Source organism: Oreochromis niloticus, linkage group LG12, assembly GCF_001858045.2.
Source record: "Oreochromis niloticus isolate F11D_XX linkage group LG12, O_niloticus_UMD_NMBU, whole genome shotgun sequence".
In the NCBI taxonomy this organism is placed as follows: Eukaryota; Metazoa; Chordata; class Actinopteri; order Cichliformes; family Cichlidae; genus Oreochromis; species Oreochromis niloticus.
The window spans coordinates 17,440,314-17,714,257 of NC_031977.2; the positions used below are offsets into that span (position 1 = coordinate 17,440,314).

General features: G+C 41.1%; 20 protein-coding genes across 42 annotated transcripts in view; 13 read left to right on the forward strand and 7 right to left on the reverse strand.

Moving 5' to 3' along the window:
* The first annotated feature begins 48,087 nt into the window (after positions 1–48,087).
* On the forward strand, positions 48,088–53,998 carry riok2 (RIO kinase 2 (yeast)). Of its 2 annotated transcripts, none has more exons than XM_005473258.4 (10): positions 48,088–48,205; positions 49,888–50,026; positions 50,117–50,233; positions 50,368–50,543; positions 50,649–50,737; positions 50,858–51,049; positions 51,142–51,234; positions 51,376–51,816; positions 53,070–53,169; positions 53,482–53,998. In XM_005473258.4, exons 2-10 carry the CDS (start codon positions 49,894–49,896, stop codon positions 53,641–53,643), a joined length of 1,503 nt encoding a protein of 500 aa, XP_005473315.1. In that variant the 5' UTR covers positions 48,088–48,205; positions 49,888–49,893; the 3' UTR covers positions 53,644–53,998. The 2 variants fall into 2 exon arrangements, with proteins under 2 accessions (XP_005473315.1, XP_003451722.1); XM_003451674.5 differs by lacking the exon at positions 48,088–48,205 and adding an exon at positions 48,811–49,009.
* A 794-nt stretch (positions 53,999–54,792) lies between these two features.
* On the forward strand, positions 54,793–59,701 carry LOC100692198 (protein limb expression 1). Its single transcript, XM_003451755.5, has 6 exons — positions 54,793–55,061; positions 55,658–55,854; positions 56,488–56,628; positions 56,708–56,803; positions 57,764–57,841; positions 57,922–59,701. Exons 1-6 carry the CDS (start codon positions 54,986–54,988, stop codon positions 58,375–58,377), a joined length of 1,044 nt encoding a protein of 347 aa, XP_003451803.1. The 5' UTR covers positions 54,793–54,985; the 3' UTR covers positions 58,378–59,701.
* Positions 59,702–61,745: 2,044 nt separating this feature from the next.
* On the forward strand, positions 61,746–85,493 carry epg5 (ectopic P-granules autophagy protein 5 homolog (C. elegans)). 2 transcript variants are annotated; one of them, XM_025897159.1, is made up of 45 exons: positions 61,746–62,422; positions 64,575–65,231; positions 65,330–65,590; positions 65,672–65,870; positions 65,956–66,095; positions 66,196–66,303; positions 66,396–66,469; positions 66,635–66,743; positions 68,327–68,441; positions 68,521–68,671; positions 68,792–68,953; positions 69,049–69,206; positions 69,483–69,634; positions 69,757–69,897; positions 70,018–70,182; positions 70,267–70,389; positions 70,482–70,744; positions 72,598–72,738; positions 72,833–72,977; positions 73,545–73,742; positions 73,913–74,020; positions 74,122–74,244; positions 74,476–74,642; positions 74,736–74,969; positions 75,098–75,221; positions 75,305–75,449; positions 75,836–76,007; positions 76,105–76,267; positions 76,358–76,500; positions 76,633–76,789; positions 77,041–77,235; positions 77,332–77,545; positions 78,227–78,414; positions 78,570–78,777; positions 78,902–78,977; positions 79,462–79,565; positions 79,689–79,864; positions 80,519–80,743; positions 80,842–81,051; positions 82,023–82,167; positions 82,830–83,072; positions 83,237–83,450; positions 83,539–83,757; positions 83,878–83,992; positions 84,080–85,493. In XM_025897159.1, the coding sequence occupies exons 1-45, from the start codon at positions 62,369–62,371 to the stop codon at positions 84,260–84,262; spliced, it is 7,767 nt and encodes a 2,588-aa protein (XP_025752944.1). In that variant the 5' UTR covers positions 61,746–62,368; the 3' UTR covers positions 84,263–85,493. The 2 variants fall into 2 exon arrangements, with proteins under 2 accessions (XP_025752944.1, XP_005473318.1); XM_005473261.4 differs by having other exon boundaries at positions 64,575–65,225.
* A 2,715-nt stretch (positions 85,494–88,208) lies between these two features.
* dnajb5 (DnaJ heat shock protein family (Hsp40) member B5) lies at positions 88,209–98,441 on the forward strand. 2 transcript variants are annotated; one of them, XM_003451673.5, is made up of 4 exons: positions 88,209–88,494; positions 89,700–89,962; positions 90,698–91,359; positions 96,424–98,441. In XM_003451673.5, the coding sequence occupies exons 2-4, from the start codon at positions 89,752–89,754 to the stop codon at positions 96,655–96,657; spliced, it is 1,107 nt and encodes a 368-aa protein (XP_003451721.1). In that variant the 5' UTR covers positions 88,209–88,494; positions 89,700–89,751; the 3' UTR covers positions 96,658–98,441. The 2 variants fall into 2 exon arrangements, with proteins under 2 accessions (XP_003451721.1, XP_005473320.1); XM_005473263.4 differs by lacking the exon at positions 88,209–88,494 and adding an exon at positions 88,814–89,053.
* Positions 98,442–100,130: 1,689 nt separating this feature from the next.
* On the forward strand, positions 100,131–104,756 carry akr1a1a (aldo-keto reductase family 1, member A1a (aldehyde reductase)). 3 transcript variants are annotated; one of them, XM_025897160.1, is made up of 10 exons: positions 100,136–100,229; positions 100,314–100,413; positions 100,815–100,912; positions 101,015–101,134; positions 102,240–102,391; positions 102,501–102,696; positions 102,786–102,835; positions 102,926–103,075; positions 103,158–103,317; positions 103,592–104,756. In XM_025897160.1, exons 2-10 carry the CDS (start codon positions 100,368–100,370, stop codon positions 103,655–103,657), a joined length of 1,038 nt encoding a protein of 345 aa, XP_025752945.1. In that variant the 5' UTR covers positions 100,136–100,229; positions 100,314–100,367; the 3' UTR covers positions 103,658–104,756. The 3 variants fall into 3 exon arrangements, with proteins under 3 accessions (XP_005473324.1, XP_025752945.1, XP_005473325.1); XM_005473268.4 differs by having other exon boundaries at positions 100,175–100,229; positions 100,314–100,593; XM_005473267.4 differs by lacking the exon at positions 100,314–100,413 and having other exon boundaries at positions 100,131–100,229.
* On the reverse strand, positions 104,248–113,337 carry vcp (valosin containing protein). The gene is made up of 17 exons (XM_003451672.5): positions 113,181–113,337; positions 111,243–111,354; positions 110,961–111,133; positions 110,736–110,878; positions 110,493–110,623; positions 110,257–110,388; positions 109,567–109,669; positions 109,226–109,359; positions 108,804–108,939; positions 107,699–107,811; positions 107,123–107,287; positions 106,748–106,870; positions 106,432–106,644; positions 105,973–106,281; positions 105,389–105,544; positions 105,122–105,276; positions 104,248–104,870 (listed from the first exon to the last, which is right to left on the reverse strand). The coding sequence occupies exons 1-17, from the start codon at positions 113,195–113,197 to the stop codon at positions 104,765–104,767; spliced, it is 2,421 nt and encodes an 806-aa protein (XP_003451720.1). The 5' UTR covers positions 113,198–113,337; the 3' UTR covers positions 104,248–104,764.
* A 1,974-nt stretch (positions 113,338–115,311) lies between these two features.
* fancg (FA complementation group G) lies at positions 115,312–123,373 on the reverse strand. Of its 4 annotated transcripts, none has more exons than XM_005473271.4 (14): positions 123,176–123,373; positions 122,541–122,637; positions 121,491–121,616; positions 121,192–121,364; positions 120,603–120,756; positions 120,147–120,277; positions 119,909–120,055; positions 119,551–119,711; positions 119,358–119,430; positions 118,966–119,282; positions 118,842–118,882; positions 118,576–118,749; positions 117,821–117,935; positions 115,312–115,677 (listed from the first exon to the last, which is right to left on the reverse strand). In XM_005473271.4, exons 1-14 carry the CDS (start codon positions 123,242–123,244, stop codon positions 115,584–115,586), a joined length of 1,872 nt encoding a protein of 623 aa, XP_005473328.1. In that variant the 5' UTR covers positions 123,245–123,373; the 3' UTR covers positions 115,312–115,583. The 4 variants fall into 4 exon arrangements, with proteins under 4 accessions (XP_005473328.1, XP_019221756.1, XP_005473326.1 ...); XM_019366211.2 differs by having other exon boundaries at positions 119,364–119,430; positions 122,541–122,640; XM_005473269.4 differs by having other exon boundaries at positions 122,541–122,640.
* A 2,372-nt stretch (positions 123,374–125,745) lies between these two features.
* On the forward strand, positions 125,746–130,391 carry LOC100691123 (neurofilament heavy). The gene is made up of 4 exons (XM_003451752.5): positions 125,746–126,657; positions 127,868–128,067; positions 128,185–128,309; positions 128,405–130,391. The coding sequence occupies exons 1-4, from the start codon at positions 125,907–125,909 to the stop codon at positions 129,726–129,728; spliced, it is 2,400 nt and encodes a 799-aa protein (XP_003451800.3). The 5' UTR covers positions 125,746–125,906; the 3' UTR covers positions 129,729–130,391.
* Positions 130,392–132,362: 1,971 nt separating this feature from the next.
* On the reverse strand, positions 132,363–139,931 carry thoc5 (THO complex 5). Its single transcript, XM_013275401.2, has 20 exons — positions 139,778–139,931; positions 139,470–139,574; positions 137,477–137,620; positions 137,185–137,298; positions 136,756–136,853; positions 136,426–136,572; positions 136,158–136,272; positions 135,882–136,014; positions 135,710–135,787; positions 135,570–135,613; positions 135,013–135,112; positions 134,114–134,222; positions 133,919–134,020; positions 133,744–133,840; positions 133,545–133,656; positions 133,360–133,463; positions 133,171–133,258; positions 132,951–133,066; positions 132,682–132,872; positions 132,363–132,594 (listed from the first exon to the last, which is right to left on the reverse strand). The coding sequence occupies exons 2-20, from the start codon at positions 139,566–139,568 to the stop codon at positions 132,531–132,533; spliced, it is 2,055 nt and encodes a 684-aa protein (XP_013130855.1). The 5' UTR covers positions 139,569–139,574; positions 139,778–139,931; the 3' UTR covers positions 132,363–132,530.
* Positions 139,932–140,551: 620 nt separating this feature from the next.
* Positions 140,552–145,978, reverse strand: tfip11 (tuftelin interacting protein 11). Its single transcript, XM_003451670.5, has 15 exons — positions 145,833–145,978; positions 144,701–144,908; positions 144,449–144,608; positions 144,195–144,351; positions 143,967–144,094; positions 143,688–143,849; positions 143,270–143,461; positions 142,935–143,114; positions 142,565–142,699; positions 142,374–142,477; positions 142,068–142,236; positions 141,664–141,907; positions 141,407–141,549; positions 141,128–141,293; positions 140,552–141,037 (listed from the first exon to the last, which is right to left on the reverse strand). Exons 2-15 carry the CDS (start codon positions 144,904–144,906, stop codon positions 140,691–140,693), a joined length of 2,493 nt encoding a protein of 830 aa, XP_003451718.1. The 5' UTR covers positions 144,907–144,908; positions 145,833–145,978; the 3' UTR covers positions 140,552–140,690.
* A 731-nt stretch (positions 145,979–146,709) lies between these two features.
* Positions 146,710–149,681, forward strand: srrd (SRR1 domain containing). The gene is made up of 6 exons (XM_005473427.4): positions 146,710–146,999; positions 147,091–147,131; positions 147,212–147,405; positions 147,502–147,600; positions 147,835–147,986; positions 148,076–149,681. The coding sequence occupies exons 1-6, from the start codon at positions 146,857–146,859 to the stop codon at positions 148,314–148,316; spliced, it is 870 nt and encodes a 289-aa protein (XP_005473484.1). The 5' UTR covers positions 146,710–146,856; the 3' UTR covers positions 148,317–149,681.
* On the reverse strand, positions 149,543–161,794 carry si:ch211-166a6.5 (clustered mitochondria protein homolog). 2 transcript variants are annotated; one of them, XM_005473428.4, is made up of 28 exons: positions 161,507–161,794; positions 159,347–159,456; positions 158,844–159,015; positions 158,046–158,183; positions 157,800–157,954; positions 157,565–157,719; positions 156,231–156,353; positions 155,890–156,022; positions 155,700–155,792; positions 155,410–155,576; positions 155,045–155,233; positions 154,523–154,960; positions 154,332–154,405; positions 154,126–154,230; positions 153,943–154,043; positions 153,708–153,860; positions 153,562–153,624; positions 153,197–153,426; positions 153,028–153,112; positions 152,715–152,868; positions 152,469–152,608; positions 151,644–151,724; positions 151,434–151,559; positions 151,208–151,317; positions 151,000–151,093; positions 150,782–150,907; positions 150,623–150,696; positions 149,543–150,438 (listed from the first exon to the last, which is right to left on the reverse strand). In XM_005473428.4, the coding sequence occupies exons 1-28, from the start codon at positions 161,553–161,555 to the stop codon at positions 149,913–149,915; spliced, it is 4,164 nt and encodes a 1,387-aa protein (XP_005473485.2). In that variant the 5' UTR covers positions 161,556–161,794; the 3' UTR covers positions 149,543–149,912. The 2 variants fall into 2 exon arrangements, with proteins under 2 accessions (XP_005473485.2, XP_013130794.1); XM_013275340.3 differs by having other exon boundaries at positions 159,347–159,459.
* Positions 161,795–162,908: 1,114 nt separating this feature from the next.
* ddhd2 (DDHD domain containing 2) lies at positions 162,909–175,438 on the forward strand. Of its 4 annotated transcripts, none has more exons than XM_025911879.1 (20): positions 162,909–163,059; positions 163,579–163,770; positions 165,306–165,498; positions 166,634–166,830; positions 166,962–167,051; positions 168,464–168,584; positions 168,686–168,775; positions 168,849–168,990; positions 169,110–169,318; positions 169,416–169,477; positions 169,582–169,698; positions 169,833–169,928; positions 170,151–170,327; positions 170,437–170,463; positions 170,894–171,049; positions 171,353–171,455; positions 171,530–171,691; positions 171,916–172,020; positions 173,302–173,470; positions 173,557–175,438. In XM_025911879.1, exons 2-20 carry the CDS (start codon positions 163,651–163,653, stop codon positions 173,636–173,638), a joined length of 2,418 nt encoding a protein of 805 aa, XP_025767664.1. In that variant the 5' UTR covers positions 162,909–163,059; positions 163,579–163,650; the 3' UTR covers positions 173,639–175,438. The 4 variants fall into 4 exon arrangements, with proteins under 4 accessions (XP_025767664.1, XP_025767666.1, XP_005473332.1 ...); XM_025911880.1 differs by lacking the exon at positions 162,909–163,059 and adding an exon at positions 163,151–163,348; XM_025911881.1 differs by lacking the exon at positions 171,916–172,020.
* Positions 175,439–177,335: 1,897 nt separating this feature from the next.
* On the forward strand, positions 177,336–206,103 carry LOC100690047 (transforming acidic coiled-coil-containing protein 1). Of its 5 annotated transcripts, none has more exons than XM_005473283.2 (13): positions 177,336–177,429; positions 192,441–192,532; positions 196,771–197,203; positions 199,096–199,150; positions 199,256–199,337; positions 199,911–199,963; positions 201,834–201,968; positions 202,106–202,182; positions 202,335–202,378; positions 202,650–202,810; positions 203,191–203,297; positions 203,392–203,512; positions 204,494–206,103. In XM_005473283.2, exons 1-13 carry the CDS (start codon positions 177,425–177,427, stop codon positions 204,560–204,562), a joined length of 1,434 nt encoding a protein of 477 aa, XP_005473340.1. In that variant the 5' UTR covers positions 177,336–177,424; the 3' UTR covers positions 204,563–206,103. The 5 variants fall into 5 exon arrangements, with proteins under 5 accessions (XP_005473340.1, XP_005473339.1, XP_013130795.1 ...); XM_005473282.4 differs by having other exon boundaries at positions 177,410–177,459; XM_013275341.3 differs by lacking the exon at positions 177,336–177,429 and adding an exon at positions 178,508–178,850.
* Positions 206,104–206,406: 303 nt separating this feature from the next.
* On the forward strand, positions 206,407–208,389 carry si:ch211-113d22.2 (uncharacterized). Its single transcript, XM_013275343.3, has 3 exons — positions 206,407–206,580; positions 206,939–207,052; positions 207,592–208,389. The coding sequence occupies exons 1-3, from the start codon at positions 206,532–206,534 to the stop codon at positions 207,807–207,809; spliced, it is 381 nt and encodes a 126-aa protein (XP_013130797.1). The 5' UTR covers positions 206,407–206,531; the 3' UTR covers positions 207,810–208,389.
* Positions 208,390–210,063: 1,674 nt separating this feature from the next.
* On the forward strand, positions 210,064–221,749 carry plekha2 (pleckstrin homology domain containing A2). 2 transcript variants are annotated; one of them, XM_013275342.3, is made up of 12 exons: positions 210,064–210,410; positions 212,887–213,047; positions 213,177–213,233; positions 213,632–213,680; positions 213,811–213,908; positions 215,018–215,149; positions 215,328–215,417; positions 215,505–215,573; positions 215,744–215,814; positions 217,310–217,373; positions 219,095–219,172; positions 219,362–221,749. In XM_013275342.3, exons 2-12 carry the CDS (start codon positions 212,907–212,909, stop codon positions 219,731–219,733), a joined length of 1,221 nt encoding a protein of 406 aa, XP_013130796.1. In that variant the 5' UTR covers positions 210,064–210,410; positions 212,887–212,906; the 3' UTR covers positions 219,734–221,749. The 2 variants fall into 2 exon arrangements, with proteins under 2 accessions (XP_013130796.1, XP_005473342.1); XM_005473285.4 differs by having other exon boundaries at positions 210,065–210,410; positions 219,290–221,749.
* Positions 221,750–227,452: 5,703 nt separating this feature from the next.
* On the forward strand, positions 227,453–239,968 carry LOC100691122 (T-box transcription factor 5). Of its 2 annotated transcripts, none has more exons than XM_005473288.3 (9): positions 227,453–227,836; positions 228,531–228,677; positions 228,970–229,064; positions 229,384–229,503; positions 230,986–231,133; positions 232,514–232,666; positions 234,827–234,918; positions 235,924–236,177; positions 237,667–239,968. In XM_005473288.3, the coding sequence occupies exons 2-9, from the start codon at positions 228,537–228,539 to the stop codon at positions 238,251–238,253; spliced, it is 1,590 nt and encodes a 529-aa protein (XP_005473345.1). In that variant the 5' UTR covers positions 227,453–227,836; positions 228,531–228,536; the 3' UTR covers positions 238,254–239,968. The 2 variants fall into 2 exon arrangements, with proteins under 2 accessions (XP_005473345.1, XP_019221324.1); XM_019365779.1 differs by having other exon boundaries at positions 228,534–228,677.
* Positions 239,969–254,352: 14,384 nt separating this feature from the next.
* On the reverse strand, positions 254,353–259,924 carry drc10 (dynein regulatory complex subunit 10). The gene is made up of 5 exons (XM_005473291.4): positions 259,823–259,924; positions 258,592–259,239; positions 258,260–258,496; positions 258,092–258,163; positions 254,353–257,033 (listed from the first exon to the last, which is right to left on the reverse strand). The coding sequence occupies exons 2-5, from the start codon at positions 259,216–259,218 to the stop codon at positions 256,740–256,742; spliced, it is 1,230 nt and encodes a 409-aa protein (XP_005473348.1). The 5' UTR covers positions 259,219–259,239; positions 259,823–259,924; the 3' UTR covers positions 254,353–256,739.
* A 176-nt stretch (positions 259,925–260,100) lies between these two features.
* On the forward strand, positions 260,101–273,288 carry tpcn1 (two pore segment channel 1). 3 transcript variants are annotated; one of them, XM_025911982.1, is made up of 26 exons: positions 260,101–260,743; positions 263,587–263,720; positions 264,820–264,996; positions 265,727–265,840; positions 266,467–266,597; positions 266,953–267,041; positions 267,174–267,208; positions 267,343–267,401; positions 267,596–267,695; positions 267,813–267,929; positions 268,045–268,169; positions 268,260–268,308; positions 268,406–268,469; positions 268,564–268,608; positions 268,691–268,747; positions 270,154–270,207; positions 270,349–270,421; positions 270,691–270,798; positions 270,896–271,057; positions 271,146–271,261; positions 271,402–271,448; positions 271,544–271,612; positions 271,846–271,942; positions 272,029–272,168; positions 272,252–272,332; positions 272,419–273,288. In XM_025911982.1, the coding sequence occupies exons 1-26, from the start codon at positions 260,653–260,655 to the stop codon at positions 272,560–272,562; spliced, it is 2,478 nt and encodes an 825-aa protein (XP_025767767.1). In that variant the 5' UTR covers positions 260,101–260,652; the 3' UTR covers positions 272,563–273,288. The 3 variants fall into 3 exon arrangements, with proteins under 3 accessions (XP_025767767.1, XP_019221238.1, XP_005473346.1); XM_019365693.2 differs by lacking the exon at positions 260,101–260,743 and adding an exon at positions 263,038–263,508 and having other exon boundaries at positions 270,959–271,057; XM_005473289.4 differs by lacking the exon at positions 260,101–260,743 and adding an exon at positions 263,040–263,508.
* The window catches only part of slc8b1 (solute carrier family 8 member B1), a 9,085-nt gene continuing 8,200 nt past the window's right edge, over positions 273,060–273,944 (reverse strand). For all 3 annotated transcript variants that reach the window (XM_003451745.5, XM_019365696.2, XM_019365698.2), the window contains 3 exons: positions 273,791–273,871; positions 273,635–273,699; positions 273,060–273,533 (listed from right to left, as the gene is read on the reverse strand). In XM_003451745.5, the coding sequence (XP_003451793.2) occupies positions 273,342–273,533; positions 273,635–273,699; positions 273,791–273,871 (338 nt within the window). In that variant the 3' untranslated portion in view covers positions 273,060–273,341. The remainder of the gene's footprint in view (positions 273,534–273,634; positions 273,700–273,790; positions 273,872–273,944) is intronic.

Genomic DNA, 273,944 nt, shown 5'->3' on the forward strand with positions numbered 1-273,944 from the left:
GCATTAACATTAAACCAAAATAAAAAACCTGCCTTCCCTTCTCTCGTTCTCTCTTCGTGCTTTCTCTGTGCTTTCTGTTTGGGGAGAGTTACCCTACCCGCATAAGTATAAGCTTTAAGATACATTTACTTTATTAGTATTTGTTTAAACTTCCTTATTTTGTATATATAAAATATTACACCATTGTGGCATTGATCAATCTATTAAAAATGCTAAGTAAACATAAGATAGCTTATCTTTAAACACCTTCAGCATTGAAATGTGGTTTACTTGTTGAAGCATTTTAGATTTGAAGCATGCCTCACCTCCCCACACCCCCTTTGTTTTGCAACTGTTCATACTCATATTGGAGGTGGTGATGATGGTAGTAATCATGGACATATGATTATTTATCATTTATGATCCCAATTTTGTACGAACAACATGAACAAATGAATCCATTCTGCCTCGTATCGATGGCTTAGACTGCTGGTGGTGGGGTCATTTTCTTGGCACGCTTTGGCCCCCTTACTACAAACCAAGTATTGCTTCAATGCAACAGCCTACCCGAGTATTCTTGCCGACCAAGTTAATCTCTTTATGACCACAGTGTATCAATCTTACGATGGCTGCTTTTAGCAGGAAAACGGGCCATGTCAAAAAGGTCAAATCATTTCAGCACGATTTCTTAAAGTTGACAGTGAGTTCACTGAACTCAAACAGCCTCCACAGTTCCCGGATCTCAATGCAACAGAGCACTTTTTGGATGTGGTGTAATGAGAGATTCATATTACAGATGTGCAGCTGAGAAATCTGCAGCAACTGTGTGACTCTATCATGTCAACATGGACCAAAATCTCTGAGGGATGTTTCCACCACCTTTTTGAATCTTCCATCCCCCTATGGTAACTAATACTGTAACTAATAAAACTACTGGTGGGAATATAATATGTGGAATGAAATAATGTCCTAAAATGGATAAGCACACTAATAGATTAATAGGTTTTCATATTACAAGTCTGTATCTGTGGATGACACTCTTAGATGGCAAAGATATTTTTAGACTGAGTTATAAGTTCTTAGGGATGTAAATATTTCCTCTACCACTGCCGCTGCTTAGTTTGTGTTCATTAAAGCTGAAATCAATATATCAGCGTTTTAGCCCAGACTAATTTTAGATCAAAACAAACACTGGCGTTCGAAATATGGACTTTCTAAACACTCCGGTTATCAAATGTTTTCCAGCTCCGCTGGGACACGAGCCTGTTCTAGTGATTTTTCCTTTTCTTTTTTTTTGCCGCAATTGGAGTAAGAAAGATGTCGTGGATAAACCTCAGATAAACAAACAAGAGAGTTTTGTCAAATTCACACATTCTTTTTTCTGTTTTCTTCATCATTTTCTGTCTTCCTTTCACTCATCTATCATTTCATCCTTTGTGTAAAAACATCTGAAGCCACGCAGCTGCATCAGACGACACGGTGACAATGAAGCCTCTGTTTCTCTGGGCAAAAACACGCACATTTGCACACACAGATCAGTGAAGAGGAAACAGCTGAGGGATGTAATAGGGCAGATGAGGATCATGGGGTTGCAGTTTGGTTTGGGTCAGGGTGAATGTTTGGCAGCTGCGAGACAAAGACGCGCTATTTAAACTGCCTCTCTCTCGCCTCCAGCTCACTCTGCAGTTAAACTTGTTTTGTCAGTCGGTTTGCCAGCTCGCATTGACTTAAAAAAGCAGAAGCCTTGTGATTCTTGAGCAATCATTTCAGGATAAAGAGACACGCTTTTGTGCACAACAGCGCAGCGCTTCCAAAAACTGGGAAATTTTAAAGCCTGTGAATCTGATCATAGTGATAATTGTTCTTCTACTTTGATCCCTTTACACACACATACACACAAGCATATCACTCATCTATCTCCCTGTCTCTCTCACACACACGTATCCAAGTTTCTTTGATGGGTTTCCACACATGAATATAAATGTGTAACACTGAAGCCTCTCAGATATTTTGAGTCTTGTGGTTACAGATGGTCAGCTTACACCTCCTGCTGGGCCGTGCACATCATCGAGTGGTAGACACTAACCTCCATCAACACGCACACGTACAGAGAGAAAAGGCATGGACATCTATAAATCACTCACACACCCGAGCCATATGCTCATACCTGTCTGTAGCCCAAACACAGGTGAGACCCTCACATTCCAGCAGCTCGTAACCTGACGGAGATATAAGAGAGAGGGAGAAAGGGTGGAAAAGCCCGGCCTCTTTCCTCTATCCAGCTGTGAGTGCCTCCCTCTCTTCTCCTCCCATCTCTTCCCCTTGGGATAGAGTGCTCACAAAGTGGCAGATGGGTGGAATGCATAATGCATAGACTATTTGGGGGTTGGAAGGGTTCTGTGTGTGTCTGTGTGTGTTTGTGTCTGCACGAGTAGTCAGTCCATGGGGAGTAGGCTGCGGAGTCATTATAGATCTAATGGTTGTGTTTTAGACGCTGCACCGTGCCAATCTCATTTGAAGTGCAAAAGCCAAATGAGTGTGAAGCGTTTCATTACTCATGCTCTGTGTGCGCTCACTTCCCCTCAGTTTGAGTGAGACAACAGATCAGCAATGCTGTCACAACTTCCTGACTGACATTTTGGAGCAGTCTATATAAATATACACGTGTGCACATTCGTGTGTGTGCTTTGAGGGACATTTAAGGTGGATGTTGGAGCAACTGGATTGGCTTCTTTTGTTCTCCACAGTCGTGGATCTTCTGCCTCCTTGCCCATGTAGACCTCATGTAGACATTATTTCCCTAATTACTGTGATTACCACACGATGAGGCCAATGTATCATAATGCTGTGTAATTATGCAATCAATTGTGAACTAACAAGGCCTCCTCAAGCATAGGTAATGGATTTTAGGCAGACAAGCTGAGCTGAGGCATGACTAATAAACCACTGGTACTTATAATTAAAAGCTTTTCTAGAAGGAGGTTCCCTCTCACAGATAGCAGACGTTTGAATAGCATTCGGCAATGATGAGAGAGAAATTCAGCAATTTGTCACACCCCCATCAACATCAAGGTCTCTCTTGGGCCATTTACTTCTGTGGGAGTCAATGGGGAGAGTATAAGGTGGACACTCAGAAGAGAAGAAGGGAGCTTGTTAGCTGATGGAGGCAAAACCGGCTGCAGCGAGAGAGGCAGCACCAGTTTAAGCAGACAAACAGCAAGAGGAAGGAGGGGTGGGGGGGTGCAAGAAGGTAGAAAACTGAGCGAGAGAACAATGGAGACAAGACAGAACAAGAGAGAGCTAGCAGGTAGTGGGTCTCTGGAGATTCATTAGGCTTGTCAGAAATTCTGGCTGTGAATATGCTTGCACAGCAAGCTCCTCGGTGGGTACACACAAACATACAAAAATACACACACCGGGTGAGTTGCCGGAGGTGTACGAAGCTCTCATCTGCTGACAGTCAGGGATGAAAGCTGGATTGGGATGGTGGGATTTGGATTCACACTGTGAAGACAGCAGGCTGCGTGTCTCCAAATGGCTGCAGCGGGAATTAACATATTCCAACTGGTATTAAGTTTTGTGCTTTGTGGCATCTCAAATGACGAGTGAAATATTTATTTTGTGTAAATGCGACCTGTTATCAGAGGTGTCTTCTTTTTTTTGGGAGGGAGTAATCGTGAACACAACATTAGCTTATGCATCAGCTAAAGTAAATTGTCTGTGTTATTTAGGGAAGCTGTCACACCCTCTCTTTGTGCTTCAGTATCCTCTAATACTGCACGCTTGTTTAAGGACGGTTTGAGTATGACTTGTTAAAATGCTGCTGAGTGAAACAGAAACAAATTGAAACAGCAGGTAACGAAAGCTGCTCGAACAGGAACCAATTTGTACACAAGAGACTGTGTTCCTCACTTTTTCCTTTTTCTGAAATCAACGTGCGTATTACGGTTGTTTGTTTAAGGTGAAAAGCTTAGGTTGAAAAATGACTAACAGATGATGAAATCACCTGAAATGTGTGATGCAAGCTTTGCAAGTTGGAGAGTCCTTTGTGTGAATGTGTGCTTATGATTGCATGCATATGCATGTTCTTCTTGGCACAAGAGTGCTGTGTGTCTGGGCTTTGGGCAGAGTGTAAATCCCAGCATTTACTGTAGGAGGAAGACAGAATCAGCGTCTGAATCCCCAGCTGTTCTCGCAGCCGTTTCTCTGCCTAACCGATCACAAAGAAATATTTACTGTACACACACAAAGGCACTTTTAGACTTTTAGGCGCGAAGACACATGCAGAGCTTGCTGACAATTATTACAATTTCTTCCTCGCTGAGAAATGTCCAGTGCACGAAGTGCCAGCTGCCAGATGCAGCAGAGACAGAGAGGATCCCAGCGAGAGGTTGAGAAAAGCTCCACACCAGCAGCTGGAAACTAGATGACTGTTCCATGTGTTCATGTCTCACTGGAGATCCATAAAGTTTGACCAGTGCAGCCTGGGACCCATCCTGTGTGTTGTGTGCTCTAAATGAGAGAGACTGAAGGGGGAAGAAAGCCAGAGGCAGAGACGCACCTGCATGTATTCATCAGTTTCAGGCAGGTATTGTGTTTCCTCTACATGCGGCTCACGCTATACACCACATAATATTTTATACCATTTTCTGTCGGCCTTACTAACACTGCTGCCAGTGGGCACATATAAATAGTCTTTTAATCTCTGGAAAAGACATTTTTTTCATGTAGGCACACTGACACCATAGTTACACTATTTGTTGTCTTCTCAGTTTCTGTTGAAGTGATGAGACTGCTACAGGGCATCTCTTTCTCTCCCCTCCTCCAGAGGGGACTCAGCTGTGGGCTCGGGATCATGGGACTATGTTTCCGTGACAACGAGACATCATCATTGAATGCTGATGCTAAAATAACAGACTGAATAATTTAGACTGATCCATTTTTAAACAGCATGTCGATTCACATCACTGGCCACAGATACCACTTTTGGCACCCCGCAGACAGGCCCACCCAGGCCGAGCGAAGGGTGGGGAGCCATGTCCGAAACGCATTTAAATGCCCCACTGTCCTTAAAAACAGTCAACAAGGTCAGTGCTGACTGTTGATTTTTTTATGTTTAATTAATATTTGAATAAAAAATGAACATTCTGATACAGTAAAGCCGGGTTTAGACAATACTGAGATTCTGGCTGGATACTTGACTTGCTTTAAGAGCTATGGGGAACGCCTGTCATGAAAACCGAAGCAGAAACGAATGTGTCCTTTCTTCTAGTCGTTAAGATTGTTGTTCTAAAATTCTGTCTGCCCTTGATTATGTTGATATTATCTATATGTATGCTTTCCTATCCACCTTAAAGGTTTTTGATCCCGTGTATCACACTTGTGTTTCATCACAGGTAATGTTTTGCTAATTTATCACTGTGCTGTTGTCACATTTACAGACATTTTAACAGTAGCTGTACCTCCTTAAACAATGAAACTGGAAAAACTGGATTTAACTGCTTTAAATGGAACGAGCTACATAAGACTATAAAGCTAACACCTCCTGTTTCACTGGAACATTTTAAAAGGTTAAATTTGTATCAGCAATCAAATTAACATGTATAATGTGTCTTCCTGTTTACCGCCTTTAAAGTATTTAATAATAATAATAATAATTTTTTATTTTTTTTTAATTAATGGCCTCCATAAACAATGTGGGACTTCCACATCATTAATCTGACTTGAGGTCTCATTTTTCAGTCACAGCACTGAACTTGTTTAGTTGTTTGGTGTTTATGTCAAGACAGATGAAAGCAGGCCAGTTTAATGAAAGGAGCAAATGGCTCCATGATCAAAGCTCAAAAGACGTCATCCATCAGGGATAATTTTCATGTCTGATTTCCTCATTTAAATCCATTTTAAAAAAAGACACATAAATTAGCATTGAGGACTGACCATTTATCAGGATGAAGCATTGGGGCAAAATGATAATAAGCTGGTTTAATTAATTGAGACAGATTTGAAACGCATGTTATATCACAAAGTAAAATCTGGACTAAATGAGAGCTTACTGCCTGGGGGCGGCAGCGGATTTTAAATAAAAGCTGAAGTTTCAGTTCATGTATTTTTATAAAATCATACATCATTTTGAATATTGGCCCACAGTTTCATGTTGCATTTTATTACGTTACTTATTATCACGTATTTGGACAGAAATGACACCAACCACGAGCGCTCAGACTTTTTCTCAAGAAAAAACACATGGTTAGCCTTTCAGTTCATAAATTTCTACAAATATAACTGAAGCCAAAACAAAAACGGACACATGCATGTTCACACGTCACCCACAGCTTTCGCTGATTGCTTATTCAGATGGAACCTCGGCCTGAGACCCAAATATCCGCACACATGATTTATCCTGCTGTCCTCAAGGCCCGAGTGTTGAGAAATATTCAGACACCATTGTGTCTGCACATGGTTGCGAGAGTGTATGTTTTTGTGGAGCTGCAGGATGCGCGGGCATGTGTGTGCGCATGTGTGTTCTCCCGTTATTTTACAAGCTCATTCACAACCACACACACGCCCAGTCACCAGGGGGCTAAACAGAATAATGGAGCAGGGCAGGCAATCGGCCTTGCAGGTGTCTCCCTTCTCTCTGTGTCTTTATGTTTGTGCAGCATCTCATTATCTTCGCTTTTCAGAATCATAAATAAAGTCCACGTCTTGAAAACAATGGAAAAACCCACGACCCTGGGTTTAAGAAGAGTGAAACTGACACAGAAATGACAGTATGAGGAGTCATAGGCAGAAAAATGCGTTTGATGTGCAAAGAAGCTTATGACCATGTGAACTAGAAAAACAAAAACAAAGAAATATACTGATTATATGTTTTTGTTCTCTCCCTGCAATATTCAGTACAGATTATTCTTTCTAGTGATTGAACAAATCTTGGTAAAAGATACTGAAAAAATACTGATCAGTATTTGCATAAAAATGCCCCCAGTCTGCTTTCTCGTTTTTTTATTCTTTCTTTGTTTTCTTTTTCTTCGTTTTTTTTCCTTCTCACTCTGTATTTTGAATTTGACCTCCTTCTTCTGGGGTTTTGGGAAAAAAAATCCCCCTGATGTACCCTGTCATCTTTTCAGACACACTGAGACACACGGATACACAAATTCTCCGCTCACCCCACCAACCTTCAGGCGGTGCACCTGGGTACAGCTCTCACACTCACACATGCAAACACACACCGATGTAACACACATTCACGTTCCCCCACGTACAAATCCATGGTGCACGCAATAAAAAACTAAAAACTGCTTGGGCAGTATGCAGAGCCTAAGCTCTGTTGTCAGGTGGTCTCCCATTAGGTCTATAACAGCTACAACACCATGACCACCTGCAAAATTACACACACAAATACACGCAGCGTGAAAACCACTCAGAGACACACAGCGGGATTGATCTCCTTCGGTGGTATTGATTAGCCTACCCCCAACTCGGGCCAGAAGATACCAGCTGTGTCAAGCCATTTACTTCCTGAAGCGCTCTGTCTCCTGCGTGGAACATGAAAATAATGGTGCTGTGAGTTTCTTCTCTCAGAGAAATTGTGCTGGCTGCAAAGGGCAAGAAGTCCACAGGGAAACAGTTACCTCAGATGAAAGTCGCTTTGAGCCATTTTTAACCCCTGCCCTTGTCCTACTGGATGTCAGTGTGTGCGCACTGATGTGTGCACACATTACACCGTGCACAACTTGAACTGTGGTTGGTATGCAAGTGCATAGTAGAAATTTTATACACTCATGCATGGAGAAACTGGGAGTAGCATGAAGGGAAGTCTATATTTATTTTATAATTTTGCAGTATTTTATTGTGGACTGATGGAAAAGTTATGTTACATTATTGATAAAAACATGAATTTGTCTCTTTTGCAAAGCTACAAGCTGAAGTCTTGGTGTAATATTACCATGCAAGGCTTTTTAATCTTGAATAAGTTGTTTTTTTTCTGTCTGTGTCTGTTTCAGTAACTTATCTTCTGAAATCATTTGTTCTCTCTAAGATCAGATTATGGCACTGCAGCTAAAATCGGGACAATGAAAAAAACGGCAAAAAGATTAAAAACTGGATTGACAAAGGGAAAGATGAAAATTGGATTTAATCAAATTCCAATTCAAAAACAAACAAAAAAGCTCTTTGAAAAGAAAACTTTTAGAAATTGTTTATGCACCTCGGAGAAAATTTGGATGTATGAAGGAAGCCTGCATTATAAAAGCAATGAATCATCTACTGTGTCAGATTTGAAGCTGAGTAATTGTTAGATTTTAAAGTGATGATCCCAATCATATGACTCATATTTCAAAATAGGATATTATTTCCTGTAATTTCAAGCAGTGCAGTGTGCTCTCCTCCGTATCCCTGCAAATAAATTATTCATTTTACTGAACTACTTTAAATAACCATGTGAAAAAAAAGACAAAAAGCCAATACCGAAGTCCACAAAATGCCCAATAGATTTCCTGCTGTGCATAAGGAACTCCACTGGAGCAAATGCTGCGCCGACCCAGCTTCAGTTTGGAAGAAAATGCACATAAATGCATGCATTTCATCCGGGAACATGTACTGTAAATCAAATGAGGTCACCTGTGGCCCTGCAAGAATTTGTGTGTATTAGGGGAGCATTCAGAGCTATCAACAAACCCATTCATCACGCCATGCCTTGAAGCCAGTGCTGTGCATTGAACTCATTCATGTTTTCAGAGAAAGGTTAACTGAACAAACAGAGTCTGAAACAGAAGAATATGACGTGAGTCTTGTTCGCTCAAGCAGCGCTGAATGGGCGCCATGAAGTGTGTGCATTGAATGCAGTGCACTGAAAGCAACATTACAGCTTGTTGGCTTGGCTGTTGCCAGTAGCTGTCCACATCATGCACCCACCAGCAGTGCTGCTGAAGGGAGTCCACATGTACAGTCATGAAAAAGAAAGTTTTTCACAGGACTCTGTGCAGTTCTGTGAAAAACTAAGTACACCTTAACTGCTTCCACAGGAATAAAGATGGTAAGTAGCAGCCAGGCCCCGCTAATCACATGGAGTTGATTTAATGATCATCAGCAAGTGTGACCACCTCAAAAAAGCAGAGGTTTTGGGAAACTGTTGCTCTGGAGCATTCAGGTCTGTGTTAACATAATGTCAGAGGTGAGAAGTAATGAAGTACAAATACTTTGTTTCTGTACTCAAGTAGAATTTTCAGCTATCTATACTTTTTTTTTACTCCCTACATATTCCGGACAAATATCTGTACTTTCTACTCATTACACTTTCAATACAGGCTCATTAGCAGTATCATTTATAGCGTTTATACTCGGGGATCAGAGTGGGCTGGAATGAGTGCAGGTGTCTGTAAGTTGTGGTCTCGATACTTTAGCATTTAGCTAGCCCTGCCCAAGAGGACTGAACATTAAGGAAATACGTTTTTTTCCGATGCAACATTTTTATCAGCTCAACAAACATCAGCAAACACAGAAACTGTTTGTGTGCAGTCTGTTGCACCGTGTTTTGGTAGCTAAAGGGTCAGCTGCGGTATTTAACAGGGAGAGAACAAAGTGCAAGTTAAGTTCACTCAGGAGAAAGATGCAACAAAGACAGGACAAAAGAGGAGGACGCAAGGTTAGGTTTAAAGGTACTTGTAATGTCATCATTTTTAATCACATATTGAATTTGTATATGATGTGTTTTGATAATTATGTATTTTCATATAGTGAAATGTCCTACAACACAAACTAAGCCTGTACACTAAGAAAATCTGCTGGAGCTCACAACAGAAATTATTGTGAATTGTGATTCTTTTCTTGGACTGAGCAGATCTTAGGGTCATCCCACTTGCCAGATCTCACTTTAACCCCTCATTGCACTTATTTTTTTTCCTATGAGTGGAGATCCCAGCATATTTACCCAAAGTCAGAGCACCCAACGCTGAGAGAAGCTCTAAAGAAAAAAAAGACAAGAACTATATCTTTTGTCTTATGGGCAGATGAGACCAAAGCGGAGATAGTTGACCATAACGCACTGCACTATATTTGGCAAAAATCACACACAGCATATCAGCACAAACATCTCATAACAACTGTCAAGCAAGGTGGTGGAGGGGTAATGATTGGGGCTTGCTGTGTTACAACAAGTGTGAAAATGCACAAAACTGGCTAAAGCACCTGAAAATAAGTGACATTTTGAACACAAAAGAAATAACAACACAACATCCACATGAAAGTGTGAAAAATAATCAATATTCTTCAAATAATGTAGATTTGCTTGATGGTTTGTTATCGTGTGATCCTTCAAGCACAATTCAGTTCTTCTTGCTTTGTAAGTGCAGATTGCTGTTCGATCTGCACCTGTATATAAGCATTTTAAACATCTCTCTGATCTGACAGACTGCTGTTTGGTTTGAGACAGAGGTCCAGCTCTTTTCCCTCCAACTCAATATGTTTGTGAGCTGCTCTGCAGTCTCTGCCTTCCTCTCTGCCCTCCCCCCATTTTTTTCCCTCCTCGGCCTCTCAGTATATTTGACAAGCTGGCATACTCAAAGGGCATTGTCAAACCTTACGTTATGAAATATAGATATGGAAAAAGATGTACAGAGACTGAGGAAAAGTGGTAAAGATGATGAATAGGAGGAATGTGAGAGAAGTGTGAAAAAAGAAGGAAGATGGAGTGAGAGAGTGAGAAAAGAGATATGAGCTCTCTGTGGTAAAAGACAATAAAGTGTGAAAGGTTCTCCCTTTGTTGGATGTCCTCCCCTCAGGGGCTCTATGACAGAGAATGCTGCAGAGCTCCAGTTAAAAGAGGAAAAATGACAGGAGCCATTTCTCTCCTTTTCTCTCTATGGTCTGTCATGAAGATTGTCTGTGCGTCTGTATGTGCGAGTGTGTGTCAGAGAGAGAGAAAGAAGAAGAATATTAGACAGACAGAAAGCAAGCAGGAGGAAGCCCTTGGGGTCTAATAAATCAGGCCTGCATTGGACAGAAGAGTCCTGGAGAATCTTGCGTGGGAAGACAGGTGTCCATAGCATTCTGGGGCAAAGGTTAGGATCAGACACATCACTCATTTTATACAACACGCGCACACACACACACACACATACAGACAAGGCTGAAATTACTCATACTCATTTCCTCCTCTTGTACCTCATTACCATGTCAAGGCACTCGCTTCATATTTGGTTCAGTTTAAAATGTGAAATACTCCTGTGATCAAATACCGAGAACAAAAAGCAATGAAAGACACTTTTGCAGTTTAATTGATTATTCCAGCGTTTATTGTCTTTCACAGTGTTCCTCATTCGCTTTGTGAAGAGACAGAGTCTGACACCTCAGCACACAGCTGTGGTGATTTTCCCGACATGAGCATAAAAATAATTCACAGACTGAAGTTATGGAATAAAATAGATATTTTTAAAAATGGTGGTCTTTTATTCTGCAGCAGAATTCCAATAAGTACTCTGCACGCAACAAATATGAATTAAAGTTTTAGCTGGAATTAAAGTATTTGAGTGTCCAAAAGAATTCCACCTTCACAAAGCTGCCTCTGCGCTGTTTGTGTGTGCATGCCATGTGTTTGTGAACACATATTCATTTGTGAGAAATATGTGGGTAAATTGTGCAACCCTGGATCGATATTTTTGTTGCTGTTATATATACAGGAGGTCCTGGCAAAATGGAAGTTCATACTTGCTTCTGGGATAAAGCCAGAGAGGCCATTTCTACGTGCATGCGCGTGTTGCATGAGCACGCCTCGGGGTTACGGATAGGGGAACGTTGCGTGCCTCTCTTCTCTGTCCTCCTTTTCACCCTCACAGATGTGGAGAAATGAAACTGCTACATGCCACAAATACGCACAAACACAAATTGTGCACGCGTGCACACGCACACACAGGCCCAAATACACACATGTGCACACGTGCAGACAGTCAAAGAGTGAAGGGTCCTGCAGAGTTCATGAGCTAGTGAATAATAAAAGCTCCACACTGGCTTGGGCTGTCTGTCTGCTGTAAAAATGGCCTGTCTATGACATGAATATGATTTTTGAGGTGTGTGTGTGCGCATGTGTGTGTGTGCGTGCATATGTGTAACTAGATGAATTATTCACTGTTTACTGAAGAAGAAGCATTTATGTTCCCAAGAGTGGTGTTCAGAGGCAGGCCTCACCTCTCTCATCTGGCCCTCTCCATCCCTATCATTGCCTTCTCTTCCTTCTTTCCTACACAGCCCCGTCACACTTTCATCAACTATTTCCTTTACTCGAGCGGTTGTTTCTGACATGCTGCTTCTGTGGGATAACAGCACTGCTGCAGTTCTTCCTTTAAGTCCTTCTATGCCTTTAGCTCCATATCTATGCCAGTCTGATTCCACTGACCTAGTTGAGAAACAATGTTCTGATAGTGAAATCTCTGAATGAGGAATCCATTTGCATGCATTAAGTAGAGGGAAGGGTTTCATCGCCTCCTCTTTGGGGCTACGTTAGCTGAATTAGCATCACTTCACTGACTAGACTCGGGCGCACAGATTTAGCCTCAAAAGTAAGCACAAATTGCTGAAAGCCAACTTTAATCTCTCTCCTATACACACACACAGAAGAGGTTGCGAGCAAATTCACACACCCACAGCCACATTGGTTAAAACACAGTTAATACACCCACTAATCAAGCTCCCAAATTACCAGGAAGAGGCTTTCACACCTGGGGACCAAACTCCTTGCATCTAATTGGTCCGCTGAGAAAATTGCTAAGCTTTGCACATCTGCAGGGATACATACGCACAAAAATGCACACGCACATACACACATACACATGAATACACACGAATACACACAGAGGCGGTCACTCTGAGCCAATCAGCAAAAAGCTCCTTGGGCAATGTGCACAGTTCCATCCTTTCCTTTATCCATCCTTTATCCCCTGGTTCATCCCTTGCTTTCAGCTCCATCGGTCCCAATTACCACAGTCAGGGACCCCAATCCCTGGAACAGAACCTCAACACACTGAAACACACACAGACACACACACCATCACATGCACACATAAATACAGTGCACTGGCGATAACCCAGATTCCACCATAAGTAACCAGTGGTCCAAACTTTTTTAGCCTATATTCATATCTTTACTATGTGGGTGTAGTGTTCTGCATGGGTGTGTGTGTGTGCATATGTGTGTATCTGTGTGTACGGGAGTAGGTGGTTTCCCATCCGGAGCAGCCGTTGTGCTGCTTATTAAACAAAGCCTGTTTAAAGCTGTCCTAATCCTTTCCCATAGCTATCCCTGACTACACATATAGACACACACAGATTTCTGCACAGATGTTGAAGTCCGGTGCTCAGCAACACATTTTGTCCTCTGCAACCCCAGACGACAGAGAAAGAAAGAGGGAGAGACGGAGAGAAAGAAAGGGTTAGCTGTGCACACAAGCTCATATAAACACACACATATACACACATACACTCCACACTGCTACACCAGTGGGTACCGGAGGGTTATCTTCAGTCCCAGATGGGCGACTAGCCGCCAGACCCTTAAGAAAATATTGTGTGTGTGTGTGTGTGTGTGTGTGTGTGTTGTTAAATATGCTTTAGAAGCCCTTGTACAACCAAAACCGGCACACCCAATGTAACACAACTCCAACAAAAGTCTGCATCATCTTTTAAGTAGTACTTATCAAGATAATTTCATTGCATAATTAATTGTGCACACAGTGAAATTATCATGACAAAAGAAGCATGAGAAATAAAGTATATTGCTTAACAGTAAAGCTAGATTCTAGCCCATTAAGCCAACTTGTTTGGTTTGATTAAACTGTGAAATATATGCCTTGTAACAAGTAGGAAATCCCTGATTCTATTTTTTGGCATTCGAATATTAAACATATTTTAAATTTTTACTTCTGGTAAATTTGCAACATTGCAAAACAACATCTATGGATGCTCCAGTCATTAAAAACATATCACTGCATGGCATTGACCCTAAAATTCTGTGTAATAAGTGCAGTTCTGATTCTGTGATCATAGTCTCCTCCAGTCAAAAGGGGTGATTTCAGTTTGTTACGGTTCTTACTATTTGCTTAGATCATCTTATAAAACTGCCATGGAACCAGTCAAATCTTCCAGTAACAGGTGCTCAAACTGTAAAGCCACCTCCTGCATTTCTCCTGTATTAGATGTGGGTGATAGCAGACTGTGTGTGGCTATGTCATCAACATAAATAAAAAATAAATTATTACAGAGCAATGTTACATGCCATCAATCATAATAAACTTATGTGCTGGTACATTCTAAACTAATAGCTCAATAAACTAGATTATTCAAATTAATATTCAATTACAAATCCTTGCATTTAACAAGCTTTAAATGGTCCTGTGAATTAGCTTGATTTGAGTTTTACAAACTGCTGTTAGGTGATTGCTAGGCAACGTGGTGATATCATAATATAATCACGCATAATGAAGGTTTTGTGGCTACAAATGAGATGTCGCTGTTGGGAAATTAAAATGACACAATGCTTTTCTCAGGTTTCGTAGGTACAAAAACATTACAAAGCAGTCTTGTGAGTAGGTTAGTATGTGGTTGCTAGGCAACATGATAACATCTTAATATCTGATATAAAGAAAAACCTTCATGAACCTAAGATGCACCTGTGAGCTCAGTTTGATTAATTTAATTATATTTTGTTTATTTAGCAGAAATCACAGCAACAGTCACATCAAGGTTGTTTTTATTGTAAGGTAAAGACCCTGCAATACTAAAGCCCAACAATGAGAAAACCTTCTACAACCAAGCACTTGGTGACTCCCTTTTAACAGGAAGAAACCTGGAAAAAAAGTTTATCGATTGACTGACCTGTTTTTGAGTTGGATTGGTTTGTTAGCACTGGGTGAACTGGTGTAAACAGAAGCTATTGGCAAGACATATCGCACAAGCTGCATGAAAGCTGGAGTTTACCACACACAGAAGACAGTAATGGAAGTCAGTGTTTGAATAACAACTAAGGAAGATCTGAAATGACTTTGACTTCCTGATTAAGTTTATGAAACAGGCAAACATTAAAAACCTAATATCTTTCAATTCACCAACATGTTAATGTTTTCCTTACACCATACAGTATACAGTGCAGTGCTTCGCTACAATTACATTGTACATTGTACACAAACAGCTAACAACAATGACCTTGACTTGAGTTTCAGATTGCACCTGGAAGGTCTGCTTGACGCCCAATAAGAAGATCACCTCTTTATATCTACATCTCAGACATAGTTGTTTAGGTGTGTGAGTATGCAAATGCAAATGTGTAATGAGGCTTATGTTTGGAGCTGTTCACTCACTAAATGTGTGAATAAGACTGAAAATGTGTCCACATCTGTTTGTCCACAGCTATTTGCTGAGATATTTCCTGCTGTGGTTTGTGAAAGCCCGGCACACTGTGACATGGGAGATAATTGAAGCACATATGCCGACCCCCACTGAGGCCTTGTGTGTGTGTGTGTGTGTGTGTGTGTGTGTGTGTGTGTGTGTGTGTGTGTGTGTGTGTGTGTGTGTGTGTGTGTGTGCAGGCAACATTGACCAATAGACATAATTACCTCAAAATGTGTCTGCGCTCTTGAGTCATCACTTATGTAGATTACATCCCCGGACATGTTCTGTGCATTAATACACATGCGCACGCGTCTCTTTAACAAGCGCAAACCGAAGCAGAGGTGATTTGAGGAGGTCTGGGGCCTGTTTGAAGAGCTGCTTCAGAAAACATTGCCAATAATTGCAATGCATCTCAATGAAGAGTCCTTAACATGGACACAGCTGTCAAAGACACACACAGACAGACACACACACGCTCACAGTTAGAGCTGTCCTTTCAAAAGTGTGTATTAGTATGTGCGTGACCACGAGGAGCGTGGCCACAAGCTGCTCTTTGTTTCGAGACAAAGAGCGGGTCAAAAACATCATTAGTCTGAGACTACAGGACACCCACACTCACACACGTTGAACACACACTGTTTCCCCAGATGCTAATACTGATGCCAGCAGGGGCTCTGTACCGCAGTGAGACCCAGTCAGGCAATCGCTCAACACGCAGTAGGAAAAGCATCACTTCTCTTTGATGCACATAAACTCACAGAAGCATTTTTAACTCAAAAGAAATTACATATTTTTTATGAAACTGATAAAGACAAATATGAGGCAAGAACAGATCTGTGCTACATCTGTTGTTTCAGCTTTGACAAAGCCACAAAACCGAGTTGTAACAAATTAAAAGCATAAATCACTGTTCATTGTGTTTGTTCACCTTGGTGAGGCGTGAAACAGTGCAGTCAGCACCTATGTGCACATCATACATACATACACACAAACACACACATTCAGCACTATTCCCATCCATTTAGAGGACTTTCCACTCTTTTAGAGGTCCTCACACTATCTCATATTCATCACCTACTGGAAACCATTATTGCTGCTTTCTTAATCAAAACTCTTCATTTGAACCTAATCTTAACCCAACTTTAAACAAGCTTTGAACAAGAATTGAACAGTTCATGCTGAGCTTGCTGTTTGTCCATAAAAGGCTGGCTGTATAAATAGATTATGTCTTCACAATCTGACCTCAAAACTCTAAACTGACATTGGAGTAATGTAAAGCTCTGACATCAGCTTTTAGAGACCTAAATATTTAATACAAAGCTTTTTTTTCTTGTCACAGCTAAACATCTTATGCTACACAGCTGGAATATTTATTGTTTTATCTCAGCTGTTACTGAAGTGAAGCTGAAGTGAATTCATTCATTAGACACCCTTATTTTCATGCTCCTGTTTAACTTTTCCTCTTTCGCTTTTTGTTTATTCTGCCTTCCCTTTCCCCTGCATGACTGCATAATGTAATCCCAATCAGGGCAGAGGAATGCTGTGATGCTGTGAGTCTGTACATACAAAAACACACACACATGCACGCAAAGTACACCTCTGCCACTATAAGCACACCGAGCGGAGCGTCAGGTTCGTGCGGAAAAGAAGGGTGATGACAAAGAGATGTTACACCTCTCTGTCTATCCTCCTCCACCTCCTCCTGCAACTCTCGTCCCTTCCCCCATCCTTTATTTCCAGTCAACAAGGTCGGGCCACGTTACAAATGAAACACTGCTCCACCTTTCTCTTATCCACCCCGCACGCACACACACATAAACACACACGTAGGCTGATAAATGCCTGCTGCTGTAACTCACTCCTAGCTGTGACATCATTAATACGACATACTGGCCACTGTGACATCATTAATAAAAGCCAGGATGCTGACTCTCCCTTAATGGCTCTCTAAATATGACAGGCTTGACATATTGTCCATGTGGTGGTCCTGTGTTTGTGTGTGCATGTGTGAGTATGTGTGTATAACGAGCAGAGAAGCCTGTGCATACACTGTTACCTGATTCACACTGCAGGCAGCTGTTTGCAGGGTGCAAGCAAATGTCAGCCAGAGCAGGCTTCCTGTCTTTTTCAAGCAATTAGGGAAACAGTTTCTGTCCTACCGTGTGACACATTGCCGCGCACACACACACACACACACACACACACACACACACACACACACATATATGCAGACTCTGCTAGTTTGATGGCCTACACTGAGCTGAAGATGGATTTTGAATAATTAGGGAGATAATTGCCCAGGCTGGGGAGCTAGAAAAGATCAATGACTGATCTTTGAGCAAGGTCGTGTGTGTTCCCCTGTAAGTGGGGCAAAGAGCAAATATAACTATATACATGGTTAAAAATCAGTTGGGTTTGGCTGTTGTAAAATGCTGCACATGCTTCCAAAACTTCCGACAGTGTCCTACTTAGGAAATAAAATCAGCATGGACGCAAAACGATGGTAGCATGTATCACAGAAAGTAGGCGGAAAAGTGGGTTTTTGAAGCTGTGTGCACAAAAGGCAGTGCTACTACAAAAGAGTGTTTCATCCTGTGTCTTTGTTCAGCCTGACATCAGGAGAAACTGACTTCCTTGCCTTTGTTTGTCAGGGGGGGGATAGAATAGGAAAACCAGAGTGATGCAGAAGTGGGGAGAGTGCAGCAGGTCAGCCTGCACCTGCTAAGCAACGGATATATTGTCATGGCAAAGCTGCTTCCCTCTTGTTCTGTCTCTGACGCACACAGATAGACACACAAATCTCCGACAAAAAAAGAAAACGCTTGATCAGAGCCTCCTGCTTCCTCTTAAACTTCGTCCAAATCTTCATCTCTCTCACGCTCCCGCTGCTCTCCGTCTGCGCTCCTCCCTCAGACAAAGGTGAGCACATGTCAGACTGACAATCAGACTTGGAGCTCGGAGCGTGCATATAATTAGCACGCGCGCACACAAAGCGCACACTGACATACATGATGAGTCGCAAACCTCCCATGGCAGCCAAACAATGAGCCTTGCTGACATTCATCTCCATCATATTTATCTCCTGGCAGACTGGAAAAACGCAGTCTGCTCTTCTATCTGGGACCTCTTTTCTTCTCATTTTCTCTGTACTGCACATTTACATTTCAGGCCTTTATCGTGCTGCCTTATTCACAGTTGCTGAATTTAGAATCATTAATTTAGTATCTAGGCTACCAACAAAGGCAAACAACTGGGACAGCGTCACTGTCATCACTATTAATAGAGGTTCCTCTGCGCTGCGTGTTGTTATTAATATATATGGAGCAGACACAAAGGAAAACAGCCTAACAGAGGAGGAAGAGAGGAAGACAGAGGGGGCGGCTGTAGGTGTAATGCTGTACCATATATGCAGTGGCAGGTCCAAGCCTGAAGTCGTTAGCTACATCTCCATATGAAAAGGGCCCTTTGCCACTCTAAACACTATGTATGCATTTGTAATGCAGCTCAAACACTGGACTGGGAATTCATCCACTTGTGCATGTGTGTGTGTGGTGTGTGTGTGTGTGTGTGTGTGTGTGTGTGTGTGTGTGTGTGTGTGTGTGTGTGTGTTTAAGCAGGTGCTCAGAGGACAAATAGTAATCAATCTGATTTCAACCAGCCCTATTTCCACCTGGCACACAAAATAGCCATCAAATCAGACATCCCTGAGCCCCATCACTCAAATAACAAAGGACACAGAACTGCGATGAGTAAATATCCCCCTTAACTGATATTAAGCACCAACTTTATGATGTCTACATTACTTTTTCACAACATGATACCTTCCCTGTTTGAATCATACATAGAAAACCTCTGGCAGTGCAGGCCGGTGCGTCTTTGCGCCTCCATGCCTGTCAGCTGATCCATGATCTCAGACTGGAACGGAGCTGCTTTACAGTAAAACTGGCAGCTGACTGACAGCTGAAGTCAAAGAACATGAAATATGTTATGTTTTAGCACCTCCTGACAGTCGCCATGCTGGGGAAGGATAGTTAACCTTAATGGTTTGTTTAGTTTGGAGGTGTGTATGTGTGTGTGTGTTCCTGCATGTGTTTATTTTGAAGCATGAGGGCATTCAAACTGCAGCAGGGCTGTGTGGGCTGATGACTTCACGCACGGTTAATTGGCCAACTTGGTTATTTCCGTGCAACGCTTACTTCCACGGGCAGACCTGGATCTACCACACACACACACACGCACACATACGAGCAACACACACATGCTGAAATCTAAACATAAAGTCTCTTCGAGCCAGATGTTACTTTCTGCTTCCAAACTTTACCACTGGCATATGAGAGCTGTACTGATGTGACACACTGTCACGCAGTCTTGAGATACTCATGTGACACTAATCTCCTCTTTCGAGTGTGGAAAACATGTCTGTCTGCGGAAAACGACGGAAGACTGTTCAGCTACCGCAGCCAAATTGTTCCCGTAGAGATTCAAAAAGTGTTCAATAGATAGAAAAATCTTCCCGGGAGCTTTATTCATTTAGCTCTAAAGGGATGCGGCACATTACTTTTTACATGGCGAAACATTTTCTGCAAAGTGACATTTCTGAGTTTTGAACAGGGCCAGAGGTATTATTGGAAACTCTATCAAACCTGATGGGGAAAATAGCTTTTTCAGCAGAGTAATGTAATGTTCATGGGGAACTGTAAGTACGTACTGCAGCAAAAAAGAAAAAAAATGGTAACCACACACAGTGACAGAAATGAGAAATAACACCATTATGCCTTCTCGGGAAAACACAGAGGGCCGTAATGGAATAATCCACTAAACACATTAACTAAACATTATACTGTCACAAGGTGGTTGATACGCTATTAACATCCACCACTATTACTGAACTGTAGGGGCAGTATGATCATCAGTAGGGGTTCTGTGGCTGCAAAAGTTAAAGTCCTGAAGGATTTATACACCCTCACTCTCTCTCTCTCTCTCTCTCTCTCTCTCTCTCTCTCTCTCTCACACACACACACACACACACACACACACACACGGGTACAGTTTATTAGCTTCTTATGTTTTTGTATTTTTCTGTCCATAAACAGATCTGTCAGAACAACAGAACACAACAGACTGGCAAATCCAGTTATCCTCCATCCACAGAGGAAATGACCTGGACCAGGCCATCTGTGAGTGAAGTGCATGTGTGTGTGCTTTAGCGAGTAAGAAAGAGTAGGACAGGGCGGGGATAAGAGTTTGCCGTTGATTCTCATGTGTTATTCATGAAAGCAGGGAGAATTTGCGAAATAAAAGCTCTTTCAAACATTAAGCAAAAGAGAGGATGGCAATGGAAGGAAGTGTGTGTGTGTGTGTGTGTGTGTGTGTGTGTGTGTGTGTGTGTGTGTGTGTAAGACTTCACTTGGCTTTTTGCTGTTTTATCTCTCTCCCTCCATCTTCTGCTCTGCCTTTTGTTTCCATTCTGAGGCTGTCAGACAGAAGACAGCAATGTAGGGGACTGGAGGAGTCCCAGTCAAGCAGAGGACAGGGAAAGAAAGGGAAGGAGACAAGGGGGAACATTTATGGAAAGGCCAGGCAAAGGAAAGGAAAGGAAAATGGGTGGTGAGAGGCTAAGAAAGAGCTAGTGGGAGGCAGATGGGTTAAACGAGGACAGCAAATTGTGTGACATTTCAGGAAACTGGGGACAAATTGGCTGTCTTGGTCTTTTAGAAAATCTCACAAATTTAAAGCTAACAATTGTCATGCAAATAATAATATAGAAATGCAACTAAAATAAGACAATATCTAATCAGACATGAAAATGATATCGCCACCACCAGCAGCGTGTAGCTGGAAAGTAGTCATCTGTGCAGCAGTTAGAAAGCTTGAGGCTAATATTTTATGGAACATTAAGGTAATGGCGCTGCATTAAAAAAAACAATCGTGCTAATTTTAAGTTTGACATGCCAATTTTTTTGTCCGGCAGTAATTAAAATGTGTAATTAATTAAATTCCAATTAGATTCTAGTAACTAATTTCCCCTCCAATAATAGAATTCTTAATTGCTGTGACTGGGCTCAAGTGACCGCCGCAAGGCACATGTTCATGATGAATGTTCCTATTAAAGTTTTTTCACTTACAAAAAACACTGAAAGAAGTGCAATCAAATGCACAATCACTGTCAAACACTGATAAAACCAAACAATGTCCTAATGCAATTTGTTTTACGGAGGATTTCACTGATTTTACATACTCTGCTTAAAAACCAAACCAAAAAACTGATAAGTTGAAGTTTGAAAATCACTCTACAACCTTGAGGAGAGTACACTAATGTGTTTTTTTCTATACTGTTTGTTATTTCTCTCTTTACATTGTGATATGGCTAACACCCTGAGCCTTGTTCTTTCCTTTTAAAAAGAAGTCTTTTAGCTGCCAAAGGCATGCTCACAAAGGACCATCGTGTAGCAGTCTTAATCACCTTTAAGTCAGATTATGTACATTAGCTCTCTTGCAGTCATTTCACTAGCCTGTTTCCTACAATCTCTTGATAGTATCAACAAGGTTTGGAGAGATTGGGAACAAACACTGCGAAGAACAGCTGTCTAATCTGACCTTTCATGCTTTTTGTGTTCACTGAGGTATTAGATCCAGCAGAAACACAAAGGGACTTAATAATTTGGTGACAGCTTTGCCCTTAACGTCAAACCAAAGCATGCCAATAATGTAAGGTTCGCAATTATAAATCTGTGAGAACAAAGTAAGAGTAACAATGAGGGGAAATGAGGTGAATTGAGTCATTGCTTTGACATATATTGTCTCCACCTCTTTGGCCTCAGTCACACAGTGACCATCTGGCAACCGCTGCGAGTGGTTGCTGGAGGTTTCTGGCTGGCTCTGGGTGAGATCGGTCACACTATTTTATTGCGACTGTGTTTGCAGCCAAGTCGGTGTCACCAGAATGGAGTCTGCCATGTATACAAGTGACTGCAGCAACCTACTAGCAATCAAAATAACTGGAAGGAGGAAGCTTTGTGCACCTCTTTGTAGCTAGTTTCACACTAGTAGGTGTCAGGAACCAGTTGCCAACCGGTCACAAAATCCACATTTTTCTGTAACAACCACTGGCTGTCATATGGTCACTGACCAGTTTATAGGCTTGACTGAATAAGGCTTTATATCAGTCCATTTCACAGTGACTGCCAGCAACCACTTGCAACCAGTTGGGGAAAATACATTTTTCCCTCATGACACAAGTCTTTAGGTTTGTGTTGCTGGGGGCTATGGTTGGTTTTTGCTATCAAAGTTTGGGATAACATGAATCTTGTCTTCTATTTTGCTTCTGATAGTTTGCTTATGTTACAGAAATTAAACTTGTTCTGAATTTAGCTACTAATTATAACAACAAGGTGTTTTTTAGGCCATCATGGAGCTGTTTCTTTCTCCATCTGGGGAGTTTCTATTTTCTGGCTTCCCTAAAATGTCTTACTAGGTCCTGTAGAGGAAAACCTATTTTCATTAAGCTGCTGCTCTGCCTGCATTAAAACTGAGACATAAAGAAGAAAGAAACTAAATTACTGAGAGCAAGATGGCTACAGATGACACTGCACTGTGATTGTTTCATTTTTAATTTTTAAATCTGTATAGAGTAAGAAAAGAAGTCTGAAATTAATAAGGCAATATTTCTGGTTTTCCTGCATTCATTTTGATACTTTTCACTCTGCTATCAATCCCAAAGTTGACAGTATATAAGAACATTGCTCAGTCTGTGCAGTACTCTTAAAATCCCAAACAATACAGCTACACAGTAATCTCAAAAGCACCTCACTGCTTTTTAAATGCCTTAAAACAGAACAATCAGTGTCTGGAACCATGAATGAGTAAACTTATTTGCACAATGATGTCAAATAAAACAAACTGCTCTGCTTCAGGCTGCGCATGCTGTTTTTCCATCTCACTACCACCAACAAACTGAGTGCATTAAACCTGCGTCTGGAGCACAGCGAGTGTGTCTGTGAGGTCAATCCCATAAAAGTGCACCAGCAGGTGCCTGCTACAGTACATCACACAGAATTACACATTCAGTCATACACAAACACGGATGAGTGGATACATCCAGATGTCTGGCTGCAGGGCTCATGGATTGAAAAAGCTACTTGCTCCCTTAAATCATCCTTTAGGGAGAATTGTTATTATTTTTTGCTTCCTTGAGAGTATGATTATTCAGATCAAATAAGGTATAAGGCACAATTTACCAGATATTTAGAAAACCCAGACATATGACAGATGAATCTAATAGCTGCAGCTTCTCTGTTTGATTTAGATGATACACTGTTATGCTGTTTCTGCCAGGGGGAGGTCTGCTGAGGACTTTACTACAAGCTCTGTGACTGGCTGGCCTCTGGGTGACCTGGAGCTGCTGTGAGTCTAGAGATTCTGAGGAGAGCTACACGTGAAATAGCACAATGTTCAATGTTACGGTAACATGTTTGGATTGCTGGGCATTTTTATGCTTAAGGGAGAAAAAAGTGGGGCAAGAGCATGCGCGCCATTGTTGTGGGGAAAGTGTGTCATTGTGAAAATTGGCTGCTTGTGTGACAAATGTGTTCGGAGCTGTTCCACAATGCCACAATGCTTCAAGGTGGAAATCCTCATTTGTACACCTCCTAAAGATCCCTTCGCTGCTTTGAAATTCAGGCGCTCTACTCCTGTTGTTCTCTCCTAAGCCAGCGCTCATAACGTCACCTGTATCTAAAAGATGTAAACACACCCACTGATTGAACCATCAAACATTAAGTTTGATCTGTGACTGTTTTATTCTTCTTCTTTTTTCAAATTCCTAACAATAAACCTTTAAAATTACATAGTTAGATAGATAAATGATAGAGAAGACATATTTAAGCATCATTCCCTCATCCTAAGGTAATAAAACCAATTTTCCTGATGTGAAAAATGCTCATGTTACTCCCATAACTTGCAGAGTGAATTCATTTGTAAATCAGGCCACAGGGAACACGGGAGTAACTGGACTCTTTAGAGATAACAAACTGCGGTCTAAGAATTTTTCTAACAAAGACGGAAATGTTGCAGCAAAGATGTCAATGACACAATTGTTATTCACAGGTTATTGTGATATACGAAGTACAGAAAGAAATGTAGCTATGTTCTTGTCTTTGGTTTGCTGAACTACACAAAACTGATGAGAATTAAAATCCACTGAGAAGTAGAGGAGACTCAAAAACAGCATGTCCAAGACAAACGCACAGTTTGGTTGAAATTACATCAGGTGACTACTGTGTGTTAGTTTCACAAAAATTTGACCAACACTCTCAGACAGGGGTCGACATTAAAATTTCCCACGGGGCTAAACTCAAATTTATTCGATATTAATTGTATTTCTTCATAAATTGCTACTTGTAAGAGTAAATGATACAATTAGGACCTAATTGAGGAAAATGAAATTGCCCACCGCTGGCAGCAGTTCTTATGAGTCGTGGACATATGCTTCGCCATCACAGTGAGTCGAACTGAGCCAAACAGCATCTTGACTTGGCGTTATTTCAAATAACAGGTCATAGACATAAAAGTGACATAACTGGGTGTACACTGGGTGTAGCTGTTTACTGGTGGTAAACCTGTAAATAATTCTAAGTGTGTAAGTGTGATATAGAAAACACATGCAGCTGTCCCTAAAAATTCCAGTTAATATTTCTTTGTTTGCTACTTGTTCTTCAGTGCATTTTATTGTTGCATGCAAAAAAATTTGTTTGTTGGCAGGGTTTTTGAAACAAAGGCACAATGAATGCTCTTGCCAGCAGTGCCATAAAAGGATAAACAAAGAAAATCCCAGATGTAAAGAAACTTACATTTTAGATTTAAAAAAAACATCAGCAACACAGTTGAGAGCACATTTTATTGATCTCCAAGAAGAACACTGCAAAAAACAACTCAGCAAGGATCACTACACAAAACTGACGGCCACTTTCAGGCTCATGTATGCCTTTGATAGCTGTGCTACTGATAGCACTACTACAGAGGACAGTGCTGCTAAGTACTAAAACTCCATGACTGTAAATAACAGTTATTCTGACAGACCTGAAAAATAACTACCAATGAATACTGTTCATCCATGCATACATATGCGTAAACATTCATAGAATCAGTTCATTCATGCAGGCAGTGAAGGCAGTGAGCTGCTCTCCCCTGGGAGAGGCATAGCTGCTTCCTGCAGCCTTCAGTCATATTTTAATGCCAAGCCTGAAATTTGGGCTCCTCTTGTTCCCCCAACACGTAGCGAGAAAGTTTGAAAGCTGTTTGAAATTGAAATAAAACCGTGTAGGATGCAATGATTTGCAATGTATTTTATTTTGCTGTACATTACTGCAGAAAAATTGCACGCACTGCATATCAGCAGCGGTGACCTCACACATATCTCTGCCTCATTTCTAGTCTCCTCATTTCTCTTCTTCCCCATTTCTTTATTCAGAAAAACATGTTTCTTCCACATAAAAGCTCACATCTCGCCTCCTGTAAATACTGGTTATTTTTCCTCTCCGTAGCATCTTTTTTTTGTCTCGGTCTTCCTTTTGTCCCTTATCACTCTGCTCCCCAGCCTGTCGCTTTTTCTTCCTCTTTAATATCACCCCTCTACTCTCCACTCTGCACCCTTTTCCTTCGCCTTCACATATTTTCACATTTTCTCATTTTCACTCAGTAATGTCACGCTGTCCTGTAGCAAATGTCTTTGTGTAAATGTGTGGATGTGTGTGATAGACAGAGAGAGAGGGGAAAAAAGTAAACTGTGATCAGCACAGATGGACGGACACCTGCTCTGTAATGGTGTTTTGCTCCCTCTGTCACTTTCATGCCCCTCGCGCAAGCGCTCAGACACACATACAAATACTTCAGAGAGGCAAAGCCGGGCAGAACATGAAGGGACATCCTCCTCCTCCCATGGTGCAAAGAGGCAGAGTGACTGATGGGAAAGGGAGGAATGGGATTCAGATAAAAGAACAATATGGACCCATGGATGCAGGTCCAAAGGGAGAGGGGGAGAAGAGAGAGATGGACAAACGTGGACAGACAGGGAGTATTCGGCAGATTTGGCAAGTGAAACTAGCCGTGATAAATCCACAAGACTGGGCTTATCTGTGTTCACTTGTGTGTTTCCCTGTGGTGCGTGTTGTCCTGTATGGCTAAGGGAGCAGATCTGTCCAGCTACAGCCCAGACAGTGATATATATCACAGCGCTTATATGTCAGGGCCTGAGACTGGACCTGATTCCTGTGATGCTGTTTTTGCTTTCGAACATTTATTAGTCCAAGATAAGATTGCAAGTGTCAGACATCGAATTAAGCTATGAATGAATACTCAAAGTATCTCATTTTTTAGTAATTCGGGCAGAAAAAAAATCCAATAGACAGAACTTGCAGTCGGACACACAAGTGACTCCCTCTGTTTCACTCAAACACACATCCAAGTTTGATTACCTGTACTGTAGCAATACAGTAGTCTTCAGTCACAGGTTATTTCTTTATATTTTGCTTAGAATTTTTAAAATAGAGAATGGGGTCACAATCTACCGAAATATGGCAAATATGAGCTGATCCCACACTCCTTCAATAATGTCGAGGTCTGGGCTCTCTGGAGGCCAATCCATGATTTACGGTGTTCAGTTGTATCTTTTTCTATGCTTTTATTGCATTTGCATTGTGTTTGTTGAGCTGAACAAAGGAAGCCATTGGCAATCAAATGCTGGGTTGTAAAAAGTTGATTCCTTAGAAAAGTGTAAACAGAAAACACTTATCCAATGAGCTTATGGTCTCCATTACTAAGTCTTCTTCAAACAGCACAATCATTTTATATTATAAATTATGGTCCTATATAATGAACAAATCCATGATAAAGCATGTATGCATTAGGGAATGGTTATCTTTTGATTGACAAATTGCAACCCTACAACAACACATTGTCCTTTGTTTCTCAGTCAGGTCTACCCCTCAAATGTTATTGTTGGTTTTAAAAAAAACAAGACATTGATGATTAGATTTGCTGTATTCAAGGCTTTATAGCAGGAATGATATCACAGTAGCTATCTCCAATTTTCATACTGTGTATTATTCTCATTTAACAAATAAGATATAATGTATTAATTAGTGAGATTTAGGGGTGTTGATAATCGGATTTTATTACTGATGGGTTGAGTCAGACATCCTGTCTTTATGCTAAACTGAGCTAACCATCTGTTAGTTTTAAATATGATAATCCTATAAAACTCTACAAGAAAACTATTATACATGTTTCCCAAAATATTAAACTATTGCTTGAATGCTTTATGAATGACACATACAGTTCATCAAGTGCATCTATTCTGCATGTTAATGCAAATGTCTAATCAGCCAATCACATGGCAGCAGCTCAGCGCATTCCGGCATGTAGACACAATAAAGATGATCTGCTGAAGTTCAAACGAGCATAGGAATAAGGAGGATAGGTGATTTAAACTATTTCTAACGCGGCATGGATGTTAGCTGCTGATCTGCTGGGATCAGCAGCAACACTACAAGAACATAGATACATTTCTTTCTGTACCACACAACCATCTCTAGGGTCTGAAAAGGAGAGAATATCCAATGAGCATCACTTCCCTGATTGAAAACGCCCTAAGGTCAGACGCAAACAGCCAGACTGTTATGAGCCAATAGGAAGGCAACAGTAAGTCAAATAGCCACTTGTTACAATAAAGGTATGCAGAAGAGCATCTCTGAATGCAACACATTCAACACATTGAACCTTGAAGTAGATGGGCTATAGCAGCAGATGACCACACTGACCAAACTGAGGCTACAGTTCATGCGGGCTCACCATATTTAGACAATAGAAGAATGCAAAAACATGACCTTGTCTGAGTCTCAATTTTAGCTGCAAAATTTAGATTGTAGAGTCAGAATTTGTCTTAAACAACATGAAAATATAGATTTTTCCTGTCTTTTATATACAGTTCAGGCTGCTGCTGGTTATCTAATGGTATGGAGAATATTTTCTTGGCACACTTTGGGCCCCTTAGTAATAGTTAAGCATAGTTTAAACACAACAGTGTGAGTATTCTTTCTGACCATGTTTATTCATTTATGACCATGGCAGCTTCCAGAAGGATAACACACCATATCACAAAGCTCAGATCATCTCAAACTGATTTATTAAGCATGACAATGACTTTACTGTTCTCATATGCCTTCCACAGTCACCAGATCTCAGTCCCATAGAGCTCCTTTGGGATTTGGTGGAATAGAAGATTATCATCATGGAAGTGCAGCTGACAAAGCTGCAGCAACTATGTGATGCTATCGTGTCAGCATGGACCAAACTCTATGAGGAACATTTCCAACACGTCACTGAATTAAAGCAGTTCTGAGAGCAAAACTGTGTCCAAGCCAGTACTAGTAAGGTATAGCTAATTATCTGGCCAGTGAATGTATGACAGACTCCATAGACCTCAGCTGCTGCACTGTCAGATCTATAAGCAGTTTTTACATAAACATGTGCACGAAGCTTTGGCATGTGCACATGAAAGTAGATATTTGAAATAAAAAAATAAATAATTACAGTATGCATTTACTTCAAGTGAAGGAAAAAACATGTTTCACTGCACAGTTAAAATTGGATTAGAAGGCGTGGTGAATTTTCAAACAATACTTTAGTTCTCAGTCGTGAGGGGCAGTACAGCCCAGCAGGCAAATACGCAGCAAAGCCCATTACCAGTAGTTCAAATGAGGTCCCTGACACCATGCATGTCAATGAAGAGAGGCAGTGTGTGAAAACACAGACACACACACACTCACTGTACCAGCACACTCAGACAAGGACGCAAACACCCTCACTGAAAAAAATCAGGCAACTCGCAAAAATCCCCACAATTACGCATGCACTTCACTATCTCGTTTTATTCACTTTTGAGCAGATTCACTATAACATAGCCCACAGGTGTCATTAACATTTCAAACGTGAAAAATTATGCAAACACCCTGCCACGCTGTGGGGGCAAGCAGCTCTGCTCATTTAACACACTCCTCCAGCCGCTCAGACGGAACCGTTTTCTCATCTGTCAATGTTCCGCAAAAACAAACATCTTGTCAACATCGTGCACTCTCGCATTTACATTAGCACACCAGCAGACATCAGGGGTGGCAAGACAGACAAAAAAAAGCACAACCACTGCTTCTAGGGAAAGCCAATTTCAGGAAACAACACACACATATCAACATCTCACACATGAAAGATGGTATCAATGAACATTTTCTGCTCCCATCATCTTTTCTGACCCTATTGGATAGACTGTCCAATCTTGTGCCCAGCAAAACCAATCTGCTGTTATTTCATTTCATCCAAATCAATTCTTTTGCTTGGATGAACTGACCGTAGAGTGTGTCTCCATGTGTTTGTGTATGTGTTTATGTGTGTTTTTGTGTGTGTGTCCATCAAACCCAGTGGAGGTCTATGTGCAGGCCTTCAGAATATGAGGTAATCAATCACATCATATGGCCTTAGATTAGAGCCACATCGATCTGGTCTCAGCTCTGACAAACAGCCTGACCTAGAATACCTCCACCTGGACAAGGCACACATACACACACACACACACACACACACACACACACACACACACACACACACATACATGCACTCACAGCGTCTCTATTTTCACAGCATTTCTAGACCTCCACACATCACCTCCTCCCAGGGGTAGAAGGTACCACATGCACACATACCAAGAATATTTAGTGTGAACCGCAGTCTCGCACAGTGCAGTCCCTGTGCAGTAAACATCGAAGGTGGGATGATTTTCCCCGTGGGTGGCTGTTCATTTGTATGCCCCTTTCACTGTCCATCACCTCCACTGCCCCTGTCCAGGAAAGCAAATACTCGCTGTCACATTTTGATGTTCTCATCATAATTTTCAGCAGACCTGGGAATGTCAAACATATTTCTACCTGTGTGACTGTGTCTTCTCTCAGGTAAATGTGCTTTTTTATTTACTAATGCTGTGTATCATCCCAATCAATGCCCAGTGTTTTGATGAAGGTCCTTGCCTGGAGGGATTGACCAACTGGAAAAGGCTTTGAGATGTGCAGCGCTCACAGAATTGTTAAATCTGAGCTCATGTCCGTGTATTTGTGTGTGAGTGCTGTGTGAATGTTGTGCTTAACAAGTAATCATTAGCACTAGATACCCAGTGAAGGTGTGAGAGTGTTATCCAGCTCTAGTGCAGATTCCAGAAAATCAAAGTCCTGAACATCTGAAAGGTGTGTGTGTGTGTGTGTGTGTGTGTGTGTGTGTGTGTGTGTGTGTGTGTGTGTGTGTGTGTGTGATCTTCCAGCATCCCCCTGCAGGGCACAGAGAGAAAAACGGAGCTGAAGGTTGTCCAGCACCTGTTTTACAGTCTAAGGCAGTCGGCAAACAGTACAGTTGATTTTAATATTTGATTCAATCTCTGCATTCTAAGTTAGCAACAAACTGCTTTGCAAAGGTAATAGAGGTTTTCATAATGAGATTTAATACAAATTTGATGCAAGAGCTGTTTTAAAATTACAAATTAGTTGTTTTTCTGTTTGTTTTGGGTTTTAACCACCAATGCATAAAGTAGCTGACTAATATTCGCAGTGAACTTGAAACACCAGCACAGAATGTGAGAAGAGTTCATGAAATCAGCGGTTTCAGCTTATTTTGTTTCTTTCTCCAGGATAGGTGGAAAATAGACAGGGCGAAAAACACTTTAACAGGTTATATCTTATTTGTTCACACAGGCCAAATGTTTGGAGTCCTTTTCATCATCTTGGTAACACCAGTTTAGGTTGTTTTTGCATTTTGGTTTTGTATGGATTAAACAAATAAAACACAGCTGGTTAATTAATCGAATCGTGGCAGTCAAGAGGATCTTCAGCTACTAGACTGACTTTTGAGACATATAATATCACTTCTCAGCCCATTAGGCAATAGATACTATAGTTGTGATCACTTCAATACACAGCTCGAGTTTTGATAAACTGGTACTCTATTCCACTCTGGAATTGCCCTCGGTGAGAGGCAAGGACCAGACATGAGTATATCTGAGTGCACCAGTTTACTGTCTGTATGTTAGCATCTTCCTCAGGTGATGGAAGACTTGTTTCTATTCACTTCTGAATCAGGGAACAAGTCATGACTTTTGTTTCGAATTGCTGAAGATCAGTTGTAGTAATATCAAGTCCCTGGTTTGGGTGCTGGAAGCTGCCCCAGCTGGGGACTCCACTGGAGAAGATGAATTCCATGAGTTCATGCTGCTGGTGGCCTACTGGGAGGAACAGTCTGCACTGAAAAAAAGGGATTGGCCATCTCTTAGATTTATGTAAGCATCTTGCGTGTATTCAACACAATCGCCTCATGCTTTAAAGTTAAGTGTAACTATATAGAGTAGAAACTACATGATATGCAGAGAGGGTATATTAAATTGTTCATATCATGTTCGAGTGATGTAAGTCAATAATATAGCCATGTTAAATCTCGCAACACTGCACATGATTTCATCTCGTGCGCTTTGGATCGTGGTTTGAGGAGGGCATCTATCTCAGTCAAGTCGAGCAGCTGCCTCTACTTTTTTCAGTATACAAAAAAAGGACATTGGGTGGTTGTTACATTTACAAAAGTCTAACTTGTAATTTGTATAAAATAATTTCATGTTTCCATGGTGAACGTAATTAAATCATGTAGGATCTCCATGAAATTCAACAACTTAGTTTGTTCCTGTTGCAATGACATGATACAATCTAGTAAGAGTGGTTAGATTCTGGACTAATGAAATTCACAAGATCACAAGAGATTTAAAACTGCAGGAAAATCACTGGAGTTATAAGAGGCAGACAACTACACACACACCACGTGTATGCTATCGCTATTTATTGTGGTTTAACCTGTCAAGGACAAAAACGTACAGAAATCATAGCTTTCCTACTTTTTTTAACTCTAGCTTGATAGTTCGGTGGCGTGGTGGTTGGTGCTGTTGCCTCACAGCAAGAAGGTCAGGGGTTCAAATCTCCAATCTGGCTAGTTTGCAGTGGGTTCTCTCTGGATATTCTGGTTTCCTTCCACAGTTAGAAGTCATGCAGTTATTAGAGTTAGGTTAATTGGTGATTCTAAAATATCTGAGAATGTGAGTCAAATGGTTGTTTGTCTCTATGTGATAGACTGGTGAGCTGTCCAGAATGTACCCTGCCTCTTATCCTATCATTTTGGGGTTATGGCCCAGCCCCCCTGCGACCTGGATAAAGATAGGAGGTAGTTGTTGAAAATCAATTCAGTTTTTAAGTTAACCAGACTCTAGACTTTGTTGAACATTATGTAATATGAAGACAACATGTAGGATTTAAGTGACCAAGTAGTATTGGGGTTAAACTTAATGAATAGTGTTGGAATAAAATGACAAAATTGTGAAGGACTAAAATGGTCTAAGAGCTCAGCTTACTTCATCTAAACATGTTTCAGTCACCTTCCATCAACACAAAATACACAGGTTTATTGAATATGAATAAGTTGTGTTAATTTAACTAAGTTGTTTAAGTTTCTGCCAAAGCAAAACAATTGTGTGCAACCATTGTCCACTATTGAATTAAGTAAATCCAACATGCTCTTTTTTTCAGTGTGCCCCAAATGAACCTAAGCAGTGCAGTGTTATTGGACTTCTGTGCTAATCAAATTGTCCATAAAGAACACCATGTTTGAGCAAAAGGGTGTTTACTCTAGGTCAAAGGCTGGTAATTGACTTTGTAATCATATAATTAGATTTGCAGGCATATTTTGTGGACAAAGCTGGATCAGGTGCCAGGGGAGGATACACGACAGGCCTGGTGTTTCGAAAAGGATAGCAGGATTTCAAAAAGTCTGTTCTGCACCTGTATTGCTGTGACAGCTGCACAAAGCTATGACTGTAACATTCTTGTAACCTCTAAACCAAATAATGGACACCAGAAATGAAGGGAGGCCATATCGCTGAAGAAGGAGTCCTGTCAAGCTTGGTTAATTGTGCTCAGCTCAGAGGTATTTAAAAAGCAAGTGGCCTTATGTGTTCAGGCTATATGTCAAGCTAATGATCTACTAATTGGCTACACGAAAGGCTGGCATCACACTTAAGCTCACCTCTCTATTAGAAAGTGAATACTAATATTTCTGAAAAAGTTTAATCATTCCTTAACGAGTAATCCAAGTGTTTTTGTTCCCTTGATGCGCCAAGCATTTCTTCTTCACTCACTTATTTTTTGGACACCACTTTACATTCAATCATTAGTTATTATTTATCTCTGGCTCTCTTCTGCGGTGTCTTATGTCCTGTAGATGTCACGCTGCGTGCTGTCCTCCCTGAGCCTGGTTCTGAATGAGGTTTCTTCTTGTTAAAAAGGAGTTTTTCCTTCCCACTGTCACCAAGTGCCTCCTTAAAGGGTGCCCTGTGACTGTCAAAGGTTTTCTCTGTATTATTGTACAGTTTTTAACTTACAGTATAAAATACCTTAAGGGGACTGTCGTTGTAATTAGGCACTATATAAATAAAACTGAATTGGATTGTTTCAATTTACCCAAATTGCTCTTTTCTCACTTTAATTGGCCAGCTCATATGAAGTTATTTCTATTTTTACTTTCACACTGGAGCCTGGAGGCAGTTATATCACTTATACGCCCTGGTGAGCAACAGCTGATACAAGACCTGCAGAGATAAACAAGTGACCAATGCAGTTCTTCTGGAGGCGGAAGGAATGACCAATGAGAGACCAGGACTGATTGGAGTTGATTTACGTTCCTGACATCTTTAACCAAATTACCCAGCATCCCTTGCGCTGTGATTACTGTAATGCAGTCTGTGTGTGTGTGTGTGTGTGTGTGTGTGTGTGTGTGTGTGTGTGTGTGTGTGTGTGTGTGTGTGTGTGTGTGCGCGTGTATTTGTTAATTCACTACTCACAGGGCAGCAGCTCTTGCAGAACAGGGAGATGGATTTGGACAGAACAAGCAACATTTAAGACTAAAATAATAAGTGTTTTGGGGATGAATTTGTCTGATTTCTACTGTCTCTGGCAGTTACTACAGATATCAGACATGCAGAGGAGGCCCAGACAACATGTTTAGGGTTTTATGTGGTAATGTCATTGATTGCATGCCAAGGCTGCGGTTAGGAGTTCCAGCACTTCTTTGAATTCATGAAAATGTAAAAATCTAGTGTTTACACTTCTCAGCAGTGAAAGCTAATTTCACACAAGATGTATTCTCTTTAACAATCTGAACTTGAGTATATATTGATTTATGCTAGAAAAATACAATAAAACTATGCTGGCTCGTGCGTGAAAACTGAAGCCGTGGCCTCACAAATTTGAAATAAACTGGATGAAGTCAGTCAGAGGTACATCCTATGTTGTCCATAATAACGTAACATGCATATGGGTATATTTTTTTCTGGTTCAGTGTGAGATGACTCTCTTCTTCAGTTTCTATTACAGCTAAAAGGTTCATCTCACAGACAGCCTGCATGATCCATCAGTTCAGTTCATCCCTTGCTCTTTGTGGCCCCCTCTTAAAGACAGATAGTGGGAGACCATCTCATTTCACGCTTGAAGGAGTTAATGCTATTAAACTTGACACACAGTTACACTCACATGTGCATACATTCAGAGAGACACATGTGCCTAAGAACACACCAATATGATGCAGCTGCAACCTCAGTTGCAGTTGTTCAGATCCTGATGTTCCCTCAGCATGGCAGCTTTCCTGTTCCAGTCACTCAGAGCCATTTTTAGCCTCTAGATGATATGTCTGTACATATATTTGTGTGTGTGAGCACAAATTTGCACCTGTGCTGTGACTGATGCAGGACCAATCCCTCACTGATCCCATTACAAGACTCTGCCAGGCAAGGGTTGCATGTGTGTGAGTGATGGGGGGAAATCAGAAATGTTGTTAGTTAGCAGCATTCTCGATCACTGTGGCATGTTATTATCTGGCAAAAGCCTATGTGACATCACTCATGCTTACACACAAACACACGTGCGCCTGCACGCACATAAAACATGCACATCTACAGTCAAACAGAAACAGATTTGTCTCGATATTTTTGTATATACTCTCCAGTCACCAAATCCTCTCTTTTCATGTGTTGATAAAACCACCTTTTAGTTTTATGGTCAAGAGTTAGATTAATTGACTGTCACTGCTCAGTTACCTCATATATGAATAGATAGATCTCCAAGTTTTAATATAGCTGTCAATTTTAGAAGCTCTCAGAGGGAGCAAAATGCAAACATAAAACTCTTTTTTTAATAACACAATCTCCATTTTTCAATATCAGGAAGGTTTAGTCTGCTTTAACAGCTAAAACAAAAGAGATGAACGTTTAAAGGAAATTGTGTTTTGCACTGCAAGCATAGCGATAGCTGTAAATGAATGAAACAGAGCATATGGCTACATTTTTGTACACCAGAGGGACAGATAATAAGTTATTATGGACCTTGAATCAAGGAGATATAGCCTCCAACCTGGACATGGGAAAAGAAAGCTGTCACGGCTCTGTCCAAAAGCTCTACTCATTTGTTTAATCAACGTGATCATATGTGTTTATAAAGGAAGTTACAAACTGGGGCCATTTCTTTGCCAGTCCCAGTGGCTCTTTAGCATCTCCACTGCTAGGCTGGCAGTCTTGGCAAAGACATGTGCCAGCATGTAACTCCCAGTAAAACTGACTGAAGCTTACTTGTTGAAACTCTATAATCAGCGAAATAAAATGTAAATCTCCAAAATGGTCATTATCATTTGGGAGGCTGAACATGTGTCACAGAGGCTCAAAAATGATCTCCTAGTTGTTGGTAATGTAAACACAGATTCTTCCAGAACTTAGATTATAGAGACTGATGTAATTAGTCAGCAACCAAATAAGGCATTTGTATAAATTTACACAATTATAACATTTAACAACAATAAAACAGGAGCCTAAATGCTGAGTGCGATTATTCTAAACAACTATATCTAAACTTAAAACTAAAAAACAGAGGGAAAAATCCCGAGTTTTAATAGTTGTTAGTTTGGTCAAAATATATATATATATATATATAATATGTTGCCTGATGAGGTATTGATGGACATGTTTATTGAGACTCTGGATGTCTAGAAGACTGTGAGCCAGCTGTTTTCCTAGTTTTTATTGTAAAACCTGCACTGATTCTCCTAAATGTTACTTCTGACATATGCCCTTCATGCACTAATAATTCAAACTAACACTAAAACTAATAAAACTAAAGACTTAAACGTTTTCAAACAATAAAAACTAAAGTGAAACAAGAAAATCCACACTGGAAACCAAGTAAAGCTACACTGACTTGAAAACAAAAAGTCAAAATGAAACAAAAGTAAAAACCATTGGAAAACTGGAAAATACAGAATTATAGCAACTGGTGTGGCACTGTGTCTGGACTGTATCTCGCAGCTTGTTACTGTGCAAACCTGACCTCCCAGTATCTTGTTTTTCTTGTGCAGATTCAAGAGAGATTGGAGCACTGCTTCACCAGACAACTCCAACTGAGAGACACTTAAATGAGACGTAGAGACATCCACTCACATAAAGTGCAAACACAGTGATAACAATGTAATAATTTTATACATATATTACGCAGGAGCTATCTTTATAGTGGAGAGCTACATATTATGTTTTATGTGCATTTTAACAGCAGAAGAAACACACATGCAGTTTGCACAAAAGAAATCATAAAGTTTCAGATATAAAAGCTGTGAGGTGTGAAATTAACTTATCACTTGTTTGACTGTGTATGAGGGTGATAAAGGCTCCCTGCACGTCTAAATTGTAAAGTGTTTATAGAGCTGATGTGTTAGGAAGACATAAAACATATGGAGGTTTTCTGTCCGCCTTTCATGGGTCTATGTGTCTGTGTGTATCTCCAGACTATATTATGTTTCCCCTCCACATATTTTTCCTCAGGCCCTTCATTTGCTGGATGCTTGTACCAGCACCTGAGAGCAGATTATTGTTTAAGAGACTGGCAGCAAAAAGGCAAAGAAAGTGGATCTGCTCTCCTCTAATCTAATCAAATTTGATGTTTCTAAACACACAGCAGCTGGCTAAAGGCACAGTGATGATAACCCAGGGACAAAGCCCACGCTTGTTGTTGGAGACTTACCTAAGCTTCTCCGATTCCTGCCTCAATTTAGCGTTCCCTCCCTCAAGCTTAGAGCTGGAAAACAATTTATCGGCCTGTGTGTGTGTGTGTGTGTGTGTGTGTGTGCGTGCGTGCATGCATGTATGTGTGTGTGGTGGTGGTGGTGGTGGTGGGGTGGGGTGGGGGGTAGCAGGCATCCTCTGTGGGATGATGGAGATAAGTCTGTCATGATCCCATATTTACTCTGTAGAAACACAACAAGGAAACGTAAACTCCTACAAACACCACAAAGACAACAACCCTTTAAATATATACCACTTTAATAGGAGCACTGGGTTCTTCATTGCATAAATCCAACAGAGTGCTCTAAACAATGTCCAACAATTTTGGTTCATGTTGACACGATATTTTTCTGCATCACACAGTTGCAGCTGATTTTTTGGCTGCACACATGGCGAGATCTGGTGTCATAAAGGGATGAAATGGACAGCAACAAAACTCAAATAGGTTGTGGCATTTAAACAATGTTCAGTTGGTACCAAAAGTCCCAAAGATTGCCAAGAAAATGTCACCTACATCATTACACCATCAGCAGCATGGTGAGTCTTGATACAAGGCAAAATAGATCCATGCTTTGATTTTGTTTAAGAGAAATTCAGACCCTACCATGCAACAATACATCAGAACTTAGGACTCATAGGACCAGGCAACATTTTCATAACTTTTCCATTGTCTGGTTTTGGTGAGCTATGTGAACTATAGGCTCAGTTTCCTGTTCTTAGCTGACAGGAGTGGTACCTGGTGTGGTCTTCTGCTGCTGCAGTCCATCTTATTCAAGGGTTGACATATTGTGGATTAAGAGATGCTCTTCTGCCATCCTCCTCTGACTGCAGGCATCAATAAGACATTTTCTTCCAGAGACTACCACTCCCTAGATATTTTATCTTTTTCAGGTCATTCTCTGTAATCTCTAGAGATGGTCGTGTGGGGAAAAGTTATGTTGTCATTTAGCATTCAAAAGCTAAACAGATGTACCCAAAAGAGTGGCCGGTGGTGCATTTAATTTTGGCCCACGTGGTCAAATATGTACAGAAATGAACTTATAACATTTGCAATAAGGTTTGCAGCTAGTTTAGTTGTCTCTGTAGTCTGTGTTTATCCTTAAATCTATGGTAGATATGCTTTCACTTTTAAGTTCTCATACATTATTAAAACTCCATCAGTAATATCTTTCATTATGTACATGTTGGGGGTGGGGGTTCATAGCTTTGATAGACTACGTGTACTTCATTTCACTTCAGTCAGTACTCCAAAGGTCCTTTCATCATTTTGACCTATCCAACTTTAACTTTCATCTTACGCTAACGAGGGGCTCATTAATTTCATATCAAAGGAAGCTGGTTCACTGCAGATCCACTGACAATAAACCAGCTCTGTATACACAGAAAAAAATATCAGTTGAACACATTTCAAACAATACATTTGAATTCCACTTTGCACAACAAAACAGATTAGCTGGAGGTGATCCAGTGTTTAAAACACTTTAATGTATTAAATTCTATACTCCCAACACTGGAAAGAAGGAGAAAAAAGGAGATGGCCAGGGGGGTGGAATGGGGCTAAAACTGAAAATAGAGCTGCTTTGTGTTGAAACATAGTAAAATGTTCCCTCACCACATCTGGAAAGAAGACACTATCTCACTGTTTCAGCGTGTGTGTGTCCGTGTGTGCTCAGGTGTGCATGCAAGAATGGCTGTTTCACTACGTTCCAGTTAATTCCACATTCAGGCGGGGCCACACTCTCCCTCTGTGCTCCCAGTCTGCATGGACGGACACGCCACTGACCACATTGTCTGGACTGTCAAGTCTGTCTGCCATTGGCTGCTTAACCAGCTCTTTTTTCTTTTTCTTTTTTTTTTACCAAGAACATATGCCACAAGACTTTAGTTCTGCCACAACTGAGAACCAAACAAGCAATCTGTATGTTTTATTAATGATACAACACATTCAGCCTCTCCATCAATCACATTTCTACCTATTGCAGCACCAGAATATGAAGAGAATTCCCTCGAGAAATTGAGTTATGGGATGGTATGATGATCTAATCTAAAACAGGGATGGTCTATGATTATCCAGTGAACTTAGAGCGTTGTCATGTGCTTTAGTTTGAGTCCAGAAAGGAAAAAAGAGAGAGCAACGTATGAAAAGCAGGTAACAAGAATCCAAACACTTTTTGAAAATGTCAGGATTATAAAGGAGCATTCATCATCATTGTTCAAGACAATGAAAGTGATATCAGCATTATCTATGAGCTTAACTAGGAAAATTTCAAGAAATGTCACCAAAATAGCAATATTTAATTACCCGTCGTTTCCCTCGTTAAATGAAAGGTCTGCCTCTTTTTCCAGACACAGTGTATTTATAACTCAAGACAGAGTCGATACACAGACAGCGTTTGAGACAAAGGACAGCAGCTCAGAATCTTCAGAGCTCCCTGTGTCACAGTGCCATCTAGCGGAAACATGAAAAACTGCAATGTATTAATTGATAGCACAGTCTGTTTTTATGCAGTGAGATTTAAATATCATTAAACTGAACTTTTAAAATGGGCTGTTTGTATAAATTATGGAAGATGCTAAAAAAGCAAAATTGTTTGGAATCGTTAAGTCAAAATTTCAGGTTATTCAAAATATCAATTTAACAATTTGAAATCTCATTTTCTTCTCATTGGCCCGCAGTGACAAAATAATAACTTCACTCAAATGCCTTAAGACAAAAGTAACAAGCCCATTTTATGTAAGGAAATGTAAGGAGTAAAAGCGCAAAGTTGTCAGAAAAATGACTACTCAAGTAAAGTACAGCTGCCTGAAAATTCTACTTTAGCACAGTAATGAAGAATTTGTACTTTGTTACTTCCCACCTCTGCCTAGTGGTGACTCAGGTTCGCAGTATCAGTTTCCTAATGGCAAGATCTCCACTCAGATTTTTTTTTAAAAAAACCTCAGCCGGAAATGGCAGTGGCAACCCTGCACACCAAGGATGTTTCTGGCAATTAATTTCTTAGTCGGCTACACAAGGGAGGGAACAAGTAGACTAATCAACTAGTCTAAAACTAAGAAACACACAAAGAAAGAGAGATCCTCCAAGAGAAAGAACAGCAGGACATAGAACTGAGAGACATGCAGTGCAAACTCCAAGGCATGGAGAAAAAATACAGAGTGCTGCATGTAAAGCATAATAAAACACTGCACAAAAATCAACAGCTGCTTCAAGAGAAGAAGCAACTGGACATAAAACAGAAAGAAATGGACTACAAGCTGGAAGACATGGAGGAAAAATGCAGAGTGCTGCAAATAATAATAATAATAATAATCGACAAAACACTGCGCAGAAATAAAGAGTTTCTTCATGAGAAAGAACAGCAGGACATAAAAGAGGAAGAAATGGATTGCAAACTTGAAGACATGAAAAATACAAGAAAAAATACAAAATGCTCCAGATAACTCTTGATGAAATGCTGCACAGAAATCAAGAGTTGCTTCAAGAGAAGGAGCAACAGGAAACACAACAGAAAGAAGAAAAACTTATTCTCCAGAGGAAAAATCGAAAACTCCAAAAATGTTATAATGAAATGAAATACAAAGCAACTGAAGTGGAAGAAGAAAAGAAGAAACTGGAAAAGAATGCCCAGAGATGCAGAGTAGCATCAATGAAATCCTGAGAAAAAACACAGAACTTGAGGAACTTTCTAACAACTTGAAGTACAAATACACTGAAATCCAGGTGCAAAAGCAGCAACAACAGAAAACACATGAAGACCTGCAGTGTACACTTCAAGAAATCCAGAAGAGAAACCTGCAGTTAGAAGACATGCACAGGAAAGTAGAACAAAGAACTACAGACATGCACAAGGCAAAGCTAATAGAGGAGGCAACATCTAAAGAACTGAAAGACAAGCTTGAAGAAAAACAAGCACAATTAGAAGACTTGGAGAAAAGATGCAAGAAACTTGAGGAACAAAACACAAAAACAATCAATGAGTTGAAAACCCTCATCCTTGAGAAAAAAAAGTGCTGGACCAGTTACTAAAAAAGAACAAAAAACGCTTCCACTGGTTCTGGAAGAGGGACACTGCTGCTCCTCACCTGATGTAACCTAGTCTTCCTCCACCTCTGTTCCATCTTAATTTTCACCTCTCCTCTCCCCTCTCTCCCTTTCTCTCCTAACACCTATCCCCCTACCTCTTCATCCTTTTTCTTTTTTCACCCTCACCCCCCGACCAGTCCCGGCAGTTGACTGCCCCTCCTGAGCCTGGTTCTGCCATATATTTCTCCCTTCCATTTAATGGGAGCTTTTCCTATCCACTACCACCTAGTGCTTGCTCAGAGGGGATTGTTGGGGTTTTCTCCCCTCTATCTCTTTCCTTCTTTCTACCCCCTCGGCCAACGCGGATGCAGCCTGTGACTCTCTCCACTCTGTGGTCAGCAGACTGCAAACACAATCTCCGAGAGCCCTTCTCATAATATCAGGGGACTTCAATCATGCCTCACTGGACTCCACACTGCCCACCTTCACCCAGTATGTGACCTGCCCAACCAGAGACAATAAAACACTGGACTTACTGTATGCCAATGCTGAAGAGGCATACAGTTCATCACCTCTCCCTCCCCTGGGCAGATCTGATCATAACCTGGTGCACCTTGTCCCTGTGTATGAGCCCTTAGTGCGCAGGGAGCCACCAGCCACCCGCACAGTGCAGAGATGGTCGGAGGAGAGCGAGGAGGCTCTTAAGGATTGTTTTGAGTCGACTGTGTGGGAGGTGATCTGTGACGACCACGGAGAGGACATCGACAGCCTTACTACATGCATTACTGACTATATTAATTTCTGTGTGGATAACACCGTACCTACCAGGACTGTACGGTGTTTCTCCAACAACAAACCCTGGATTACCCCAGAAATTAAAGCTGTCCTCAAGCAGAAGAGGAGGGCCTTCAAATCCAAAGACAAAGAGGAGTTGAAAAGGGTGCAGAGAGAGCTTAGGGGACTGATAAGGAATGGGAAGGACAGCTACAGGCAAAAGATGGAGAACCAGCTTCAGCAAAATAACGTTGGTGAAGTCTGGAGAGGCCTCAGAACCATCTCAGGCCACAAACATCAGAACTCTCTGCCTGGGAAGGATGTGAGGTGGGCAAATGAACTGAATCATTTCTTCAACAGATTTGATTCAGCCATGAGGCAGTCTCCAACATCGGCTGCAGACTCACCCACCCCCACTGCTGCTGTTCCACCTCTGACACCTCAGACACTTCACACCTCCTCTATTCACCCTGCTCACTCCTCCCCACCCCCAACAACAGCATCCAATACACACTCAACACAAGGCTCCAGCCTGTCTCTCTCAACCACCCAGGTTCGGAGGGAACTGAGGAGGATTAAAGCCAAGAAGGCAGCGGGTCCAGATGGCATCAGCTCGAGGGTCGTCAGGTCCTGCGCGGACCAACTGTGTGGTGTGATGGAGCACCTCTTCAACCTGAGCCTGAGGCTGGGAAGAGTCCCACAGCTCTGGAAAACTTCCTGTGTTGTTCCAGTGCCAAAGACTTCACGCCCCAAGGACCTCAACAGCTACAGGCCGGTGGCTCTGACATCCCACCTGATGAAGACCCTGGAGCGGCTGGTCCTGGCTCAGCTTCGGCGCCTTGTGAGCTCATCACTGGACCCACTTCAGTTTGCCTACCAGCCTGGCATTGGAGCGGATGATGCCATCATTCACCTCCTACATCGTTCCCTCGCTCACCTGGAGACCGCTGGGAGCACTGTGAGAATCATGTTCTTTGATTTCTCCAGTGCCTTCAACACTATTCTTCCCTCGGTTCTGAAGGACAAGCTGGAGAACTCTGGAGTGGACCATCACCTCACTACCTGGATTCTGGACTACCTCACCGACCGACCACAGTATGTGAGGACTCAGGGCTGTGTGTCGGACAGGGTCGTCTGCAGTACGGGGGCCCCACAGGGAACGGTTCTGGCTCCGTTCCTCTTCACCATCTACACTGCAGACTTCTCCCACAACTCCACCCAGTGCTTCCTGCAGAAGTTCTCTGATGACTCTGCAATAGTCGGCCTCATCACTGATGGGGACGACAAGGAGTACAGAGGACTGACTCAGGACTTTGTGGACTGGTGCCAGCTGAACTACCTCCAGATCAACGCCAGTAAAACCAAGGAGCTGGTGGTAGACTTCCGCAGGCACAAACATCCTCCACTGCAACCACTGAACATCCAAGGTATGGACATTGAGGCTGTGGACAGCTACAGGTACCTTGGTGTTCATCTGAACAACAAACTGGACTGGACTCATAACTCAGACGCCCTCTACAGGAAAGGGCAGAGCAGACTGTACCTGCTGCGGAGACTCAGGTCGTTTGGAGTGGAGGGCCCACTCCTGAAGACCTTCTATGACTCTGTGGTGGCCTCAGCCATCTTTTATGGTGTGGTCTGCTGGGGGGGCAGCATCTCTGCTGGGGACAGGAAGAGACTGAACAGGCTGATCCGAAGGGCCAGCTCTGTTCTAGGACGCCCTCTGGACCCAGTGGAGGTGGTGAGTGACAGGAGAATGGTGGCTAAGCTGTCATCCCTGTTGGACAACATCTCCCACCCCATGCATGAGACTGTGACAGCACTGAGCAGCTCCTTCAGTGGGAGACTGCGGCACCCACGGTGTGGGACGGAGAGATTTCGCAGGTCTTTCCTCCCCACTGCTGTCAGACTCCACAACAAAGACTTTTGCAGCTGATCAAACACACAAACCCACACATGTGCAATAAGACTGCTATATGTGCAATTCTTCTTCTGACGAAGTTGTATTTTTGTATTTTCCTACTCAGTTGTATATAGTATTTGTATTTTTATTTTATTCTATTGTATATAGTATTTTATTTTATTTTATTGTATTTTATTGCATTCCAGTGTTTTCTAATTTCTGCTACATAACTTTGCACTTTTGCTGTAACAAAACAAATTTCCCACCTGTGGGACTAATAAAGGCCATCTTATCTTATCTTTTACCTCTTTTCCCCCTTCTACCTTTCCTTTACCCTCTCCTTTTCAACCTCCTCCCCAACTTTTTCCATTTCTTCCATCATCTTCCAACCCTCTGTTCCCTTTTGAGAACACAGGGTTGGGAGATGGGGGGAACAATAAACACAATTGGCCACATTTTACATGTGTCAGATCAGTCTTCATTCAACAATAGCTGCATGTGTGTTTGTGTGTGAGTATAATATACATGCTTAACTCGTTGGATCCAAATCCCAGAAGGAATTCAATAAAACAAAAAGTCAAACAGAAAAACAAAACAAAAATATGTTTCTCTCCCTTCACAGGTGAGGTTTGGTTTTTAAATCCTGATTTGTATCAGCGACCAGTTGACCTATATTAGTTCCTTTCAGATTAATCAGTTTCTTTTAGTTATTGTTCTAACTCTCTGATCAATACCAGTCCACTCAGTTCTATCAATTTAATTTAGCCTGATGCAGTTCACCCAATGCTTTCACTCACTGTAAGAATACCCAATAACACTTCAATGAGTTACCAATATGTCAGTGGCTGTTTCTGTGACCCAGTACGTCGAGTTTATTCTTATATTTCTTTTCTTAGGTATATTGAAGGTATGTTAAGTTCTTGTTGTGGCTGTTATCAGTTTGGATCTGAGTTTCCTTGTATATTGTTATTCATTGTTTAATTGTTTCATTGTGGTTAAGTCCATCTAGTTATAATCTCCTAGGTTGCCTAGTTATAGTCCTTTGTTTATTTAGATTCCTTTGTGTCATCACCTCTGTTAAGTCTCCCTTGTTGGTTAGTGTGTCTAACCTGTCTTGTTTCATGTCTGTATGGTTCATGTTGTCATGTTGTGTTATGGGGCATCACGGTGGCACGGTGGTTAGCACTGTTGCTGCACAGCAAGAAGGTCCTGAGTTCAATTCCACCATCAGGCCGGGGTCTTTCTGTGTGGAGTTTGCATGTTCTCCCCGTGTTTGCGTGGGTTCCCTCCGGGTACTCCGGCTTCCTCCCACCGTCCAAAGACATGCAGTTTGAGGGGATAGGTTAATTGGATAATCCAAATTGTCACTAGGTGTGAATGTGAGCATGAATGGTTGTCTGTCCCTGTGTGTTAGCCCTGCGACAGACTGGCGACCTGTCCAGGGAGTACCCCGCCTCTCGCCCTATGACAGCTGGGATAGGCTCCAGCGCCCCCCGCGACCCTGGAAAGGATAAGCGGAAGCGAATGGATGGATGGATGGATGGATGTTGTGTTATGTCTGTGTCCTGTCATGTTTCCTGTTTACTTTGAAAGTCTTGTTTCCATATTCTGTGTGCTTAGTTTACACTTCCCTGTGGCGTCATTATGTTCATTCTAGTCAGCTGTTGCCTGTGTTTTTACTTCCCTGATCACCTCCTTTAGTCTTTGTGTTTCCTTTCAGTCTTCGTCAGATCATCTGTGTTACCACCCGTCTCGTCAAGGTTTTCTCATGTTTTTTCCCTGTTAACCTGCACCACACTGCAGCACAAAACCCTTGCCCCCTCCACCACCATTATTACCATGACCACCAAAACATAACTGTTTTAGGGCCCCTGCTAATGGGTCAACAAGTGACTTCTTCAATATTATCACTATTTTGCATTACTCCATATTTGTTTGGTAGCTTTTCAACAGTAACACTGATATAGCTTTTAACTTACTGCATTTTCCAACAGAATACAAATGACAAGCAAAGTTCTCTGGATCCAGATAAATTGGAAAATGAGGGGGAAAGAGCAGGGAAAGATTTACCTTTAACTATCAGTAAACCAGAATAGAATAGAATAGAATAGAATAGAATAGAATAGAATAGAATGCCTTTATTGTCACTATACAGTTGTACAATGACATACAGAGCATCTCCTTTGATTCTGAGTTTAGACATATGTGGGCAAACATGGCAGGAAGATCTTTAAAAGGATCCCCACTGTGAAGCACTGTTAATATTTAAGCCAGGGAATAAGGAACAGCCAGCAGCAGAGGAAGGTTTTGGCCAGGCCATTGACATCTGTCCTCAGGTTCTCCATGTCTGGCAAGAGAAATGGCAACCACTGTTTTGAGCGGCTCTCATGAGGACATCAAACTAGTGGTGCAAGCCTCAAAGGATGTCATCCAGTGAAGACAATTTGGAGACAAACTTACCAGCAAGCTGAACTCCAGCATTCTGGTCTTGGTTAATTCAGTGATCATCCAGACCCAGGCTGGGAATAGCATCCATCCATCCATCCATCCATCCATCCATCCATCCATCCATCCATCCATCCATCCATCCATCCATCCATCTTCCACTTAACCAAAGACAAAAACTATTATGAACTAAATAATATTGTTCACAGTTTGTGAACAAACTATCTTTTTGTTTATATAATGATGATGAGTTTCTATAATCTTTGGATTTACAGGAAAGTTTTAGAACAAATGGTCAAAACATGATATAATTGTAAATGCATAGGTGCTTTTATTAAGGAAGCACATTCATGTAAAAACCATTTGCTAAAGTGGTTCTCATATGTGTGTGTTATTACATGTGTTGCCAGAGAAGTTCCTGCACCTTGAAACATCTTTTTCTAGAGCTTTCTGCCAGTCTTACTGTGTAGTTCTATACTCAACTTTCCCAAAGAGGCTCCAGTGTGTGGGAGAGCAGGATGAGTAATGTGTCTGTGTACCTAACCTGCTGTAGGGCATTCAAAAACCTGCCAGTAAATCTCTGTTCAACACTTTCTCCCACACACACACACCTGACCTTCAGATTTCACAGGGATGACACAGTGTTTCCTGCAGTTCAGCTTTTACAGATATTTCTTACTTTTTTTTCAATAAAATGCGCTATGGTTTATTGCTCCTGTGCAAAACTTGTCTCTTATTCACAGCAGTGAGCTATCATGACAGCAGGACTTCATACCACTCTAAAACAGAGTGACAGTATATATTTTCATATATAATGTTAGCAAAATAAATAACAGTATTTATGAAATTCAAACCTACTGCCATATTTTTATTCTATACTCTTTTACAAAACATTTATCAGACCTTTTCATCAGGCAAGAAAAAGGTTCGGGTGATATCGGACCGATCGCTTGATAGAGTGAGTTGTCTACCAATTGGAAGGTCAGTGATTTGAGCCCTGAGTCATCTAGTTGTCTACCAAGGCATCCTCAGATAAAATACTGAATCCTGATTTACCCCTGAAGCATCAATCACAGCATGACTGTGTGTGTGTTAGAATGTGCTTAGGCATAGATAAAAGGGGCATGTGTGTGTGTGTGTGTGTGTGTGTGTGTGTGTGTGTGTGTGTGTGTGTGTGTGTGTGTTTGGGTGAATGTTGAGGAAACCACTTTGCACCCTTAACTGTGTAGAAAGGCTCTATGAAAGTACCAGTCCATTTACCAGAGTTGAATTGCTTATAATAGGGAAAACACAGGTGTTACTAATAACATTATCAGCGACCTTGTTCTGTCTTCCAGTAAGCCACTGTGAAGGTGAATCACACCTCATTTGTATTCCCTGGCTTTTTTTTTTTTTACTTATTATTGATTATTATTGTTGATTTGCATCGATTCACCAAGAAAAAAGGCTGGAGAGGATGGTGAAGTAAAGGGACATCCGTCAGGTGAGTGCCTGGAGGTAGCAGGGGAGCGTTCTGATCAGTGGCAGGTAGAGTTGAGAGTTCTGCCCACCCAGGGTAAGTACTGACGCAACTGACAAATGAGATAAGACTAGTATTTAAAAAAATTAATGACAGCCGATGTTTTTCTTTCTATTAGTAGTTTGGGACTGAAGTACGGGATTGAAGAGGATGTTTGGGGACACTGGCTGTCTTATCTTAAACAGACTTTTAGTGTTTTTAAGGATTTGTGCAGATTCTGTCTACTAGAATTTTATTTTTATAGTTATAATTTAATTTCTGTTGCCCCCTGACTATGGCTGTTTTTATTCCTTGTTTTATTATAAATAAACAACATTGTAATATGGAAAACTAGGGGGGCACTGGGGGGGGGGCAAGAGATTATTTTAGGGTGGCACATGCCATCATATGCCACTACAGTAGATGCAGTAGATGCGCCCTGTGTTGGCTAATGGGAGTTAAAACTGTGTCCCTCCGGCAGATCCAATGTGGCACATTTCCATCTGCCGGAGGGACACAGTGGGCTCTGCTGTGATTGGAGGTCAGGGTACTTGCAGCAGCTTTGATCCAATCCGGCGTCAGTTTTTCTAGAGCCAGAAGTGACGTCTTTTCCGCTCCTAGAACTTCCGCCTTGCACGTGTGTTTACAAGGAATGTGGCACCTTTAGGTTAAGAAAAGCTTATAGAGCTAGTTCAGTGTAACCGTGTGTGTGCCGGCTAAAATATGGGAAAGTTAAATGTTGTGATATTGAGATATTTATCCCGAGATGACTTCCGAGTCCTTACTGCGGTAAGTACAAAGCTAACTGCTAATTCGGTCCCAGTTGGTTAGCCTGTGCTAAGCCAGCGCTTGGTCAGCTGGTTATTGCTCATTAATGAACTTTTACACATGCCACTGTTACAGCAGCCTGCGAGTTGTTAGTGTAGTTGTAATGAAGGCGAGCACACATACACAGGCATTCATAGTTCACGTCAGGTAAACGGAACATCGTTTCAATGTACTCTTGTGGTTTAGTGACTGATGGTGGATTCACAAGACACATATTTAAAACATTTAATTTCAAAATATGAGTGTCAATGGTAGAAATATTCTGAGTTTGGGATCTGTCATTAGTAACAAACAAACCACTGGCGACATTGGTCGCCAAGCATACGTACTTGTCCTGAAGATACTAAGACTGTTGTTGGGAGTGACCTGGAAGGACAAGATTAGAAATAAGTACACCAAAGGGACCGCTCAGGCTGAGCAGTTTGGAGACCAAGGTGGTGAGGCAAACTTGATACATGTGCAGAGGGCTAATAGATATATTGAGCGAAGGTTGTTGAATATGGAGTGGCCAGCCAGGAGGTAAAGAAGATGACCACCGAGTATGGATGTAGTGAAGGAGGACATGCAAACATTGGTGAGTCAGTGGAGGATGCTAGGAATAGGGTGAGATGGAGGCACATGATCTGTTGTGGTGACCCCTGAAGGAAGTAACTGGAAGAAGAATTTAACATGGGAATTTTAAGGATATAGACAGAAGGAATGAGCAAAGGCTGTTTTTCATGGAAGATACATTACAACGCAGATAAGCTTGTAATTTAATCTGTCAGCTCACTGGCAGTTGTAACATTTGTTACAAGCATGTTTTATGTGCTGCTCAATGATGATAATTTTTCACGCAGGTTGAGATGGGGATGAAAAACCATGAGATTGTTCCAGTAAGTCTTCTGTCTTCCATTGCAAGCCTCAAGCACGGTGGCTGCAACAAGATCCTCAGAGAGCTTGTGAAACACAAGCTCGTGGTCTATGAGCGCACCAAGAGTAAGAAAACTTACAAAAACACTAGCTTTGTCTCACAGGTTATGATGTAAGTGATTAGCTTTCTAACATGATGGTGTGTGTTGATCTCAGCTGTCCAGGGTTACAGGTTGAATTATGGAGGATATGACTACTTGGCCTTAAAGACTTTGTGCGCCAGAGAAATAATCATTTCTGTTGGCAACCAAATGGGTGTTGGCAAAGAGTCGGGTAAGTTTTTTTTTTTTTTTTTAATTTATAACCATAATGTGTTTTCTTTCAGGTTTTCAGGCTTTTACTGTCAAATCTTTTATGTGCTCACGTTTATATAAATATTTCTTTCTTTCTGTTCACCTTGCATGTAGATATATATATTGTGGCAAGTCCAAGCGGAGAGCAGTATGCTCTGAAGCTGCACAGGTTGGGGCGTACATCTTTCAGGAATCTGAAGAACAAGAGAGATTACCACAAACATAGGAAGAACATGTCCTGGCTCTATCTCTCCCGCCTCTCTGCCATGAAGGAGTTTGCCTACATGAAGGTAATGAACCAAATGAGTGAGAGTCTGTTCTGGATCACTTACAAGTGTGATAGAAAAAACTGTTTTGTTGGAGGATTTTAATGTCTGTCTCCTCTTTAATCCCAGGCATTGTACGATCAAGGCTTTCCAGTTCCCAAACCTGTGGATTATAACAGACATGCTGTAGTGATGGAGCTCATTAATGGATATCCGCTGTATGTTAACAAGCCATTCATTTTCTTTCTTTTTTTTTGTATATTAAAATAGAAATAAAGCACTGTTCCTACTGGGGGGGTTTTCTTCCATAATTTGTGTGCATTGTCTCACTCTACTAGGTGTCAGGTTCATGAATTACAGGATCCATCAGCCCTGTACAGTGAGTTCATGGACCTCATAGTCAAACTGGCCAATCATGGCCTGATTCACGGAGATTTTAATGAGTTCAACCTCATGTTGGATGACCAGGACCACATAACAATGATTGACTTCCCTCAGATGGTGTCTACATCACACCCCAATGCTGAATGGTGGGTCTATTTGCTCGAGTTTTAAAGTTGGCAGTTAAAAATATCAAAGCATACAACTTATAATTGTCCACTTTTCCGACTCCTTTTTGTAGGTACTTTGACCGAGACGTCAAATGTATCCGCGACTTCTTTGCAAAGCGATTCAATTATGAAAGCGAGCTCTTTCCAACTTTCAAAGACATCAGGTAACTGCTTATACTTTATTTTAGTCAAAACATAACAAACATGTATTGAACATGTATGAATTACATTTTAAATGGTGAATGTGGAGGTCAGACTCTGAAGTGAAAAGCAGTTCTAACATGATCTCCTGTTTCTTTCCAAAGGCGGTCATATTCTCTAGATGTTGAAGTCTCAGCCAGTGGCTTTACGAAAGACATGGAGCGAGATGGTGCATTGCTACACCCAGCTGGACCTGAGGACGACGATGATAATGATGAGGAGGAGGAGGACGACGACGATGACCACGAGGATGCCAAAGAGGCAACAGATGAGGAAAGAGAGGAGGCTGTGGACATGGAGGAATATAAACATGCAATGCTGGAACTGGAAGGATTACGAATCAGCGAAACACCTGCAGAGACACAAGATGAGGACAGTGAAAAGAGTAAGAACAAGGTCGAGGATCAAGTGACTGAGACTGCATCTTCACCTCCAGGTGATGAAGAAACAGAGAAGCAGTTAGATGAAGAGTTGGAGGAAGCAGAGGATGAGGTCCCAGAGCTGGCAGACCTTTCTGCCTCCAACAAGGAGTTTAAACCTTTCAGGTAAAAGGAGTGGATAGCCAACACAATAAAACCCCCAAAATGAAGATTATTCTTTGATGATTATGTGCCACTATTAGATAAATGGTACTGCAGGAAAACGGCATATAGGAAATATAAGACAACTGCTGATAAACTGCTTAGCTGATCTGTATGGTATGTCCTTTTATGTGACTATTTGTGTTCTGTAATATTCAAATAAGTCTGCAGCTGGCTAATAAAGCCCCAATCATAGCAGTCTAAAGACCAGTCACAGACCTTCTGGCAACCACTGGTTAGTAAATTTTGTTGTACCTGACAGGTTGGCAAGTAGTTGTGGGGGTTGCTGGTAATTAAAATCAGTTGCTAAAACCCTATTGACTCAGGGCAGAGATTTGTCTGTGATCTTCTGGCAGCTGCCACTTGCTAGGGAAAAGGATGTGTTATGCAATCGGTCGGCAACTGGTTGCTGGCACTCACTCGTGTGAAATCGGTTGTAAAGAGGTATAGTACTGCACTGAAACCTTCTTGTTATTGCTTTGGTCACTAGCAGACTGCTACGTTTACCGTACTTTAGACAAAAGATGTCAAGTTTTCTGCAAACAGTCACATTGCGATAGTGAAACTGTATAAGACTAATGGAACATTTTCCTTTTGAAACGTGTTGGTGGTAGCAGTATTGTGCATCGTAAACTTTGAAGCTGTCCATTCTTTGTTTTTGGTTTGTCCCATGCTTTTTCAAGTTTCAGTACAGCTCAGAGTAAATGGTGAGTGTTTGAGGACAAGTCCGTGTCTTCCATGCAAACTACAGGCAACTGCAGCAACCTGCTAGCAATCAGAGCAGTTGAAAGGTTGTTTCTGGTGCAGCAAAGCAGCCTAACGACAGGCAACAACCACTCTGCAACCTGTCAGGGAATCTACGTTTTTAAGATAAGATAAGATAACCTTTATTACTCCCACACGTGGGAAATTTGTTTTGTCACAGCAGGAAGTGGACAGGGACAGTGCAAAAGTTATGAAGCAAAAATTCCCTAGTAACCAAAGCAGTCTCTTATCCTGTGGGTCTGAGGCTTTAATAGGATTGTTTGGCAACTTTAAAAACTATTATTGAGACAAGCAAGAAATTTTTTTTTTTCTAAATTGTTAGTGAATTATAGAGACAATGAATCAAAATTTATGCTAATTTGTGTCAAATTAAGCTGGTTTAATGAAATATATACATTACATTACAGTACATTTATGTGCTTTGCTATAATGTCATTTTTATCTCCCTGCAGAGATGCAGATAGTCTTCTACAAATTGTAGAGCACAGGAGGAAAAGGACAGACAGTGAGGCCACAATTGGAAGCACAGGGAGCTGCTCTACCATATCACCAGTAAGTATGACATAGATTTACACAGTTGTTATATATGGTTGACAGGGACACTCTGCTATTCTACCCAGTAACTAGAAACATTGTGACAGATTTGATATCTGTATCATTTGGAAGTTTCAGCCAACGCTGCAGCAGACACATTATACAGTTTTTGGGAAAATCTTAAAATGTCCTGTAGGTGTTGCTAAAGAGCTTCAGTTTGTAAGAAGGTGAATTGAAACAGAAGCAACATGCTTGTGTTGTGTCTGGCTGAGACAGGAGGTGAGTATATTCATCTGTAATGACCTGTTGTTGTTATCGTGTGTCCCTCAGGAGGTAATCCGTCAGAAGGTGCGGAGGCAGCTCACCAAACAGCAGAAGGCGGCGCAGAGGAGACGTCTACAGAAGGGTGAGGCCAACTTGGTAACCAAATCCAGGAGGGAAAACCAAAATAACATCAAGTCTAGCATGGAGACCAGCGAATTCTGGGGCTAAAGAGCAGCATTGATGAAATTCATGTTAACACCCTTTTTTCCTTTTTTCCTTTTTTCTTTTTTGCGGCATTTTAAATTTTTTTTGTCTGAAGTTGTAAAGACAATTAATAAATACTGTGTATTTATTCAAAAACTCAGCTTATTTGAATCATCACAGAGAAATCAAAGTGGAGGTCATATAAAGTGAAAATTGTTTTGGATGCTGTTCTCATAAAATCTCTTGGTTTTCTTTTTGAACTTAAGTAAAATTTTGTTGCTTGCATACACAAATATGGACTGCTCAATATAGCAAAACAGTATGATTAAACTATGGAAGTGTTTTTCTTATTAAAGCAAAGGCACTTGTTTTCACAAAACGCTTGTTATTTATCATTGTGTTAGTGCTTCATTTTTTGTGTGTGTGCTGATACCTACATGAGCTCTGCAACAGATTGAACAATGTTAATTAGCTTCCTGTTACAGAGTCAAAGTTTCATGCTCTGTCTGGATGTGCTGCTTACAAAGTGACTAACATGGACAGGGATTTAAAATTCAAATGGTGCACATTCATAGAGAGCACACACCAACGCATTAATCATGAAAAGGTGACGGAAATGGATGGGCTACATATTGAGGCAGTCCGAAGGAAGCCAACGAAACACGTTTTTCTTCAAATTCAGTTAATTTATGCGTAGGAGGCTTTCAGAGAGCGTCTGAATTCACACATGAACAATGGCCTTTCATAGTGAACAGAGTGAGTGAAGCTCAGTGGGCCCGAATTTGCGTGGGAAGTCAAAAATATCCCACCCCCAACATATTCAAAAAAGGCCTGGGTAAAAATTTTCCCTGTAATCCTGAGTACGGGCTTTTTTTTTTTTTTTTTTAAGCTAGACCTCTTCACATAATTTCCTCTTCCTTTTTTTTCATAATAAAAAATTGTGGTTTCAACTTGGCTGCTGGGTCGAATTTAAACTGTCCGACTGTGCTCAAGGATTAGGCAGCTGCACAGCCCCAGGGGAGGGGCTCAGCATTCCAGCTCTGCACCTCTGTGTGTGTGCATGTACAAGAGGACCGAGGGGCCCTCTGAGCTAATTGGCAGAGAGGGTGACAAAGGTGGTCTGCTTCAAAAGAGAAGCCCTGGCGAGATGGTCAAACAGACGAGGAGGAGGGAAGAGGGGGATTTGGGGAGTTGGAGAAAGGGGAGTGGAGGTTCCTTCTAATTTTGAGCCATGGTGACGGTGGTGGCTACTCAGTTACTACTCTACTTAGCTACTCAGAGTCAGACGTGCTGTTTTGGTGGATCATTTTAATAAGAGAATGGTCTGAACGTGTTTGAGGCAGCAGGAACTAAATGCTGAGAGAAGATGAGTGACGTGAAAGTGGAGGAGAGCATCATGTCGTACTTATCACAGACTGAGACTGGCGCCGGCCCCAAAGACTGTGAGTAGTCAAGAAACTTTGTGACAAACTTACAGGTTAGTTTCAACAGCAAAGAAGATATTAGAGCACAGCTACAAGTCTTACTGCTTAACAGTGGTTTTTGCCACTAGCCAGGCAATAATGAATCACATTAAAAGAAAGTCAGGGGAGTGTTTCATTGTTTTACTTTGTAACAGTTCCTCTAAAGCTCAAATAAATGTGAGTTAAGTTCTCCCTGTTGCCATGAATGGCCCTAAAGTGACTTTCCTGCCACAAAGTAAATGACTCTGGGAACATTTAAACCCATTTCTGGGTAAGAGTGAGCTCAAAAGTGTTTGGAAATGCTGATATTGTTAAGTGGTGAGGTGCTTCCCTTCAGTTCCCGAGTCTACTTAAATATAAGCTGTCTGGGTATGCAGATAAACACAGATGTCTGATTTCTATTTTTAAGTCAAAATTTCTGCTCAGCAAGTGTGATGACACAGGAGAGTTAGCAGAATGATATAGAGGAACCCCAGAAAGATGAATAACATCTCTTTGATACAAACGCAAGAATTCCTAACAGTGGCCTTTCACAAACGTTTTTAATCTTCGTACTGACATGCATGTATGTGCAGTAAACGTGGTGGCCATTCTTCATAACTTCTGGGAGCAGAAGCAGCTGAATGGTTCCTCCAGTGACTCGGATGGTTTTGGTGGGAAGGGAGCTGGCCAGACAGAGAGCCTGCTGTTGTACGAATCTGCACCTTCTCCTGGTCCTCCATACGTCTGCTATGTCACGCTTCCTGGAGGAAGCTGTTTTGGTAACTATAAGGTGTGTTTGACATCAACAGTGCTCTAACGACACTTTCATCTAATGTGCTTATATGAATAAACAGCTGTTATCCTTAAAGCCCTACAGGAAATATACCACTAAATGCTAAAGGTTGAGTACATAAATAACAGAATTAGAGCAAGTAATAGTAATAACCAGTATTAACTTATGCTACATTATCACTTGTTTAACTTTATAATAATATTACAAAATTGCTTTGCACCAGCACAATTCAACAAAATTACCAGCAAATAAAAGCCATAGCAAGTTTTTTTTACAAAATGTTGTTCTTTTGGTTTTATAGAAGTATTATAGAATCATATTTCACATTATCACACTGACTTTAAAAGTCGTTTTAAAGTGATGTTGTTCAGTTTAAATCTCATGATGCTTCTCAATGGGCTCATTGTCATCCAGACAGCAGCCCCCAGCTCAGAGGCGGCATATGATTGGCTATCTGTGAAACCCTAATCTCAATAGTGATGTGAGTTCAGATCCCATGATTAGCTGCAGTCAAGTGTAAAATTATCCAAAAAAATACAAGACTTTGTGCCCATTTACAGACATGTGGACGCAACCCGAGGCCCGCACACTCCTTTTGACCCACTTTGCTGGTTTTCTGCTCATACTCAGGTGTGTGAAACTCAAGCAGAAGCTCGGAGGGACGCGGCTCGCGTGGCTCTGATGAACTCACTTGTGAATGAGTTGCCATGTCGACGCATTGACCCTGAGTTCATCGCTCATAGTTTGCGTCAGGCGGCCAGAGACAGTGCTGTATGTGTAAGCTAGTGCAAACACACATTATTACAACTTGTATGTCTCAGTATTAACAAGCACTGTGATGCGTTTAAAGGTTTCTGTAGAAGATGCATGTGATTCGGGTACCAGTATAGGAACCTACAGTTTGCTGCTTCACTCCTACATCGGAAGGAGCATGCTGGAGTTCCAGGTAAAGAACAAAGAAACATTTATTTCTTTTGCTTTACCTAAATATGGCTTCATGACTAGATAGATTGAAAGATCCCAAGCCTTACACTTACAATGTAAAGTGCCACTTTGCACTATAAATAGAGTGTTTATAATAACACCCACAATTTAAGTATCAACAGTTTATAAGGCAAACATTAAAAAAAAAAAAATCCCACCCTGTGGGTGGCAATTCTGCCCTTCCTTGGAATCGTTTACCCCTCTGGTCTGCTCTTACATATCTCTCAGACCCTGGCAGAGACATGTGTTATTAAACACCTAATACTTCTACCGTTTGTATAAATAAGCACATGCCGGCAGACAGAGGGGTTATTAGTAGAAGGAAATGTGGTCATTATCATTCCTGCTAAAACTCAACTCATAGAGATGGATCATGTCCAAGTAATACACACACTATCCACATGCACATGGGCTGAAATGTAGTCAAGCTTGTGCACAGGTCTGCACGCAACATTGAGTATAAACTTTGCAGCTGTCACTAGAATGTATAATTTATATTTGCAGTTAATGCAGGAGGTGTCAAATGGTTTCGTAGTGCAGCAGAATTGTAAACAGAGCAGCAGGTACAACACGGACATCAACCTGAAACAACTTGGGTGTATAATTTTCCATCTGCGTCTAATTATGTTGGTTCAAGTTAATGTATGGACTCTCTGTTTAACAGTAATGTCACTAGTTTCCCAACACATGGCAGCTGTTCACCCAGTTGGTGTTTTATAAATCGAGGTGAAACGTACCTTGTGCTTGAGGATTTGTGATAGTTTTGTCAAACCAACCACTCACATGTAATAAATATTCATTTTTTTGTCTTTGTCAGACTTACAACGCTAATCTGGTTTGTTAGGTTTAACTCATTACTCGTGGAGCTGCATTAAACTTTCCTTTCTGACTGTGTTTCTTTCTCAACCTCATCTTTCTGTAGGAGATGATGACAATTTTCCAGTTGTTGCACTGGAACGGGACTCTGAAAGCTCTGAGGGAAAGGCAGTGCTCTCGACAGGTATGGGTCCTGCTTGATTAAGTGTCAGCGTCTCCGTATCTATGAAGTGATGATGGCCTATTTTCTCTCCTCCATCTCAGAGTGTGATTAGATATTATTCTCAGCGAGGACTCGATGAGTACGTGCGCAGCAATATGGCTCTGGATTGGCTCGGACGGGAGCAGAGATCACCGGGTCTCATCGGAGCGGAGCTGCAGGTGGCACAGAGGGAGCTGGTGTTGGCCCGGCGTCGAGGCATAGAGCTGCGCTTCTACAAGGAAAAGACAGAGATCCTTAGCTTGGCTCTCAGCCAAGCATACATTCCCCACACACCTGAGGTCTTCAACCATTCACCGAGTCACAAATACAAGCAAGAGCACCTGCCTTTAGACACATTTTACAGCCAGGACACAGAAGCCCAGAGAGCCCCACCCTTAAGCCATTTGCCACCGGTCCATAAAAACACACAGCAAACAGTCTGTGAAGCCTCTGGACTCTCTGATAGTCCTTCATCATGCTCAGAGCAAACATTTGAGCCTTTAGATGACTTTGAATAAACTGAATCACAAAGTAGAGGATGGGCGAAACATATTGCCATTTAACTCTATACATCCTAAAGACCCACTAGGATTAACCATGAAGCTCTTTTCTGAAGTGTTTTCTGTCATATTTGACACATGAGAAGTTAGTGAGGGTATTCTTTGCCTCTGCAGCTACCTTTGGAAAAAATCTGCTACATCTACATTTGCTACACAGAAGGCAACTAATAAATAGAATGTTTTTTGTCAGCATCACTAAGAGTTTAAAAAGAGGTTTTACAAAATTGAGTCGAGGTGTTATTATGATGCCCAGCCATTATTAACATACAGTTTAGTTTGTGACTATAAAAGTATGGCTCACTGTAATGTATAAGCAGCTTTAACAACAATAAATGTAGCATTCAAGTGATTTAGATTAAATAGTAGAAAACTTAATTACATTTTTAATGTGAACCTCAGTTTTTTATTTGTTTTTTTTTTTGTGAAGAGCACTCTGTTACTGTCCTACATTTTATTTATGCACATTCTTGTAGCAATGTAGCATGCACAGTCACAAAAAAGAGCATTTTCATAGCACTCTATGCAGTCCTACCTAAAGCATCCCTAGCAGCAGTAACTTGACTTTATCAGTCTTTTTTTTACAACATTGCTTCAGTTCATTGAGGTTTATGGGCATTTGTTATCCACAGCTCTCTTGAAGTCCCCCTGCAGTATTTCAATCAGGTTTAGGTCTGGACTTTGACTCGGCCACTAAACACATCGATTCTTTCCTTTTTCAGCTATTCTGTTGTAGATTTCCTGTTGTGCTTGGAATCATTGTCCTGGCATGTGACACAATTTGATCAAAGTTTTAGAGTTCATGGTGGACTCGAGGACTGCAAGGTGCCTAGGTCCTGTGACTGCAAAACAAGCTTAAACTGTCACCCTTCCACCACTGTGCTGACAGTTGTGTTTGTGCTGATATGTTGCGTTTAGGCTTTGCCAAATGTAGAGCTGCGCATTATGAACAAATAGCTCCACCTTGGACTCATCTGTCAAGAAGATTTGTCATTTGTTCTGATGCAACCTTGCAAACCTAAGCTGTGCTGTCATGTTCTTTTTAGACAGAATAGGCTTTCCCCTGGCAAACTTTCCAAACAACTTATACTTTTTCTGTCTTTCTTTAATTGTAACACTGAACATACTGAGGCCAGTAGAGTCTTTCTGTTTGTCAGTTAATCAAATGCATTTGATGAACAGCACCTGGCTGCCGCTCACCCTTTTAGTTCCTATGGAAGCAGTCAGGGTGTCCTTAGTTTTTCATGGGAAATCATAGACTGCTTAGACACTCTTTTTCACATGACTGTATGTAAACTTGTTCTCCCTGCTTCACTCCTCCCTGCATGTCTAGGCTGCCATGTAATGTGTCAGGTTTTTTTTTAAGAACAGTGAAAGATCCTGACCTATTACATGTTATTTGATTGTTTTACATTGGTAAAGGACACATAGCAAATTCATAGTTCAAGGGAAACGTTAATTTCGTCATTCTAAAAGTACATTTCAAAATGAATGTTTTTTTCTGCCCTCATAACCTGTGGCTTTTTTGGGGTTTTTTTTGTTTTTTTTAACATCCTATGTGTCATTTCAGACTGTGATAATTTGATTATGTCATAGTGCATTAGTCAAATTTTAGATTTTAAGTATGTTGATGGAGGAAATAATTCAGTGATTACACTAACTTGCAGATAAAGACATTTATGACTTTCTAGTGAGTGAATATAATTATGTAAGGCAGGAGTGTCACACGTACAGCCAGCGGACCACATCCGGCCCGCCAGAGAATTTCATATGTCAATTATCAATGGCCCGTCAGTATGCAGGAGCAGACAGGGGTGAGACTTTATATTGATAGGCACACCATGCAAAGACAGACTGTGATCATACCATTATGCGAAACAAGGAATAGGGACTGATGTTCAGTCGTATAGGCCAGGTACACAGGGAGACCGAAGTTGGATTTAAATGCAAGGGTGTCGGGAAAAAGTAAAGAAACGAGCGAAAACCAGTGGTGTGCGATACTGTAAATTTTGGTTTACCAAATAAATAGAGGGCCAGTATTGCCAATACCAATACTGATACAGATACTTTTAACTTATAAAGGCAGCTTATGTAGGGAAGAGTGCTGTGTAATGATTTATGAGATAAATCATGATGAATTTGCAAATTCTGATTTTAGCTAGAACTAAATCACTGTGAACAATTAGTTAACACAACAAAACACACCCCTCAGCTTTTCATATATTTTGAAACTGGGTTTATTGAGACCTGGAATGTAAAAGTTTATGATTTATGATTAGGCAGATGATCAATACTGGGTCAATGACCCTCTTAGGGACACTCCCAATAAGACTTAAAAATCTGGGACTCTTCACCAACTGCTCTTAGGATTAAAGAAGCTTCTTGGACGAGAGATGAAATGTCTTTAAGAAACTTAAAGAAGTCCAGTCGCTTTTCTTTCCAAGTTCCTTAGATTGTTTATAAAGCACTTTGGGTCAACTTCTGTTGTTTAAATGTGTTATAGGATATAAATAAAATAGACATGACATCAGATATTTTTCATAGTGCATGTTTGAGGTATATTTATTTATTTCCTAAAAAATGATCTATTTAACACAAGTAAGTGGGCTACATGCTGAACTTAAAGGATTGAAACAAAGTATCGATCTGATACCAATACCAGCATTGGTATCTTTTATAGATATCTGGATCGATCCGCCCATCTCTAGCAAAAACGTAAAATAATCAGCAATTGGCTGTATTTCCATGATATCAGAGACTGCAAAGCTGAGTGCAGAATTCGGAGCTGGATAACATGATACCCGTTTTTATTTTTAGCCATTTTCCATTGTGGAGGGCTAAAGGTTTTACACTTGTCCATACCTTAAACCTAACATGTGTTGTCCCTAGTAGTAAATGCATAAAAATAAGGCTTTTAGGAAAACACTTAATAAACATTTGCTGCCTTGAAAAAGACTCAATTTACATTGCAGTAGTATGAATATTACATAAAATAAACTATATACAAGGTGTCTTTGAATAGCAGAGATTCATAAATGTCTGCATGTAGCTTAGAGCCATATGGCGCAGTGTCTCACAGTTTCTTACAGTTGAAGTCCAAAGAGTCGTGCTGACACGATTCTTTGTTTGTCACAGCAGCTTTTTCTTTATCGTGTAGAAAAACAGTTAAATATGTAACTTCTTTACACTGACAGAAAGGGGAGGTTCACTGGTCCGGCCGCGATGTAAAATGAGTTTGACACCCGTCACTAAAGTATGAACTCTTTGACAGAAAATCGTCTTTGCGTATTAGGTTTGGCCTATCTACTACTCCGTAGAGAGGTGGAGCAGTCACGTGTTCAGAGATTGTGCTCGAGGAGTTCCTGGAACAAACAAAACAAACTGCAGCCTGACAGCGGACGTGGCTGTCACTGCGTGTCACTCTCTGGGACGAGTCGAAATTTGATTTCTTATTATGTGAGCAGCAGCACGGAAAACTGAGAGCCGCTGGTAAATAAACAAGTCAATAGAAACAAAGCCTAATGGGCGAGTGGCTTGGCGTTAGCGTAGCTTAGCCTTCGTACAGTGTCACCAACTGTACCTCCGTGGGGCTTCATGGTTTCGTTTTCCCCAAAATGTGCTGTCTTAATATTTTGTTCACGCTAGGACGCCTGCAATTCTTGATATTCTTCGCGGATGAATCCTGTCAACGGAATATAAAAGTGTGTTTTGTTTACAGTCAGTGACTGTGTTTATCTTGTCAGCACAACCAGCCACGGGCTGCTTATCACAAGAAATACCTCGCGCTCTGTTCCAGCTAAGGGTCGCCTGTTGTTTTTGGTATATTAAGATCACCTATAATGACTACTCAGCTGATCAGCATCATTTCCACCAGGAAACTTCTCAGTCAGCTGTTTGTCAGAGTGATCTGAGCTGTGAAAACAGCTGATACGGACACGAACAGACACTAAAAATGGAGGCTGTGAGACCAAAGAAGAACAAAGCAAAGACCAGCGGAAAATCTCAGGTGATTAAACCAAGTACCTTACAGGTATTCTTTGCCTTCTTCTCTTTTCACGGGGGAATGAAGGGCCTTCAAAGCATAAACGTCCCAAACAGAGTGAACACCCAGTAAAATACATTTCTCTTCACATGTAGGGACAGTTGACAGTTTATAATCACTCATCATGGGCACGATTGTCATTGTAGTTTTGAGCTTTTAATGTTTGTTTTTTGTTTTTTTCGAACTGTTCTTATTCAGGTTTGATGATTGTACAGAATACATCTTAAATGAGTTTAGAAAAAATCAAGAATTAGGTACACACGCTTGAATTTATTTTAGATTTTCACTAATCCACAGAAGGTCGAAATTTTACATACATGCTCTTACATATCCAAATAATATTAGCAAATTACACCTCAACCAGACACTTTTTGTGCCTATCAACAAAGCTTCTGGGATAATTCTGGCTGAATCTTTGACCACTCTTCTTGGCAGAATTGGTAGAGTTCATTTAAGTTACCTAGTTTCCTGTTCTTTTAAGCTTAGTCCAAAAATTTTCAGTAAGATCAAGTTTGGGGCTTTCGGAAGCCAATTCCAGAAGCTTAATATTAACCTGCTTTATCCATTCTAAAACAAATTTGGATATGTATTTGGGATCATTGTCCATTTGGAACCCCCAGCAGTGTCCAAGTTTCAGCCATCTAGCTGTCGATTTGAGATGAAGTTGAAGTATTTTGAAGTGGTCCTCCTTCATTATTCCATCCGCTTTGTGCAATGTACCAGTACCACTGGCAGCAAAACAGCCCCAGAGCATGATGCTACCTCCACAAGACTTGACAGTTGATACACTGTTCTTAAGGTCGAAAGCTTCACCTTGACTTCTCCAAGCATACCTCTTGTCATGTTGTCGAAATAAGTAAATTTTGTCTCATCTTACTTAACACCAGAAAGCATTTGGCTTCTCCATGTAGGCAGCTACAAATTACAGTTGACAGGTGTCGATTTTAGAACAGGAGCTTCTTTCTCGGTCGGCACCCTCACAATGACAATGTAAAACTCACTTCACTGTGGACCGTGACACTAGTGTTCTAACACTTTCCCATTCATGGCAGGGCCACGTGAGTTTTGGTGGTTCCTGGGTTGTTGCTGAACATGCAATTTCCTGCCATCTGAGGGTAAAACAAATTACAAAGCAAAGAGGAACTATCAGTTATAGTCAATCATGATCACTAGCAAGAAGTTGAGAAGCCATGGCTTTGTCAAGTTAAAAGACATTGTAGAATCTTCAGCACCAGTTGTTAAAAGATTTAAGTGAATGTATGCATGAGGCTGTACATATAATTTTGACCCAGTGTGGATTAGAGACTATTCAAAATAAATATAAACTTGTGCAGCCAATTCTTGTTTTTTAAAGTCATTAAAGATGTTTGCTGTACAATCATTCCACCCTGAAAAAAAAAAACAGTTTAAAGAAATCATTTGAACCCAAATCACCATGACATTTGTGGTCATGATGAGTGTATGTAAACTTCTAACTACAACTGTATCCTGTGAAGAAACATTTATATCCTCACAGCAGTTATTTTTTCCCCCAAATGACAGTAACCCCATCCATGGAGCCAAAGAGGTTCAGTTAATTGGTTTGATTATTTTGTAAATGATGTCAGTCATATGCTGTGGTTTTTTGCAGTGGCCAGGTCTCATCCATGTTAAACCTTGTTGGGAGATTTTAGACTGAAATGTTAGACCAGTGCACTCTGCCCCAGTCACCAAAACACCACACGAGTAGCTATCCTATGAAAAAACAGCTTGATCCCTGCTTGATCCTCCCAGAGACTTGGAGCATGTACCAATGCACGTTGAAGCTGTTGTGAAGGCACTTTGTTTTTCCTTTTTCTTTTTTTTTCTTTCAGTCTGTACTTTTATTCTTTAGAGATTGATAATAAATCAAATGACTTGCAAAACACATAAATTTAACATACCACCACGATCCAAACAACAAAAATATCCATGATTACAAATGCAGATTATTTTTTGGCACATTCATAACAGTGTTTGTTCTGTAGTCACATGATTATGGTCACATGTAAAAAGCTGTTACACAAACTTGGTTGTCCTCCAAGGAGAAATTGATGTGTTATTGTTGATTTTTTTCTTTCTTTTTTTTTGCACACAGCTGGTCAGAAAGCAGAAGCAGGCAGAGGAAGACAAAAGAGCCCCAGCTCCCTCAGCTGTATCTGAGGCCTCCACTTCTGACTTCACTGAGATCCCCCTGAGTCTGCCCTATCAGGAAAAGGAGGAGGAGGAGAATAAGCTAGACACTGTTCAGAGTCCTGAAGCCACAGCACAGTCATCAGACCTGCCCTCTGAGAAGCAACAGACAGAAAACACAGCATCATTGCTGAGTAATACTCTACAGCCAAGTCTGAGCTCATCAACAGTGACATCACAGGTCACAACGCAGGAGTCCAAAAAGGAGGAAGAGGAGGCTGGTGTGCAGGAAGCTCAGGGGGCTGAGCTTAAAATTGTGCCACAAACCACTGAACTTGAAAAAGATGAACAGTCATGGAATCAGCCGTGTGTTTTAACTCAGTTTGAAGCTTCAAATGTCCCAAGTGCCCCAGCACTGTATCCGTCTCTTCCTACACTAGAAGAAGGTTCAGTGATACAGTTTTGTGGGGAAGCTGTGGAAACCTGTGGAAAGGAACCTGCAGTGTTGGCACTTCCTGAGCAGGAATCTTCTCCTCCAAGTTTGCGGCCTTTGGAGTCCGTGGCCGACCTTTCTCGGAGCAAACTCTACCCGGAATTACCCAAAACAGCTTTAGAGGTTCAGGTGATCTAATGTACCATGAGATCAAATTTATTGCTAATGCTGAGTTTTACAATAAAATGGTCTGTTTTACTGTATTATTTAATGTTTTTGCTCTGTAGCCGTTCTCACTGGAGCAGCTGAGTGTTTGGGAGCCAGGCGGAGGGTTGCGAGCATGGCTGGAGGGGGTTGAGGTTTGTGCAGCACAGTTTTGTGCTCTGGCGCGGCAGGAGAAGCACGAACTGACTGAACTGTTGCAGAACTACTGGCGCTGCCGCAGACAGCTGACCCAGTCGCACACACAGCTGCACACGCAGTCATCTGAGTGCAAGAGCACACAGAATCGTCTGTGGAGCTTCAGAGATGAACAGCTCACACTTCAGGTGTGTTTTACAAAACATCTATAGTACAGAAAGATCAAATGTCCCACTGTTGCATTCGCACTTATAATTTCTATCCTACAGGGTGTGTGTGCAGACCAGACAAAGGTATGTGGGTATCACCGCTTCCAGCAGGCAGAGTTTAGTGAGAGTGTGCAGGCTGAGCTGAGAAGACTGTTTGAAGCTTGCAGTGAGCTGCTCCATCAGAAGGTCGTGCTGCATGCGTACACCGCTCTGCTGTCACGCCTGCAGGTGGAATCATACCTGTACAGTCTTATAAAAGGTGGGAAGAATTGTTTTACCTGTACTTCTGATATTACTAGTGTAAAATGTATGTATTACATCAGTTTTGTCTGTTGCTGTCTCAGATTTTCAGTTAGATGGCCAAACACAGCCGTGTTCTCTCCAACCTCTGAAAGAGGCCATCAGCGTCCTGTTTAGTTTCACACGAAGAGTCCTTGATGACACACAGTTCCAGTCAGACATCCATCACTGGCTTGAGAGATTGGTATACACACAAACCCCAGACCATTTTTCAAACTTACTGCTCCAGTGGTCAAGGCAATTTGTTGTTGCAATCCTCCATGTGTTCCTGGTCTATTCTCCAGGTCGCCGTCCTGCTGCATGTTGGAGGGTCAGGGGAGCACCTGTACCTCTTGTGCCATCTTCTGTGCTGTCCTGCTGGGGTGGGAAAGTGGGCTGCACACTTCCTTCAGGTTCGTTAGGAACACGCGCCTGTCATTTATCATTTTATCACATCAATTGCTATACATAGAGAGGAATAGAGTTCTTCTTTTATCTGACCCAGATCCAAGTTTATGGGAACACCTCCGGAGTTCAGCAATTTATGCAAGCTCTGGCCATTCTAATGTCACCTGCCAGGTAAAAATGCAAGTCTTTACATCAGTTTCTTCTTTTCACCCACTGACTGTGAGCATTACACTGCAAATTATGCTTCTGGCTTTCATGAGAATCCAGGTCATCTTTTTAAGGACCAACAGTCTAAGATCTCAGAACATGTAGCTTTTTTTGCTTGTTTTGACTCAGACATCGTGCAGAGTTCCTGGGCCACATGAAGCCGTGTGAGAGCCAGAGCTCAGGGGCTTCTGGACAAGAATCTGGCAACTGGACCTTAGTGGATGAAGGTGGAGAGGAGGTAAGACAATAGTTTTTATATCAAAAAAGTGATCCAAATGAGTGAACATTACAGGGAATGCTAGTGCTTTGTGGCCTAAATTGGTTTCCCTGTAAGAAAACCAAAAGGAAATTTATATTTTTTAATTTCACTTCTCATGCAGTATTGTTAGCTTATTTGTGAAAATAAAATGTAAAATTATTATATAAAATATCATTCAGAAGCAGCTGTAAATAAATGTAGGTGCATTAACTCCTCACTGACTATTGTCTGCCCTGTAGATGGTTCCTTAGTGCCCTCCAGGTGAAATGTGGCCAGTTTTGGAGCATACATGCTTAAAAAAAGAGAAAGAAACTTCACCCTCTTTTATTTTTAAGGTTTTATGTATCAGAACACATAAAAAGAATTACAGGAAGTCAGCAGGTCTTAAAATTAGTACTCTTGTTCAGATGTAGCTCTACAAACCTCAGCCATCCTGCTCTTTTTAGAGAGGAAACGCTTTCTTCCGTAAACACTCCCATGCCTGTTCAGTCTTCTCGTTGTACTGTCATGAACTTTCTTACTGAATAATGATGGGCTTCTTTTCCCAGGTTAATTAGTAGAAACAAGTCCTTTTTTCTTTTTTAATCAATGCTGACGTCTTACCTCCTTGACATTGTGTTAACACACCTGAATGCTCCAGACCAGCAAACTGCCAGAACTTCTGTTTTTATAGAGGTGCTCATACTTGCCGATGATCAGTTAATCAAGTGCATTTGATTAGCAGCACCTGACTGCTACTTACCCTTTCAATTCCTGTGGAAGCAGTGAGGCTCTACTTGATATTTTTAGACACTGCTTCTCCATTTTAGCTTTGGTTTTGTTAAATAAACAATGACATGGTGTAGTGGGTCATCTGAGGTTGTATTTATCTTATTTTAGGACCTGCTAAGCAACAGGTCTTAAAATCAGATACATTTTCTATTATGTCTTGATATATAAAATGTTAGATGTTAAAGAGGGTGTGCTTTATTTGTACCAAGAGTAAACAGCATCTGTTTACACATTTATTGGAAATAACCAATATGTTTTTGAGGAGAAGCATCAAAATGTTATAGTCTCTGAAAATACGGTCTCTTTTTCCTGTTTTCTTTCACCAGTTATGATGCAGGCGGTAATAAATATTCAGTCTGCTTGTTTGTAAAGAAGAGCTGTCACAGATTGTAAATTTGTAGAGAGTGCTTTTTAAAACAAAATGTTCTGGTCTGTCTTCTGATTTTGAGTCACATCAATGATCTGCTAAGAAATTGTGCTAAATGAACACCTATGACCATTTAAATATCAGTCTGCTGGCTTAAAACCACAACTGCTGCCAGTACTAATGTGTTGCCTAGGAACTGTGGTGTTTTCAAAGCTTTTAAGAGTCAAATTATTTTAAAAAACACATTTGTGATTTTTTTTTTCAACATGTTATTACTGTGTACTGTTAAAAAAAACAAAGCAAGTAGCTTCTGCTTTATATTTTGCCTAAAAAACAAAAATTTAAAAATGCCAGTCGTAGCATATTGCAAATACACGCAACATTTAGTAAGTTGGCCCCTAACGAGATTGTCTTCTGTGTTTAGGATGAGGACCCAGAAAGCAGCTGGCTGCTACTCTGTGAAGAAGATCTGATTTTATTGATTACCCAGTTTCCCTTCCAGCAGCTCTACTCATACATGCTTGGGATGAGCAAGCAGGGTAAGAGAGTCAGTCTGACCCATCTGTCTGTTAGTTTGTTTGACTCACAGTGTGAACTAACAGGTGCGTCTGTCCCCAGGTGTGTATGAGCCCCAGGCCTGCTCCAGTCAGAAGATGATGCGGGTGTTTGCTTTCGCTTCTTCGCTCATTGAAATTCTTGCTCTCGGTCTACAAACCTATAACAGATCCCGTTACAGACAGCTAGTCAAACGAATAGGACACATCATACGGTCAGTTCGCCAAGCACATAAGCAGCTTCTATGTGCTGACACTTCTTAGGCCATATCACAAAGTCAGAGGATGCATTAATAAAATGCTATGTTTGGCTTTTCTTTTCTGCTCTCCCCCAGAATGACAGTTTGCTATGTCAGTGATCACTGGGCCCAGTATGTGAGTGTGACTGATGCCGCTGGATCTAGCTCTCAAGTACACTCTCTGTCTTTGGAAAAACTGCAGCTAGAATATGATCATCTTTTCCTCCGAGCTGTTTTACATGTACTCAGAAACAAAAGGTGAGGAGTTAGCCTCAAGTTTCCATTTTAACTGGGAGCAGTTACATTACAGACTTTGATATTTAATATTCATTTTGTGTGTTCATTCTGTACAGGTTGGGCATTTGGTTGTTTATGTCTGAGATGCCATATGGGACTTTGTCCAGCTCCATGCTCTGGAAGATCCTTTATGTTATGCAGAGCGCAGAGACTGCAGGGCTAGAAACACTCAGCACAGCTGGTGACACATACTCCTGCATTCAGGCTCTCAGAGGTACAATTATACACACTTAAGATGCACAAAATTTGATCTTTCACATCCTTAAAACTTGCCTGTTGAATATGTTAATGCTCAGAAGTGTCCACTCAGTTTCATCATCATATTAAAAAGGACCTTTTTAAAATATCCCAAAAACATTCAATTTGAGCTTTGAACAAACTTTTTGAACTCATTTTGTATTGTACGTCTTTCCTGGATCTAAAGTTACATCATGTCGGTCTTCTTAGTCTGGAGTTGTCATTGTGATTTTATTTTTTCTCTTGGATACAGACCCACAGCACCAGGAGAGTTTTGAACAGTGGCTGTGTGAGGTGAACAGCTCTGACGGCATCTCGCTCCTCACTGCATTAGCACAAATGGCGACACCCACTCAGCGCTCTGACTCAAAATTCATCACCACTATAACTCTCCTGATATACCAGGTGGGTGGGGGGTTTTTTTTTTCTGAAATTAGTATCAACTTTGTAACACAACACAATTCATCATCCCTGATTAGGATCTGTACTGTCTCTGCCTGACATCCATTTCCTCATTTTTGCTTCAGGTCTCTTATGTGAGTGTGTCCACCAGAGAAACCTACTCCAAGGTGGGGAGGGAGTTACTGGCTGCTATAGCAGCAGCCCACCCGCATGTTATCTCGGTGCTCCTTGAGAGACTGAGGGACACCATACAGACTGTGGGAATGGTTGGTATTGTGATTCCATATTAAAGGTTTTAGCTGTACGTAGTTTTTAGTCATCAAATGTTTAATTTGATCCATGTGACACTCGTGTGTTTTTGTTTGCATGTTTCGTTTGTGTGTTAGGTGGCTTTGTACTTGTGTAAAGAGCTGCCTCTGAGTCTTTGGCAGCCGCGGCAAGAAGAAATATGCGTGATTGGAGCGTGGCTCCTTCAGCATCCTCTGTCAGCTGTAGAGAACCGGCTGGCCTGTGTCATCCTCGAGGGTCTGAACTGGGGGTTCAACACTCAGGTAGAGAGGATGTCCGAGACTCCTGACAGCACAGTTGTGAGTTTGTCGCTACCAACCTTCACTAACCTTTCCTTCCTTATGTAGGATGGCTCTTTGTTTCTGCCTTCAATTCTCCACAATGAGGTGGCACTGCTGGTGGCAGAAGCCTATCAGAAGTACCTTACAGACAAACCATACAGTGGGCTGATATCAGAGGGAATCAAACAGGTGACACATTTACACTTGCCTCACATCTGCTGATGTCTTTAATGCTTATTTCTGCATTACACATCATTCTCTCTCTTTCTATGTCCTTTCAGGTCTCTTACCTTGCAAGTGTCCTTCGTTTGGGCGTATCTCCTGAAGCATCCTTTAGTCAGTGGGCATGGCAGCTGTTGCTGAGGCTGAAGCTTCATGGCAATTCTCAGAACCCTAAAGGAGCCTGGGTGGTCCCTGCTTTGGCATCCAACCCACCTCCAGAGCTTACGCACTCTCCTAGCATGCACTCTGTTCTGAGGGCTGTAAAAGCAGGCATACCTATTGGATGCTACCTGTCCATTGCAATGACAACCGTGGGACATAGGTTTGTATTCACACACTAGGAGAACATTTATGGCTGACTTACACATTGTGAAGGATTGAACTGGTTAAAGATGGGTGTAGTCTTTGGAAAACTCAGCCTTGTTTTACCCAAGAAAGGCAAAAACAATTTGAAAATAATACAAAATGTGATAAAATAATTTAACACAATTTGACACACAAACATTAATCAATTAATGTTGCAAATAGAACTCTTGCTGCTCTTATGCTTACAATACTACTATTATGCATCTCAGGTCATCCCCCTGCTGCAATGGTGTAACCCTAATTTGAAAGCTAAGTGGAAATCCATAGAATTCAATGCAACCCCTAAATTTCAACTACAAGCCTCAATTGCGGATAAAAAATTGGCAGACCGTTTAGAAGATAAAGGACCATGGAGAAGCCTCACTCTAAAAATATGGAATAAAGTGACTAAAATATGTGGTAGTGAACGAATACTAAAAGAATTTAGATGGTGTGCTTATGACACAGATTTTAAACCAAACGAAAGTGATAATAGATTTCAGTCCTGGATAGAGAGCGGACTAACAACATTCCATTCCTTCACACATAAAGGGACACTACAGAGTTTTCAATCTTTACAAATAAGAAATGGCTTAAGACAAGTAGATTTCTTCAGGTTTCTACAAATGAGGGATTATTTTAACAAACATTGCAATATCCCAAACCCAAATACGGTTGAGTCAGAAATTTTTAAGATAGTTAAATTAGCATATGATAGTTCTCTGAGAAAGGCAATCTCCAAACTATATGATCTGCTTCTTCAAGCAGGGAAGGATACTACTCAAAATATTAAGATTAAATGGGAATTGGGATCAGGGATGGGTATAACAAACGAGAACTGGGAGAGGATTTGTAATTTTCATTGGTACTCAACAAGTTCTTTATCTTGGAGAGACCACTGCTGGAAGAACATTATTAGATTTTTCAAAACCCCTCATCAAATTAAATATAAAAATGGGACAGCGGAATGCTGGAGAAGATGTGGATCAGAAGAGGCACATCATTATCATATCTTTTGGGACTGCCCTAACTTAAAAAATTACTGGCTGGGAATTCATAAAACTAAAAACAAGATAAAATTTGACATCAATTTTGTAAATTTGTACTTGGGCTTGGTTGCTGGCTCGGTCCGGGGAGGGGACACAAAGCTCTTACAAGCGCTATTAGCGGCCAGCAAAAAATCAATAACCAGAAAGTGGTTAAATCCAACTCCGCCAACACTTGAGGATTGGTTTAATGTGGTTTTTGAAATATTTAAAATGGAAAAATTGACATTCTTTTTAAAAATTTGAAAAGACAAATTCTACAAAATATGGAATAAATGGATTAGCTTTGTGTCCCCCATCCGCCCTGAATTTAGGTAAGACCAGCCCTGAATTGGTGTACCTCCCATGTATCGTACAATGTCAGGTTGACCCTCAACTTCATAATATGTACCTAATGTAGTCTTTGTAAATAAGTTAAACATGCTGCATTATGTAATACACTGTCAAGCCACCGAGTTCATTTTTTTTCGCTATCTGAATGTAAAACAAAAGGACTAAGAAAAAGTCTTTTCCTTTTTTTTCTTCTTCTTCTTTTTTTTCTTTTTTTGACTAAATAATATCAATGCACTTTATTGTAACAAGTCCTTTTTTTTTCTTCAATAAAAATATAATTTAAAAAAAAAGCAAATAGAACTCTTGCTTTTCAGCAAAAGTGTATCAGGGGCTAATATAGCTACAGTATATTATGTAAGGTGTAGATGCGTGAGGTTTCTAACTTTAGTTGTATGGCAGTCACATGTATAAGTTGAATAATCTCGTGTGGATTTTGTCTTTATTTTTTCAGCCTGGAACATTTCTGTACTGATGGAGTTGGCTTGTTGAAAAGTCTGATTCAGTCTCGCCATCTGAGAGCTGCTGTGCATCTGTTAGATAACATCCTACCCCCAACCTATCCTCTCAGCTACTACCTGCTCAACAACGCTCAGTAAGAAACAGGCATCCTTCGTAACACATGTAAAATATGCAGCTAATTCGAGCACTGACTTTATTCTGTGTGTCTTGCTCTTTGTTAATGGCAGGTTTGTAAGCTGTATTCAGTTGTTCTTGCAGTACGACAGCGTGTGTCCTCAGGGCATGACGCAGCAGGTCACGCATCGAGTGGCGCCACTTCTCACTGGAACCACGTATGGAGACAACGTCCGTCTGCTGAACAGTGTCATTCAGGTGCATGGTGAAACTTTTGTGGATGTTGTGTGCAAAATTCCTGAATTTATATGAGAAAAGATGAAAAAAGTATGGAAAAGTAGCAGATTTTAATTATTAATTATTGTGTGTCTGGGAAAATGCAATAATGTGTATTTATTTTTTGTTGTTTAAATTACTATGTAACGGATTAATTAAATTACCAAGTATTTTCCTCACCCTCAACATTGCTGCCCCTCTCTAAGCCTCTTCTGGAGGTTTCTTCCTGTTAAAAGGGAGTTTTTCCTTCCCACTGTCACCAAATATTTCTCATGGGGGGTGATCTGATTGTTAGGGTTTTCTCTCTATTATTATAGGATCGGTACCTTATAATATAAAGCACCTTGAGCTGACTGTGGTAGTGAATTGGCGTTATATAAATAAAGTTTTATTTAATTTAATTATTCGGGGTAGTTGAACTAATTTTGAGCCAGCTAAACCATGTTATAAAGGATTTTATTTATTTATTTTTTTTACATGTAAACACACTCAATAATTCAGTCCTCATTACTTTGGGACTCATTGCTCATTTTGTAACTCATCTTTCAGAGTCATGTGGTAGAAAGTTCGAAACCAGGCCTTGTGGGGGCTGCAGCAGTTCTGGAGTTTTGGGTGGGAATTCTGACTCAACAGAACTTGTGGTACCGAGACAAAACAGTCCTGTTCCTCATGGATCAGATCTGCTGCGCTGCCTTCACTTACCACCAGGAGGAATGTGTGCAAAAACTCCTGTACCAGCAACATAAGGTATTTACAAAGTGGTGTTTGATTTGTATGATTTAGCAACCTCTGAACTTCACATTAATATTTAATGGGACACAAACCAAACAGAGCGTGAATAAGGTGAAGAAAGATAATTAGAAGCAATGTTTGGGGGTTTTTTCTGTTTGTTTTATTGTTTTTCATACTTTCTGCAGACTGCTTTGGGTTATCATGGAGACCGGGGTCTGCTCTCTTCTCTGGTTGGCTGGATTTCTGGAAATGCCACACCTTCCTTCATCGAGGGCCAATCCTTGAGTGCTGAGGTGAGAGACAACAAGGCAACAACAGCATGTGTAAACACAATTGATCACATTAGTAGAATTCTCCATCCTCACTGGCCTGTTAATATTTATGTTTTCTTTAGATCTGGTTTGCCTGGATGGTGCTGAATATGGAGGGTGTGTTTGAGGAAGATTCTCAGCTGAGGCGCTGTGTTGAGCATGAACTCCTGTCAGAGCCTAATATCTCCCCCGAACAAGCCTTAAAGGTAGACAGTTTATCAGTAATGGGTTCATTATCTCGTTACATGATGTGACATTTTACATCCTTCTTCAGGGAAGATGTACTTTATGACCTTTGAATAAAAGTGAACAGACTATTTGCAAAACTAAAGAGCAGAAATATCATAGAAAGTACTTAGGATCCTGGTCTACTGCTGTTCAGTGATTTGGAGTGTTGTGTTTAGATGATGTTAACAATATTTCTGTTTCTGAGCCAGAAGGCTCAACAGAGGCTCAAGTTGCCGGTAGCCCCGTCTCTGCAGAGGCTTCAGGTATATCGTTGGGCATATCAGGCCACAGCTACACCACCTGATCACCCCCTCCTACCCCTCATCTGGCAGAAATTCCTACAGCTCTACCTTAGACAGCCTGGACCTGAGTACGGGTATGATAAACATGCTCATGTGTTATGATCCCCAGTCAAAGAAAGCAGAGAATAGGCAGAATCTGTAGCTATCTGTCCATGTGTCTCTAACAGGCTGGCTGCAGGAGGATGTATCGGCAAGAGGTTCTTCCAGGCCTCTTCTCAGGCTGCTTTCCTCCGAGATCTGAGGCAGAGAATACAGGAAGTGTCTGACTTCCACCATGCTGCCAGTCAGGCCCTCCGGGTACTCCCACCGACCACACCCTCATCAGACCGGGGTGACGAAACCCCCAGTAATCCCGGACCACCTTACCTCACTTCTCCTCAGCTACATACAGAGCTGGTCAGGTAAGGTGCTGATCCTGACAGAGAGCTTTTATAAAATCTTCCTTGTTTTTTGTTTAAAGATATTCCATATATTCCAGGCTATGGCAGGCTCTAAATTTTCAGCTGCTTGTTTGTTTGTTTGTCTACAGGTTGTTTGGAGTATTTGCTGTGTGGCTGGATGACGAGACTCTGCAGAAGCAAGAAGTGTATCTTCCCTCTCTTCCTCCAGAGTATGAACCACACAGACTGGCACAAGTCATGCAGCGGCATCAGGTGAGTATAATTTTTTTTAAATATATATATATTATAATATATTATTCATTTATTAATTGTTTTGGTTTTGTGTTTTTTTGTAGGAACTTTGGCTGGAATATGTGGACCAGGAGCGTCTACAATATGATCAGAGGGAAGTTTTGTTTCTTTGGAAGAAGGTGCAGAGTGAGCCAACGTTCCTCCAGACTCAAACCTCTGGTTTCACTGACTACACCAGCCTCAGCAATGGTACGGAGCCAAGCTTTATAGCCAAACAATTAAGCAGGGGTTAATTTAAAAAAATATATATAGATACCAAAAATGCAATTCTGTAGTTTATACACTGTGTGTCAGCTTCAGAAGAGTAAATAATATATTCTGTTTGAGATATTTTTTACAGGAGACATTTTCACTTTTTATTTGTTAGTGTTTTTACTGCTATCACATGTCAGAAACTCTCCTGTAATTAAGAAATGTTCTCTTGTTGTTTAATTCCCTTTTCTCCTTTGTCCTTGAGACCAAAATTATGTAGACCAACTGTACATAAGTGTATTTGATTCACTTTTCATACGTGCCACAATCTACTTCTACTTCCAAATCTAAAAATGCTTGCATTTGATGTTGTCTTAATTCAGCAAGGGAGCGTATCCTGTCCAATCTGCAGAAACATCCAGTTCCCCGTTTAGCTCCTGAGCTGCATAAGCTGAAGGCACCAGTACCTGAAGTGCCTACTGCCTGTGTCACTGACTGTAAAGCTGCTGCTAAACTGTTAGAGCAGGACCTCAGCATTTTGCAAGATCAAGCCAGGTATGTGTGAATCATAAAATAAAAGCTTTTATTTTTAATTATCTATAAACATAAATAAGCCGCATGCTGATTCCCAAATACTTTATCTTGGCACCAGGATTGCTGTAGCACGTGAAGCCCAGCAGGTGGCAATGGAGCAGGAGCTGCTGGAGAGTCTTCCTTTACTGTTTAAGAACCGGCCAGAGCAAGTCACCATGGCCCTGGAGTGTAAAGGGAAGGGTGGACAGCCATGCCAAGGAGCTGCAAACATCACTGTCACAGTAAGACCTCTCACACTGCAGGCTAGCCACGATTTAAGTTACAGCTTTGGTATGTTTTATTAATCTGTGTGTGTGTGTGTAAATTTGTAGTGTGAGCACGTGCAGAAGCAGGAGGCAGTGCAGACTCAGATAACATCACTGCGCAGGGACATCAAAAAGCTTCAAACCGATGCTATGGCTCCGCCACCTGAAATCCTGGCCCAGGCTGCCGTTCACACTGAAAACTTCATCACGTCAGTACAATCAGATTTTATATCATTCATATCAAGATGCATTATATAATATATAGAATTTTCCATTTGACATATATGAAGATAGATGGGGAATGTCTTGACTCACGTGTGCACCTTGTTTCATGGTCTTAGGGCTCTGGTGAATATGCACAAAGCACAAAAATCTCCTGCAGTCCAGAAAGTTGGTGTGTCTGCTTTTTACAAGGTGGTCTCCTTTGTATGTGAGGACACGCTCCGACATCCACCAACTCGTCAGTACCTGTCTTCATGTGTGGAGGTACTGGGACAGGTGTGTATATGCTCTAACAAATACATGCACATATTGCAGAGTAGCAGTGTTTTTATTTATTGTTGTGTGGAATATATAAGTACAAAAAATGGGTATTTGAGCCAGCTAGAGTACTAGAGAATAACCCTAACCACCTTGAATAGAGGACATAAATCATTATAGTGTACATAAAGAACAAACATCATAGATATGTTGGATGGATTAGCTGCGATTAACTACTCAATTTAAAGTGTATTTAATTTTGTGTGTAGGTATTTATCCAGGGAAATGCAGAGGAGTGTGGCCGTGTCCTGAAGACTATCCTGGAGCAGCGGCGGCTTTGCCCTCTCATTTCCCCCTTCTTCACTCCCAACGCAGCCCCCAGTCAGCTGGTGTTTCTCTACCAAGACGTCGTGGCATCGCTGTCCCTCGACAGCGCCGATGTCGTTTTCATGCTGCTCACTAAGGTTAGTCCACATGCAAGTGAAATGGAAAGATGGGATGTATACTCCGCAAACCACGTGCCAGTTACAATGTCCACTTCTGACTCTTTTCCCCTGTAGTTTGATTTGTCTCAGTGGCTGAATGAAGCCCATCCCGTGTTTTCGGAGAGGACGCGTTTGCTGGAATTGGTCCATGGAGCTCTCTGCGTCTGCGGCCGAGACCCCGAGCCTGAGTTTCTCACGCCTTTTCACCTTTTCACCAAACACTGGACCTGGCTGTTACGGCATCATTTCCCCGACCATTACAGCGATTGCCTTCGCCTCCTCATGACCAGTGAGTTGATCTGTTCTAAAGTGATAAATTGCGATTACCCTCGATTTTGTTTTGTCATGGGGCAGTTTTAGCTCAGTAGGTAGAGTGGTCGCCCCATGATCGGAAGGTCGGGGGTTTGAAACCACTGAACGGCTACCCTGAGGTACCCCTGAGCAAGGTACCGTCCCTACTCACTGCTCCCCGGGCGCCTGCTTAGTGGCTGCCCACGGCTTCACTGGGTGAATGGGTCAAATGCAAAGAAAAACAAGTAATTTCCCCACGGGGAGCAATAAAGTATACATTATTATTATTATCATTATTATTATTATTAGAGAGACACCTTTATTGGACTCTTATATTAAACAGCCATTTTTCCCTTCTTGCGCATTATGTTAGACCCTGACTGCTATTTATTTTAGAAAATGAATCTAAGAAAATGCATTAATCTTCCTGAAAGGATGGAAGTGACGATTAAACTGATTAATAAAAGTCAGTTCATTTTGAACAACAGATGCATATTTAGTGTCCGTGTCAGTGAGTGATTCATCATTGTTTGGCTTTTGTTTTTCTGGTTTTTGTTAAGAGATTTTTCCAAATGGAGCCGCTGATGTCAGCTGTGATTATAGAACTAATCAAGAATAATCAGTTTGGGTGTTTTGTTGGGAACTTCTTCAACAGAAGGATTTTTTTTAACCTCCTCAGGCTCATCCAACCAGCTGCTCAGTCCAGAGTGCTGGAAAGTGACTCTGCGAGTGCTCGGCTGTTTACCTCCATCCCGCAGCACCAAGGGCAAAGCTGAAGCAGCTGTGTGCAGCACTGAAGTCCCCACTCGCGGTGTCGCACCCCCAGCCTCCCCCTACAGGTCCCCCATCACCCTCTCTCCTCAGCAGGTAGTCTTGGCGTTGTAAATACGTGATTCACATCTCTATTAAGAGTCAGCATGCTGCACGTTAAACAGAAGTTGCTTGCAAAATGCTAGTTTGTGTTTTTGTTCAGTTTTATGATGCTTAAACCTTCATTTTTGTATTTTATTTGTTGCTAACAGGTGGATGAGACAGTCGATTGGCTGAGTGACTACTTTTTACGAAGTCGTCTCAGTAAGACGGACCTCCGCAGCTTCGGCCTCTACGCTTCCTGGACTCCCTACATCGAGGATGTCGTTTCCTTCTGGGACCATTTGATCAGTTGCCTCATCAATGTGCAGCTCAACAGCTGCGCCCGAGAGTCAGTGGGCAGCAGCAAAATAATGAAAGGTAGCTGCAAATTATTAGCTTACATTCATGTCAAACCTCTGATCATTTATAGAGTTTAACCTCTACTTTTGTGCATATCGGTTGTAATGCATCATTGTGAAAAAGAAATATGGCACTCTCACAGCTCTGCAGGACCTGCACAGTAAGACTGTGAAGTTATTTAAGCCATGGATCTTTCCTGTGGACGCTGGCGAGGGCGGGTAAGTGTCTTACATCTCAGACAGGAACAAAGATCTGCTATCAGTTAGCAAGAGTTAAAACAGATGTGAGCATAGACAGAACAAATTTTAGACAGGGCAGTAGTTTTTTGTTTTGTTTTGTTTTTTTTAAACTCAGTGTTCTATAAGCTGATCTTTCTTAGTTTTCTTGGTTTCTTTTCACTGGGCAGTCATTAAAGCTTATAGTCATTACTTAACTGAATTGAATCTTTCAAATCTCTGAATCACACTACACATTATCCAGAATAAAGCACTGCTTCAGCATTGTTCAGAAAGAAAAGAATGCATTAATTATTTATTGAGTGTCACACAAGAACGTCAATAAAGTATGTATTTTATATCTGATTGTCATTAATAGAAGGGACCTGATAGGTGAATTTGCAGTTTGATTCTAATTTTAAAAGACAAACCAAGAGTAACTGCAAATTATGGACAAATAATCTCAATTACTGCATCTTTATCTCAGTAACATCAAGTGTTACCCCTGGCTGGAGACGGATGCGAGTGCAGCAGGATGTATGGTTGGCCTCTACATTCAGATCACTGACCTACTTCATCACAAGTTCAGAGGCAAGTGTGCACAAGTAACAGTTTAAGCAGCAGTGATCTTTGTCATCTGTGCTGTAATAACAGGGAGAAGCCAGAACCATAAAGGATGTGTTTACTTACACTGTGTGCGTGTTTATGTTGCAGATCGTCTGCTGCCTGGTCAGAGGGGTGCTCTGTGGCTGTGTATGATGCAGTACTGTGAGAGCTGTACCTCACCACGCACACCGGAGTACCTGCTCTACTTATATCACACACACCTACGCAGCCTGCCCTGGAGACACCTGCACCCTGACACTAAGCTCATGGAGCAACTTTTCAGTGTGAGATACTTTGCTCTTAGACCCCTAACACCTCACACTGATTTAGACATGTGTGTCACAGGGAAGCCTGTTAACCCGAGACCATGATCCTTGGCCCCAGCTTCTATTATTAGCCTGCACTCACAGAAATACAGTCACAGCTCCTTGTTCCTGGAAAAAAGCTGTGTCTCAAGGCTCCTATCAATCTTTAAAGGCTATCCTGTGGAATCTATTAGCATAGATAGGATACTTGAATTCATGATAATAAAGGTCTGATTTAAAGATTGAAAATAATGTTTGCTTATCTGTGAAGACTGAAGAGTAGCAGAAATTGATATTGGAAGCATGGAGAAGGTTACCAAGCAACTCATTACATTATTCAAGCTAATATATTAAACTTTAAACACTTTTGGTATGTGTGCATCATTATGGGGTTTAATACTCCTACTACTGAGATGTTTAATGATTTATCATAAATAAATGCATCAGTGTATCGATATTTACACTGTTATTGCTACTTTCACAGTAACAGGAGCCAAAAATGTGCATTTTACATTTAGCTTGCATTAAGCAGATGTTGTAACTGATACTTTGAATACAGTCCAAAGCAAAAGGGTTTGATTTGTTTGTAGTGTCTGGTCCTTTTTCGATTACTTGTGCTTCTTGTGCCTACAGGTGGAGAGAGGAAGTCCCAAGAGCTGCTTCCTGTTTATGGGAGAAGTGTTATGTGAGGTTAACTGGGTCAGCGTCCTGAGTGACCACTTACAAACACCTCCCGGCTCCACAACATATCCAGCTCTGTCAGAGATGGCCACACAGAAAGAGTCGCACACCATGTTGGTGTACCTGCTCTACATGCTCGTTTTCCTGGCAAAGGAGGAACAACTCCTGAGTCAGCAGGTGAGTTCAGGCTAGTGTGGTATCGCATCAGAATCAAGAATCAGACCTGTTTCCTTTTTTCAGTCATTTTTCTTTTTTTTTTCCTATTCAACCTCCAGGACTCACCTCTGTTCAGTCTGCTGGTTCAGTCCACGTCTCTACCCTGGCACAAACTGGACCTGTCCTCGTACCAGAGCATTCTGGGCTACGTTAGCACCCACTACCCTCCCTCTTTGCTTCTCAGTGCTGATTCTGCACCTCAGCTGCTGCTAAAATCACTCCGTAGTGCTGCCGGGCTCCACCTCTGCCCCGGTGAAGCTCCACACCAGGTGAGACGTTACAATCCTGTTTGTTTTCTGCATCAGATTTGTTAAGGCGCCGTAAACCTCTTAAGGCAGGCTAAACCAGCATATGGATTACTCTGTCAGCATCTCGAGTTCACTAAACTGGCATGCCTGCTATAAAAGTGCAAGGTTTGGAACATATACATGAAACTTAAACTTAAGCAGTTGCAGCTTTCAGGGACCAACTCAGGATGTAAATCAGAGCCTTGGTCTGGGGCAGATTGACAGGAAAACTCGCGTCTTTCATGGCAGAGCTTCTTGACCCAGAATCCTACCACAGAGCCACTGTGCTTTCCATAACACTCAATCTCTGTAGTTGCTTTAGATGTATGTTTGCAGTACAACATTTTATACATCATCTGATATTTTTCCCAAAATATCCAAAGTCCAAAAAAATATATTGGCAAGCTCTGTACAATCCTTCTAACTTTACATACGACTGTTTCAGGATCTAGCAGAAATATGTGGCAAAAGCTGTGAAAAAATAATAAATTTAACATAAAGCATGAAACTCACTGTAAATGTAAAACAGACATATTTTACTTATATTATCTACAAGGTTTTCCTCTCACAGTAAGGAGCAATAAACAGTTCCTCACTAGTCTCAAAAATAGTCTAATTTTTGACAAAATATGGTTGTGGTCAGAAGTTTACTTCCATTTATCGTGGGCTTGGTAATTTTGGGCTTTTAACAATTTTTTTTAAACAGTTATTTTCCCAGGGTGGAATGATTGTACAGCATCTTTAATAACTTTAAAAAAACAAGAATAGGAGTCAGTGATGTAAAATAATTACATCCATTTTCAGCCTGAATTCATTTACAGTGTTTCATCCGTTTTAGCAGTCAGGAACCTTTAGTTTACCGAAAACTGATATATATTTTATAGTCAACAGTATAACAACAAACAAAAAAGACAAAAAAAACCCTACAATTTCTGTTGTTTTCTTCATATCAGGAAGAGACACTAAAGGCTGGAGCCTACATTTGCTGGTGTGTGCAATCTCTGGTGACTCTGGAGCAAGGAGGCAGCATCACCCTCACCAGCCTGGAGGCTCAACTGGAAACACTTTTGGAGAGCATCATAACCTTCAACCCACCAGGTGAATTGTCCTCACCGTCTTGCTAATCAAAATCTTCAACCATCAGTAAAAACAGTCTTCTATAACAGAGATGTCAAACTCATTTTACATGGTGGGCCACATATACAGCCCACTTTGATCCTAAGTGGGCCAGACCAGTGAAACTCTCCTTTCTGTCAGTGTAAGAAAGTTTAACTAAGCATTTAATCTCTCAAATATCTAAATATAAGAAAAGAAGTGCATTTTCAACAGTATGTCTGTTTTTCTAAATGCAGTAAATGTAATTGTAAAAAATAAATGTGTAAAATTTGAGTAAAAGAAAGAAAGTGTCTGTTAACTCACAGAAAATATCCTTTTGCTTTTTACTGTGAAGCTGTTGGATAAAAACAATTATAAAAAAACAAAAACAAACCAGGAACCTTTCTTTGATTTTTTTTTTTTTTAATTGGTATATTGCTTAATTACTTTGGTGTAGTATGATTGGTCATGGGGGAGGTCTTTATCACTAGGAGAAGCTGCTAAACTTATAAAAATACAGTTAAAAGTCCAAAATGCATGCCCTCCTTCTTTTTTTCAAAGCTGGGCCAAATTGGAGTCCTTGCCAGGCCAATTCTGGCCCTGGGCCTTATGTTTGACACTCCGTTTCTATAGCCTTATTTCTACTCCTTCCTGTTCCCTTTCAGAGGTGGATTTGGAGCAGAGGCACATGGCGTTCTGCAGTCTCTTCAGTGATGCTTTGGCTTTGCTCAACGGCGTGGGCGTCTCAACGGGCGAGGCACTCGCAGCCCATGTCATTACCTGGCTGGACAGGAAGGGGAGGGGCTTTCCAACTCTTCCCCTTCTCACAGCCTGCTCCCGTTGCCTTGCGTCGGTGCGACACATGACACGCATCATGGAGGCATGCATTACAGGGTACTTCAACCATGGTAAGTAACAGTTTTGGGTATTGGGCCTTTTATTTCAATGCTACCATTTCCCTGAAAGTTGGTTTAGTCTTTTTCTTTTTAAAATATTTAAAGCGAACGAGAGGATGTCTGAAAATTGACGTGTTTTTTTTTTTTTTTCCCCCACGTCCGTGATTACAATTCAGCCGAGGAAGAGTCTGTAGGGTGGGGCCCTGTGTTGGCATCGCTGCAGGTGCCCGAGCTCACGGTGGATGACTTCCTTTCTGAGAGCCAATCAGGAGGCAGTTTCCTGACGCTCTACGCCTTTATTCTGCAGCGTCTCAACAGTGAATACACAGCAGCCAATGAGAGGAGGACTCTGGCTCTAATTAACACTTGGACCAATCAGGTCTTTCCCAGGTTTGTCCCTTTCACTCGCTCTATCGTAGCATGTAGCGTTTGTCCTCTGTGACCTGTAAACATATGAACATGTTTCATTTGTCTCTAGCGGTCCGGCTGATGAAGCCAAGCTGTTTCTGTGGTGGCACAAATCCCTGAATCTTTCAGCGGAGCAGCTGCAGCCACAGGCAGGCCTTACTGAAGTATCAGGTGTCATCTTGGGCCTGATGAGGTTTCAAACTAGGCTGCTTCAACTGGGAGAAGAAAGACTGAACTCTGGCCTGCTCGGAGCTATAGGCCTTGGAAAAAGGTCTCCTGTCTCTAATAGGTGAGCTGGCTTGCACGTTATTAGTAAATCAAAACACCTGTAGCCCATAAAGAGTAAAAAATGTGTAAAACAAATTTACAAATGTTCATAACCTAACTGTTTATGTATGTAATGCTTTAGGTTCAGGGTGGTGGTACGCAGTCTAGCAGCTTTTCTGTCCATTCAAGTGCCATCAGAGAGCGAGCTTCGACTTCAACCCACCACTGACTTGCAGCTCTCTGCAAAAGCACAGCAAGTATGCAAAAATCTAAAGTGTTTCATTTTCTAGTTTGTAATTATCACCTAAAAATAACTTCTTTTTTTTCCTTTTCAATGGTTTCAGATGTTGGGGACGCTGGAAGCCATGCCCAGTAATAAGCAGTACGCCGAGTTAGAGGACTCTGTGAATAAGGCTGTCCAGTTCATTCGCTACCCAGGACATTGTCTCAAAGATGGACCCCGGCTTCTGGCCCTCCTAGCTAACCTCCTATACCCCGACCTCAGATACCTGCACATTATCCGCTGACTGTGAACTTACCTTCTACCTGAGAGTAAACAATTGTTCCCTAGAGTCAAAAATCCTGAAAGAGCACAAAAGTTTTAAGTGATGAAGACACTTGTTCTGAATTGCCTTTTTATTGTGTCAGCGGGGGACTTGTGTGACAGAAACTGACTCATTAAAGCTGACTGAACATTTGTGAGGAACAGACCTCTTGACTGCTAGCGTACAGTGAAGGAACACAGATCCGTCAGAAGTTTAAGCAATCATGTGTGCTAATCTTTGACATTTAGGCACTTTATTTTCTTCTGATGTTCATGCCTTGTTGCTTTTTGCATAAGTTGCCTGTTGATTTTCAGCTCCATCGGTTCTGTTCTTGATTTGAGAGGATGTTGCATGTATTTATTGAAGCAGAACTCAAGAATCAGAATTCAGCAGCAGGCTCTGTCGGTGTGAGTTTCACACCTGTACATGGAATCTAACAGGAAAAAAAGATGAAGGGTCCACAGATTATTTAGAGGATGTTAAAGGACTCATTTAATAGACCTATAGGTTTAGTAGTATCTTCTTAAAGTAGGGTGTGGGACATACCAGGAATGTTGATAGTTGGGGTTCATTGCTTGACACAAGTCTTGTTTTTTGCTGCTGATGCTTGCATATCCATGATCTGCAGTCTGAAATATTTCAATCCAAGGGACTGTATACAGTAGGAGGTAATCATGTCTAGTAACAGCACATTTGCCAGTATTATGTTCATTTCCAGCCAAAAGTGCTTTCCTTGTTCTGCCAAAGAGATGTTATTTTCATCTGCTCAGCTACTTAAACCTCCTTGACCGTGATCTCTGGTTGTGTCATCAGTGTCCGTTAAGTCCAAAACTACAGTCTGGAAAAGCGAAGTACAACTTGTCTTCCTTGTAGAATTGTATGTGCATTGTTATTCAAATTGCTAATGGTATAAAGAGGTTTTAATGCTGTTGAAGCTAGAACAAAACTGGACAGCTTTCTCGCTTTAATTACTCTTGTCAGCTCACCACTTCTGTTGCTCTGTGCCATCTCAGTAATCATCGAGCTGCACTTCAGCAGCCTGCAGCTCGCCTTATCGCTGGTATTATGTGGTGACTGTTAATGTCAAAAGCATTTCTTTTTTATGAGTCAGTGATCAGGAATGTGTCTGTAAGGACTGCTGCAGGAGGTGTACTCCGTAGCCAAGCAGAACAAAAGAGACATGACTGCTCAATAAAGGGAACTGAACACCTCACAGCTGGTATTTATCAATATAACACAGCAATCTGGGACCAGATGTTGCACATGGAGCCGCTGAAAGCACAAACAGGACAGGTCCAGACACCAATTAGAGGTACAATGCATTGTTCAGCCTCTACAACAAAACAAAGTTGTCTTTAATGTTCACTTTCCGCTCATAATGCTCCCGACGGATGGACTTAAACTGTATCTTCCTCGTCAAAGAAGGCAGTTATGACAGAACCTATTGTGGACTGATTTTCATGGACAGCCACATCCTCCTGTTCTCTTCATATGCAAGTAACAGTACATGCCCACCACTAAAAAACTTTTGAAAAAAGTACTCTTCCCCTATAAATAGAGCCTTTAAAAAGCAGGGGGTGTTGAAAATGAGCTTTTGTGTGCATGCATACATCCAGCATTTGACACCACCACTTCTGTCTCGGAGAAAAACCTCTCTTCAGGCAACTGTGGTCTCTATGGTTACTGGAAGGGTGGAAGTGAGAGAGGAGGTGGAGAGGACGGGAGAAAAGAAGGGGAGGTGGGAGATGCTTGCAGACACTCGCCGTCTCCTCTTGGCTCTCGAAAACGGCCTTCGGCGTGTTCTGTGAAGCCGTCGGTCTGTTTGTCTCTCACCGTCTAATTCGACCTTCTGTTCTCCCGTCTCTCAGCTCAGGTGGTGAAGTGCTGTGGAGTGGTCGGTACTTATGTGAGAGAGTTTGCTCTGGAAACATTAGCCTCATAAAATTTCCCCTCCCAAACCCATCCGGCGTGTCCTCCATCCCATCCGGCCCGCATACACATGCACGTGCTCGGAGGGACCCGTTGCTGATATTCTTAGCAGACACATCACTGTCTGGCAGATCCCTGTGTCACCATGGAAACCCAGCATCACCCCATTTCAGTGCACACTCAGCATCAGAGGAGCACGTGGATGAGCTCCCAGGCAGTCATCAATGGCTATTAGTTTGCAAACAAACACACACACGGTGCACGGCAGCAGAAATGTGACTCTGTTCTCTGAAAGCTCACAAGTTATGCAAGACCTCCTGCCTGTAATGAATAAGAATAGTCGATTGTGTAACCAGTTCAATGATTTGGTACAGACAGATGCGGATCTCCGCTTAACCGGATGTTGCATTGCAGTCAGTTTCAACATGTTTCAGTGGCAGTCACATTCGCAAGCACGAATAGCACTCCACCACTAACCAGTTGCTCTTATGGGACAGCTGCACTGGCTCGAAGTCCCTCCCCGCTGCCAAAACACACACACACTTATCCAGACGCACAGGAATGTCTCCCCAGTGCCCTGCACAGCTATACGCCAGTTCTCTTCGTGCTTGCTTTATTTTGAATGTTAAGCGTGTGTGAGGACATGCATGCACGCGTGTGTCAGACAGACTCCTCCATTGAGACGCCCACTTTTCTCGCACCTCCTCGCCAGTCCAGTGGGGAGTGATGACTCAAACCTAAATGAGCCTTTATTTCTCTCTCGTTCTCTCTCCCCGTCTCAAATCGACATCACGGAGAAGAAGCGTTTCACCCTGCTGGGTGTACCTTCCTGTGCACTTAACGGTAAAAGTCATCAATAATGACTCAGACCTCCACATTACATGCAATTTTCTTCTACTTTTTTTTTCAAAGCTAGGTAGGCTGCTCCTTGATCTGATGTGCACAGACGAATATTTGTCCTTTGAGATGTGATGCGTGGAATGAAATCTCCCTGCAGTGAAAGACGGACAACAGAAATCTCCAAATAAGGCAAATTTTATTGAACATGATCTATTAAATGTATCTCTGGGGATTATTGTTGAAAGTATAAGGCTGAGGTGCTTTTAAGTATGTGGCCACCACTCTTCTCTACTGTTACCCACACTTTGTCTTTAGGTCCTACATCTGATATCTGAGTTCCTATTAATGTGTGTTTTTTAGCTGGTGGGTGTCTGAGTGTGTGCATGTGAGGTCTCATGTTTATTAAGGACAGAGCAAATGTGGATTTCAACAGTCTTGGAAATCTTGTAAAATCAGGTTCACTTGTACACAAGGACAGTCTGAGACCATGAGGTCACTCTGAGCTTTAAGCTTTGTCACCAGGTTTGGGTTAGTTTAATTATTTGTTTGGGAATCCTCACTAGTAAAGCACATAACCTGATGAAGGCCTAAATGGGGATGCTTATTGCTAACTGATTTGTTCAAATTAAGACTTCATTATTTAGAAGCTGTGTATGTGTTGAATGTCTACCAAACATCAACCTTGATGGAGCCCTTTTTACTGTCCAAGAATCTCCAAGCAGCTCTGGGTCAAGGTTTGGGGTCAGATGGATTATTTTTGGAAATGGCTAAACTTGGATTTATAATAATAGGTGAAAGGCTTAACGGTTGGGAGGAAAAAAGGGTAATCTATGTGTTGGGAGTGAAGTTAAGTGTAAAAGTGAAAATATTAAAAGTAAGATCTGGGTTGAGGATGCAATGGATTTTTGAGGGATGAGAAAACGTGAAAGTTGAGGTTTGGTGTTGAGAAAGTAGGATGTGACTGTGAATAGATGTTAACTTTTCACAAAGATAGAAGATGAAAATGCGTGTGTGTGAAAGAGGGGAGTCATCACATGACTCAGCAGTCAGTGTTTATACCGACTAAATCCAGGCACGACTGCAGCATCACACGCATTAACACACACACACACACAGCTTTCTTTTTCCTTTAAAAAAAAAAAAAAAAAAAAAAATTAAAGCAAGCTATCAGGACGACTCCTCTCCAAATATGTCTACCCAAGCCCCAGACCTGCCAGCTTGGACTGCCCATAAATCAAAAAGTTAAAGCAATGCCACTAATTTAACTTAATCCTAAATGGAAATCAGTCTAAGTGCTGTTTGTGTGTATGTGAGCAGACCCTGAACAAAGAGTGCTGCTGGCTGCTGGCTGACAGAGGGTTGGGTCTGCTCTCCCGGCTGCGATTTTCAGACACAGGACCAGAATCGGAAACAAGGCAGCAGCAGCAGCAGGAGGAGCAGGCTCGGTAAGGAAATGTTTTGACGCTTTTTAAGGAAAAGCTTTCTACATATGCGCAAATTTCAAAGTCCGGTGGACCAGAAAAGAGCACGACTGCGGACGAGAAGCGGGGTTAGGTTTACCAACCATCACCAGAGAGAAAGGAGTTATTAAAAACCGAACACAGCCCCGTATCTAAGAAGTTAACCAATCACCTAATAACTTTTTCATAGATTCCTTGCGCCCCCATGCTTTAATCCCTGTTTAGAGAACGGTACCCTGCTTTTTAAAAAAAATATTATTATTATCATTATTATTATTATTACCCTCGGTGGATGTGGACTCGGAGGTTCATGGACATTTGTCCGAGATTTTTCAGAGAAACGTCAGGGGAATCTCGGTGTTTGGTCACCGGTTATTTCAGAGCCAGTGATCCTCCCGGCGTCCTGACGTCAATTTATAAGGACCCAGCAGCATCAGAGCAGCAGGCAGGCAGACAGCAGGGGCTGAAGGGAAGAAAGACAGAGAGAGACAGGGAGAAGCCGGGCCATGCTGTTCTGATTCTTCATTAATTGCAAAGCTTCCTGGTAGGATTTTGCTTTTATTTCTTTTCACTGTCCATTTATTCATTTTTTAGGCTTTTCCTTTCTGTCGGAATGTGAGTCAGATTAAACCCGCCGTTGGTTTTTACAGTGGCACAAATAAAGCTGAAATTGTCATGCAAAAGGATTTTTATCTTTTTTTTTCGTGGGGGTGGGCTTTACTGTAATAGCGAACGGTTTCTGTAGCAGCAGATAGTCAGGGTGTTTCAGTGTTACAGATGAAACCAGGCTTTCCCCTTGCCTTGTGCGCTCCCGCTGTGTCCACCGCAGTGCTTCGGCGAAGGGCTTCTGCCCGTCCATTTGGGTTTTTATGCCCGGATGGTTAAACAAAACTGGGATGGAGGCAGATAATCATCACCATTATTATTAAAGTATTATCTATACCCTGCCTAACAGGCTGAGCTGGTCGCCAGAAGCCCTGTGATGAATTAGGTGAAGGGGGATTCCTTGGCACTCTTGATTTTTCAGCAGTGAAAGCAGCACCTTCTATTTCCAGCTACAGCATCATTAGAGTGTTCACAGTAAAACCCTGATGGATGCAGTCCACTCTGCACCTTGCCAACTCAAATATAACCTCTTCTTCTGGGTAGTATCCATCTTAAGACTCTAAAGTAGTCTTCTGTCTCACCAGTGACTGACAACAGCCTGAGCTGAAGAGGGGTCCCATTCCTGAGAGTGCCACCATGGGGAAGGACTACTACAAGACCTTGGGCATCCCCAAGGGCTCCAACGAGGAGGAAATCAAGAAGGCCTACCGGCGCATGGCGCTCCGCTTTCACCCAGACAAAAACAAGGATCCTAACGCAGAGGAGAAGTTCAAGGAGATCGCAGAAGCCTATGAGGTGCTGAGTGATCCCAAGAAGAGGGTGGTCTATGATCAGCTGGGAGAGGAAGGTAAGGAGAGGGCGTTCTGGGTCATTTGAGTGCAAGGGGTCGGAGAGTGCAGGCTTTGTTAGTGAAGCCTTGTTAAGCAGGGGTTATGATGGATTAAGTTGTTATTGAAATAGCTCAGGAACCATCTCATATCGCAGCTTGGTGGGTTTCAGTCACTGAAGTAATAATGCCGTCTCTTCCATGTTTTCATGTTTATGTGCTGGCACATGTTTAATTTTCTGTTGTTGTCTTCGGTGTCAACAACACTTACCAGCTCTGATACCTTATAGTCTACCTCGGCTGCCCGTGGAGTGTGTATGTAACTCTGTGTGTGTGTCTGTGTGGTGTGCTAGATGACAGACAGATGGCATAAGACCATTACGTGGTTCAGATATGAATAGCAGCGACTGCTGTAGTTTGCATTTGTGGGTGTTCTGTGCATGTGTCTCTGCTGAAAACGTGTGCGTGTAAGTGTGTGTTTTTGTGCGAGTGTGTTGGATGGAGTGACCTGATATTTCGTGAGTTTCTCCAACAGCAGCGCTTTTGGAAGACCGGTGATGCTGTGGGATTTTTCCCACCTACGCGGGCACCACTCTTCTCTCTACTGTTACCCACACTTTGTGTTTAGGTCCTACGTCTGGTATCTGAATTCATATTAATGTGTGTTTTTTAGCGGGTGGGTGTTTGAGTGTGTGCATGTGAGGCCTCACGTTCTTGTTCTCTTTCTCTCTCTCTCTTTTTTTAAAAATCTCTCAGGCTTAAAAACAGGAGGCAGCAGCTCTTCAGGTCCTCCCGGCAGTTCATCGTACCACTACACTTTTCACGGAGATCCCCATGCCACCTTTGCCTCCTTCTTCGGTGGCTCCAACCCCTTTGATATGTTTTTCGGCTCCAACCGCAGTCACAGTCGCTCCAATGGCTTTTCCTTCCACAACGACCACAGCAATGACACGGAGCAGGATGCGGAAATGGACGAGGATGATCCTTTTACCCATTTTGGGAGGCAGTTTGGCTTTCCGGGGGGGATGAACAATGGCTTCCCAGGGGAAGGCCGCAGGAGGAGAGGTGTACCATCAGAGCGCCTCGGGACCAACCGAAAGCAGCAGGATCCTCCGGTCGTCCACGAGCTGAAGGTCTCGCTGGAAGAGATCTTCCACGGCTGCACCAAGCGCATGAAGATCACGCGCCGCAGGTTGAACCCAGACGGACGCAGCATGAGGACGGAGGACAAGATCCTCAACATTGTCATCAAGAAAGGCTGGAAGGAGGGGACCAAGATTACTTTCCCAAAGGAAGGGGACGAGACCCCTGAGAACATTCCCGCCGACATAGCGTTTGTGCTTAAAGACAAAGGGCACGCCCACTTCAAAAGAGACGGTTCCAACATAATCTATAACTGCAAGATCAGCCTAAAAGAGGTGCGCCCGTCTCCTTTGATTTAACCTCCCTCTCTCTTCTGTCTTGTCTTCTGATTTTCCCTCTGTCACCAGTTGAACTCTCTTTGTTGTTGTTCTACATGTAGTTGGTAGATAATGCTGCCAAGCTTGTGATGTTGATTCCCAGTGGAGCAGTCCCAGGTTAATTTTTAATGAAGATGTGCAAAGTTTGGACTAAAAATACAAATTATTCATGTCACTCAGCCCAGAGAGGTGTGTCTGTAATTTAACGGTGCTGGGTGGGTGGTCATATCAAACATACCAAGGTGGGAGAGTGTGTGCATCAGAGTCTCTGCCACTGCGCTGTGATAGAGGAAGCCAGAATGTGGTGTGTTTGTGTGACTGGCACAAAGCCATTATCCTCACTTGTTCTGCACACTGTATGAAAACATATGCATCAATACATAAACAGACACACAAGCACAAAGCTGCACACAAGCAAGTGTGTGTGCACACACTCTCAAACTTCAAGCGTATTTGCCAACACACTCCGTTAAAGACGGATTGCAGTGTGACATTGGTGATGATCCAGGCTGTTATTACTGTGACTGGCAGGACATTTAATTAGAGGGCAGCGAGTCCAGCACCAGCTCTGCTCTGGCTCTATATTAGACAAACTTTAATGTTTCTAATAGCACTGCCACTCACTGGCCTGCTCTCCACGTGATCTGCTTAATGGCAGGTGTTCTCAAATAGCTGGAGATGTCAGGGGAGATGTTGTTTTTACTCAACTCGGGCCCATTTTTTTTTTAGCAGGTTTCCTCTAAAAGCAGCACTGACTCCCGCACCGTGCAGTTAATGCGCTGGAAAATAAGTGCGTCTGCACACGGAAAGACAATGAAGCCTAAGTTGACGAGAGCACATTAGTTTGTTGAGTCACATTAAGCAGGGGATGGTACTTGATCAAACCAGCACAGTGATTAGGTTTGCACTGCAGAACTCCCACAGCTAAAACCCTCTGCTCCCACAGCAGCCAGATAAGAGACTTAATTTCTGACGCAGCTAAAGTTGAGATGAGGAAGCGAAGGGGAACTGTGGCTGGGATGTGTGTGTCAGGGGGGTATCTAGGGAATATTAGGGAAGTGGGTCAGATGATTCAGTATCCAAAGCAAATAAGAGCTCATATTCCACCTCTCTCCTGAAGATGTGATGCTAAATACTGCAGTAAAATCACAGCACCAGATGCATGCCGCATGCTAGAAAACCTACCACGCATAATGTGGCAAATGTTATCCAGTTCTTCAGTAGAGAATGTAGCTTCACTAATGAGATGATTGATTATATTAGCAAAAATCTCTGCAAGTGCTCATTACAAAGTAAAAAGCAAAAGGTGTGAGACTGAGGCATGCTGATATTTGGAATCGCCTTTCTGAAGCAGGTATCTCTATTTAGTCATATTTTGGCTGCTGGATGAGTCTCCAGATATTTGGCTGTTCAGTTTTGCTTTCTGCCTGAAGCATGCCCTGATCAGCGGCTCAGTTTAGTGTCTCCAAGTTTGTTTGGCTATGCTATAAACTCCTGGGAGACATTAGCAGAGGTAACATTCAGCCCCGCTGTCTTTTCACTGTGACAGTCAGAAGCAATTTGAGAGTTTACCTCAATTATGACACACTGGTTTCCCTGAAACCAGTCTATATTAGGATCTATAGGGAGGCTCTATGGCAATAATGAAGCCTCTGAGTTGTCTAACTCCTGTCATTGCTGCAAAATCCACATCCAGGACAACTGTGGCTGCTGGGCTCTACAGTCAAAGTGGACAGCTTTTTTGCAGCTCTCTGGCAAATAACTGCTGAATCTATGGGAGTAAGACAGCATTTGCATTTTGCAGCAACTGTTGTGTGTAGCATTAGCAACCAGTATTTCAGGACAGGCTCTGTGACAGGCGGCCCACAGACTTGCAAGGACACTTTGGACTATGAGCACTCCTTAAGCTGGCTCTGACAGCTAAATGTAACAAAACTGTTGAGTTTTAACAGTGGAAGTTAACATTAGCATATGGCCCTCAGTAATTAATACAAGTCTAGAAAATGTTCCTTCAAATATAGCAAAAATTGACTGTGTCTGTGTCAGTTTCTAAAGCCTTGTTGTCTGTGCTGAGGCTTATGCAATCAGTGGGCCCTTGGATCAGCTGGCAGTGTGTGTTGAGCGTCATGGCAACCTGTCTGTGTGCGAGACGTGTGTTAGTCAATGGAGCTGTCCATAACTGAAGGATGAGCCACTGCTCTCCACTGCAGTCAAAGAAATCACCCTCTAATGTATGTGGTGGGTTAAAGGATGATGATGATGTCATGGCTGGAAAACTTGGTCCCGTGAAGCAGCTGCTCACCAGGCCACATATACACCCCAGTTTCTTTTCAAAGAAACAGGCACAGCCAGAAAATCTTCCAATTAGTACAATAGTGTCTAAGCGCATGGATTGGATCTTGGAGCTATTACTCCGGGCAAAAATCACAATTACATCAGAAGGGGGTTGAATTTATACATCTCTAGCTATTGAGTATCTTACTCCTTCAGGGATTTGATATTTTATGATTCCCAGGTGATATAAGTGATCTCCCTTTTTATATCTACCACCACTACAGCTACCTGTACTAGATGCACACTCACTGCTTTATTAGGTAGGTATGTAGTACTGGATTGGACATGCTTTTGGTTTGCTAGAAGTCTGCTGGAAACAGAGGTGCTGGAGATTTTAGTCAATATTGACATTGCAGCATCAGACAGATACTGCAGATTTGTCAGCTGCACATCCATGATGTGAAATCCAGTTCCACAACATCCCAGAGCCACTATGTTGGATTGAGAAAGCATTTTGAGTACAGTGTTTAAGAATCCTGTGTTAGATTATTTGAGCTTTGTGGCATGGTGTGTTATCCTGCTGGAAGCAGCCATCAGAAGATGGGTACACTGTGGTCATAAAGGGATGGCTGTGGCTGTGGTTTAAGTGATGCTCAGCGGGTACTAGCCCAAAGTGTGCCAAGAAAATATCTCCCACACCAGCAGCGTGAACCATTAATAAAAGGAAGGATGTATGCATGTTGTTCATGCCAAATTTGGACCCTGGCATGTGAATATCATGCCATAAATAGAGATTTATCAGACTGAATGTTTTTCCATCCTTCTATTGTCCAATTTTGGTGAGCCCTTGTAAATTGTAGCTTTAGTTTTTTGTTCTTAGCTGACAGGAGTGTGGTGTTCCTGCTGCTGTAGCCCATCTGCTTCAAGGAATGACGCGTTGTGCATTCAGAGATGCTCTCTTGCATACTTTATTTGTAATGTGTGGTTATTTGAGTTGCTTTTTCCTTCTTATTAGATCAAAGCACTCTGGCCATTCTCTGCTGATCTCTGGCATCGACAAGGCATTTTCGCCCAGAAAACTGACGCTCACTGGATATTTTCTCTTTTTTGGAACATGGCCTGTAAACACTAGAGATGGTTGTGTGGGAAAATCCCAGTAGATCAGCAGTTTCTGAAATATTCAGACCAGCCTGTCTGACAGCAACAATCACGTGTCATGTTCAGAGTCATTTAAATCACATTTCTTCCTCATTCTGATGCTCTGTTTGAACTGCAAATGCATCGAGTTGCTGCCGTATCTAATAAAGTGGCTGGTGAGTGTATTTCATCAGTCTTAGCTGTAAATGCATTTAAAAGTAATGGTAAATGGCCTGTATTTGTATAGTGCTTTACTTAGTCCCTATGGACCCCAAAGCGCTTTACACTACATTCAGTCATCCACCCATTCACACACACATTCACACACTGGTGATGGCAAGCTAAATTGTAGCCACAGCTGCCCTGGGGCGCACTGACACAGGCGAGGCTGCCGGACACTGGCGCCACCGGGCCACCACCAGTAGGCAACGGGGGAAGTGTCTTGTCCAAGGACACAACGACCGAGACTGTCTGAGCCGGGGCTCGAACCGGCAACCTTCCGATTACAAGATGAGCTGCCAACTCTTGAGCCACGATCGCTCAAGACAGTAACAATAGCAACATGCCGTTAAAATTGGTCTATACCTGATGAACGGTAAAATTTTTATCTCTTCGGCTAAAGGTTAATGGAGCCAGTAACAAATGGCATCAGAGAGCCGACCCTTTAACAAATTTAAAATGTTTAATTTTAATTTCCATATCTATATCTTTCTTTGTCTTAGAGTAGTTTCAGGAATCTCCAAATTAGGCTTCTGTTTCCCTGTCTTCATTACTTATTTAACCCTTTAGCTCACAGTGAATTATACCGCTGGTCATTCTCGCTGGTTTTCTCTCTTTTCCACACCTTTTTATAGTATTTATTTACTGTTTTATTTGTAGTGATGTATTTTTCAAGTGTTATATTTAAAAAAAAGGGAAGTCCATTCACACAGTTGTGGATTTCAATAGTTCTTTCCATTAAGTGCAAATCTGGTGAATGATGCTCACTGGAAAGCCTGTGAAGTCGTGATAACCGGAAAGTCTCTGTGTTTAGTTTAGCGCTCTCTACACTGACTGGATGCATCAGGCACTGTGATAAGGAGGTGAGGCATGTGAGTGTGAGTGAGTGTGCGTCTGTGCATGTGTGTGTTTGTGTGCATGTGGGGATCTGACAGGCCCTCCAACTATTTACGAGCTCAGCCGATTCCTGCCTCACTTCATTAGTCCCAGCTATGAGACCGTTGCTAAAATTAGTCCCCTGTGCAATGTGGGGCCGTGCAACGCTGACACACTTACACACGCTCCCTAACACACATGCACACACACAGACACACACACTCGCACACAAAGACTAGAAAACTTTCCCACTGCCAAGTCATGTTTTCCTGAATGTTCCTGTTCCAAATACTGCTCTTTCGACCCCCGCAGTGCTGTCAGTACAATTTCTTTTCTTCACATACTTTTACACACACCACACCGAAAGCACAACAAATACTGCCTCCCGATAGCGTACTGGGGGAAGATATGAAGACCGGAGACTTTAACGAAACATTACATCACCGAGATACTCATGGATTTGGCATTTTATTCCTATTAAAGATATTAACCCTTTCCATCTCCTCTCTTCTCCAGGCGTTGTGTGGCTGCACAGTTAGCATTCCCACGCTGGAAAACCGCGTCATCTCCCTCCCTTGTCACGACATCATCAAGCCAGGGACGGTGAAACGACTCAGAGGTGAAGGCCTGCCTTTTCCAAAGAACCCCTCACAGCGTGGTGACCTCATCGTGGAGTTTTCGGTCCGTTTTCCCGACAGGATCCCCCCTCAGTCCAGAGAAATTATCAGACAACACCTCCCCCAGTCTTAGAAAGACACATCTCTAACTCTCGTCCTCCTCCACCACAAACTCCAGACTAAACCTGAGGAAAAAAACTACCTTAACACTCCTTCATCTACTCCTTCTTTGTTTGTAGTTACCCTCATGTCCCTGTGAATGAATACAGCTTTGAACATGTGCTGTGATAATTTAGGGACTTCACAAAAGGAAGAATGGCAGTATCAGGATGTAAAGTACTCATATTTATTTTGTCTTTCAGCCCAAACGCACGCACACACACATACAAACACACACACACAAGCACCCCGAGAAGCGGAGCGGTGCTGAGGATGGGCTCAGCACGATTGTGGTTTTTAAGGGAACCTCTTTTCTTAACTGTTTTATACGGATTTATCAGTGGTTTTATATGCCGTCCGACTCTGATCCTCGTCTTTTTGTGATAGGATAAAGCGTGAAATATTTTATAAAGAGAAACAGGATTTTGTTTTCCAGACATGTCAAAATAGGATTGCTTAATTTTTACATTAAGTGTACCAGCAGCTTCAGTGGTTTTTAGTGGTTTTTCGCTTAGCCCTTCCTTTGGCACATGCAGGGTTTTTTTCTTTTTTCTACCCCATGCTTTCAATCTAATAAAGAATTGTGCTTGAAAGTCTGTAGGCCATTAGTATGATCTGTCTCCCCTAAAATATCCCTACACATGCAGTGCCCCAGAGCTCTAAAAACTCCTGCATTACTCCAATAATATTAGCATAGTTCAGCTGCAATGGAAAAATCTGGGAATGACAATCACGTAACTGTAACAGCAGAGTAAGTTTAGATATCTGCACAATATCGGTGCTTTCCCTTCTGAGCTGTGAACTGAATAGCCTGGCTCAATATCTGAGGGACATTTAGGTGCCTTAGCCCGGTGTCATACCACATATGTGAACACACATACAGGTCACACTATAATAAAGACAAATAGCCATGACCACAACACATGATGCCCTATGCTGTGTTAGGCGTTACCACCAGGACCTGGTAATTTTATAAAAAATGAATTAAAAAACTGTAAGCAAGCTATGTATAGGAATTCACCTTACTGTACTGTATGTAAGAATGATCATTTGTAGGAAGTGATTTGATACAAGACTGATGATTTTTGCCAATTCGTCTTTGTAGAGTGCCATACGAGTAAAGGCTGGATTTCCCAGAGGAATGCAAGCATGGCGTTTGACCGATGGGTAAGCCAGCTTTGTTGTGGGATATTCTGCTTTCTCTTGTGGCATTTGAAGGCCATGTCTCGGTGCTACTGTGAGCAATGCCAAAAAGTAGACCGCATTGTTGTCTACTTTTTTGGTTACATGGAGTCCTCAGTTTCCGATGTGATAAATGCCTCTGTTCTCTAACAGCTGTACATCAAACGTTACAAACTGTACGTAGTGCAAATAGAAAAACTGTTCTCTGTCTCAGCTGCAGGGGACGCCCTTGAGCTCTTCCTCGCTGTAATTTGCAGCAGTGGTGAGAATATGTGTGGGTTATGCTGACAGTCCTAGCAGGTCGTATAAATGAGGTGTACAGGAAAATGTTTGAATGCTTCGTGTTTGATAAATGCACTTTTATGTTGTGAAAGACAACTATGAGATGATATGGGGTTTTTTTTTTTCTTTTTGGGGGGAGACTTGAATGACTTGTGTGATGGTCCTATGGCAACAACCAGGCTTAACAAGTGCTGCTGCTGCTAATCAAAGACTCACATACACTGCTTATTGTGCATATGCCAATATCTATGAATTTTTCAAAATGAAAACAAATAAACCAAATGTGTGAAGTTAGCACTTTGCTTCATTTTCATTTATTGCTGCTTGAGAACAAGTACCAGTTCCTAATAACATTCACCTCAAAGTGCTTTACATTCTATGAAAAACTCTGATAATCTCACAATCCCTGTGAGCAAGCACTTGGCGACAGTGGGAAAGAAGAAAACCTCAAGGAGGGGGGAGGAGAAAAGACCAACATGCAACATTATATAAGATTAAAACCATTCTCAGCGCACAACAGTGACAACACACATACCTTAACTGGGTAATTTTGCCTCTGTACACCACCACAGTGGAGTTTAAACCAGGCAATAAGGATGTGTCTGAAGTGCAGATTCTCTGATTTCATTAAAGGGGTTTTACAAAACACCTCGGTTAACTGTTTAAGAATTATTGCCATTGGCTGACAACCAGTTTCATGGCCAACTGAGGCCTGTTCTCTCATTATTCCAGGATAAATTCTTAATATGAGATCCAAGGATATATTGATGGAAATGAAGGAGGATGCCATAAGACTGAAAAACCAAATCCGAGTGGTTTTCACTGTGTTGTAGACCTTCTGTATTTATTATCATAATTGAATGTCGATGTTTGAAGGATAGGCCTACCACCAGACACCAGAGTGTTCTTGACTTGGTTAGATGTTGTGATCGGAGTTTCTCTTAACCATGCACATAATTCTGTCTTTGAGCACCATATTTGTCTCCTGTGGTAGCAAAAGCAAGTTCAACACTAGGAGTCCATTCTAACCCCATATCTTCTATCTGCATCATTTATCATTAAATAACAAAGGAACAGATCTCACCTGGCCATGAAACTACCTGTCAGACGATAATTTTTAAGCATCGGAAAATGGGAGACTATAAATGGCTGTAATTTCTAAAAAAGTTAATACAATACTTTTGTAAAATGCTTTGAATTAAAGCTAAAAGTTTGCACTTCAGTCACACTGTTCAAGTTCAGTTTGATCTGAAATCTTCTGTGGTTGTGTACAGAGGCAAAAGTGCACAGCATAGAAAGACATTCACGGGTATGACCAATTCAGAATCGCCAATTAAGTTTCACGAATGTTATTCGGACCCTCAGGAGTACCATACAGGCACAGGGGAAACATGCAAGCTCCACACAGAAAGGCCCCAGCCATCGAACACGAACCAGTAACTGTCTTGTTACCAATTTACCACTGTGACACCTGCCTGTCCTTACCTTGCTTGTAAAGTTAAAATTGTTGGGTTTTCTGTATTTGTATTTTTGCTTTGCACATGAAGGCCACTGTAATACATTTATCTGACAGTTTTTATTACAGTTGTGAGGTTAACAAGATCCATCAAGATTTATTCGTCTAATCTTTAGTTATGGTTTTGTTTAACTTCATGTTTGAAGACTAAATTATCTGACATTTCTTTAGAGAAGAGTCAAAAGAATGTAAACAAATCTCTTTATCAAAACTATTTTTTCATCTTTCCTGCTGCATTCATCTTCTCAGACATGGATACATATGCATAGATTATTGATTTGGTCGGGCATTTAAGGTTAGCAAGATCAAAACTGGAATAAGACTCCAAATTCTGATAGTAATATGCACGTAAAAATTGAGCAGCCATCAGCACCTCTAAACAAATAAATCTGTCTTTGTGACCCTGGTCATGTATGTTTAACAGCGAGCATGGTGGAATTTGGACATTTTCCATCAGCCTTAGTTACAGATAAACATATGAAGACAGACTTTGACCTCAGCGTGCTAAAATTCTGATGGACTCAACCTTCGACTGAGCACCGGTTCATCTTCTGAAGCGATTCCAGGTACGAGAAGAAAGACTTTATATTCAAATGCTGGTTGTGTTTGATGGTTACTGGTTTAAATGTTTTCTCCTGCACCCGGGGCAGAGCGAAGTCAGGGAAGGTGATCTGGGAGATCATGTGAAACAACTGCAGTGCCTGATGAGCAAAGTCTGTGTGTGCGCCCCACATGCTGAGGATAAAACAGGCAATTAGTGAACCATGGAAAGGCTCCCTGAGATGTGCTCCAGTAACTCTGCACTGTGACGAATGGCATCTAGCTGCATCAGCCATTTCTTGCGACGAGGCTGAGTTCACAAAGAGTTTATATTTTCACCGAAACACAGTTTTAAGCTCAGACGGCGAAAGAACAGCTAATAACAGAAAAGTGGGTCAGCAAGTTTGGCGATTGCTTTTTAAAGGCATTTGCATATGTAGAGTATATGATTCATACACATGACCCCAGCTGTAGTGCAGAGTTAATGAACTCATATGTGTTTTAATCAGTAACTCAGTATTAGGACTTGGTCATGATGACTAAACAACTAAGCCTCATATGAGCTCACGAGTGAAGACCTCACACACTCCTCTTTGTCTTTTCTCCGCCAGGTTCTCGGAGTTGGAGCATGAACACCTTTGTGACTCTCTCGACAGGGCAGAGGATGCCCGTGATTGGACTCGGCACATGGAAGAGTACCCTGGGACAGGCAGGGACATAAACACTCACACAGAGTTAGCAGGTCCTACAAATGTTTTTGGACATGGTGGAATTTTAAAGAAAGCTTACATGTGTCTCTGTGTGTTCTCAGGTGAAGCAGGCGGTGATTACAGCTTTAGAGTGTGGATACAGGCACGTTGATTGTGCTGCTGCTTATGGAAATGAACAGGAGGTTGGAGAGGCTCTGGCTCTCCGGGTGGGTCCAGGAAAGGTGAGCTTTGGTGGTCTTTCAATCAGCTCCAGGTGCCTTTATTCACTTCACGTCAGCCACATCAGTAGGCTGGTGTGGACACGTGCCATAAAAATACATACAAAAGTAAAAACTAAAAATATTTAGTGGAACTTTTCAAAGCAATCCACATGCTTGCTTGACTCAGAGCTTTAAAACTGAGCTTTAGAATGATATTAAGAATTGTAGGAGCTACTTTCAGCTCTGCACAATCGCAATCGCTGACACAATCCAGAAGATCTTAAAGTGCTATTTAAACTGATTTAAACTGATCAGTTTAAACTATTTAAACTGATCCCTTCAACAGTTTCCCTGAAAACACCAAGCGTATTATATTTGAGTGAGTTTTTGAGACCTCTACATCATTAGTGTGATTTTTTTTTACTTCTGTAAGCAAATGAAATGCACAAAAATTCCAAATGTAGCAAAAACTTTAGACTGATATTTAATTTTATTTTATTTATCGATTTTTTTTTATTTATTTTTTTTTTACAATTAAATAGAATTTCCTGGCAGTTATTTCATGTTTCAGGCTTTACAGTGTTAACTGATAAATCTACTCCCATTCAGCTAAAAAAAACTGATAAATATTTTCAGTTTAGTCACATAAACAAACAAGATATGTGCTCCTTATCTTACCTGTGAAGTGAAGTGTTTTTCTGTTGATTTTTGCTGTTGTTTATTGAACCTGAGGGCCACTGCAGGGTGAGAGATGTATGACAGCTTTAGTCATATTTCTGAGGTTAGGAAGCCCTGCCAAGATGTTTTTTCATCTATGCTTCTCTCATTTTTTTTTTTTTTTTCTTCAAATAAATGTCAGAAACCCAAATAACATAGTATTCCTTTAAAGAAGAGTCCAAAGAGTGTATACAAATCACTGTGTCAGCAAATGGTTTTGAAGAAGTGGTTAATATTTGGTCTGTAAGCCAAAACATGTAGATGAAGATTGGTTTTAACATAGGTTGAAGTCTGCAGTTCACTACCATCAGGCTCAAACTTGTCACTGTCTGTAATGTGCCCTGTTCAAGTGTTTCCCTGTATTCAGAGCAGTCATTGGTTTGTATTCGTGTCATACTTTTCGCTCCAGGCTCTGCAGCGTGAAGAAGTATTTGTGACTTCCAAACTGTGGAACACCAAACACGACCCCCAGGATGCTGAAGAGGCATGCAGGACCAGTTTAGCACATCTGGGTCTCTCCTACCTGGACCTTTACCTCATGCACTGGCCCATGGCATTTCAGTGAGTAACTACACACACTCAGTAATGTTAATACGTCTCCATCTGGCTGTAACCGAGCAGAGATTGAATTGTCACTTTACCTAAAGCAGCTATTCTGTGGGCGTTTCAGGAGGGGGAAGGAACTGATGCCTCGAAATGAAGATGGAAGCATTTGTTACTCTGACACACACTACAGGGATACTTGGACTGCCATGGAGAGCCTCGTAGATAAAGGGCTAGTCAAGGCTATAGGTCTGTCCAACTTCAATGCCAGGCAGACTGATGACATCATAAGCATGGCCAGACACAAACCTGTAGTAAACCAGGTGCAGCTATGAAGACGATACATTTTTTCAGCTCTGTTCAAACAACACGTCAGTAAACTGTAACTAATAATTGTGTGTTTGTGTTACAGGTTGAGTGCCATCCTTATTTGTCTCAAGCAGATCTCCTCTCACACTGTCGGTCAGTTTAATGTTGTTTAACATTCAAAGTGGCAGTCCTCCTTTCTGAGATTAATATGTCAAAGTAACAGGTTTCATAACTCCATCTCAGCTCAGTGGGAGTTTGTGTGACAGCTTACAGTCCTCTGGGCAGTGGAGACAGACCCTGGGCTTCCGCTAATGAACAAAGTTTGCTAGCGGATCCTCGACTGGGAGCCATAGCCCAGAGATACGAGAAAACACCGGCCCAGGTTATACTCCGGTAAGGCAGGAAAACACAGTCACCACTAACCCCTTTAACAGTTTCCTCCATTTATTTGACTAATCACATAACTCATTTGCAGGTGGCACATTCAGAGGGGTGTTGTGTGTATTCCCAAAAGTGTGACACCTTCCAGAATCCAGCAGAACTTGAACGTGTTTGACTTTTCCTTGTCAGAAGAGGACATGAAAGTCATTGAATCCTTCAACCACAACAAGCGTTTCATCGTTCCAACAGTCGAGGTGAGTCACCAAGTCTCCTTGGCACCTAAAAACAATCCTGAACTGCTTCTTCCCCCCAGAGCCTAAATATTTATTTGTTTATATGGCAAAGCATCAACTGCTGTAGTCTCCCTCTGGAGAAGGCTCACAGCTGGTGATTTCAGTACGTTTTGGATTTTAATCAGTTTCTTAGAAGTGTACTGTGAGGTGTTTGGAGTCAGTTGGGTACAGTAGTACATTAATAGGCAAATTGTTAAAATAAACCATTAACTACAATTTGCATTTGTTTCTACAGAGAGACGGCAAAAGAGTGTGGAGAGATGCTGAACATCCTCATTTCCCCTTCCATGATGCTTACTGAGTCTCCAGCAAACTCGATGTATACTTTAAGAATAGTTGTCACGCACAATCAAAACTGTAATTAGTAAATAATTTCATAGTAATTAATAGGTTTTGAACAATTTTCACACTTCCCCCCCTCATTACATTCTCAGTATGGGGGAAGTTTAAAAAAAATAAAATAAAATAAATAAATAAATAAAAATCCAAGCAGCAGTGTTTCTCTAACAGCTACAGTGACACTGTGTGGACAGAAACGAAACAGTATCTTAGCCCAGTGACAGCACTACTGATCACGTTTTTATGCATTTACTCTGCTGGCAGCAGAGAAGACAGAACACATCAACTAGAAACTGCCCTGTAAAGAGTTTTAGTGTCTGGTAGAAGTAGTAGGGGGGAGGGGGGGAGAAACAAACAAAAAGCACAACTTTGTTACATGACGTCTTTCTGCAAGATTTCTCTGTCAAGCAAGCAAATAAATGGCAAATAATACCAGGTACCATAAATGCAGATGATTTAACCTCACTCTGATGAATCACGTATTTGTTTAACTTAATTTTGTAATACCTAATATAAAAGCAATAAAAAAAGCTTAATAGAAACTGACAACAGTTCTGTTTCGTGAGATTTTATTTTCCAACAACATAACCTTGACAAATTTGTAATACATTATATGCTACTGTTTATTTAAAAAAACAAAACAAAAAAAAGAAGTCATTAGCAATATGTTTGTGTTTTTTTTCTCTTTTCTTTCTAGCATAGAATTCCATCACTATAGCCATTCATGTTGGTTGTGATATACTGAGAATGAGGCCACTCAAACATCATCCCCCACCCCAGGAAAAAGAAATCCGCAGTCAGTTTTTCACCTTCCAATTCCAACATCCCCTTACCCCACCCACATCAAAGCCAGGGCAAACCAAGCAGCTACATGCTTTCTCCAAGGGGAAAAAAAAAAAGAAAAAAGAAAAAAAATAGAGGGGAAGAAAAAAAACAAAACAAAACAAAAAACATACAAAAGAAAAAAAAAGGGAACACATGAAAGAAGCACAAAGTCCTAAAAATGTGGAATCTGGTGAGATTTGTACAGGTGTGATCCCAGTACTGACCACTGTGGGGCAGTGTATGTTTATCCATACAGGTCATCATCATTATCTTCGTTGAACACTGGATTGCTTCCAGTTCCACCAGAGCCATGGCTTGGACCACTGCCGCCTGCAGCACTGGAGGGAAACCTGAAAGAAAACATTTTTATTTATTCATTATTCTTACATTCAGAGGAAACTTCTCCAGATATCCTTTAAATACACAGCTGGTTTCAGCTTTTGAGTGTATTAAAGAATCTTAAGCAATCCACTCTACTCACAATGGTCATATTACAGTACAATCAATAAAAATTTAGAAGGAATAGCATCCACGTTAATGGTTCTTTTCTGCAAAACTTAAAACTACATGACTTTCAAAATTTAGTATAAAATGAAAGTACCTGAAGCTGCCAAAGCCACGGCTCTGCTGCAGTGTCTGAGCGAACATCTCGTATTTGCGAATGTCATTGTCACTGACGGAGCGGCGAGCAAATCGCATTGCCTCTTCAAAGTGGTCCTTCCTGATCTCCGGTACAGGATCATCCTCTTCTACCTCCTATGAAATCAACATTTTATACATGAGAGATCAGAGGCAGCAGCATTGCAATAGTTTGAAGATGCTCATCCTGATATGAAAAAGTGAACAAGGAGATACAACAAGTGCTCACCATAGCTGATGGGTTGGTCTGCCTCTCCCTCTCTCTGCGGATCTCATTTTCAATGCTCTCCCTGATGGCCAGTTTACACGCCCGCTGGCAGATCTCTGTGAGATCAGCTCCAGAGAAGCCGTTGGTCATCTTAGCCAGGAAGTCCAAGTCCACATCCTATCAAACAGAGACAATGTCAAATTTAAACTTCTATTCAGTTACAATTAGTCAATCACATTTTATTTTAGCTACTTTTGGCTGCTCCCTTGTCACAAGGGGGCCATCATATTAGGCATCTCCGCTGAGGTTTCATTTGGCAGTTTTTACACCAGATGCCACTCCTGATGAAACCTCAAAGGGGACACTTCTATTAATGTTCTAAATTGTTTGTAAGACCATTTCTTAACATCTATCATTGTTCTAATAAACAATCCTGAAGGAATTAGAAGAGAATTTTTCATTTTTTGTTAACAGAATGACACATTTTACAGGAATTCAGCATTAACTGTTTGTATGCTACTTTATGCTACAGTAACTACACCAAGAAAAAAAACCAAGAGCTAAGTGGGTGTGTCAGTGGTGTGAGTAAGTAGCAGCTTTGTCACCTTGCTGATGGGACTCTTGCGGAGGTTGGCCTTCAGGATGCTGACCCTGCTCTTCTCGTCAGGCAGGGGGATGTAGATGAGCTGATCCAGACGGCCAGGTCTCAGGATGGCAGGGTCGATGATGTCTGGTCTGTTTGTGGCTCCAATGATAAAGACGTTTTTCTTGCTTGACATTCCATCCATCTCAGTCAGGATCTGGTTGATGACACGGTCTGCAGCTCCACCGCCATCTCCCACGTTGCCACCACGGGCCTTGGCTATGGAGTCCAGCTCATCAAAGAAGAGAACGCATGGGGCTGCTTGACGAGCCTACATGTAGAAGATGCACACACATCAAATATACAAAGAAATCTGTCCTATCCAGCGCCAAACTGTTAACTGTGACAGCTCTGATTTAACAAACAACATTCAAATTCTCTAACATCCAAATGCAACAACAAACATCCTACAAAGTCTCACCTTGTCGAAGATCTCTCTGACATTAGCCTCAGACTCTCCAAACCACATAGTGAGCAACTCAGGTCCTTTGATAGATATGAAGTTTGCCTGGCACTCGTTGGCAATGGCTTTGGCCAACAGAGTCTTACCACATCCAGGGGGACCATAGAAGAGCACACCCTTGGATGGGGTCATGCCAAACTTGAGGAACTTGTCTGGGTGCTCCACTGGGTACTAAATTAAGTACAAGTAAGGGGGGAAAACAGTTAGAGACAACACTAAGCCTTAAGTTTATGATGTATCAGTTGTTTCAGACATTTCTAAATGAGGCTCATACCTGCACCAACTCCTGCAGCTCCCTCTTGACATCATCCAGACCACCAATATCCTCCCAGGTAATGTTGGGAACCTCAACAACAGTCTCTCTCAGGGCTGATGGGTTGCTCTGGCTCAGAGCCCACTGGAAAACAGAGTTGATTGTGTTAGTATTGACGCCAAAAGGCAACTACTGGCTATGTGAATACCATCTTAGGCCGGAACTGCTGTAGACATTAGACATGCACTTTCTTGAAGACAGAACCTGGCATAGCCCCTAATGAAATTTGCATCAATCCAACTCCAGACTCACAGATACATAGTACTGTCCCTACCATGACAGCAACCCTGTATGTAACAGTAACCTCAGTTAAGGAAGGAGTATCAGATTGCTTACCTTGAAGTCATCCATGGTGACAGCAAGAGAGTTCATGACTTCAGCATCAATGGTCTCATCCTCAAGGTCAATCAGGTCCATCTTCTTCCTAATGGCCTGCAGAGCAGCCTCAGAGCAGAGAGCTGCCAGATCTGCACCCACATGCCCGTGAGTCTCATTGGCTACCTAAAATTGGAAACAGAGAGCTCAACACTTAGGAATTCTTCCCTAGGTTTCCAAGCAATGTGCCTTTCATGTGACAAAGACCTACATCTGTAGCTTTATGTAACTCATCTACTTGATAATGGATGACTGTGTCACAAGGAACAATTATAATACACTGAATGCCAGGCCAAGTACAGTCACTAAGGTAGGCTTGGGAACTGAGTAATGTGAAAGAAGCTCTTCATTAGATAGTATAACAGCAAATTAACATTAGTTACATATAATTACTTGAAACATGTAGTACAATTTTACTTCTAAGTCTCAGGAAATAATAACCATATGGCTATACCCATCGTTCAAGGAATCTGTGTGTTGCATCTTTAAACCACACCAATTAGAGGAAAGGAGTTCCTCTAATTGGGTTCCTCAAACCTGTTCCAAGTCAACATCATCAGCCAGCTTCATGTTCTTGGTGTGAATCTGGAGAATCTCCAACCTTCCAGTAGCATCGGGGATACCAATGTCAACTTCCCTGTCAAAACGCCCTGAAAGTGACAAAGATTAAACACAAGTATTAGTTTTAATGAGAAACAGTTACATGAACATGATTATTAAAATCCAAGAGTAAACTCAAAAGAAAACTCAACAGTAAAACTAGGCGTTTATTTAAATACAAACTAGAAAAATGGTTTTTTTGCATTGGTGCATACACCATGTTTCAGAGTGGAAATTCATGACTGATGTGTTTGCATAGTAACAACCCATCTTAACTTCCTGTTGAGCACATATTGCTGCTGATGCATATCCCCACATCATAATTAACTGAACATTATTAAAAAAAATAAAAATAAAAAATAAATTTACGCCCCATGTTTAGCGCCTCGCTAAAAGAGAAATACAACATTAACTGCTGATGTTACAGAAGTATTTTAGTATTGAGACAAGCATAAATCATTCCATTTAACAGCATTCATATTTGAATGTTTAGAAAACATCCATGTCTAACTCTTTGAAAAGCCTTTGTTGGGACGTTTCTGACAGCTTTGACAAACTGAAGTGCAGAGTTGTGAGAAAGTGACCCACAATTAAACTGCAGACCCCACAAAATCAATACACCAGCAGTTTTAAAACTGCAACGACATGGTTTTGGGAGGCATTCAAACAGAACTCTTCATGTTATATAAGAATGTCACAACTCCATGTGCACGAATCGGTTCAAGTAATGATTTAACTTGAAAATTATATTTGAATTTGCCTGAAGAGAAGCTGTAACGAAAATATTTTGACACTGCTGAATATTATGCAAAAATAAATACAGAAATAAATGATTCAAGTCTTAAATTTAAGCCTACATATTGTTTAAAATTACTCTTCACACAATTTTGTAATGAAACGGTGAGATGTCATAAATGAAATTGCACTTCAGGGTGTGTTGCCAACTTAACATTTTATGACACACAGACACACACAAAGTGGATGTTTCTTTAGGTTTAGACCCTAAAGTAAATTAAAGGCATGCTTTAAATAGATAGTTTACCAAATCTCCTGAGAGCTGGATCAATGCTGTTGGGTCTGTTGGTGGCAGCCATGACAATGACATGAGCTCTCTGTTTCAGGCCATCCATAAGAGTCAGAAGCTGAGAAACAATGCGCCTCTCCACCTCTCCATGAGTCTATAATAACAGAGGACATTTTAAATCCCATGTAGAAATTAGAGTGCTGACTGAATCTACCCACCTAATCAGGTAGTCATCAATACGACAGAGTTTTGGTTCAGGTCGCAGCTGCTAGATTTTTAACACAGTAAAAAAATAAACTGAAATAAATACATAAATAATCACTGAATATTTTGTTTTCATTTCCAATTTCCAGAAATGTTAGCATTTATTTCACAAGAGTCACATAATAAAACTGACTGCATTTATTTAGCCACCTATTTAGTTCCATGATCCTGCTTACCTTTTCTCTCTTTGGAGCAATTGCATCAAGCTCATCGATAAAGATGATGGCAGGAGCATTCTTTTCAGCTTCCTCAAAGGCCTTTCTCAGGTTACTCTCACTTTCTCCAGCCAGCTTACTCATGATCTCAGGGCCTAAGACACAGGCAAACAGTTGAAAAGCAACCTCACCCATAGTATCAGCTACTGATAGGATTCTGATTAATACTCATTAGAATCAATCACAGACATTTACAAAAAAAAAAAAAAAAAAAAAAAGCAAACCCTATCTAAATCCACTCCAGCATCAAACAGTCCTAACTAGGATTACGTTCGTATAGAAGAAATAAATTAAATTCACACCATTAATCAGAAAGAAGAAAGCTCCTGTTTCATTGGCCACAGCTCTGGCAATCAAAGTTTTTCCAGTTCCAGGGGGTCCGTAAAGCAGAATTCCACGTGGTGGCTGTAAATAAGGGGGGTGAGGAATGAAATCAAATTTAAGACAAGATTTATTTTTTTCTTAAATCTAAAGTATTTTATGACGGATATAAAGGCGGCAGACTGAATCTCTCTGGACTTTGAGCCTCTCGTCAACCATTACATGAAACAAACTGAAACTAAACAAAATATAGAAAGCACTCTTACTTTACTTTGATTAAATACTAGAAATGCATACCAGATAGGATAAGCATAGCACAACAGCCCCCCCAAAAAAAGAACAAAACATAAAACAAACAAACAAAAAACAAACCAACACCACACATACACACAGATGAAGAAGACTCAAAGTCAGTGTCATTAACAGTAGGCATTTTCCACAGGTCATACCTGCACAAGTATACTTTTACTGGAACAGATTAGGATCTCTAGGCTGTATAAATTGTTTAGCTGAGTGGGAAAATTGGCCTCATTCTTTTCAAAAATACAGTTAAATTCTTACTTTACAATTCCAGAAGAAAGCTAAACCGGTTTTTCAAATGTAATTTTTTTTTTTAATTTAAAAAAAACAAACAAACCAACCAAAAAAAAAACAAGGCCCAGCAGTCTCACCTTGACTCCTATGGCCTTAAACAGCGCTGGGTGCCTGAGTGGCAGTTCCACCATCTCTTTGATCTGAGCCAACTGCTTCCTTACTCCTCCAATGTCATCGTAGCCCACTTCATTCAGGGACTCTTCCTCATCCTGCATGTTCAAACACAAGCTGTTCACATTTTTGTGCAGTTGATTTTTTTTCATGCAATTTCTTTTTGGTACAAGTTAAACCACGCACAGTTGCTGCTACCTACCTCTCTCCGGATTGGCTCTCCCTCACAGTGAATGACAGTATCAGGAGCAACGATGCAGTAAGGGGATGGGTCAGTCTCTACCACCTTGAACTCCACAGCACGCATTCCTCCTCTGACCAGGAAAATGTCACCTTGACAAGGTAAAAGTTGAAAATATACAGTTAGAGTGGTAAGCTGTTGTACCCTGAAAGAGAAAATATGCAAAATAAAAACTCTGGTCTGACAAAAGAAACTGGTACTCACCTTTGCGGATTGGCCTGTAAGCCTCCAAGAAATATGGCTTCAGGTAGACCTCAAACAGGTTGCCAGTAATTCCTTCTACTGTGTCATCTATTGGAAGAACATGAATCCTCTTTCCGTACTTCACATCAGGACATGGCTGAATGCTGAGGGAGATAATAGCCTTAAAACCACTAATTTTTCAAAAGTCTGTCAATTTTTTCTATATAGTTGTGTGCTTTTACATACCTGATGACGTCACCCAGGCGGACCCTCAGATTGTTGCGGACCACCCTGTTCATGCGAACTTTTTCGTCAGAACAGGTGTCATCAGACAACACAATACACACAGTCTCCCGCCTCTTCTTTCCTTTCATCAGCACTGTGTCTCCACGGAAGAGCTGCAGCTCATCCATTTTGGTCTTTAAACACATTAAACCATTATTTTGTGAAAATCAGTGTTACTACCTTTCATGACAAATGAAAGTCTTGAACTTGTTAATAAAGCCATAAACCATTTCAAGCATTTACCTGAGAGAGGGAGACCACGCTGTTGTCTTCATTGATGGATTCATCAACGATCAGTCTGTTGGGTCTGTTCTTCTGTTTCAGAATTGCAGTTGCGAGATCATCATTTTTGGATCTATGAGGAGCGCAAAATAAGAAAGTCAAACACAATACTTCAGTACCTTTAAAGTCTCATGTGTAGTTTCCACCACTGAAGAAAAAAAAAGTGCTGACCAAGTCCAAATTTTAGGTTATCATCTCAAAATTTTGATTTTTTTTTCTGAGATAATCAATTGAAATGTTAACTTCGCTCTGCCTGGCAATTTTTTTTTTTTTCCAAGCACGCATAAATAGAAAAGGAAAACACTTGTAAATAAAAACAGTCAAATGTTATCATTACCATGTCATAGAACAAGTCAACTTTAAATGTAGTAACATCATTAATGAAGTTGACGAAACTGGCTCAAAAATTGCTGTGCACACTGTGAAACTTGTAACAGTTTCTGGTTTTGTCTCTTGTAGTCTTTGGGGAAATGCAAAGCACTCTTTCTACCTAGTTTTGAAAGAAATTCTAGTGTTAAGGGGTCAATAATGTGAACTCCTTCAAAACACAATTGTTTGTGCAACACGATAAAAACAACACTGGGATGTCTAGTACTCAAAATGGGAGTTCTTTTACAATAATGTGTTGGTACCTTGTGTTGTTACTGTAAATGCTTAAGTTGTGTACGTCAGTGTATTGTTTGTAGACTTTTATAATGACCCACAGAAAATGGTATTATAAATGTAATTTACAGGATGTGGCAGAAACCCCTATTTTATATTCCATGCCCATGTTTCTACATTAACTCTTATAATTAAGCACTTATGACCAACTTTGAGGTATTCAGTGCAAACAGGTCGTTTACACAACTCGCCGATTGTGATTCAGTGCTACATACGGACAATTCACGACATCATTCGTACATTCAAAATATTAAAATAAAATATATGGGTATAAAATCGGCAATATGTTTCTGGAAAAGTCCGGGACAATTTACATGGTTTCTCTTTCATGTTGTTAGCACGCTAATCGTAGCTTTTGCGCTAACCCACTGGCGAGCAAGCGAGCCCAGATGACACAGCAAAAGAATTAGAAAAACTTTGTTAGCTAGGTCCTCCCTAAGCACTCATGCTACAAATGTAGCGTGACTTTTCAGACGTTAGCTACCAACGCAGTCGTGGGGTACATATTGCTTACATGTAGTATTTCATTACTGTTCAGCTAACGGCAAATAGAATCCAACTAAACTGAGGCATTTGGAATGAGTGTCCAACACTGTTAGCCTGCTAGCTTGTTTGCACTGTGCAAAGTGGCAGCTATAGCTGCCACTGTGCACAGTGGCAGCTATAGCTATAAAGATAGCCATTTAGCTGCCTAGCGTATTCTTTACTAAAGCCTTTAACAGGTAACATGGGTTTATGCCATCTACTGAGCTCATTTATATTCGCTGTAATGAAAATCTGATGACCAATCTAAAAACGGGCCATTCACCGGTGGGTAGGCCACTGTGTCGGTATGATGTGTGATGGTGGATGGCTGTGGCCTTGCCAGTGCTGCTAAGCTAATGTTAGCATTCAAACACGACAGCGATGACTGCGCTTTGTCACACAGCTGGCTAACGCTCAGTACCGTTAACCGGTCAACGACAACGGCGTGAATGACAACAGTTAGACAAATGTCAACAATCATAGGGAATTGTAGAATTCTGAGAACTACACTGTTACGTTAACCCACGGACCAAAGTGCGGAGGATGAAGTGGCTGACCCCATTAGCTACCCTGTTAGCAATGTATTAGCATTCCAGCTAACTTTAATAAACTAACGTATTTTAACTTACATTAGGTAATTAAAAGGGATTTGTTGGTTGGTCTTTTTTTCGAAAAAACATTCTCCGAATAGACTAAGATATTTATACTCACTCCCCTCCCGAAGCCATGGTCGTCCAACCTGGATTACAATTAATAAATAAATTCTAGCTAAATGTTTAAGAAGCTTAACCGGTTCTCTGCTCAACCTTCTCTGTGATTTCACGCGAAAGAGCAGCGGTTTCCGTGCTTTCTTTACACTTATATCATGAACTAGATGCATCCTTGATTCTGATTGGCTAGGGGTTGTCTGTCAAACCCATCAACCAATCAAAAAATTGGAGTTTGTTGTTACCGAGTCTTTTGGACGAACGTTTTTCTTCTTATTGGTCCTTCGACTGAATTCAACCACCCAATTAACGTTCACCGCGTTGATATGGAATAATTACCAAAATATGAAATTGGCTCTTTCTGTTGGTAACAGCAAGTGTGTAAGATTAAATTCATGGAAGTCAGATAAACACATGTATACACAGACACTTTAGAGGTAAATAATGTATTTTATCCAAGAAAAACAACATGATATACTTCATTTATTCTATTAAAAAAAAATTGAAACAAAATGCTAGATAGCAATACATTTTTGTAGCTTGAAATGTGATTAAATGTGATTAAAGACATCCTAAGTAAATTATGTTCCCTTAATGGATTGTTGGCTATCCCATCCACAACACCATCTTTCATTCCAAACCTGGCATGGCCTGGCATCGGGGTGGAGGACGCCATCATCTACCTCCTGCACCGAGCTCTGACTCACCTGGAGAAGCCTGGAAGCACTGTGAGGATCATGTTCTTTGATTTCTCCAGTGCTTTCAACACCATCCAGCCACGACTTCTGAGAGACAAGCTGGAGCTATCAGGAGTGGACCACCACATGTCCCAGTGGATACTGGACTACCTCACAGAACGTCCACAGTATGTGAGGTCACAGGGCTGTGTCTCTGACACGCTGGTCTGCAGTACGGGGGCCCCACAGGGAACTGTGCTGGCACCGTTCCTCTTCACCCTCTACACTGCAGACTTCTCCATCAACTCCCCACGCTGCCACCTACAGAAGTTCTCTGACGACTCTGCCATAGTCGGCCTCATCACAGGTGAGGACGACTCAGAGTACAGACAGTGGACTCTGGACTTTGTGGACTGGTGTCAGCAGAACCACCTGCTGATCAACGCCGGGAAAACCAAGGAGTTGGTGGTGGACTTCCGGAGACGCAGACCCACCACACTGACACCGGTGAACATCCAGGGAGTGGACATTGAGATAGTGGACTCTTATAGGTACCTGGGTGTTCACCTGAATAATAAACTGGACTGGAGCCACAACACTGATGCTCTTTACAGGAAGGGTCAGAGCAGACTCTACCTGCTGAGGCGGCTGAGGTCATTTGGAGTCCAGGGAGCGCTTTTAAAGACCTTCTATGACTCTGTGGTGGCATCTGTCATTTTTTACAGTGTGGTATGTTGGAGCAGCGGTTTATCGGCAGCTGAGAGGAAGAGGTTGGACAAACTCATCAGGAAGGCCAGCTCTGTTCTGGGATGCACCCTGGACCCAGTGCAGGTGGTGGGAGACAGAAGGACTCTGGCCAAAATAACATCTCTGATGGACAGAGTCTCCCACCCCATGCATGTAAACGTTGCTGAACTGCAGAGCTGCTTCAGTGACAGACTGCTGCATCCTAGATGCATGAAGGAGCGTTTCCGCAGGTCCTTCCTCCCTGCAGCTGTCAGACTGTACAATCAGAACTGCTCCCAACAAACACAGATGTTTACATCAGCACTGTAACAACTTTTACTGTTATAACTGCACATTACTTTTCTCAGCTTATATATACACTAACTTATTGAAAGTTACATGTTTACTTTTTAATGCACGGGTACAATAAACAATCTGCACTTTTCTAATTATTCTAAATATTCTTAACTATTTAAACATCTTTCAGTATCCTGCTATGTTTGCACACTATGTGTACGCTAATTTAAACAACTGTACTGTACTCTGCTAACTATTGTCCATGATGTAAATATGTAAAAATTGTGCTTCGGTTCTGTGTGTCCTGACGGATACTTTTCCCTGTATGGTGTGCGGAGGGGAGACTGCAGTGTAGCTCATTGTTTTGTTTTTTTTGCTTAACCATGTTTAAAAATTCAGCTGACAGTGCATGCACAGCATATTAAAGGTTTGCTGATGTAGAGAGAACTTTATTGGCTAGATCACCTCACCAGACTTTTCCTTCTTAAAGCCAGTTCAGCGACTCCAAACAATGCATCCACTAATCTTCCATCATTTCATGCATACAACACACATACACGGTGCCCATCCTTAGTTTCAAATGCTTACAGTCAGCTTTATTTTATTGTCCCTGTAGGTCCATGTTTGTATGTCGGTGAAATGAAACCCACAGCAAAGTCGATCCAGCTCATTATTCACAAGAAATTCTTCTTTTGTCTCCAGTCTGATTAGGTAAGGCCAAGTTCCTGTATTCTAAGCCGCAACTCCACAGAGTCCAACAAAGGGCCAGACTGAGGATCCTGTAGGTACAAAGGCAGTTTTCTGCAACACAGACAAAGATTAGAGTCATCATTGCATAGCTAATGTATGCATATAGAGAAGTGATTAAACTATCCATCCTAGGGAAAGAGGCAGGGAAGACCCTGGTCAGGTCAGACAACCTTCTGTGTAATTGCGTCACAAATTAACATAACATGTATGTCTGTGGGAGGAAGCCAGAATACCCAGAGAGAGCCTGCAAATTGTCAGCTTGAATTTTGTGAGGTGACAGTGCTAACCATAACCACTGGAATAACATCCTGGTCGGGCCGAGTATGTTAAACTCCTGCTTGACAAATATTCAGATTAGGTTTAAATCCAATCCAATCCAACTAAATCAAACTCCACTTTGTGTGTGTAATTAGAAAATATCTCCAATCCCTCTTGAGTGCTTGTTCTTGTTTACATGCAATTTCCAACAAAAAACAACAGCAAGAACAAACAAATTGTCACCTTGTGACTGTCTGTCAACCAACAACAATGAAGTTGCTGTTTACATTCATGCTCTATTAAGCCATAAGATGTAATCACTTAATTTTAATTAATTTCCCTTTAGTTTTCTAAGCCACTTTATTTGTCTCCAACTTTTTTTTAGCAATAAGCCACAGACCAACACCGGAAGGAGTGTCAATCCCTGTGCAATTTATTGAGAAACTGCACTGTGTAGTTCCAGCATGAATTCCTGATTTATTCAGCTCATCCTTGACCCCAACTAAATGTTTGTGTCTAAGTTGAAGAAATCTTCTAGAGGCATTTGAGAGAAATTGCTTTCATGAGAACAGAAGGAATATACAAACAGCCTGAAAACATTTGCACATAGCGAGAGAAATTGACTCAGACTCAGAGGACTGGCGATGGCAATGTTAAGGGTAATCTTTTATTACACATTTGACCTCATATTACCTGGTAACATTTTCTGTGTATACTAGCAACAAAAACCTGGCACAGCAGTATTTTGGACACATCTGAAACTGTGCTGTAGAGGAGGTTATTGAACAAACTGTGATCCACCACGGATAATCCTGACCACCCCCTGCAGAATTTACAGGACGTGCAGCGGAAAACCTTCTCCAAACAGGCTGATTTAGCTCCTCGCCATAAACACAAATACAAGAAATCTTTAAAGCTCATGCAGTAACTCCAGATCACAATACAGCTGACTAGCTGATCCAACCGTCCACCATATTTTACACTGTCTGACATTTGATGTGCTTAGTACATTTATTACACCATTACTGGTTCATTTTATTTTATTGAATTTGAGCCATTTTATTATTGTGTGGTGCAATTGTGTGATGTTGTATTATTATCATTGTTATAATAAGCATTTTACATTTGTACTGTATTTAAATATTTACATTTCTTTCAGTTATATTTTTTACCTACCGAGTTTCTTTTTTTCTCTTTATTTTTATTTAACTTTCTATCATTTCTACCTTAATCCATTATTCAGATTTTCTTGAAATACTGAAGGCTGTTGTAACTCAGGAATTTCCAAACTTGTGGGATATATAAAGCACATCTAATGCTTTATAAATGTTGCTGTGAATAGAAGGAGTTAAAAGATGTCCACGTCTATTGAAATTAATGTTGAAATGATTCTGCTATCAAGTTGTGCCCTGGCCTGAAAATCTATGTGGTTACAGCAATCTGACAGCAGAAGGGTTATTAACATTATGAAAATTCACTGAATGCAAATTGAGGAAAAGCTTTGAAGGTTATTATCAAAAGTCTGAAACAGTGGCACTGGTATAGCTACATATTACACTGTGGTATTGAGAAACCTGCAAAATAAAAAATGCATGAATTGTATAAAGCTTGCCAAATTCCAAGGTGTCAGTGACTGTCAGTAGATGCAGCTAAGATATCAGTATGAGAGGCCAGTATGACATCCTTCCTGGGTAAAAACATCAATGACCTAGTTTTAAGAAAAAAATCCTAGGTGACATCCTTCTCGAGCTGTTGTGTTCACAAGATATTCAGAAAACTTGACCTCTGACCTTGACCTTATCATGCTCCCCAACTGTGTCCCGGAGTTCCAGTCACCATAGGATCAAATATCTTCTACAGTATGACGTACAGCAGTTCACATTATAAACTTCAAATGTAGTGACGGCGTTTAAGAATATAAGAATGAAAGCCTTACTCCACTGAGGTTTGAGTCGTGAGGCTCCAGGTCTTTTCCCAGCAAGCTGCTGCCTCATGCTTCCTGCCAAGCCTCCATAGCACCTCACCGCACCACAGCCCGGCTCCTGTATAATCTGAGACAACATATACACCACAACAACGTGTTATAACACAACACCATGTAAATCAAATCCGCACTCAATACAATCCTGTGGTCTATAGCATTATGGCCCCTCCCCTTTTTGTCTCTGCAGGGTTTCCTCCTGCAGAGGACCAGTGGTGGAGAAGGTCATTGGGATGATTGGGTTACGTCTGTGTAGCATATTCCACATGGTTTAAGCAGGCCTGAGCTCCTAGGAATGACACCTCCAGGTTTTGTTTGTTTCTTCTTTCACACTGATGCCAACATCAGCACATACATATAATGCTCATCCATGCATCCATGTCATGACTGATACTTCTGACTCCTCATACCTCATGTTTATTAGTTTTCTTTATGGTAAATAAAACAATGATTAGCAATATAACCTGTCTTGTGTCCCCTATTTGTCACTAAGTGTGGGCCAATAGTGAAGAACAGTGTGATAAATGTTACATATAAGAAAAAAGTATTAAATACACTGATGTATAAGATTAGGAGTCTATGACTCAACTTATTTTCTCTTTGTATGACCAGCTAGCTACAATGACAGAGTACTGCTGATATATCAAATGTCAGAAATAGCTTCAACTTCTGCTATTCACAGGATTAAGTTACAGCTGTGGCTTGTATACCTGGGAAGGCCTGCAGGCTGAGCTGGAGGTCCCTCAGCGCCTCTCTCAGCTGGTCCATCTGGGTGAAGCTGATACCCCTCCATGCTAGTGAAAGCCCCTTCATTCTTTGCAGGGCACACAGATCTTTCCCATGCTTAACATTCACATCTGCAGCAGGGATCTGTGGTTGGAAATCTGTAATCGACCACGAAATACAGAAATTAACAGAAAGACAGAAAATAAGACAAAAGCCTCCCAAATATTTATAAACTCTTTAAGGTACTCACCTCTGTTTTTTAAACGCACCTTCACCACCAGGTTGATGCACCTGTAATACAGAATGCAGTGTTTTGTTTTTTTTAAATAACCGAATTACGCTGAAACAAATAAAACTACTTTCGTCTCCCAGACCTCGTGTAATGAGTCACAGCTTGTTTCCAGTCCTTCAAGTGAGCGTGGCAGTGACCCTGGAGGAGGTAGGCAGCTGCGGCCCAGAGGAGCATCGCCACCTTATCTTCACCCTCCACACTCAGACCCCTCGCGTCTCCTCCAATTCTTTCCTCTGGCTCTTCCAACACCACTTTCTCTGGCACCAGCTCCAGTGTCGTGCTGATGACTTCATTGCAGAGCGCCATGCAATCTGCAGGACGCCGGGTAATGAGCAAGGCAGTGCCAGCCTCCAGGTAAAGCTCCAGCATCCTGGGGAGGACAGAAACCTCAGCATCCACCTGAGACAAACAAATACATGTCATTAAACTCATTAAGGAGAATTACATTGTGATTTTGTTTGTTATTATTTTCACTTTTACTGCATGTTGATCCTCTGAGTGAAGAGCAGCCAGCAGATCCAGATAATGTTCAACACCCTCAGTAACCCTGCAGAAACATCACCAACACTCCACTGTTAATACAAGTATACTTTTCTCCTCCTCTCTCTCTATTGGCATTTTCTTTTTTGGAGTAGAGGTCAGCTAGCATCACTGCTGCTCTTCTTACCTGCCACTGAGCACACACTTGAGGGCAAGGCTGTAAAGGACACTTAGGGCAGACGGGACTGAAAACAGCCTGCTTAGTGATTGGCTACTGAGGAGTAAGGATGGAGAGATGGGATGGATACCTCCCAAAACAGGCTCTGAAGCAGGGGGCAACATCAAAGTCTGTGGGAAAAGATAGGTCTGATGTTTGATGCAGGCCTGAATTTAACTGAAAATATGTCAGTGATCAAAATAAACTTCTTTATCTTCTTCTGTGAGGCTTCTAACTTAAAAATATATGTACATGCAGGGATTACTGGCATCCTTTCTCTCATCTGCATGTATGGGCTGTATATGAAGAGTGTATGTGCATCACTCACTGAGTGCAGTAGGCGAAGAGCCTGTATCTCAGCCTGTGTGTTTCCCAGCTGTCTATAGATGAGCATGCTTCGGTACAGAGCACACACACAACGGGAGTCTGTCTCGAGTGCCTTCTTGTAACACTGCAGTGCCATCTGTGGGCGGTTCTAGAGACAATCGGAAAGACAAACACTCTAACTTAAGACAACTGCTTAAAGGCTGCTCTTTTGTTTATATGATTACAGTGCATGTGTATACCATATGAGCGAGGCAGGAGCCTGAAAGAAGGTGTGTATATGCCACTAGAGCCCTGGTAGCTGGCATTGTGGAAGCCGCCTGTAGATCAGACAACGCTTCTGAACTCCGACCCTCATTCAGCTTTTCTGCACCTTTGTCAAACAAGTGGAGTCACACAGAAGAAGTCTATCAATACATCACAGTCATATTTCACCATCATCAGTGTTCATAGCTGTCGCTAGTGTAAAAAGAAACATTAGCAACACACAAACCTTTAAACATGTCACAAATACTGGTTTTGGAAGCATGTAATAATAGTTTGCTGACAAGGGATCACCAAGGTGAAATGTTAATTTGCAAAGCAGAGAGCAGAAATCTACACTATGACTTATGCCTTATTAAATATTATAGCACGAGCAGAAACAACTATAACTGAGCCTCAAAAATACATTGCTAGAAAGCATGAATGTAGCCAACCTTGAGCAATGGAAGTGCAGATCTGTAATAATTCGGTAAGCCTTTTCGGGTCCATTACCAACAGAGGACTCTTTGCCAACCTTCTTTTTGCCTCGCTTGGACTGCCATCCCCAACTCCATCACATACTGTCTCACAAAGAGAAGTCATCTCCTCCTGCATGACATGAAAAAATACAATAAATGAATCATTTTAAACAAGAAGAAAAACAAATCCAAGATCAAACTTCCATCTCCACTCGACAGATGGGGACTGCACACAGGTCTTTAAATGCTTATTCACTGTGCAGTATCATCAGTGTAGTTTGTATTACATGCAGTGACAGAAGACACTGGGATAGCTTGAATCCAACAAATAACTGTGGGAAAATAGTTTGTAACAACTCTGTGTGAGGTGACTTAATTTCTAGAAGGTAACAAAGCACAGCCATGAAATGTCACTCAAAATCAGCACGGTGATTTTTCCCATATAAAGCGGTTAAACAGGCATCTCACCAGGCTAAAGGAATGGTTTTCAATGCACAGATCTACAGTTTGTTTAAAACTAAAAAGAAAGTAGAAAGGTGTGGACATAACCTAAAAATAATCTTACCTGTAATTCCCCTATATTTTCTAGCTGGCATTTGGCCAGCCATAGTGTCCACTGCAGACAGAGAAGGTACAAAACATGAGGATGCAAAGCTGTGTTTCCCGCTGATTTAAGCACTGCTCTCCACAACACAAGTGGATCAGAAGTATCAGCGTTATTTCCTGTCATCTGTAACACTGTAAAGAACAATGGCAGGCTGTAAAATTCACACTTGAGAATCTCTGAACTTACAAAAATTTGGATTTGTGGCATTAGTTCCTGAATCATATCACATATGGCCATTATTTCACATAGGGGCCTACCTCGCTCTGTGGCTTCTTTGAGGAGCAGCTCAGCTTCTGAAAATTGAGACTGAGCAGTAAAGCATACACACGTATTGCACACCACTGCCAACTCCAGCTGTGTGTGATCTACATGAGGAGGGATACCTGCAGAGGAGAGACGTGGAGAAAGAAGCTGCATTAAAAATTATACGGTGTCGTGAAAAAGTATTTGCCCCCTTCCTGATTTCCCTTTTTAAATATATATTTAAATACACTTACATGTTTCAGATCATAAAACTAATTTCAATATTAGACAAAGATAAACTGAGTAAATCTGAATTTTTTTTATTTTTTATTAAACCTTCCAAAAAGTTCAACCTTTCATTTCATCAGCCTACAGAATATTCTCCTCTCTTGGGGATCGACGAGTCTTTCTGTTTGAGCAGTGGTTTTCTCCTTGAACTCTCCTATGGATGCCATTGTTGCCCAGTCTCTTTCCAAGTATTGAATCATGAACTCTGACCTTAACTGAGATATATGAAGCCTGCAGTTCTTTAATGTTGTTCTGGGGTCTTTTGTGACCTCCTGGATGAGACGTTGCTGCACTCTTGGAGTAATTTTGGCCTCCCATTCACTCCTGGGAAGTTTCACCACTGTTCCAAGTTTTTTCTCCATTTGTGTATGATCGCTCACTGTGGTTCACTGGAATCCCAAAGCCTTAGGAAATTGCTTTGTAACCCTTTCCAGATTGATGGATGTCAGTGAATTTGTTTCTCAGGTGGTTCTTTGGGTCGTGGCATGATGTGTTGCTTTTTGAGATCTTTTCACTTTGTCAGACCGTTTTTATTTAAGAGATTTCTTGACTCAGCCGGTCTGGCAGTAATCAGACCTGGGTGTGGCTAGTGAAACTGACCTCAGCTTTCCGAGGTGGGTAGGTTTGGATAGCTTTTTTAATGGATAGCTCTTAATAAATGAACTAATCATTTAATTTTAAAAAATGCTTTTTGTATTTACTCAGATTATCTGCGTCTAATATTAATATTTGTGACGGTTTAAAACATAAACTGTGACAAATATATCACATAGTACCTTGGATTTTCCTCAAAAGTTTGTGAAATTCAGAGGAACACCACCTCAGGCTGGACTGGCTGTGGTCTCGGCTCACGACACCTCCACCTGCCTCCTGCTGCTGAAACAATCAAGTGAAAGCAAAATGACACCATGATCAGGATGTACCACAGTGTTGGATAAATTTATGTCAGATACCTTCATGAGAGTATTTTTGAACATACTTCACATTACAAACTATCATCATGAGGGATACCCCTTACTCCTTTCTTATGTTTGGTATAAGTGACTTTGTGTAGCTTAAAGTTGTAATAATAATCCAAAACAATATCATAAAGAAGGCTTTATGACTTTTTCTCCGGGTAGAGTATTTTACATAATTGTATAACACCTTAATACATACGCAAACCTCTTCTGTTTCTGGTAACGTTACGGTAGGGAGGCTAATATACAATCATTAAATAACAGATAACACGGAATGACTTCAGTCTGTCAGGAGAAAGAAATGGCTCTGTTTTACATTTTAGCACCTGAATTAAACTATGAGGTTTTTAGTCATCTAATCTATTCGCTGCTACAGTTTTATTTGATGTTAGTATTGCTTATTAATCACAAAGCTGACATTAATTGTGGACCTGCTAGCCGGCCTTACCCACCTTACACTTATTTACCAACTCGTTGTTCTCCTGAATCCACTTCTCGAGTAAAGAGGGCGGCTGATACATTTTAACCACACATCACATCGGTGTTTGGTGAAAAAACTGGAGGAGTTTCGTTTGAACTTTCCCTCGTTTGTCAAAGAGAAGCGAGCAACACAGGAAATAAAACGTTACAGGCTGAGTGGCAGCGGGGCTCTGCTGCCCCCTGTGGACAAATGTAGGGATGACAGCGGCATTCTGCTGATTGGCCAGCAGGTGGTGCTGTGACGGAGTCAAGTTTAGATGCTTTTCTAGAAAGTTCAATCTCTGGCTCTGGCAGAGCCATGATCAAGCTGTGAGCTGCTTCTCTATGGTCAGTAAATTTCCACAGTTGCAAAGCTTTTTTATTATCTGCATGACTGCTGTGCAGTTCTGAAAAAAAAAAGCATCAGCCACAGTGGCATGCTGTCTCAGTTACATGTATAAACATGCATACACACATACTCAAACATACAGAAGTCTAATGTAAGGAAACACTATCTAAAACCTTAATTGCATTACAGCTGAATCATCCTTCAGACTTCCAGGACAACCATTTTTCTAGATGTCATTCCCAAGGTGACTCCCTGTTTTGTCCCCCAGTTCCAGTCACACCCTGTCATCCCTCCTTCAGTGCATCCACTTGTTCCCTGATGACTGTGTTCTTTGTTGTCTGCCTTGCAATATAGCCTCGCAGCCCTCCTTTTCTCTGATAGTCTCAAATCACTGAAATGTCTAAATATACCCCTCTGAAACAAGGGAAACTCCACAGCCTAAACTCAGTGCACCTGCAGATGCAAGATATCATTCCTCTGGGACAGGTTTCACTTTTTTCTGACATTTTCCTCTGCATCGATCCTGCTATTTTCCATCTCTACATCTGTCTCACTCTGCTGCTGTCTGCCCATCCATCGCTTCAAGGACAAGGCCGCTACATGGCAACATCCTTTGTGCTCTTCTATCAAAAGCCTTTGCAGTGGCAGTCATCAAGCTTTCAGCTTTATTAAAAAATGTGACTGTGATTAATTCACCTATGACAGCACCGGAGAGAGGATTATGTTGATTATGTTCTGAGAAGCAAAAGCAGCAGACAGACTGCAGGTGACCTGTTATTTGGAGGTCATATTCCAAGCAGTATATCTTAGTTTGGCTGTTAGGAGATTTTTGGTTTCAGGTAACAGATACTCGTGCTTTCAGGCCAGACTGTTTTGAGTTACTGCAATAACTGCTGATAAACCTCAGATGTGGCCTGCTGCTTATATTTCATGTGCACTTACATTTTGACATGTGCTACAGAAAGTCCCTTTCACAGCAGAATCCTGTCATCTCTGTTGCATTATCCTCATCTATAAAACATGCAGCCAGTGGATGGAGGGGCTGTGACGCATGTAATTCCTATGCTGCAGAACACCCACCACCCCACCCCGAACGTGTGAGACGTGATGCAAAGCACACAGAGACTTTGCGTGTTTCATTACAAATGTAACACATCTGCTATAGAGGACTTAAGTGTCACACATCCATGGGTGTCACTGAGCTGATGACATTAATGTTACAATAACAAAGAATGGCTGAAAATTAGAAATCACTGCTGTCTGCTAAATGGTGAATTCTTCCAAATATTTGTTCATATTAAAGGTGAGGCCTACAGTTCCCCTTTAAGGTATGCAGAGTAAACTCACTCACCCTGAGTGATCAATAGGTGCTGTATGTGCTCTTCAGAGCTGCTCCTCTTCTTAGAGCAGACATCTCTTTAGATCAGCAGAGACAGCTGTTTGGTGTTTCTGTGAATGCTGTATCAGTGTAACTCATGCTGCTGTTTTTGGTTTCTTTGTCATTTGTGTGCATCACATGATCAACCTGCAATCAGATTCTGCACATCTTAAAAATAAAAAATTACTCTCTCAAAAAGAAGCAAAAACTAAGTGACAGGAAGCTGCTTTCTGAAAAGGGGAAAGAAGGAAATACTCGTTGTGTGTGTGACTGTACTAAAAGAAGGAGTCTGTCAATGGCCCAGCAGCTGAGCTGAGTCCCAGGGGGGTATGGCTGTGGATCTGCAAACTCACACTGCAGCAGTGAAGCTACCGAGAGCATCAGCAGAACACAGTGGACACCCACACAATCAGATGGAAATGAGCAAATTTACTAAAATAATTTACAGTTTGTTACATTTTAAACTGGCATTTATTATTAAGTTCCGTTGTCCCTATTAAAGAAACAAATTAGAAAGAAAGTCTACCAGGACTTTAGCCACATGTATGCTCACAGTATTCCCATTTTTAAATATATATTTTTAAAAACTGTGTAAAAAAAAAAAACAACAACCCCAGAAGCAGGCATTTGTGAATAGGGCTAAAATTATTTATATTACAATCTTGTTTTGAAAGATCGCCCAGATATTTCCAGGTGCAGTTTTGGATGCTTGAAAAACATATCGCATGCTATAGTCCCAATATTTAGGGTTGTTCTGTCAGTAAAGTATCCCCTCATGAACACCTCGAATGCCTTCAAAATACAACTTAACATCAGGATCCTACACTGACGGGAGCGAGTATCGTCTTGCCATTCCTGCGCAGGCAGTAGTTTTCTGAGGAAAAGGTATCTCTTTAAAAACGAGCGTCTTGGTGCTGACTACTGTCTTTTCCCTCCCTCCTATAAAAGCTGAGCGCTCTCCCTCCTACTGCAGTCAGTTCTCACCGGCCCAGCCAACATGAGTTTCACGGTAGAGCATCACTTCATGGGCCCGAGCTCGTACCGCAAGGCTCGGCCCGCCTCCGTGTCCTCCAGCGGCTTTCACTCCCAGCGCCGCCGTCTCACCTACAGCCAGCCATCCTCAGTCGACAGCTTGGAGACCTTCAACGGCGACATGACTCGGAAGAGCGAGAAAGAGATCCTGCAAGCTCTGAACGACCGGTTCGCCGGTTACATCGACAAGGTGCGCAACCTGGAGATGCACAACCGCAACCTGGAGGCAGAAGCGGCGGCGCTGCGGCAGAGCCAAGCCGGGCGCGCCTCGGTCGGGGAGCACTACGAGCGGGAACTGGGTGACCTCAGGGGTCTCCTGCAGCAGCTGACCGGGGAGAAGGCCCGCGCGGCTGTGGAGCACGAGCACTTGGAAGAAGACATCCAGCACCTGCGGGTCAGGCTGGAGGATGAAGCGCGGAACCGGGAAGAGTTGGAGGCTGCCGCTCGCGCTATGAAAAAGTACGTCGAGGAGTGCCGGCTGGTACGCCTGGAGCTAGACAAGAAGCTCCGTGCGCTGGAAGAGGAGGCCGCTTTTCTTAAGAAAAACCACGAGGAAGAAGTGGCGGAGCTCTTGGCGCAGATTCAGAGCGCGCAGGTGAGCTTCGACTTGCGGGACACCCTGAAGGCGGACGTCACCACCGCACTGCGAGAGATCCGCTCGCAGCTGGACAGTCACGCATCCAAGAGCTCGGTGCACGCCGAGGAGTGGTTCAAAGGTGAGTCCGATCAAAAAGGAGGAGGAAAGTTTATTGAAACGCTCAAAAGTCTCAGTGCGTAAAGTCATGTCCTCTATCCGTGGTGCTGAAGTGTGCCACATGGATCCACGTCGGGGTTTATTTGAGGCGTCTCCAACTGTTATGTTGGAATGTTGGTTGATAACATTTATTAATCTATTAGATCGAAAACTTTAGAGGTTAAATTACAGGTGACGAATTACGCGAAAAAAGGACGATAACCAGTTTGTAAATGCGCAAAAAAATAAATAAAATATCATCATCATCTAAATAATATCAATAATTTGCTCTTTATCTTAGTTGGTGCCCTTTTCTATGACTGCGCAGTTGCGGCATAGTGACCTTTTTTAATTAATTATTATTATTTTTTTTATTAAAGGCTAGCCCTGCAGAGGTGAGGTGGCACACAGAGAAGAGACTACGATTAATTTGCACTCTTGCTGGCTAACAGTGGGTGTGCACTGCGTGTTTCTCTTTTTGCTGTGCTGATGGATCTGACCCTGGACTTCCACGAGTAGAAAAGTACCTTTCAAGGTCGTGGCGGGCTGATAATGTTTCACCAGTTGGTCGTGCTTTTTACAGCCAGCTTCTCCTGGCTGATGTGATTAATAAAAGCTCCTGGACATAGATCTGATGCATAGAATTACTGAAGCAAAGCAATAAGTGAGACATGATCTTACAGCCACTGTGAGCAGCACTTAGACACCGCGCTGCTGACTTTTATGGTGCTACATAAACACAACTTTGAAGGCCCAGGAGGGTTTCCTGCGCATGGTAGTTTTGGGTATGTCAATGGACATATTGGTCTATACCCAATCCCTCTAAATAGGTGTACATGTTGACCTGGTAAAGCTAGTAAAAGGTGCAAACAGAATGACCTTCTCTGAGTCCAGCTGACTGCAGCAGTGGTTTATTCATGCTTGGATGCGGGAGGGAGCTGAGTCAGACTACTGACTGGCAGCTGGACAGTGTCAAGGTTACAGAGGCTCTTTGTAGTGACTCTCTCTTCTCTAAAGCAGGACTGGTTAAATATTTACAGTTAAAAAAAAGGTCTACATCCTTAGACTCAAAAGGTTCAATGTTCCCCTTTCTTTTAAAAGTATGCATATGTGTCATGTTTCAGGCAAAGTATCTTTATTAAAATTAATTTCTAAATATTTTATGTACTTTTTAAAATCTTTGTTTTCCACAGTGCGCATGGAGCGTCTGTCTGAGGCTGCTCGGTCTAACCAGGATGCAATCCGTGGAAGCCAGGAAGAGATCGTCGAATACCGTCGCCAGCTCCAGAGCCGCACCATTGAGCTGGAGACTCTTCGAGGAACCAAGGAGTCACTGGAGAGGCAGCGTATAGAGAGTGAAGACAGACACCAAGATGACCTCAACTCACTACAGGCAAGATATCAGCACAGACATGCAGAAAAAGCAGAAATGCACCATTACTGCAAATCTCTTTTCAGACACCTGATGAATGATATGTGACCAGAGAGGATGTGTGCATTTGTTTTGCAGGAAACCATCAATCAGCTCGACAACGAGTTAAAAACTACGAAATGGGAGATGGCTAGCCAGCTAAAAGATTACCAGGAGCTTCTGAATGTGAAGATGGCTCTGGATATCGAAATTGCTGCTTACAGGTTAGTTGGGATCTAAAAAATGTAACTTTAAAATGGTTTCTTTATGCCAAAAGTGATTAACATTTTCATTCTCTATGTTTTTGTCTTCCAAACAGGAAGCTACTGGAGGGAGAGGAGAATCGCTTTGTGTCCGGTGGAGGCCCATACTCCTACCTGGAGAGCAGAATCTCTGCCCACTTGAAAGTAAAAGGAGAAGAGATCTCTGATACAGTCATTGTAGAGGAACAGACAGATGAAACACAGGTGACAGAGGTGACAGAGGAAGCAGATGAAGATGAGGAGGAAAAGAAAGAAGAAGAAGAAGCAGAGGAAGGAGAGGGAGAAGAAACCAAAGAAGAAGAGGGAGAAGGTGAGGAAGAAGGAGATGAGAAGCAGGAAGGAGAGGGAGAGGAAGAAAAAGAGGAGGAAAAGGAAGAAGAGGGAAAGGAAGAGGAGAAAGGAGAGGAAGAAGAGGCAGGTGAAGAAGAAGAGAAGTCCAAATCTCCAGAAAAAGCTGCTTCCCCTCCGTCAAAATCTCCTCAACCTAAATCTCCTACTGTCAAATCACCAGAATCTAAATCACCACAAAAATCACCAGAAGCCAAATCACCAGCAGCCAAATCACCAATGCCCAAATCACCTGCCAAGTCCCCTGCAGCCAAGTCTCCTGCAGGAGATGAGTCAAAGTCACCCGTGTCAAAATCCCCACCCAGCAAGTCCCCGGAGTCCAAATCTCCTCCTCCCAAGAGCCCTGAACCAAAGTCTCCAGAGAAGGAGAAGACCAAGCCAGTTTCTGCCAAAGACACCCCTAAAGAGGAGGAAAAAGAGGAGAAAAAAGAGGAGAAGCCTCAGCCTGTCAAAGAGGAAAAGAAGGAGAAAGAGCAGCCTGTGAAGGAGGAGAAGAAGCAGGAGCCCAAAGAGAAAGAGCCAGAAAAGGTGGACAAACCTGAAACAAAGAAAGAAAGCAAAGAAGAGGAAACACCAAAAAAGGAAGAGGCTTCAAAACCTGTAACTCCCAGCAAGCCTGCTGAGGACAAGCCAGCCCCCAAGTCTGAGGCTAAAGAGAGTACTCCCCCTGCCAAGGAGGAGGAGAAGCCCTCTGCTCCTAAATCAGAGAAGGCCGAGCCTGAGGCAAAGCCAGCTGCTAAAGCAGAGCCTGAGAAAACAGAGAGCAAGAAGGAGGAGAAGAAACCAGAGAAACCAGAGGAGAAAAAAACAGAGGAGAAGAAGCTGGACGAGAAGAAGCCAGAGGAGAAGCCTGCACCTAAAGCAGAGCCTGAGAAAACAGATAGCAAGAAAGAGGAGAAGAAGCCAGAGGAGAAAAAGGAGGCTAGTAAAGAAGAGAGTAAAGAGGTGAAGGAAGGAGCAAAGACGGAGAAGGCTGAGAAATCTTCTGGCACTGAGTCAAAGGAAAGCAAGGAGGAGAAACCCAAGAAGTAAGACAAAAATGCTGCATTTCAGGGCTAGAGGAGGAGATGCTAAAGATCTGTGAGGAAGGGAGGTGAGGAAAGGGCAAAAAGTGACTGAAGAGAAAGAGAAGCTGGATGTACCCAGCAGTTCAGATGGGCAATAAAATGCCCAAAGCCAAGCAGGTAACAGTATGTAAGCAATAGTGATTTCTGTAGCAAATACCCCCACTGCTCCCTACGTATGGCCATTACATGCCCCTGATGCTTCTGATGTATGACTGTAGTGAATGCAGAATGCTCTTAAACTCTTTATCTGAATGTGACGACTGCCCTTAATCAATACCAAGTGCATTTAAACAGAATTCCCGCTGATGGGGGCAGCAGGACCCTGCTGCACCTATGCGAGCCTTCAAGGGTAGAGATGTCAAACCAATGTCTAGCTAAAGATTGTCACAGATATTGAATATGAAAACGTATATTTAGGGAAACACAAATGTTATATTTACAAATGAATCAATAAGAAAGACTTGAATTTTGCTTGTTGTGCACCTTAATGCAGCTTCTCCTTACAGGTGAACCGGAGTGTCTCACTCTTCTAGTCTGCAGTGTTAGGACAATGATGACTGTGCTCTGTATAAACTGCTGAGAATATGCAATATGAAACACAAAAATAAAGAATGAAAAATGAAGCACACAAGGCTTGGCGGGCTTTTCTTCATGTATGCAGAAATCTGCAGCTCATTAAAGTGAAGATTAATAAAGTGTCAAGAAAAATCCTACGAGGTGCCAAAAGGTAAACGCTGCGAGTTATTGCACTGCATTGCGGCTGTGGAGAGGGGGAGCTGTACCCACTCTCCACAGCCGCCGCACCCTTCCTCACGTCCCACAGACCGCGTTCATGTATAAATCAAGAGCAGTGTCGCCGGCTCGCACAGAGCAGACTCTCTCTCATTTCCCAGGCCTGTCTCATTACAAACAAGAGCAGAGGACCCACATTTATCATAAGATTATTAATTAAAAATCACCAGAATTATCAAGTTGTCTAACAGGTGCAGGCTTAACATTAAACAGAGCAGGCTTCTGCTTTGAAACTTATAAATTAATAAGAAATGCAAATCCTCCTCTGTCACTTGTGGGTTGGTAATATTTTGAAATATTCAGAGATTTCTTTTGTTTCACAGAAAAAATGTGTGGTTACTTTTAACAGGATTTCCTAATGAGTGCTGGTGAAAAAGACATTCATTAGGCGCCTACTGAAAAGCAGGTAACTGTTAAATTCGTGCCATCACTGAAAGCTTCTCTTTCTTGGTGAAACACTGACATTGGACACACTTTGGCTGACATTGTGAGGCCCTCTCTCCTGGCACGACTGCACCCCCCTGTAATCCAATTTCACTGTATCTAATAGATGGCTGTGTATTAATGAGATCAGCGACCGTGTCATTAAAAAAACAGAGTCGGAAGACAGAGATTACTTTGACTGCTGCCACTTTGCTGTGTGCGCCATCTGTTGTTAAACAGATATTGACGGTTTTATTGATGATTGTGTACTCTGTAAAGTTGTTTTTTTTTCCAAAATATTTACACATCAGTGCTAAATGTGGCTGCTCTCGGTGCAAACTGAACAAATATACGGTCCATCCATTTTAACTGCTCGTCCTCTTTGGGGTCGCAGAGCCTATCCCAGCTGTCACAGGGCGAGAGACGTACATCCTGGATAGATTGCTAGTCTCTCACAGGGTGAACACCTACGGCCCATTTAGAAGCACCAGTTAACTTAACGTGCATGTCTTTGGCCTGTGGGATGAAGCTGGAGTATGGGGGGGAACATGCACACTCCACCGCGGCTGGGTGGTGTGTTCAAACCCAGTGAGGTGACAGTGCAAACCAACTGACCACGACACACTGGAAAACACCTTGGTATTCACATTTCATCATGGACGATCACTCACGACTTTGTACTGGTTAGCGGTGACTCTTAACTCCAAATGGGGATAAGTTGGCTCAACAATATGCTTGTAAAATGCTCCCATGTCTTTGCACAGCCAACAGACACTCATCTGTTGGGCTTCATGTTTGTGCTACTGATAAGCTTTACAGTATTCTCAATCTATTGAATCATTTTGTACCATTTACCATCTCATCTCAACCTTTAGCATTTACTGCCCATTTTCCAATAAGTACTGCTTCCTTCCATAATTACAGGCATCTATTTCCATGCATCTGTGCAGCATTGAATTCCTAGATTCGATTACCAGCTACTGGATCTTTGCTGCAACACACGAGAGCAAAGGAGAGGGATTCTTCTATAAAGCTAAAGCTAGCTAATCATTAAATGACTGTTTTCCTTGATTTTAGTATCAAGTCAGAAATTGAGGATCAGTATCCTACATGAAAACCTGTTGCTCTTTACTGAAACTATGATAATAAATGAGAAGTCAAAGGCTAACAGCAGACAATAGACCAAATATTGTATTCAATGCGAGAGACCTTCTGTGGAAATGACTCAGCTATATCCAGCACTGAACCACAATGGCATAATAATCAGCAGGCTCAGACGACACCTATAAATAGAGCAGCACTGAGAGAGGTGAGGGTGGAGAGGAAGGTAAAGGGATAAAACAGAAACATTTTGTGTGCACAGACAAAAAAAAAGACAAACTCATTCCAGAAAATAGGATGTTCTTTTATTTTCAAACTGGTATGAAGTGTTTAAAAAGGATACTTTGTGTGTCAAAGAGTCACAAAGGTAATCTTGAGGGACTTAAGAGTGATAAACTACAGAAGGAGAATTATATACATACGCACACACACAATTATGTGCACACAAGTTTTAGCGATGACTGAAGAAACCCTGAGGATGGTTATACTTGAACGGCTTCAGACGATTTGGACCCCTGAATTGAAAGACACAAAACGGTGGTCAGAGATAAATCTTCCACCAAATGTATCTAAAAGTTTCCATCTTCTTTCTCTAACTGTACCTGACAGTGCGCAGGCACATCTTCTCACGGGGGAACTCTCGCGGTCCTTCCACGCTATCGTCTTGTCCTTCTGTCTCCAAATAAACATCCAGGCAGACGCACAGCCGTGCAAACTGATTGGTCAGGAGCTGGTGTCCAGGACGTGGTCCTTGTAGTTCACTTTTGAACACGTTAACTTCGCTCTCCATGGCCTTAAAAGTGAAAAAGGGGAGTTAAAAAGTGAGAAATGACTTGTATTTATAAACAGAGAGGTTTGGAAATGTTCATACTCGAAGGTTGTCGTCGGTGCGTCCGCTGCGCTCTCCCTTCCAACTCAGAGAGAGGGAGAAAAGAGGAGATATCTCTGGGTATCTGGGACTCAGCACCACTGCAGCATTAAGACGAGCTGTAAGGGACACAGACGAGTTTGCGTATAAAATCACATTCAAAGCAAAAAAAAAAAAAACCCCATCAGTAATATTCAGCAATGCTATCAGCAACAGGATTTACCTGTGCCTCTTTCAACCACTCCCATAAAGTACAGATCAGTCTCCTTTGCCAGCCCAGCTTCAGTCACATGACGTGTATATGGAAGTTCCTGCAAAAAAAGAAAAAAGAAAATATCAAAATCAGTCACACTTCTAACTAATGCTTTCTTTACATTTCAGTACAATCATTTGACAATTTGTTTTCTCTTACCAAGTACTCCTGGTAAGTGATTGTGGTCCAACGTGCCAAACGGGAAATGATCTTGGCAGGAAAAAGGTGCTGACACTCGCTGGAGATGGGGATGATGCTGTGCTCTGATGACGGGAGCACAAACAAACTTAACAATCTCTTCATTAGGATGATTCAGTGTGGAAGGTTGCAAACAAATAACATACCTAAAGAGGCAAACTGTCTGTGCAAAGCCAAGCGGGACTGGACTCGTCCCCTCAGCAGCTTCATGGTGTTCTCCATGTGGCTCGCACTCAGTGAACTACCCACACGCACACCCTAGAAGAAAATTAGCAAAAGTTAACATTATACAGTTGTAACACATGATGTATACTTGGATGATACTTGAGGTTAGCACACACGCACCTCTGAAGCGTCACTAGGAAAATGAAGTCCTCCGAGATTCTGAACCCACATGTAGGGATGGCCCAGCTCCTCCACATAATCGCCAAAGGAAATGATCCTAAAAATAACTTATAGGTTAATTCAGCCAGCTGTGATCCAGTACACACCACATCAACCATGAACATTACTTCCTTACCCGACTTTATCAAACTGGTAGCGATTAGCTGGATTGGGCGTTTCTCGTCCCTGGTCGCTGGTGTAGAGACAGCTGAGGAGAGTGTCTGACTTCAGGAGCTCCCTGGAAAGAAAAAAAAAAAAAAGTCATTGTTAGGCTTTTTATAAGGCTGTCATGGTCAGAGAGAGAGCCAAATCCTTATGTTTACACACATACCCTGCGCTGATGGCCGTGCTGAGATCAGTGGAGGTGGACACTTTGGTCTTGACAGTCATAATGTTCAGATTCATCAGGTAGTAGAAGTAAAGATGGAGTACACTGCCATCTGTAGACACAAGGAAGACAACACATGGTATTACACTAATGCACTGCTATCTTAATCTTATATTCTCTCTACTCAATCTTTTCATTAATCCTGCCACTGATAGCCCCTCTGGGTTTATATTACACTGCAGCGCATTACAGAGCAATAACAGGCCTTGGTCATGGCAGCAGCTAATGGCACCTATGGGATACCCACTACACCGATGGTCATCATTCTCACTCCACTCTCTGCAGTCACGGTGAACTCAGTGACACACTGTCACTCACTCACACCTACACCGCTCACTTTTTGCTTTTGCTGCACTAAACCGAATGCTGCAGCTGGCAGCAGTGAGGATAACTGAGGAAAGGAGGGGCTCCAGAAATAAAAGCAGAAGTCAGACAAAGAGCGGTGATGAGAAAAACTGCTTACAAGATGTTGTAGGTGCTGCAGAACTACAAGGCTGCAAGCATCTTTCTCACCTCCATCCCTCCGCCTCCCCCTCACTTCCTCCCTCCGCCCCCCCTTAGGTAGAGTTACGCCTGCAATGCAGATCTCCCTATAATCGGTCACTGTATTCCATATATCGCCAGCAGAGGGAACACAAGGGTCAAGTGGTGTCATGTCACAGCCACAGTTGCTTTTTTCACATGCCATCTGATAGGTGTACAGTTGCACAGCACCACATATATATGGTCACTTTACAAGGGTTGGAACACAAAGGGGTTGCAAATATTTGGGTTGAAGGATGCTGTGTGAATACAGAGAATGCTTTTGCCAACAAGGACATGAAGCACACAGAAATAGTTACCTTTACACTTCAAGTCTATGCCCAGAGACAGAGGGTGCCTCTTCAGCATCTCTCGCCTTTTATCATCCAGCTGGCCACCTGCAGTTGGCCTTCTTCTCTTCTGTCAAATGCACAATAAAAAGCAATTGAATGAAAAGACCAAAAAAAGGGAAAATAAATAAATAAAAGAAGTAATTTCAGTGACACAGCATCTCTAAAATGTTAGCCCCCTGCAAGTAGATTTAAAAAGAATACCGAATGAAAGCCTGAAAAGTAAACAGTGCTCTAGATGAGCTTAAATATGGAGATGGAACAAAAGAAATAGACACTGTATTTGCAATCAAATACAAACCTAAGATCAGGTTACAGTCACCAAGCCATTCTCGGTAAATATTTCCCAGAACACCCCCACTGCCACTCCGATTGCAGGAATCGATCAATAGCTGCCACTCAATGCGTGACAGCTATGGCTTCAGAGACAGTTCATGTGTCCAGAGCAGTGATTGGTATACTAACTAACAAGTGTCCTGAGTGTGTGTGTGTGTTCGCTCATGAGTAAAGCAGTGCCTGATATTCACCGTTTTCTCTTGCTCCTCCTCTGCATCAGAATCACTCTCATCATCTGAATAAAACCAGAATACACAGTTTTAAGTTTGTTGATGAATCCCAAAATGAGTCGTCTGTGTGTTAAACATAGATTAAATGTGTGCCTTTGTACCCTGGGAATCTTCTGGAGGTTTGGACAGAGCTTTGGCCTCATCTACATCACCACTAATTGAGACAATCAGGTTCTTGTCTGCAATAAAATCAGAGCAATCCAAACTTTAATCCTTTAAAGAAAAACTAATATTTTGTCTTGGAAAACATCATTGCCTCTCATCCTTACTCACCACACGCCTGGCCATAAGCATTTGCTTGAACAAACAGGACATAGAGAGGTGGAGGCAGATGGCGGGCAATCTCCGTCTGCTTCTGAGTCTGTTCAAAAGGCATAGACAGGTACTCCTGGACTGGGAGGGAGGCCTGTGAAAGAAGAAAGAGCATACATAGGAGGCATACGTGGTGTAAACTGTTGGCACGGCAGTTAAAAATTCACCTCAACAAGTACAAAGCGTCACCGAGCTTTTCTTTAGACTACAAACTATAAATGAACACAGCAATGATACCTGCATGATGGCATTAAGACCTGGCTGCAAGCTTCTCAGATGCTCCTTCTTCACCTCAATGCTCTTCTGAATAGTCTCCTTTGAGGCTAGTGATTCCTTGTATTTCTCTGCCAACCTGCATCCAACAATAGACTGTTAACAAGTGTTCAGTGTCCCTATTATCTATTAGCAAATTAGTTTATAAACACAGCATGCTGCAAACGCTTTGTGCAGGCACAAATCCTTCACTCTGCCGTGTGTTTTGGGGGTTTTTTTGGTTTTAAAATACCTCTTCCGTTGTTCAAGCTCCCAGTCCAGTCGTGCCAGTGTGAGTTGGTGGGGGTCATTTTTTGTGAGTTGAGGCCTGGAAATTTCCGGCGGTGCCTCCTGGTAAAACTCTTCTTCACTCACTAAGTCAATTTCTTCATGCTTAGACCTGGAACGGGGAAACGAGTACTCATTACCACCGTGAGACATTTATATACATTTCTGAAAATGTAAGTATAAACTAAAAACAAGGGAACTACTAAGCAACAAACGCTATTCTAATTATTCTCTGTAAGTTCAAGTTAGGAAAACCAATGAGCAATTTTAAATGAAATCTTTTTTCTTTACTAACTTAAACTCCAGACACTTGCTGATCTCCTTCTGAAGATGCATGACTTCATACAGCAGATTTTGCAGCTGAAGGTGCAGCACATCGACTTTCTGTTTTGCCTGAGAGACAGAGAGATTGTTAAATTTGACTTGCAAACTCTAAATAAATATTTTTAGATGCATAATACAATACTGAAGTTTAATTGAAAATGTCTTAAGACTAACAAACTAAATCCAAAAGCATAAAACCCCTGATTACTGACAGAGGCGGCTGCTACAGTTAGGTGCTAAAAGGAAACCAAAGTGCTCAGTGGTCAACTTTGGTTTCGAGGTCAGCACAAAGGAGATTTGAGGCAGCACTTTTTTTAGTAAGCGAATGAAAGAGAGTGATCGTAACCTAAGCTGTTACTTGGTTTTACTTGAGAGTGCTTGAGACTTGCGTGGGAGTTACCTCGTGTGTTTGGTCTCTGCCTTTCTTTAGACGCATATGAGCAAGTCGATTGAGCTTTTTCAGATTCATAAAGTGGATGCAGCTCTGCATACGTTTCTTCTCAACCTCTGCACACTGAGGAGAGATACAACCAGTTACCCTTCATTATTATTGAGAAAAGGCACAATAAATGTTATGGTGCTTTAGATATACTTATACTACAAACTCTATGTGTAAGGTTTCTGCTGTACATGAATCGTTTGCCATTAAATCGGGATATAATGACACATTGTGTGGATGTACACATTCTTACCCCGTCCTTAGCTCCGTTGGCCTTAAGCTCTTGGATCTCACTCATGAGATTAGCCAGACTCTCACATGTTTCTTTGTATTGGAGGAAGTCCTGCTGAGGGTCCCTGCCATCAAGCTCCACCTCCTCATGATACACACGCACATCCTGGCCAAAAAAGTATATAAATTAGTAAGTAAATATATTACATAAGTGTATATTAAGTACAAGGTTCATGCTGGGGGGTGGGGGCTGATAACACTAATCAGAAGAGGATGGATGGATAGGTACAAGATATTAGTCATGATTAAACTTGATATAATTTATTTAACTGCTCTGAGAGGTCTAAGTGTGACTAAGTTAAATATGACTTAAAGGTGATATATTTTGCATTTAATCCTTTGGTCTATAATATGTTGTGAGATGAGTTGCTGCATAAAGGATGGATATAAAACACCTTTTTAAAACTGTTAATCATGCAAAGGTATTTCAGTATAGATCCAGAACAAAGACAGCATTGTAAATTGCAGAAAGCTGCTGAGTGAACTCTAAATTTCTAAGGATAAAATTTATGATCCACATTATAAAACACACAGGCAGAATATACCCCTTCAGCTGGAACTGACCTTCTGGATCATTTTAACTGCAGTTTAAAAACTCTGGGGACTGCGTTCCCTAGCATGAACAACAAGGAGGCAAGCCCAGACAGTGAGAGCAGTGTTAGCCTTCAACAAGCTCCTACAAAGAACAACGCTTTGCAAAATATCTGTTTCCATTTGGTTGAGATGGAGCACAACCAGTCTATGAAGGCATGTGAGGAGGAGATGCTAGCAGCTGGTGAGGTGCGGCCCAAAGATAAACGAGTGACTCAAACAAACACTGCTACCTACACTAGTTAGTTGTGCTCTGCTGTGGAAGTGGAAGAAAATTACTAATTCGGGTACATGCTGGTAAATGGAGCTTTTAGCAAGTGATTAAAAAGTTTTAACACCCCATGTAGAAAATATTTTTCAATTTCACTTTTATTATGCAACAACACTGTGCAGCTCCTGAAGGGTTACGAGATTAAGATACTTTTTTTTACTGTTAGATTAAAGTGTGAAGCAGGTATGTTATACTTTGATTTAAAATTTCTAGGGAAAACACAGGGGTGTCAAACTCATTTTACATGGTGGGCCACATGCAGCCCACTTTGATCTTATGTGGGCCGAATCAGTGAAACTCCCCATTCTGTCAGTGTAAAGAAGTTACACATTTAACTGTTTGTCTACATGATAAAGAAAAAGCTGCTGTGAAAAGGGAAGAAATCTGTCAGCACAACACTTTGGACTTGTAAGAATGTAAGAAATACATGTGTAAGATTACAGAAAAAGTTCTAGTAGCTCTTTGCTCCGATTGTCCAGTTTTGTGTTGTTAACAAGTTAAGAATTATAAATGGCTTCAAGTGTACAATCAGGCCTGTGAGACTCATTTAGACACTCAGACATATCATTGATACGTCAGCCAGATGCTGTTCATTTTACGTTTTCGCTCGTTTCTTCACATTTTCCCAATATGCTTCCATGTAAATCCAGCTTCCCTGTCTCTCTGTTGGCCTGTACCACTACACTAAATAGTGTAAACACTTCAAAAATATATGAGCTTTTCTTCCTTCTGTACTGAAAGAGTATTAAATCAGGATTTTGCGACAAAAGTGGAAACAACCTCGTTAAAGTTAGAAGTTAGAAAACTTGGGTTTGGGGGAAAATGACCCAGGTTTATTTTAAACAAGAGTCTCGCTGTTTGTTTCACTAGTCTCTATACCTTCCACTTGAAAATCTAATTCAGATAGAAGATGTATTTGTGTAAATGGACCACTTTAACTGTGTCAACTTTAAAGGGCAGACAATGCTTAGCACATTAGGGTCTAAATACTTTAATTTTAAAATGTATACTAACGTCTGTGCATTACTGCCCAAAGCCACTTTGATAATGACACAGGTGATCGAGGAGTCGTGTATTTTCTCCTCAACTTTACCTGTTGGTCCCCATCTGCTCGACCCCGCTTCATCTCCGGGGTTCCTCCTTCATTGCGGAGAACCTTGGACTTTCGTTTTTTCAGGGCGTCCGACGACATGAGTAGCTGGATAAAAATGGAAAATATGACCTTAAAAGCCGTGAATACCTTTCTGTTAGCAAGCTGGCTAATGTTAGCACTGTGCTACGGTAGTTCATTGGATAGCAATCGTTAGTTTTGCGGCTTATTAAACCACATTAAACATGTTAGATGTTAAATAAACGACAGACTATGCTCGACTTTATATATATATATAAATATTCACATACCTTCTTGGTGCAAAATCGTTAATCACGAACAAATGAACCAACTCGCAGCTCGCACCGCAAAGCACCCACTTCCAACGGAAGCCCTGACGTACCAAAACACCTCAAAGAAGAGGAAGCAGCGGCAACTGCAGTGCCACCTTCCTGTTATCGTTTGTATTGCATTGTTTACGCACACAAATAGGGTTTCAATCTGTTGAATAATGCTTAAAGCTACTCTAAGAACTTAACCTTAAAACTGCAAGTTAAAGGTTTGCCAACAATCATATCATGGACGAATATGCTGCAAGTTTATTTGTTCTTATTCACATAAATGAAAGCTAAAACATTTTTTTTTGGGCAAGTCTTGTTATTCTTATTATTCTTTTAAAACTATGATCAGCTCAGCTGCTTTTCAGTCTGTTAACGTTCAGCAGGGATTTCTTTTGGGAGACACTTTTCTTGTGAGACTTGTAGTTCTTTAGCCTCTTGTAAAGCCAATTAAACTGTGGGTATATATGGTCACCTCCACACAGACCAATACGCTGTCACAGACAAAAAGAAAAATTAACAACACCGAAAATGTACTCCCAATTACTTAACTGTTGATGTTACAATAGAAACATTGAAGGTAAACACTGTTTTTGTATGTGTATCAAGAGGACATGATAATGACCGTGGCCCTTAAGCAGCTTTTGTATAAAAATGTGCAATATGTGAAAACATCATATATACTTTTCACTGTACAAGTACAGCACTTATTTAAAACTCATTTTTGAGCAATAAAGAGAGTCAGCACGCATTCAAAAGTTATTTATTCACAATTCTGACCTCTTAAAACTTTAGAAAGAGACATATGATAGAGAAGTTACTTAAAAACAAAAAAATATTTCCTGTTTTCTTTACACTTGTCAGACCTAAATATGTCAGTCCATGCTCACTTTGCCATATCGATCAGACTCTGCAGAGATGTGGGCACCCAAGTCTTCTCTCCTTGCACAAACACCACCCCTCGATCTATGTAGATAACAATACGCCCAAATGTGTACAGCTGTTTTCCCTCATGTCGTTTAGCCACTAAGGGCATGAAGACGATGTTGTTCTCCTCCGCCTTGGCCTGGATGAGATCCTTAAAGTTAGTTGGCACACCAGCGCTGATCCCTCTGTGGGCCACGCTCTCGGCATCCCTGCGCTCCTGCATGGCTTCATACTGGAAGTCCTTGCGTCTCTCTGTCTGTGTGAGATAGGCAATGTTCTCCCTCGCTCCAGGTTGCATATAACCGCCTGCAAATACACGAAAAAAAAGAAAGTTATACTTTAAATAATAATCATTTTGTGTGTTTATTATACATCTTCAGACTTTGGAGTACGAACCTATGCCTGAAGAGACCGCACGGTTCATTATGTCCAAAGCCTCATTGAATTTCTCTTTAATGAGGGGCTGGGCCAACAAGACGTCACTAAACATGCTTTTCCAGCCGAGGTACCACTTCGTGATTTCCTCATAGTTGGGACTGTTGCTCAGCCATGAACACAGGACCTATAATCCACAAAAAGCAAAAAAACCAAAAAAAAACAAAAGGTATAACATCCAAAAAGCAATTATATGAAACACCAAAATGCTCAATTCTGAGTACATTTTAATTGACTGACCTGTAACCATTTTGTGAAAAAGTTTTTGTCCAGCAGTGACACGAGGCTGGAGGGGGACAGCATGCCCTCCCAGTCCATGACCCAGTGAAATGGCTCCATCTGCTGCTGGTGAGGGTTGATAACCAGCTCTTCCAGACACAAAGCTGCAGATAAAGTGATGAGCAGTCGCATGAAGTGATATCAGTGGGGATATTCATCTCATCTCCTTCGATTTTCCTCCCAGCACACACATGAAGTCATCACAGATGAAGACATACCTAGTTTAGGGATGATGTTTTTCACCATGAAGGCCTCCCATGCACCTGGTGTGAATACATCTTTCCACGGCTGTAGGATAAGGCGAGCTGAGGCGTCGCTGGGATGCCAGCGTTGCAAGGCATTGGACAGTTTGCTCCTAATTGGCGGATAAAGAGGCTCTAGACGTGACTGGAGCAGAGGCAGCCAAGGGTGGATCCAGGAGTGGATAGGCACCGTGTCAGTTAAAGGGTTCCAGTTATCGACCTGTTAAAAAGGGAACAAAGAGAGAGGTTTACATGTGACAAAACTGCCTTTGATACTGATGGAGGCATAAAGTCAGTATAGCATATAGTAAACAGTTTTTCACTCATAAATAATGGGAGCAAATCAAAAATATTTCTCTTTATCAGCGTGTGTGACTTGCCTCTCGCTGTAATCTGGGTAAGATCAGCTGCTCCAACAGGTGATCCAGTATCCACAGGGGCAGAAGAGGAGCCCACACTTCTACACAGTCCACCATCGGCCCGACCATACGAGGCTGCCAGCCTGACACGCAAGTCCGCATCACTGGAATCCACACTTCCCATAAGAGTCTGAAACACAAAGGCCGCATGCATTTTACAGACACACGTAGTTAAAAAAAAAAAAAGGCTGGATCACATATAACCAACATTTATTCACATAAATACACAAAGCACAACCTAATATGTGTTTGTGTGTTCAAATTTACCTGTGATAAGGATCCATATTTGAATCTGGGCCACTGGAGTGCATATCCCGAGATTCAAGGATTGCTCTCCACTGACCAATATCTTCCAGACAGTAAGAGCTGTCCTGAAATAATAATTAAAATGTGGTAGAGAATTATTAACATGTAAAAAGGATGCAGTTATCTTAAAAGATATACTCGCAAAACCGTACCTTCAGGGGGTCCCAGAAATGAAGTTTCTCTTTAAGTAACGGATGAACAACAGCTACAGCAAGGTCTGCTAATCCCATCATCTTGTATTCTTCATAATAATCTGTTTGCAAGGTCTCAAAGATGCGAGCACACTCCTGAACAAAGACAAGAACCAAAAATTACTAAAATGAGTACATGAAAACTGAGCAAGCACTCAGTTTCCATCCTGTTCTCACTTTGTCTCTGTTTCACAATTTTTGCACGTTTTTATGTTGTTTTATTCTCCAGTTTTTAAATGATTTTCTGACAGCAGACGTCTGTGAAACTTTACACCTAATACAAAATTCTAAAAAGGTGAAGGTGGTCAGTCCATTCTCTTTTTATATACACCTGAAGAGTAGGACCCTCCCCTGGTGGCGTCTCCCCAGATGGAAAACGCTCCACTAATGCCAGCACAGCTTCCATTCTCTGGATGGCATCTTGCTCCGTATCCAGTCTGTTCTGCAAGGCTCTCGACTCGTGGCTCAGAGAAACAACAACGTCTTTTTCATGCTGCAGACGTCTGGCAGACTATACCGGGGTTATATGAAAAAAGAAAGAGATTAAAAAAATAAATAATAAAAATCTGCTAAATTATAAAGGAAGCCCCAGTTTGCTGATCTAATAAGAAGGTATTTCAGTTATAGTCAAATATATTTGGAAAAACAATTTTGGTATCCTCATACCTGTATTATGTCCTGTTCTGTAAGGTCTATCAACAGTTGAAGGTTATGTTCAAGCTCAGGGAGCGCAAAGCCTGATCCCTTCTGATCCCGAGTAGACATGCTTGGTGGACCTTCATCAGGAACGCTGTGCTTGTTGGATATCTGACTGTAACTGTAGTACACCTTCTGCTCTCTTCCAGTCATGTCTATCACCTAGGCACCGGGGGCAGGTACGGGGTAAAAAAGGTTAAAAAAACAACAAAAAAACAAACAATAATAGCAGAGTGCATGTGCTTACATAGATACACCAAACAACTTCACCCATAGAGTCTAATACTGACTACAATTAACTTTAGCTGCTAAAGTTTGCTGTAAAAAACAACCATGCCACAGTGCCCTTATAACACACCTCTGAGAAAGGACAAAAAAGCACTAATACCTTGACCTGTGCCAGCTCCCCAGCAGATGCCGCTGTAGCCCGCCCCGCCACTTTGCCTTTAGCTCTGAGCTCATCTGCAGTTCTGTAGGAGTACTTCGGTTTCTTCTTTCCTCCCGACCCTGCAGGATCCTTACGCCACTGGCCCAGCTCCTTCTGAAACTCCTACATCAGCACAAATTTAGATTAATGTAAAAAAAAAAAGAAAAAAAAAAAGACTTTACAATTCAACATCTGCTTACTTGTAGAAAAAGGAAAAGCCAAATTTTGTCCACACTTTACCTTTTCCTCCTCTTCATCAGAGTCCACCACAGGAAAATCTTGGAGAGACTGCGGAGTTCGCTCGTTTCCATAGGCTCCGACTGCCCCCTTTCCCTTACGAACCTTTGCTTCAATAGGGTTTACAATACCTGCAGCAATGAGAGCATGGAAGAACAAAGTAGATCAGCTCTAAAATACACACAATACTCTTAAATACTTCAATATTGTTGCCTCCTCAGCCATTCCTACCTTGAGCATTCTTTCCCAGGCCTTTTCCTGGTTGGTAGCCCATTTTCTGCAGTAGTTTCTGCCCAATTCCCCTAGTGTGCTTCTCCCAGCTGCCAATGCCTTGTCCAGACTGTATGCCACCTGCAAACCTCTGTGACTGATTCCCACGGAAATTACCCTAGCAAAACAACTCAGCATGTAATTGTTCCTATAAACTTCTTTGAGATATTTATGTGCAATATACACACAAACAAATCACACATAACCAAATTTACCATTTGGAGTTTTTTGGGTGCACGAGAAGGTGGAGGAGCTGCAGGACCATCATCATCAGAGTCGTCAGAGCCTCCTTCCCCTTTCAGCTGTTTCTCCTCTGCTCCCGTCTTTCGCAGACCAGCACTCACAAAGCTCACTGGGACAGTGTAGTCTTTAGATCTAGCAATAAAAACACAGACAGCAAACTCAATCTCCTACTAATGGCCGACTTTAAAGCTGTGGGCAACAGCAAAAACAAACCCACGCCTCACCTCTTGCCACCAAAGCTGGGCCTCTCATCTTCGTCTGAATCCCTGTCAGCCCAGATGCCGTAAGTGGCCTGTTCCTTGGTCTGCCTGTGCCTGTGGCGGTCTGGGTTGAACTCATTGGCCAGGTCCCAGTCTGTCACCTCAAAGCTCTCAACCTCAACACCCTCCTCCTCCTCATCTCTCCGCCCATATAGGTGTGACATGGACATCTCTGGAGATCATAATGAACAAAATCACAATTTAAAGAAATGTAAGTAATTTCAAATAAATTTGCTCTACTCGTTTAAAGGTTAGGTAAAGACCTTTGACATGGGATCAGAATAATAAAATACATCCATCTCCATAGCAACAGATCAAACTCAATCTACTGTTGAAAGCAATGAGTTGTAGCTCAGAGCACAGGGAAAAACAAAGTCAAATACATTATAATAAAACATAATATTTTCGAGCTATAACATTTTTCTTCTTCCAACTGCTCTCTTTAGAGGTCGCAACAGCAGATCCTCTAACCCTGTCCCTAACATCCTCCTCTAGCACAGCAACACTCTGCATGTCCTCCTTCACTTCCTCTATGAACCTCCTCTGTGGTCTTCCTCTTTTCCTCCTGCCTGGCAGCTCTATATCTTGCATTCCATATCAAACCACTATCCCTCCTCGTCGTTACTTTTACACCCATCTCTCTCTCTCATTCTCTCACATGTCCTCTGTTCTCCAGAGCACACCTCCAGCTGTCCAGGCTCTCTTTCACCTGCTCCCTACTCTAACTACAGACCACAACGTTGTCTGAGAACATCCTATCTGAACTAATCTGTCAGCCTGTCCACACTTTGAGGCTCTATTGCTGCAGATTCCAGATCAGCAACAGTGTCGCAAAAATTAGATCAGTATAAATTTAAAGAAAATTTTTATTTTATAGAGACACGTCTTAAACACACACATCACTATCTCAAATATTTGGTTCGTTAGTTGACACTAACGACACCGAACAAATTCATCTCTGTGGAGAAAACACAATGTAAGCTAACGATAACTAGCTATAGCTAAGGTTAGTTACCCTCTACAGCATAAATGTCTTGCTATACGTAATAATCTCGAGTGTTGACAAGCAGTGTAAACACCGTGTTCTCTAACGCACCTGAACAGTTATATAAAGGTCTGCGTGGAGATCAATTGGACATGCTTTCGTTCAAAAACGATGAGAAGTAATCCACACTAACGCCAATAGCCTCTTCGTTTAGTGCACGACAACACAAGTACTTCCGGTATGATGGTGTTACACCAAAATCTGTACCCCTCTAAAAAATTTCGTTGGTTCTTAGTAATGACTGTTGGCATAGATAGGGCAAAGATGCGTTTATCTCATTTATTTTGTGAAGTAATGTTCGTTTCAGTAGTAAATAATAATAATAATAATAATAATAATAAAAACACGGTATATAAACTCAGTTTAGTTTTTTCCCCCAGGTTAGTAGAAATTCATATTACATCATCCTATTAGTTTAAGAAAGGTTCATATGTTAAATATATCAACTACATTTCAAAATGTATTTATGTGTTTATTTATTTAGAAAAAATGTGCCTACCCACTTTCAGAATATTATTTCGCAGTAACTTGAGGCAATATTTGAACATGAATACCTAAAATTATTAAAGATAAAAGTCTCACTGACTTCTCTTACTATAAAAGTGAATCAGGATCTGTAATTTGGGACACACTGGTTAAATAAAATATTAAATAAGTACATACAAACATACATAAAACCACCCTCCAAAGTCCTATATGAGAATGTATTAATAAACAAAATTAGCTAAAAACAACGGGGCAATTTCTAGTTTGCTTCACAATAATATACATAATTATATATAATAATATTTAAAATAAATACAAAAAATTAATGTCGCAGTTTCTTTAAATCAACCGAGCTGTGCATTATTTGTAAAGTAATTTAATGACCGCACACCACCACCAGGTGGATATTATTTGATGGACTACAAATTTGGCGTAACGCCGGAAGAGGAAACGCGTGTTACACCCAAAATATTCCCACATGTTGGTCACTTGTCTACTGAAGAAAAAAAAATGCTTTTCGTTCTTTGATAACTGGACGAGTATTTTTTTTTTAATGATATGCTGGGGTATTGGTGCTAAGTTAGCATAAATGTCGGACACCGGAGGGGAGTGGCGGGTGGCTCGGCGACGAAAAGGTGCGTCGAGGAGCTCAAAGTCTCTTCAGGTGTCTGCAGCATGCGGGCAGGAGCCGCTGGACGTCGGGAAAACTGTTAAACGCATCAGAGACACCGTGTATGAAATTAAAGTGTAGCTCAGCAGCAACACCTCGGACGTCTCATCTTCACCACAGTCCCATAACTCTGCTTTTATTTCACCTCTGCAGGTCTGAACTAAGATGCAAAGAGTTTTGGCAAGATTGGAAGGGTAGGTTTTGCTTTGAAAGTTGGGGTTACCACCAAACATCTGGCTTGCAGCTGTGTGTGTGATTGTCTTTCTGCCTTTAGAGCAGCTCTTGGTGGCGGCATCAGCATCTCTCTCAAAATCTCCAGCGGACAAGGACGCTGAGGACCAGCCGGAGCGGATAACCAAGACATGCCAGCAGCTGGAGTGTGTGTGTTATGGTCTCGGTCCGTTTGCCTCCTGTGTCTCAGCCCGCTACCAGCTTGCCATGTTGCTTCTTCTACTGGAAGCAGGACAGGTCAGGGGAGGCTTCATCCTCAGTTAGATGACAAACATTCACACCAGACCCTGCTTGTTATACATATTATGTTTCTCCCTGTTAATATCTCTTCAGATTCCTCTAAAGGACTGCTCTGTCTATGATCCAGTCTTCTCCTCTGGAGAGAGAGATGTTCTGAGAGACCTGGGTCTGACTGTACTCTCAGAAAATGAGGTCAGTTGTTGCTCCCTCATGTTTTTTTTTGTCCTGGTAATTAAGTCAAACACTGTTAATAGGCATATACTAAAGAGAACTGTGTCATATAGTACATAAAACTTTACAGTTCTTTCAAATTTCAACTATATTATTATTTATTATCCATTTTATATTGAAAATGGGGACTACAACATTGTTTAGGGGAGTAGACTGTGCAAACAGTGTGTGATCCTGTGTGTCTGTATTGTTCAGGAGGGGAAACGTTTGGTAGAAAAACCCACATTTTTTTACCTTATGCATTGTGGGAAAGCCCTCTACAACAACCTTCTGTGGAAGAACTGGAGTGCACGGGGTCTCCCTCTGATGATAATCATCGGAAACAGCTTCACTGGGATGAGGGAGAGGTTTGTACGAGAAGACACGTGCACGATGGAGTCAACGTTTAAGCAAGAGCAGTGGAGATGAAGTTGACATCTGTCTGTTTCCCCAACAGGACGATCGAGAAAGAGTTTAAGCGAGATTACAGCTACATCAGTAAGGCTGTGGATTTTAGTGTGGAGAGAAAGCTCGCATGCCCATCTCATCTGATAGACGTCTTCAATGACACAGCAGTCATCACATTTCCTTCCAACAGCCTTAACGGTCTCCCACAGTCTACCTGGGCAGAGTCACCTGAGCCACAGTACCAGCACAGCCCTGATTTGGAGATTATACTGAAGGAAACTCGGAGCTGAGGCAGGAGATGGATATGGGACGTTTTTTATTGACTGTTGTCATTCATATGACAATTTTTTTTTTTTTTTTTAATGGACCTGTTGTACTTTTACTTAATTATATATGGTGACAATGATGGGTTTTCATATTAAACACTGACCACGTTTCAGAGTTTTCCAGTGAGCTAAAACCTCAGGGATCAGACTGCCCTAAACTCGCTGTTTAAGACCATCAGGGAACCTTAATTTGGTCAGTTCCAGATGTAAGGGACAGAAGCCCCTCCCACTTACTGTTCAAACCCTCTGTTTGTAAGCAGAAGCCAATCAAAAGAAAGCTGGCATAAAATGGAGGAGAGCTAAAACAGCTTCTTTACAAACAGTGACAAATTGAGGGACTGGGCATGAAGGCCCACTATAAAATGAGGATTATTTTGAACTGTGGACCATGCGATCTATTCAAGAAAAGCACAAGAATTAAATTGTTGAATAACAAATCCTGCTCATAAAGTCTGACTTTATTCAGCTGTAACAAATTCTTTAATAGAACTGTAACATTTTATGTATCTGGTCCTGAATTAGCCACGATACAACCAAAGTATGCAAAAGAGCATATCTGAACACACAATGTTGAAGCAGGTGAGATTCAGCAGCAGAAGACCACACCGGCTGTCACTCTTGTCAGCTAAGAACAGGTAACTGAGGCTACAATTCACATGGAAAGTGATTTGCATGGATCCGTCCTGCCTTACATCTAGAATTCAGGCTCGTAGTGTTGTTTGGGAGATTTTGACACTTATTTGGCTCTTTAGTGCAAACTGGGCATTATTTAAACACCACAGTGCCCATCTTCTGATGGCTGCTTCAAGCAAAATAACATGTCACAAAGCTCAAATTATAAACTGGTTTCTTGAATACTGTAACTCAATTGGTCTCCACAGTCAGATGTTCAAAACAAAACAAAAACCCACATCCCACCAAGAAGCAAACACACATTAGCATGTTACAAAAATGTAACTTTATCAACTCTACAAATTTTTTATTTATATTCACATGAATGGAAATTCTCATAGGGTTGAACTGTTACATTGGTAATTTAAGTATATAAAGACAATAAGTTGTATTTCTTATGTTTGAACCAGTCAGATTCAACTTTTATATAGAATAGCAAGATTTTATAAAAGCTAACCCTTTTTATTTTACAGTCTTCTACCTTCCAGTGCTTCAGCTCACCTGTGTACAAATAGAACTTCAAATTTGGTCGGTTTATTAGGACACATGCATCCTGATTTACAGATGAATAGAGTTGATACCTTTAAAATTCACATTAACATGATATAAAGTCATGTCATGTAAGTGCATTTAAAAAAAAAAAAACAAAACAAAACCTGAAGGCACACTTTTTAATACACAAGGTAAAAAGTTTATTATTGAAAAACAAAACAAAAAGGTTAAACCCTCTTAGAGTCAGTACTAGGGTAAAATCTTCAGCATAAAGTAATACTCATTCTGTCCTTCTTGTTCATTGGATCAAATTTCATCAGGAAATACTGGAAGAGCTTTTAATCTTACAGCAGTGACTTTGGAAAACTCGATTACAACTCTTTGTTTGCTTCGTGATCATTCTTCAGCTGTTCCATCGGCAGTGCTGCCATCTCCTTCTCCATTTACGGCTGTAGCTTTGCCTCTGGACTTTGAAACAACATCTGCCCAGCTCACGCCACTTCTCAGGGCCGATGGGCTTGCAGGGACGTCCATCCTTCCATTTATTTCGCCTGAGCTTGACTCCATCTCATCATTTACCGTGTTGACCTTATCAGAGGCCGCTTTGTCACCTTCTGCACTGGTTTTCTCCTTTTGCTGGTTTTGCTTAGCTGGCTCAATCACATGACCATTAGCTGAAACCTTCCCAGTGCTCTCCAGAGATCCTTCTACTTGTTGGTCCTGCTGGCACTTGCTTGTATCCTCTGCTGCTGCTGGGTTTCCCCCACCCTCTGGTTCCTTCCCACATCCCGTTTCTCGATCTGAACGTTTCCCTCCTTCATTCACAGCCACTGAGCCGACATTAGGTAGTTTAAGTCCCAGCTCTTTCACCACTGCAGCCTTTAGCTCCAGATGCTTCTGCTTATACTCCTGGAACCTATTGCTGTGAAAACAGTCATGTCATAAGTGGGTTTATACATAAGAAATGCTAATACTGAAGTAAGCCACATACAATCCAACTAGAATTTAAAACATCATTTCTAAAGTCCATTTTTGGGTCCATTCTTGAGACGTGCATTGTCACATTGCTTTAACACTGGGTATGCCATCCCACTATGAATATTTACCTCTGTGTAATGTTCCTGATCCCCGTAACAAGAACCATCTGCTCCAGAATAATGTCGGATGTTGGACTGAGACACTGGGGGAAATTGAGAACAATGGGGTTTAGCATGCTTTACTTTTTCCTTTGAAAGAGAGAGTCACGTATGCTCTCAGGCACCTACCTCCACAGTTGCCTCTGTGCACTCAGCTCCTGCCTGTCTGAGAGTGCGTTCAACCTTCACTGCTTGCTTGGTTATGGTGGACAGGAAGTCTTTGCTGCAGCGTGTTTGTGGGTGATCCTCTCCAAACTAAAGAAAAAGGAGGGGGGGGGGGGAGACATTAAGTCCATGCAAATACAGTCAGTCTCCCACTTTACTTCCTCTCTCACACTTTTACTGACCAGAGAGGTAAAGGCAGTCAAGGCCTCTTTCTCATGTGTCATAGCATTTCTGTAGTCACCCTTACTGCACATCCACTGGGCCAACAAGTGCTGACTGCACAGACAAGGAATCAGGGAAAAACATGGTCATGTTTTGGGGAGAGACGATAGACAAAAGAGAACTGACTTTTTATTCAAAATATCATCAGGAGTATAAATCACATCTTACTTGAGAGCAGTCTGTATACATGTGGGGCCAAAGAAGGAAGTGTTGAGTCTTAGAGCATTCTTTAGGAACTGGCCTGTCTGATCTTCTGCTAGCACCAGCCCAAGGCAGTTCTGCAAGAAGAAAATGTTAGCACTTTCATATAGTCATTTCACTTTTCATTGTATTGTCAAAAGCTTTTCTTCTGAGCATTCCAGACTGAGGTGATTATCTAGTGCATCAAACCTACGTCCAGTGTTGCTGTGTATGGATGGTCTTCTCCGTGCACTGTAAGCATTAACAAACGAGCTCTGAGGAAACACTTCTGTGCCAGGGCGGTCTCCCCTCCAGCATACACATACACACCCAAGAGGGCCTACATACAAAAACAATGGCAGTTATGACTTTGCGATGACTGGATAAAGTACACTCTAATATACAAATGTGTAGCTATACTCACATATTGCTGAATCGTGTTTGGATGATCAAAGCCGAGCACCCTCTCACTGATGACCACTGCCTTCAGCTGGACACTGCGGGCCTTAAGGACAAAGAAAGTCAGATGAGAAATTGATAGTTTCATCTATATTAAAAGGAACAGTTTAGGGAGGGAGCAGTGCATACATGTCTACATCCATCAAGCAAAAGAAGCATGCAATGCACACGAGACAAACCAAATGAACAAAAATACAGGATTCACCTTACACCTACAGCAGCTGCTCAGCCACGGAAACCCGTGTCATGAAGCTCCTGATGCAGTTTTTGTGCAGATGTTAATGTTTTATAGAGGCTGATTGGTGAGTCAGAGCCTTTGTGACCCTGCTCTAACTTTGTGGTCTGACACACTGTGGCCGAGTTGCTGTGGTTCCCAAATGCTTCCACTTTGCAATAATGCCACTTACAGTCTATGGTGGAATATTTAGGAGGGAAGAAATTTCACAGACTGACTTGTGCAGCAGTGGCATCCTATTCCAGCACCATGCTCAAATTCAGTGAGCTCTTTAGAATGACCCAATCTTTCAGTAATGTTTGTTGCAGACAGGATGAGTAGGTATTTGGTTTACACACCTGTGACAATGGGACTGAAAACACCTGAATTCAAAGATTAAAAAGGTGTGGCCCAATAATTCGTACATATGGTGTAGCTAATGCTGCGGTGTTCTCTCAAACGCGGCATAAATGATTTTTTAAAGATCCAGTAATTCAGTAAAGCCGTCTTATTATTTTTGCCTCTATTATGTGTTAATGTTTGTGGCTAACAGAAACTGTTGATCAGTCAGCATACCTCAGCCGTTTTCCCCTGGAGGAAAGCCACCTTGGCCAGCAAGGTGTGGCAATAACCAGCCTCAGGGTGCAGATCGTCACACGCTCTACCATACAGGTAAACCGCTTCTTTTAACTGCTCATGGGCCTGATCCAGCAGACCTGCAATCATAACACAAAGCTTATTTCTCAATCAAATCACACTGCGGGGAAAAAAAAAAGAAATAAATCGAGACAATAGTCTGCAGCAGTTGGACTTGTGACTCACCCTTCTGAATGGAGATCTGTCCAGCTTGATATACTTTAGAGGCATCCACAGTTGGCATGTGAACGTGCTTGACAACAGGGATCATGTTGATGATGTCCTCTGGACCAATAGGAGCTTTGTTTTGGTTGTCAAAGGAGTAGTCTCTCAGTCTCAACTAGTGTGGATACAGGATTAAAAAGTGCCTTTCCCTTTTAATATACAGAATTGGATTTTTAAAAGCTAATTTTGCAACTAAAATGTACATATTAATATCTATATCCTTTACTTTGACTGACACATTTAAAACTGCATTCATATTTCAGGTGTCCGTTACCTGTACACCAGTCTTTAAACAGAACTCTCTGAGCAAGGAGAGCTTCTGCAGGCCGTAGTGCTCCACCAGGTAGTTTGGACTGGAGCTGTTCCACAAAAAACAGGTTGTCCTCAAATTGATCCTCTATTAGATAACAAATGCATGTGGAGAACAAAGGTCATGCCCTCACCCCAGGCTGTCAGAGACGTATGTTTCAGCAGCATCCTGGCAGACCAGGTTCCACAGCTCGGCTCCCGTGAGTGTGCTCCAGGGTGAGCTTTCAGAGGCCCCGGCCCCTCGGCCACGCCGTCTTGACTTCTTCTTAGTATCCTCTCCTACAGAGGTGGGCGAGAAGTGGGGAACAAATAGGCAGCTAAGGAAGTGACTGACGGCTGCGGAGAGACTCGGCACATCCACGCCCTACAGAGACATGAATGGAGGCTTTAGTTCATTCCTTGGAAACCACACCTGCTGCCTTTTTAAAAACCCAAGGTGTGAAAACATGGGTGATTAATTGGAGTTCTCATCAAGAAACATTTTTAAAAAAAAAAGTACCTGGAGGAAACTGTTGAACACCCTTCTTGTTGAACGAATAAAAATTTCAGCTACGACCGTTCTCTGGTGAAAACAGGAAGGAGGATGTAAGAAAGCAGCATCACCATAAAGATCGAGTTAGGCTTTGTTTGTAAAGCTAAACGAACCATTATATGCCTCAGGTGCTCCTTGTGTTCTGACTGGGCAATAGCCTTGAGCACATGGCCCAGGTACCGGAGGTTGATGCCTCTCTGATGTAGAGCATTTTTCAGAGTAACTCCGTCCATTGGTGCCTCACTGCTGTGTAAACAACCCTCCAACTGCAGACACAAACATGAATCTAGTGAACATGTTCGTTTTCAGAAGACACCATTTGGAGCACATTACTCTGGATGCACTTACAAAAGCTGGTATCTGGTGTGTGGTGATGAAAGCTGCCGCTTCCCTCAGTAACCGTTCCTGCAGCTTTGTTGATGTGCTTTCCCCCGGAGGAAATGCTACCCCTAAAATTTGTACAAGAAGCGTGTCATGATGCGTTCTAATAAGAGCCCTGCTATAGGGTACTTGTGTAGCTAGTCTGCATACCTGGAGAAAATACATTTGGGTTAAAGCGCATCTCAAAGAGGATGTCACTAACTGAGCCCACGTCTTTACACGCAGCTCGGACGGCAGCAGTGGCTCGAGAGTCACCTGTGAAAATAGAAAAAGAAATAAATAACTTCACTTCGAATGTGTGGAAGTACAGCTATGATTTCAGTGTCCATTCAGTAAGAACTACTAACACTTCTTACCAGATGTGGCACATTCTTCAAATCCTCCATTTTCATCCAACAGCTCCCTGACACGCTGAGTGAACTCGTAATGTCTTTTTAACAAAAACAAAACACCACACACACACACACACACACACACACACGAGAGAAACTTAAACTTCATGAAGACTTAAAAGCTTAAAATAAATCTTCTCTGATTTACTACTCACTTGTGTTGACTGAAAGCTTGCATCAGCTCTGGCCTCAGTCTGCAGAGGCCATGAGGAAAACTCCTTGGAAGGTCAGTATTTGCATGATAATCCTCTGGCCAACCTTCTTTTACACAGTCATTCTTATTCTCATCCTCATTACAGCTTTTATTACTCTCCTCTTCTCCAGTCACTGTGCAGCTTTCCGTCTGTGCCTCTGGACAGAAGTTGGCATCAGCTGGGAAACTTCTGAAAACATCTAATAAGTAGAACCTCCCATCAGCTCCCAGCAGCCCCTGTGCATCCACCGAGGTGAAGAGTGGCACCTGGTGACCTTTGGGTGCCAGGACAACATGTCTCTGCAGTGAAAGGGACTTAGCTGCATGAGCTAACAGTTCTAGTAGTCGTCTGCGATGGGGAGACTCTTGCGGTCCTGCATTTACACCATACAGCAAACCTCTGAAGATCGAATGAGACAGGCAGCATTAAAATCTGAAGATTTAATACCATTAAACATTCTAAAAACACCTTTAGAGGGCGTACCTTGAAGCAGGAGCAGTTCCCTGGTCCTGCTCCGAGCCCTCCAAGCCAGGGGCCAGACCCTGGGCAGACAGGCGAACCCCTCTGTAGTCAACAATGGCTGTGGGTATAGTGTGCAACCCCTGCAACCCCTGCAGACCCTCCAAGTCACTGTAAGCCTGCACACCTTTAAGCTCCAGCCTCTGAGCAGCCCTGCAAATACAAGGAGGATAAAAATTATCAGTGCCAATCAAAAATGCACAACTACTATGCAAGAGTCATCTTATCACACAACATGGAATGAATCATATATCTACCTATCTATATATATGCCATTAGAAGCAAAGGGCATCAGGTTGTCTTGTCATTTTTAGGGAGTTTGCACTTACCTGCGACCCCTTTCACCACCAAACACTGCACTTGCTGCCCCCTGGCTCATGAAAAGGCCACCCCACAGGAAAGCTGGATCCTCTGGGTTTCCATTAACTGGCTCAACAAAACCGTCTACCACAGTCTCGGCCCCTTGCATAACAGCACTCACAAATGCACTGTTGACCTAGGAAAAAAGGTAGGAATGAAAGGTATAAGAAAGTGAATTAAAAAAAAAAAAAAAAAAAAAAGAAGAAGAAAAAGAAATGCAACCTATTACATCAAGCCAAATGACAGCTTCTAGATTTACCTGAAGTACTGCTTTGTCTCTCTGCAGCCTCTCCTCCAGACTTCCTTGAGGAAGATCTCTGGCTGCTTGTAGCTCCTCATTCCAGTCTGGAGGCTGGGTGTAAACAATGGCATGCGTAATTAGGATCACTGCCAACAGCAAAATGCTGCCAGCAACCATCTGAAAACAACTGTCTTCTGCTATAAACAACCTGTGTTGCTGCCTGATCATCTACTCCCAGTCTGCTGAAGGTGTTTTTGTGAGTGCGTGTAGAGCATGGAGGACCGAGCCAACTCAGCGTGTGATAGGGTGTAGGCATCACCTCTACTGGTGGTTGCAGAGGCCTAAAAAGTGGGGGGGAAGGGGAAGGAGGAAAAAAAAAAAAAAAAAGAAAAAAAAAAAAAAAAAAAAAAAAAAGGCGGCTTTAATCCAAATACCATTCACTTGGTCATTTTCAAAGCAATATATACACATTTCTTTTGCCAATACAAAGGCTGGAAGGGATGCATATTCGAAGTACTGCAGTACTCACTCTATAAAGAGCAGTGTTACCTGTTTTTGAGTGTGGTAAAAGTTTGTTTGAAGGCAGGACTAATGTGACAAAGCAAGTCGGTTAAACAGTGACAAACTGGAGAGGACTGTGCAGGACGAGGATCAAAAACATCCTCTGTGGACCTGCAAAAGATGACAGAGAGAGAGAATATGATTAAGCCAACTTGGATGCGATTGTTCCATTTTCTTTTTTGTGTGCATTGGCCCTGCTTGGCCCAGAAAGTATGCAGGTAGGTACATATCCAATTCTGAAAGAGGTTCATTAGCAACAGGTCAGCAACATGATTGGGTATAAAGAAAGCATAAGTAAAGTTGGCTAGAGTTTCACCAGTGTGAAAAAAACCAAACAAACCACACCTCAAAAAAAAAAAAACTGCATCTACAAACTGGAAAATGTCAGAACAATGTTCTTCAACATAAAAATTGTCAAGACTTTTTATATCTCATGATCTACTCATCAAAAGACACATACAGCATCTGCTACAACAACATGCCTTCATAGTTGCAGAGTTCAGGTGCTGACGTGCTGCAGTCGAAATCTTTTACCAACTGAAAACATTTGGAGCATTATGAAAGGTGACCCAGGACTGTTGAGCAGCTAGAATGGGACAACACTCCTCTCACAAATGTCCAGCAGCTGGCCTCCTCAGTTTCCAGAGTTTAAGGAAGAGGGGATGCTACAGAGTGGGAAACATGGCGCTGACACACATTTTGAGTTCTGTTGCTGCCATCTGATTCTTTCGTATAACAAAGAAGTACATTTTCTCAAATTCTTCTTAAGTGCCTTCCTAAATCCAGGCCAATGTACCATATTCCAGCCCTCCTCTTCCTATAATGTGTCCACACAATCTTGCTCGCCTGTCATTCTTATGTAGTGAGCTTTTGTCTTCTTTTTAAAAGTTCAACAGTCAGTTGTTCTGTGTGCGATATTCTTGTCATCTGCATACCTCAGGTTATTAATAAAGGTGCCCACCAACCGCATTGCCTGTCATTCCATCAATCTCATGTATGATGTACTCACAGTACAGAGAAAATTAGGTCAGGTGACAGCACACACACCCTTGCCGTACACCTTCAGATTTTGATAAATTCTCCAATGTCATTGAAGCAGTTTGTTCCCAGTAGAGGTTCTTTAGAACTGTTAAGTCTTTCCTGTCAACGTTCAGAGCTAATAATAACAACCAATGAAATATTCATCACTACTTGTGTCAAAGGCCACAATCAAACAAAGTACAACATGAGTATAAGGATTGTCGGTTGTGTATTATTAGCCTGCTGTTGTTTTTCTCACCACCACAGAAAGTAGTTTGATTAAATAAAAAGAATTTCTTTACCTATTTAGGAAGAAACCTTTTGGGCAGGATGTGATGTCACAGCGTCGCCCCTCCATTGTAACCGCAGTGATGTACAGGAAGTCCCCCTGCAACTTCCTGTGTCCTGGAGGAGGGTTCCAGCAGCTAAGAGACAGGTCTTTTAGGTAACTGGGGGCCTGATGAGGAAAAGGTGATGCAGAGTTAGTGAATGTGTTTAGGTGAAACAACTAAAAAAAAATTCCAGTTATTTGTGCACCTCTGGTTGGGAGCTATGTGGAAGGAGGGCCATGAGCGGTCTTTCTAAGGAACCAGGGAGGAGATACTCAGGTGGAGCTCCATCCTGGCTGGTTGATTCAGTTTTTGTGTGGCTTAGAGAGCGCTTAAGGCTCTTTCCATTTTGCAAGCTAGATTCTACATTGGAAACAAAGATTCGACTGAGTTAGAGGCCATTTTTGGTGTACACGTTGCAATTTGTCTAAATGCATAGGTTGTGTACGTTTACCTGGTATTTGTGTATGTGTGAGTGCCTCCAGTACGCTAGGTGAGCGTCCTTCTCTCAGTGCATCCTGAGGGCCAAATGCTCTCAGCAGCTCAAGCACACGAGCCAGATGCACTCTGGCTGAGCGGAAAGTGTAAGGCTCTGAAAAGACATGTGCTGGTTAACAGAAAATTTAGATCGACCAATTATTAAACTCTCAGCAATACGTCAAAGATCTGACAACCACGTGAAAATGATCAGCCCCGTTTTCACAGAACAAGCCGTACGAAGATTGAGAAAGAAGATACATAAAGAATGTGCTCAAGGGTACATTGTTTCAGCAGCTAGAGGATGAGAGTGAAATACTTGAGTTTGCACTTAGTTGTAATCTTTGCAACCATAAATCTCTGCATCTATAAACCCTTGTGTGATGACTCAGAAAAAGTGAGTCAAGTGTTTACATTGAGCCAAGATAGACTTAAGCGTCTGTGGAGGAGAAAGGGTGAGAGTGTGGTGAAAATATGGATAGGATTATTATTAAAATGAACAAGCTTTGAACATAATTGTGCTCTGGAATGCTCTCCCTCCAAGCTCGAGGTCTGCTAAAAACTCAAAAAACTGTCAGACTCGCGTTTGGTTAACTTTGTGACTTTTTCCTCAAAAAAAACGGTGCTACAGAATTACAACGTTAATAATGTGTAAATGGGTTGAATTACCAAAAGAATAAAACAGGCAGTAATTAACTTAATAAGAAATTCGCCAATATGTAAGAACTGTTCAGTGGTTGCCAAAGACTGCTTATTAAAAACAGAAACATGATACCTTCCATAAGGCGAAGGATGGCACCTGCTTTAAGACCCTTGACGTTTTGAAGTTGAGCAAGGGGATCCAGAGTTGCCCCGGCTAGTGTGAGTGAGAGGTTGGAGCGTGGGCACACCTCATTCCTCGAAAGCAGAGTCATTACTGCATCTTGAACAAGCCAAAAGCCATGGACCTACAGAGATGAATTTTTAAACACACCAGTTAAATCCAATCTGCAAACACTCAAATATCTACTTGTGATGAGAACTTCAGACATGCAGAATTATCCACAGTGGCAAATATAACAAAGGATAAAGATGGTAAACCATAAATACATAGTTCCAGCTTAATTTTAATTTCAATGTTATTTTTATATATAGTGCCAAATCACAGCGATTATTACCTCAAGGTGCTTTATATCGTAAGGTAAAGACCTTACAATAATAGTGATCACCGCTTAAACCCCCCCCCCCCCCGAAAAAAAAAAACAAGGAAAAATAGCAATGGATCGTGAGAGTCAGTACCTGCAGCTCAAAGGGCTCTACTCCTGCTCCCTGGATCTTCACAGAAAACGATGTGACGTCATCTAGGCGAATACTGACAGCATTGTTTCCAACGGTCACGCTGTTTGCATCTGCTTGAAGGAGAAATCAGAGGAACAGATTCAACAGAATGATCAAGAGTTCTGCAAAAGGAGCAGAACATATCATTCAGTTTCCAGAACAGCTGAGATTCTGTTGACATGCCTATAAAACAGAATGAAACACCTGCTAATCATTAAATCATCATCATCATATCTGATCGCAAAAATTTTGAAGGACAGCAAAAAGTAGCGTCAAGTTTGGGTGATTTACATATCTGTGAAGGCACCATTTATGTTGAAGTATTTTATTCCCTTTTTCAGGGAAGGCCTTGCTTCCTTCAGCGAGACAAACGATCTTTTGCACCCATTTGAGCAGCATGTCAGAAAAAGCCTGCAGTCCAGACCTGCCACCCACTGAAACATCTGGCACATGATTAAAAGAAAAATATGACAAAGAAGGCCCTGAACTGTTGAGCAGCAAGAATGAAAAACCTTTCAGCAGCAGCTGGTCCCCTCAGTTCCCAAACACTTGCAGGGCTGTTAAGAAGAAGCGGAGACATGCAGCACGGTGGGAAACGAGCCCGACTTTTATGAAATGTGTTGCTCGAAGTATATACTAAAAAGAAAGAATACAGCTTCTCAGCTGTAACATTTGGCACGTTCTTGCTGTACTACTTGCAAATCATTGCTTTCCTTTTATATTTTACCTATCATGCCGACGCAGGGACTCAATCTGGGTAACATTCATAATACTCTCTTGCTCAGTGGCCACTTTTAAAACAGAGTCGAACAACAAAGGAATAGTAATCATTACTTATCACGCTCGTCCCACTAATTTCCTCTAAAATGAGTGCGAGCTAGGATGGAAAGTTGGTGTGTAGCAGAGTGCCTCAAGGAGAGTGAATTTATACAATGAAGAGGGGAAAGTAAAAAAAAGAGAAAGGAACGTGGGGAGTGTCTAGCTTTTACACACACTTGCAGAACTAGGGAAAACAGGACTTGGCGTGTTCCACTAATGGAAGTGTGACTAAACCTGTTGCATTTGCATACCGGCCTACATGTCATCTCAGAGTGAAGGGACAGCCAACACCCAACGCCGCTATGTAGATAAAAGCAGCAAACTGTGACACAAAACTAAAACCTAGGCGATGGATCAGGCTTGTTTGCAAAGATGCATTCACACAATGGCTACTAAAACGTAACATGCACATTGCAGATTCCAAAAATAACATTGATCTTATCTCTGGCTACTGTCATTCATTCACTCTGCAGCACAGCCACAACTCTTGCTGTCAATCTGGGACTACTTTGCAACTGGAAAGCACCCAAAACAATAGCAGTTTGTGATTGGCTGACAGAATGTCCCTCCTCTCCACTTCTCTTTTGGAGCTTGTACAGAGTCTATATTGGCATTGATTCCTGAGGTTGGCTTGCGCTATAATCGAGGTATGAAGCAAAGAAATGTATATGCTACAGCGCATTCATGTAACGATGCAAAACGGTAATTGTCAAAGCATTCCTCTGTACTTTGAAATTACCTAACCTGACAATCACAGTGCAAAGATTAATGACATTATTTTTGAAAGAAAAACGCCCTCGGGGCAATTTAATTGGTGACAGGCTAGCGCACATTCTACCTTAATTCAATCATCATGTTATGTGCGAGAGGAGTGGCAACACGTTAGGAGCAGAGAAGTTAGGAGGTCCTCACAAGAGTGTGGCAACTGTTTTGGACAAAAATCAAGAAAGTGTGTAGAGTTTCACTTCTTAAAAAGGTTGTAAGTGGACATTTTATAGCACTTACACATCTGTGTACGTATTCCTATTGATTTTATCTGCATCACAGCAAGTGTGTATGCGTGTGTGGCACTCAATAAATGCGTAAAATACACAGCAGGAGATGCTTTAAGTGGTCAGGAAGTTGGTAAAAGCAGAAAAGTAGCACCGGCCATGTTCAGAGCAGCAGTACAGTGCTGGAATCTCTCACCCTCCACACATTCTCCTGCTACAGGAGACTCCCCTCGCACACGCACAAAACGGAAGAAAGTGCCAAAGAGAGAGGAGCGCACACGTAAAACATATCCCACAGACTAGTTCTTACCAGCCTTGGCTTGATTTCTTCCTCCTCCTCTCCTCACTTTGTCCTTCATGGCTGCCTGCTGAAGTTTTTCCTGGAGCTGTCTTCTTGTGTTTTACTTCTTCTGTGGTGGAAGCTGCTACCAAGCAGTCGTGTTTAAAAACTCCCGAAAAAAAAGACCGAGAGAAGACAAGTGGAAACGCGAAGTGCTACAGACTGAAGGTAAAATGCCTGTTCAGGACTGCAACTAGTGCCCCTGTCTACAAAGCAAACTTAGCTTATCTGCTCTCCTTGTGTAAAAAGCCACACCCTCCTTTTATTGCTCCACACAGGCTCATTACTCCGGCTGTCTCACACGCTTGTTGGACTGGGTGTGTCTCTGTTCACTCCTCCCTCCAGAAGCCCTGGAGTAGAAGTGAGAATTAAAGACTGCTTTGACACCAGTCCAACAAAAACTGCTTTTGAATCTAAGTGTTTTATGTTGCATTATGTGGAAGCTCGCTCAGCGCATTGGTCCACACATGTCCAGATGTTAACAAAAGCAAATGATGAAGCCGTGTTCTGTAATCTAACGCCAAGTGAGTGCTGCTGGGTGCAGCTTCTGCGCTTCTTCATTTGTGACAAGTTTACTCAGAGTCTGCAGAAAATACAACCGTGAGAAAGCTACCCTTCCACAAATGGGTGTGCCCGTGTGTGACTTGGTTACTCATCTCTGTTGGAAAGCGTACACATACTACAGTCACATTTTACGCATACCTGTGCAGATTTCAGCCCAAACACGCACTAAGATTTCTGGGTTCGGCTGCTACAATCTCATAAAACTATGTTTTAGTCATCTACAGTGTGCTCGGGGTGGTGTTATAAAACATCTCTCAGCTGAAAGTCAGGGAAGTTAAGCATGCATCTGGACAAAACTCAGCTGCTTGTCACTTCTGCCATATTTGCCATATTATAAGATATCCCCACAGGATCGAAATATCCCAGGTTATGGTGGATGATGGCTTTTTGACACTCGTCACGTTTACGTTCTTGTATATAACTGGATGAATGCACAAGTATCAGAATAGGGTACACCTCGTTTCCACCACAGTGAAATGCGGGACGTAAACGTAACGTTACCTTCAGGAGCCCCTTGTAGATTTAATTTTGATTACGAAAATGTAGCTCTTTAGCTTATGTTTTGTGATACTATTCCTTGGGCTTTAATGTAACTGCTCTTATAATAACCTATAAGAAATATATAAAAAATACTTTAATGATAAAGATGCGTTTATTTTATTTTGTAAAGACTAATACTAACACTAGACGCTATGGTTAAGTACTTCGCCTTCTAATGATGACACTCTGTAGTACAGGCATCAGAGAAACATCCAAATTGATGTAGTTATCCCGAGTCTGTGGTTTTGACCTACATTGTAGTCAGTCGTGAATGCTCACCCAGTAATCTTCATATTTCCGAGGTCACTGCAATCTAGCATCGTTTCAGGAGGCTGTCCTTGGCTAACCGAGCTAGCCACGACAAGATAGAATAAACAAACAATTTAAATCCTCTGCATTAGGTCTTTGTGAAGTTGTCGGTGAGTTTAACTTAACAGCTGTCTGTTAGTAATGCTGTGATGTCTAATAACAATATTTGGAAACAAAAAGAACTGTAATAATAGCGTCCCGTCCAGCCATTGTAACTCAGTTAGCATAAACCTCAACCAGCGTTACAACTCTTGGCCTCGGCGATTGTGTTTTTGCATCCTTTAAAATACAAGGCTTACAACGTGGCAGTTAACCATGAACATTAAATTGTTTTAGTCCAGATAATGTACAGAGTTTCCCTGCCACGTACATCATCAACACTTATGATACACCCATTGTGTGAGTGAACTTTTAGCTGTTTGTATTTCCATTTTGTTCACCGTTGCTGACCAGCAGCTAAGGAGACAGCTGTCAGTTTATCCTTGGAGCTTAGCTGGCTCTTCTTTTCTCACCACCTGTGATTCTCTGTCTGCCACAATCTGATGCAACACTTTCACTCGTTTTTTTTTTTTACACGTTGTAACAGGTTATGTATGGGATGCTACTGACTGTCTGTGTCATCCATGCAGAACTCGGTTGTTACATGTCCTGTGACTGTGTGGCCTCCTGCCCGCTTCATGTAAGAATTGATTATCGGGCTCATGTCAACCAGTGAAGGTGAAGAGGGGGGTCTGTTTCGGGCTGCCCCAACCGATAACTCCCAAGACCTGCTCGACAAGTCCACTAAGTCAGTGGCCACGGGGAGCACACCTGAGGATCAGGTGAGGGTACATGCATAACCAGTATTTACACCTAAAGATGTGTGTGTGTGGGTGTAAATGTTGCTGGGTGCAGCAACACTAACCCTAATATAAATTTAGCCCTAACCTGTTTCACCAGAAATAAAAAAGTGACAGAAGGCACTATACATAACATGAAATGTAGCATAAATGACATATTAGCTCTCACTAAAGTGCATCTGAGTTTGAAAAAGTGCTGTTGATTTGGAGTTTACCAGCAACGATGTGGCTTTCCCTAAGCATCTGTTTGAAATCAGTTCTCAGTAAGTCTCAATAACAGGATGTAAAGTGTAATTGTTTGTAATCCTGTCTTCCCTGAAAAATGGCTTCAGTGTTCTCTAATTACTGACTGGCAGAAAGGTGAAAAGGAAATGGTGAAAGGAACCAGGGATCTTTCCCTTGTTAGCCGATTGTGTAAACCACTACTCTTTAGAGCCACTTAATAAAGGACAGCAGGATAATGGGAGTAATTTTTAAACTTCATATCCCAGAAGGTGATTATGTTTATCTGGATGCAGTGTTTTCAGTGGGAATGACTTCTTTGCCTTTCTGGGACTTCCTTACCAAGATTATTAAGCATGCATCAAGATATAGAAGCCATATTAATCTAAATTAAGGTTTTGGGTTGCCAGCCAGTCACCGGTCAGTCTCTAGGCCTGTGTGACTGAGGCTTTAACTTCACCAATCTGCAGTTTGAGAGCCACTCTGGTAGTGTGTAGTAGTAATAGGTGGACATTAAATAGTGTTTGTTTTTTGTGGTTTCACTCATTGTAAAGTTTTAAGTAAAGCAAGTAATGCAAAAGTGACAACAGTCCTGGTGTGATTATCTGGGCTACTGTCAGAATATCTCTGCCTTTGACTTTGGAGTTTTATAATTTACATTCCTGATGGTTTGTTGCTTTTTTTTCCCTGCATGACATGTCATTAAATATGTGGTACAGTTAGTTGTGTGCCTAACAAAGTCTCAGGGAGATATTTTACTTGCAAGATAACAGCAAGATTTAATTCTTAGGGAAGGTGCTCCGGTCACATTCCACTTTATTCTCAGTCATTATAAATCTGTCCAGATGCTTTATGCAGACATATTTGGCTGCTGTCTGTAATGTGGGCGGGTGTTGTGTCAGGCACTGTTTGACACAATGAATTGCCAAAATTATTACTGGAAGCATTCTGTGTTAACACTGTATTTTCAGTGGAAGTAGATTGTTTACAAGCTATAGTTTTATCAGTTGTGGAAAGAAGAACAGACAAGAGGCGGCTTGTAAAGAAAAGTATAAAGTAGGGCTTTGTGTTTCTTGCAAAGACAAGGCCTAATCCTGTCTTTCCTGACTCCCCTTTGTTCTGTCTCATGGTTTGGGCTTGCTTCATAGGATTTTACAGGCACAGCCTGGTTTGGACTTCTGAATTTACTGGTTCTAATAACTGCTGAGTTGAACAGTGCACTGTTCCAAAGAGAGTAAGCACAGGAAGAAATACTGATTTCAGATTTCGATCATGTTGCCATAATTTTTCTTCAGGCTTCACCTGTGGTGGACGAAGCTTCTCCTTCTTCAGCGTCCTCTTTCGAGATGCTTGACATGGAGTCAGCTCATTGTCCTTACCAAGAAGTGCAGCCTCACTGGTTCTTCTGTCGACGTGCTGATGACAGCACCTCCTGGCTTCCTTTCAGCAGAGAAGACTCTGACAAACTAGAGAATGCCTTCACCAACAGTAAGAATGTATTTTACTTGAACATTATAAAAGATACTGTGTATTTAAATTATTACAAAAGGATAGTCAGGGGTTATATCAGCAGGCATTTTTCTGGGCCTTTGTTGAGGGTAGGGTGTGGTTGGAGGGTACGAGTATATGTTTGTCAGTTTGCTTAACAAAGGTCATAAAAATATATTCTATACTGGAAACAAACAAACAAAATCCCATTTGAAAAATGGGTTAAAAAATACATTTTTATTAAAACTGGTGATTTTCCTTTAAGAAAAATGCCAGGAAGTAAAGCCTGATTTTATTGTATCCAGGAAAAACTGCAGAATCCCTGTGTCATTATTACAAAAGTTGGAGTGAGTTTTCCTGGAGCGACCGATGGAAAGATAAACTTTCAAAATAGTGTTGCTATCACTGGCTAAATGCCCAGTAGGCCATTTGACTGCTCTGTTAGGACATGCTCCCTGCTATTAACAATTTAACTAACCGAAGTTCAGTTTCAGGGTTGGTTTGGGTGTGTCTTAGTGTTATTAACTCCCACTGACACACTAACGTTTTGAACATCCCCATCCAAATGAAAACAAACGCAATAATAAAACAGCAGTATAAGAATGTCATTTTAAAAGTATGACTCTTTGAACAAATAACATACTCCTCAAGGCTTCAGAAAGATGTACTTGTCAGTAGATAATTTTACAAAATTTAAACGCCAAAGAAAGAGTCTAAATCTATGTTTAGGTGGGAGCATGTAGTTTTATTATTAGTAGTATTATTATTATTATTAGTTGTGTGTGATAACAGTAATAAAAATATGAATGGTGTTGTACAAAATGTTGTTAATAAAGGTTAAGTTGACAAGTAAAAGAGTATGAGTCTCCATTAAACTAAAGACAGGGACAGTGTTTCTAACAGCAGGTACATGATTAAATTATTTCAGAAGAATAAACTTATTGTTCACTTGGTGATGCTGGTGAAGTCACCGATGAGTGACCAGTAATTGCTGTAAAGTAAAACGTCATGTGATCAAATTTAACTTGTAAAGTAACTTCTTTACTCCTGTAAAAATAGCATATGGTGTAATTAAATCAAAGCACCAGAGTGCTTTCTTTATTTATACCTGCGTTTGTATGTGTTTACCTTGCAGTCGGCGACGAGGGGGAGGAGGATGCGGTGGTAGCTGTGGAAGGACAACGGTACGATGTACATGTCAAGGAAAGGAAGCGTTACGCTGTGTATTGGGAACAAGTTCCCTCTGAGGTCCGCAGATGCACCTGGTTTTACAAAGGAGATAAAGACACCAGATTCATGCCTTATCCTGAAGATTTCAGCAAGGATCTGGAGGTAGTCAGACACAAATAATGAGCTTTCACCAGCACTCCTTTCTTCTCTATAGCTGACTACTTTCTAACTTTATAGTCTTCTCAACTTTGTCTGGTCTTAAGTAACACTTTTAATATATGAATGTTTTGCAGGAAGCCTATAGGAAAGCAGTGACTTCAGATGAATGGAAGAAGAAATTGGATTTTCCCACTGGAGAGACTGTCATCTTACACAATCCGAAGGTAATGCCTGCTGTTAAAACATCAAAGAATAATTCTGTTCATGAGACTGCCACTCAAATAACTATTTGCATACTTAAGATGTTTTTTATTTCACTGAATTAGAAACAAAATGAAAGCAAATTACATTTATTATATTAAAAAAACAACAAAAAGGAAACAGACCTTATTTAGATAATAAAATATAAGACATTTTCTCTACTGTGAACCTGCTGGGTAAAATTTTAAAAAAAGCCACCCATTGCCAAAAACAATTTTCCTATGACTAATGTGATGTGAGCTTGGAGAGCACTCACAAAATTATTTAATAGCACCCCCCCTCTTTTATCATATAACAACACTGGCTGATAACCATGCTCTTATCACAGGAAACTTATCAGATTTTACATTTTGGCAAAGAGCTGGTGCTGTTAGCCTCTTTAATCTTTTTGAGAATGGAAGACTTAAAACATTTGATTCACCGACAGTTCAGTTCAATACATCAAATCTTATACAAATATTTAGAGATCATACACTTTGAGTGTAAGCTCAGATGACTCAGAACCGTTAGATTGTTTTTTTTAGATTTTAGATATCCAGATGCTGTTCTGAGGAGTTAACTTTGAGCCTGGGTAAACTGGGTAAACTTTCATGGCAGTTTGCAGCAGGCATAAAAAGTTACAGTATAATATTTTGCCACATATCTGCACATGTCGGTTCATCTATAGTAAGTACACAACAGGAACCACTCAAGACTGTCCCAGTTCCAAATGTAAGCCTCGTTAACACCAGGTTGCATTGCAATCAAATGTGCCGGGCAGCACTGTGATCAAGTGTTAATGCAGCAATAGGTCAACAAGTTTCAGCAGATCTGTGTCTGGTGTGGAAGGTCTCCGCCTCTTCTAAAGAAAAGAAAGATGCGATCCAGCCTTTTTTCATGTTAGCAAGGAAAGCTATAATGGTGATGTGGGTCAGAGATGAGATCCTTGATTGACACACTACTCCCTTTTCCATGTGGAAATCACAGATCTCAGAGATGTGAATAAAAGAAAAACTTGGACACTTTATTTATGGAAGGACTTTCCTTTTACAGCAGGAATGGGAGAGGCCACTGGAACTTGTTGGGGTTGATTATAATTTGTTTAAAAGTAAATGACATAGACAATTGCCACATTTTTTGACTGGAATCAAATGACATGGATGACATTTGTTCACATATTACTCATTGTTGTACTTCACCAAACTATTGTGCAAGTGTATTGTTTTGGGTTACTATTATTAATGTCACAACTTCTCTTGCTTTATGTATTAGTGTATCAGCATCTCTGTAGTGCTTTCGCTTGTTTTTTGTTTATCTTAAAAAAAATTGATTAAAAACAGATTTTTAAAATTATTTGTCACCTATATAAGTCTCTACCCACTGTTTTTCTTCTCAGTTGATAATGCAGTATCAGCCAATAGGATTGCAGGATGACTGGGTGTCCTCCCCCACAGAACATACCCGGCCAAGAACTGTCAAAAGGGGAGTAGACAACATCTCTGTAGAAATACCTGATGGTATGTATGATAATGTGGTGAAATCTACTCTTCACCAGTTTCAGAAAGTATCCCGCACAGTTAGCGCTTTAGGCTCATCATATTTGTATGTGTGTTTGCAGGTGAACCAGAAAAGGTGGACCATGTTGTCTTCATGGTGCACGGCATTGGCCCCGCGTGCGACTTACGTTTCCGATCCATCATACAGTGTGGTAAGTTTCTTTGTTTATATGTATATATGAATGTTTCCATGTGCGTTTATGACCTCTTTTAATATCTTTTCAGTGAATGACTTCAGGAGTGTTTCCCTATCCCTCCTGGCCTCTCATTATAAGCGTGCTCAGCAGGAAGGTCAGGTGGGCCGAGTAGAGTTCCTCCCAGTCAACTGGCACAGTGCTCTACATGGAGATGCCACTGGTGTTGATGAGTAAGTATGAATAGAAATTGGGCGTCGACAAAACCGGATTTCTCTGTTGCAGTCCAGCTCATGACCCTGTTAGACGCTTTTCTTGTTTTCTGATTTCTCTTGTCTTCCCCACTTCCCAGGGACATCCAGAGGATCACTCTCCCCAGCATCAGCAGGCTGAGACATTTCACCAATGACACTCTGCTGGACTTGTTTTTCTATAACAGCCCCACTTACTGCCAGACCATAGTGGACACAGTGGCCTCAGAGTTCAACAGGCTACATGTACTCTTTAAGCAGAGACACCCAGAGTTCAGCGGGACAGTTTCAGTAGTAGGCCATAGCCTGGGTTAGAGATGTGCAAACACAGAAACTCACACAATCACAAAGAAGTGGGACCTAAAAGGCAGAGTTTTAACGTTTCTGCTTTGCCTCTTGTTCTGCAGGTTCACTGATCCTGTTTGATCTGCTAACCAATCAGAGGGATGAATCACAAGCTAGACAAGGGGTACGACATGACATTCACAGCAAAGAATAATGAAACTTTACTGATTAGGAAAGATTGTATATTTCTTCATGGCTTTTTCAGTTCTGTTTCCTCTTCTACTTAAGATCTCTGGTGAGCCCTGTCATCTGAACTGCAACACACTGGAGCAGACTCTGAACAGACTGGGCCTACAGCAATATCTGGATGTGCTGCAGAACGAAAACCTGGATCTCGAATCTCTGGTAACACATAATGAATATACACACTGAGAGAACTGAAGGTTCTATCTATGCATTACATGTTGTATACTGTTCACATAATAACACCCACTGAGTCATTTGATCAGACTTAAAAACCCATTGATCTTCTTTTTTAGGCTCTTTGCTGTGACAGTGATCTTAAAGATTTGGGAATTCCTCTTGGACCTAGGAAGAAGATCCTGAATTATGTCAGAAGGAAATGGCTTCCAGAGGTCTGGCTCATTTCAATTATATGGATTTTCTTTCTTCTTTTTTTTAGAATTTGTACTTGAATGAAATGCAATTGGAGAATATTGGTCAATATTAGTGATTTAAATGAATATGCTATTCACTTTCCTGTTTTGTTTTTTTTTTTGTTTTTTTTTGGTTTAACATGGTTTAAGCCGTGTTTGGAAAACCTGCTGATAATGTTTTATATTTCTTATTCATAACAGGACTGCAGGATGGGAGCAGTGTGTCAGGCACAAGGGCCACAACTTCAGCCTGAAGTGACAAGTACTCAGGATGCCAATGAGTCTTCAGGATTACCACCTCAGCAGTTCCAGTTGCACAGACCGCAGTCTGTCACTAGTGCTGTGGACTATGAGTACTTCGATGTGGGCATTGGACAGGTACAACACATGCAGACAAATACACCATCGTTATTTTTGCTCGGGGGGTGAAGCTTTGATGCATCACCTTCCTGCTTCTCTCCTCCCCTCCGCCCGCTTACCTGGACAGACCAATGGAGGCATAGCCAAGGGACAGGTGTGTCTCACATGGTGTCCACATACTCTTCGGCTTTGTCCTTTGCTGTCTTTGACCTAACTGTGTCTGGAGTTTCTGTTTATATATATTTCATTTAGAACAGGGGGCTCTCAAGGGAGCTAAACTACAGCAGATCAATGATGTGCCTAAGTCACATTGTGCCATTATTAGGGTACCGTGTTTGTCCCATTGAAAGGTACATCCCAGTGCCATTGTCTGTCTGTCCTCACACACATGAGTCAGTCGTGCATGAGTGGCCATCTCCCTGGTCTCCTCCTCACCTGCTGGTGTATTCCTTGGATGTTGTAATATTTTCAGATGGCACTGCTAACCAAAGGAGAAATGTCTTATTTCTATCCTCTGTGTGTTTGTGAGTGTGTGTGTGTGTGTGTCCTCACTGTAACAAGCTAACCCCACCATTTTTCGGCAGGTATCCATTGATTACCCGCAGCTTGAATTCCACCCTCAGACATTTTTTGCATTCGGTTCTCCAATTGGTATGTTTCTGACTGTACGTGGGCTTAAGCGCATCGATCCAAACTACACCTTCCCCACCTGCAAGAGCTTTTACAACATCTACCACCCAGTGAGTAACTCCTTACTTAACTCACATGCCCACTCTGATTCTGCACTCATCTCTTAAAAGAACCTCACCTGCCAGTATGAGTTGGAAAAAAAGGAAATGAAAAATGTGAACAGCATTAGATTAAGGTAATTCAATTAAAGTAGACAGCTTCTCTGCACTTTACTACTTCTTTATTTAGTTGTTGCATTCAAGATTAAAAGATTTGCCAAAGAAATAGTTGGCATATAGACAAGCACCTGCTGGACTCTTTCTCTACTCACATGATGAAAACGGTAATCTTTTATGTCTTTTATCTGTGTTTAGTATGATCCTGTTGCCTATCGGATAGAGCCCATGATTGTTTCTGAGGTGGACCTGGAGCCCATGCTAATCCCTCACCATAAAGGCCGCAAGAGGATGCACCTGGGTATGATTATTTCTCTTTACTGTAATAAGCTGTACTATTGTAGGAGCTCATTTCCGTTTCTCTTTGTTTTGTAGAACTAAAGGACAGCTTGACCCGAATGAGCATGGATTTGAAGAACAATGTTCTAGGATCATTACGGACTGCGTGGCAGTCCTTTGCCAGACTGCCAGTTGCTGCACTGCCTCCAGGGGAAGGAGGAGAAACTACAACAGAGAAAACCCTTGAGGAGACGCAGGGTAAATAACGCATGTTCATTTACTTTATTTGTGGGTGTTGTGTGTGTGTGTGTGTGTGTGTGTGTGTGTGTTTGCGTGTGTGTGAGGGAATGTGCACATGTGTGTCTAACCTAGTCTCCTCGTACTCCTCTCACCCCTCTCTGCATGTTGCCCTCCTCTGTTCTGCTCTATCTGGTGTTTTCTTCTGCTTCCCTCACCCTTTACTACTTTACTATGAACCTCAGCCTCAGCGGCAGTCACTGCTTCTACTAAGAGGGAAGACAAAGGGGCTAATTTTTGGACTAAAATACTGGCGTGGTCCAGTGCCATTCATAGGCATTACTTTCGAGGTAAGCTAGCATAGTCATCTGCGTGGGGTTGATTAACAAAACAAGTAATTAACTCATTATAATTTATAGCTGCTGTAACATTGGTTTAATGACCTTTTAGTCCTCTCTTAGAAAGCTCTAAGCCTATGTATACATCATTACTCATCTTAACCTAGAAAACTAACATGTTTCCAGTATTCATACAAAAGAATGAATTATTTCCACTCTCTTTGCTGCTCAGTTCCAGAGGTTTACATAGGCATTTACATTTGCTCATATACATGAGTGAATGTGATGTATTTTACTGTAGCTCATTACTGACTCAGGCTCCGTTAAGCTTCTGCCTCCCGCTCTTCCTTTTAGTTCTGGCTGGTGGATCCTCAGTATCATAAGCCGGTGTAACTAAAGCAGTGGACTGAACAAGCAGCACTAGCAGTTTTAAAACAGTCAAGTTTTCTTTTCTTTTTTTTAATTACATGAGAAATTAGCTGGAAGTGAATGTGATATTTATCTGTAGACCTCGCGTGCAGTAGCTACATGTGGGTGCACGTCCTGCAATTAAGTAACAGGATACTGTTTTTTGTTTTTTATCTTAGGACTCACAGCTATTCATTTACAACCTTATTCTAATGGAATGTTATTTGAGAGTTTTTGTGTTTTTAATGTCAGGATTACAAGCCAATACATGCAAAGATAGATCAAGAAGCTAACAGCCAACAGCAACAAGTTCATCAGAAGTGCATTGGGGTTTTGTGGGGAGCCTCGAGGGATTCATTGCAAGCTAACAAGCACATCAGTCAAAACTACCCCAACTTACTGACATTTACTCATGATTTGCCTATAATTATACACCTGATACTGCATCAAATGAACTAAAATGTCATAGTAGACAAGTATTGACAAACCTGCTTCACTAATATAAACCTATAAAAACACATTTTGGGGTTTTTTTTAGCCTAAAATGTATATTAACTAATGCCATGAGGTAGCGTCCCAATCCCGTCTGACAGGATCTATGATGGTAGTATATACTGATTGATGTTTGGGGTAGCCTTCTCAGAGTAATGTTAGTAGTGTTTGCAGAAGTGGATTTAGCTGCACTGTTTGCATTTAACTTGTATTACCCTGTAAATTTAGTTTTGTGTTGCTCACTGCAAACAGCACATGCTTCCCTCTTTGCTCTCACTTAGTTATCTGTTATTATTTTACCACACAGGGCAAGTAAAAGCAAAGAGCCTCTGTTGGGTTTTGTCATGGTTTCGGTGCGTGCAGCCTTGTTTGTAATGATTTCTGTCCCTTCAGGAGGGTGTGATGAGGCAGAGTCCTCAGAGTCAGTGGAAGAAAGAGAGCACCGCGAGATTAAAATGGGGATGTTAAATGGAGGACGACGCATTGACTATGTGCTTCAGGAGAAACCTATTGAGAGCTTCAATGAGTACCTGTTTGCCATCCAGTCTCATCTGTGTTACTGGTGAGTTTTTCATATCTGTGCAGAATTTATGGGAATGATTTAAATATTTTTACTTCAAATAAAAGGTTTGTCTTTCTGCTTGTTAGGGAATCAGAGGATACAGCTCTACTGCTGCTGAAGGAGATTTACGACAACCTAGGTGTAGCTATCGAACAGCCACAACAGTAGGAAAGTTGTTATAAATGAAGAAATGTTTGACTGATTTTAGGAAAATGAAGGACAACTGATAAAGCCAGAGTTTGTACATTATTTTTCCAGAATGCCTTACTGTCGGGATGATACACGCCTGCCAGAATCTATCCAAACCCTTCAGTAGTGACAGTTGGACTCCAGTCAGGTGATCTAGGTTCACATATTTTGGTTAACCTTAATTTAGGATGGCAGCTGCTTCTTGCCACTACAGGAAGCACCGTCGTGCTTCTGGTTGCACTATTTTTAATCATGCTTCACTTTACTCTTCTTTTACTTCATGTTGCACTTTGCCAGTTAGTGAAATATCGTGCTTACAACTACCAGAAAACACACACAGTACCTTTGTACTTGCTTGTCGTCACATGTCGAACTAGAACTCATTTTCAGGTGGCACTTCTCTGTACTTCTCAACAAAAACATATTTACGATTTCATTCACAAAATCAAAATAGCAAATATATTCTTTTACATTTATTTATATTCTGTAAACATTTTATAGATTTCCCAACTCTGAGCACAGTCTGCAATCACACATGTAGAGTTGTTTTGTTTGACTTAATAGGATTTTTGCTTTATAAACAGGAAAATGAAAGTTTATGTTATGTCTGTTACATTTTTCTGGCAGCTCTATTCTCTCTGCCCACATCAGAGACACTTGAAACCCAAAGCTGCTTTCCATACATTTGTAATGTTGGTGTCACTCCTGTTACTTCACAAACATACTGCTGTTAATGTAAGTAATGTTTGTGTCTAACACATGTATCTGTATGAAGGAACCATGATGATGTTTGGAAATGCAGGTGTCTTTTTGTATGCACTCTTAGTGTGGGTTGGTATTCTGTGTTTTAAGATTGTGTAAACTAATGGAAAGGTCACATTCACCCACTCTCCCTCAGTTTTGTGCCATTTCCTCTTTACCACTTCGTTGCTTCTTTGCATTTGGCCGAGCAATGCATCGTCTGTCCTAAAATATAGTTGCTTATGATGCAGACTACAGTCTTCAGGCAGTTGTAACTTTGGCGTTATCCACGGGTCAAATTTTTCTTATCTCCTTCTTTGTACTGAAGACCCTTCTGTTTGCACTGCATGCACTTCTTTGTTATAATAGCACAGAGTTTTGCAAAATATTCTGATCCTGTTTCAATTCTTACACCCTAAAATGTTAATGAATATTATGCACACAGCAAAAGAATTTTATTTTAAAATTCATAAGAGTTTCATTTCAAGTACAAGATGTATAAAAAGAAGTTTCAAATATATTTATTTTATATAGAAATGTATATTTGTTGGGAAATATCAGTATTACAAGTAAGATAAATTTGCATATCAACCAACATAATGTCAAGACTAAGAGTTAGAAACTGTGTGTGTTAGAGTAATTTACCTTTGCAAGACTCCTTTGTTATCACTATCAGGGTAGCACAGCCCTCTGCATGTGACATTTGCACAAATAATGAATTAACCTGCTCAGCTGGTTCTTTTTCTTCTTTTAGAAATGCACTAAATGCACCGTACCCATGACGATGTTCTGTGGAACCTAATGATTGTCTGTAAATTTCACTTTATAAACCACAGCCATGATAAACAGTAGAAAACAGGACTTAATATTCCATGAGTCTTCTTCAAAACCATAACCGTTGTTTTGGGCACTTTATACTGATATACTGTTACATACCAAAAAAAAAAAATCTTTCTGATACCCTGTAAATGTGGTTACATGTTTTGTGTGCCATAATAAAATATTCCAAATGCGGTGTGCTTTTTGGGGTTGATTAAAGCATGATTGTTTTGAATTTGAAATAAATAAATAGCTTTTGTAGATTTACTTCTAGAATCCATGGACTTCATCACATGTTGTTTCATTCCTTAAAATACTCCACTAGACCTTCACTGCAGCCACCTTCAAATGCTGCTTATTTGTGGGTCTCTCTGGTTTCAGTTTTGCCTTCAGTAACTGTAAAGCTTCTCTGTTCCATTTGCACTGTGAAGTGGTATCTGATCAGTATATAGAATAATAGAATAGAATAGAATAATCCTTTAATTGTCCCACAAGGGGAAATTTGGTTGTAACAGCAGCCAAAAAGACACATATACAAACAAACAGGACACAGAACAGAAACATACACAATTTTTCTTACATATTTACATTAAGGACAATAGTTACTATATACAGAGAGTACTGTACAGTTATTAAATTAAATAAAACTAACTACAGATAAGAGGCAAACCAGGTTGTAGTGCGAATCGGTTAATTAACTTATTGCAGTTACAGTGCTGATGTAAACATCTATGATTGCTGGGAGCAGTTCTGATTGTACAGTCTGACAGCTGCGGGGAGGAAGGACCTGCGGAAATGCTCCTTCATGCATCTAGGATGCAGCAGTCTGTCACTGAAGGAGCTCTGCAGTTCAGCAACATTTACATGCATGGGGTGGGAGACTCTGTCCATCAGAGATGTTATTTTGGCCAGAGTCCTTCTGTCTCCCACCACCTGCACTGGGTCCAGGGTGCATCCCAGAACAGAGCTGGCCTTCCTGATGAGTTTATCCAACCTCTTCCTCTCAGCTGCCGATAAACCGCTGCTCCAGCATACCACACTGTAAAAAATGACAGATGCCACCACAGAGTCATAGAAGGTCTTTAAAAGCGCTCCCTGTACTCCAAATGACCTCAGCCGCCTCAGCAGGTAGAGTCTGCTCTGACCCTTCCTGTAAAGAGCATCAGTGTTGTGGCTCCAGTCCAGTTTATTATTCAGGTAAACACCCAGGTACCTATAAGAGTCCACTATCTCAATGTCCACTCCCTGGATGTTCACCGGTGTCAGTGTGGTGGGTCTGCGTCTCCGGAAGTCCACCACCAACTCCATATGTCTCTGTACACTCACATCATCAACAAATGCTGGTGGCCTGGTTCCACTGGTATCCACATATGTCCATGCCATGACACTGTTGACTGATAAAATGCTAAAAATGCAGCCAAGGTGGGTTTTTTTTTTTAATATATCCATTTCAAACTATTTAAAGAACTATTAGGTGTTGTGCATCAAATAAGATGCCACACAAATTATTTGTGCCTCTCCAAAAATTAATTTCTGTCATCTATAAGATAAAGGAGAACATCACAAGCCTGATAGCTGCAGGAGGTGTATCACTCCTGTTTTCTACCTGGAGGCAGTGTTTAAATTGCAATCTGCCTTTGGTGGCTTTTTTGGCAGCAACTGTGGCATTCAGCAGTCGCCTTATTGTTCTGACCAATGACTGTGTGCTCCATGTTTTCTGCAGTCATAGATAAAAATATGTACCGCAGCCTCATCAGGCAGGTTTCCATGACAAATTTTCTGTATATGTATATTAAATTTGATTTTGGTGATTTTATGAGCTTTTTATATATTTTATATATATATATATATATATATATATATATATATATATATTGTACATTTTTTTATTCGTTTACTTTATTTAGTTTTTAACTTTTGGAAGCAACACAACACAACAAACACAACAAAAACACAACAACAAACTTTCTCAGTTAATTCAAATTTGCAAAGTAATAAATCATTCAAACAAAGACGAGGTGATGTTTTAAAGTAAGTAAGAGCAGCCAAACAAAGTAAACCACACACGAAGTAAGCAGCTCATAATTCTCAGATGTACGATATCATTGTCGTTACTATAGCCAATCACTCGGGCATGCGCAGTTTAGTGATAAACAGACTATCGGTCGCAGCGGTTGAGTTGACCGGCAGATTTGGGCAAAAGCAATGAGGCAAGTCAAAGTCTTGAACTTGTTTTTACGGTTAGTCTTAAAGCTTTTTGTCAGAGGTGTTTGTCTTCGTTTTAATGCTCGTGTTTTCTTGAATGCATGTTGCAGGTCAAACGATAAAAAACGATAAAACAGTAGCTTTCAAATTGAGAGACCACAAAAGAGTTCATGCTTGTAGTAATAGCTTTTAAATTGTACTTTTATATTTTCAGCGCATTTCCGTAGTTGTGCCTGTTGGGTAAAAATATGTGTCATTCAGAAGCTGGGACCTCCATACTGAGCCTCGTGTGATTCACTTCAGTGGGAGGAAGTTATGTGCTAAAGCTTTTGGGTGACTCCAGTGACTGACCCTGCAACACTGAGGTTTTAAACCATTCTTCATTTAACCATTAGAGACAGACGTGGTCAGACTGGCTTGAATCAAGAGCTGCGATTTCTTTATTTATTCATTAATCGTCTCTGCTGCACTGTGACTCAGCATGAGGACTGGACCAACCCTATAAGCGCTTTCCTTCAAATTAATGGTTAAACAATAGCTTTTTTATTTTCATAACAGTGTTTAGTCTTTATCAGCCTTGATTAAGCCTCTTGTCATGTTAATCACACTGTATGACCTGATTCTGAAGTAAACTTAGAGGCTGATTAAGGGTTAAGAGGTCAAAATCTAACCAATCAACATAAGAAATGAAAGTGTACAAACAAAACTCCCTTACAGTGAAAGGGCATGTTTGTTGTCATGTTAAATCTCTTTTGGGGGGGCTTTGGGTCACAGCAGGTAGCGGGAATGTGGTATAACAAGTGGAGCTGTGTTTTATGCCACCAACTCTTTCCCTCCCCCTGGATGTCAGATCTGTTATTCAGCCCACGAACAATAGAAGAGGCTCTCTCTGTCTTAAACAATTCTGTCAAGTCTGCCAGATACCCCCGTGACACACTGGCACACACACTGTATCTGCCTCCTGTCCAACTCTTTGGGCTTGATCCTAATTTTCCCACTTCACACACACATTTAACTTCTCTGTCTTTCTCCAAAGGGCAGTGCTATCGGTCTCTGGTGTGTGTGTGTTTTGAAGGACAGAGAGAGGGAGATGATGAAGCTTGGGAAGTAGAGCAAGGAGGCGGGACTGTCACCGTTCACGTGTAGTGCTGATGATGCTCTGTAGAGCATCAACAGAGTCTGTGAAAGAGGAAAGAGGAGAGGCCGCTTGGTTAAATAATAACTAGTCAGCCATGAGGAGCGGTGTGTCGTGCTGCTCTGAAGCTGAGCCAGACTGTCGGGAGGAGACACAGAGGTGAAACTCGGAAGTGGAAGAGGACATCTGGGACGTACCTGTAACAAGCACAGACGCTGCTGTTGCCATGGGGGGCTCCCTCAGCCAGCACAGGAAGGGATCTGTCAGCTCTCCTCGCAAGAAGAGCAGCATGTAAGGCTAGATTCTTCATTTGTATGTTTGTCTGTGAGCGTGGGGAGATGCTCCAGCTCTTTGGTGTTTTGTCTAATATGGATGCTTCTGTCAGTGAGGGGGAAGAGAAGTGGGAGATAAGGAATCAAAGTGCAATGTTGGCACACTGAAGCAAACAGGACTTTCTGTGCTAGGCAAATTTGCCCATCGTGGGAGTTTGAATACTAGTTAGGTATTCAAATCAGACTAAAGGCAGAAAGCAAGCGAGTTCGACTGAGGAGTGGCGCAGCTGATAACATGAACTGAAGGTCTAAAGCAGTTCAGTTTTGACAGCTGCTGTAGTTACCACAGTATAAAACACAATGCTGCAGGTTTTGATTATGCCGCTGTGACCCTAATTCTAACCCTAATCTGCACTGCGTTAATCGTACAAATTGTGCAGTCCATTTCTTTCAGGTACTGCAGATTCCTGTTTCGTTCATGCATCGTGTTTGACATCTTTAAAGACCCGTGTGATGTGAAAACCGCAGCTGTCTGGAACACTTATATTGAAAAAAGGGGCATTTAAATGTTTGAGCTGAGGCTAGAAAGCACCCAGTCACCGCTCATCCTCTTCTTTTTCTTAATCCTTTGTCACAAAGAGCGAGTCCTTTCACTTCGTCCTACTTAAAAGCTTCTCTAAGCTCCTTGTGGCGAAACAACAGTTTCGCATTGTGTGTTATTTTAGTGGTTCGTGTCAGTGGCTGTTAATATGAGAAGCACTGCCGCCATGTACTGAAACGGATATTATTTTGGAGATGGCAGCAGAACACAGTGAGTGACTGTAAGAAAAAGCTGCAGAGAACTCAGAGGGACAAACACTGAGACAAAGCCATGTTTAAGAAATGCTCAGCTGGTTTAAAAAAAATCTCACCGCTCAAGCATACTCCAGTCTTCTGTATCCATCTGTGTTTTTGTAAGGTCAGATGGGGGTTGGGGTCCTCTTTGAGAGAAAACTGGGAAACCAACCACTGCTGTGGGATTGGAGCTTTCAGCTTAGGATCTAAATTTAGTTGGCTTCATCATCCATTTTATATCCTAACTGGAGCAGTCTTACATGTACACTGGGGTTTTTTGTTTTTTTTGCTCTCCAAAACCCCTGAACACACAGAGAGTGGCTCGCTTGGGAAAAAGCTGCCCTGCATTTGGAGCTCATTTCCTTCTCCATGGTACAAATCAAGCTAAATTGCAGTGAACTGTCACTGTCTTAATGTATTGTGAATACATGAAGATGGTGACAAATATGAGGATAAGCAATGATTTTATGCATAAGGCTTCGCTGTGGGGTATAACCAGCATAAAGATGAAAATCACGGCTAAATAATTGTGAAGTTGATGGGTAAAAACTTTGGTTTGCACCTTACATTGCATATTAATATGAAGTTAAGAATAAGTATAGCTATATTGGCTTTCTAATGGCAGTTGAACTTGTTTTGATTTGATTTGAAAATATGAATGTAAATACAAACATAAGTTGCAGTGGGGTGTGTCGACTCCCTCCCACACTATGGACATGAACTGTAGTGTGGGAATTGTGTGCTCTTTTGTTCCTGTTGTAGTCCGAAACAGTAGCTCAGCTGGTGCCTGTGCATCAGTCCTCTCTTATTCTCTCATCGCCTCATTCTTTCTCTCTTTGTTTTATCATGTCGCTGTCAGTCGGGTTATTTTAGTGCATCGCAGCACTGCAAGGGCTTCGGCTCTGCTGATTGTAACTGTGTTCACTCCGAGCAAGTTTTCCGCTCTGACGCAAATAATTGAATGTTCTCTATAAAATATTCAGGAACTCTTTCGCGATGTGCTTCCCAAAAGCATGCCAAAGAATTTGGAGCATGAGTCTCTCTTTGTTTAAATTTATCTCTGCGTGTCTTTTATAAGAGCCCTTCCCAAACTGAAGAATGCCACCGCCCAGATTGAAATCTGAAAATCTTCTGCGGTCCCACCAAAACTTTAATCACAGCTCTGATCAGCACATCAGATTAAGATAAAATAGTTTACTGCTTCATAATTCTGAACTGCTAAAATCTCATAGACAAAAATAGTTTATTCATGACAGAACAATGTTTAAACGTAGACATTTTACAGTTTCATGAAAAATATTTGGTCATTTTAAATTTGATGGCAACAAAAAACGTTGGGATGAGGCGACAAATAATTGGCTCAAGGAACATTTTGACAGTAATTAGGTTAATTTGGAAAAGGTCTGTAACATGATTGTGTATAAAAGAAAATCTTTCTCACAAGTAACGATAGACAAATTCACAAATCTGCAAGAAAACTGCATTTACAAATCCCACTACATGGGCTTAGGAACCTTTCTGGAAAACCATTCACTCTGCTATCCACAAATGCAGACTAAAACTGTCATGCAAGGAAAAGAAGCCATATTGATTGTCATTTAAAATGGACAGATGCAAAGTGAAAACTGTTCTGTGGTCAGATGAATCTGGAATTCCTTTGGGAAAACATGGATGCAGCATCCTTTTTAGTAGGTGTCTTGCATATTTCAGCAAGACAATGCTAAACTACATGCCTCATCAGTGACAAGAACCCGGCCAGGCATTTCACCAACTAAAAACACCCAGAGCATCATGACATGGAAAATATAACAAAGGAGACCCAGGACTGTTGAGCAGCTAGAATCCGATATTCCAACGAGAATGGGAGAACATTCCTCTCCCCAGAGTCCAACAGCTGGTCTCTCAGTTCCCAGATGTTTACAGACTGTTGTTAAAAGAAGACAGGATGCTACAGTGTCGTAAACATGAAGCTGTCCTAACTTTTTTGAGATCTGTTACTGCCATCAAATTCAAAACCTTGTGTTTTTCTTAACATAGTACATTTGTAAATCATTGAATTCTGTTTTTATTCACATTTCACACAGAATACCAACTTTTTTGGAAATGGGGTAGTAATTATTAACAACAGCATCAGGTTTCCACCTACAGACAGATGAAAAATTAAAGTATGATAAATTCTTTTAGTAAGTTGATGTGGCAACAAGTGCAGCAAGAACAACCCGATTCTAATTCTATGCTAATTCTATAAGTCTGTGCAACTTCACTGGAGGGATGAGCGCCATCATTTCTTCATCTCGGGGTTTGATGATGGTTTTGGAGAGAGAGCTGTTCAAAATCTCCCACGGGTGTTCAACTGGGTTAATATTTGGTGATTTTGAAGGCCCTTGTGAATAACTGGCACCATTTTCATATAAATCTAATCATGCAGTGACCCCTTGTGCTCTATGGAGAACATTTAACATTTTTAAAGAGGACGCTCCAATCCCATCAGGAGTGAAATATTTAGGCTCCCAAAGATGACACCTGATTTTTTTTTTTTTTTTTTTGCTCTGTCATGTCCACTAGAAATGTTAAAAACCGAGACACTAACTATAGAAATAAATCATACAACATGACAAAACTGTGATAATAATCACTTTTCTTAGTAAGGTGAAAATGAACCTTACCCATATATGAACATTGTATATAAGGATTTGGGACTAAAACCCTTTGAGTATACTGATCACGGACCATGGGACTTGGAAAATGATATAGACCCTGAAAACAATTTCTATACCCATAAGCATGATCAGAAATGTGAGTATTATACAAATGAGCAGTTTAATGAAAATATAATAATGGGTAATGTAATATCAATCATACATTTTAATAGTAGAAGCCTCAATTCTAATCATTCAAAAATCCTGGACTGTCTAGCAGTTTTTTAAGAAATTCACTGTCATTGGTGTTTCAGAGACTTGGTTAGACGGGGATCAAAACTTAGTGAAGATTGATGGCTATCACATGTATTGCATCAATAGAAATAAAAAAAGGGGAGGGGGTGTTGCCTTGTATACTGATAATAATTACAAATGTAGATTCATCAGTGAACTGTCACTAGCACTGGATAACATAATGGAGTGCATAACTATTGAAATAGAAGCTGAAAAGTCAAAGAATGTACAAATCAGCTGTATCTACAGCACCCCTGGATCATGTATAAAAATGTTCACAGAGGAAATGCTGAAGATGTGCAATCCCATTAACAACAAGAAAATGACATTTATATGTGGTGATTTCAATGTACATTTGTTGAATCCAACTGTGAACAGTGCCATCACTGATTTTGTCCATACAATGTACAGCATTAGTCTTTATCCCTTAACCTCACATAGTGCACTTACACTGCTACACTTATCGATAATATTTTCACTAATGTTGTTGACAGGAATGTTGTAAGTGGATTAATAATAAATGACTTAAGTGACCATCTACCAGATTTTGCAACAGTACAGAGCTACGCCAGGATTAACAGATGTGAACCTAATAAGAAATTAATTAGACATAAAACACAAGAAGCAATTTGCTGCCTTAAGAAAGAGCTCAACAACCAAGACTGGAGTAACATCTATGTTCAAGATGTTGACGTGGCATATGAAAACTTCTTATCAATAATATTAACTCTTTACAATAAACACTGTCCCCTGGTGAATAAAACAAAGGAAACTGAAAACTTAGGAAAAAAAAACATGGCTAACAAAGGGGATACTGAACGCATGTAAGAAAAAGAATCTGTTGTATAAGACATTTTTAAAGAAAAGAACAATAGAAGCTGAACAAACCTATAAGAGGTATAAGAATAAACTGATAGGGATCACGAGAAGCAGCAAAGGAAATTACTACAGTAAACTTTTAGATGAAAATAAAAAAAAATATGAAAAACATGTGGACAGTACTAAATAATATTTTAATTAAAGGAACTAAAGGATTGGAATATCCAAATAACTTTCTAATACAAAATACAACAACTAGTGACATAAAACAAATTGCAAATGGTTTTAATGACTTTTTTCTTTATGTTGGTCCTGGCTTGGCTAAAGAAATTGTAAAAACTGGCCACCCTCCTAAAACTAAAACTATTAATGTAGCAAACTCAATGTTTATGAGGGGAGTAGATGAAGAGGAAATTATGGATGTAGTTACATCCTTTAACTCCAAGAAATCAACTGACTGTGGTGGCATTGATATGGACTTAATTAAAGATATTATTGGATGTATTGTGAAACCATTTACCTACATTTGTAATCTGTCGTTACAAAGTGGTTTATTTCCTGATAAGATGAAAATTGCAAAGGTAGTTCCAATATATAAAGCTGGAGATAAACATCTTCTCACAAACTATCGGCCCATCTCTCTACTACCGCAGTTCTCTAAGATACTGGAACAAATATTTTACAATAGATTATATGATTTTATCATAAAAAACAATGTACTATATGAACAGCAGTATGGATTTGGACCCAAAAGGACCACAGCACATGCCTTAATGGAGTTTATAGATACAGTAACAACTGCTATTGAAAACAGAGAATATGCTGTCGGAGATTTTTTAGATTTAAAGAAAGCATTTGATACAGTTGATACCAACCTTTTACTTAACAAACTATGTACATATGGGGTCAGAGGGGTGGCATTGTCATGGGTTAACAGTTAAAAAACCGTAAACAGTTTACCCAAATAAATGCCATAAAGTCAGAATTGAAACCCGTTGTGTGTGGGGTTCCCCAAGGATCAGTTTTGGGGCCGCTGCTTTTCATATTGTACATTAATGAGATATGTGCAATTTCAAAGTCTTTGAAAATAATATTATTTGCGAATGATACAAACTTACTGTGTTGTGGAAGTAACTTGGAACAACTTCTGAATGAACTAGAAAATGAATTAAATAATCTGAAGACCTGGTTTGACCAGAATAAATTAACATTGAACCTGAATAAAACAAAATTTATAATATTTGGGAATCGCACATATTTTACTAATAGTAAACTGACAATAAATAACACTGAATTAGAGTATCTGAAATAAAATTCCTTGGTGTGATAATACATCACAAACTATCCTGGATTCCCCACATTACTCATATCAAAGGCAAAATATCGAAGTCTCTGGCAATTCTCTACAAGGTTAAGGATCTCATAAATCAAACATCATTATATACTCTCTATTGTTCTGTTATACTGCCGTACATGACATACTATGTGGAAGTGTGGGGAAACACGTATAAAACACACTCCCATCCAATATACATTCTGCAAAAAAGAGCAATAAGGATAATAAATAAAGCTACTTCTAGAGAACCATCAAATCCACTTTTTATCAAATTAAATATTCTCAAATGTAAAGATTTGGTTGACCTCAGAACGGCGCAAACAATGTACAAAGCAGCAAATAAATCTTTGCCCCACAACATTCAGAACTTGTTCCAAATAAGACCAAATACTCATGACCTGAGAGGAATCCTTATGTTCAGCAAGCCAGTAGGACAAATGTAAAATATCACAGCATTACAGTCAGAGGAGTTAGTGTGTGGAACACCTGTACAGATGAAATCAAGAAAAGTAGATCAATATAAAAATTCACACGATTGTTCAAAAATAATAAATTGCATGAATATAGGAAATCTTCCTCTCAGTGACTGAGTTTTCTCATTGTGTCCTCATTTTTTATAGATCAAGGCCTGAGTAACCCAAGCTTAAGTGTTCATTAAGGTGTTTGTCACATAGACATAAAATAAGCTCAGAGATTAAGCGGGTGTTAAAGACAGGGTGATTTCTTTATGTAAAAATGTAGTTTGCTGTTGTTCTGGTTTATGTGCATAAAATGGTTTTATTTGTGTATGTTCAATGTGTTAGACTTGTACATAGTTGAACATATAAGGATCAAGTAATGTTGAATCCTGGATATGGATTTGTAAGCAATGAAATTTGAAATAAGGGGGTAGGAACAGGAAAAGTGTAAACTTCATCCTACTCCTTTTCGAGCACACACATTCTGTAGACATAGATATATACATGAAAACTTGATGATTTTTAAGTTTTGTTTTTTGTTTTTTTTCTCTTGTTATTTCAATTATATTTGCAAGTTCGAAAAAAATCATCTCTCTCTCTCTCTGTCTCTCTCTCTCTCTCTTCTTTTGCATCCAATTTTGTATAATTGAATCTGACTGAAGCTAGTGTTGGCCTTTGTGTCATTTCGTTTTTCTTATGTGAGGAATAGTTCCAAAAATGACCACTAGATGGAGCCATATCATTTAAGAAGCCAACACAGTGTTCTGTTTGGATTAGATAATATTACAACAGACTGTCTATTGTGAGACATCAAACATGCTCTTATGTAAAAGTTATGGGAAAAGCGACTTATTTCAGGAATCCATGGCAACCGTCTTTCAAAAGGGAATCCAGGCTCTGTTATGTTTGTATGCCACAAACTGGAAGGTTGTTTAGAGAACAAGGACAATGAATGTGTTTAAAACTTTTTCTAGTTTTTTTTTTGTTTTGTTTTTTTCTTTTAGCCATTTGAGGTTGGACACAGTAGCACTGGTGTGTACGTCACATGACATGTTTGCTGTTTAGCGTTTGTGCTGTGTGATTGTTGATCAAAGGAGAACCATTCAAGGATGACATTTTGCGCATTCACTCGAATGCAGCTTCTAATTGAAACACAGCCGGAGCTGAAGTCTAACATTAAAAGAATGTAAGCTGCAATTACACTGGACACAAAACATGCTGATGACTCTTGTTATTCTTAGCTGTACTGCATATACTCAGGTTGGGACAACTGTTATAATCAAAGGGTTTGTAACCTTTTGGGGCTGACCAAAGTCATTTCAGCTACAGCCTAACTTTTTTTTTTCTAGGAGAATGTGTCTTGCAGCCTTTAACCAAGGCAAAAAAGACAAATAATAACATAAAATACACAGAACAAACTAAAACATGTAAGACACGTGAATAAGTGACACTAGTGTAGTATCCCTTGGGTATAAAGGGTACATTTCCAGCAGTTTATCATAGCAATCTGCTCGTCTGGAGAGACACAGGACCTGGTTAACACTTTTTTTTTGTGAAAAGGTGAGCTTTTGTCCAGCTGATGAAGAGGGAAACGCAAGAATGTCCAAATTAAGTACTCGATAAATGTCACAGCGAAATCATGTCCAGTGTAACAAAAACTGTTATCAGTATTCATCTAAGGACAAAAAATATTCACAGACAGTGTGTAAAGTTTATATTGGCACGAAAGTGAGCTTCGGGTGGCTAACCTTATATCATCATGCAATGGATTAGGAGTAGAAATAAACAGTTAGTGATAGCTGGGATGCCTCACTAATTCCTTCTTAGTCTACACACAAACACACACGCACTTATCTCATCCAGTATCACATCACCTCTGCTGCGGCTCACAGACATCTTTATCACGGCCGATTTATCCTTAGCTCGTAACCACACATGCTGCTTGCAGTCAAAATCTATTCCATGATTAAGGATGTGCATTCTTGCTACATTAACTGACGGCACACCCATATAACAGACGCGGTCAAGTGTGTAGGAGTGTGCCCTTTTAATGTGCCATAGTCATTTCTGTGTGTGTGTGTGTGTGTGTGTGTGTGTGTGTGAGTGACTACGAGAGCCCATGACCACTTATAGGAGAACGTGTATGTGTGGGCTTTGCCACTGTTACTTGTGTGTGCTATTTGTGGTTTCAAGGTATTACATAAGAGTTGGTTTTTTTCCCTTGTATTTTCCTCCTGCTTCTGTCTGCGGTCTGTGACTCTGCCAGGGAGAGAGTGAGGGATATTTCCACTCACAGACGGTATACTGTTTTACTTACTGTTTTCCTCATATGGCCAGTTCACATCTCCAGGTGTTGCAGGATGAACAGCTTGTGGAGCACATAGTGTATATCGCATATGGCTACTTTATTATGATTATGTAATGATCATGATTATTGAACTTCGAATAAACTTGTATTTCTCATTCTACACTGGACTTTTTGAGACTAAAATGTTTCCAAACAGCTGGCTTGGTTTTAATATCTAAAGCCATAGCTGTAACTGAAATTAAATAAATAATCTTGCATGGCCTTTCCACTTCACCTTTGTGTGCTGCTTGAAGGGCTTTGTTAGCTGCAGGCAGACCGTCCTCTCTAAGCTAGACAGGTTTGTCTTCTCATCTGTCCCGATAAGGGAACAAAGGCAGCTAAAAGCAAACACAAACAAATGTTTGAGATTCTTCTCCCGCCCCAAACTTTCTTTTTCTTTTCTCTTTCATATCCCAGATCTTTTCATTTCTATTATCTCCCTCTTTCTCCTTTCCCCATCTCTGTGCGCTTAATTAAATCAGTCTTTTCCGGTTGCCATGGCTCTCATTTGCTCTGTTTTCGCTGTCGACTCATCATAGGCTGAACAGAGCCTCTTTTTATGTGTTCGCCAGCGTGTAAAAAATATGTGTGAGTGCACTGGTTAATCTTTCCCTCTCTCACTGCCTGCGTGTCTCTGTGGATCAGCTCAGTGTGATAATAGCGCTCCTGTGTTTCCTTCCATGTGTTTTGTGGGAGCAGTAAATGGCAGGACAAGCACCTTCGAGTGCAAATAAATAGCATAAGCAATAAAATGCTTTCGTTCTCATTCCCAGTTCACCTTTTTCACAGTAGTTGGAGCTTCTTCCTGTTATTAGATTATTCATGGTTCATGTTTTTTTCGTTGTCAGAGAATACATCTCATCTGGCCTAGATACCGTGTGTGTGTATGTGAGAGAGAGAAAGGGAGAGAGGTATAAATGTGAAAGCCTGGACTTACATAAGCCACCCATGAACAACCTCAGAGGCATTTGTGTGAGCAACGATGAAGCTTTCAGCGAAATACTTTATTCTGCCGGTGTCGTGCTGAGCTGCATCGTTACTGCTGAATTTAGGTTTGCTGTATTGATTTGTCCTCAGGCTGGCTTGGATCGTTTAAGTGAATAGTAGCTCTGTTAGTTGGTGACATTTTACTGTATCAGCAGCTTCATTCTCAGCTCAGATTTTACTTGCCTGCATTATTATAAATGTAAAGAGACTATTGTTAGTCCTCGTTAGAAATATTTGATCTCGACTCCTCTTCTTCATGCGGGCCTCAGTGTTGCCAAGTCAAACTGTTATAGCAAATTACAGCTAAAGTACCTTTCAGTCTCACTAAGCAAATTAAGTGACTGAGCAACATCTCAGTCACTTAATTTGTGAGAAACATCCTTCAATCCATGATAATAAAAAGCCTGAACGTGTGTTTTAAAGCAGCCAAAGTTGTAAAGATTTTATAGCATCTGGAAAGCTCTCAGAGTACATTCACCACCCACTTTGTGGGATGTGCCTTGGCCTTGACCTCTTTTTGCCTTCAGAATTGCCTTAATTTTTTGTGGCACAGATTCAACTGGAAATATTTCTCAGAAATTTTGGTCCATGTTGACATGATAGAATCACACAATTGCTGCAGATTTGTCAAATGTACATCCAAGATGTGAGTCTCCCGTTCCACCACATCCCAGATGTGCTCTGTTGGATTGAGTTTTGGTGGCTGTGGAGCCCATTTGTTTACAGTGAACTCACTGTAATGTTCAAAAGTTGACTTTTGTGACATAGTCCGTTATCCATGGTCCTGGAAGCAGCCGTTAGAAGACGGATACACTGTGGTCATAATGGATGGATGTGGTCAGCAACAATACTCAGGTTGGCTCTGAGTTTTAAACGATGCTCATATGCCAAGAAAATATTCCCCACACCGTTACGCCAACATCACCAGCCTGAACCGTTGATAAAAGGCAGGATGGATCGATGCTTTCATGATTTCTGATCAGCCAAAATTTTTGCCCATGTGAATTGAGCCTGTTTCCTGTTCTAAGCTGACAAGAGTAGGACTCTTTGTGGTCCTCTGCTGTTGTAGCCTATCAGCTTCAAGGTTCGATTCAGAGGTGTTCTTCTGCTTATCTTGACTGTAATTATTTGAGTTACTGTTGCCTTTATATCAGCTCAAAACAGTCTGGTCATTCTCCTCTGGCTCTTTGAATTAAAAAGGTATTTTTCTTGAGAGAGCTGAGGCTGACTGGATAGTTTCACAACTCTAGAGATGGTTTTGTGTGACAAGCACAGTAGTTAGTAGTTTGTGAAATGCTCAGAACAGCCTGTCTGCCAATAAATACAACCAGAGTCATTTAAATCAATAAATAAGTCACTTAATTCATATTGATGATCACTTTGAATTTCAGCCGGTCGTCTTAATCATGTCTAGATGTCTAAATGAGTCCTATAAACCTTAAAGCATTGTGCTTTAAGGTTTATAGTTGTGGGGGGGACGGGGTGAAGTTGAGTAAATGGGCGTTACAGCATGGTATAATTTCCGGATGGCATTTGCACCAGTCTTTTCAGAATACTTCATATACTTAGAGCTTTTAAAATGTATATATGCCTTATTAATTCTTCTCCCTTAGCCTGATCAGCTCATCCACTTTCTCTGTAGTAGTCTGTCTGTCCCAGAGAAAACAGACCCTTCTTTCCTCTTTATACAGGAAGCTTTGGCTCTCCTTCCCCCCCCTCTCCTCGCTTAACCCTGAAAGGATCGGAGCGGGGAAAGGCAAACTCCTGAGGACAAACAAGAGAGTTAGCAAACATGTGGGAGCAGGGCGAGCCGATGTCTGTTAACCAGCTGATCGTCCACCCAGACAGAGCGGAGAGTGAAAAAAGGAGGGGAGCAGAGGGAGGAGTGACTACTGATGCTCCAGTAATCTGTGCCGTGTGAGTCAGTGCTGTTTAGAGCAGAGCGGCAACAGAAGCAGCTGCAGCGGTGTGAGGCACGTTTCTCTCTCACGAACGTCAACAAAGCAGAAGAGCAGGATGGGAAATCTAAGCGGCTAAGCAAGAGGAGGAAGTGAGACAGCAAACAGACAAGGCAAAAGAAGAGGAAGAGAATCAAAAACACAGATCGTACACTCGTGTTTGGCTTTCTTTTCTTTTCTTGCGGCACTCCAAGATAAACTGCCAGTTTCGTTGACAGCAGTAGTAATCGAAACAGAGGAAGAGGAAGGTCACTATTAATTCTTAGAAGTGTCGTCACGCTCAGGACTGAACGTGTCGCAAGGATGTCCTGGTTGTCGCCGGTCCAGTGGGCGAAATGGACGTGGTCAGCAGTGACTGGAGGTTCAGCTGATGAAGGGCAGCCCGCAGCGAAGAATAACAGAGAAGACATGTAAGAGTGCATGAAGTGAATAGAGAAACATAGCTGCTGCAGTATAATAAATACACTCTGATAGAGAAGATTTGATGCCACGGACTCTCGCAGGTTGATTGTGAATGTGGTTGTTTCTGTGATGACTTCCCTGAGTCATGCTGACAGGTGGTGGTTGTATACAAAGAGACAGAGCGTCACTTACAGCAGACAAACTGCCCAGAGCTGTGATAATCTCTGATGCTTTCCTGTGCTGAGGATTGATGATGCTGTCATTTGCTAAAAACGGATTCTTGTTTAAAACACAGGCGTTCAGATTGCTGTTTCACGAGTGTCTGTTTTATGTGCACCGTCGTGTTTCTTTGAGAAACCAAGGGTACGACTGCCTAGGCCTGTTTTTATATGTGTTTGGGTGTTTGTGAGGGCTCTGTGGTAGCTGGAGAACAGTTGCTGAAAACTGTGGGCAGGAGAAAAAAAGCCACAGTTTCCAAAGCTTTAGATTTTTTTCTTGTCCGTTTCTAGTCTCTAAGTAACCTTCCAAGATTGCAGCCGTTGGGGCCGTCACTGGGATGTGACTCAGAGTGTGTGTGTGTGTACACAGTGAGGGGGTGAGTGGGTATGTATATTAGGATTAGCTGCTGATGGTGGGGTTGTATGGGGCCCCAGAGTGTCAGTGTGTTTGTGTGAGCTGGTTATCAGAGGTGAAGTGCGGCTGCGTATTGGCACTGTGAGCTTTGTTGCTTGTTGCGCTGTCTTTCATTAGAGTGCAGACATTTTAATGTGCTTTCAAGTGGCTGAGAGGGTACACACACACACACACACACACACACACACACACACACACACACACAAACCCTTGCTGTTGATGTCCCTCCTTTCCTTTTAGTCACTCCACAGTTTGGAAATAAATTTTGGCTGGTTGCCGTGGCAGCTGACACAGCAGACCCAAAGACTGCCTGTTTGTGTCTGTGTGTGTCTGTGTTTGTGTGTTGCGGGACACAGTGTGTCGTTACTAAAGAGCAAAGGATGCAGGTGGCCTTGTAGTGCTTCACTTCCTCTCCTCTCCCTTCCTCTAACTTCCTTTAAAATAAAAGCATTTTTTGTTTGGTCACTTTGAACTTTCAGATCTATTGTGCTCAGGTCACTTAAAAAAAACATGAATTCCATACTGAAAACCTGTTCTGTGTTTGTTAGAAGGAACAACATGATCCAACGCCCAAAAACAGCATTAAAAGTTTTACAAACATAATTTAGTAGCTGTTTGTAGGATATATGTGCAGCTTATGAAGCTTTTCAGTGCCTCTCTGTTCTCTCAGACAGCACACCATTGTCTGAAACGCTTTCTTTAAACCAGGCAATGTGATGTTTATTTTTATCCCATCTTCTAAAGATTTTTGCAAGTACAATGTTGTGTATTGTGTTTTCTCATTTTCAGTACATTTTATTTTCAAAAGTCAGAATTTGATTTTTAGTTCTGGATAATATCATGAGTACTTGAGCTCAGTTGTAGCTCAGTTTCATGAATCTATTTATTCCTCTCTCTCGCAGTTCGGACTCCGAGGGGACCTTCGAGACTCCAGAGGCCGAGTCTCCGAGTGTTGTGAAGCTGCTGGGCCAACTGGACAACTCCAGCCACACAGGTGAGATTGCTCAGCTGCTTAGCTAGCCCAGTGTTCGTATACTTGCCAGAATCCACCCTACCAGCAGGGTGAGCGTGATTGGTGGTACAGAAAAGGCAATGAGTCTGTGTCCTCTTATTTAACAGACAGGACTGCATTTCTCTTCATTTCATAAACAAAATGAGTTTTGTGGTTTAGAAAATGAAAGCGTGATTAACAAAATTGGTTGAACCACATTTATTCTATTAGCTACGCATATTCAGTTATTCAATCAGCCAATCACATGGCAGCATTTAGGCACGTAGACATGGTCAATATGAGCAAACTGAGATTCAGGAAGGGTAAGAAAGATGATTTAAATGAGTTAAAAAGCACGAAAACATGTATACATTCTGCTGTACGGTGTAAGGGTGTGTAACTGTTGACCATGTCCATCCCTTTATGACCACACTGTGCCTGTGTGTCTTCTGATAGACATGGACACAATTAATCTCGCACTGGGGAAATTCAGTTATTACAACAAGGTTCAGCAAGAAAAAGTTAATTAAAGACGTGGTAAAAAAAGTAAAAATAGCAATATGACCCCCATTTGTATGGACAAATGGTTACTATATGCAGTAAATTGCACAGAGATTTTTTTATATGTACTTACTGTGCAGTGGGAATGATAATGTTTACAGATGGGGTTTTTTAGCTGGTATTTATCCTGTGTGGTTATTGTACTGTCTGACTGCTGTTGGGATGACGCACCTACAGTAGCGCCCTGTCCTACACCGTGGCTTTAACAGTCTACTCCTGAATGTCTGCTTACAGCAGGATGATGGACCATGCCACATATTTCCAATTATTTGTGATTTTGTTTTAGCTCTCAGAGGGGTGTCAAAAGCACCTCTGCACAGGAATCTGACTGACTGCTGACATTAGATACTCAAAGGTGGGGCTGGGTAACAAGCCGGTTTTTCTTGTGTCACACAATGCTGAAAATTAGTCTTCCATACTTTCTATAACATGTATTTGTATTGGTACGGAAGCACGGATAATCCATAAGCGTTTCAAACAATACCTGGCCTAATTCTCAGGTTGCTGCTAAGATTTCCAGTGTGAAAGGTTTTCCTCATAAGATGTCAGATCTAAATCTGCACTGAGAGTCAGTTTGGATAGGCGGACATAAAGAAAGATGTCACAGTTATTGTTATTACTTCAGAATAATAGCTTGTTGAAGACTTTCATAATTATACCTTCTTTTTCGGGTTGGATTTGTTTTTGCTTTCTTTTGTAATTTGGAGAAAAGTGATGCTTTTGTTGTAACAGTAGTATTTACACTAGTGTGCATTTAAAATGTTCAGACAATGCAAAGTTGCTTTTTGTAACTTCATACTGGGAATATTATGTTGCTCATTATGTGGTGTTAGCATGCCAGAATCTGCTCTTGGATCAGCATACTGTCATCTGCTCAAAATGTGGATATGAAAGGTAATCAGACATGTAAATGAGCTCGCTTCAGTGACGTGGGTTGAATCCTCTCTTTTTGAACCTGCCAACAAGGCCTACTGGGGTCCCTCTCACCCCCTTCTTCCTCAGCTGTCCTGCTTTCAGACACGCACAGACACGAGTACCACACATTACCATGGAGATGGCATTTTCTGTGTGGAAGCAAATGTGATTGTCACAAATGTTTCCCCGTGTCCTTTAATGATGATTAAAAAGTGATTGATTTTGTTTGTGTGTGTGTGGATATGTTGTGTCCATTCTGCATGGATGTGTTTTGTAACCACAGTATATGTGAAGCTGTGCCATATAGTAATAGAGATTACTGTATTTGTTGTTGAAAGTAGTTTGCATAGCGTTCTCCTTTTTGGGCTGAAACAGTCATGTTAAGTTAAAAAAATCTGGGTTAGTTTCATAAATAAAAGATCAACTGTGAAGAAACTGATACTCGGGTTCCCTATAATTAGAAGACTTGTGGTTCTGGGAAACTGCTGCCTTTTCTTGGGAACATCCACACGCCACAATCTAACTAGATGTATTATTTAAACAATAATGAAGATGAAACCTTAGACAGTTGTGTGTATGCTTGTATTTGTTTCTTTATTCCCCATCAGTCTTCTGTTCCTTTCTTTTTCAGTGAGCTGTGAATCTGTAATTCAGCCTGATGTTGTTTTTTTTGCTAAGCCACGTGGTGGTGGTGGTGGTGCATACGTCCTTTGCATGACTGGGAGTGGTTCCTCTACATCTGTTCCTTGTCTCCAAAGGGCGTTTCTGTTGTGTGCCTGAAAGTACCCAGATTTCAGCTGAAGCTTAGCTGAACTTATGGTGTGATGCAGTGAGCCTCACGTTAGCATTCGATCAGAGCAAAGTGTGCTGAAACCACAAAGCCTCGATTCATGTTTTGCGCTTACGGAGAGGTCCCTGTTGGTTTATTAACGGGCGTAGTATTATAAGTTTAACAGTATGTGGATGGGTGAGGGGGTCTGACTTGTTTCAGAGATTCCTGTGTTTCAGCAGCAGTGTGATTCAGCTGCTGCTGTGGTTGTTAGCTAGCTCTTAAAGAGATGTATAAGGACACAGGAAGTGGAGTGTTCTGTGAGGAAGCCAGCAGCCATTTTAAGTGCTCTAACAGAAGAAGGAAAAGTTTCATGAATCACTACAAGGTTAAATCCTCCAGAGACAGATGCAGTCTTAACATAGACACAGGATGGGGATGTGAGGTTTCATGGTTTACAATCAGAGAGTCTGGAGGAACTGAGGGAGTGGATTTATAGATAGCAATGCTTTGCACAAGTTATTAAATTTACATTTTCTAATTTTGTTTAATTTAGTTTCAGTTAGTTAGTTTCCGCAGTGGATTGTCTTGTGTCAATTTAGCTTTTATTGTTTCAAAGTGTTTAGTTTAAGTTTAGCTCTTGTTATTACTGAATGGAGTACATATGTCAGAGGCAAAATGCAAGGAAACCAGTACAGTGTCACAAAGTCTTGTAGACATCCAAAGTCTTAATAAACACATCCATCGACGCCTCATCAGGCAAGTTGTAATAAAATTGTTACTAAACTAAAACTCAGAACATTTGCTGAGTTTTCCAAGCTCACAAAATAGTTTCAGGTCATTTCTTTGTCGAAAATCTAGTTTTTATCTTTATTAGCGTTAACCCTTTTTTGTAGTTTTAGTCAGGTCAAGTCAGCTTTATTTGTATAGCACATTTAAAAGACATAAAGTGTCAGCCAAAGTGCTGAACAGAGGGACAATGTAATCAAACAAAAGAAAGAATTGAGATAAATGAGGTAACAAAAAAAAAACAAACAAAAAAAAGCTTTTAATTTTGTTGTAGTTAAATTGTAATAACCTTGATGGGGAGCCGGGTAGTAAACCTTCCGATTGCCAGCTGTCCCGCTCTACCTCATGATATACTATATGGACAAAAGTATTGGGCCACACCTCTCAACCTTTGAATCCAGGTGTTTTCCGTCCCTAAACTCAGCACAGAAGCTGTGCAGCAGGAGCTTCGTGTCATTTAGTGCATCTGTGCAACAGAATAATATTAAAATTCCATAAAATGGAGGGAAAAGCTGCAGTTATGTATTAAATATCTGCACTGAGTTTACATTTTAGCAATGTCAGCTCTATTAAATACTGCTTTCACTTGCTTTCCCTCTTAGCTCACCCTTTTCCCTCATTTAATTTCTTTTTTTTCTCCACAGTACAAAGGTTAACTAGTTAACTTATATGACAAACGAGTTAAGTAGTGACATTTAAATAGAAGATTCTTTTTGTTTCTAGATTTTCAGTTCTGTTGTCTGTATGGAGCAGTTCATTGACTCTTTGTCAGCATGTTAAGTGTTTCAACTATTAGATTTTTCCAGCTGCAAATCTCAGATGAGATTGGCTCCCTCTTCACCTGCCTCAGCAAAACATAACTGGATCCTTTGTAAGTGATCCTGTACAGAAGCTTGTTTGACACAGATCCTGATTTTAATACAGTTGTTTTCTGAATTCAGTTCAAGACTCTTTCGATCACTTTTACAGCTCTTCAGGATCAGTCACATACATACATTACAGATATCCTTGCAGCCCTGTGGCACAAGTAGATCGATAAAGGCTGTAAGCAACATATGAGTCTATGTTTTCAGGGTTTTGCATCCTAAATGTTGAAACTCTCACTGTAGAGAGTTGAAAACGGCTTCCGTTTTAGTCTCCACATGTGTTTTAATCAGCATACCTAAGTTGTAAATAAACTAACTTCCATTTTTCTGTGTTTTCACAGTTTTTCCTGATGTCACAAACCACATTCTGAATACAGTCTCCAGCCAGGATCTTGGTACCGCTCCATCCCAAGAGGTCGATTCTCTGAACAACCTTACCAGCTCCTCGCCTGACAACAGCGGGTTCAGTTTGGATCAGAACCTTAATTTGACCCTCAGTAACAAACCGGGTCCCGAAGTGGTCATTTCCCCATCAAAGACTCTTCCACAGGCTGCCCGGCCTCCGTCGCTGTCTGTCGTCTCTCCGCTGAACAAACCCGATCCCTCCGAGGTGGATGACGAGGCTCCGGTGACGTCCGACTCAAGCCCGGATTCAAACTTGACTCTCAGTCATGACATTAGTGTGGATTCTGATTTGCTCAATGGCAACATGGACTCTGACATTTCGCTGTCAAGCACAAAACTGAGCTGCGAGCCCAAAGGGTCAATTATCACGTGAGTACGTTACAGACTTATATACGAAGCCCTGTCCTTTCCAGTCATCAGCCATAATCATCCCTGTTCCAGTTGGTGACTGCAGTTACACAAATGCTGAATCTGAGCCAGGGTGACTCACACATTTTCAAGCTGAACAAGTGCTTTTCTCTTTTAGTGGCTGTAGGGAACAGTAGTGAATGCTCACTATTGTCCTCAATGAACCTAGCAGATCAAAGTGTTCCCATTTTAATCAGCCGTGGTCGCCTGTTGTGTCTTGAAAAAGTCCTGTGAGCTGTTTTTTCTTCTTCTCTTCTTTCTGATAAAGAAGTAATATTCAGCATTATCATGTTTAATAATGCTTTTTTTTCAGTAGTGTTGGTTTTATTTTAAGTAGTTTTAAAATTCAGTCAGAAAAGATTTTATTTGAAATGCCTGCTTTTAACATGGATGCTGATGAAAGGCTGGATATTGTAGTCCTGTCTTCATACCTGGATTAAGTATTTTTAAGAAAAGATTTCTTTCTCTTCAAAGGTATTAACCTCTTAACGTTTCTGTAACCCCCTCTTCATAAGATGTTAAGATGTCAAGCATCGCCCCCTGGTGGTTTTTAACCAGAACTCCATATTCACCACTAATCCGGTCTTTTAAAAAAGATTTTTTTTCCCTGTTTTTTAACAAATGGATACTTAAAAAAGCAATTTAACTGTTGTTTTATCAACATATCCCAAAAATGATCCTGCTGTGAAATGGCATTCGGAATTTTATTGATATTTCTTTATGCATAAACTCAGTGTGCTTAACACAGAAGATTAAAACAAAGAAACAAAAAACCCTGTGTAGGTTTTACAAAGCTTTAAGGCAGTGAAAGTCAGAAAATAATGTTTTTAAAAGTAAAACCATTATTCTTACTGTGTTTTTGTTTTTATTGGTTTTTATATATATTTTTTGTTTTCATTGTCAGCTTTAGTTTCAGTCACTTCTCAGAGAAGGTTTGTTCGCATCAGATTAATTTAAGACAGGCGGTAGTTTAGACATCCCCATTAACAAAGTCAAAAACACATTATAGTTAGTTTTGTGAGTCCACAAAATCATTTCAGTTACTTCTGGTGTTATTTATTTTATTTTTATTTAACAAAAATGTTTTTTCAAACATAGATTTTATTTTTTTAGTTTAGCTTTAGTTATTCAAAGTATCTGAGTGGATGATCACATATGAGGGTAAAAATAGCACCGGCAGGGAGACGTTCAGGACATTTTTGGATGACCTCTTTATCTGCCGTCTAGTTTTTGCCTCAGTTTTCAGTTTACTAAAGAACAATAATCCTGCACTCACCTTGTGTTTACCCTGACCCCTATCCCGTCCTCTCCTGTGTCTTTCCTTCCTTTTCCTTCAAACCCTGTCATGCTGTGTCCCTTTTCTCTGTGTGGCATCAGGACTGCTGAGCAAGTCCATTTCCTCTGTGTTCTGTTGTAAGTACTTTGTAACTGTAGGTGCAGAAATGTTTGTGTGGTGTAACTCCAGCTCTTTTTTTTTTTGTCTTGCAAACATTCATTAATTTTCCTTTGATCACAAAGTGAAGGTGGATGAAATTGTGGAATTCATATCTATTAAGTAGACGAAAGAAATGGTTAGTGGTAACCCTATAAATCCCTCTAATGCTCTGTGCAAATGTTATTTAAATTTGGCAAACAGCTTCTTCATTAATCTGCTTTTTTTGCTGTGTGTAATTCAGCACTTTTAGCAGAGCATGCGAGCTCAGCACACACAAAGCAAAGCTATGTGGTCCAGCTGTAAGGCTTCCTCTGTCTCCTAATTTCTCTTCTCATCATCACAGTTGTCCACATGTATGCACACACGGATGTGATCTGTTTGTGTTTGTGCTGATGTTGTCGTTTGCCTTCATATTTAGGAACTCCTGCAAAGTAAAGCAGAACCAGCCAATCCAGAACGACTTTAACGGACAGGTAAGCACTAATAGGTTTTCTGCTGTTGAGCAGCTTCAGACTCGCTGATTAGCACTGCAAACTACATGCAATGACTGTGGATGATTGAGTTTGCTGCCGTTGAAGGATGACCATCATGGAGGCCACGCCACAGACGAGGAGAAACTGGCGAGCAGCGTTGGGGTCAAACCAGAAAAGGACCAGAACAGTGAGTCAAATGATTAATTTAGGTTTATTTATACTTAAAATATCTACTTTTCCCATGGCCACTTCACCATAATACACACAGTACACAGGGCACACACTATCCCGATATCAGATAACTGTTAATAATTGTCAGCCTGCATTAGCTTTCTGCTTGGATCAAACAATCAGCCAGGGTTAATCAATACTGCACATCAACTAGGTCATCTTTGCCGTACCGTCACACACACAGTAATAATTAACTTCACATGTAATTTTGCGTCACATTGAACCCTGTTACTTTGTCAGTTATGAGCATGAGAAAGTGAAGGCAAATCATTATGAAAATGTGCTAGGGGGCCTAGAAGCATTGAAATACAGCTCACATTCACAATAATACAAATATATGTACGGTGAGTGAAATACTTACATCATAATTTTAAAAAAAGTAAATTAATTTCTTCCCAAATCCAGTGCAATTAGATTTTACACAACAAAATGTTGTTTAGAAGAATACATTGATATTTTGTGCACTGTAACCTAGTCTGTTACATTATATGGCTCTAAATATGACCCAGTGACTGCTGTTTCCTTCTAGTCCAAGACTGCCAGGTGACATCTAAACCTGAGGCATCAGACTGCTGCTCTGTGGTGAGATACCGTCACATTTTACCACCCAGTCATTTCCCTACATCTGCTGCATGTACAATCCATTTAAAGACAGCAAAAGTCTTACTATATAGAGCAATTTCACTGTTAGACCAATGCTTTTTGGCTTGAGGCTTTCATGTTGGTCACTGTGCTGTTGGAGCTTTGACCTTTTTAGTCTTTTTCCCTCCTCCATGCATCTCCAGCAGTTGTGCCAAAAACCTTTACTCTGCTCTCTGGTCTATTTATACATCATCAAACTAGAAGCTGTCGTTCATATGCTTTTTGTTTGCGCCTTCCATGATAATACCATCTAGGGAACACTAGGTGGGGCTAAAGCAATCTTTTATGTCCCAAGCAAAGCTTTTAACATTCATTAGTCAAGTGTTTGACTCACAGTCTGTTTCTCATTTGTTTTAGTTTGCTTAGCGTCTGTGTTAAAAATAAAAACCTTATAAGAAAAAATAAAGAATAATGGCAATAAGCATTTAATTGTAAGCTTCCCATGTAACATATATAGCTCCAATAATTATGACACTTTATGTGAAATAGTAAATGCCATTTGTGGACTACATTTTGGCTATAAATATGACTTTGAAGAAATACCAACACACTGATACCTACCGTCCCTCCTTAAATTCACAACTGGACAAATTATTTTGAGTTTTGTGGAACTTTGATGTTCAGACCGAATTTTAGGCAGTTTTCAAGTAGAAATGGTAACATCTTTACTTATATTGATAAATAGACTGTAATCAACAGGATTTATGAAGGGGTTATATATAAAATAAAAAAATTACCTGTTTTGCAAGTATCTTTCTGACTCTGCATTATTGTACCTACATTATAAGGAATCCATTTCTTTTTGGCCACTTAAAACATCTTTGTGGAACTGTTATATTATATCTGCTGCAATTTCTGCTGCCATCTTGGCCAGATCTGTCTTGAAAAACACACTTTTTTTGTCAGTGACACTTTTTAGCTGGTTAAACAGAGGATATATAAAAGTCACTTTGCCCAAAAAAAAATGATTGGAACTTCTGCCTTGTGACAGGAATGTTGTTTGTGGCTCTAAATGTAGTCTAGTATAAATGCAGTCTGCAGACAAAACACTCACTTTTAAAAAATGGCTTTGACATGTCCTGGCATGTTCCAGCACTATGTGTAAAAGTAACAGTGGTACTTTGCCACTTCATAATAAATTAATTGATACTTCTGCACAGTAAAAGTAGAAAGATTGTCTGGTGAATGCTCAGTATGCAGTTTAGAGCTCAAAACTAGTACAGTACTGATACGATGACTTCACTGTGCTGCAGGAGGTATTTAGTGTCTGCCACTGTGCTCATGTGCTCAGGTGACAGATGGATTATGATTATCATTCAGCAGATTAGAATATGACAGCCATAATCCAGGGAAGGACAAAACAACAGAGGAGAGAGAGACGGAGAGAAGGAGGAGGATTGAGGTCTGTAAGAACGTTGATCGAAAGCCAATGGCTGGTATGAGGTGAAAGATGAGCGTTTGAGAGAAAAATAAAAGGAAAACAAAGAGAAGGAAAGGAGTTGGTGTGTGGAATATCTTCATATAACAGAAAAATTACACAAAAACAAGAAAACAGCACAGTTTACATGGAATATATGGTGTAAATATAAAACGGCATTGAACGCTAAACCAGTACAGAGAAAAACTTTGTTAAAGTGTGCAGTTCGTTCAGTTTTATGGGAGTTTTGTTGAATACTGTTTCCCAAAATAGTGAAAACTGTTTGTGGCCTAGTGGACTTTAAATTCTCGACGGTTTAGTGGGTAAACCGCTTATTAGCACCGTACAAAAAAAAGACACAGGAGAGCATGACTGATTTCCTTCTGCTCTCAGCAGTATGAAGACACGTGCAAATTGAAGAACAAGTCGGGGGGAAGTGAGATGCAGAAAACGGGAAGTCAGGTCCTGGATTCCATCTGCATCAGTGAGGCAGAAAAACAGGCTGTTCTCACCCTTATCCGAGAGGAGGTACACTCTTCTATCACACTCATTCATAAGTGTTGCATGTCATCAGTGTGCTTATTTATTTATTTGTATTTTGTTTTAATTTGACAAGGTTTCATTCATGCACACAGTTCATGCTCACAAGAAACGTATTCTTTCAGATCATCACTAAGGAGGCTGAAGTCAGTGACTGGAGGAAAAAGTATGAAGACTGCAGGAAAGAAGTTGATGAGATGAGGTTAGAAATATGAGAAACCACTACCATGAGAGTGGTCGTGTAAGGTTTATGATAGGTTGAGTTATCTCGCCTCTATCACCGTTAAAAGCAGTTTGGGGTTTAAGCTGTCATGAATATGTAGCCCTTAGAAACCATGCTGTGTCTTATTACAGAAAGATTGTTGCAGAATATGAGAAGACAATCGCTCAGATGATTGGTGAGTGGAAATGCTAAGAGATATATTTGAACAGTTTCTAACTGTGACATAACAGACTGTTATTTTCCATCAAATCAAAATTTTCCATTAAATCAAACCTTTCAAAGAATTTGTGTTATCTCTTATCGAGCGTGCAGTTATGATTTCTCTTGTCACATCAGTGAAAAACCAAATTCATCACCGGTTGTGATTAAAAATGCAATATTTCATGAGGTCGAGTCTGTAAAAAAGTTGTGTACCATTCCTTAACAGCTGCTTCTTCTTCTATCAGAGGACGAGCAGCGCAACACTGTGAGTGCCCAGAAGGCTTTGCACGCAGTGACGATGGAGAAAGACGCCGCTCTGGCAGACCTGAACTCAGTGGAGCGCTCGCTTTCTGACGTCTTTCGCCGTTACGAAAATATGAAGAGCACCCTGGAGGGCTTTAAGAAAGTAAGGGGTAGTAGCACAAATTGGAGGATTGTAAGAGGATTAAGGTCAGAATAAGGTTGGATGGTATCCTGTGATTAAGGGCAGTGGTCTTAAGAGTGATAACACAGGTTTAGATCAATATTTCATGGTTCCCATCTTCATCAGATGCCACATAAAAACCAAGTGTATGCTGAAATCTTTACCTCAGTTTGATCCAGGACTTAAATAGAGTCCCCACTTTATGTGGTAGTATTGGAAAGACTTCTAGGTGTAGACGTGTTAAATTGCAGTGTAGGGCATTACTCTAGTTAAAGACTCGATTTAAGGGAAGAATTAGAATAACAAAAGCATACACGATAAAGATGACTGATAAGATGCACTGTGTTTGTTTCCTCATGCAGAATGAAGAGGTGTTGAAGAAGTGTGCACAAGAGTATCTGGCCAGAGTCAAGCAGGAGGAGCAGAGATACCAAACACTAAAGCTGCATGCAGAGGAGAAACTGGACAAGTATGTAGAGAGTAAATATAAAACTACCATAAGAAACTAAACACTGGACAGATTCAGTTTCTGTTAATTATCTCTCATTTCATGCATCTCTTAGAGCTAATGAGGAGATTGCTCAGGTGCGTGCAAAGGCGAGCGCAGAAAACATGGCGATGACCGCCAGCCTGAGGAAGGAACAGATGAAGAACGAGTCTCTGGAACAAGCCCTGCAGCAGAAGGTGAATTGCATCATGGATACAAAATCTGCTCTGAGACCCTTTTAGTGTGTAGTAGTGATGGACAGGCTGACAGAGGAGGTCAGGCAGGAGGCTCTTTGGACTATTATGTTTAGAGAAGTCATTGTCATCTATAGCGAGAGTAGGGAGCAGGTGCAAGAGAGTCTGGAGAGGTGGATGTGTGCACTTGAGATAAGAGCAAGCAAGACAGGTGTGAAGCTGCAAGGAGCAGAGATGGTGAAGGTGGATGAGTTTAACCTGGGGTCAGCGATCCAAATAATAGACAATGCAATTCAATTCACTTTTATTTATACAACGCCAAATCACAACAACAGTCACCTCAAGGCGCTTTATATTGTAAGGTACACCCTACAATAATACACGATCCCACAATAATACAGTAATAAGACAGTGCAGAAGAGAGTGCAGGCAGGGTGGACATGCAGAAGGGTGGTGTGACAGAGGTGCATAGTAGGGATGAGGTGAGATGGATGCAGATGATCCGCTGTGGCGACCCCTAAAGGGAAAAGCCAAAAATGGTTTTTTTTGGCACTTGAATACCATCAAAATACATGTTTGAGGTGGTACAAAGAAATAGTCTGGACTTGGGCTGGATCATTTCCAAATGAGCGTACTTAAAGAAACAATATTTACATATGATTTGCACTTGTATTTGTTAAACTAAAGGGATCATGCAGCTGGCTAGCGCTGCAGCTCAGCTGAGGTGCACACCATGAAAGTTTAGTTACAGCTTGTCACACTTGAACGATCACGAGCCACTTCCTTCTACAGTGAAGTCTGCTAAATAGAAATTTGTTCCTACATGAAACTGCTTACAAGAAAACTTTTGTTGTGTTTTTTTTTTTCTTCTGGGTATCTAGGTCAGGATTTCTGGCAAATGACAGTGCTGCTGAGTTTTAAAAAAAGCATTTTTGGTGGTTAGATGGTATTTACTTACTTTCCTCTATTCTGTTTTTTTTACAGAATCAAGAGATCGAAGAACTGACAAAAATCTGTGACGAGCTGATTGCCAAAATGGGAAAAACAGACTGAGGATTTCTTTATGGGAATCAACCATGATTGTCCGTTCCTCTGGCCCCGTGCATGCATTCAGCCCTGAAGCAGTTCTTATACCCTGTGCCTGCCCTGCATCTCAGAGCCTGCTTATGTACAGACGTCTAAAGTAACTTCTTGTATACTACGATTGCACTACATGTGACAGGAACCAAGAACGCTCTATACATTTTAATTACGTGTGATTATCTTAGTTTGTTTTGACTTTGTGCCCATTTTGAGGCCATCTGGAGCCCTTGTGCTTTTGTCAATCATTCCAGCGAACAACAGCTCGCTTGTGACTCAACTAAATTTTCCCAGCAGCTTAACCGCTAAATTCCCAGCAACTCCTCATGCAGGGTGACATCAGATTTAATCTAGGTCGAGATTTGTTTTAAGTTACATTTCAGCTCGGTTTTGTAGAAGGAATATTTTCTATTAAAGAAGCAGTCTATAAAATGTATTTTTCTATGAAGCAAACGTGGGTTTTATGCTCACCGAGGAAGGCTCAGGGGTATTTCGTCGGGGTTGAATGAGGTCAAGGTTAAAGTCAAGCTGCACAAAACGGGAAGAAAGGGGTTTAGGATCATTTGAGGAAGTAGAGCAGCCCACAGAAGCTTTTGTTTGTTTGTTCAGTTATGATATTGAAAGCAAGCTGCACATAATTAATATCATTTGTGTAAACTGATTCAGACGGCGGCACATTTGGGATGCTGGACAATTCAAAAAGCAGCAGAATATTAATCAGTCACTTTATATGTAAAAAAAAAAAATAACCTGACAATCACATAAACATTGATGGCTTCATCCTGTGTGCATAAACACAAAACTAACTGGTGTTAATGATCGCGAACAGCTGGAAAAGAGAAAAACAGTCACTCTGTATGTCAGCTGAAGGCTAAAGGCTATTATATGATTTTAAGTGCTGCTGTACTGTCTGTCAACAGTTTTTGTTTAACTGTCAGTATGTCACCGATTGCTCACTAATTCACATTTATCTCTCAGACTTTGACACCTTTGCATTTTTTTCCATTGCTTATGTGCAATGATGAACATGTGAGCCTTATTGCTTGTGTTTACAGCAGTACACTAGTAATGCAACAGAAAAATATCAGTTTATTGCATGTTTACTTTCACATCTTTGCATTTTTCAGAATGCACACTGTTTTTCCTTAGCACACCAACAAAAACTAGATCGGCACAGTGCCGCAACAACAGTAAAATTGGAGCTGGTGCCCATATTATACCGAAAAAAAGTTTTCTCTTTTAGAAAAACAAAAGAAATGTGTGAAAAGATCAAAGCTCATTCAGGTTTTATCATAAACTAAAAATATAAGCCTTTCATTTTGGTGTTGGTACTTTTTGGTCAGTCACTACTGTAACTTAATGTCAGATAACTTAACTGGCTTTGTAACTTTAGCCCCTTTAATTATTTAAATATATATTTGTGAATTAGAAATGACAATCTCACTCCTGTGTGGAAGCAACTTGAGCGTTTGTACATCCTTCCTGAATAAACCTAAATATAATTTGTTCTGCTATGTTTGATTTTTGTTTTCCTGTCTGAGTTCTCTGTTTGTGTCAGTGTCCACATGATGGCCGCAGCTTTGGACTCGCTGCTAATTACGATGCACAGCGTTTACATCTTGCACATACATTACATTTTATATTCACGCTGTAAAAAGTTTTAGTAGTTAGAAAAAGAAACAAATTACCTCATAATTCTGTTAATAACACCAAACTCTAACCGTGTCTCCCCCTGGTAAAGCTTGCTTTAAGTCAATTACAGCAGTATGCTGGCTGTGCATCATAGATGGAGATTACAGCGATAAGACTTTAATGCCCTCAGACACCTTCCCCTCCAGCTCCACCTCAACCTCCGGTGTCTCCTCCATCAGACGCTCATCTCGGCTCATCCACTCTTTCTCTGGACTCTTGAAAAGACACAGTGACCCATCGCCCTGCTGCCATGAAGACTGCTCTGGCTCTGCTGCTGCTCATCTCTCTGGCCTGCCACGGTAAGTTTTTGGGAGAAGGGATCAACTTTGCTGATTGGAAACTTTGTGTTGGAGAGAATCCACTTTTTTGGGAGAATTTACTCTGCAGCAAATGTATAGTATTAGTGAGGTTAGTCACTATATTTTATTTACTGTCTGTTGGACATACATTGCTTTGAGTGTGTGCAGACGTTCCCTAGCCTCAAATTGTAGGAGACGACAGAAGCTGGATACTCTGCTCAGTGTGTGTGTGTGTGTGTGTGTGCACGGTTGAATGGACTAATAAGAAGGTGGTTGCATATCTGCATGCTTGCAGCCACCTTTTGAATATGCATGCTTAGTCTCAAGCCAGGCGCTCTCTCCTGTTCTGTCTGTGAAGGCCATGCTCTCAAATGTCACACATGCGTGGCGTCCAATGAGGAAGACTGCAACCGTCAGGGCTCCACCCCCTGTCCTCAGTATGCTGATGCCTGCTCCACCATCACAGGGCCCAGTGAGTAAACACTCACACACACATATACATGTACAAACACACACAGAAAAACAAGCAAAACCAGTATGATGTGGCTGGATACAGTAGTGCCTCACTAGAGGTCAGCACAACACTGACAACCCACTGCTTGATTGTGTCACAGATTCAGGAAACCAGCGGTCCTTAAAATAGTGCTCAAACAGTTTCCATTTCCATAAAAAGAGTTTTTAAAGTCAATATTAAAATCCATAAACCACAAACTCATAAAACTCACTTAGCTGCTTCTCTTTTCTCATGCATTTAGCATGTAGTCTTCTGAAGGGGCTGTGGCAAGACCTTTTTCTGTTGGTAACAAAAATCTGAGATTGTTATTTCACAGAGTGAATTTGTAACAGATCAGATGCATGTGATGATGTTCTAAGCACTAAAATGACCTAAAGTTTTTTTCACATATTGGTCACATGACATCTTTTAAGTGTGTGTTCATTTGCGTGCTTGGAAAGTCTTCAGTTACTTCAACACAACTTACCCGTCACCCTCTCTGACCCGATCTCTTTCAGACACGGTTATGAAGTCGTGCACATACAAGGCCTTCTGTGAGAAGGCTAACAGCGGCACCTCCGGAGCCAAGATGCATTGCTGCTTTGGCGATGACTGTAACGGGCCCCACAAGAGTCACAGCCACGGTGGTCATCCCAACAGCACAGGGGCAATTTCTTCCAGCCCAGTCCTGCTGATCACAGCCCTGCTGCTGCGTATGGCCTTGAGTCAGCTGTAAATTCCTCCACCTCCTCCTCCCTTTTTTTGTTTTGTTTTCCTTCCAGTGATTCATCACCTCCTCTTTATCTGTTTTATTTTTAAGTTCAAAAAAGGGATTTGAGTTGCAGAGAGTTTCATGTGGTTTGAGACAAATATCGTCTTTCGACGAGGGTTTCTGACGGCTGTGGTGGAAGGGAGTGTGGTCTGTTCTGCAGGTACAAGCTGCTTTAAAGCAGCTTCCTTTGTCTAAGTTATCATCCTCTCAAACAGTAACCTCGTTCTCTGTAGCAGCTTGTTGAATTTAAGAGGATTTTAACCTGGGGAGTGTTTGTGGTGAATAAATGTGTACAAAGTTAAGAACAGCTCACAGCTCTGATGCACCCGGGGGGGGGACTCGGGTGTGGTTTTGGTAACTAAGTGCTGGGGTGCCTCACTAGTTTAGTGCACAGCTAGCTTGCTTCGCACCATAGAACCACAAAACGAATCTCTTTCGCACGGTAATCTGAAACTGATTTAAAAGGTTTGAAATTGTCTGTGATGATGCTTTGTTATTTTATCTGTATGGAAGCTTGTCTGAATAAAGACCTAATCACACCCTCGTTTCGTGTGTGGGTGCAGTGCATGGTAAACTGTGGCTAAGGTACCCTTGGTGTGGCATTTGACACACTGCTCCTCACTAAATTTGTTTTTGTTAATGTGTCTGATGTAAAAGCACACCTTGGGCGTCTTCTGTACAGTAAAGGAAACCTTCAGTCTGTGATTTTCAGCAGTAACAGAAGGGTCTGCTGAAACTTCAAAGCTTCCTTTTGCAACACTGTAAGTTAATTTCTGTGCAGTCGCCACAGGATATGAAATCAGTGAGGTAGGTCTCCGTCCTGAGGCAGGTCATATGACGTGCAACCACTTCCTCTTAACAGGAGGACACAATTTTGCCGAAAGCAAGAAAAGTGAACACAGAATCCCTCCTGTGAATGTAGATATTTGTTATTTCAGCACTTACAAAGGTGTCATGCTCAGATCCAGCAGAGACTTTACATGTGTGAAAACCTTAAAACCAGAATCTTGACTAAACTTACAGTGAGGTGTTGAAACTGAGAGGTCAGGTCAGTTCATCTTTTAAGCCCTCTTTTTTTTTTTTATCACTTAAGAGTTTTAGACCTCAAACTGTGGTCACTTTTGTGTAAAGGTGGAATAAAGCAGGCTTTAAGCATTTTATTAGAATACCCTGAGTTTCTTTACATCCTGTGGCAATGTGAGATGGATGACTTATTATTTTACCCAACATTTAACACTGAAGTTGCTGTTTTGCAAGTTAGACAAATTTAAGATACTTGCTAAAGTTTTATCTATCAGCTCTTCAACTTAAGTTCACATAGAAACTGCAATAAGGTAATGTGTTAAAAAGGATCCTTTCTGCATAAGTTTAAAGCCTGAATTTCCATGAACACCTTTGACTGACAACCTTGAACTCCTCCACACTTGCATATATTTGCTTTTGATGCGTCTTCTTTAACTTTGGATGTTTGTCTCTGATAGCACTGGGCTACACTAGTGCTTTGTTCAGAGGTCGTGCTTCGGGATATAAGGTTAGTAAATTATAAGTCTGATAACCACAAATGCTTTTCATGGAATATGTTTTGCATATTTTTGTTGCACGGGATCACATGCAGCTACAAGACTCAACTCTTCCAATAGCACGCACTAATCAGCATAACCGACCGTTTTCTCTTTATCTAAATAATGCAGGACTTTCATGCAGCCGTGCGGCTGCTATTGATGACACTATGGTCATGTGACATGAGAACTTATGGGGTTAAAGGTCTGCAGAGGAAATCTATCAACAAATACACTTACACCTACACGGTGAAATAAATTTTATTTTTCCTTTTTAATGTGTGAAAGCGTCTGAAACAGCATTTTAAAAGGTTCCCGTGAGGCAGTTAGTATCTTTAAATTTGAACAACAGCCCCGTTTTTGGTGGAGAACCTTTAACTTTAGGTTTACTTTATATATATTTTTAAAGCACCAACTGTTTTTGGCATAACATCTCGCACCTGTCAGCCTCACCTACCAGCGGTAATGACACTATGAGTCTTGTATTCCTGTTTATCCAGGTTTACACTCCCTTCCCTTTCAGCTGTTCTGTGTGAACTACCGGGTTCATCTGAGCGTGTGCGTCTCGTGTTTGTCCCAGCTCTCAAAATTGCCACACTTTTTTTTTTCAACTTAAAACTGAAGATAAAAGCAGAGAGAGTGTGTGTGTGTGTGAGAAAAAAAAAGACCTGTTTAGATTAAAGCAGCAGCAGACAGGAGGAGGAGGAGGAGGAGGAGAGCCCTGCTTGTGCTCAGGGGACGCATAGATCACATCCGGGGCTGGTTTATTCTAATAACGAAACGTCCAACCCGGAAAAAAGGACAAGTCTTCTGTAATCGGATCACACAAACAAATTGAAGAGGGTGTCGGAGTTTCACGCACGCCGGTCTTGCGAATATCCACGGCTTATTTTAGGTTTTTAAAACTTTATTTAGCATGCTCCTGTTCACCAAACTCGTGTCTCTCTCCGCTGCTTCGTAGCCCTGCGGGGCGCTGGCTTTGGCGCACGCCGACTCTCCATAGCGGGTAAGTTAAGTCGACAGGGGTACTTTCTGACTTTGTGTGTGTGTGTGTGTGTATGTATGTATGTATGTATGTATGTATGTATGTATGTGTGTGTTTGCGCGCGGGCGTGTGGTACAGTAGGTGTGGCTGGCCGTTGAGTCGTTGGATCTGGTGAGTCAGTGCAGGTCATCTGAGCTGAACAAATGTAATGTCTGTCAGGTGTTGCTGAGTAATTGCGCCTGATCACATTTTGACACTTTTCATTGCATGCTCATAATCACGTTGGAAATGCACGCGCATGGCAGTCAAGCTTGGTATCCAGGGGCGTGCTGCACGCAGCTGCTTTTACTGTCAGTTAAACGATTTGCTCGATTAACTGGTCCACAAAATGCCAAACATCTTAAAATAGACTACACGAAAACCCCCCAGTTGTGTTCCGGATTTCAAGATCCGGATTTCTGTTTCTGTATAATCCTTTAAGATCATTTTATTTATTAAATTTTACATAAAGTGATTGTAGGGAGTGTGGAAACTACTTGGGTGAAGATTGTTTGATGACACAACAAACTGTATTTTTATTTGTACTTTTTTTTTTTTTTTAAATTAAAGAGCTATTCACCGTTTTCACACCTCCAAGTTAACTCAAATGCCAGAGGAAGAACTACCGAGCCTGTCTTTAGCAGCTCTGGGGTGAACTTTGATAAATCTGAGAACAAAGTAAAGCATTTACCAGGCAGAACAAAAGATGCTACAGTGCTGTAATAAGTCTGTAACAAGTTCCCCCAACGATTAAGAAGAACATGACTAAACCTCTCAGACATGCCACAGGTTGGTCTAAGAGATTTACTATCAGTTTCTGCCAGACTGTGTTGTGCTTGCACACAGATGAAGCAGATATGTAAAGGTGCTGTAGGTGGGTTTTACTTCATTACCTTGGATGTGGTATAAGTCAACTAATATCGCTGCTGTGATCTGTACGTTCTGTTTTCCTGCACACAAACTGATAATTGCTCTGTGTATATTATCCTGCCACGTTTCAAAGCTAAGGTACTTGATAGAAATGTAAAGACAGTTGAAATGACATTTGTCAATGTAGTTTTGCCAAAGATGCCACAGCTTCGCCGCTGCTTGTCTTTATAATGGCTAAGCCAGATGTTTTCTGATGCCCAAAATGGTTTAATGTGCACATGGGTGCATGTGTGGGGATTGTGCTACTGTCAGAGCTGACCTCTGTGGCATCATTTTCATTTTTCCATTACAACAAGACTTTCTGCAGAGCGCTTCTGTATCTTTGACCTATTTAAATAGCAGCAGACTAACACATCAGAAGCACAACCCACTAATTTTTTCAAAGCAGTTTCAAAATGAAACATTTTCTTACCCATGAACTCAAAAATAGATTCACTGGAGAGTCATCGGCATGGTGAAGACATAGTCTGTGTTTGTCTTCTGTTCCTCTGAGTGGGTTGTCTGAATATTTTCATGGAAATGTTGATAATTTCCATCTCCTGAAGGCTTCCGAGCCAGGACGAGCCCGTAAAAAAAGTACTGGCAGGGCGCACGGCCATTCAGTCTTGATTATGTATTTTATATGACTGTCACGTTATAATTTTTGGTCCTGTATAAAAAGATCAGTCACAGATGTGGCCTAGTTTGCCATCATATTACCTTTGTGGCCTCATTACATTCAAGTTTTTCCGTAGATTCGAATCTGGTAAAGTAAGGATCTTCCAAATGGATCTATTAATTTATGTGATTATTTATTTTACTGGGTGCATCCAACTTTGGAGTTTGTCTTTGTGATTACTTCACATTAAGTCGACAGAGATGCAAAAGAGGCACCGTCAACAGTGAAAGTTCCTTTGGCAACTTAAGGAGGACAAGAATATAAATGAAGCCAGAAGCCTTGTGGTCAACCATTAGAAAAATAAATACTATGAGATGTCTGCCAATTGATAAAATGTAATTGAAAGTCTATAGAACTGAGGCTCTCTGAGCTGAATGAGCCTCGACTGTGTTGAGGAATCAGTCAGCAGCTCGGTGATTCACACGCATGGCATCGTTTCAATGAACACATCTCACCAGCTTTCTCCCCCTCCTCTCATCTTCTTTCTTCCCTCCCTTGCTCCCTGCCTTTCCTCCCTCTCCTCTCTCCTTGCTCCTCTCTCTTCTCTGGCCAATGGAAATGTGCGTGTGTGCAGATCATGAGTGCAGTCTGTAATTTTTGGCTGTGGTGGAGGGCCTCAGCTCAGCCTCAGGCTTCAGGGTTTGCTGCACAGCCTCAATCACGTCACATGAAAAACTGCTGAGTGCGAGTGGTCTATTCCTTCCTGCGTGTGTGCGCGCATGCATGCTTGTGTGCGCTTGAACACTAAATGAAAGATGATTTATCCTCCACATCTGCCTGTCTTTGCCTCCTGTTGCTCCCTTCACATGTTGTCTCTCTTTGTCCATCTCACTTGAGTCTTTCTCTTCCTAACTGTCCGTCTGTCCTCAGTGATATGTGATATCGACAGCATGCCGTACGTGGACCGGTTGAACCGTGTGTGCGGCTTCCTGGACATCGAAGAGAAGGAGAACAGCTGCCGCTTCCAGAGACGATACTTCATCCTTGACACGCAGGGAAATGCACTGCTGTGGTATATGGACAACCCTCAGGTGCTCCACACGCGCATGCACAACCCACACTTTCACAAACAGCAAGAGGAAATGAAATTGACCAATAGTGGCCATATAACCTTGGACTCTGAGCTAACGACGAGTCTGTGTATTTGTGTTTGTATGCAGAACCTGCCCAGTGGAGCCAGCTCTGTTGGCAGCTTGAAGTTAACCTACATCTCTAAGGTAAACCACTTTCATGACTGACTCCGCAGTGTGGTTGCATACAGTAAAGTCCAGCGCACCAACTTAGATATCTAAAATGCGAGCACACAAGAATTCACAGACTACACACAAATAGCATGCAAATTCGTGCAAGAGTTCATAGATACACAAAGAGGTCAGAGTTATCTCTAGTTAACGGTCACATGCAGCGCAGAGCCGAGGCAGACGCTGTGAAGTTTTCCAGATGTCAGCGCGCTCACTGAGGTAACCACAGATAATGACATCTGGCTCCTCTGCACTGCAGCGCTGACAGCTTCTCCCTGGACACTCAGTCAGATCTATGTCAAAAATTCCTCTGTTTTTTTTTTTCACTCCTTTCAGTTTATATTCACATTTCTTTTCTCTTCTTCTATCCTCAGGTGAGTGAAGCTACAACAAAGCAAAAGCCCAAGACAGAGTTCTGCTTTGGTGAGTTTTTTTAGGGAGGAACAGAGTGATGCTGATGAAATGGTTCGAAATTACATAATCTCCCATGTGTGATAATATTGTCCATTCCACTTATTGTGGATATTCACGGAACTGATTTCTTCTCCGGCAGTCATCAATGCACTTTCGCGACGGTACTTCCTGCAAGCCAATGATGTGACCGACATGAGAGACTGGGTGGCTGCTCTCAACAAGGCCAGCAAGATAACAGTAAGTGCCGTTACATGAGAAAATGCTTGATCTAGCAGTTATTGGTGGTGTTGGGGTGGGAGGGGTGGGGGTTGTTTCCACCTGAGTGCAGGAAGCTGCAATTTTGCTGCGGTGGGACTGAAACCAGTTCGACCCAGGCGGCTGCAAATGCCAGCCCATTGCCCACAGATCCCCCTTCACGCACACACACAGACACACACACACACACATTGCTGAATGAGGAAACTGTGCAAGAAAACGAATGATAACACAAACGTCACTGCGGTGAAGGTGTCGAAACTTGTTCATATGTATTTGCATAATATTTGTGTGAGCTCAATGAAATGTCCAGGAGCCTCGTTGATCAGTGATATTCAGATGTCTTCTGATGGAAGGTAACAGAGAAGAGTGTTTCTCTGCCTCTCTCACCTGCTCACTGACACAGGAAGCGGCACTGTTCACTCTTTTTCACTTCCCCATCGAGGGCAGGGCCGCTCTGCCGCCTTTTTTTTCTTTCGTCTTTTCTTTTTCTTTTTCTGAGCGAGTGTAAAAAAGGAAATCATGATATAATTGCAGGGATAAAGTAGCACATGGGGGGGGGGGGGGGAAAGTAAAGTTATTAAAATGCATCTCTTCATATTTGTCTGTTTGAGCTAGATGTGTTGCAGTTTATTAGGAAATTATACATTTAGCTGGATGATTCAGCTGTTTGGCCAGTTTTGGGAAACTGTAGGCTAGATAATGGATCTAAAAGCAGAAAATGCAGCACAGCATCACACAGCCCTACTATTGTTTTTACTGTATGACCAGCATGCACCTGCAAATCTGTTTTTCTTTTCCTGCTCCCTACTCGCTATACACCCCACGCTAACATTTGTGTGTCTGGTGGGCTTTATTTGCTTGGATACACTTGGTTGCACTTGGTGCATCAGTGGACTTTGAGAAAGCTTGCAATCTTTCACAGCCGATCACATTCAAGGTGTTTTTCAGTTAACTCTGCAGTAAAACAGTCACGGTGTTGTGGCGAGCGTATGACTAAGACAGTATTCCCAGAGTGAGGAAGAGCGGCTGTGGAAATTAAACAATCAAGTCCTTTTATTTGCTCTCAGAGGTGTCCCGTCTGTTCACAGGTGCCGAAGTCTTGCCCTGCATCTGTGAGGCCTGATGTAACCACGGTGATCAGTGATGCTCAAGGAGGGAAGAGACAACAGGCCTACAAGGCTGAGATTATTGGCGGCGTGGTGGTGCACACTCCTATACAGGTAAAATGATAGGACACACACACACGCACACTTTTTTTTAGCATTATAAGAATCAAAACTGTGGCAAAAGCACACAAAAATGCGGTGTGCTAAGCTAGTCTGAGTTATCGACAGTGGTGGTTTCCGTGACTATGATATCTAAAGTGATAATAAAGATGGTTTTCATGAAATGTTTCAGAACGACAACGAAGAGACGGAAGGGAGAGAGAGGAAGGGCAACCGGCCGGGTTTGCTGAGATGTGGTTACTGTGTTAAACAGGGAAATGTGGTGAGTCTCATAACAGGTTCAGACTGAGACTGAGTCGGAGTAAAAAACAGCATGAGTGTGGAAATGGTAATGTGGTATGTGTTTCAGAGGAAGAGCTGGAAGAGGCGGTTTTTCACCCTGGATGACAACGCAGTCAATTACTACAAGACTGAGTCGGTGAGAAACCAGGGTTTTCATGTTTTTGGCCCTGTTTATGCATGCTTAAGAGTGACTGCTATCTTTGTCTGAATATAGTTTGTCCCAAAATTTGGAAAACTACTGTGTTATAGAAGCCAAAACATTAAAAAATAACTCACAATAATACAAAAACAAAAAATCTTTCCTAGGAGAAAGATTTTATCCGATCTATTCCACTGAGGGACATTCAGAAGGTGCATGAATGCCTCGTCAAGTCGGGGTGAGTAAAACATGAAAGTTGTCTGAGTCTGCCAGCATTTTTGCTTTCTCTCTGTCTGGTTATCTCTATACTATGTAAACAATTCTGAATACTTGCATATGAGCAGATGATGCACTCTTAACCGGTTTTAAAGTGTTGCATTGCATGTATGGACAAGTTTATCCTTATCAAGTTTACATTAGTTTCACAGGAATTAAAGGGGGCCCTTAAATATAACTTATAAATGGTGTGAACAAAGGTAGTGAAAGTTTGAAATAATGAGGTCAACATGTGATCCTTATGAGCCAAACATTTAGGCTTCAGTCTGCTCTAAACCCAGATTTTTTTTTTTCTACTCATAGCTCTGTGAGCCTTCTCAGAGAAGCTCCTCTCACCTGCTCAGCAAACCTTCTGTTTGCAAGAGGCAGCTAATCAGAAGGCAGCCGGCTCAAAGGGAGCAAAACTGAGGAACTGCACCATGGCTCAGTATTAGAAAATTAGGGAACACTTTATAATATGCTCCATGACTAAAAGTGTAATTCCTCTGTAATTAAATGGAAGTTTTTTATTTGAAATTACAATCTAATTATATTTCCCTATAAATGCGTAAATGTAGGCAGACCAGCAAAGGTGTTAACAAGTCAGGATTTTACAGGAAACAGAAGTAATTGCATAATTTTATGCAGTACATGAGTAATTTTAAGTATAGCATAACTGAAACGCAGTCCATAATACGGCCCGTGCCCCAAAAAGTACCGCATACTTACAGTATGAGATGGGGCAAATATTGTTTGTTTATCCATAAAATGACCAAGAAATTACACAGTATCTAAAATTACTTACAGTATCATTTCTAGTTTCTATTTATTCTAGTGTACATACATTTAAGTATTTGTAGGTAAATATAATTACATTACACTTTAAAATGAAATATGTTGAAATCCCATTTAATTACAGGGAGATTACATCCGTTGCAGAAAATTAAGAAATATTTAGAGCGGTAACTTCACAGTTATTGTAGTCAAGAGTCCACGGATATATGGAACTGCGAATGATCATCGTCTGTCCCCTTTTAAATATCAGTGCAGGATAAACCTCAGCTTCTGCTGCACAGGTGTGAGTTTTAGCTCATGATCCAGTATTAAAGTTGTGAATACAACTTGACAGCTGGAGAAGTTGTGGATGGTCTTAAAAAATGCATGGAAAATATTTTTTTCAGATCTTTGTCATGAGCTTTTGGAGTTTTTATAAATGGGCATTACAAGCAAACTTTATTTTCATGTCTACCGTCTTATTGTATGCACAGTGTTTTCCCCCTCTGTTGAAACCTGTCTTTCTCCCTAATAATTAGTCAACTTAGGCTTGAAGTTAAGCTTCAGTTGCAAACCTATTAGATTCATTTGTATATATTTGCTGAACTTGAATGTATACGTATTGTAAATGACACTGTCAAACACACTCTAGCTTTTGTCCCTTTGTTTAGCTGCTTTAAGTTTTAACTTTTTGCGTCCATCAGGGAGCTCCTGCTGAGAGACAACCTCTTTGAGATCATCACCAGTAGCCGAACTTTCTACATTCAGGTAAAACCTTGTTCTCCTTTTGTATACACTCATTAAAAAAAGGCCTGCATTCATGAAATGAAGGGAACGTCCCTGTTGTATTTTTAGATATTTGAATAAGAACAGAGAAGCTCTGTATTCCCCGGTGACTCCGTCCTGATCTGTGGACATGTTTTTTTCTAAATGCTCTGCTGCTGAAGTGTGGCGCAGTCGCTTTTTTAAGGAGCATGCGAAGTTTGTTTTTGTGAAAGGGGCACAGCCATCTGTTACCATAACAACAATAATATCCGTTCCCCCTCCTCTCCCCTGGGAGAACAGCTGACGGGGCGTTTGGGACTGGATCAGATAGGAAGTGCGGGGATAGAGACAGACTGCAGGCATGAGCGCTTTTGTTTGTTTGTGCAAGGAAAAAAAAGGAAGTGTGAAAAACAAATAATAGACCGAAGTAAATAAGAACAGGATAACCACAACTCCTCATTCTGTGTGTGGACACTGTAATAAAAAGTGATCTAAACTAAAATACAGATGAATATTGGAGTCTTTTTTTACAGACCTTTTAATAGCTTGAGAGCGGATGGTGATCTCCTGGCGTATAGGTACAGTTACCGCCGAGGATAATTTTTGAGTACTGTTCTAGCTTTTTTTTCTGATAACATCAACCAATTCCCATGTAGCGCCAAATGGTTGCCTTAAGGTGCTTTTAAATTGAAGACCCTACAATAATAGAAAACCCGAACAATCAGACGACCCCTATCAGCACGCAGCTGACGACAGTGGGAAGGAAAAACTCGCTTTTAACAGGAAGACAACTCTGGCAGAATCAGGCTAAGGGGTAGCGATCTGCCAAGACCAGTTATGGTTGGGAGAGGGGGACAGGAGGAAAGATGATAATAATAATACTACTACTACTAATAATAATAATGATGATAATAAATTTTATTTGAGGGTGCCTTTCAGAAACCCAAGGTTACCTTACAAAGAACAAAATTAATAAAAGGAGCAATAGTCAGATAGCCAGATTAGCCACAGATTATTAATAACTAATGATTAAGTGCAAAATGGTGTATAAACACACAGAGAGTGAAGAAGAAATGCTCAGTGCACACCAGCAGCCTAGATGTATTGTAGTGTAACTAAGGAAGGGTACGGGGTCATGTGAGCCAATCTTAAGTTTAAGCTCTTGTCCCTTAAAAAGGGACAAGAGTGTCCAGGGTTGCCAGTTTGGAATTTGTCTGTGGAGCTTGTTCCACAAATGAGGGAAGCTGAAGGTTCTGCCTTCTGTTCTATTTTTGGGACCTGATTATTCAAGACCTTGTATATGAAGATTTATATATATATATATACACTGATGTTCATACATCTCTGATTTGTAGAAATCAGCTCATGTAATATGTTCTGATTGGAAATGAAGAATTAATATTTGTGTTGCTGTCAAACACCAGCACTATCTTTGCTGATGCCTCACTACCTGCTGAAGTGAGCTGTGGTGCTTTGCCTTTGGCAGGTGGGTCATTTGAGCCTGGTTCTGTTGGAGGCTTCTTCCTGTTAAAAGGGAGTTCTTCCTTTCCCCCATTGCCAGGTGGTTGCTCATAGCGTATTGTTTGATTGTTGGATCTTTACCTTACAGTATAGAGCGCCTTGTGACAACTGCTGTTATTGTGTTTTGGCCTTATTCTTTAAAAGGGCAGGTAACTGGCACAAAAGCTACCGTGAAACATAACATGGGCCCTTTCTCTCTACAGACAGACTCGCCAGAGGAAATGCATGGTTGGATCAGGGACATTCAGATGAAGATCCAGGATTTCAGGGGTCCCTCTAAGGTAACTCTGTCTTCAGAAATGGATAATTCTTTACTTCTAGCTAGAGGTTATTGGGAGAAAAGTGTAAATCCTTGCTTACGATTGACAGCGGGGATGCTTTTGTCTCTTTAATTGCAGGGTTTTTCTTTTAAACGTGCTTCTTCGTGCTATCGGAGTTACAATCCTTCCTCTACATCTCGTGGTTCGCAGAGTGAAGCAGATAGGAGACCTCAGCTGGTGAAGTCCTGCTCTGTGGCGCCAGGATGGCAGCCTTGGACGCCCGTTCCATCGTGCGAACCGTCTATCATGGATAACGAGGATGATGACAGCGCCTTCAGCTCTGTGCCACTCTCCTCTTCGTCCACCTCCTCGTCTGCTTCCTCCTCCTCAAACTCCCTCTCTACCCAAAATGCTTGCCCCATCACGCATCCAGCACCTTCGGCCAGTGGACTGGGGATGCTCACAGCATCCGCAGATGCGGCGAGTGGGCGTCGAAGGCACCGCTCGCAGCCTCAGCCTCAAACCGGCTGCAGCTTTCCCTTCAGCCTGGATGACGACAGCCTCCGCACCACAGACGTGTAATCCCGAGATGTTTGAGGAGACTCCTGCGTGGGCTGCGCTGACACCTGTTTTTAAATGAATGTGACTCCTATTGAAGGGCCACTGTGACCATCTGCCTCAATGCCAGTCCATGAGCTTGGCGCCCCCTACTGGTGAAGTAGCAGTTATGTAGATGAAGGATGCACGCGGCTGCAGGAAGGCTAAGAGGCAGTGTTTGTTGTACACAGGACTGTGAACAGATAAGACGGAGTGTTTTCTTTTTCCTTTTTTGTAAGTGTAACTTCCTCTGAAAACTTGAATGATTTTGTTGATTATTACCGACGGTAAAATGATGGCGCGCGCTTTTCACACTGTTGCTTTGCTCCTATCAGCAGGACCACATTATCACCCAGCTACAAGTGTTCACATCCACATTATATTTTTATATCCAAGCTTGTTTTTGTTTTTAAATGTATCAGACGGTTGTGTTTCTTTTTTTTTCCTTTTCTTTTCGGGCCCAGCAGTGTTTTCCTTCTTTGCTCTTGAGGGGCATCACGTGTGGAAAAACTTCACATAATAATTAACAAGCATTTTATACCTGTTGTCTTTCATGTGTTTTGCCATGAAAACCCTCAGAGGCAAGTAAAGGGGGAAAAAAATCTGGTGATCCATTTCTAAACCTGCTCTATGTTGTTTCTTCTCTTGCGTGTATGAATTAAGAACGGCTAACATTTTTTACATTTCATTCACTTTTTGCTAAATGTCGTCTATTTTCTCTCTCTTTCTGAAAGGCTTTGCTTTTGCAATAGTTATTTCAGCCACATTACGCCAACACTCCATTTTTAAGGCAGACAAAGCCAGACATGCTTTGTCTTTAGTTGGATTATTGTGTCTTAAAGGGAGCACACAAGTCCACCCATGGCTCGACACGCCTTCCACAACAGCAACTCTAAGGTACTAGGAAGATTGTACAGTTGATGCGAAGAAGAGTAACACTAATGACTGTGTGCGCGATAACATCTGTATCAACACAATTTACTTCAGCTTGTGTCTGCTGGCATGCTGGGAAAACCCAACCCACCTACATACGTCAAAAGAAAAGCAAGATGGGAACTTTAGATAAGTTCTTAAGACATAATATATGTGCTTTTATTTTAAGAGTGAATGAAGAAATTAACATAAATGCTTTTAGCTTAGTTAGAACGTGGCACAGTGGGACCTGTCACCCTCTCATGGCCGATATAAGTATTACAGAAACGGCAAAGAGCAGGAAAAAAGTTTTTTTTCACTTGTTTTCAGTGGAAAAAAACAAACAGAAAATCATGTTTTTCTCACAAAATGTTTTTTCTTCCAGCTGTTTTCCAACATGAGAAGAAAGTGAGTTGGAAGAATGGTTCTGACACTGGCAGCCTTTGCCTCTTTTTTTTAATGTGCCAGCATTTTAGGGGGAAATTTAGAAAATTTAATTTAGAAAATGAACCTTGCCAAACCAGGCCTTGTTTTTCATAAACCCAGGATGGAGAACAAGTTAGAGTTTGCAAATGGATCTCTGCATTTTTTTTTGTTCTTGCTTGCCTCTCAGGGCTTTTGTAACCACCACTCTTAATATTAATATTTGGCGTAAAGATCAATTTTCAGTAAGCTGTGACTCTTCCATTTGGTTTTAACACGGTACCATACTAATACTGTAGTGTTTTCATGGTACTAATTTAGCTCAGTTGTTGGTAAAGCAATTTTCTTTTTGGAGAATTATGTGGGAAGATTTGCGACTGCCTTGGGTAATTTTATCTGCACTTTGTGTTTCTTATTTTTACTTGTGTTTTTTTTCTTGTTTTGTCACAGCTTTCACACCATGTACTACAGTTTCCTCTTAGATTATGCCTTTTGTTTGTTTGTCTTTGTTTTTTTTTACACCCTTATTCGGTTCACCTTGAGATTTCATTGATGTGGTGCCAGATTTATTCCTGTTTCCGTTTTCTTAAGCTATGTGCACTCATCTGCCTGCAATTAATCTTAATTTTCTTTCTTGTGAATAAAACAAGGCTTTTTATTTGTCTAGTTTAGGCTGTTTTTGCTCTTTAAGGTTTACGACTTTCCTGCCTTCTGCCATGTAATGCCTTATATGCCCATGCAGAGTTTAAACCTAAATTACCTTTTGATCGAAGTGATGCTGGTGAATCTTAAAAACTTATGTGTTTTCTCTGTAAAGGGTGAAAATCCCCAACTTCCAAACATTCAAAGGGTCAGAGCCAGCCCACTTGCCCTTTAACACTGTCACCTTAAAACACATGCATGACATATAGACACAAACACGAGCATGCATGCATACGCCAATTGAGTGGCCAGAGGCTGAGTTAAGCGAAGTGTTTCACACATCCAGTGCAAAGTCCATTAGATAAATCGCCCTAAAACTCTGTCCTGACCTCTGTCCACTTCCCTCTGTGCCTCCTAGTGCAGCTGTGCGGCTGGTGAGGGTGAAATGTCTCCAACTGAACAGCTTAAAGTGTGTCAGTATAGGTAAAAAGGCCCTCAGTGCTCGTGAAATGTCAGCTGTGTTGAAATGAGTTTTCAGTCTGTTAAAGACAAAGCTCCTGGAGGTAATGAGAGAAATCCAAGCAGAAACATGTGGCAGGAAAAGTGAAGATGAAGCCAGTGCCGAAAGTTTCACGAGGTTTAGGAAAGAAAAAATATAATGAAGCGGATGGAGGGTGACATTCTGGGGAACGTGTACCTGTGTACAACCTCCAGGTTTAAAAACTTCCTTAACTGTGTGGATCTGAAACTTGAAAACAACATAGAAAGCTCAGAAGTAATCTGAGGAGTTTCTTGCCTCTGAGTTTGTTCATAGTTTGAGAAACAAAGCGATAAATGTCTGGAAATACAGCATCACGGTGGAAGCCTTCGAGGTTGAACTTCTTTTTCCTGTCTGCACAAACATAACTTAAAGGTCACACAGCACTTCGGTCTGATGCCTGTGAGTGACAGGCAGCTATGAGGGCAGGCAGACACACTGCTCCCCTAAATGTTAATGTTCCCACATGAATGACTCTGCAGCACACTGCACTCTCTCTCTCTCTGCCTCCTGCTCACTTTGGTTACACTCTAGTGATTTTAAATGTTACAAAATTAAATTATTTCTCTCAGCAGAAATGATTTCAAGAGTAAAGCTTGTTGTTGCTTGGACACCGATGTGAGGAGTATGTAAGTGATGGAGTCAAATACAGCGTGTTTTATTTGTTTCTTGTGACAGCTTATGATAATCATCTCTTCTGCTCCCAGTTATTTAATTAGTTCCCCGTTTGCAGAAGATTACCACTAGAGGGAGCTGTGATACACCTCACTTCATTCAACATACTACGTGGCGTGTCAAAACACTCATTGAGCAGCTTGCTTGTAGTTCAATGAGCTTACAGTGACTTGCTGTAAAACCCCTAAAAAGTCTGACAAGAAGCTGTAAAGCCTTTCAGCATTAAAGCACTGAAATAGTGTTATAAATCTGAACAGTTGCAGCATTTCCCCAGTGATTTTCGCACTAATCACCTGCAAAATATAAGCACAATAATAAAACCAGGGAGGGCAAATCAAAACAAAGACTTGTTTAGAAAATAAGTGTACTATCAGTAATCACAGACTGGCTGTATTATATAAAAATACACACATTAAAACTAGACAGACTCGGTCAAGTTTGTTCTAGAGAAGAAATCTTTTGCATATAAATTTGATTCTCTGGGGGTTTAAGGGTTAGTTTGTGTTTTGTATAGCTTATAGGCCTTGAATATAATCCAGTGCAAAAACATAGATACTGTGGCATGACTATCCAAGTGGGACTTGAAGTTTGTGTGACAAGCTCTATTTCAGACCCTTAAGGTCTCAGAGAAGCTGAGCATCAAGAGCTTTGATGGTGAGTTACCCACATAGTTTTGCCCACAGGTCAATAAACTGAGAGTGTTCATTCATTCATGGGTAACAGTGTTGTAAAGCTCTGCAAGAGTGTATCTGTGACACTACATCTAATTGCAAGACTTTCTCGGGTTCCTATAGTTTGGATTAATAATAGTTAATAATTCAGATTAAACTAGTTAATGTGTAAAGAATAGATTTTTGTGTGCGTGTGTGTTTGTGTGTATGGAGTCCTTTAGAGAATGGCTTAGATAAAGAAAATAAGTCTTTTTAGCGTGATGTCATATTACTCTGTTATTAGTCCGTTAATTCTCTGATATTACAGATGAGCAAAGCATTAAATTAGTGCCCTGCAGAAAGCAGAGGCTTTCCAACATGTGTAATATGAAGTCATATTAATGTGGAACAGGTTTTCCTTCATCTGGACTCAGAGGCCCCCTCTGGACCACTGCCAAACCTCCACCCTCCGCTGTTCCCACATCAGACCACCTTACAAACTGGAGGCAGGGGGGGTTTGGAATGTATTTTGCCCTGTGTGATGTGATTGTTTGCAGAGAAATGGATTGACCTTGCCCTCCAATGCCACACACACATGCACACACTCACTCTGGCCGAGCTGGAGGTGTGTGAGACAGACCTGCTGAGTGCAGGAGGTCTGGGACCCCTTCACCACTTCCTCCAGACAGAGAACAGAGGATCCAGTCAGCTGAAGCCAGGATGGGACAATAATGAGCCTTCCAGCAACCACCACCACCTCATTTATTCAAACTGTTGCCTCTAGCTTTTCTTCTGCGTGGACCAAGCAGCTACAGGATCATACCAAAGGAAGAGTTATACTCTAAGAAGCCAATTTAATAATGAGATTAAGGACTCAAAAATAAAGATTAAAATATTAGACGAGGGGCTGTTTTAAATAGAAAATACATAAAAATATTCAGTTAAACATGAACTTTATCAAGGCTGCGTATTGCTCAAAATGGCATGTGTGTGTAAGTGTGTGTCCTGTAAAAATGTGGTTTCCAATAGTAAATATTTTATTTTCAAAGAAATTTTCCTGCATTTTAAGAGCAATCGGATAGTTAGACAAAAGAACATTTGTTCTTAAAGACAAGTTTCAAACTCATAATTTAAATTATAAATTAACGCTCGTGTTAAGTAAGATTTTTTTTTAAGAATTGGTAGTTTTGCCAGCAGTTTGTTATTAATCCGAAATATTTCTGCAAAGTTGTTATTTGGACGTATCTAATTATCACAAACATTTATATGCCGTATATAGAAAAATGGTTTAAAAATCATCATGTTTTTAACGCTTATAAAGGAGCGCTAAACGGCGTGCATTTTAAGCGGCAATTAGGCAGGTTTCGTTTTAGCTTGCAGGCCCATATTAATAATTAATTGACTTTCAGCAAATATTTCTGGAAAACTATATTTAAACTTTTAAAAAAACGTATGTTTTGAGGAATAGAGAAAATACTTGTAATTTTCTAAATAAATAAACGGATTGCAACAACCTTCCAATAGCCTGAAAACCGAATTACATTAATAATATGTTTCTTTTACATAGGAAAACCTTCGAAATATATATATATATATATATATTTAAATCTTGTATGTTTGTATGTCGGTTTGCTGTTTCGGATAGATTAAAATGAGGTGAGTAATTAAGCCAAAAGTTAATTCTGAGAAAGTTTATTGTGGGAACTGACCAGCCTATTTCTGCAGGACTGTTGTTCCAGCGGTGTCATCACACAAATACAGTTTTAAAGAAATGCAAAAGAGTCTTTCTTTGGGTAAAAATATTTAAGTTGAAGTTTTGACTCATTACTTCGGCTGAAAAGCAAAATCTTTGACCAGTGGACTATAAAATGACGCACGAAGAGCTCCAACAAACAAAAGCCTTCTGTAAACAAACATAATAAATGTGACAAACATTATTCAGGCCGATCTTTCTGGCAGGGAAATGCTAATCTGTCCAGACTGTATAGCCTCAGTTACATCAGCAAAATGATCTACTGCAGCTTCTCTTGAATTTTCATTTTCCACCTCCCAAAAATGATTGTTTAGAAATGACTTTAGAAGCTAGGCTGGTACTAAAAATGTGTAACATGTGGCCTATGGAAGCTTTTCATTCTAAACTTCACATCAGTGTGGTAATCAGTGGGAAAACAGCGAATAACTTATTTCATCAGATCAAAATCCACGCTGCGTGTAATCTAATCGTCACCGCCAGCTTAAAACGCACAGAAGTAGCGTGCGTCTGAGCGTATATACTGATAGGCTTATTGGCATGGTGTCCGAGCAGCTCGGAAACTTGATGGATCTGCATTTACACACATGAACGCACACCAGCACACACACAATTACACACAGAGGGGTACAGACCCTGTCTCTCCCAGTGGCAGCGCGCTCGCTGCAGTACCCGCTTGTCGCGTTATGCAGGAGAGGCTGTGGACCAAACTGCAGTAGCCAGAGGTCTACACCTGGGATTTGGATAATTCAAAACGGTAAGAGCTTCAATTATGACTGCGTATTTGAACCAAAACATAGTCACGTGCAGGTGGATTAAACCCGAGACTTTCTCGTGCGTAAAAGAGCGCTATTTATACGCAAGAATTCTCTGCAGGAGATAACATTTTTACATTAATTTGATATAGTAATCTTAGCGTATCGAATAACTGCGGTGTTGTGTTATATCCAAAGCCAGTATGTCAGTATATGTAAGCTCTAGTATTTTCTGGTAAGCTATTTTAGACCTTGTCCACCTGTCATGTCTAAGATGGTTATGTCGCGAATATCTCGGACATTTTGCTTAAATTATTAATCTGAAAATCTGGTAAGTAATACAAAAAAAAGCTGAATGGAGAGATTGCAGTGAAGCTGAATGGTGGAAATGTGTAATGCTGACCTCCCGGTGACCTCTTCAACTTTCAACTCTGGATGCCTCCGGTTATCAGGATCTACAGTAATCCAGTCAAAGTGATGCGCGCTCGCGTCAACTCGATGCCGTTGCTGCTATAGGCCCCCTCGGTGTCCGAATAATCTCCTATAAAAAGATCTCTGTATGTAGCCTCGTTTGAGATTATATTTGGGGGTTTATCTTGAAACAACCCAAATCCACATCACATTTTCTTGGTATGTAGTAGCCTAACATATGAATATATATTTGTGCTTTAATCGCCAATATGGCACAAACCTATCAGTACATAAATAAATCTGCCAGCCGTTATCAGCTAGTGTCTTCTTTTCGTGTGAGGAGATTGCTCACACACGAATGAAAATTTGTCTAAAAATCAGTCTCTCTTATTTCCATTTTACTCTAGCTTTGCCGACAGTCTCCTTCCACTCACCCATCACGAGTCTAATGTTTGTTTAATTCAAGCGTAAAATATCTCCCCTCTGTCTTCAAACCGACAGGAAGTAACACGTTTCTCTGTTTAAGCAGGACATTTTCATGAATAATACAGATTTTTTTTCAGGTAGGAAATGAACCAACGGTCATTTTGTCAACTTGAAGTCTGTGTGACATAACACCAAGTCAGAAGGCTGTAAAACAAACGATTGATGCTGTGGGGATAATAGACACTGTGAGAAAACTATATATATATAAATATATATTTTCGTGTGAATGCATATAAATAAATAATTCCCTATCGAGTTTGCGTGCGTGCGTCTGGGTGTCTGTGTGTGTGTGTGTGTGTGTGTTTCTGCGCGTGTGATTGGCCAGTGTCACAGCCATGATTTGGGCTGCAGATACCGATGCACCGTGCAGACCTATGAGAGCGCGGGGATGGCAAAAGGGGGAGGGCAGAGTACGTGAGGCGGACTTGACTCCATTTGTTGTGAAGGATCTGATGAGCTGGGTTCAGATCAAGGCTACCGCTGGGTCCGCGAGGACAATGGGGAGTGAGCGAGACAAATGAGGAAGGAATTACAGCCGCTGTGAGCAGATCTCAGACTTCACCACAGCCGTGGACGGGAAGCAGCAAGGCGGACGCGCCTCTGCGTGTGCGCGCAGGGAGACGGACAGCGAAACGAAGAGGAAAAAAATAAAACAAACCAAAACAAAAACTACAATATGACAAAGCTGCAGAGAAAACGTGGATTTTTTAAGAACCAGCTTGGAAATATTTAAAATTGATATTTTTTTATTTAAAAAAAAAAATATACATAGTCAAGCAGCCTGTAGTGCGCGCAGGAAGAGGATGAGCGTGTTTTCTGCAGGGGGAGCAAGGCAGTGCATTTGAGGTAAAGGCCCTCAGAGAGAGCACACAAAATAAACATGCCAGACATACTGTGGTTATATTTGATGTGAGTGCACTCTTAAAACTGCAGGCTGTGATTGTGGTAGCTGTACAGTTCTGTACACTGTTAACAGAACTGTAAAGCTTCAGATATCATGTACTGTAAACCATGAACTCAGTGCATTTATTACGGCATCTGTAAGTGCAGTCCAGTTTAGTAGCTGAGTTGTTTAGATCTCGTAAAACTAGTAGTGAATCTAAGCCTTCTTCGAAAACAATGCTTAAGATCAAGCTGCACGTTTAATCTCATTTCAAGTGTAAGTCTGTAATTAGGTGATAGGATGTCTATGGTGTAACTCTATGTGAGCTATTGTAATCTAATGTGAGTGACTGGCCTTTTTAGGAAAACAAGGCCAAGAGTTCTTTGTGAATTTCTTTTCACCACAAACTTAAAGTGTGGCCCCTTTGCGCTCCCTCTAACAGAAGACAGACTTTCCACATTTATAAATTATTATTATTTAGAAATTATTTGTATAGGTGCTGACTTTGAGGTTAACCAACTGTCATCCAGAGTTTCAAATAGCGCATAGAATTTGATCAGATAAACCAGTAAAATGGGCGAACGTGTGTTGTGTGTGGCACTAACTTTGTGTGTGTGTGTGTGTGTGTGTGTGTGTGTGTGTGTGTGTGTGCATCAGTAGGACATGGCAAACGGGGGGGACCAGTTCGGCCTTGCAGAGCGTCCTGACTCGGACTGTATGGATTCCCCAAAAGAAACCAAACAGGAAACTCCCAGCTTCACCCTGAACTCACCAGCTTCACCGCAGAGTGCGTCCAGTCAGCAGGTACCAACCTGTAGCTTACTCTGGATTTTAATTTAAATTTCCTTAAAAAAACAAAAAAACAATCAATGTATTATTTTTTAAACAAATAATAGCTGCTCGTCCATTCATATTTTTTTCAAAGAAATAAAAAAATAATAATTTCTGGATGCAGAAAACAGTGATCAAATGTATCTTTGTCATTGCTGTTGGTTTAATTTGCCATGGGTTTGGCTTATAATGGCTATTAATTACTAAATAAATATTCAAATATAACTAGAGTTTAAACTCGTGCACTATTTATATTTTTCTACAGGGGATGGAGGGAATCAAAGTTTTCCTTCATGACAGGGAACTTTGGACCAAGTTTGATGAAGTGGGAACGGAAATGATTATCACCAAGGCTGGAAGGTAAAGCTGTCGAATGACTCTAACACAAACTAATTTTTATTGGTTGATCGTGTTTTTCTGATTTAAGTCCCTATTGAAAAGAATGCAAATGATTTTTAATGTCACACTTCTGATCAAAACATAAACCTAACGGGACAAAATACAGTACGCGGGTGCCACCGGGCCTCAGCAGGGATGTTTTCTAAGGAAACCAAATCCCAAAAGGAATAATTTTATTTTTAATATTTCATTTTTAATTTTATTTATTTTTAAAAATCACTATTGAATCATACATGTCGCTTTTTTTTATTTGTTTTTTTTCTGGATGTGTTCCCTGCAGGAGGATGTTCCCCAGTTATAAAGTGAAGGTCACAGGACTCAACCCGAAAACCAAGTACATTCTCCTGATGGACATCATTCCCGGAGATGACCATCGCTACAAATTCGCAGACAACAAATGGTTCGTAAGAACATGTCTGAAACACATAGACACTTACAGGACATTCAAAGTCATGTTAGTAAGATAGTGATGTAGTATGGCTGTGTGTTCGGAGTATAAGTCAGCTTCCCCACCAAAAAAAATCTTAATATATGCATGTTTTAAGTGTATGGTAAAACAGAAAGAGGATGATCAAAAATATACAGCTATTTAAAATAAACGAAAAAATACAATAATAGCTTCCAGAAAAAAATCAACATTTCCATTTCCAGATCTCAGATTCAGCCATCTCCTTCCCCCTCTTTGGTTATGAACCTTATATCAAGAAACCTCTGAACTTAACTCTGGGTAAACCTTATTGTTGTGGGTTTATACCCTCCACTCCACCCACGTTTGTGCACTCTGTAAAGGTCGGGTCCTTCTTGCAGACTGGGATGGCCTAGTTCCCCGTGTTTCCCCCCCGTGTTTGCCCGCCGGTTAAATCAGAATATGACGGGTTCACGGGGCGGACAGACGGCGCAGACCGGATTAAAATCTCCCATTCAGCTGTGTGTGTGTGTGTGTGTGTGTGTGTGTGTGTGTGTGTGTGTGTGTGCTGCTGCTGAAGGGAAAACCGAAGGACAACCGACTCTGCAGTGAGATATCTGCCCCTTCAGAGCATCATTTGGTTATTACAAAGACACGAGGGGTCTGTGGATTACCTGACACAAAGTCCCAGCTCAGAGAGTAAAATTAATGGAGGAGCTCGGTGTTTACACGGTAGCCTGTAAGTCGGTGCTGGTCCGTAGGGCTTTGTTTCACATTGTCCTGGGAGTTTGTAGAAATATTTTTGCCTTCCGGTGTAAGAGGCTGCACAATACTTTCCAAAAATGATGAAAAGTTCACACATCACAGACTCCCAGGCTAAACAGAAGCCTAAATCACTTCTGACACCGCAGAATCAATTCTTAATTCTTTCAGAGCTGAATGTCCTGGGCACTACTGGTAGTTTCCACGCACATGCGCCCTAACTGTTTGGGGAAAATACATATCGACTCGTTTATGCTGTGCAAAATATCCAAAGTAAAAGGGGGGAAAACTCACCTGTACAAGTGTAACGCATTATCCACGTTTTCTCTTTCTGTTTCTCAGTGACTATAAGGAAATGAGGAAAATAATGAATAATAAAGATGGTAGACATTTATTGTTATTGTTCTTAATTATTAAAAAAATACAGGTTATGTTAACGATTTCAGACTTTTGCCTGAAATAGACAAAAAGGGGATACGCGCTAGAGCAGTTTAGGAGGAAACGGTTCATTTGGGTTAACCGAGTTAAGGTCCAGATGTGGGTGTCTGCGTAAGCTCCAGCAAAACATAGTTTGTCTAATTAAAGAACCAACCAGGCCTTCTGCAGCCGGCGGCAGGGCTGGCCTGCTGCACCACGAAAACCACTGGGACCGTGTGTGTGTGTGTGTCAGGGTCAGAGCATTTTCCGATCCACCGCATTTCCTTGGTCATAAAGGTCGATAACGGGGAAGGCAGAGCCCGCGATGCCCGGTAGGCTCTACGTCCATCCGGACTCTCCCGCCACAGGGGCGCACTGGAGCCGCCAGCTCGTCTCTTTCCAGAAGCTCAAACTCACCAACAACCACCTGGACCCCTTTGGACACGTGAGTCTGTCTGCTTAACAGTAATTTTTGCCTGTTTGCTTTATTTCTGTGTCTGTAACAGACAGAACAAGAACACACGTTCTTCTCTGTTTGATACAATAAAAAAAAAAAGTTTGCCCTTTGAATTTAGTTACATTATTTTTACTCATAATAAGCATACAAACCATCAGCTGTCCTAATGAAGGTGGCCCGAGGGCCAAACTAAATAGCTTTTATACGCATTTTAAATAATTAAACCTGAGAGGTGTTTTCAGTGTAAGAAAAATGATTATACAAACTACAGCACAGGTCCGGTCAGCCAACACGGTCTCGGTCAGCAGGCAGGCAAACCGAGGAGCCTGTGAAGCTCACTCCTCGGAGTATAACTCAGCCGACATCACAACACAACACAAATCACCGCGAGAGCCGCACAGCTCACACTGCACACTTGAGATGAGACATACGGTTACAGGCGCGTGAGAGCAGGTGATGGGCTATTGTTCTGCGCGCGCTGGTTCCAGTGCATGCGCACGCAGAACAAAAGGGCGGAAAAGACGAAAGAAAGGACACAACTATGATATCTTTATGCTTGCTCATTTAGAGATAATCTGCAACTTTGCAGTTAAACCGAGCGCCCCCTGCGTAAACAAACGTGGTCTCGCCCAAAAGCGCGCAGAGAGGGCCGCCATCCAGCCAAGAACCACTTGTGGAGTTGTCAGTGTCGTGGGAAATAGTTTAGACTGTGCGCAGAATTCACAGTTTTTAATAGTTTAAAGTTACCAGTATGTCCAAACTAAAGCTTAAAGTCTTTAACAATAACAAACGGGAATGAATCAGAAAGTCTAATTAGACATACGCGGAAATAGTTTGTTGATGATCACTGAGTGCTGAACACATTTTTTAAATTCTGCATTGTCCCAGATGGTTGCTCAGGTGCGTACCATTTATTCAAAAGACGTTAAATGCCATACCAGATTAATAAATTAAGATTAATATGTTGATTTAAAATATTTTTTATGTATATTTATTTCAATTTTTTCTTTACTTTATAGGACAACATGACCTTCATGAATAATTTTTACGATTTTTCTAACCAATGCGAACGAAAAAAACTAAAACACTTGCAGGGTTCACATCACTGTGAGAAAATTAGTCTCGGATTGTAACTGTATAAACAAAGATCCTTTATTGTTTTTACTGCTGACATTCACTTTGATCCTGCTCACAGGTAATCTCTGTTTTAAACATTTATGTCAGCCAAGGATTCTGGAAATCAAAGTACCTTTACATGGGATTAATCGCCACCTGGATTCTATAGTCTAGATCCAAGCATCTGCTAGTGATTTTCTGGAAACATGACAGGCCTGTCAGTCTCACCTACATAATATCTCCCCCATATAGATAATACTCAACTCTATGCACAAATACCAGCCTCGTCTCCATATTGTCAAGGCAGATGAGAACAATGGCTTTGGTTCCAAAAACACAGCTTTCTGCACTCACATCTTCCCCGAGACTGCCTTCATCGCTGTGACGTCCTATCAGAACCACAAGGTAAGCCTAATGCACGCTATAAGTTAGTGTTAAACACGGGGAGCCACCTGCAAATGCTGTACTGGAAGTTTCACAATGTATATGAATACAGTAGGGGTACTCTAAGTAACACAGATGCATTAGAAGTCCTTATAATGGTATAAGAACCCTTTAATGATGTTTATGCGGTTTAACATTTGTTGATGTGAATATAAAGTGTTGAGTGCTTTCACTGGCTGAGCTACAGTATGTTACAGTTATTCAAACAATAATGGAAATGGATCTCATAGTCTAATATTTGCACGTAAGAGCTGCTCTACTGTCACATCAGTGACAGATGCATGCATATTTTTTGGCCTTTTGGTCAGTAGTTATAGTTAAATTTCTTTCTCACACACGCAAAGGCTCACCACACACACACGCACACACACACACACACACACACACACACTGTTTGTATTACTGTCTTTATTTTGTATCCAAAAAGCCAATTAGCATGCTCTTTGTTTATGCGTCATAGCTTAGTATTTGTAAACATGTAAACATTAAGTTTCTCCCTTTCTCTCGCTCTCTCGGTGTGTGTGTGCGTTTGTATGTGTGCTCGAGCTCGTGTGAGTGTCAGCCTCTAATGACCTGTTTCTTTCCTTTAATCTGAGCTGAGCTAGTTTCCTCTGCATCTATTAGAAACACAGATTGCTGAAGCTTTGAGCCTCGTTGCTGAATACGTTCACATGCGATAGCTTCATTTTCATCACGTTTATTTTTCATAACAAATAACTGTAACTTAAATAGTTACCATTAAGAAAGTTTTCTGTCACAATTTATATTTCTATAGTTAGTCTTTTGATTTTCTTTTAGAAATTATATATTGTAAGTAAAATGTTTTGGTAGATAAAACAGAAGCAAACATTTTTGTGGCTTTAATGTGGCATTCTTCATTTTATTTATTATATAATTAAATTTGATAAAATAATGTTCAGAAAAAAATCCACATTAAGTATATAATCCATCAGAAGGCATTTTGAGCTTATAACCAATTTGTATTGCATTGTTTTCTGTACATAGATATACTGCAATGTATTTCAGCTTTAGCTATCATTATTATCATAATAGTATCAAGTTTGCATAAAATACTAAGGGTAATACATGGACTTCATAATAATAAAATGGTAATAATTGTTACATTATTATATTTAATAACTAAAATATTTAACACTCTTATTATGTAATTATAATTACAATATACTTCTTGCTTACAATACATTTTAGCACAAAGTCTATGTATAAGTTCAGTATATAAATAAATATATTTCTCAAATTTATACATATATATATATATATATATATATATATAGGGAGAGAGAGAGAGAGAGAGAGAGAGTAAGACTTTGTATTTGTATGAGTTTTACACTTACACTTTTACACTTACTGTGCTACAATAATAATAATAATATGATATATTATAGTGATAAAAATGTCCAGAAGAATTATTACAGCTCTTCTTCTTCTTCTTCTTATTGTTATTATTATTATTTGAGATTGTATTAATTTTTTCAATTCTTTTGGTGAAACATATGGTTATTAAAAAGCTTTATAGTTATATGGTAGCTATAGTTAACACAAACAGTATTAATAAAAGTAATATGTAAGACACTAATGTGGTGCTATAAAGAAATCAGAGCTCTTTAGCCAGCAGTTTGGTGTGGGTTATCAGTATTTTCAGCACTTCAAAGTTTGTTTGGACCTGAGCTCGTGTCAGATCTTCAGCCGGCTCGCCTCTTGTGTGATGGTCTTGGACTTTGACCAAATGAAATCCCTCAAAAACCGCAAAGATTTACCTCCATGACATCACTGGGAGAAGTTTGAAGCTTTAACATCAAAGCGCGCAGCTTTGGACCTCTAAAAGCTTTGGCCTGAAATCCTTAAACCTGGAGACTGTTTGGGTAAACAGTTTATTCTGTGTCAGCTGGCGAGAACACTGTTCGCTCCGTTAGAAACGTAAGCGGCTGAGGAATGTTGGCCGTGCAGAGCTCCAGCAGTCCTCCTTTTAACACTTGCAGGGCCTCCGAATAATAGTAAACCATTGATTTAGTCAATGGAAAAAAAAAAAAAATTAAAACAGAGTGTGCCTTTGGGCCTGCAGACCTGTGCAAGTAAAAGACTGCTCTGCTTTTTCCTCAGATTACACAGCTGAAGATAGAGAATAATCCTTTTGCGAAGGGATTCAGAGGCAGCGACGACAATGAGCTGCATCGCATGGCCAAGTTACAAGGGTGAGTACAGCTTCGTTGATGCGTGTGTGCTTGTGAGCTTTTATAAGAAACGATTGCTATTCATCTCTCTCGACCTCCGTCAGCTGGGAGGGGGAGGTTGTTATGATGGGGTACATATGGTCTAAGACACAAGTGTGTCTGTGAGTGGAGCCAAGTGGTATAAAGAGATGTCAGCCATTGTCACCTGAAGGTTGATCTTAGCCTGAAACCCCGCCCTGAACATGCAGCACAAACACAAACGCACATCCAGCATCATTTTCTTTGCTGCATTGATAAGTCCATGATATCATGTTGCTGCTGGTCTATTTAGGCTGTCACCACTGATCAGCTGACAGGCCTATATTGTGTCTGGTTGCGTGCTGAACTAATCTCCATTTGAGTGGTGTTGTGGCAGGCAGTTTAGAGGTTTTTGCAAGCCAATGGGATAGGCTGTCACTGAAGGGAGGTTGAGGAAAGACAAGGGGGGAGACAGAGGGTGGGAGAGCGGCATTAAATACAGAACCCCTGCTTTATTGGAGAGTAGAGGAGAGGAGAGGAGAGGAGAGGAGAGGAGAGGAGAGGAGAGGAGAGGAGAGGAGAGGAGAATCTATGTGAAGTGACAGGGATGGATGTTTATTTTTAGAACGGTGAATTATCTCACAACAGCACTGTGTATATGTGTGTGTGTGTGTATGCGTGCATGAGTGTGTTACTGTCTCAGTGGGAGTCAGGGCGATGTGGCCCGCTGTCTCCCGCACATCACCGAGTTCACCAAGAGGGCAGTGTGCACAGAAAGAGATCAGAGCTGAAAGGATGGAGAATAGCTAAATAGACTTGAAGGAAAAGGGGCAAAAAACAAGAATTCAAGAATTCAACCAAGCAGAATTTAATAATAAGAATATAATAATACACGCACAGATTTGCAGATTTGAGAAAAGAAGGCTTGTGCTGCTTTTTTGTGCTTGTTACAACATCTGAGATGAACTGTTACCCCGTGCTGTAATCTTGTTTTCCTCTCTGTTACAGCAAGGATTACCCAGTGGTCCCTCGTAGTACTGTCCGTCAGAGAGCCTGTTCTACTGGGAGTCCCTTCAGTGGGGAGGGTCGTGGTGTGCGGGGCTCCCCTGAGGCTGTTGGGTCTCCTTATAGCTGTGAGAACGGCTTGAATGGTAGCAGCCCTCGGGAGCTACTGAGTGCTCCACCCACGCATTACACCCTGCCTCATCCACACCTGCAGTCTGGCCAACAGCAGCAAGTGTACCACTGCACCAAGAGAAAAGGTAGGAGGAAACCGTGTGTTCATACCAGGTTTAAGTAAATCATTAACACTCATATAAACAATCATATATATATGATTGCTAATTAGTAATTAGTTAGTAAATTAGTACATTTAACTAACCAACAATAAAGACGTTCATCTACATCTGATGTAGTGAAGTTTATATTAAACTATTATTCTACACTCTGGTTGACAAGGAGATTATTACTATTATTATTAATATTATTATTATTATTAGCCTATATTTAATTGAAAAATGTTGAAACTGCAAAACCTCAAGTGATTTTGAAAAAATCTGCCCTGCATTTTTGTAATTTCTATTCCATAATGCACCAAAGTCTTGGAGTAGGTGATAGGTCTGCTGGCCAGTTTACCAGCTGACTCTTACTTGGCAACATTTGACATCCTTTGCTGTTGTATTGCTGATATAAGCCAGTACTTCCCTGAATGGCAGCATATGATGCTCAATAACTTGTATTTATCGTTCGGCATTAATGGAGTCTTTACAGATGTTACACATGTCACATTTACTAATACCTCCTCATACCATCAAAGATGTTGACTTTTGAACTGTGTGCTAATAGTAAGCCATATGGCCCCTTTCCTCTTAAGTCAGGAAGTGGTGTCCATAATTTCTAAAAACAATTTCAGATATTGGAGGGCCTGAGTATAAATGTCTATGAACTGTAAGTGTTCTTCTTTTTTACATGGGAAAGTTTTAAATTGCGACATTAGTGATGAAATGTGTTCACTGGTGATGGCTTCCTGAGGCCATGGAGTCCTTTCCACAGCAGATGGTCATTGTGGTCTATTTTGGGGCACCAAAGCTCAGTATTGGTCTTTGGCTTTGTTTTTTATTTACAGAGATTTCTCTGAATTCTCTGAACCTTTTATTACCTTTATTTGTACAGTGTATGATGAAATAGCTAAATTGTTTGCAATTTTTCTTAATTAAGAAACAGAAGTCTTAGTTTGTAATTGCAGTCTATTCGTAATGGGGAACCCCTCCTCATATTTACTTCTAAAAAATGTCAAGTCTTACAGTCTTAAAATGAGATCAAATCCAAAAACGTGCGTTAAAAAATGAATGAAATAAAATTTCTTAGTTTCAGCATTTGACATGTTGGCATTGTGTTATTTGTAATTAAATAGAATGTTTAAATGATTCAAAAATGATGGCATTCTGTTATCATTAACATTCTATATAGATCCCTCATTGATCTGGGTGCAGTTCTGGTGCTTTGGTGTTTATTTCAAGGTTTTTTTTCTACAAACAGTATTGCTAAAATGTAAAAGTATTGAAAAGAGTCATAGACAGGCCTACTTTGAAATTTGAAACTTCATGTGTACATTTTTTTTTTTTGCATCTCAGCTACTTAAACTGCAATAAATGGGAAGTTATAAATTGAGAGCTGGAACTCTCCCAGCTCTCATTTGTCTTCAACTTCAAACGGAAAACCAACATTTTTTTTTTCTCTGTCTTTCTGTAGTGGAGGAAAACTGCTCCTCGGGAAACCACCAGCTTTCATACAAGAAACCCTTCACTGGTAGTTCACCAAGTGAAGGCGAATCGTACTATCACCCCTCCTCCTATCCCCCTCCTCCACCCGGTCTATCCAACAACCCAGCCCTGGGGCTCACTGACTCTCCTTACAGCTCTGACATGGGACAGCGTCAGGCCTGCATGTTTGCCGGATCGGAGCCCAGAATGGATGAACTCAGCTGTACATCCTGGTCATACACCTGCCCCATCCCGACTGCCATGACCCCAATTGACTCCTACCCACCTTACACCCATCATCCACCTTACAGCTCCAGTCCTCAGGGCTCTCGACTCAGCGCTATAGCCCACCAGACCTCTCCACCACTCGGAGAACACATTGCCCACGATCCCTACCAGAGCCAGAACTCCGCACCTCCATCTCAGAGCTCCCAAAACATTCACAGCAGGCAGCTCGGCTCTCCTCTCAGAGAATATCCCCGATACACGCCCAATTTGTCTCCTCCTCTCTACCACACACTAGAAACGCACACACACATCCGCTGTGGAGTGCCAGAATGGAGTGCAGCCTCCTAACTAAACCAGAGGATATACCTAAAGACTGATGAGTGGACAGAGATTCCTAGTCCCAAATTTAAAGAGTCTTCTTTTCGCTCTTCTGAAAGAAGCTGCACTATATATGGACTAAATATGATAATAATTTTGTAATATAATTGTGAAAAGTGTGATCTTGTGCTGTGTGAAGCGGTCTCATCTGTTAGTCATGTTTCTCCCCTCTGCTGGAAGGAGTAGTAGATTGTTGAGGACAGGACCTGGACAACAATGATGCTCCAGATGTTCACAAAAGAAAAGCTCCTTTTAACTGCAAAGTGAAAATCGAAGTTTGTGTTTTGTTGTCTTTGCGTAACTCAAAGACTGGTGTGATTCAAATGTTTGCGCTGTGAGCACTAGGCTTGTTCTCCTCTCAGTGACTCCCACTTTTTTTTTAGTATTGTGGAGGATTTAAATTGTGACCCACTGTCAGACAGGCAGTAACATTTACTGACCAAAATAATCTGAGCTCTCACAGAAGAGCCTGAGGGAGACATTTTTCCTCTTTAGTGTTCAAAGCGCAGCTCTATGCTCAGTCTCGGTGAAGGAGAAAAGGCATGAGTTGTCCGAGTGAGTGTGTGTGCGCGTGAGCCTGTGTATATGTAAAGCCTATGTCAGCTCAGCTCAAGAATGCTATTAGCTCATTTCCAATGAGACAGGCAGTGGTAGCTGCAGGCGCTGCACCATCGAGATAAACAGTTTGTTTAGACCGCGCTACAGGCCCAAAGACCTGTAAACACTGTTTCCACTGCATTCTGGGTAAATGCACAACTCAGCGTCACACAGCTGTCACCGCTGTCCTCTCAGTCACCCTAGCCTGACCAATCAGCTTGCTCTGCTCACTCGCAACACGCCAATGAGCGCGTGGCTTTCTTTTATCCCTAGCTGACCAGTCGGATCAGGAGTGCAGCGTGTGTTATATGTCCGTGCGTCGGGCCCATTTTTGTTTGTTTGTGAATTATTCATGAGTCCAGTGGTGATCCTTGACACGTGAGGATTGCTCAGCAATCACAAAGAAACACAGAGCTGTAAATGTTGATACACCAGCTCCTGTTGTCTTTTCATTTTAAATCTGAATTCATCCCTGTCATACATACAGCCTTACTTCATTGCTTGCTAGATTTGGTTAGGTACGCACATTTCCCTGCAGTCCTGGGACACTTTCATCCTTGTAGCTAAATGTGAAAAAAAAAAGAAACAAACAAGAAGTGTGGCCCTTTTTGTGAAGAATAGATACAGGCCTCTGGTTTATGTGTTAACAGTCTGTTTTTTTATATCTCTGCCCAGGTGTTTTAACATGCAGTAACTTGTGATATGGTGCTCTAACATTACAAATTAATCATCCAGAGAGAAGATCCTCATCATTCCTTGATATCTATTCGATTTGTGTGTGTGTGTGAGAATGTGTGTGCGTGACCTTGAAATAAGAATTGATTGTTCTTTTTAGTTTGTTTTTTTTTTTAACCCTGTTCCTGCCAATAGTATTTATTACTCTAGATTTGTAAAGAATAGTTTGTTGTTTGTGAAATAAGATGGTATTGTTCGGAGATCATTGTTTCTCTTTGAGGGTTTGTTTCCAGTTTTGCCCTCCATCTCCAAGTGGTGATAAATATTTGTGATAAACAAACTTTTCTGTTCTATGAAATTAAAAAAAAAAGGGATTTATAAACAGAAATTGAATAAATTTTAGAGAGAAAGTCCTTTGGTTGTAGCATTCTTCTTTGTGATTAGGCAGCAAACACAGCAAGGACAAACCATTAACATTCCCGGCGGGTTATTTAAAGTATGTTCGGCACCTCTGGAGTGGAAACTCTTTTAAGTGGAGGGCAGTTTATCTATTTTGAGGCATGTATGAATTTGAAAGATCTGATAACAAGTGTAAGCTCATTCAGCGGTGTTGGAGAGAATTGTTTAAAGTGTAAGAGTGTTTACTATGCTGTCTTATCAAGCATAATGGACCCCAGTGTCTGTTACTCTTCTTCTCAGCAGCCAAACCTCCAGAGTAGTCTGGGAGCTGCACATACCTTGTCCACCTCTTCTTATCTCTGACAGGTTGTTTGGCATCTCTAGTCTCCACCAGCTGGACCGCCTCACTGACAACCTGCTGCCCAGAAAAGGGAGGGGTCTGTTGGGATCGAGGACAAAGGAAGGTGGGGGTGTGTTGGTGGTCCCCACACTTCTCTTAGACTCCTTTCCAAATTGCTATTTGCCATCCTACCGTCTCATGCTCCTGTGTCTCCACAAGAAAAACCTCTTATATTGCTACACCTGACAATTCAGAACTGATTTTTTCTTTTATTGCAAAAGTGTTTAAATAACCTTTAACCATTGTATTTTAATTTAATTACATACTTTATGTTTGTTAGAAGTTTTCAAACTTTCCTTTCCCTTTGTTCCTTTTCTTCCTTCCTCTGTCTCTCATACACCGTGAGGTCAAAGGCTAAGCAGGCAGCTCTTTAGAGGGTCTGTTCCTCGTTAACCCTTTCGTCTCCAGAGACAAAGGATCTCTGGGGCCTCCAAAGCTACAAGGAGAATCAGAGAGTTTCATGCCTGCTTATAGTGTGAGGGGGCTCCTGTGATGTCTCTTTATGGCTGGGAAGTTAAGAGTAAAGCGCTGGGTTAAGTGTTGAGGTAATATTAAACACAGCAAGCGCAGGTTGTGTGTGTGTGTGTGTGTGTGTGTGTAAATCTGTGTGTGTGGTGTGTGTAAAGGACCTTAATTAATCAGCGGAGGACTTTCTCAGACCAGCTGGTTAGACAGTAGATTGATGAACCTTTGTGATCAAAGAGCCTAAGTGGTGCTTATCATTATCTCCCCATCACCCCCCCTCCAGCACACACACACACACACACACACACACACACACACACACACGCGCGCGCCGGCACTCAGAGCTATAACCCTCTCCTCCACATATACTAATTTTCTCCTGCTTATCCAAATCTACTCATCCAACAGTCGTTTCTAACAGTCATAGAGTGTAAACAACACATCAAGATACCACATGTTAAAAGACTGACATTTTTAAATGTCACCCATTTGGCCTACAGAGCTACATTTTTGTATGGCAACTAAACTGTGAGAGTTACCGAGGACGTCTGATGTTTCTGCTGGGTCGCATGTTAAAGCTGCTGCCCAGCTGTGCACGGCGATTTCTGCTGCAATGCTTTTTTAAAAGACATCAAAGACTTATTTGAAGCTTTTTTCATTACAGTGTGCACTATTTGTTTGAAAATATAAATGTGCACTGGAGTCGCTCGTGGAGCTCCGAGAGGCATTTGTGTGATGTCCAGCATTCGTGATGTCATTTTGTGTGGAATAAGTGGTCTGAGATGGAGCATAATTGGTAAAGCTGATTATGGCTCGTCTCTGTGAGCCTGACGGTGCTTCGTCTCTGTGGCAGTAAAGGGCGACAAGGCTTAGTCCGTCCCGACTAGCGTGGCACTAGTCAAAACAACTGCTACTCTGGAATCCCAAGCTTAGATCAGCCCATTTTCCACGTTTTAAAAGTTTGGGCGTATCTAAGCCTGTAGGATTTTTCCTAAGTGGCTTTCAAAAAACTCCAACATCATTACCAAACCCTGTTCAGCTTCCTCTGGTATTCACAAATTGAAAAGACATCACTGTAAAATAGGTTGACGGATGCATTAAACCATTTTTTCCACATATGTCAGTGTCACTAATTAGAGTCAGTAAGCTCTGTGTGGCACTAAGAGGACAGCACAATGGCAATACAATAATGTAAAACAATGAATGCCTGGCCATTACATGTAGTGTAACAAAGTAGGATGGTGGAGGTTTATTTGAATGGTCCTATCCATCCTTGTTGTTATTTAAAAGCCACAAGAATGGCGTAATGCTGTTAAGGACGGTATAGTAACAAGACTCAAAGCCAAGCTAATTTCCCCCTAAATGAGAGTTTATGGCTGAAACAGCCCTGAAATCACTGAAGTAGATCTTAATATGAGCGTAAGGGCTGTCAAGGATAAGAGGCCAAGTCGGAGTGTGTGTGTATGTGTGTGTGTGAGTGTGTGCGCGCGCACGGGTGAGTGAGCGTGCTTGAGGTTGTCCTGCATGTTGAGTCTGAAAGACAAAGGGAGAGGTTATGGGTCAAACTAACAGCAGACAGGCCCGTTCAGGGTCAGAGGGCTCAGACTAACCTGATCAGCGATGGCTGTTTATCTATAGACTTCAGAACCATCACCCTGATGGAGCCTGATGGAGCTTTCCCCTTCAGTGCTGGACTCTCACTTTTAGACCACTTCAGCAACTCAGCACCACTTTTGAAGAATAGCTGATTTTTCTGACAAAAACATAAACATGCAGCATGGTATGTAGGGTCAGGTCCAACAGCTGACGCCAACTTCTCTGATTCTCTGTCACTCTCACTGGTGGAAGGTACATTTGTTTAAATAAAAGGACTCTCTGATGTGAGCAGAATTCATTGTTTTAAATCCTAATATGCAACCAAAGTCTCGAGACCAGTAGCCAAACACATATGACAGACTGAAAAGGGATAGAGGTACTCCCCCAGTGGGCGGCGGGTCGTCGTGGAGCCAGTGTCCCATCTCATTACAGCCAGAGGACTGGAGAGGCACGCTAATCCTCCACCCACACACACACACACACACACACACACACACACACACACACACACACACACACACACACACACGCAGACAAATAGAGATGCACACATACACTTTCTTGAACACAAAGACACCCAAACAAGCGTGACAGACAGACACACACCAAACTATTCAAGAAATTACACCCCATACTCCCCTGACCTCACTCCCAGCTCCTCATCCAGACAGGATAGGAAGCACAATGATATCACTTTCAGCAGGACTTCACTTTATGTTGCCACTCTGTTTGTACACCAGCGCAGACTGGCTGTGGCCTCACATCTTCCCAGTTCTTAATAACGAAATATTGTGTTTGTGCACAGGTCACAGCTGTCTCATCATCCACCTGTTTCCCAGAACCTCACAGTGAAGGTTTATGCTGTGTCATTTATTCAATTTGGTTTGATTCTGGAGTGGAAACTGATTCCCCTTCTCTTTCTTTATTTTTTAATGATTTTAGAGCTTAAAATCATTAAGCTCAAACAACAAAGTGGAAATAATGTGATTTTCTCCCCCCAAATTTGGCAGGTTCAATAAACTAGTAAAATCAGAAACAACTTAGCACCGTGTGACAGAAATTTCTGGCTGATTGCTTCTTATTTGATCATATTAATTAGAACAAATAACACATAAGCGACAATTAAAGGGAAGATTTGGTTCAACTCTTCAAAACAAGTAAAAAAAAACCCACATACCATTGTATTCAGAGATCATCAGGAGCACTCTTAAACTTTGCTCTAGTCTAGAGGTACCATTTGCCTCAGCATCTCTTGGCAGGCTTCCCCCTCTCGCTGCATTTCTATTACCCGCTCATTCCTGCAGGCTTGTTGCCGCTCGTGTACAAACATGTTTGCAAACAGGCCAGACAAGACCACTGCTGTGAGACAAACACAAAACACAAACATCAATAAACAAACAAATCCACTCACACACATCACTTCCTCCGAAGAATGCATGCACACTGAGGCCGATTTCAAAGCACTCACTCAAGCCTGCTGGCAGATCTCAGGAGCAGCATTGTTTGGTTCATACGCAGTGCATTTCTGCAGTCTTGTCTCATTATTAATAGATGGTGTCAGAGAGTCGCCGGCCTCTCTGTCTGACAAGGCATTAGCATAAACACAAACTCCCTCTCAATATCTATTTGTAACGCACTGTTGACCTTCAATTATGGATGTATAAATGTTTGTTACCCGTCCACTTAAGTGTATGTGTGTGTGTGTGCATGTGTGGGCTACAGAAAAAGTAACATTTTTCACTGGTTATGAGATAGATGATTCAATTTTTATTTTTAAAGTTTTGCACTAATCTAAGTCGGACACTTGAGAACAATAGCAGAATTAAACTTAATGTCTGACATCACATTTCTAAAGAGCTTTAACCTCAAGATCTGCAAAACAAAAACTAAACTGGGGAAAACTGCAGTTCCTCGGATGGCCTTTTCTAGGGTGACTCCAGGAAGCAGGTCCGTGCCCACAGACTCCAGAGCTGAAATGCCTCGCTTAATAACAAGTTTGTAGTCTATCAATTTTATCTATTTAGTTATTTATTTATATCTCACCTGTAAATCTTGGTTGTACTTAAAGTTATTCAAGACTGAGGACACGGTTTCTTCCACTAATGCACAGGTATCGACTCCTGGAGATAATATGGTCTAGTGGCGATAGCACATGGGTAGTCTATGTGCAGAGTGTCTGTATTGAGATGTGGGGCAGTGCCAAAAACAACGAGTCTGTGGGGCACTTGTGCTGTTGCTGGTCCTTCAGCCAGCCACGGTGAACAGCCAAGTCATAACATACAAAGAGCTGAAGTGAAGCTTCCATCACAGTCACCATCGATGCTTTTTACGCTGTATTTTTTAAATTTTTTAATCTTTGATGTCTTTTGTGGTTCTCCCATTCTTGGTGAACACTGGCCTACTTGTCAACCAGCCACCATTCAGTCATGCAGTTGGGATTTTTGAGGACTGCATGGGAGCCTGTCTGCAATGGCTGAAAACCGCTTTCCAAAGTTAAATGCCTGTGCAAACAGACACAGGAGAAATTAAACATTAGGTGGCTCTAGCCAGCAGCTATCTGCTAGGCTTTATCTCCACTAATTCAATCCACTCAACTGGACCTCTCCACTATGTTTCTGGTGATGGTGCCTTTTGATAAATAATATAGCTTTCTGCGTGGCTTAATAACATTAACGGCTTGTAGACGATGTCTGTGCTCAGGCTATAGCAAGTGACCCTACTGTCTGAATGGTACAGCAGAAAAGAAACTTGTCAGACCAGACAACTTTTTCCAGTCTTCTATTGTCAAATTTTTTGGTGAGCCAATGTGAATTGTAGCCACAATTTCCTGTTCTTGGCTAACAGGAGAGGTACTCACTGAACTCTTCTTTTGCTGTAGCCCATCTGCTCCAAGGTTTGTTATGTTGTGCCTTAACTCGAAGCAGTCTGGGCATTCTCTGATGACCTTTGTTGACAATAAGGCATTTTTTTTGCAGAGAACTGCCTCACTGGACATTTTCTCTCTTTTGGACCTTTCGTTGTGTGGGAAAATTCAGTAGATCCACCGTTTCTGAAATGCTTAAACCAGCCAGTCTAGCTCCAATAATCCTTATTTGTGTAGCACTTTTCAAAACACAGATTTACAAAGTGTTTCACAGTTTGAATAAAAGGCCCACATTAAAGGTGAGTGTGCATGTTCGAACATATAGACACTTAAACAGACAACATGGTCAGCCATTCATACCAACATACAGGGATGTAGTTGGAAACTATGGCTTAAAATAAAGGGGAAAAGATAAAGGACAAACTAACCTATTAAAATGTGTTTTCATCAGTCATTTAAAACAAATAACAGAATCAACAGAATCCTAATAGACTGAGAAAGGCTTTTTCACAGTTTGGGCACAAAACAACCTCAAAAGTATGATCACCTCTGGTTTTAAAATCAGAGTGAGAGACTTTATGGAGTGCCTGGTTTAGGTGATTGGAGAGGCCGGCTGCAGTGATAGAAGATCTCAGAAGATCTGCTATATAAGCTGGTTCATGTCTATGTAGAGCCTTATATGTTAATAAAAAGTGTATTTTGAATTTCTCTGCAAGCCAATGAAGAGATGCAGGAATAGTGTAATTATTACCCCAACTTTTACCTGCTGGTTGTAACCAGTAGTTATTTGAGTTACCGTTGCCTTCCTATCAGGTCAGAATAGTTTGGCTACTCTCCTCTGACCTCTGACATGTGACATCAATAAGGCATGTTCGCTGAGAGAAATGCTGTTCACTTGATATTTTCTGTTTGGCACCAATAACCATGCCACTTTCAGTCGCTTAAATCACCTTTCTCACACATTCTAAAGCACAACATCAGACATAACAGATTACTTTTTAATGGCAGTAATCTGCTTTTAAAAGTTGTGTTACGTAACACTGTTCACAACTTTGTATGGTGTCACGACCAGCAGGAGCGACTTACACTGAGGAGTTACAAATCTTTATTTGAACATACAGTGCTTAACAAATGCATTAGAGCATAAAATATAGATCATAAAAACTAGAAAACACAAATATTTTAAACATTCCTCAAAAACTTTTTTTTTAATTTTCATTTTTTAATTGTTATTTTGCAAGACAGTAAATTTGAAAATTCATGGATAAACAACAATATATATTTTTTAGAATTAAAAATATTATTTTAATTGAAGAGCTTGTCCATACTGGTGGATTAACCATTAGAAAAATATTAAATAACATTTGGGTAATTACCAGTACAATTCATTCAGGGCAGCTGTGGCATAAGCCCTAACACTAGGTGGTAGTCTAATAAATTTTTTAAGCACTTTACATATGCATGTAGAATTAAAACGTGTATATCCATGACACTGCAGCAAATAGTCTGCTTCAAGTGCATTTACACTGAAACTGTTTCATGTGGTTTAGGAGTGGGAGGTTGCTGGGTACTGGAGGAAACACACATGATCACCTGTGAGACAAATATAACCTGAGTAAGTGCAATTTTGAAAAGATGAAGCTATCTAAACCTATGTGGCCCCATATGCCACGATCTAAAGAAACAGCTGAGAAACAAAGTAATTGACATCCATCGGTCTGGACATGGTTACAAAGCCATTTGTAATACTTTGGGACTCCAGTGAATCATGGTGGGAGCCATTATCTGCAAATGGAGAAAACTCATGACTCATCCAGGAGGTCACAAAAGAGCCCAGAACAACATCTAAAGAACTTCAGGCCTCACTCGACTCAGTTAAGGTCACAGTTCATGATTCTAAAATAAAAAGTGAGAGGGCAAAAATGGCAGCCCTGGGAGAGTTCCAGGGAGAAAACCATTGCTGACCAAAAAGAACAAAACAGCTTGTCTCATATTTGCCCAAGACAAGAAAATATTTTGTGGAAAAGCTTGACCTTTTTTCCCGTTACATCTGACATAAGACTAACGTAGCATTTCACAGATAGAACATCGCACCAACAGTAAAGCATGGTGGTGGTAGTGTGATGGTCTGGGGCAGCTTTGGTAGTTGAGGGCCTGGAAGACTTGCTGTAATTGTTGAAACAATGAATTCTGCTCTCTAACAGCAAATCCTAAAGAAGAACGCCCAGACATCAGTTCATGCCTTGAAGCTCAAGAGCACTAAGTTATGGAGCAGGTCAATGATCCGAAACACACCAGCAAGTCCACCTCTGAATGACCAAAAATAAAACAATAAATCAAGGTTTTGAGTGTCCTAGTTAAAGTCCAGAATTAAATCCGATTGAGATGATTAACATCACCTTAAACAGGTTGTGCTCATAAATCCTCCACTGTGGCTACATTAAAACAATTCTACAAAGAAAAGAGTCAAAATTGTTCCACAGTAGTGTGAAAGACTCACAAATGGTTAATTGCAACCCTTGGTGACAAGGGTGGCACAACCAGTCATTAGGTTAAGGAAGCATCTACTTTTTTACAGAGCCAGGTATGTGTGGATAGTTTATTTCCCTTAATAAATGAAATCATCCGTTAAAAACTGCATATTGTATTTACTGTCTAATATTAAACTGTGTTTAAAAAAATAATTAATGAATTTTTAAATTTTAAATCACCATCATTATGATAAAGATTTACTCGTTGTGTCATGGTCCGGGTGAGTCCACAGAGTCATAGTTTCCACCCCTGGGTGGAGTCGCGGCATCCCTGTGTGTCTCCACCTGCTGGCAAGTAGGACCAGAGTTCACCACTACTCTTCGCCAAGTCTTCAGCTAACCGTATCATCCTGTTGTCTGCCATTTCACCCTCTGGCAATACTCACCTTCGTCTCGGCGTTGGTTGGTAATCGGGACCTCTTTGCATCCCAGGTCAAGTTGGCTTCACTCACCTGCCTGCCCTCCTGCTACAGTACTCTATGGATCACCCTCACCTTGAAACCACGCTGCCTCACCCAGACCACTTACCCCTCCTTTGCCAAATCCTCCACCTGCTAAATGTTCAGAGATTCCCGGTTGCATTACCTGTCCTGGGACCCCGTTCCCACTCCCCTTGTCATAGAATCAAAGTGCATTACATTAATCTACTACTTCACGTTATTTATAGCCATTCAAGATTCTACTGTTTGTTAGAGCCACAGATTATCCTACATAGTTCACAGAATCTCATAGTTCACAGTTGCTATTTTCCTTGCTCTTGTGAATAAAGGTTTTTTGTTAATCACGCTCACCAGTGCCCCCGTGTGTCATCTGCATATTGAGTCTTTTGCCTGGTTCGGCCTCGGCCGTGGCACACTGGGGGGCTCACTTACCTAAGCATTGTGCACAATTTAACAAAAATCTCCAAAATAACAGTGAAACACAGAGATTTATTTTTAAAAAAACATAACACACAATAGTTGCCTTTAGTTTATGACTTTTTAATGCTTACTGCTTAGTCACCTCCTACAGGCCTATTCTGAGCTGGAAAAACCCTGAGTCAGTCCATCACTGAATCCTAACTTTGAGGAGAAAAGTGTTGATGTTGGGAAAGCTTTGTTTAAAGATTACCCCTAAACCTACTGGTTTAAAAATAACCCCAATATTAACACCAAACCACAAGGAAGAGCGGTGCATCACTCTAAAAAACATTTTGGATTTGGATAGATTAAAGCTTGATGTAGTGAAACAACAGCATTGTACTGTTTATCTGCAAATTAAGAGAAAATTGTACAAATTATAAGGGCAATAGAAATGGACAGTGACATCACTACTTTCTAACTTCATGTGTTTTGTGCCTGACAGACTTTGACCTGTTCGTCTTCTTCTCCTCATCCACCTGAGCTGTTAAAAGGTCTGCTGGTGTTTACATGGGTGTGATACCTCAATCTTCACAGCCTCACACTTCACACATCACCTAACACAACATGCTTTTATTAAAATAAGATCTTTCCATTAGTACTAATAAAGTACTTTGTGTTAGTGTGTGCAGAAAGCCAGCCATTCATTAAAAATGAATGGAGGAGCATCTCAGCCTGCAGCTATCTGTGTTGTTGTTTTTCCCCTTCACTGCCTTTGTGTCATGTATTTCTTTGCTTTCTCCTCCATATTTCTCAACTGATTGAACCAGATGTGTTTCTCTGGTGCTGCTGCTGTCACTGTCCACATCCCTATCTTCACCACACCTAGCAATTATTATGCAAAAATAACAGCACACACAGCATTTCCATTAAGTGTTAATGCCGCCTTCCTCATTCATCATGTGGCACTATGCCCCCAGTATGCTCGTGCACTGTAAAATGACCATTTATTCAGTCCTGAATGGGTCTTGCTTTAAGGTGATGACAAGTCTTTGAATATATTATACACATGATCTCAGTCAGAATGTTCAAGAAAGACAAATATCTTTCATCAAATGACCATGAAAAAACTGATTTGGACCTTTCAGTCATGACTATCAAGGAAGCCATGGTTTCCAGTGCCAAAATTAATCTTTATTTCTCCAGATCAATCCTCAATGAAGGTGTATTTTTAGTTATACAACACAAATATCTAATCAGCCAATCACATGGCAGCAACTCACTGCATTTACAACTGTAGACATAGTCAAGATGACCTGCTGAAGTTCAAACTGAGCATCAGAATGGGGAAGAAAGGCGATTTAATAGACTTTGAACGTGGCATGGTTGTTGGTGCTATGCGCACTGGTCTGGGTATTTCAGAAATCTGTTGGGATTTTCCCACACAACTGTCTCAAAGGTTTACGGAGAATGGTCTGGAAAACAAAAAAATTCCAGTGAGGGGCAGTTCTCTGATAATGTTTTGTTGATGTTAGAGGTCAGCATAGAATGGTCAGACTGCTCTGGGCTGATAGGAAGACGACAGTAACTTAAATAACCAGTCGTAACAACCAAAGTAAGAGCATCTTTGAATGGAGAACAGGTCAAATATTGCAGCAGATGGGCTACATCAACAGAAAACCACTAGGTGCAAGTCCTGTCAGCTAAGAACAGGAAACTGAGGATGCAATTCACACAAACTCATTAAAATTAGACAATAAAAGTGTTGCCTGATCTGATGAGTCTCAGTTTCTTGTAGGATCAAACTTTGGTCTAAACAGCATGATAGCATAGACCCATCTGCCTTGATTCAACTGTTCAGGCTGCTGGTGTTGGTGGTGTATTAGTGTATGATTAGGGCGTATCTTTTTGTCACACACAGATGCTCCTTAGTATCAGCTTAAACCCCACAGTATACCTGAATATTGTTGCTGACATTCTTCATCCCTTTGTGACCACAGTGTACCCATCATCTGATGGCTGCTTCGAGCAGGATAACACATCTCATAATGATAAGAAAATTTTAGACTGTTTTTTGGAACATGATGAGTTCCAGAGTCAACAGATCTTCATCCAATAGCGCACCTTTGAGCTGTGGTGGAATAGGAGATTCACATCTGGATGCGGAGCATCTGTGTAATGATATCATGTCAATATGGACCAGAATCTTTAATGGATGTCTCCAGCAAATTGTTCAATGTGTTCAATCACAAAGAATTAAAGCGTTCTAAAAGCAAAAGTGGGTCCAACCCAGTACCAACAAGGTGTACCTAATGAAGTGGCTGGTGAGTGTGTATGAATTTCATTCGCTTAGAAAACAAAATGTCAAAGAAATTGCCATTTATCTTAAAGAAAGCATACAAGTACAGTTACCGAGCAACGATTCCTACAAAAAAAAGATGGTTAATGGGGTCTTAATGAAAAAAAAAGATCGGCATAGTGCTCAAAATGAAGACAAAAAAGTACTTGGGCACCCATTAGTGCCTTTACTATTGATCATATTACAGCATTTAAGTATTTAGATCAGGCAACCTTAACCTTGCAAAGTTGCAAATCTATCTATCTATCTATCTATCTATCTATCTATATGTATATATATATATATGTATATATATATATATATATATGAACAGGAATGGAGATTACAGTGCATACTATGTACAGCATCCTTGGTTCAGTTAAAGCTGTTTCTGGTTTTGATTATTATGCCCACATTTATAGTGCCTTGTCCTAAGAAAAATATAGTTGAAAAACACAATAAAACATATATTTAAGCTGTACAGAATGATTTTGCTTTGAGTCACTGAAACAGTTCCAACAGCTTCCAAAAAACTTGCCAGTCTCCAATGAATCCTTGCACTAATTAGACTCATTAGACTCAATCCAGTGTAGCCCAAACAGTTTCATAAACCTGATCTTGTTTTTGACAGGCTGCAGCAAAGTGTCATCGTGTGTGTCTGTGTCGGTCAGTCAAGTGTATTGTAAAAAGCATAGTGTGTTACCACGTGCTTGCGTGCACTGCTCAGTGTTGTCAGAGAGTCCACAGTGAAAGGTGTGATCCTAAGTGTGATTTTTGTGCTCAGAGTGAAATAATAACACTTTTCCCAGTGGTCACACTTGTCAATCAGATGTCTTAAACTTACATTTCAGGGGTCACGTCACTGATGTCAGTGCTATAAAAACATTTTTAGTTGTTTTTAATCATATGGATGGACAAATTATAAGGCAAAAGGTGAATGAAAAAATGCAAGTCAGAGGCCTTCTGTGGGCTCCTCTTAGTACTTTTAAAAGCTTGTAAGGTATCCATGGTGTAAAAGTGCAACTCCAATGTTTGGTTCAAATCGTAAAATAAGAGGGTTTCTAACTTAGTCAATAACCACACATGGTCTACACTAATATACATTCAAAATTGGCACCACAGAGAACCTTCTGACAGGCTGTTTTAATCACCTGGTTATTGGAAAAGACTGTGAGACCCCAGAGAGGGTGGCTCACAGCACATTGGTGGATGGAAGCTGCCCAGCGTGCAATAATGGTGCACCCAGTGGTACCTTAGGAATCCCCCAGCATGTCAAGCAGTACCCAGCTCAGCCACACAGCAGTCTGTTTTACCTGATGCCCTGTAGTAGGAGATATGGGACTGAGGAACATTTCTTTTTCCTATAAGACAGAAAACTGTTTAATAAATAACACACACACACACACACACACACACACACACACACAAAAACAACAACAACAAACGCACAAATTAATACATGTTAAATTTAAGTGTAACCCCAGTGTAGTGGATTTTGTATGTATTCCACTGTTTTCTGTTCCCTTTTAATACGTTTTATTATTTCTTAATTTATTTACTTAATGTGCATATTTATTGTTTTTTTAATGTATTTCAATGGATCCTTCCACCTTAAATTTTTTACAGGATTGTACTTGTATAACACTATACAACAAAATATTCTATTTTTCTTGTTTGTGGGCAGTATTTTACACAGTAACCAGAGTATTTATTTTTTCTAGTTGTCAATCAGTCTTCTCTAAACCTACTAGCTGACTCATCGCCTGAGCTGCTGTAACACTGTTGTCTTGCAGATTAAGTGTTTTGAAAACTGTTAGTGAGTTTCTAAGTGGAAAAGCTGGTATGTGCCTTCAAAATTCCTGTCATGTGTTGCCATTTAACGAGTGGGCACAGACTTGTGCATGCTAACTAAGCTTAGGATGGGAAGAACATGTGCTGTTAACTCCAAACGTTCAAAGTAAACACAGAGTCGTGAGTGGTCCTGCCCATTTGAGCGCGTGAAGCTTAGCCAGAATCAATCTGAGCAATCAATGCTAATAACTTACTAGTATGCCTGCGTGCAAACAGCTTGTTAACTGGTGAGAGTGGAGATGGCAGGAGACACAATGGGATCTGCGCCCTCTTTACCAACAGAAGCTTATTAAATTTAAACCTCATCAGTTATGTTTTGTTCCTAGCTCAAAGGAAAAACTACAACAACAGGTCCTGTACTGAGCCTACCTTTCTGTGTGGAATTTGTAAGTTTCCTTGTGTTTATGTGGGTTCTCTGGCTAGTCCAGCTTCCTTCCTCAGTTCAAAAACATGCATGTTAGGATTCTGCATTTATTTTTAAAGTGTGTGCCTGTACATCCTTCTGTTGAGCTGCTCGAGGTGTACCTCACCTCATGCCCTGTGATAACTAGCTCTTAAAAATGTCAAACATCCAGTGAGTGGCAATTCATCATATGGATAAGTGATGTTGATGAGAGGTTAGAGGAGAATGAACCAGGGTAGATATCTGCAGTGGGCACATGCTCTGAAAAAATGAACTGCTAAAGAGTGGAAAAAGCTCGGATTAAAAACTCTGTCTTTGGCTTGAGGCGTGCAGATGGTGAGCTCAGAGAGGAACATCGTAGACCCAACCTGCCATGAGTCAACAGTCCAGGCAGCTGCTGCTGGTGTTATGATATGAGGAGTATTTTCATGGTAGTTAGTGCTTGAAAGTTAGCGTAGGTGCTTTTATTGCCACAGTTTACCATCTTGTAATAGTTACTTCCAGAATTAGAAAGCCATAAAAAAGCCATCTCCAACTGGTTTAATGAACATGACAGAGAGGCCATTTTGCTTCATTTGCCTTTTCAGTCATTTGATCTGAATCCATAAGACACTTTTTGAGTGTGGTAGAACTGCATATTACTGGTACGAGAGTGCAGATGATGAATTAAAAGAAATGATGTGATTTAATATGAGAACTAGACTGCTTTGAGCTGATAGGAAGGAAACAGTACTAACTCCTATAAGTACTGGTAACAACCAAGGTATGCAGAAAATCATCTTAGCACAGTGAATGTAACCAGGCTTGAGAGACTTGAGATAAGACTACACTGGGTGCCATTCTAGTCAGTAAGAACTGGAAACGGGGGCTATAATGCACACAGTCTCACAAAAATTGGACAATATATAGAAGACTGGAAAAACACAGACTTGTCTGGTGAGACTCATCAGAATTTGGCATAAACACAAAAAGAAAAGATGAATCCATCTTCCTTATATCAACAGATCAGGGTGCGTAGGTTGTGTAATGGTTTGGGGGAAAACTTTATTCCCCTTAGTAGCAGCTGGGCATCTTTTTAAATCTTTATAAGTTAAAAAAAAATCTTAAACTGGTTTCTTGAACATGAAAATGAATTTACTGTATGCAAATAACCTCCACAGTCATCAGATCTCAATCCAATAGAGCACCTTTGGGATGTGATACAGCAGGAGATAGGCCTCATGTAATAATAATAATAATAATAATAATAAGAAGAAGAAGAAGAAGAAGAAGAAGAAGAAGAAGAATACATGGGATATTTTTGCAAGACACTTGGATAATTATTAGCTTAATTCGTTCATTCCTTTTGACTAAGTAACTCAACTTGGTGCATAATTTAACACAAAGGTTTCTGTAACTAACTACATGTTACTATGAAACTCAATTCTAAATATTTCACATGCTGTGATTGTGTGGAAGTCAAAGATGTTTCCTAACAACCAAGCTAAGTGTCTGTCATAAAAATATTTTTCTAATTACTAATCTGTTGTTTTCAAAACATGTCATTTCCAAAGCTCCCAAACGTTTACACTTTTAAAAAGGCTCCAAAACTCCTGAACATTGTTCGGTTGTTATGGCTGGCTGCTCTAAATCTTGACTCATCTCTCAAAGATGACCTAAACAGTATAAACACTACTTTAATATACATACTGTTGTCTAAAATAGGTTATCTTACTGCTTCTTCCTAGTTTCTTTTTAATCAAAAAAGTTACACTTATCACACTAACAGGGGTGGCTTTTGTTTTAGATGAGTTGCCTCTGACAAAAGCAAAAAAACCTTTTAATGCGATTTGAGCAGATGGCGACATTTGTTTTTGGGGATACACCCTAATGTGTGTTATAGTATGAAGACATACAGATGCTCTATCAGAGAAACAACGCACAGGTGTAAGATATTCAGAGTAAACCAAAGCTGAGTCTGGAGGTACTGGAGGACTCTAAAAACAATCAGCTGTCCTGGATCCACAGCTGGAGAAAACTCACTCTGAACTAACCAGGTAAAATCCTGGGTCAAACTTTAATCAGTGACCACTGGATACACCATATGTCTAGTCTGCTTCTTGAATCAGATCACCTGTATAACAAAAATATGAACAAGAAAAAGTAGAACTACATTCAACATACAGCAGAGAAAATACTTGGATTGAGACAGATCAGGATGGTGACCTTAAACGTCTGTGAAATGAGGTGTAAGATGTGAAGATACTGTGAAATGAGAGGGAGGTGTAGCTATGAATGACAGAGAAACATGAAACTATCTTGAAAAGGATACAGACAAAAAACATGTCACACTTCATATAAAAAGAAGAAATCCTGGACACAGCTGAATGTAAAAGAAACAAACAAACAAAACCCCTTTAAGTAAATGTCCTTTCTTTACCTATAAATCCAGATAATTATCATTGAATAACTCATTTAAAGTTAGCCCTGAGTTCACTGAACTTTAGAGTTAAAGGCAGCGAACTTGTATTAAGATCCTTGTGACTTATCTTGCACTGTGAAACCTAAATATTGGTGACTACTCTAATAACCTCACAGTGTACCTTAATACACTTACTGACTTCAGTGAGTAACCAACAGAACATTAACACCTTGTTCTAATGATCAGAGCTTGACTAATAATTCTGATGTGAATCTAGTGGGAAGTGTAACAGCTTTTTAGATTTTAAGCACTGTTACCTCACAGTGAGTGAAGCTGGGGCATTTCTGTGTGGAGTTTGCATGTTCTCCCCATGTTTGCGTGGGTTCTCTCATAGGTTTGAATGTGAGTGTGAATGGATGCCTATCTCTCTGTCTTAGCCCTGTGTTAGATTGGCAGCCCGTCCAGGGTTTGCTCAGGATAAGGATAATTAGGAAGAGAATGGCTAGATTGATGGGTTGAACAATAAATATGCAATACCAGGGGTTCACTCCCTGCTTTCTGTCTATGACTACCAAATAACAACAATGTACTGTACATTATTCAGCACACAGGGGTCTGCACTGCCCTCCTATGGCCTTTAGAGTCAACAGCAGCTCTTATACTGAGTGGATTGATCCCCTTTTGAACTGATTTGGCTGATTTCACCTGTTTCCAGTGAAAAGTGGAGTGTACATGTGGTGGACATTTGCTGCAAAAGAACTACAGATGTGTTCACAGAAGTCAATCAAACACACCCATGCAGAGCTGAACTCACATCCAAACTCCAAACTCTTGATTTTTGTTGACATTGACAAATAAAAATGCTACTCTATCTGGTGTTTTTCTTTCAGTCTAATGACTAATGATGTTGACAACATCAATAGAATGTAAATATTAACTTTTGTTTTTAAAAGTAACACAGCCACGGAAACTACTCAACACACCAAACAGGAAATACTTGTTGGAAACATAAATACTTCATTTAAAAACAAAACAACATTCACACTCTACAAGAGGAGTGTGTGCTGGCAAAGAAACACTGATGCAATAAGGCATGGTTTATTTGGTCTTCTTGCCTTTGCCCTTTCCTTTGCCCCTTTTAGCCTTTTTGCTTTTGGCCTTATTCTTTAAGGCCTTGCGAACGCTGTAGCCTCTCCACCAGGCCTGGACCACAATGGCAGCTTTGGTCTTCAACTCCAGCTCTCTGATCTCCTCCTGTCTCTTTTCTTCAGCCAGCCGCCTCCTCTCCTGGATCTGATTGTACTCCATCTCCAGGGTAGAAAAGGGTTTCTCAAACTTCTTCCGCTCATTGTCCTCCATTTCATAAGCATTTTCATTCACCTCCAGTTTGGCCTGACACAGGTGATGGTGGCAGTGGGGGTGTGTTGTGCCAAAAATGGAGAAGAGGGAGATGGCAGTGGATATGGTTGTGAAGAAAAAACAGAAAATTTGGTGAAAATATAAGAAATGCTTTTACTGACACTGAGCATCCTTAATTTACTAAAGACATAAAAAGGTAACAATGACCTAAAAGAAAACCTAGGACAACCTTTATTTCCAGATGTTATACAAGAGTAAATACAACAGTTCTGGATTTTAAAGCATAGACACGTGGATGTTATTTTTTTATTTCTATGCTGGGATAGAGCAGATCATCTGCTAATAAGAAGGTTGGTACTTCAATCCCTGGCTGTTTCAGCCTGCCAAAGTATTCTTGGGCAAGATAATGAACCTAAGTTGTTTTGAGTGCTCGAGTAGAAAAGTTCTATATAAGAACCAGCTGATTTACTAATTACAATGAGCTCATGGAATAAATATAAGTTTTATGTGTAAAATGAAAATTAAAGTGAAAAGTGAAAATGTGAAAGTGAAAATTAAATGTGTAAACACTTTTCCCATTGGATGCTTACTAGGGGTAACCACTGTTTTTCTTTTCTGAACTGAGTGGTTTCTGGTCCGCTTCCTGAACAAACTGACTGGAATTGTTCTCTATAGGAACTAATGGTCATCAAACTACATCTTTATTGATATAACCTTAGGTGACAAAACTTGTCATAAAGTGCACAGGACTGTCATGTGTGAATATTGAGCTGGTACTGTACTGTAAATACAGTAAATGTCACAACTTTGTATGGGAGGATTAGCTAGGATACGGTGGCATACAGTTTACCCAGTTTATTATGAGGTGTCACATACTGTGCAACCGTGATAACCTTAACACAATATTTTAGGGACATATTCTGAATATAGTAATTAAAGTACTCTCAAGCGAATAATAATTTTGATCACAGGACTCGACTGATCAAACTCCAGCTGCTGCTACAGATAGCCTTTAAAAAACAAGTTTGTAAATAGACCCCATGTTAATATTTTACAGAGTATTTTTGGTACTTTGCAGTGGAAGTTTGTACCTGGATTTCTCCTATTTCGCTGTCAAACTTTTGGACTAAGGAGTCAATTTTCCCTTGCATCTTTTCATTTTTCTGCCAAAAAAAAATAACAGTGAACATGATTTTTAATGAAAACCAAATACATTACCACAAATAAAACATGAAACCTTATTGTTACACTAAACGTACCTCTTGGAGTAATCTCTCGGCCTGTCTGTTTTCAAGCATCAAATTTTTGAGCTGAATTTTCAGTTGATCAATTTCCTGCTGTAAACGGTCCTGCTTCAGCTTTGACACCTGAATGTGTGCCTGGACCTGTTTGTCTTCAACAGGTGACATGTTATCGTCTGACACATCGCCTTCTTGAGTGCTGCATGCCTGCAGCAAACTTTCCAATTGTTTGATTGTGTTCTCTTTCTGGGAAATCTGTGATATCAAAAGCAATGGATAGGAGGTGAGAAGATGGAAGAAAGGAAGATTCTGCTTCTCTAACTGCCAATGAAAAAGCCTTGATACCTTACCTCAGCATCTACTTGCTGTATAGCTTTAGCTACTTCTTCTTCCTCCAGTGAAATGTTTTTCTCCAGATCTTTTGCAGAGGATGAAAACTCTTTCTGGTTTGTGATGAGCTGTAGCTCCTCATCTGGGCTGATCAGAAACTTTTCTACCATGTGGCTATGAAGCACCTTTAATCCTTCTATTAATTTGTATTCATTTTCCTCTATTTTTATATCTAGTTCTGCCCTCAAGCCAATAATGCCATCTGAATGGGCTCGGCAACAACGGAGAATATCCCTGACAGAGTTCTTGAGATCATTCCCAAGCTGAGCTCTTTCCTTCTCTCCTCCCTTCCTGGCATCTCTTATTTGTTCTCCAACAGACTCCTGCTTGAGACTTTCTAGTTTCTCCAGTCTTTCCACTAAAATCCAATGCTTTTCAAGTGCCTTGCTCAAGTCCTTGTCAACAATCTCAGACTTACTGTTAAGGTGGAGGAGAGCGTGCAGAGCTGCTGCAGTCTCAATTTTACTGATGCAGTTTTCAAGTATGCTTAAAATATTTTGAGCCTCACTAGAGAGGTGCTTGCTCTGTACCAAGCAACCATCTTCTGACTGGCTGTTTGGCAGCAATGTCACCCAATCTGCAGACATGTCGACACTCAGTGGCTTCGACTGGGAAAAAATAAAAAGTCTGGTTTTGTCTACAGTGGCTTAGCTTTTGATAAAGGCAGTGTGTTCTATGAAAATTTTTTTTAGCACGAGTTCGTATATTTCACTTTACTCTATATGTCACACTTACTTGTTTTAAATCATAAAACTAATTTTAATATTAAACAAAGACAACCAGAGTAAATAAAAAATGCAATTGTTAAATGATGACTTAATTTATTAAGGGACAAAAAGTATTTAATCATATGATTAACCACATTTTTGGAAAGCTCAGTTTAATTTCACTAACTAGTCGGATTACTGTCAGACCTGCTGAATCAAGAAATCGCTTAAACAGAACCTGTCTGACAATGTATTTTACACATAAGACAAGTTACTTTTCTATCTCAGTTTTTGTCTAAAGTCACGGGCTCTTTGTGAAGTACTGTATTGGTTTTATTTTATACCTGGTAGATTAATTTTCTTATTAGCAAGCCAGTTATGTATCTAAAAAATGAAAAGCTTGTTCTCGGTTTTTGTTTGCTTGTGGCACATAAGCAGCTTTTACTTTAGTTGTGTAATATACAAAGTTAGCTAAGCTACATACCTGTAGACGTCCCTCAGTAAGTGTATGGGTTTTATTTGTTTTCTTGTTGCTAGGATACCAAATAGCCTTTACCGCTTCAGCATTGGATCATATTACAGATTGCTTATGTTGACAAAATATATACACATATATGAATACTTTACCATATTTCAAACAAATTCATACACGTATTAGCTTTAAATTAATATACTATAATGTGTTAAAATTGCCGACTTTTACTTTGGAAATATCCATGGTCACTTACTTAGCCTGCCGTTAACTGCTGCCAGTGTCGTAAAAGTTTGTTTATCCAGTTGTTTATAAGTTGTAGGTATCGCTAGAGTTTTTGCGGCGTCGTTCTTGTACATAATGTTGCTTTCAAAAAGATAAAGCTAGACGTCAATTAGCTGTGAGTGGTTATCTATCTATGTGTAATCAAATTAGTTGTGTAGCTGTGCGGAGATGGTGCTGCCGCGATGGACCCAGACGGACAGCTTGTTAGCCTGCGTGACAGCGAGCCAGTTAAATCGGAGATAGATATTTGTGACAAGGAAAACACCAAATCTGTAAGCTCCCCAACCCCATGTCTGTTTAGCATACTGTAAAAGGCGTTAGAGCCTGATTTTGACTATTCTACTATCGATATTTGAACTTGCATTTAGCACAGGATAGAAACTGTTCGGTTTGTCAGCTAAAATCTGACCCTGTCGTCCGTCCTCAACAAGATGTGCAGTTGTACTGCTGTTTCCGGAGAAAACCTTACACTTATTTAGCTGTTAGGTAGCTTATATTAAGTCTGACAAAAAGGTGGAATTCAAAGTAGGTTGCAGTCTGTTTATCTGCTAGCTAGCATGGAGACTGACGACGATGTGCCTCTCATCTTAACCTGGGACGAAGCAAATAGTGGTCTGCTCAGCGAGGAGCCTGAAAGAGGAGACGAAAGTAAGTCTGTACAGTGATATCGTCACATACCTCTGTAGTCAAGCAATGCAAACAACGTACATATACACCAAGGAAAGGAACATGATCGTGGGAAGTGGTTTGGTGTCTCTACTGCAATGCTGTCGCAGTAGACATAAAGGTAATATACAGATCCCTTTGAGAAAACACACCCGGCCAAAACGAATGGACTCCTGTGTAACACCTGTGTAATAATCCCCACCTTTAAGAAGGCTGTGGTGTTGGGGGTTCGTTCACCCCCAACATTTTAAATACACTATTAGGTTCAGTCTGCTTCTTCTTCTTTTGGCTGCTCAATTCAGAGGTCACCACAGCAGATTATCTCCCTCCATCTCACCCTATTCCTACATCCTCCTTTGTCCTGCCAACCCTCTCTTTTTGGCTACACCCTTGAATCTTCTCTGTGCTCTTCCTCCTTTTCACCTGCCTGGCAGCTCTATGTACAGCATCCTTTGTTAAATACATCCACTATCTCTCCACTGTACCTTGCCCCTTGAAGTTTGTCTCCTAAGCCCACTGCCTGATCTGTCCCTCTGATATACTCATCTCTAATCCTGTCCATTCTGGTGACTCCTAACCAAAACTGTGCCACCTCCAGCTCTGCCTTCATTTTTTTTTTTTGTCAGAGCCACCATTTCCAAACTGTACATTGCAGCAGGTCTCACTATCATTTTGTAAACCTTCAATTTTGCTGTCCTTTGTCACAAACCACCCCTGGCACTTGTCTCCAACCACTCCACCCTGTCTGCACTCTCTTCTTCATCTCTCTTGCGCCGCTGTTTGTCACTTTGGATGGTTGACACCAGGTATTTAAACAAAAACAGTTCAATCAATATTTTTCTAAAGGTACTCCAGATAAAGTGTCAGCTGAGTATTGAACTCTGATGGTTGTTTTTACTGTACACTACAGTATTCAGAGAGGAGCGTTTGCATAAACTGTTTATTTTATTATAGCTGTATATAGATGGAGTTAATGTTGTTTTTTAACTTACCATAATGCACTGGTGCAGTCAGAAGCGGTCAGCTGCATATATGTTGCACATCCAGGCTCTGCTGTTTGAATGGAGAAAACAGATTGTCCACCAGGCTCTGGGATCACGTGTGGGTGGAGCATGTATGAGTATCTGTGCATCTGCTTGACATAGTAATCCTGCTGCCTTTGTTTTCCTCACATATAAGCTACAAAATGACCCATCTGAAAAACTGCTGGCTCAGCTTAGAACTGTGTGCCCCTCAGCCCCTCCCCGGTGCATATGGGTAGCGTGTGTGTGTGTGTGTGTGTGTGTGTGTGAGTGAGTGTGAGAGTATCATTTTCTCTAGCTCTGGCATGAACAGGAAGAGGAGAGTGTTTTTTCTGTCATATATGGGAGTGGTGTACAAGTGGGACAAATCGTGCTGTTGTTGCCTGCTTGCTGCCAAAGCCTTCTGGAAATAGAGGGAGTATGAACCTGGACTCTATGAAATAAAGCTGCCTCTTATCACTTGAGTGACAAATCACATGCTTGGATAGAAGTGAGGAATTTAGTTTTTATTGCCCATGTTCCGGACCCTTTATTTTTCTGGGACAAGTAGACATGACTGCTGGATCTGTTTATGTGAGCCTGACGTCACTGTGTTATTGACTGGGAGCTTCAAACGTATTATTGTTCTCAAACAAATGAGTGGTCGGAGTGGCACACAGCAGACGATGGGTGTACTTCTGTCAGAGTAACGGGTAGGCTGCCACTGGATTGGAACTTGAGCTTCTCGTTTCAGCTCAGTCTGCTGCTGTCATGGTGGATAGAAAACATCTGTGACCTGCAGCACGTTGGATTCTAAGGAGTCGTGCCCGAAGAGAAAATATGTGATGTACAGTGTGTGGGAAGAGTACCCCAACAGACTTGCGCCAGAGTAAAGTATGCAGCTGCAGAAAGCCGCATGGAGGGACAGCTTTGTTTGAGGAAGAACCTGGGACCAGGCTTGAGTTTGAATACTGACTTTGTCTGGATTTTATCTTGGTCACTTGACTCAATTTATACGATATTACGTTTATTTGTTTTAAGTCCTAATATAGGAGTTTCGTGTCTTCCGAAGTTAGTCACTCGCTGTCGTCTGGTATTGCAAAATCAGTTCCTGCTGTGGTTTTTCTGTCTCATGCCTGCATCCTGTTTGTGGTATGAGGCTTAATAGCAAATGTGATATGATTGAAAGCACACTTTATTACTGACTGGCAGCACTGGGATCAAGGTTCACATTGTGCCACAGAGGCAGGAGGAGGTAATTTTTCCATCTGGCAAAAAAATGTAATATCACTCTTCTGTGTGACTTTTGTTCCAAAACAAGCAACTGATTCTCAAAGAACTACAAGTGCGGAACCTCAAGAGCATCTGTGATTATTTTAAAAGGGGTCCGGTCTCCAGAGTCCTTTTGATCTCCGGGATATTTCCGGATCTGTAAGGATTTCATCCGGATCCACTTGTGACTTGGTTTCTGTTGTTTGCATCAGGTCTGTGTGGAATGTCTGGCCATCTGTATCTCCAGATGTGTATTGATGCTGGAACGAGACCAGCATATTGTGACTGTGACACATATGTGCACTTGGTCCTTGGAAGTGAGGGATGTTAATACCGTCACACAGCTGATGAATCCAGACTGACAAATGGAGAGTTCGCACACACAGGCAGCTGGTTTCCGTGAAGATCAGTCGCATATCGAGAGCCCTGTAGTGACTTCATCCTTTGCCTTACAGTTAGAACTAGAATGCATTGGTAGGCGTATACCCCTTTGTGTGACTCACATAAATAAGGGGTGTATGAGAACACTCACAATTAAGTCTTGTCTTCCAGATGGAGGAGGCAGTTATGACATAGTTAACAACGCTGTGATCTCAACGCCTGGCCCACAAAACTACAGATCCCAAAATGTGTCCTTGCGACAAAGCTGGGAGATGAACTACCAAGAGGCAGCCATCTACCTGCAGGTATTTACAACCAGAGCATTGCTGCATTTAGTAGTGTATGCACACATTCACATGATCACATTATAGTTTTATTATACCTTCTACACTGTATTACTTCTAGATGGTTAAACCTTGTCCTCTCCCTGTGAGCTATATTTACACCCTGAGAAGCTGCAGGATGTTATAAATCTATAAACATGCAAAACTGTGCAAAATAAAACACAAAGGCAGTGTTGATGTACATTAAAGGAACCTTTTGCCAATAATGGGATTTTCATCTTGTTGCTGATACAAAAACATAACCTCATAAGGTTTTGTAACTGTATTTTAAAAAGCCACAATTGGTGTAAAAAAATTGTGCCCGACTGATTTTATTGGTTGATTATTGGCCAATTGCAGATTTGTTGATTTATACACAGCGTTTATGCAAAAATCCAACTTTTATAATGGTATCGACACATTCAACAGAACGTAGATTACTGATTTGTAAAACCTTTGAACTGACATGATACAGATGAGTAAAATGCCAAGTTGGCCAGGAATGGTCTGTTTGTTTTTTTCTTTTTAGGGAAAGAAGCAATCTTCATTATAAATAAATTACTGTTTTAAAGTCTTTCTCTTTCTCACAACATGTTTGAATATGCAGCCAATGCAAAATTAATCACAAAGAACAAACTCATAAACACTCATAAATCAGACAACAAAGCTGCTGTCAACCAATATTTATCTGTGTGTCTCTTATCAATGTCTGAATGTTTTAATCCCTAAAATTGGCTCCTAGATTTGGTTGGGCTGTTTTAAATCATTTGAAGAGCTGCAAATTAAAAATAACAGTAAGCATACCTGTGCATTTGCTAGGTATGCATACTTGTATTCGCTTTTTTATGCCTTTGAGAAGTTCTTTTTACGTTGTTGGTCTGAATGTTGAGTTATGCTCAGTTTAAATTAAGTCCAGAAAAATATTTTCTGTTATGTGTCGTTTGGAAGGAAAAAGTTTGAATTTAAAAAACACTCTGTTCGGGGAATTAAAGCTGTTTAAAAAATTAGAAACGTTCACATCCATACATCACTTTTGCCAACTTGTATGCACAAATGTGTAACTTTTACATTTTCTGTGTAGGAAGGAGAGAACAATGATAAGTTCTTCACTCACCCTCGAAACCCAAAGGCGCTTGCAGCGTACCTGTTTGCGCACAACCACCTGTTCTACATGATGGAGCTGCTTACAGGCCTGCTGCTGCTGATGCTCTCACTGTGTGAGGCCCCCGCTGTACCCTCACTGCGCCTGGATGTCTATGTGAGTGAATCTCTACTCGCTAACATACTCATAGAAACTAAAAACACAACTGTAACTTACAGTCCCAGGCCACTTTATAATTTACATCTTGGTAACACTGGGTTGGACCCCTTTTCCTCTTCAGAACTGGACAAATTCTGCACATTCATCAAGGTGCAGGAAATATTGCTCATAGACATGATAGCATCACACAGTTGCTGCAGATTTGTTGGCTGCACATCCGTGATGAGAATCTCCAGTTCATCCCAAAGGGGCTCTGATTGAAATCTGGTGACTGTGGAGGCCATTTGAGGACAGTGAACTCTCTGTCTCAGTTTGAGATTAGTTTTGTGACATGGTGTGTTGTCCTGCTAGAAGCAGCCATCAGAAGATGGGCAAAATGTGGTCGTAAAGCCATCCACATGATTAGCAACATTACTCAGGTAGACTGTGGTGTTTTAAGGATGCTCAGTTGGTACTAAGGGGCCCAAAATGTGCCAAGAAAATATCTCCACATCGTTACAGCACTAGCATCATTAATCATAAATCAAGACAGGAGGGATCCATGCTTTCATGTTGTTTACACGAATTCTACCAGCAGGTTGCCTTGACACGCCTAAACACCATGTGATGTGTCATGTGATTGGCTCATTAAAGACTTGTGTTGATGTGCAGTTTAATAGGTGTACCTAACAAAATGGCTAATGAGTGGCTAGTTTCCTTTATAACTTGTGTATTTGATGTCATTCAGGTCCATGCCACACTGGAGCTGCTGGCTTTGGTTATGGTGGCATTTGAGCTATGCATGAAACTCCGCTGGTTAGGCTTCCACACCTTCATACGGCACAAGAGGACCATGGTTAAGGTAACTGTTACATGTTAATTAATTTAATAATTGCAGGACATTATTGTGAGTGTGTGTGTGGCAGTCGGGTTGCTGTCATATTGTGTGGATCTCAGTTACGATCAGATGTCACGTTTTCTAAAAAATCTTGTGAATGCCATAACTCAAGAAGAAAGTCAGATAGGTTTTTCAAATTCATACCATAGTTGTATCTACTAACAATCTCAGATGACTTTAAATGAGGGAATGTACAAATAAATGGCAAAACAGAGGGACAAATATGTTCGCTTCTGGGGAAAAGACACACACACACAAAAAAACGAGCACAAAAAAAAGTGGGGACCCAAGAGGGAAAACAATTTGCAGCACTTAATTTTTTTTGTATCAGTTGGCATCGCGGATAAAACATCGGGACACGACCACACTGTAATTAAAACGTAACCCACCACACACACACAAGCATAAATGTGAGCAATGACGTCGACCACTTATGTAGGTGATACAAAGATTCCCAGCAGACGTCTAAATTAGGGATTAGACTGAAGAAAGGTGATTAAACTTTGCTGTCTGCAGATCTGATGTTATAGTTGGGGATTCAGCTTTCATTACCGTACACTGTACTCATGTTGTCTTCTCTCTTTGCACAGACGTGTGTGTTACTAGTACAGTTTGTGGAGGCCATAGTGGTTCTGATCCGACAAACTTCTCACATGCGAGTGACCAGAGCGCTCAGACCAATATTTCTGGTAGACTGTAGATATTGTGGTGCTGTGCGCAGGTAAGTAATGACCTACACACTCACACACACACAGATTCAGTGTGGCCCAAGTCATTGCCACAAAGTAGAAATTACATTTTCGATTGAGCACAAATTTGACTTGCATACTGGAAAATACTAGCGGGAACAGAGAGACTAGTCATCCCCGCCCAGGCTCCAAGCAAAAGTCTTGTCATGTGAAAGAAAACAGTGACTCAACTCTGTAGGTTTGCAAAGCCAGACAAAATTAAACAAACTCAGTGAGATTTCAGCTCCATCTATCTTGCTAACAAATGTTTCTAAGAAGTTCTTTTGTTTTCTATTGTGGCCACCCACAAGGCAGTTGTCACTGACGAGGTTTCTTTCATCCAATCAGAAACTTGCGTCAGATCTTCCAGTCACTCCCGCCTTTTATTGACATCCTCCTGCTGCTGCTTTTCTTCATGGTTATATTTGCTATTCTTGGTAAGAATGCATATAAAGAAACACTTTGATTATTTTCTGTCCTGTATTTGTTAAATCAAACAGAGGAAGCGCCTTATGAAGAAAGCTGTTTTAGTTAATGTTTGTATTTGATTAGCTCTTTGTGTCCTCCAGGCTTCTGTCTCTTCTCCACGAACACCTCTGATCCGGTATGTTGAGTCCTCCATCTCACTTACAAGAGTTTGTTTGAGTTATGTCATTTCAGGGATTTGGGTGGTTCTTCTCTTTGTGCCAGTTTTGTCTGGTCATATTTCCTGTCTTGAACCCTATCCTCTCACCACAGTACTTCAACACTCTGGAGAACAGCCTTGTCAGCCTGTTTGTGCTGCTGACCACAGCAAAGTAAGCACGGCAATACACGTACTACTGCCGCTTGGTTATCTTTACACATGTGGCATGTAAGCAGTACTCACCACGTTTAGAGCTTCTCATAAATCCTTTTGCCACTTTTGCTTAATTTGCTTCCACATTTTTTTTATTTTTTGCATCTTATGACTCGGTCTGCATCTGATGACATCTCTCTTTCACTTTTGTAGTTTCCCTGATGTGATGATGCCAGCATACTCCAAGAACAGCTGGTCCTGTGTTTTCTTCATTGTATACCTCTCTATCGAGCTCTACTTTATCATGAACCTGGTAGAAGAAGCTTGTTTTTTTCACAATTTCTGAGATGTCTTTGAGTCCTATTGAAAATGCACATGGCTTGAAGTTTTCCCAGTTACTCATCGTCGCTGTCTGTGACCCCCTCTCCAGCTCCTGGCGGTCGTGTTTGATACATTTAATGATGTTGAGAAAATGAAGTTTAAATCTCTCTTGCTTCACAAACGCTCAGCTATCGACCACGCCTTTCAGCTGTTAGTTAGCCGTCAGGTATGCCTGTTTTTTGTTTTGTTTTGTTTTGTTTCGTTTCGTTTTATTTGTAACATGTCTTTCCTTTTTCTTTAACACTGTCAGGTGTTTTCTTACGTTTCTCTGTGTTACACAGAGACCGATGGGTGTGTCGCTGAAGCAGTTCGATGGTCTGATGCGTTTTTACAGACCACGCATGTCTGCAAGAGACCGCTTCCTCACCTACAAAGCTCTTAACACATCAGGGGCTCCCATGCTCAGGTAACTGTCTCCCTTCCACTTCTCAGAATGAAAATCCTTTTACATTGATTTGTTTTGTCACTAATTTAATGGTGGTGTGTTCTGTTGCAGCCTGCAGGACTTTTATAAGTTCTATGAGGTCACTGGCCTTAAATGGAAGGTAATTAGCCTGACATTTCTGCTGTGTAGCCGCTCTATTTTTGTGCTCCTCTGGTTGATTCAAATATACATTTACTGTCAATCTGTGTGTTGTTTAGGCACGCCGCAGTGGAGAACACTGGTTTGATGATCTTCCACACACAGCCTTCCTCATTTTCAAAGGAAAGTTCTCTTTTTCTCTTTTCTTCTGTTGTCAGGCAAAATAAGATTGACTCTTGATCCCTTATTGTGGATACTTTCCTTTCTACTTTATTAGGTATCCATTTGCTTGTGAAGTCAAAGGCCTTTCAGTATGCTATGTGTAAGTGTAATCATTGACCTTGTCCCAGCTGCTATCAGAGATACTGATCAAGTGTCTTATCAAAGTTTTTTTGTGACTGTAGATGTGGTGGTGGCCATCAACGGTGTTTGGATCCTTGTGGAGACGTACCAGCTGAATAGTAAGATCTTTAACCGTAATCTGCAGTACTGTGCAAAAATCACGAGCCCCTCATATCTTGATATTTTGCCTTTGAGGAGCCAAACTTTCTTGTCATTTTAAATTGGTTTTGAGCAATAGTTCTCCAGGCTTTCTGGAGGTCTTTAAAAGTTTTTCTTTCGACATTGGCTGCTTTTTTTACTTAGGCCAGTCCTCCTCCCTGACCGTTTTCAGTGGAATGTTTTTGTTGTTTGCTAAACCACTTAACTCTGACCTATGACTCATTCAATGATAAAAAAGGCCCCCAACTCAAGGGGTGAACCAGTGTTGTGTGTACACATAAAAGACAACTAAGCAAAAAAATAATAATTATTTTTATTGTATCTTTAGGCATATTATTACTAGCAACGTGATGTAGAAAGGGATAACTTGTTTCCATTTCTATAGTTGAATCTATGAAAAACAGCACAAATGAACAACATCTGAAAGCCATGTCCTTAAGAAATGGAAAGAAATACAGCAAAGACCACCTGATGCAGGACCCCGAGAGATGCATCTGGCCGTTCAGTTGATCCATCTACTGTTCACTGAAGCCTCATTAGAAAAGGTCTCAGTGGAAGGGTGGCTGTCAAGAAGCCATTCTTGAGGAAGGGAAACGGGAAGAAAACGCTGAGGTTTGCCAAATTACACAAGAATTGGACTGAATCAGTGGAAAATGTGTCTGATAGATTGAAGAACCCAATTTTTGGTCAAATCATTGTCAGTATATAGAGAGGAAGTCAGAAAAGAAGTACAACAGTGAGCGTCTACAGCCATTTGTAAAACATGGTGGAGACTCTCTCATTGTTTAGGGCTCCATTTGCCAGCCAGTGGTGTTGGGGCTGTTTTAAAAATTGACAGGATTGTGAATGCAGAAAAGTACTGCCAGATTTGGATTCACCATGCAGTACGATCTGCAAAACGTCTTAACTGACAACAGCCTAATTTGTCAGCATGAGAATGAACTCAAACACATTGCCAATGTGTTTAATCTACCTAGGTAGATTAGCTTCCCCAGAACCTGGACCTCAACATTATTGAAGCAGTGTGGGATCATCTAGATGGAGAACAGAACTAAAAGGGAGCCAACATCCAAAGAAGAGCTTTGAATGTCCTTGAAGTAGTCTTCAGTTTTCCTGAAGACCTATGTCTATGAGAGTTCAGGCTGTGCTGAAGAATAAAGGTGGTCATACCAAATATTGAATTCCAAGCTCTTTATAATTGCACAAACTCAGTTTTTGCCTTATACACGTATGTTTGCATGTGTTCCAGTGAATAACTGCGCTCAATTTCCTGGCAATATATTAAAAAAATGCCCCAAGACTTTTGCACAGTACTAAGGCATGTGTTCCAATACTCCAGGTGTTTTACCTTCCTCTCCTCTTGCAGGTGGATTTTCCTGGTCCAAATTGGTTCCCTGGAGTTACATTGTTTTTCTGACCAGTAAGTAGGCTGCATGGCACCCTCCCCACCCAAACCCCGCCCCCCACATAGAAAGTCCAGATAGTATTAAAAATGTCAAAAGGTTTCAAGGATTGATTACAGTCGTTTACACTAACTCTGTGTCTGTCCTCCCACTTTCAGTTTATGGTGTAGAGGTGTTATTGAAAATATCAGGTTTGGGGCCAGTTGCCTATTTCAGCTCTGGGTGGAATCTGTGAGTAACACTGATTTTATTTTTAATGAATTGAAAACACAAATCTGTGCTGCTCAAACTGTGCACTCTGTTAAACACAAACAATGTCTAAATCAACAGACTCCATTTGAGTGTGGAAATTTTAGAAATCTTTAATAATGAAATATGACATGTTGTTTTTCAGTAGGTCTACTTCTATTTAAAAGAAAATCACAGAAATGCCTCTGAGCTGATATGAAACCCTGTTTCTCTGCTTTTGCTGGTTATCCTCACTGTGCTCTCCCGTCCAGGTTTGACTTCTCTGTGACGGTGTTTGCCTTCTTGGGCCTGATCGCCCTCGCCTTTGACAAGGAGCCGTTCTACTTTATCGTAATTCTCAGACCGCTTCAGCTGCTAAGGTATGATTTCCAATCTCCTTTAACGTGACAGCACATATGCACATAATGGCAATAGTCATTTATTTTACATTCAAACTGTGTGTGTTGCCTTTTGCAGGTTATTTAAGATAAAGCAGAGGTATCGTAATGTTTTAGACACCATGTTTGAGCTCTTCCCCAGGATGGCCAGTCTGGGGTTGACGTTAATCATCTTCTACTATTCCTTTGCTATTGTGGGAATGGAGTTCTTTGCAGATGTGGTTTACCCCAACTGCTGCAAGTGAGTAGTGGTGTCATGAGACACAAATGGAAAAAGTGGGTCTTTCCATTGGTGATTTATTACTTCATTAATTTCTTCTTCCTCTCAGTACGAGCACAGTGGCCGATTCCTACAGACTGATCAACAACACACAAGGCAACAAAACAGTGCTGGAAGAGGGCTACTATTATCTCAATAACTTCAACAACATCCTCAGTAGCTTTGGTAATAATCCCTTTTTCTTTTTGTCAAAATTCTGTATTTATATTATCGACATCTGTTGTGTGTTTATGTGCTTTATTATTCTAGCTGCACCAGTTTTCTAGAATTTTAAAAACATTTACTCATTTTTTGTTTATCTCCAGTGACTCTGTTTGAACTGACCGTGGTCAACAACTGGTACATCACTATGGTGAGATAGAGTTTATATGTGGTTCAAAATCTGTCGCCACTTGGCAGCCTGAGCACGGATCGTCGGGTGTCTGACTGCTTTTTGCTCTTCCACAGGAAGGAGTGACGTCTATGACGAGCCACTGGAGCCGTCTGTACTTCATGACTTTCTATATAGTTACAATGGTGAGTAGGAATGCGAACAGAGGAACAAAACAAAACTCAGAGGTTTTGCATATCTGAGACAAATTGAAGCCTTTTTTTCTTTTTCAATGTTTCTATCCTGCCCCGAGGAGCCTGTGTAGTCTTACTCTAATGTTGTCCTCTGCATTCGTTCTCTGCATAATCTGCTGAAGAATCAGTGTGTGGGAATGTAACCATATCGCATGTATACAATGTTTTTTCTGTGCACTGTGCAGGTGGTGATGACTATCATCGTGGCGTTCATTTTAGATGCATTTGTGTTCCGCATGAACTACAGTCGCAAGAACCGGGAACCACTAGAGAATCCAGAGGGTGGGGTTTGAGTGTGTGTGAGCTTGTATGCAGGTTTAAGAGTTGTCAGCCAGGATCTAAATTAAATGTGTTTGTACATGCTGTAGATGAGAATGGGATCGTGTTTGAAGTAGAGGTGAGTCGTGATGACGTTCTCGCCGCTCTCGAGCTGTACAAACAGATGTGCCCAGGATCGTCTTCCCTCAGCTCTCTGCAGGGAGTTTTACAGACTATGGACAAAAGTGGGGTAAGAACACGCAAACAGTAAGAAGTCATCATCTTCTGCTTTTTAAGTCCCTCTAATTTTCACTCCTGATTTGTTTTGTGCAGCACTCGTCTTTAGTGTACCTAGGTCGCAGGTCTAGGACGAAGAGCGACCTCAGCATGAAAATGTACGAGGAGGAGATACAGGTAAGAAACTAAAGATGCAATCCTGAATACCATGTCAGGACTTGGACTATCATGACGTGTTGGTCTTTTCTGTGTGGTTTCTTAAGGAGTGGTATGCAGAATATTCGAGGGAAGCCCTGCCTGAACCAGACCAAAGCCTGGAGCGGGACCCAGACAGCCCCATGCCTGACTTGTCTCCCTTCCCAGAGCCTCAGCTCAACTCACAGACTGGACCTCACAGCATCAATTAATACAAAGTTTGCTAGGGAAACATGCACATCGTCATTCCAACGCAGGCAAAAGCTGCAGCAACCAGGAAGCCTGGACTCCCACATTATGTGTGCATATACTGCTGTTGGCCTCTTGTGCCCTATTGTAAATCATGACGCATCTAAACCTGATGCCTTAGTTTAACGGCTCCTCTGATCAGTATTAACACACCCACTAAGTTTTCCAAAGACCAAAATATATAAACACTTATCACTCCTTTTAGCTCAACTGAACAAATTATGACATTTTCCCTCAACTAATGTCTCAGCAGACTTAGAATATTTTACTTTTATATAACTTCTTATTCTGTAATGTATTTGAGTTTATTTGAATAAACTGTTAGAACTTGTCAAACTGTGACGTTCATTGATGTTGCTGGATTATAACACTGCTGGCTGTAAAAATTACCCATTTACTCAAAATCTACTGAGAGAAGTTAGAGGAAAAAAAAAAGTTAAAGTACATACACTCCAAAAAATTAAACCAAAATCATTTAATTACCCCAAAGCAGCATACACAAGTCATTAACATTTAGATCAATAATTAATGGAGACAATTCAGTGTTTCAAATTACAAAAGGCACAGTGTGAGTCGTTTCAGTCCTCCCTGAGCAGACTTTGCTCGCTTGATTTCATTATCCAACCACAGGAACTCTGTGGGTAGTAGGCAAGTGGAACAAAGGTTACAGCTGATTCTTGTAAAAAAAATAGTGCATAAATAATTGTTGTTGTCATTTTTCAGACCAGCCGCAGCATCAGGTCTACGTAACACGAATCTTGCCAAACTCTGTCAGAAGTGCAATGATAAGGAAGATGACATAGAAGATGAGGAGGAAGATGCCATAGGCCCGACCCAAGTGGAAGCGGCACAGTGGAACGATGACAAAGGACAGGACCAAAGACAAACCCAGAGATCCTGCAAGAATCCATGTCAGCAAACCTTCTGGTTCAACCTGAGAAGGAACAAGAACAAAGGCTTATTATCTTAATAGTGTCTGAAACAGTCTTGTGTAGCTTGGGTTAGATTACGCTGCATCTTAGAGGAGGAGATTACCTGCACGTCAGCATGCGTTTGGAGCATTTGCACCAGACATCCTAAACCCACTCCAAACAGCATGTCTGAAGGAAGTAAGAGTCAAGGATACTAAAAGCCTCTTTTATACATGCATGATAGGTTTTGTTTTACACAGAGTCACAAAAACAAGGATACTGAAAATGATGCCTCCAAAGCAGGCAGATATAGCCATCCGTGGGTAACCCTGCCGAGCGATGGTGATGTCAGAAAAGCAGTCTGAAAAAAAGAGACAAACATTTTTTTTAACAACTAAAAGTTACATACCATATGTTTTTGAAGGAAAATACTG

What these genes read in the sequence shown, in the direction of transcription:
- riok2 (XM_003451674.5), top strand. Translation starts at nt 48,944, where the DNA reads ATGGGAAAGTTAAATGTTGTGATATTGAGATATTTATCCCGAGATGAC. An exon ending in CTCATTAATGGATATCCGCT is followed by an intron (nt 50,738 to 50,857) that starts GTATGTTAACAA and finishes TCACTCTACTAG; the next exon opens with GTGTCAGGTTCATGAATTAC. An exon ending in AAGGAGTTTAAACCTTTCAG is followed by an intron (nt 51,817 to 53,069) that starts GTAAAAGGAGTG and finishes ATCTCCCTGCAG; the next exon opens with AGATGCAGATAGTCTTCTAC.
- LOC100692198 (XM_003451755.5), top strand. Translation starts at nt 54,986, where the DNA reads ATGAGTGACGTGAAAGTGGAGGAGAGCATCATGTCGTACTTATCACAG. An exon ending in GCTGTTTTGGTAACTATAAG is followed by an intron (nt 55,855 to 56,487) that starts GTGTGTTTGACA and finishes GCTCATACTCAG; the next exon opens with GTGTGTGAAACTCAAGCAGA. An exon ending in AAAGGCAGTGCTCTCGACAG is followed by an intron (nt 57,842 to 57,921) that starts GTATGGGTCCTG and finishes CCTCCATCTCAG; the next exon opens with AGTGTGATTAGATATTATTC.
- epg5 (XM_025897159.1), top strand. Translation starts at nt 62,369, where the DNA reads ATGGAGGCTGTGAGACCAAAGAAGAACAAAGCAAAGACCAGCGGAAAA. An exon ending in CAGCCTGGACCTGAGTACGG is followed by an intron (nt 74,643 to 74,735) that starts GTATGATAAACA and finishes TGTCTCTAACAG; the next exon opens with GCTGGCTGCAGGAGGATGTA. An exon ending in TCTCTGCAAAAGCACAGCAA is followed by an intron (nt 83,993 to 84,079) that starts GTATGCAAAAAT and finishes CAATGGTTTCAG; the next exon opens with ATGTTGGGGACGCTGGAAGC.
- dnajb5 (XM_003451673.5), top strand. Translation starts at nt 89,752, where the DNA reads ATGGGGAAGGACTACTACAAGACCTTGGGCATCCCCAAGGGCTCCAAC. An exon ending in TGATCAGCTGGGAGAGGAAG is followed by an intron (nt 89,963 to 90,697) that starts GTAAGGAGAGGG and finishes AAAATCTCTCAG; the next exon opens with GCTTAAAAACAGGAGGCAGC. An exon ending in GCAAGATCAGCCTAAAAGAG is followed by an intron (nt 91,360 to 96,423) that starts GTGCGCCCGTCT and finishes TCTCTTCTCCAG; the next exon opens with GCGTTGTGTGGCTGCACAGT.
- akr1a1a (XM_025897160.1), top strand. Translation starts at nt 100,368, where the DNA reads ATGAGCAAAGTCTGTGTGTGCGCCCCACATGCTGAGGATAAAACAG. An exon ending in ACATGCTGAGGATAAAACAG is followed by an intron (nt 100,414 to 100,814) that starts GCAATTAGTGAA and finishes TTTCTCCGCCAG; the next exon opens with GTTCTCGGAGTTGGAGCATG. An exon ending in CCGGCCCAGGTTATACTCCG is followed by an intron (nt 103,076 to 103,157) that starts GTAAGGCAGGAA and finishes ACTCATTTGCAG; the next exon opens with GTGGCACATTCAGAGGGGTG.
- vcp (XM_003451672.5), bottom strand. An exon ending in TTACAGGCCAATCCGCAAAG is followed by an intron (nt 110,624 to 110,735) that starts GTGAGTACCAGT and finishes TACCTTGTCAAG; the next exon opens with GTGACATTTTCCTGGTCAGA. An exon ending in AGACCAACCCATCAGCTATG is followed by an intron (nt 105,277 to 105,388) that starts GTGAGCACTTGT and finishes TTGATTTCATAG; the next exon opens with GAGGTAGAAGAGGATGATCC.
- fancg (XM_005473269.4), bottom strand. Translation starts at nt 123,244, where the DNA reads ATGTATCAGCCGCCCTCTTTACTCGAGAAGTGGATTCAGGAGAACAAC. An exon ending in AAAATATAGGGGAATTACAG is followed by an intron (nt 120,757 to 121,191) that starts GTAAGATTATTT and finishes CATGTCATGCAG; the next exon opens with GAGGAGATGACTTCTCTTTG. An exon ending in AAGTGTGTGCTCAGTGGCAG is followed by an intron (nt 119,431 to 119,550) that starts GTAAGAAGAGCA and finishes ATGTTTCTGCAG; the next exon opens with GGTTACTGAGGGTGTTGAAC.
- LOC100691123 (XM_003451752.5), top strand. Translation starts at nt 125,907, where the DNA reads ATGAGTTTCACGGTAGAGCATCACTTCATGGGCCCGAGCTCGTACCGC. An exon ending in CGCCGAGGAGTGGTTCAAAG is followed by an intron (nt 126,658 to 127,867) that starts GTGAGTCCGATC and finishes TGTTTTCCACAG; the next exon opens with TGCGCATGGAGCGTCTGTCT. An exon ending in ATCGAAATTGCTGCTTACAG is followed by an intron (nt 128,310 to 128,404) that starts GTTAGTTGGGAT and finishes TCTTCCAAACAG; the next exon opens with GAAGCTACTGGAGGGAGAGG.
- thoc5 (XM_013275401.2), bottom strand. Translation starts at nt 139,568, where the DNA reads ATGTCGTCGGACGCCCTGAAAAAACGAAAGTCCAAGGTTCTCCGCAAT. An exon ending in TGCTTATGGCCAGGCGTGTG is followed by an intron (nt 135,788 to 135,881) that starts GTGAGTAAGGAT and finishes ATTTTATTGCAG; the next exon opens with ACAAGAACCTGATTGTCTCA. An exon ending in TCACTTACCAGGAGTACTTG is followed by an intron (nt 133,259 to 133,359) that starts GTAAGAGAAAAC and finishes CTTTTTTTGCAG; the next exon opens with GAACTTCCATATACACGTCA.
- tfip11 (XM_003451670.5), bottom strand. Translation starts at nt 144,906, where the DNA reads ATGTCCATGTCACACCTATATGGGCGGAGAGATGAGGAGGAGGAGGGT. An exon ending in CCCAGCTTTGGTGGCAAGAG is followed by an intron (nt 144,609 to 144,700) that starts GTGAGGCGTGGG and finishes TTTTATTGCTAG; the next exon opens with ATCTAAAGACTACACTGTCC. An exon ending in CACCCAAAAAACTCCAAATG is followed by an intron (nt 144,352 to 144,448) that starts GTAAATTTGGTT and finishes TTGTTTTGCTAG; the next exon opens with GGTAATTTCCGTGGGAATCA.
- srrd (XM_005473427.4), top strand. Translation starts at nt 146,857, where the DNA reads ATGTCGGACACCGGAGGGGAGTGGCGGGTGGCTCGGCGACGAAAAGGT. An exon ending in GTTTTGGCAAGATTGGAAGG is followed by an intron (nt 147,132 to 147,211) that starts GTAGGTTTTGCT and finishes TTCTGCCTTTAG; the next exon opens with AGCAGCTCTTGGTGGCGGCA. An exon ending in CTGTACTCTCAGAAAATGAG is followed by an intron (nt 147,601 to 147,834) that starts GTCAGTTGTTGC and finishes TGTATTGTTCAG; the next exon opens with GAGGGGAAACGTTTGGTAGA.
- si:ch211-166a6.5 (XM_013275340.3), bottom strand. Translation starts at nt 161,555, where the DNA reads ATGAAGGACAAAGTGAGGAGAGGAGGAGGAAGAAATCAAGCCAAGGCT. An exon ending in CATCCTTCGCCTTATGGAAG is followed by an intron (nt 158,184 to 158,843) that starts GTATCATGTTTC and finishes ATGTCTTTTCAG; the next exon opens with AGCCTTACACTTTCCGCTCA. An exon ending in GCACAGAGGCAACTGTGGAG is followed by an intron (nt 150,697 to 150,781) that starts GTAGGTGCCTGA and finishes AATTTCCCCCAG; the next exon opens with TGTCTCAGTCCAACATCCGA.
- ddhd2 (XM_025911879.1), top strand. Translation starts at nt 163,651, where the DNA reads ATGTCAACCAGTGAAGGTGAAGAGGGGGGTCTGTTTCGGGCTGCCCCA. An exon ending in CTCTGTAGAAATACCTGATG is followed by an intron (nt 168,585 to 168,685) that starts GTATGTATGATA and finishes GTGTGTTTGCAG; the next exon opens with GTGAACCAGAAAAGGTGGAC. An exon ending in CCGCAAGAGGATGCACCTGG is followed by an intron (nt 171,456 to 171,529) that starts GTATGATTATTT and finishes TTTGTTTTGTAG; the next exon opens with AACTAAAGGACAGCTTGACC.
- LOC100690047 (XM_005473279.4), top strand. Translation starts at nt 190,807, where the DNA reads ATGTCCTGGTTGTCGCCGGTCCAGTGGGCGAAATGGACGTGGTCAGCA. An exon ending in TCACCCTTATCCGAGAGGAG is followed by an intron (nt 201,969 to 202,105) that starts GTACACTCTTCT and finishes GTATTCTTTCAG; the next exon opens with ATCATCACTAAGGAGGCTGA. An exon ending in GACAATCGCTCAGATGATTG is followed by an intron (nt 202,379 to 202,649) that starts GTGAGTGGAAAT and finishes TTCTTCTATCAG; the next exon opens with AGGACGAGCAGCGCAACACT.
- si:ch211-113d22.2 (XM_013275343.3), top strand. Translation starts at nt 206,532, where the DNA reads ATGAAGACTGCTCTGGCTCTGCTGCTGCTCATCTCTCTGGCCTGCCAC. An exon ending in CATCTCTCTGGCCTGCCACG is followed by an intron (nt 206,581 to 206,938) that starts GTAAGTTTTTGG and finishes CTGTCTGTGAAG; the next exon opens with GCCATGCTCTCAAATGTCAC. An exon ending in CTCCACCATCACAGGGCCCA is followed by an intron (nt 207,053 to 207,591) that starts GTGAGTAAACAC and finishes GATCTCTTTCAG; the next exon opens with ACACGGTTATGAAGTCGTGC.
- plekha2 (XM_005473285.4), top strand. Translation starts at nt 212,907, where the DNA reads ATGCCGTACGTGGACCGGTTGAACCGTGTGTGCGGCTTCCTGGACATC. An exon ending in AGTTAACCTACATCTCTAAG is followed by an intron (nt 213,234 to 213,631) that starts GTAAACCACTTT and finishes TTCTATCCTCAG; the next exon opens with GTGAGTGAAGCTACAACAAA. An exon ending in TGGTGCACACTCCTATACAG is followed by an intron (nt 215,150 to 215,327) that starts GTAAAATGATAG and finishes GAAATGTTTCAG; the next exon opens with AACGACAACGAAGAGACGGA.
- LOC100691122 (XM_005473288.3), top strand. Translation starts at nt 228,537, where the DNA reads ATGGCAAACGGGGGGGACCAGTTCGGCCTTGCAGAGCGTCCTGACTCG. An exon ending in ACCTGGACCCCTTTGGACAC is followed by an intron (nt 231,134 to 232,513) that starts GTGAGTCTGTCT and finishes TCCCCCATATAG; the next exon opens with ATAATACTCAACTCTATGCA. An exon ending in CGTCCTATCAGAACCACAAG is followed by an intron (nt 232,667 to 234,826) that starts GTAAGCCTAATG and finishes CTTTTTCCTCAG; the next exon opens with ATTACACAGCTGAAGATAGA.
- drc10 (XM_005473291.4), bottom strand. Translation starts at nt 259,218, where the DNA reads ATGTCTGCAGATTGGGTGACATTGCTGCCAAACAGCCAGTCAGAAGAT. An exon ending in CCGAGAGATTACTCCAAGAG is followed by an intron (nt 258,164 to 258,259) that starts GTACGTTTAGTG and finishes TTTTTTTGGCAG; the next exon opens with AAAAATGAAAAGATGCAAGG. An exon ending in GCGAAATAGGAGAAATCCAG is followed by an intron (nt 257,034 to 258,091) that starts GTACAAACTTCC and finishes CACCTGTGTCAG; the next exon opens with GCCAAACTGGAGGTGAATGA.
- tpcn1 (XM_005473289.4), top strand. Translation starts at nt 263,400, where the DNA reads ATGGAGAGTTCGCACACACAGGCAGCTGGTTTCCGTGAAGATCAGTCG. An exon ending in GTTAGAACTAGAATGCATTG is followed by an intron (nt 263,509 to 263,586) that starts GTAGGCGTATAC and finishes CTTGTCTTCCAG; the next exon opens with ATGGAGGAGGCAGTTATGAC. An exon ending in AGACCGCTTCAGCTGCTAAG is followed by an intron (nt 270,799 to 270,895) that starts GTATGATTTCCA and finishes TGCCTTTTGCAG; the next exon opens with GTTATTTAAGATAAAGCAGA.